Source organism: Taudactylus pleione, unplaced genomic scaffold (genome assembly GCF_031769625.1).
Source record: "Taudactylus pleione unplaced genomic scaffold, aTauple2 ptg000475l, whole genome shotgun sequence".
NCBI lineage: Eukaryota > Metazoa > Chordata > Amphibia > Anura > Myobatrachidae > Taudactylus > Taudactylus pleione.
In genome coordinates, this window is record NW_028284877.1 from 801,842 (window position 1) to 1,090,199 (window position 288,358).

The 288,358-nt window shown below is 45.9% G+C and overlaps 1 protein-coding gene across 8 annotated transcripts; it reads right to left on the reverse strand.

Annotated features, from left to right (window-relative positions):
* Positions 1 to 4,770: 4,770 nt before the first annotated feature.
* Positions 4,771 to 239,306, reverse strand: PPFIBP2 (PPFIB scaffold protein 2). Of its 8 annotated transcripts, XM_088449014.1 has the most exons (30): positions 239,101 to 239,108; positions 214,354 to 214,436; positions 200,572 to 200,786; positions 122,200 to 122,283; positions 116,930 to 117,043; positions 73,671 to 73,802; positions 67,385 to 67,573; positions 60,209 to 60,301; positions 57,497 to 57,608; positions 55,683 to 55,715; positions 49,647 to 49,708; positions 44,986 to 45,061; positions 42,270 to 42,376; positions 40,044 to 40,108; positions 39,217 to 39,285; positions 39,040 to 39,100; positions 36,675 to 36,716; positions 29,032 to 29,173; positions 27,138 to 27,170; positions 21,567 to 21,693; positions 19,586 to 19,714; positions 18,149 to 18,299; positions 17,542 to 17,653; positions 17,366 to 17,454; positions 12,262 to 12,384; positions 12,038 to 12,163; positions 11,179 to 11,367; positions 9,278 to 9,433; positions 7,079 to 7,144; positions 4,771 to 5,718 (listed from the first exon to the last, which is right to left on the reverse strand). In XM_088449014.1, the coding sequence occupies exons 2-30, from the start codon at positions 214,415 to 214,417 to the stop codon at positions 5,650 to 5,652; spliced, it is 3,030 nt and encodes a 1,009-aa protein (XP_088305140.1). In that variant the 5' UTR covers positions 214,418 to 214,436; positions 239,101 to 239,108; the 3' UTR covers positions 4,771 to 5,649. The 8 variants fall into 8 exon arrangements, with proteins under 8 accessions (XP_088305140.1, XP_088305133.1, XP_088305135.1 ...); XM_088449007.1 differs by lacking the exon at positions 67,385 to 67,573 and having other exon boundaries at positions 239,101 to 239,306; XM_088449009.1 differs by lacking the exons at positions 55,683 to 55,715; positions 67,385 to 67,573 and having other exon boundaries at positions 239,101 to 239,306.
* Between the last annotated feature and the right edge of the window lie 49,052 nt (positions 239,307 to 288,358).

Sequence of the window (288,358 nt, forward strand, 5' to 3'; positions counted from 1 at the left end):
AGGGAGGCTGTTTCACACTGAGAAAGGAAGGGAGGGTGGGCAGAAGCTGGTGCAAACATGGGAATGGGTAGGGAACTGCGTCTACACCTCCTTACAGAACAATCTATGTCAGAGGTTCCCAGATGGGGTCCTCAAGGCACCCCAACAGTTCAGGTTTTAGAGCTATCCATGGTTGAGCACAGGTGGTTAAATCAAATTGACTCAGGTATTTAAGTCACCTGTGGTCAAGTATGAATATCCTAAAAACTTGGATTGTTAGGGTGCTTGGTTTGTTAGATTTGGGAACCTCTGGTCTATGTGCAAATACCCTGTTGAACTGAGTGTTGATGCATATTATAGAGCACACGCAGAGCTAAAAAAAAAAAAAAAAAAGATCCATACTCGAGACAGACTTGCAGACAACTTTGCATCAGTAGGATAATACTTATCCATTACTGACTGGTATATATATATATATATATATATATATATATATATATACACATACAGTAGTCATCCATTCCGTGTATATAACAGCCTCACTTTGCATTCACTGGGGCCCTTATTTAATAATGATAACAAAATAAACTACGTAAATGACATGTACTTACCTTGTGAGGGAGAAGCCTTCATAGCAATCCAGGGGGAGGAGCTTTGCCGACATGTATTTCCCAGAGGGATGGTCACTCTACGTCCATTGCAGCCTATACCTGAATATGCCTCTACACCAGTATAAACATTTACATCCTGCAATCCCCCATCTTCAAGGAGAAAAACTCTCTCTGTACATAATTAGGAACTAGAAACAAACGAAGAGACACAATAAAAGAGGTGTTTCAACCACTGTTCCTTCTCTCCGTAAAATCCACTTGTAAAGTGCAATGGGATTATGCTGGCGCTATATAAGTTATGGTTAATAAATAACAAAATAAATACTCCCCTTAAATCATTGCTTAGTAAAAGGTGTCACATTCACCCCCCATAACGCTCTAAATAAATTGTATGCGTACATTAACAATTACCTTACATTCATAAGGAAATTAACACTTTACTAAAAAAAAAAGAATCAGTACAAAAAACAAGAGACAGACAAGACTTGGAATATACAGACACAGCGGCTGATATAGAAATAATCACATTTCCTAAGCCACATGAAATATTGCAAAACTTGATAAAAGAGGATTTGCAATCACTACCAATAAAACACTTAAGTTGGCCACACATGTAAAGATTATCTGTCCAACCAGCCAACTAGATGATTGGTTGGAATGAAAATCTGGTAACGTATGGGAGTAACTGGTGATCAGCAATTTGCTCCTAAATGCCAGAAAACAGATGAAAATGGTCGGCCAGACAAGTTTGTTAAATGTTTGATCTAAACAATTTGTTCAAACAACAGTTTTTGTCCATTTTCCGGCGTTTGGGAGCAAATTGCTGATAGTCATTTGCTTTCATCCCTTACCAGATTTTCATTCCAACCAATCACCTAGTTGGCTGAATGGACAGAAAATCTTTAGATGTGTGGCCAGCTTTAGGACACCTTACACAGTTAGAATGCCGTCCATAAAGAATGTTATTGCTTCCTTCTATTTACTCTGTGTAAAATAACTATTGCTTACTGTAGGTATCTTAAATACAGTAGAGACCGGATGAAGCCACTATACTACTGTCAGGCACCACAATGCAAAAATAAAATAAACTCTGGGGGCGATTCAATTGTTCTGCCAGCATTTTTTTTTTTAAGACGCCGACAGAGCAATTCAATTGTTGGTCTGTCAGTGCGCGATAGTCGCCAGCGCCGGCATTTCTGCACGCACTCAGGAGGGTGCGAGCAGAAATGTGTCTGAAACACCCTAGTTAGGGCGCGCTAACCGCAGATAGTGCACCCTAACCATAAATTAAGACGGGTTTAGCCATTTTACACGGCTAAACCTCGTCTCATAGTCGGTGAAGAGGGCGATAATTACTGAGCGCCCAGAACAATTGAATAGCAAACTGGGTGCTCATTAATTATCACGACCAAAAAAAAAAACTTTTGAATCGCCCCCTCTGAGTCTAGAAATTCACAACCAACTTTGTTACAGAAAAGACTTTCTAACCAATCAGCTTCTTACTGTTGATTCAAAAACTGTGCTAGATAAAATGACAGAAGCTGACTGGTTGCATTGGGCCACTCCTACACTTTATCTGTCTCCAAGGCTTGATACATCTCCCCCCAAAACAGAAAAAAAAAAGTATGATCAGTCAGTCAAAAATGACTCATTACAGATCCCAAGCATAGCTGTGTTCACAAAACACTAAGAAGCCATTTTTCTTTTCCCTCAAGATCACAACATCATTTATCATCATTCACATACTGTAAAAGAACAACTTACAATAAACACCACTGCATTCTTGGGGAAAGGAGTAAAAAATACTAAAGCCCGACTCTTGATCATGTCTTCAATTCAAATGAAACTGCATTCTCAGGTGCTAACACTAGATGCCGCTACTGTATGGATAAACAACTATAGTTGGATTTTTTTTGTCATCCTAATTATTAGCAGATGGAAAAGTTGTGTTAGCAAAGACTATTGTAGTACATAGCAAATTAAGTAATTACCTGACTTATACTATAAGAACAATATAGATAATAGGAGCTACTATTATTTTATACCAGAGGATCAATATTTAGGAACCACAAAAAAAAAAAAAAAATTATATATATTAGATACGATGCTTGGGTATGCACTCTGATATATGCACACCTTTTGTGGTTGAATACAAGAGTGACCACACACCAAAGAGTGGTATATCTATCCTTTAAAATGGCCCCTGTTGTGACAAAATAGTTTCATGTCGAATAGGCTGTTTAATGGTTGTAATAGGCAATCGCAGCATCATTTAATTGCATGACCAAGTAAGACACACACAGTAACCGAAGACACCTTTAACCGTGTGCCTAAGGCTGTGATACTGGTCCACTGTGTATCCCTTTAGCTCCCCTCCGTCTGAAACTGGGTACACACTAAACAATTTGTCACGTAATCATGGTACCTGCGAACACTCTGCAGGACCATTGTGTAGTGTGTACACACATTTCATTGTTTCATGAATTGTGTGGTTGCATCAGATGTGCTGCACCTGTTGCATGTATCGATATATTGCGTCATCGTACGGTGGATCGTGTATTGTGTACGATGATGTGATATAGCGATACATCACATCGCTGGATTGCTGAGGTGTGTACCTAGCTATAGAGTGATTTGCTAGACTTGATTTCTACATGAGTGTGGATGATCTTATCTTGTCCCCGGGAAGACTCTTGTCCTCTCTACAACTCTCTTCTTTCTCCCCTCCCCCCGTCTGTGTCTAGCTAACCCTGCCCTTTTTGTTTACATTGAAATTGCATTAAAATGAAATCCATAATTTCTCCACCAGTGGAGTAAGTTCATCCCAGACCCCCGGAGGCAAGGTGCCCACCCCCGTCACAGCCACTGACACTGTAATGTAGCATTTCGCAAGCAAATACACCCGCAGTTGCACACAGAATATAGGCAGCGGCTTACATAACCCCATCTAAACCCCTGAATAGTAAATACAGTGGTTTTGTTCTTCAATTTGCCGGTTATGTGCAGGGGTTTCAAAACCCAACAAAACCGACACTTCGAAAAATGTACCCCCAAGCCCCTGCTCCATTTATATTGAAGTAATTGTCAGGCTTCAGACGCAGGGGTGTGGAGTTAAACATACCTTTGAATTAAACAAAGATTAGTATGACGCACACAGTACTTACACTCCTGGAATTTCCAGGAGACTCCTGAATTGGAATCGGAATGATTTACAGCCGGACGCATGTCCGGCGGTTGGAATCCCGACACCAGCATCCCGGCAGCAGTGGAAATCCTGATCGTCCTCAGGTAAGTATTAGCTAACCTAATTCTACCCCCTAACCCTCCCCTTAGGGGAGCCTAACCCTAACCTCCCCCCAGTACCTAACCCTAATCCCCCCTCTAAGTGCCTAAACCTACTCCCCCTTCCCCGCTACCTAACCCCAACATCCCCCCCGTGGGGGTGCCTAACCCCCCCTGGGGGTGTCTAACCCTAAGCCCCCCCTTCCCCAATCCTAACCTCCCGGGGGGGTGCCTAACCCTAAGTCCCCCCCCCAGGAACCCCAAACAAAAAAAACCCCGCGGCTATCCACGCTCGGCGCCCGAAGTCCCTTCGATCGGGATACCGGGCGTTGGGCTCCCGCCGTATGTCTAATGACAGGCATCAGGCATATCGATGCCTATCTTTGGACCCTTGCTGGGATATGACAGTCGGGAAGCCGACTGTCGGGATTAGGTCTGCTGGCTTCCCGACTACTCTACCCCTGAATTTGAGGGAGAGTTTTCCAGCCCCCGGCAGAGTAGAAAAAGTCTCCTGCATCCCAATGTTTTCCGGTTAAAGTTGGCGGGCAAGGCTATAGAATCACCTCATAGTGGCCCTGACCCCCGCAATGGCTTGCCAAAAGAGAATTTGGGCCAGATATGACACCATTTGTCTACCCATCCACCTGGACCTCCATCTCCCGAACACTGACTTGTCAATGTCTGCGAGTATAATAGGATATCACAGGGATGGAGAGGGCACAGAATAATTTTAGGAGAGGAGAATAGCTCAGTAGTATAAGTATTATCTAATATTTCTTGTATTGCTGAAAGGAAAACTCCAGAGCTAAATAAGCATATAAAAAAAAAAGTAAATTTTGTGTATAAAAAGTATTTTTATTTGATTAAAAATTGAGCAATGTATATACACAACCTAAAAAGAAACGTCATAAAAAGATAAAAAGAATATTAGAACATAACAATGGGACACACATAATAATAGAATGCAGAGGTCAAAAAATGGAAACAATTGATAACCGGTTAAACTATAGGAGGCACAGCAAATATTACTTATATGTGGAATATATATATATATATATAGCATAAACATAATTATTCATAATTACTATTTATCCTGTTTTATAAACACTTTTTGTAGGTGAACTCCAAGATATGCCCCGAGTGTTTCAAATTAAAATGTTTGTACCGAATCTTTACCAAAATAATCTGTCAGCAGCAAATACCAACACACCCTAAATAATTTAACACACCAGACAGAAAATGCAAAACCATTATTTTAGTTACTATTTGGGGAAACAAAGAAACTAAATGTTGAAAACTTTTTTTCCCTTAATAAAACTACATACATTAAAAAAACAAAACATTTATTTCCAGGTTCTAGACAAAAAATATATATATAAATGTACAGCCTTTTATAATGTACACAAAACATTGCTGTCTGGCATTGTCATATTACATCTCTAATGTTATAAATAAAATATAAATAAGATTGAATTATTTTTTGTTTTGTATTAAAGTCTTTTCTGCTCTTTAGAATGAGCCTCAGGCCACCTTTGGCTTCCTGTATCTGCTCCTGGCACCGGTGGCAATGATGATCAATTGCCGGGGGCTACCTCCAAAGATCCTGTACCTGCTCCTGGCATCGGTGGCAATGATGATCAGTTGCCGGGGGCTACCTCCAAAGATCCTGTACCTGCTCCTGGCATCGGTGGCAATGATGATCAGTTGCCGGGGGCTACCTCCAAAGATCCTGTACCTGCTCCTGGCATCGGTGGCAATGATGATCAGTTGCCGGGGGCTACCTCCAAACATCATAGGTGGAAAGTAATCTGTAGTTGTTGAGCAATTCGTCTTCGCTGAGCATGTTCTGTAATGAAAATAGTCAAAACAGTGATTCAGATCATAAATTATAGGACAAGCTCATTCATACAATTAGGGGCAGATTTAATTAGCCGCGGGCGGCTGTATCGGGCAGTATCTTCCCCCGGGTAAAGTGTTAGAGAGCATCTTCCTACCACTCAATGTATTTAGGACATTTGGCAAATTCCCTCTACCCAACACCCAGTCACTCCTACTGTACCTAGTCTGCCTACCGGTAGTCTCACCCCAAATCCACCCAAACGCCCCAGTCTTTAAACAGATCTACACACACTATGGAGTCACTGTAACGTTCCCCCACAAATGCCCACAAGCAAGGACACCTGGCATTATCTATTTATTGGTTTTTTAACAAATAGTATATTTTAGATTTTTGACTTTAAAAGGCAATAAATAAGTGCGTATTGCCTAAGAAAAATAAAAAGTTTGTCACTTTAAATGCCACAGCAAAACCAGCAAAAAACCCATTGAATAATACTCTCTTGGGTTGCATGATGCTTTTTAAATATAGTGATAAATATTGGTGGAACCATGAAAAACTAAGACAATTCTTAGCTATTTCTCTAAGTTTTAAATTAAATGTTTTGTTTTTTTTAACTTTTTTTATTCCCGGGGTGTATCCAGCCTAGTACTAGGACACACAAATGTAGCCCAAAATCTCCTTTCTAGGTTCCTGGACACACTCCCCCATAGGGACTTAGATTGGAGCTCCACTTAATTACCAAAAGTCAGCATCCACCTTAAAGCAAATCACCAGGCTCTTATCAAATGTCCTTTCATCAATCAGTAGCAATGGCTGAACACAAAATGAATACCCAAAATAGACCCCGAAAACATTTTAGAGAACATTCATGAAAACAGTTGTGTAGGAGAGGCTTCTTCCCGCAGACTGCGTAGTGGGTGTGGCTTAGCAGAATGTGGGCGCCTTCAGATGGATCAGGCGGCCTACTCTGTCTCAACTTTAAAGGCAGCCTTAACCGATTTTTAAAGCACTTTCATATATGTATATAAATATTTGGACAGAGAAGCTTCCAGTCCCTTAGCATCATGAGTGGTGAATATGTATATGCACAAGTGTGCGTCTATTGTTCTTTGGAAACATCCCTGTAAGACCAGTCTGCATGGTGGTAGATGAACTGTAAAACGCATAGGGTGTAGCAATGCTTTCATTACATTGGCATACAGTAAGTGCACAAGTGCCTTACACAAGTATAATTAGGCTCAATGTGTGTGGCATACATAAAGTAGAAGGGGGGGGTCCTAAATGCCTCTTATCTGGTGAAATAAAACCCCTCGGTACATCACCGGCAGTGCCCATTGGTGGGAAGGAGAAGGTGTTCAGTACTTACGGTGAGGTTATTAATGCCTTCAGAAAAAGCCCCTATTTGCTTTACCATGCCATCTGAATGCTCCATCTGTAAAATCAGTCAGCAGCCTCAGAAATCGTAGTAGAAATTCATCAATTCACACTGCAGCAATAACATGCATAACATAAAGGAAAGTCCAAGCATTGTCTCCCTTACATCCATCATGGCCGGAATCATTACAGTGCATGTAAATAGGACTTTGGCTCATTTCGATTCCCCTCTGTGTGTTTACAGAAAGCACACACAAATGTATAGCAGATCAGGATATTGACTTCTAGATCACATTAGATCCGGATTCCAGAGTTTCCCCCCTCAGCCCAGATCATGCACGCAATTATGTCATTCGCCTGTAGTGCAACCATTGATGCAGAGAATGCGTCACTTACCTATACACAGTGGAGGAACCAACGCTTATGAGAATGAAACTCACTAGTGGCAATGCCCAGCGTCCGTGTAGACGATGGGCGCACTTTGACCATAAAAGCTGAAAATAAGTGTTAGCTGTACCTTGCTAGCACACCAACCAGGTAGTTAAACGGACAGGTCACACACGAGCCTGGGTTGTATTAGGCAAACATACAAACTGACAGAATGATTTAGAGAGCACAGAACGCCATGTTGCCGGTCGCATCTAAATAAAACTACTGCAGCGCGGAATGGAATGAGCCTGGCCTGCAACACTCCAGGTGTTGTTGTATTGGGACATTCATCGCTCTCAGCTGCCCAGTGACCAGTAGAGGACATGACCGTACAAAGGTTACACAAGACCCTTACCTAGGTGATCACCTAACAATTCACCTGTGTACGGTATGGTTAGTTTTATTTAGAACTTCTCCCATCTTACTTATTCCAACTGTTCATCTCTACTTGTGCTGTTTCAAGAACTGTACAGCCTCTGAGGTTATGGTCAGGGCAGTAAAGAGCACATTACTTTGGGGAACTGGAGAATAAAACACAAATAAAATATAAATAAAGGAGTATCAGGATTGTACTTTATCTGTGTAATTATTTATTTACACAGAGCAACACAAGCCTCGGCCTAGCAGGGGATTAGAGACAGCACTCTGCTTAATCTTTGCATGATTGTTTCTATACTATTTATTAATAATGTATTTGCAGAATAAAAACATTTAACCATGGGCTAAGGCGTGTTCTACAGTTGCAGTTGGCATGGGAACCAAGGAGAGGTATGACATTGGAAGAAGGTGGGTACAGAGTGGCGCGAAAATAATGGCATTGCAGGGGCAAACTATATATATACTAGCTCTGTCGGGCAGCAAAGGAAGTTGTCAGGAGGCCCATTGATGGTGAGAATGTTTATATCTAGTTATAAACAGGTCAGATCAGCTTTCTTTCTGAAGCGAAGGATTCAAAGTGACTGAGCACCTATATACACAGTGGTGGCGGCCATTTTGTGGGCTGAACTAATATCCAGTAGAATGATTAGGCAACCAATCAGTTCATAAGGAGGTAATCACCTGACTGTGGGATGGAGCAGCTGGTGAAGGCCAGGCTGCTGATTTGCTTCAGCTCAACCAAATAAATGACTGCCTCCTGGTGCTTAGCTTATGGTCTGTTAATACATGAACGGATGCCTGGGAAAGCAGGAAAACCTGTGTTGTCGGGGCACGCGCCAATAATTGCCATATTAACAGATTACATAGATAAATAAATGTTCAGAGGGGATGAAATGTATAATAACATAATAATCATGTCCATTTATTGTTTCGCCTGATCAATAATGTAGCAGTCCTCTTTTACTAATATATATGTAACATGTCCATTTGACAACTCCTAGAACCTACAGTATGTGCGATCTCAAAACAATAAGACCTATACAATACTGCAGGAATATTTACACAATAATCCTATTTAGATTTAAATATCTGTGGTTAAATTAAACTATAGCATGTTCATCAGATAAAGATGCAGCCTCTGTATAAAATCTGTAAAGTGTCAATGATCAAAGGCAGCTCCCAATCCAGGCCATGCTCGGTAAAATATATAAAATCTGAAAATATATATATTTCTTTTATAAAACAAAGTCCGTCTCCTGGGTGAAGCCATGCTGGTAGTGATGGTTGGATGGGTTACGAGGTGATGCGTGGTTAGACACTGACGACAATGGGGAGGGAATGGGGATGATGCCAGAGGCAGATGCCATCAGATTAGTCTGCCCACCTGCTCCAGTTTGTCAGCCTCTTTAAAGGGACTGTTATTGGGTGCTTTGAATTCGCTCTTCTGAGGGCTGGCATCCACCGGGCACACATAGTCTGTGGATTCGTCAAATTTCTTCTTCCGGAGGTGGCCGAAGTGAGACAGTCCCAGTTTCTTTGGCTGCAACGGCAACAATACAAGTGTGTGAAAGATGCAATGTGGGGGTTTCAGTTACGTCACTTTGAATCGCATGAGGGGTTCACAAATATTTCTACTTGTCGGTTGTAGTAAAAAGTGATGTGCTTTTCTTTAAGTGCATTTGGGGCAACTGCAGTGAGCCTGGCACCTTGGACTGCGCCATCCCTACCCTCTGCACTGCAGTAGTTGACAGGATATGGGAGGGTTGTTTAATCTCCCAGGATCCCGAAACAGCTCCCCTGAAAGTTTGGAATCTCCCAGAGAGAGCAAGTAAGCAAGTATGCTTTAAAGGGACTGTATAGAAAAGGGTCCTAGACTGCACACCCTGAATATATATATAATGGGAGGTGATGAGACTATTATTCCAGGCACAGAAACAGACAAATCACAGGTGCACAACTCCAAATTACTGATTATATATAATACATTATGCAATAAAATTTTGCAATAAATAGAGGTTTTTAGCATAATCATGGCCAAGGTTATGGGCCTACCCACCACATCCAGGTAACTTCTGTAGGGGGTTGATTTTTGGGGCGTGGGTCCCCTGGATTGTTTTGGTTGGTCTGCTTCAGGGCATCGCATTAGAACACAATTTTCCTTTTTTGCACATTTTAACACTTTTACTGTTTGTTTTTATTATATTTGTATTTTTACTTTTCTATCCTATATATGCAGCCGTAGCTGCTCTTACCCATCTTACTTTACACTTCACCTTTCTCATTAGAGCGATGCCCTGGGGTGGCTCGGCTGAGCTGGTTTGGGGGTATCCTGCATTCTGTATTTGAACCCCAGTATGTTAGGGAGCTACCCTACAGAGGTTACCTGGATATGGTGGGTAGGCCCATAACCTTGGCCATGATTATGCTAAAAACCTCTATTGATTGCAAAATTTTATATCTAGACGCCTGTCATTTCCCCGTCGCCGGGCACCGCGGGGGGGGGGGGGTGGGGGTTAGGTTTAGGGCACCCGGTGGGGACAGGGGTAGGCACCCCCCCGGGAGGGATAGGCTAGGGGGAGGGAGGGCTAGGGGGCACCCCCGGGGGGACTTAGGTTTAGGCAGCGGGGAAGGGGGGGTTAGGCACTTAGAGGGGGGATTAAGGTTAGGCACCCCTAAGGAGGGTTCGGGTTAGGGGGTTAGGTTAGTTTATACTTACCTTAGGGACGATCAAGATTTCTAGCGCTGTCGGGCTTCCGCTGCCAGGCTCTGCTGATCTGTCGGGCTGCCGGGAATCGAACTGCCGCCCATGCGGGAGCCGGGATTCCATCCACATACAACAGAAGCAGCCATTATGTCAGTTTAATCACTGATCAGCCGCAGGGTTCCTTTCACGTCGACTGTGCGCAGGACAGACATTAGTAGGGCCATTAATGGACACCCACGTCTTTACAATACATAAGGGGTCTATAGAAACTGCTTCCCAACACTAGAGTGGAAGAGTTCAAGCCAAAAAGCAATATAACACAAGATCCGCATACTGTGTGCTTTCACTATTATACATAAGGACGGGCGCATGTAACCCCATGGCAGTAGCCTGCTGCCCCTCACTGAATTATTAAATTTTCTGTCCATTTTAGTGTCCTATTCTTATAAATGTATAGCGGTCCTTGACCCATGATGGAAACGATGTTACTATTTCCCATGTTATTTTAGCATGAAATCACAGTGCGTTTAGTGAGATCGGGACATGCAGAGATCCTCCCTGTGATAATATATGTCACATACCCGGACTTTGGCAGCGGTAGATAGAGGTGTGTAGGTTGTGGAGTCCATGATCTCTCTCTTTTCCTGCTGAGCTTCTGGACCAATCAACAAGCTGAAATTAGTGGCCAAGTGCCTCCTCAGCAGGGTCTTCTCTGGTGGAATGTTTAAAAGCATGGCAAGGGTGTCCGAATTAAACCGGGGCTCCAGTATCTGCCAAGGAGTAAAACACCAATGTAATAGACAATCTCTTGCTTACCGTCCAACTCGCATCTAATGTGGAGGCAGCATTAAATCCAAAAAGGCCTTCCATTGATCAATGTGCTAAATATTGTATTAACTAGCTGGATCATTTCCCTGTATACTAATCTGATGCTACTTAAATTCAACTGCCTTTTATGCATATATTCCTTAATGGGAATGCACATTGGATTAAACTAAAATATATATAATACCCCCTTTCCCCAAAGATATACATATATATCAAAGCTTGCAATGCCGAAAGTGTAGACGTTTAGGGACCTATTTATTAAGCTGTAATAACATCTTTCTCCGGGGTTATTGGAACGGAAGAGATTAGCAATGCTTTCCCCCATTTAACAAGAGGGAAACTGCGGAGCAATCACTGACTGGAGATATACCTGTAAGGTTTCTATATACAGTAGATACAATACAGTTGCCATACTTCTTGTCTGTTCTGGAAGCTATCCATATAAATTGCTTAGTTGGCCGTCACTACGAAACAAAATATCTAACAGAAGTTTTCCAGTTTATATGTTTAGTGTTCCCTTGCCTCCCTTACCATGTTACAGAGAGTACTGTGTAATAAAGTCATGTTGCTTCTACATAGAACCCATAGTAAATATAGATAGAGATGTCTTACAATAAGACCACCATGAACGCCACTGCCCCGAAGATTTGGCGCGTATTCAGCAAGGTCTACAGACCTCAGCCACTCCATCACTCTGTGATTGGACCATTGGACCACTTCCGAAGGGGAGAGGTTATTCTGTTGGGAGAAAAAAAAAAAAAAGATTATATTATAATTTAGTTCCATTATCTCGCTGTATTGCCTATAAGAGCCTTATAGTATTTATTATGGAATACCTCATCAGCTGGTCTCCTGCGCAGGCAGTTGGAATTGAACTGGTTCGCATGTAGCACATGAATGGCACATTTAATACTAAGGTGGTGGAGTTGGCTTGTGACTTTCAGGAAGAGAAGATCATTCTTGAAACATAGGAGAACACAGATCACATGATTAGGAATGACATGATGTAGCCATATATTATACTGGAAAATGCACCAAGTACAGATGTGGGTTATACAGTGTTACCTGCTCAACTAAGGACCAGAGTCAAATCCCAGGCAACCCAAAAACAATTCAATAAAATGTCAGAAACATAAGGACATCTTAACGATTAAAATGACACTGAGCATATAATACAAGTGTTCCAATATGAAATGATATCCACAAATCTAATAATATATTGAAAAATATCAATTCCATGATAGAACACCAGATATCTGACATAACGAGCCTCAATTAGAGCTAATAGTGGGGTGGGGGGGGCAATAAGCAGCCCCCCCAGATGTTGTAAAACTACACATCCCAGCATGCCCTGCCACAGTTTTGCTATTAGACCATGCTTAAAAAAAATGTTGCAATGCATGCTGATAGAAGGTGCAATTTTGTATGTAGGTAAATCTTGTTGTTAGTATAAATGTGCCCAGTACTTGTGTGCTGCAATTGGTATTGTGTGACAAGATGGTTTGTCCTGGTGCAAATTTGTAGATTTTAGGTGGATTTGCTGCTATATGTAGCCCAATATGTATAATAATCTAATAACTTGCATTTTAGCCACTGTGTTGTCATCGCCTGGATTTCGCACCAGACGCAGTAGCTTCCAGCCTATGGGTGACAGAGGTTGAGAGAGGAGATTTGTAATTGTACCAACAAGAGCATGATAAGAAGTCTATTGGGACACCCTGAAAATCCAGTCGGCCAAGTGCACTAATGGGGACGCATGTTATCCACGGGTCTATTTACTAAGCAGTGTTAGGAGACAGATTGAAAAGTGATAAGTGATAAGGTGCCAGCCAATCAGCTCCTAACTGTCATCTCACAGGCTGTGTTTGAAAAATGACAGTTGGGAGCTGATTGGCTGGTACCTTATCACTTTCCACTCTGTCTCCTAACACTGCTTAGTAAATAGACCCCACAGTCACACATGATGCCTAATTGAACATGCCAGTTACTTGCTGCTCAAGCCAAGCAGCCTAAATCTGTGAATCATGACCATTTCTATATGGGTAATGCTGCAGGAATGGATCTCTCACATGTGGGTAGAGTTATCCATACGCCGTGCTTCCTTATCATGGAAGAATAGTATTTTGCTTTGTAGGTTATGAATGGTCTGTAGTGTAATAATATTAATAAGCTTAGCATGTCAGGCAGTATTCCTCATAGTGTGGCATTTCCTCTATGCACTACAGTAACCCACTTTAGATTGCTGAGAGTACACTGGCAAAGAGAAGCGTCACATTTAGCCAAGATCATCTTCCAGGCAGATTTCTTTACATGAATACAACGTCCGATAGGTACAAGTATTACGCACAGGTTGGCTGTCACTGCTCAGGGAAATGAAAATGGACAAATCTGCTTAGGAAAGATGGTGGAGTTCCCCTTTAAATTCTACTGGAGTGTGTTCAAGTTTATTTTCTGAGGACTCTGGAGAATGTCTACTTCCTCTTTCACATATTTAGTCTGTCTATTGGATTACCATGTCCCTATTTAGCATTGAATCACTAAGCCTTCACTTCCTCCACTCCCGAAATGGGCCTGGCCCCGAAGCACCTGTCCCTGACTGGGGAGAGGATCAGATAGCTGTAAGATCCCAATTATATGTTGCCAGGCAAAATATTTACATTTGCAATAACATAACCTAAGGGCCCCTGAAATAGACCTCACTGGGAAAGAAAATTGCCATAGAATTCTGAGACGGTTATAGACCATCCATGGACTTGTTTATTAACATGGTGCAAACGGTACAGATGCACTGTAACCCATAGCAACCAGATATAATATCAGGCTAGTGCAGGGTAGACTCCTGAAACAAAGAATGTGATTGGTTACTGTGTTCATTGTATAAATAATACAGCATAAGCGGCTTGGAGTATAATATGAGCGGTCATCAGGAGACTGCACAGACAGGCTATCTATGATCCACCGGTCCAGCCCGAATACTGAATGACTGGATATGTGGATGTAAATCTAAAGCCGGGTACGCACTATAAGATATAGGGCGGATCGGAATGGGATTGGCATGTCAGTGGCTGTTTAGTCCCGACAGCGGATGCCCGACAGGATCAAGATCCCCACAGGGGCAGGTAAGTACCCTAACCTCCCCTGTTCCCCCCCTAACCCTCCCTTAGTGGCGCCTAACTTACCCCCGGGGGTTGGAGTGTGCCTAACCCTAATCTCTCCCTGGGGGTGCCTAACCCTCCCCCATAGGGGTGCTAATCCCCCCCAAACCTAACCCCACTAGACTCCCTAATCCTAACCCTCTCCCCCCACCCCCGAGCGGCTAACGCTAACGGCGCCCCGGACTTACCTTCATTCGGGATGGCGTCCTTGGATTTTCGGCGTCGTGATTATAATAGGCGTTGGTATTTAGACGCCTATCATAAATCCCTAGCCGGCATTCCGCTGTCAAGATTGATTACATCCCGTGCGGATCATATAGTGTGTACGCTTTATTGCGCGTGCATGACAGTCGTTCAGCGCATCGTCCCATCTACTGTGCTGCAATGAACGACGCCAGTATGTAACGTGTATATTGCGCGTCGTACACCAGATCATGTAGTGTGTACAGCACTCACTATATATCGTAACATTGCGTTTTTCCGTCGGCTGGGTACACATCATGTAGTGGGCTGGGTACGGGAGGCATCCCGAAAGGGTAAAAATACCGACACCTGACGGTCAGTATCCTATCCCTCCTCCTCTCCCTACCGCTGTAGTGAATAATCCTAACACTCCCCCCTAGTGTCTAACCCTAACCCCAGTACTTACAGCCAGGATGCTGGCACCAGGATACTGACAGGTGTTGGCATTCTATACGCCGGCATCCTGACTGTCAGTATTTTGACAGGATCCCCATATAGTGTGTACCCAGCTTAATATGGTCGCTTAAAGTGGGGTCGGCCTCAGTGAGACCAGTGCAGAACTGCTGTATATCCTGCACTGTACAATCACAAAATCATTTTGTTGACAATAGCTGCAATATGTGTATAAACATTACATGTGTTCTTTAAGTTCTCTGAAACAATCCGAACATCGCTTTCATGATGTTACTGTAGGTTTGTTTTCAACTGAAGCACTCCGACCAATAGCATGGGCTGGGGCTGTTATGAGACAATGGGGGAATTCAACTAGCTGCGGTAACCCTACTTCAGGTGTTAAAGTGCGTAAAAGTGATTTTCGGGTGAAAATAAAAAATTTTCCCCTATTAAATTAGCCCACAAGTTAACGTGCGATAATTCTACATGGCATTTAACTCAAATTTATTTTCACCACCTCCTGAGCAGGTGAAAAGTTGGGGAAAAACCCTATTTTAAAAGGTAATAATGTTGGCACCTGGTTTAGAACCACTGGGATACCCTCCTTAATGACTAATTAGGCAAAAATAATTTTTTATGTAGCTTAATTTGGCCAAAAATGACATCAGTTTTGAGGTTAATATGTGCAAACTGGAGTAAAATGGGTTTATTGATGTGACACAGGTATATGGGGGTGCTATATGAACGGAACCGGTATATGGGGGTGCTATATGAACGGGACTGGTATATGGGGGTGCTATATGAACGGGACAGGTATATGGGGGTCCTATATGAACGGGACAGGTATATGGGGTTGCTATATGAATGGGACAAGTATATGGGGGTGCTATATGAACGAGGCAGGTATATGGGGGTGCTATATGAACGGGGCAGGTATATGGGGGTGCTATATGAACAGGGCAGGTATATGGGGGTGCTATATGAACAGGGCAGGTATATGGGGGTGCTATATGAACGGGGCAGGTATATGGGGGTGCTATATGAACGGGACAGGTATATGGGGGTGCTATATGAACGGGACAGGTATATGGGGGTTCTATATGAACAGGACAGGTATATGGGGGTGCTATATGAACGGGACAGGTATATGGGGGTGCTATATGAATGGGACAGGTATATGGGGGTGCTATATGAATGGGACAGGTATATGGGGTTGCTATATGAATGGGACAGGTATATGGGGGTGCTATATGAACGGGGCAGGTATATGGGGATGCTATATGATGTGGGACAGGTATATGGGGGTGCTATATGAACGGGACAGGTATATTAGGGTGCTATATGAATGGGACAGGTATATGGGGTGCTATATGAACGGGGCAGGTATATGGGGATGCTATATGATGTGGGACAGGTATATGGGGGTGCTGTATGAACAGGACAGGTATATGGGGGTGCTATATGAATGGGACAGGTATATGGGGGTACTATATGATGTGGGACAGGTATATGGGGGTGCTGTATGAACAGGACAGGTATATGGGGATGCTATATGAATGGGACAGGTATATGGGGGAGCTATATGAATGGGACAGGTATATGGGGGTGCTATATAAATGGGACAGGTATATGGGTGTGTTATATAAATGGGACAGGTATATGGGGGTGCTATATAAATGGGACAGGTGTTTTTAAGATTTTTTTTAAAAGTGGCTTAAAATGACACAAATATATACTTATAGGTATTGTTATGCACCCCCTATTTAAGTACAACATTTATTTTGGAAAAAAACAAACAAAAACACACATTTGCTGTCTATCATTATTTCATGCATATAACAGCCACGTCACACAATTTAAAAACCCTAAATACATTTATTATGGCCACTAATAAACTTCTATACTGTTATCCTATATTAGTTTGCCTTATTTTCACCTGTACTTATCGCGTGTAAAACCTGCAAATGCCGCGTGAATGCCGGAAGATGGGTTTTTCGAATTGAATGAAGAACGGGAGCGCGCATACAGGTGAAAAGTTAAACGAATGGGCAATCGGTTTGATAACTTAATGCATGAAAAGTTGACGTTTTACCGCGGCTCATTAAATACCCCCCCCTGGAGATAAGACGGACGCCTCTGGGCTCCTTACCACAGTTAGGTATTGTAGCATTCTCCCATCAACACGAGATTCATGGAACTGGTCCTTGTACTGAGGTAGGCCGATATCGTCCAGCCATCCTGCCCAGGGAAGGAGACCGTTGTCAGACTAATAATACACTTACACCAATCAATGTCTTTAGGCTAGTGAGGAGAGAATACACTTACGTGTCACCCACATGTAATCTAGTTGCCCCGATTTTTCATCTTTCTTGGTATTAATGGCGTTAATGGCCAGCTGGAGCTTCTTCCTGTGCACGGGATGTTTTATGCCCAATTCCTTTATAGAAAAAAAAAAAATACAAAAACATTTCTTTAGGAAATAATCTAGATCAGCATTTCCCAAATGTACTGTCTTATGTACCCCTTTTATGACACACGGGGGTCTATTTACTAAGCCTTAGGAGAAAGAGAAAGTGCTTGGAGATAAAATACTAACCAATCAGCTCCTAACTGTCACTCAACAGGCTGTGTTTGAAAAATGACAGTTAGGAGCTGATTAAACCTGTGTGTTATTTTTTCCGTTCAATACATTGTTTATAATATAAAAAATAAACACCTCTTGAAGTTGAACCTTTGTGAAATACTCTAAGGGCTCTACATGCCACGGTTTCTGAAACCCTGATCTAGAGTTCTCTATTAACGGAGATGAATTCCACACAGGAGTGATGTGAGAAGTGGGAGGGGCCTGCTCGTTGAGTACTTTGAGCCAGATAGGCTATACTTGTATTTACCCCAAGGGTGGCTATCACTCTGCCAGTTATCCATTTCTCACCTTCTCCAGGCTCTGCGGTGTCGCTGTTAGTAACGTGTGACCCGTGCTCACCCACTGCCTGGCAAAGATGACATATTGCCCCAAGCCAAAGTCTTCCAGCCAATTGCAGACCTGCTCATTATTCCACTGAGCAAACGGAGCATTATAATCACTGTCAACACAAGACAAGGTACCGTTACCACATAAAGAGCACCGCTGTGGAAGATTGTGCAAAGCATTATTTAAGCATACACGAATAGTCTCCATCATCATGAACAAGTAACACTTGCAGGACAGAAACCTCATAGACAAATAAGATTGTTGTAGAATGTTACAGAGACATTGAAGCATGGGCGTAGCTATAGTGGGTGAAAGCGGTGCCATTACTATGGGGCCCAGTTCACCTGCACCTAGGTCATATATTTGTCTACCAATATGAACTGGGGGCACTACAGTGTGGCACAATGTGAACTGGAGGCACTGTGGCATAATGTGAATGTGAGGTACTGTGTGGCACAATGTGAACTGGAGGCACTGTGTGGCATAATGTGAACTAGGGCTCGATGATGGGGCATAAAATTAACTAGGGTACTACTACGGGGCATAAAAATGAACAACTGCTGCAGAAAGAGGTTTATCTCTAAAACCATTGAGTCCGGGACCCCCTTCAAAATGTTGCTATGAAGCCCACAAAGTTCTGGAGCCCCCAAAATGTGGCAGAGAGTTAAAGAATTAAATTCTTAATATTTTAGTTTCTTAATATTAAAAATGTTAAAGAATATTAGTTAAAGAAATTAAAATATTTTTAAGAAGAATGATGCATCAGATTTACCATTATATTCTTTAAAGAAAAGGGAAAAGTTTTTTAATCTGTTTAAAAATAATAACTAATCAGTGGGTACTCTGAAATAATATTGTTAAAATAACATTAGAAATAAAATTTTTAAAAAACACCCGTTATTGGTTCAAATATTCTAATTATTTTTAACCACCGAAGAAGTGTCGCTTTGTTATAGACACTGAACTATGACAGGTATATTGCATAGGAAATTGTGCACGCTGTATTATGACACGGCCTGCAGAGGTCACTATTGCTAATACAATAGGCATCTTGTTAGAAGCGAGAGCTCTAAAGAATGGCGAGATGATCAGAAAGCGCAGCGGAACAGCCATCTGCCAGACCTAAATGTAGCTTTGATGGGAAAAGCAGGATGCTTCATACAACATGCAATTTATTTATTTTCCATTTTAACTATATGCGCCATATTTATATTATAATAGTGTTCATTCTAGCACCAGGTCAGAGAGCGACACCCCAGGCAGGAAAGAGGAATTGCACGGGTTGTGACAGGTGCAGGATGAAAGAATGAACACTATATAATAGATCATAATTTACATGGCTACCAAATAGTGTCCTCAAAATAGTCAAATCTATATATACACGTTACCGGCGGTTACCTATTTTTGTTTCGGGGATCTTTTGCTCTGGAGAGCCTGGGCCCTGCTGTCGCCCGCATGCCCCCCCTTTTAAATTCCGACAATCCTAATTCATCCGTATTGAAGGTTCCTGAGGGCGTTCTCCTTATTCTGAAATGGAGAAAAAGTTGGAGAGAAAAAAAAAAAAAATACACACAAACACACACACACAACTCTCAAATAAAGTACAACAAAAGGCCACCAAATACGCGTCTTATGGAAGAACAGCGAGGTGAGGATTGACCGCTTGCTAAACAATAATATTTCAATGGGTCATTTCCTGACACAGACAAGTCCCCATTAAGGCTTATAACGACAACTGTTCATGACGTCTCAGTATAGAAGCCTGACCAGTAATATTAATAAATATATATGCACTCAAGATAAAAAGCTCACACAAAATATGCCGTAACCTCACTAAGGGGGAGATGTATCAAACCTTAGAGAGAGATAAAGTACCAATCAATCAGCTCCTGTCACTTTACAGGCTGTGTTTGAAAAATGACAGACAGAAGCTGATGGGTTGGTACATTATCTCTCCCCACTTTATCTCTCTCGAAGGTTTAATACATCTCCCCCTAATATTATTATCCTTTATTTTTATGGCACCACTAATGGTTCCACAGCGCCTTACACAGTACATAAATGCGAACACAAGAAAAATCTCTTATCAGTACAAAACAATGCAGGACAAGGACATGGTTCATAACACAAGCAGCCGGGCGTCAGCAACCAAGTGTTAGGTGCCAATTGGGGAGATAGGAGTACATTATAGTATAAGTAGAGGAAGGAGAAGCACGTGAGGGACAAGGGCCCTGCTCGCGAGAGCTTATATTCTAAAGGGGAGGGGCAGACAGACAGGGGTGACACAGATGGGGTAGATAGTGAGGAAGGTGCTATGAGAAATGTACAACATAAAGTTGTTGCACTTTACTTTTTGTCTGTTACATGGGATGCAGTCAGGGAGCAGACGGTGGAAATGCTGACTGCCGGCTTCCCGACTGTCACATCCCGGCAGGGTACTAACGACAGGCGTCAAAATACCTACAAACGCCCGGCATACCGAACGAAGGTAAGCCGGGGCGGTGGGCGCAGACAGCCGTGGAGGGGGAGGGTTAGGTTAGGGGCTCCTGGGGGGGACTTAGGGTTAGGCACCTCCCTGGGAGGGTTAGGATTAGGCACCCCCAGGGGGAGGTCAGGATTAGGCACCCCCCTGGGAGACTTAGGTCTAGGCTGCGGGGATGGGTGGGGGTTACGTTTAGGCACTTGGGGGGGGGTTATGAACTAGGGAGGGAGGTTAGAGGTAGGCACCCCTAAGGGAGGGTTAAGGTGGGGGGGTAGGGTTAGTTATACTTACCCAAATCCCGTCGGGATTTTCACTATCTGTCGGTCTGCCGGCGTCGGCTCATTCATACTGATTCCGTTACAGTATGGCATCTAAATACATCCAACTAAAAATGCAGATATTATGGGACTGTCCCGCCATCCTAATAGTGAATACTTAGTCCCAGCTGGGTGCTATGCCATGCTCCTGTGAGTGGGTGCTGCTCACATGCTAGACCCACCCACAAAGAGGTGCAGCCATGCCCAACATTTACATTAACAAACAATATATCTTTCTGGAGACCTGTTAAAAGTTCAGGAGTAAAAAAAAAAACAGGAATAAAGGCAATTAGCTGCTGTTGGGCATATCTAAATATATACTTCACATGGGGATGCGTCAGGAGCTACTACTAGTACTACAGTCAGTCACTATGAGGAGCACTGATAAGCAAAGAGCAGAGCAATTTAAATGTACCATATTGTAGTTATGGTGTTCCAAAATTAGAGAGAAAAAAAAAAAAAAGAGACTCCTTTATCCAGAAAGCTCCAAGTCCAAGCATTCTGGATGATAGAACCTGTCCCTGTACATACATGTTGGTGCGAGCTGTATTCATAGTTAGACAGCAAAGCTAAACCTTACTTTCCCCAGAACTTTCTGATGCCTTTTGGGCTCTTCTTGCATTCGGGAGAGAGCGGGGAGCGTTGGCCGGAGTCTGTGCCGGAAGAGAGGTCATTAAACGTGATGTCCAAGCTGTTCTCCGTCTCACCTGATGGTCAGAGGAGACACGGTTAGATCACGCAGTGCACCAGCATTACAGACAGACAGCTGACATTTAGCTCACAAATAAATATATAAATATTGGACGTTTGATCATAGGTTTTACTACTGTTTACATAAAGGGCCTGGACACTCTGCCTTAGCCTTCTCTTCCAGTGATGTTGGCAGGTGGAATCGCTGAGATTATGGGCCCTATTGGTGGACGCAATCCCGAACGCAGCGATTGTGTTAAAATATGCAAATGTCACAGCCACAGAGACTTGTATTGAGACGCCCACTAGCGGCATTCGAGGATGCGCCGCTTGCGTACACAGATGCACCATTGGTCTTCTCCGCAATCCTATGGTCGCTCGGAATGTCCCTTGGAAGTCAGCCACCGGAGCATTCACCGCTAGATACGGATTCGCAGTCACAGACACGCCCCCCACAACTGTCGCAACACACCTACGTTTCACTCGCCCCCCGTCATGTTTCAGTCGCCAGGGAGACAGTCATTAGCGCATCCATGCAGAATTTTTATTTTCCTCACGGTTTCTGTGTGGGCTTTATCCGGGTGCTCAGGTTTCTGCCCACAGACCAAAAACAGTGGTAGGTTGATTGGCGGAGGATAAAATGGACCAAATAATGTATCTGTTTTTGTAAATTTAGACTGTGTGCTCTAATGGGGCAGGGACATGTATACAGGATTAAATATTCTCTGTAATGCGCTGTGTAGAATGGCGGCACTATATAAACAATAACAACAATCGTCTGTACTGTCACACAGCACATAGATTCTATGGACAATGCATAACAAGAGCAGGATGAATCACCCCCTACAACCGCTGTCTGTCTATGCTGGACGCAGCGTGGGGCTTTCACTCCTCATAGGGCACAATTAGAGCTTTTCCAAGCTGCGTGATAGGATTGCTACAACTGACACCGAGCCCAGACTGAGAGGCAATAATGGGGTGAGCTTCTGTGTATGGCCCCTAATTTGGTTATGGATGTAGTGCATAATATGGGTCGGGTATGATATGTTGACATTTATGTTGACATGATAATGTTGGCATGGTCATGATGTCGACATTCATTGTGTAGACAGTGCTGAAATGTCAATATTTGATGGCCCAACAGTGACTTACCTTAGCCTGACGTCTACAGTGGCTCCAGCGCTGCTTCTGGGTCTCGGCGGTCATGTGACTGCGACAGAACTGTGCGCCTCCAGTGTTCTGCTCATTTATTCCTCCCCATCTCTAATCCATGCCACTTACTCTCCCTCTAGTGCCTATCCCTCCCCCCCACCCAAGTCTAACCCTAACCTCACCCGTATCCTAACCCTAATGTCGACTTTCTGATAATCAACATTTCACATGTCACTCTGAGACTGTCAACACATTGCTGGCGACATTTTAACCATGTCGACGCTACTGTCGACATTATGAATGCAGACATTGTGATTGTCAACCTTTGGACTACCTACCATAATACATCCACGTACATTCAGTTAGCTAGAAGAGTGCAAGGACTCAGAAACCTGCTATGGTACAGGGTAATTTACACATAATACATAGTACATAACATATAGTACATGGTGCCTTTTCATATTGGAGCAAGTTGTATACTGAATTTATCAGACTTTAAAACTTTAGTAGGTTTATCTTTAAAATATACAATTCTGCCCATTAGTAATATATTGCGGTCTCTGAGCAACTCAATATACCAAACAGTGGACCTTTAAATAAAAAGAACTTTTTTTTTATTCTGGGAAATATTTGGCTGAAGGACTGACGGAAACTGCCAATGACTTCTCGTTAAATGAAAGCCAACACCTAGCACACGGAGATGGATCTTACTAATGTCTGCTGTCACTGGCACCAAGGGGCTGTCAGTGAGGACACAGGGGACAGGACAGGGCATCAAACAATAACACAACTACTAAAAGTAAATACTTGCATACTAAATGTTGGGGGGTGTCATTTTTCTTCTAAAAATAAAAAGAAGTTTACCGTAGAGTCATAAAGTAAAAAGTAGCATGCATTATTCATGGTGCAGTTACAATATAGAGGATACTCACTGGTATCATGTATGATCCGGTCACAGTGAATAATACGGGTCATGGTTGGTGCAAACCTTTGCACAGAGCACAAACCTACAAACCATATACGCTTTTTGGCCACCTGGGGTGGGATTACAACCCTTATGTGGGCATATCCATACCCTATAGCAGGCCTGGCCAACCACTGACTCTCCAGCTGTTGTTAAACTACAAGTCCAAGCATACCCTAGTTTCACAACAGCTGGACAGCCACAGGTTGGCCAGGCCTGCCCTGTGGGTTCAAAAGGTACTTTAAAGAAAGACTCCTGGGTAGTTGACAAAACCATACACCCTACCCACAGCTCACCTCACCAAAGCCCAGGGGATGAAGTCAAAATGGTTGACTCACAATGTCGACAGTTATATCAACATTGTTCAAATGCTGACACTGAACATGTCGGCATATACAGAATGTTGACATGTTCACACTGTCTAAATGTGAAATGCCAACATTCTGCATGGACCGGCAGCAGAGGGCTAGGGTCCGGCTGCGGCAGGGGAGAGGGTTAGCAATACTCACCACCGGAAGCACAACTACAGTATATCTGCCAGAAGTCCTCATTAGATGGACCCGGAGGACATCGCTGGAGCCGCCGCTCCCACTGTACCAGGTAATTCACCATTAGATATCTAATAACGTCGACATTTATTCAGTGTCATAATAACGAATGTTGATACGGTAAATGTAGACATTTTGTGAATGTCGACATCATGAATGTTGACAAAATATATCTCACCCGAGCCCAGGGAGCTGCATGCGGAAACCGTAGAAAGCTACAAGCGTGTTTGTGGACTATTATTGGCCCGTGCAGCCACTCCCCCAAATTAAAGCCAGGCTGTAAGGCAAGGGCTCGTGTAGCCACTCCCCCAGATTAAAGCCAGGCTGTAAGGGCTCGATGTCCGTTATATCCTATTTGTATCAGTAAGTCACTCACAGAAGAACCGGGCAGCAGCTTTTAAAAGTTTTAGCTTTAAATGCAAAGTTTCATTACATAGTTTTCCTGTCCTAGGTGCCTCCTATGGAAAACTCATACTAACCACCAGTCTGGAAGAAGTCTAAAAATTCAACTTTATTAAAACAATAAGTGCCGCTCTTCCAAGTTTACCCAGTGAATTCTTGCTTTTTAATCTTAACTTTTAATTGATCAAAAAAGCCTTTGTGTTGTCTTTCTTTAATAGGCGATACTTCCCAACATATATCCAGGCAGAGCCGAGACAAAGAAGCCCATCCCCCAAACCATGCAATTCATGCACCCACATTTACCCCAAACCTGCCCTACTGTAACATTTCCACTATTCTGTAGGCTGAGCCCCTTTCTGCATCTGATGCGTACACAAAAAACATGGCGCACTGTTTCAGCACTGTCGCGGTTTCTAACCCTGGGCATTGTTGCTGAACATAAGCAGTCACAGGCAATCTTGGATTCGCCGTTGTGCAATTTTTCAGAATCCGCTGGTAGGTAAACTTTAAACCACCATTATGTCTGACAGCCCCAGAACATATACATATGGGTTCACTACGATTCTGCCACTTACACCTGCCTGCGCCTGAATGGGTAAAAACAAGGCGCAGGCTTGTGTGCGCTTGTGATCGGCTGTTTGTGAATGTTCCGCTAACACTTTTTAAAATTAATTCAAACCCATTTGACGTTCAGCCCATTTTTGCCACTGCATACAATTTGTATGTGCTATATAAATATGGGCACACACACACAGGCCAGCAATTACACAAAGTTCATTCCTATTGCTCAGTATTGACTGGGCACCAGTGTCGTACTGGGGCATGAAGGGCCCACCGGGGGAATGCAGTGATGGGGGCCCATACTTAGGAGTGTGGCCAGCCTCCAGACGGGGTCTGGGCCCCTTTAAATATATACATAGATATACAGGTTGAGTCTCCCATATCCAAAATGCTCGGGACCAGGGGTATTTTGGATATCGGATTATTCCGTATTTTGGAATATTTGCATACTATAATGAAATATCTTGGGTATAGGACCCACAACTAAACACAGAATGCATTTATGTTCTATATACACCTTATACACACAGCCTGCAGCTCATTTTATACAATATTTTTTATAATTTTGAGCATCAAAAAAAGTTTGTGTAAAAACATGAAATTCATTTATGTTTCATATACACCTTATACACACAGCCTGAAGGTTATTGTATACTGTATTTTAATGAATTTGTGCTTTAAAACAAGTTTGTGTACATTGAACCATCAGAAAGCAAAGGTTTCACATTCTCAGTCATACGAAAAATATTCCGTAATTTGGAATATTCCGTATTTCTGAATATTTGGATATGGGAGACTCAACCTGTAGTAAATACTGCTAGTGAATGCATGATATTGATCAGATTAATAACAGCAGTGCATTATAGAAAATACACAATAGTCCTGTCCAGTATAATTCAAGTGCACAGTCTGGAACCTGATCCCTAAAGAAGGGGGTGGGCCCTCAGGCACTGGGGCCCACCGGGGGTTTCCCCTGTACCCCTGTGGGCCAGTCCAACCCTGCTGGGCACCTCTAACTTACACAGTGTAGGCGATATTAATTAATATTAGTGAGAAGAACCAGTGTCTCACGATCATTATTCGTCAGGCCTCAGGAATATCGGTCATGAAGTGCCTCAGTGATATCCCCAGGAATAGTACACATGGAGAGGGAGCACTCTCATTAATTTGATTAAACCCATATTATGGCACTCTCCCTTGTGCTTAGAGGACACAGGTAACTTTTTAAAGATGAACTTTTCTATACATACATCATATCGTATTTAGCTTCTTTGTGTAGTAGTCTCAAGCAAAATGGTGGCGGCATATTACTGTAGGCAATGTACTGTATTCAAAAGAAATACATTTGTAGACAAGATTAAAGGTCCGATCTCTATGTCATGGACGGAGGTTATGATGTCATATCTACCAAAATAAATGACAGTATCCGATCTTTTGAAATGTGTTTTATATAGTTGTTTTGACTCAAATGAGGTTGGATAATATGCAGTGGATTAAATAACGTCAGTATTATGAATTAAGAGGTAATTGGGGACGGGTGGAGTGTGCTCACTCATAATTACTTCAGTTTAATCTCTCTGAAACTCAGCCCTAACTCGTCCTATTTCTTGTACATTGGTTTTCGCTACACCTACGTATTAATTGTTCACAATGTAACCAGATTAGAATGTAATAAATATAATCTCCTAAATTACTAAGAAAAGCACAATTCTCCACTTCCAGAACACCGTATTGGGAGAGTGGATCCAATAAGTTACAGAATACAAATGCCCCCATACAGTAAGTCTGGAAACATAGCACACGCATGCTGTGTTAGACAACGCGGGTACAGTACCTATTACTGGGGCACTGACGCTTCTGCTGATATCTTTAAACCAATCCAAAAACAGCAAATTAGGAGAAAGAAAAAGAAAAAAGAAGACATTTCAGAACTGAAAGGAAGAGGAATCCAAGCCACTAAATAGCAGAGATGACAGGATTTAAAGTTACGTATACTCCGTTCTCTGTGTTTGATGACATATTAGTATGATTATAATTAACACGCCTCCAATAGCCGGGCTTCTAGTATAGGTAGGTATTGGTGTGTCTACTGTTGTATTAATAGAATGTGTACTGTATGTGTACAGTGACACAGACGGACCACGCTGACTGCTGTCATGAGTCAGGAGAAGAATCGTACAGTTTGCCTAATGGTAAATCCTGCCCTACCTCTCATACATTGCAATGTGCATATACCTGGAACTGCCCCCACTGCTGGGGTGTGACTACTACGTGGCCTGAGGGCGAGAGGTGGCCGACAACGTGAAGAATCTATTTGCAGTGTTGCCCCCAAACAAACCAGAACACAGTGGACCACAATAGCACCCTCAGGACTGTAACTAGGGGTGTGTGACCAGTGGTGCAGGGCTCTGTGGGCGGCACAGTCAGTCCCCCAGGCCCTTGCTTCTGGCCAGTAGAGTGACTACAATGGCACCCTGCAGCCAGTATGGGATGTAGTCTGGAAGCCAACGGTCTAAATGCTACTACACCCGCCAGTATCATGCGGCAGTGCACCCTGAACGTCCTTTGGGTGCTCAGAGCATGCCATGCACCCTGCCATCTGTAAGTTCAGCCGCTCGGAGCGGGCAGCACTGCACTTCATGGTGGTGGCACACTCTCTGTGCGACGCAATGATGTCATGCGCTGAGAGGGTGATCGGAAGCTCTGTCATGGCACTGTGCGCCCTTGTTACGCCTTTACACATAAATGACTAGAAGCTTCTTGTAATGTGTTTAATGATTTATGTACTCCTTCAAAACAAGGGGATTTTTGTACAAAGAAGAAGCGGTTGTGTAGCCCATAGTAACCAGGTCCTAGCTAACAGATCTAGTAAATGCTATAAATGGATAGCCTGCACTTGCCTCTTTAGAAGGTATGATCATTTTTCCTCAAACTCTCAGTACCATTCACTGCAATTTTTTCTCAGGCGTTCTGTTGTTATTAATTCTTACTTAGATCAACAAAATATCGTAATTTCTCTAAAAATGTATATACCAGTGCTAAGCATTACTGAGGCAGAAAATATTCACTATGGGGGTCATTCAGACCCGCTCGCGAGCGCAGGATGCTCGCAAGCGGGTCGATGTTCCCCCACTGCACATGTGCACGACGGAGGGAGCTCCATCGTGCGCATGCGCGAGACGCGGCGAGCGACAGGCTCTCCATCGCTCCGGGTCTCGCACCAAAGGGGGCGTGCTGTCGATGTTGATTGACAGCACGCCCCCTTTGGTGGACATGCCGGGGGCGTGCCTGCCAGACGGAGGCGTTCCCATGGGAACGCCTACAGTCTGAAGCCAGCCCCACTGACATCACTAGTGATGTCAGTGGATATGATTTTGGCTCTGATAGAGCCAAAATCACTCCAGGGCTTGCGGCAGCGAGACCCTACCGCAGGGTCTCCGTCGCAAGCCCGATGGTCGCAATGGTCAAGACCATCGCGACCATCATCATGGACGCTCGCATATGCTGTGGGTGGCCACCCACAGCTATACGAGCGGCCAGGAGGCCGCTCCATTTTCATGGAGGAGGGCACTGATTCAGAGCGAGCACTCTGGTCAGAGCGTTCGGCTCTGAATCTGGCCCTATGTTACTCGCTATTGGTGCAAATACCTATCTGACATTTAGGATATGTATGGGTCAGAGTAAATTGTGCATCTGCTCCCGTTTACGCCCATAAATATATGACTTACGCAAGCTCTGTAGTCCGTTTGTTTCGCTCTTGAAGTGCAAAGCATTCTGGGAAGCGGGATTCCTGTAGCCGTCATGTGACCCATTGGGAGTAGTGCGAGAGAGTTTTCCTGGCAATGTCTGGTACCTGGGATCAGCGTTACACTGACATGGATACAAATGTACAGGTCATTTAGAGAGAGCACTGGATTAGGACGTTACTAGAATAATCTGTAAATCCCATAACTGCAGGCTACTATAATTCCCATGCCTAAGGATTGGATATGGAACATATCATCAAAGATCATTATTACCCTGTTTCAGACCTGTTTACTTGTTAAATATGGACTATGAATCTATTGGGATGTAGTTAGTAGACCGGCGGACGAGATGCCGCTGGTCTATATCCCGACAACAAAAGCCCGACGGGGGACTTAAGACAGGCGTCGAAATACATATGTCTATTTTAATCCCAACACCGGAATGCAGATGGACGCTGGACCGATCATGGTACGTCTGGGCGTCTTAGCACTTAGCTCCGGGGAGGGCAGGTTAGGTTTAGGGACTCCCGGGGGACTTAGGGCTAGGCACCACTGGGGGCAGGGTTAGGGTTAGGCACCCCCCAGGGAGGGTTAGGGATAGGCTAGGGGGAGGGGGGGTTAGGGTTAGGTGCCACTGGGGGTGGTTAGGGTTAGGCACCCCACCGGGAGGGTTTAGGGTGCAGGAAGGGAAGGCTAGGTTTAGGCATCCCAGTGAGGGACAGGGTTAGGCACCACTAAAGGAGAGCCTAGTCGGGATCCTGTCCTGTCGGGCTTCTGGAGTCGAGATTTGAACCGGCGGCTAAAGAGCCACCGGTATTTCATACCCATTCCAATCTATTATATATCAATAAGAAGGTATACAATAACGTCTTCTAATACACAAGTGATTCTAATGAATGTATAAACCTTAACCATATCTGTACATAACTATCTTCTGTCATCACCTCTGTATTCATTAGGACAACATGTATTATAAGCAGTAATGTATAACCCACTGTATATGTGTGTACGGATATGCGGTATTCCTTGGATGTCTGTGCTCTGTATACAAGCATTTGGCCAGAGTCCTTGTGCCTTTATCCGGTAACCAAAGAGACTGCGATTTCAGGTTCAAATGGTGAACACAGCATTTGTTGACAAAAAAAGGTTGACACGATTTAAAAAACAAAAAAAGTTAACATTTTTAAGGTTAGGGATAGGGATAGGCACAGGCTGCCTGAGGGGACAAATACGGTTAGGAACTTGGGGGAGGGTGGGTTAGACTATGATATTACGTGTAGGCACCAGGGGGAGGGTTAGAATTAAGCTTAAGATACAAAAGAAAAAAAGGGTCGACCATTTGTCCCTGTCGACCATTTATACCGGTCGATCATTGGTGTTGACCTTTTGTCTGTTGACTTTTTATACCACAAGTAAAAATGCTGTCAATGTGATTTTGGTTCTCAGCTCAGCCTAATTTGAACATATTGCTCAGAAAAAAATAAAATAAATCGGATTACATTTATAATGCAATCTTTATGTGCATGTGGGTATCTTCCTACCAACTTATTTGATCCATATACAATGTTGTCTTTTGGCCTGATAACCGAACATAATGTCACCAATTTAAGCACTAACACGTGTAACCAGGTAGGACACATACAATGACTCTCAGCACAAAGGACTGGACCTGCCCTGCCCCTGTATACACAACTTAAGAATACAGTCTATGGACACTATTACTAAACCTGAGCTGTACAGGTGTATGCATAGCTTGGGGCACCCTGGTCATACTGCAGGATTCACTAAATCTCTAAGCGAAAATAATTTAACAACCTCTGCAGAGTACAAACTGAAAGGACATACTGTATGACAGCACATTGCAGTGCACAAATGCTATTTGCCGAATTTAGTAGATTGGAAAAAAAAAAAAAAACCCCAGTGGAAATGGCATGTGGAAATATTTCAACGACTTCTTTTTTTTATTTAAAAAAAAATCTCTATTGTTTTTGACCTCTCACCATGCTTGGCCTACTCATGGTCTCCTCTAAGCAGATGACCGAGGACTTGATATATACAGTGCATCCGGAAAGTATTCACAGAGCTTTACTTTTTCCACATTTTGTTATGTTACAGCCTTATTCCAAAATGGGAAAAAAAATATTTTTGTCCTCAAAATTCTACACACAATACCCCATAATGACAACGTGTAAAGTTTTTTTGAGATTTCTGCAAATTTAATTAAAAAATGGCTGTGCACCTACGCTTCCCATCCAACCTGATGGAGCTTGAGAGGTGCTGTAAAGAGGAATGGGCGAAACTGCCCAAAGATAGGTGTGCCAAGCTTGTGGCATCATATTCAAAAAGACTTGAGGCTGTAATTGTTGTCAAAGGTGCATCAACAAAGTATTGAGCAAAGGCCGTGAATACTTATGTACATGTGATTTCTTAAGGTGCATACACACACAACGATTTTTTGAACGATAATCGTTAAACGATATCGTTTAACGATAATCGTTTGAAAAAATCGTTCACTTTCTGAATCAAACGATGAACGATTATTGTTCATGCGCGTTCACGTTTGTAGTTCAGTCAGACTTGTCAACTCAACGATTTTCAGTAAGTTAATATGCAAAAATCGTTTGTAGTTCATAAAAATCGTTCATTACATTTAGTAAATAAACAACTTTAGTAAACGATTTTAGTTAATTTTTTCAAGGGAAAAAATAGTTTACTAAAATCGTTCATTAACTAAATCGTTGTGTGTGTAATTGTGTATGCAGCTTTAGTGTTTTGTTTTTTTTTAAATTAAATTTGCAAAAATTTCAAAAAAATCTTTTTACACATTGTCATTATGGGTTATTGTGTGTAAGATTTAGAGGACAAAAATGAATTGATTCCATTTTGGAATAAGCCTATAACATTACAAAATGTGGAAAAAGTTAAGCGTTGTGAATACTTTCCGGATGCACTGAATATCAAGCACATTGTAGTGCACAAATGCTATTTGCCGAATGTAGTAGATTGGAAAAAAAAACCCAGTGGAAATGGCATGTGGAAATATTTGGGCACACTTCCAAATGATTCAACGACTTCCTTTTTTTTTTATTTAAAATAATTCTCTATTGTTTTTGACCTCTCACCATGCTTGGCTTACTCATGGTCTCCTCTAAGCAGATGATATACATACATTATACATAGTATAAAATAAAGTCCCTGGCAGGCGTCTGTCTGTGTGTCCAGGCTAATCTCAAGAATCACTGGACAGATTTTGATGCAGTGGTCACTATTCCAGTGGCGTAACTATACATTTTGCTCCCCCTGCCAAAAATGTTTCTGACGCGCCCCCCCCTCCTCCATGGCATTTTGGTAAAATCATTACAGGGCCATTTATAAGCAATTTGGCTCCCAGTGCAAAAGTTAAAAATGTGCCCCCACCCTCCCTAGACAGTTTACAGTATTTTTTCGCCTTGTAGTAATGCCCATTACACATTATGCCGCATGCCGTAATGCCCCGTACACATTATGCCACACACTGTAATGCCCATTACACATTATGCCGCATGCCGTAATGCCCCGTACACATTATGCCACACACTGTAATGCCCATTACACATTATGCCGCACGCCGTAATGCCCCGTACACATTATGCCACACACTGTAATGCCCATTACCAAAGTGCCACTTACATATTTGCCCCCTGACACCATTTTATGCCCCACACTAAGGCTTCTAATTACTTTTAAATTACCTGCTCATTGTCAGGGGTCTTATACAGTGCCCCCAGTAGTGCCCCTTATACAGTGCCCTCAGTAGTGGTCCCCCTATGCAGTGCCCCAGGTAGTGGTCCCCCTATGCAGTGCCCCTTACATAATGCCCCCAGTAGTAGGCCCCCTTATATAGTGCCCCCAGCAGTGCCCCCAGTAGTAGTCCCCCCCCAGCAGAGCCTCCAGTAGTAGTCCTCCCACAGCAATACCCCCAGTAGTAGTAGTCCCCCACTTATGCACTGCCCCCAGCAGTAATCCCCACCAATGCAGTGCCCCCAGCAGTAATCCCCACCTATGCAGTGCCCTCAGTTGTGGTCCCACCAGTGCAGTGCCCCCAGTAGTAGTCCCCCCCAGCAATGCCTCCAGTAGTAGTCCCCACCCAGCAATGCCACCAGTAGTAGCCCCCCAGCAATGCCCCCAGTAGTAATCCACCCCAGCAATGCCCCCCAGTAGTAGCCCCCCCAGCAATGCCCTCAGTAGCCCCCCCAGGATTGCACCCGAGTGCACCCAGTAGTAGTCCCCCCAGTAGTAGCCCCCCCTAGCAATGCTCCCAGTAGTAATCCCCCCCGCAAGTAGCAGTCCCCCCCAGAAGTACCCCCAGTAGTAGTCCTCCCCCCAGCAGTGCCCTCAGTAGCCCCCCCACAGGATTGCACCCAGGAGTGCACCCAGTAGTAGTCACCCCAGCAATGCCCCACAGTAGTAGTCCCCCCCAGTAGTCCAGCAGTGCCCCAGCTGTAATCCCCCCCCAACAATGCCCCCCAGCAGTGCCCCCAGTAGTAGTCCCCCCAGCAGTGCCGCTGGTAGTAATCCCCCTCTATGCAGTGTCCCCCAGTAGTGGTCCCACCAGTGTGCAGTGCTCCTAATAGTACCCCCAGCAGTGCCCTTAATAGTAGTCCCCCCCAGCAGTGCCCTTAATAGTAGTCCCCCCCAGCAGTGCCCTTAGTAGTAGTCCTCCCCCCCAGCAGTGCCCTTAGTAGTAGTAGTCCCCCCCCAGTGCCCCTAGTAGTAGTCCGTCCTCCCCCCAGCAGTGCCCTTAGTGGTAGTAGTCCCCCCCCCCAGTGCCCTTAGTGGTAGTCCTCCCCCCAGCAGTTCCCGTAGTAGTAGTAGTAGTATCCCCCCCCAGTGCCCTTAGAAGTAGTCCATCCTCCCCCCCAGCAGTGACCTTAGTAGTAGTCCCCCCAGACACACACACAAAGAAAAGAAAACACTGCTTAACTTGATCCCCGCTCCGGCATGCTCCTCCGTGCAGCGTCCTCCCAGGCCGGCCCGCTCTGCATGATGGGAGAGACGTCTCTCCCATCACTCACTGCAGGAGTGAGCGTAGTGGGTGCAGCAGCCGATGAGAGTCTGACAGACTCTCATCGGCTGCTAAAACAAACATACAGCTGCCGGCGCCGGCGGCTGTGTGTTTGTTGCTAGTAGTGTAGTGCCGTCCACACTACCGCCCTGCCTGGGTGACTAACAGATGCTAGAGGTCCAGTAGGACCTCAAGCATATGTCTCCTCCTAGGCGGCGGCCATTTTGGGAGGGCTGTTTTCTGCAGATTTCATGCGGACGGCTAGTCCGCATGGAATCTGCAGCCACCTCGCCCCACAAGCCTCCGCGCCCCCAAGCCACCGCGAGGGTGGTAGTTACGCCACTGCACTATTCTATAGAGCAATTGTGTACGAGACATTAATGTATGACAAAAGGGAGCTGAGCAGTGACTATATTAGTGAAGCAACTCAATGAAAAAAAAATGGACGTCCGAGAACTTTCTTGGCTTACGCTGCCTAAACCGTTAGATATGGACTTTATTTTGTACCATGTAGAGATTGATACGTATCATCCGGTTTCTCCAGAAAAATTGATGTAAGCCCTGCTTTGGCATGACAATAAATAAAGCACAGGGGCAGACACTAAAGCTGGGTACACACGTAAAGATTATCTGTCCAACCTGCCAACTAGTTGATTGGTTGGAATGAAAATCTGGTAATGTATGAAAGCAAATGACAATCAGCAATTTGCACATTTAACAAACTTGTCTGACCGACCATTTTCATCTGTTTTCAGGCATTTAGGAGCAAATTGCTGATCATCATTTACTCCCATACCTTACCAGATTTTCATTCCAACCAATCAACTAGTTGGCTGGTGGGACAGATAATCTTTAGATGTGTGGCCAGCTTTAACATGGCTGGAGTTGAAGTGGAGACAGTTTTTCTCATGGACAACTTTACGGGGCCTTTTGCGTGTCACGACAACACAAAATCTATTCATGCTGACGTCAGGAGGAAAAACGACTAATGTCCTCAACATGGACATCCAACAGACCTCGGTCAAAAAAGACTATCGCCGTAAATTCAAAATTGGTCCCGTGAGTAGCCGGGGTGGTTCGCTAGTTAAAGATAATGGACCATGAAAAATATATCTACATGCTTTCAGCCCAGGATTTCCACTGTCAGAATGATCATTAAGAAATGGAAATTAAGGGCAACTCTTGAAATAAAAGCAAAAAATGTGGGCAGACCCAGACAACGGTCTTGTAGAACAGCTTGGAAATTGTTAAAATTATGCAATGCCCAAAAAAACTAAATGATTTAAAAATAAAAATACCTGAAAATTAACAATGAAGTACTTACAGGAATTGAGCATTAAGGTTTTAGAAGGGTCTGCATTGAACATACATTACATGCAAGAGGACAAAGAATATTTCCCAGCTAGAGGGATTCTGCAAGGAAGAGTTGGAAATAATTTCTATAGTCAGAATAGAAAGTCTCTTATCTGGCTATAAGAAACCTTTGGAAACTAACTGGCCAGGTGCCCCAACCTTTGCTCATGCCACATTCACTGTTTCATTTATTTTTTTCCATCTGTGCTAAAACACCAGGGGGTATATTTACTAAAGTGCGGGTTTAAAAAAGTGGGGAGGTTGGCCATAGCAATCAATCAGATTCTACTTATCATTTATCTAGTACCCTCTAGAAAACGAAAGCTAGAATCTAGTTGGCTGCCATGAGCCGTCTGACGAAATCCTGGCGTCAAAATCCTGACTTCGTACCCGAAGCCCGACGACGGAATCCCGACAGATGGCTTCCCGAATGAATGTAAGCGAAAAGGGTTAGCTGTTAGCCCGCGGGGGGGGGGGGGGGTATTAGGTATCCCTGGGGGGACTTATGGTTAGGCACCACCAGGGGGGGAGGTTAGGGTCAGGCACCCCTCCCAGGAGGGTTAGGTTTAGGGTGCTGGAAGGGGGGGGTTTAGGTGCCTCCGGGGGGGACTTAGGGCTAGGTACTTCCCAGTGAGTGATAGGGTTAGGCAAGGGTAAGGGGGGCGGTTAGGTTTAGGAACCCCCGGGGGGACTTAGGTCTAGGCACAACCCCCGGGAGTTTTAAAGCTAGGCACCCTTAGGGGGAGTTAGGAGGGGGGAGAAGGTTAGGGTTACCATACTTACCTGCCCCGTCTGGATTCTGCTGTTTTGGCCTTCCGGCATTGGCATTTCACCCGGCGGCTATTCAGCTGCTGGAATTTCAGACCCAACCCATATAAACCTATTTGTACTTGGCGAGTCAGTGAAAAATGCAATTTAACCAGAGGCACCAAACTCTCCCATACAACTATGAGCTGAGAATGAGGCTATATCCCGTTCACGCAGCATCACCTTATAGTCTTGGTTGGGTTACTAAGAAAAGTCTGTTTATGAAGGATGTAACATAAACGGCAAAAATTGAGGAGATGTTAATTCGTGACACCAGTCATCCTTAGCAGGTCGGCCACTGGTGTAAGAGGGAGGATTGGTTGTAGATTATTTAAAAAAAAAAAAAAAATATGCAAACACCACAAGATGTAACATACAGTAACACAAAACACAACAACAATGTTTAATAGAGTTAATATACCTCAGGTGTTACAACAGGCTCAGGGATTTCCCCATCATCATGCTATGCAGTGTCAAGGAGGGAAATGTCAAGATGCAAAAGGAAAAAGTAACAAGAACAACCGGTTAGTACTGTGCGCAAATACAACATGGTGACTTGTTAGACACTACGGATCCCAGCCGATTACTGGGAGCTCTGTGCTGGGACTCACCAGACTCACTGGCATTCAACCCTTTTAGTCATCATCAAGACCTTAATGGCTGCAAATGCATCAATGACCGATTGAGCCTTATATTCTTTACAGTCATTTAAAGGAGATATCTATAGTTTACTGTACTGCATCAGTAGCACATCCTGCATACAGCACTGATTACACTGGATTACGGGGGCATTATAACAATGCACTAAATAAAACAAGTAATACATATGAAAGCTTGCATGTCCCATAAGTTATTTGAATGGCATGGAATGCTGTAGGTGTTTATATTAGAAAGGCTAGATATGGCCAATATATAATTTTAATATCCTACTTCATAAAAAAGTACAATATATATCTATAGTATATACTATACTAATCAAATAAGTAAAATATATTTTGAGGTCAAGAGTAAAAGGGTTAGAATAATGCCAGATATATATTAATAACAAAAAAATCCTTATTAATTATTAACACAACATAACATGCTGCTAGTCTCCCAAAAAGAGATTTCATAGCACAGATACATATAAAACACACCCAACACACAGAGCTGCCAGACGTTAACATACAGGAATGACGGATTATGATGACAGTGTTACAGTCAGTGATTAAACTACTACTCTTATGAAATATACATTCCTCATGTGTGTGTATGACCTGAGGCAGGGGAGACACAGGCATCGTACTAGGGATGGCAATCGACCACCGAGGGTTTAAAAGTATGTTTTGTTCTCTCCATCGATGGTGGCACGTGATGTTAAGAAAACATCGTCAGTGCCGGTCCGATGGTCCCAACACACACAGCTACCAAACGTTAACGTACAGGAATGACAGAGAATTGAAAACTAAAGTTAAGAAAACGCCTGTATTAGTAGATGCTTCCTCTGTCTGCACAGACATACATTCATGTTTGGCACATCCTTCTCATGTGTTATACCGGCCACATGCGGTAAGACTAAAGATTAGAGTCCAGCTCCACCACATTTGTAAGTGGTCAGGGGACAACATCTAGTCAATCAGTGCACATTCTAGGCAGCTGCACCTCTTCCCGTATTACTGGGACTGGTTAGTGCAGGAGAAATACGGTTGCACACATACAGGCCGATATCATCTTACAACATGTCTGAAGATAATTGTGCTTAGATCATGGTTGTGTGTCCGGGCCCTTTAGGGACTGTACTCCCTGCGATACCCAAGATCACTAGTTACAGAGGGTCTGATTCACTACCGATCCCAACTGCGATTACGCACGCAACCAGCTGACTGTTTCGTTCTGCGCAGGCATCGCAGTGCGTGAACACTCCACTGCAATCGGGACTGCGATTGCAGAGGCTACGCAGACCCATCGCAGAGTGATTGACAGGAAGTACTGCGGGGGTGGTGATGGAGGGGGTGGTCAGCAAAACACAGGCGTGCCAGTGCATTTGAACGCTGTTGCAGGGGTGTGCATAAATTATCCACTGCGATACCGTACGCAGCTTGTGTGTGACGAGGTTAGCAATTCCTGAGTAAGGTCAGAGCTTGTGCAAGTGAGCGTGAGGCTGCGATGGTAACGATGGTTTCGCAGTCTTGCTAAGGATTACGGATGTGTGTAAGGTAAAGTGGGCATCCCTATGCTGTGCTGCGGCATAGCGATCACGGTGGATCGCAGTGAGACTGCATGCGTAAACGCAGTTGCGATCCATAATGGATACGGCCCAGAGATCGCAGTGTGTACGGGCCCTTTAGGGACTGTACACCCTGCGATACCAAAGATCACTAGTTACAGAGATCGCAGTGTGTGCGGGCCCTGCAATACCCAAGATGTGACGTTTGATGTTATTGGCATGTATTAAAGTACTAACGGTGATAAATGATAGGTTAATATGGGTTACATCACATCTGTGTGACTGTACCATGGAAAAGGTTTATCAAACCTACTGGGAAGGAAAAGAGCAGCTATTACCCATAGCATCCATTCAGATTGTAGCTATAATTTAATTGTATGTGTACGTGTACACATAATGTTTATCGTATTATATATGACTGTGCACTACCAACTGGCCAGTACTGAAAACCTCTGTAATTCACTGCACCCTGAACAATGGCAAAGTCAGATACCACCTCATACATGATATATAACAGCATAAATTAATTTATAGATTTCTATACTTGGCTCTATAACATTTCATGAACAGATTATTGCACCTTTTCCGTCGGTCCAATTTGCAAGTCTTCCAGACTGGTGGAAAGTTTCCTGGGCTGAGCTCTATAAAATGAAGACAAATGGCTAAAAGTTTAGCTTTTATGGAGTTTCAAGAAGTTATAGAAAAAAAAAATAGATATTTTCACAGGTGGTTCATGAGGCTACAGAAGATCTCTCACCTGTTCCTGTGCTCCAGGTGCTCCTCTTGTGGTGAGCTGCAATTTTCCAGTGGGCTGTGTGAGCTATTGCTGCCAATAAATATTAGGTTCCACTGGTTAGATTTTCAAAAAAGCTTCTCTTGCTTAATGACATCAAAAGTGAAACGACCACAATTGGATTACAGGTACGTCACGCGGTCGGGAAAGGTTTTGTACAGAATAATCAATGAAGGATGATGCATTGAATTGTCATTTAAACTCGCTCTACCATGAAGGCTTTATTAAGAATATACTGTTCAGCACAACTCCGCAGAATAATTCTACTCAATTATTGATCCCCTATCGTTCTGTCTGCTTCCATGGTTCTATTTCACAGTGGTCAGCTTAGAGAGAACAGTGAAATGCACCACCATCCTTCTGTCTATAATGTATAGAAAGCATGGTGCAGTGGTGCTATACACCGGTACGGGATGCGGCCATAATCCCGGCAAGTGGATGCTGGCGCTTAGTATACCGGCGCCGGAATCCCGTCAGCTGTCAGAAACCCGGCGCCAGCACCGGGATCCTGTACCCAAACCAAAAGGATGATGTTTATATCGGTGAACTAAGAGACCTGTGATTTCCTCTTGTTCTGTCGCATGTTTGTGACTCTCTGGTGTTACTTATCACAGAACTATTTGATTCCGGAGAACTAATAACCTCAATGGCTGCAACTTCATTGCCACATAATATACGAACAGCAATATATTCTGACTATAGCGGATTTATACAGTTCCAGCGGGTTTGGGTATGGGATGCCGGGGTAATGAACGCATCTCATCCTTTTTCTAGTCGTCTGTTGCTCTTACCCATTTTCCAAGATGTTTTGGGGAGGGGATGTCGGCACAGTTGGCGAGGACACAGTGGAAGATACCTATATGAGACAACATATTGATGCAATGAATCCCTGCTACATCAGCCACAGTTATACTATATTCTAATCTGGACTGAATAATACGTCACAGAATGTTTTACAATATATTAACCAGACTACAAACTAGCAACAACTTAACTACAGTATATGCACACGTCTTACTGTAGGTGACAATATACAATATAGCTAAAAAGTAACATTCACCTTATTTAGAGTTAAAGGCATATATAATCACATAATAAGAAGAAGTTGCATTTTTGCTTTCTAGTCAGTGATTGCCACATATGCAAGTCAGTAACTGTGGCTCCCTGCCCTTCATGTACCAGTGTCAGATGCTCCAGGAATAGGACCACAGATGAGTACACAAAAATGCTCAAAATCACAGTACACAATGCATACACATTACATGAGATGGCTGTAACAGTGTAGATAATTAGTACAGTACATAAGTGCCTTGCTGCAGTTTCACTCTATTTCCATTGATGGGTGTGTTTTAGTAATTTTTGTCCAATCAGACACAGCTGCCCTGCACCCATCTAACCAGCTTGCAATATGCACCAGTTTCAGCACCTGCAAGTCAGGTCCCTCCAGGCAGGAGTCTTTTTGGCGGCCATTTTAGCTGCAAGTAGTGTCAACATGTCCACTCCAACACATATGTGGAGAAATACGTTCAATGCGGAAAGACAAGCATTTGTAGAGAAAAAAAAGAGCTAGTCATGATTATGTCCATCTCTGACTTAGGCCCATAATGTTTCAGCCAAATGTATGTATGTACGTACGTACGTACAGTATGTATGTATGTACGTACGTCCAGTTGTGTCCTCACTCGTCTTTGCTGCAGTCAGGCCAAACAGCCCCTCATAGCACACCTTGTACAGTGAGGCTCTGCTAGCGCCAGGTGTTTTGTTTTTTTTAGTGCCAAAAATGCGTCTAAGCCGCAATGCGATGCGACTAGGACGCACCGGGAGACTGTGCTGATTAAAGTGACATGTGACACTTGTATATCTGTATGCAACTGAATCTCTGAATCAGCATGGAAGTGCTACGACACAACGGCCACAGCTTTGTTCACACCAAGTTCCATTTACAAAGTCAGTCGCACACAGATATACAAGTGTCACATATCACTTCAGCACAGTCTCCTGGTGCTTCCTAGTCGCATCGCATGGCAGCAAGGCTAGGCTGAAAATGGAAGCTCTCAATAGGAGGTCTTCAACTCCCTGACCTTTTATATTATGGGTATTATTATGCTGCCCATCTGACACAGATTTTGGACTAGACTCAGAATAGGACAGGCCTCAAATTGAGGAATGCTCTCTTGCTCTCCCCTATGGTGGTGGCTCCCTGGCTTCCAGTTATCCCTCTGATTTCTCATCTGACTATAGGCCCTACTTTAGCCTGCTGGAAGATGCTTCGAAGCTTACCTAGTGTATCTTCCACCATTTACCCCACAACCCCACTGATGCACAACCTTCAATTTTTTCCTGGGTGTTCTGTGGGGGTGGAGGGGCTATGGAACAGGGAGGATCATAGGGAGGATCATCTTTGGGTTGGTTAGCTGGTGGCTGCAGGGACGTGCCGTCCGTTTGAAGTCTTGCAGATCCATTAGTGTTCCCTATGTTCAGCACACAGGAGACCCATCAGTGGTCCCTATATTCAGCACACGGGGGACCCATCAGTGGTTCCTATGCTCAGCACCCAGGATACCCATATAGGGAGGTCCCTATATTCAGCACACGGGGGGACCCATCAGTGGTCCCTATGCTCAGCACACGAAGGGCCCATCAGTGGTCCCCAAGTTCAGTACACGGGATTCCACCAGTGATCCCTACATCCAGTACATGGAAATCCACCATTAGTGGTTACTCAGTTGGGTTATGTAGTTCCCTACTAATGAAGCAGACAAGTAAATGACCAAAACAAGCCAATGACAAAAAATGCTCCTGTGAGAATAACTGGTACTGTAACTACACACAAAGTTACAGCTGAACTTTCACTCAATGACAGAGAACTGTAAAGTACTTTCCCTGCATCATGAATATATTGTGCAGGCTACGCAAACAAGAATCTGGTTTACTTCAAACGTACAATCATCTGGCTCAAACAAATGACTGGGCACAAAATCAAAGTGGAGACAGCACATGGTATTCACTCATATTACCTCCGAGTTTAGTAACTCCATGGACTGATTATTTCTTGGAATCAATTTCTTAATTGTAGATTCAACTTCATCGTCACTGCATGCAGAAAGTATTCTCTCAGAAGAGCCTTAAATAAGACGGTAAACATGTAATGCCAAAGCAGAGGCACGGAGAGACTAATCACAGATATCCAACAGGCTGATTTGTTGATCTTCGTTTAATTTCCATATTAAAGAGACTTTGAAGTTAGAGTAAATAAAATAATATGTAAGGTTACACAGTGCTCTGAAGGAACACAGACGAGAAAACGGGCATACATAAAACATACAACATAGGTCACGCTTGGCACTCCAGTTGCGGTGGAACTATAATTCCCAACATCCCCTTTCAGTTTGACACTCTTAGTGCAAAACTGTTGCAGGGCATGCTGGGATGTGTAGTGCCACACATTGCCTACCCCAGGTATATACCATGCTTAAAAACCCTATTTTGCAGCAGAAATACCACTATGTCACAATCTCCATAGTAAATGGTAGTAGCTGTGAAATACTGAGATAATGCAAACTACAGTATACCCAATCTGTCAGAGTAGATGGAAAATAAACAGGCATTATCATGAAAGAAACTAGGGGTAAATTTACTAAAGTGAGAGTTTTTAGAAGTGAGTTTTAAAAGTGATGTTGCCTATAGCAACCAGTCAGATTCTAGCTATTATCTTCTAGAAGGTGCTAGTTAAATGTTAAGTAGAATCTGATTGGTTGCTATGGGCAACATCCCTTTTAAAACTCACTTCTAAAAACGCTCACTTTAGTAAAATTTACCCTTAGGACACATAATGATGAAATAAATGGAGAATATTTCTTTATATATACTAATATTTATAAATTGCTTGATAGTTCATACATGTTTTACACAAAATTGCCAGCTACAACAGACATCAGGATGTAGATCCTTATTACTATCCTTAATCACAAAAGCAAACCATGAAGTTCACATTTCTTTCCAATAAGTTGCAGCAAATAGTAAACATATGCAAGTAATATGTAAATGCTGCCATTGTCCCAAGTTATAAAACTGTTAGCTTGTTGGAACTCCGTTTGGAAACTATGCTAGAGCCTACAAGCCTGCTGCTTATTTTAAGCCTTGCAGAAGTAATGACTGAGCTGTGTGCCATCAACGCCCAGTAATGGAGACTTCCTTCTGTATTTTATTTACTAAAACATTCTTACAGGAAAGTAATATATAACATGCATTAGGTTTTACCAGCACTGATCTTCTTAAATAAGATGACATTATTTGTTCTAGATAAATATATTTCATATCAGACTCTTCGCTAACAGAGATAATAACCTGTACAGATACATACAGTATGAGCAATTGTTATTCTCTTATAAGACGGTAAAAAGATAGGTGGCCGCTAATCCATAGTGTAAGCCGGTGAATCACCAAAAAGGTGTAATGGTTTTCTTTTCTGAGCTGGCTCTGTCAAGCTGAGGTCTATACAGAAGGAATATATTCACTGTTTAATGCAGATTTTAGGAGGTGTGTTGCATCGCTCCTTGGAGAGAGCAGAACTTGTTACCATGCAGCACACAGCCAATTATTCATTATTTGATTATCATTACAAGCACTGTAAGCAAACTGCTGGATTGGTCATGGACTTATCAAGCTACGCCTGCCCTTGGGTATATATGATTTGTCAGGGAATACAGTAAGTATTGGGATTCGTAGTATGGTGAAGAATCTGTTTTCTGGATAAAGATGTAGAGATTTAGACAATGTTTAACGCACTCAGCCTATTTTATTAAGCCAGTTGGACACATTGGAGATCAACCACTGTGCTCCTTGCTACTGAAAGTATCTAATTTACACTGGATTTGGTACCTTTCAGACCCTTATCTATGTAAAGATATAATGAACCACTCATTTGAAATGGCTGTATGCCAAAACGAGATAAAATACATTAAAAACACTGACCCTGGAAAAAGATGGATCCTTTTATGCATCAACATGAAAATGTCCTGAAGTGTTAAACACCTAAGTGAATGGCTTGTTACTGTACCTCCAAGGTACAGTAACAAATGTGCTTTGGTGGATTCACACCTTGGGTTACAACTACTGATGTCATTGCAAATTTGTAGGGTGACTATACACCGTGGAGCCATGGACAGCATAGGTAAATATATATATAGGTTATTGTCCAAATCTATGTTCCCACCTCCAAATTTAAGATAAACAAGTCGAATGTATAGAACTTAATTCATACAGATGTGCGTTTGACACCACAATGTTTCGGAGCCTCGCGTCAGTACTGCGCTGTTTGAGTTCAGTTTTATCAACCAACTCTCAAGTCTGTGGCTTGCTTCCATTCCCCTCCTTACTGTATATCATGTCACTGCCTGACACATGCGGCCTTGTCCTCACCAACATAGACACATGATGGACAGGACGTTGCTGCCTCCCACATTACCAGCAATGTATCTCCTGCTGCCGTGGACATTCTGATGATCTGATTGGCCCATAATCGGGTCACATGGACATGCAGGGGCTGTAGAATGCAATCAATGAGGTGCTCAAACTTCAGACAAACTCATCTAAGAAAGTTTTCTTCTAAATACACCCTACAGTACGTCACATTTTAGATAACAAGTATCATCCATGTGCAATAATTGTACATTGGGCTGTACACCTCTTAGACACCACAGTAAGCCCTGGTCATGGATTAGACTACTTTACCATGTGTTGCCATCACAAAGTTCTTCACCCGTCTATATTGGTTTAGCAGCAATGTAAGTTCTTCTATTCGAAGGTCCTAAAAAATAAATATGAAACTTATTAGAATAACATAGCATTATTACCCGCAAGCAATCCGGTACATATTTACGGTGCACGCCTCAGCCGCAAAAGTAAATGAATAGGATTATATGTTGTGGAATAAAATATTGATTAAAACCCTCAGTTGCGGTTTAGAAGCCAAGCTTCCAGCGTTCAGTAGTAACTGTAGGCAGCATTGAGCTAAGGGCATTTTATTATACAGCTGGTAATCACAGAAAGAAATAGACACCCCCACAAAGAGATGCATAAAACTCGGCATATGGGTGACTATCCACATTTCTCTCTGTGTACACAATGCAGTTGTAATTACAACGACATTCGCCCCTGCATCTGCCCATTAGCTTTATTACTCATAAGGGCAAAGGCCACAACTTACTAATAACATGAACCTTTGTAAGATGCATTCTTAGAGTGCGGAAAGTCAGGGAGATGTGAGATTTTTTGTGTGGAGTCTCCTGGAGTCCCAGAACAGTGGAGCACCCTCCCACATCCTGCTCACCATTAGTGAATTGGGCAAGGCGGGAGTTGCGCTGATGCAATTCTTGGCAAAACACGTTAGCTCATTGTGCGATGCCGCAATACATTATAGGGGAGGGGCCAAATGAGACAATATGCAAGATATAACACCACTATCCCTGGGTGTAGCAGGTATTTTACCGCCGGCCACATGGCCGGCGGTTCAAATCCCGACAGCGGCAGCCCGGCAAGGGTGAAGATCCTGATCGTCCCTAAGGTAAGTATCGCTAACCTAATTCTACCCCCTAACCCTCCCTTAGCGGTGCCTAACCCTAACCTCCTCTCTAAGTGCCTAACCCTAATCCCCCCTCTAAGTGCCTAAACCTAACCCCCCCCTTCCCCGCTGCCTAAACCTAAGTCTCCTGCGGGGTGCCTAATCCTAACCTCCCCCGGGGGTACCTAACCCTAACCCCCCCTTCCCCTAGCCTAAACCTAACCCTCCCGGGGGGGTGGCTAACCCTGTCCCCTCCGGGAGCCCAAAACCTAACCCTCCCCCCCCCCCCCGCAGCTGTCCGCACCCGGCTTACCTTCATTCCGTATGCCCGGCGTAGGTCTTTCGGCGTATGGTTAATGACAGGCGTCGAGTTTTCTATGCCTGTCATTAGTTCCACGCCGGGATTAGAGAGTCTGGAAGCCGGCGGTCGGCATTTAGACCGTCAGCTTCCAGACTACATGCCCTACCCCCATCTAGATAAAATACCTATATATTTTTTTGTGTGCAAGATGCAATTTTTAGCATATGTTGTTATTGTCTCGGACAGTTGGCACAGTGTGATATATCCCCCAGCATGGACACTCTTCGGCGTACTTACAAAACACTGTTGATATACTGATGCCCATTACACTACTAAACACACAACAACAGTTGCAGATATAAGACACTGTAAACTGAACTTCTGCAGAAAATTGTTTCCAGCACTTTGAGCTGTCAGCTTATTGCTTAAATATTTCCCTGGGACAACTTGTGCCGGAGTAGATGCCACGTCTTCCTCACTCACTCACTGCCAAGTCCCCAACACAGCAAAACACAACAGTCACTTAGTGTCCCCCTCACCTGCACACAGCGGATGCCGACATTTTGTGAACAGAGACTAGATTTAATCAGTGAATTCATTGGGAGCCAATGTCACTGAGGTAGGGGGTGCAAAGCCCTCACGTACACAAAGTGCTTCAGTAACAACACCAGTGCCGAGTGAATTCATTGGCTGAATATTCAATTGGCGCAAAAAGATGCAGACTCCATTGCGAGGTGGTGACAGGTATGTATCAAATAGCTGGTAAATACATTTTTAGTATGAAACTGATTTCCTAGAAAGAACCAACCAATCATCTTCTAACTGACATTTTTCCAGCACAGCCTGTCAGGAGCTGATAGGTTGGTACTTTGCCTCTCTCCACTTTATTTCTCTCCAAAAATTTATAAATATCTCCACTGATCTGCTATCAACAATGGATTATTTTTTCCCAATACATATTAATAACATGTCCTTCCTTACAATACTCAATGGAACACAAGAAGACCGGTAAGAACAGTTCCTAGAAAACTTATGTACGCATACCTCCTAACCGTCCCACTTTTGGCGGCACAGTTCCAATATTGGAATACTGGCCTGCTGTCCCACCATCAGTTTATCCTAATTTGTGGGGGTACAGATGTGCCCAGCTAGTTTGTTGCTCCATACGCTATGAAGCGCGCCACACACCATGCCATGAGTCGCACCAGACAGAAAGTTTCGTAATGTAGCATAGCGCTGGAAAAAAGTCATAACGTGTAATACAACTTTTTGTCCACCAGGTGTCACTTGTCCTACACTACACAGCGCATGCGTCTGATTTCCAATGCATGTTCTGTATCACCGCCTGATGATTGGCTGCCAGAAGCGGTGATTCGGTACACTATACAGTAGTGCAGCATTTTCCACATGGAATCAGGAATGTATAATAAAGCGGTAGAAGAATGTCTAATAAAGTTTTAAATCATTAAGCTCTGTATTACACACTGACTGTGCGGTTGAAATTGCACACTTGCGCCAATGTAAGTACTGTCGGCACTGTCCCAGACTTGGACACTGTAGTGGTTTCATTACTTTAGGAACTACAGTACTGTAGTAATGGGTGAAGCGTGTGGCCTAGCGGTCTAATGCCTAGTCTCACTGCTCCTCCCACCCTCAGGGAAGTTTTCCATTACCGCATGCCATGGAGGAAAGTGCCTCTATAGTGTGCAGCATAAAAAATGGGGGGGCATGATCACAACCCCCACATCTGGAAGGGGCCCATTATTCCCAATGACCCCACATGTTGGCCTTGCCACACCAAGTACCGGGGTGTGAAATCTCCCATGGCAGCCCTGAGACGTATAACAGATGATGAGAAAGTAAGGCGTCTAACTGACAATGATTAATACATTTCTGACAGCCAAATTAAAAGCCAATGGCCATTTGCTGCAACTTTAGAAATATCAATTGGCCAGCAGCGAGCTACACACCAGGATTTGTGCTGTTGACCCTTTATAGAGAACATTTAAACCCTCCTTATACACAACACGTTCATACATAAAACAACAATAAAAAGTTGTATAAATAGGTACAAAATATACAATGTTGCTTCTAAACACTAAACTCCAAAACTAACTTTCAGAGTTGGCAGTAGGCAAGATATAGACATGCAGAGGTAACAGGAGAGAGGAGGATACAGGGGCTGGGGAGGGAAAAGTTGGGACAAGCGGAGATAAGAGACAGGGGTCTATTTACTAAGCCTTTACTGTAGATAAAGTGAATGGAGATAAAGTACCAGCCAAACAGAACCTAAGGGGCAGATGTACTAAGCCCTGGAGAGTGATAAAGTGGAGAGTGGTAAACTACCAACCAATCAGCTCCTGTCATTTTTCAAACACATCATTTAACATAGTAGGTAGGAGCTGATTGGTCAGTAGTTCATCACTCTCCATGGCTTAGTATATCTCACCTAACTGCCATGTCACAGGCTGTGTTTGAAAAATGACAGGAGCTGATTGGCTGGCACCTTATCTCCATCCAAGACTTAGTAAATAGACCCCTAAGGGATTAGAGATGAGGCATGCGAGACAGCAGGGAGAGGGGGATGCAATCATTGTGTCAACATTGACAATGTAGACTAATCTCTCACGAGCAGGGCCCTCTTCCCTCATGTGCTTTGCCTTCCCTCACTTACACCATCATCTCCTCCCCACTGCCTACAATAGCACATAAACCTTGGGTATTATGACAGCTGATGCAGTAAAGTGTATAAACCATCTCCATGTCCTGCCATGTCCTGTACTGTAAGTGACTGTGTTCTTGTGTTGATCATACCGTTTCTGTACTTTGAAAGGCACTGCAGACCCCTTGTGGAACCATATAAATAAAGCATAATAATAACGTCAATCAATGTCAACACCATAATGTCAACAGTTATGTCGACACTATGGAAGCGTTGACATGGAGCAATGTAGACATCTGCAGAATCTTCGCCAAGATGGGCTCTTCTTGAACCCAGTGTCTTGGCAAGAGACCATGTTAAATTGCCTCAAAAAAGCCTCCTATTGCCGTGATATGTGAAATGAAAGTTAATGTGTCAAAATTGCAGATCTTCATCATAATCAGTATCAGTGTAGAAAACACATCGTAGGAGAAATTACCGGGCAAGGTGCGGTCTGTATGCTTTAGGAGATAAGTGTTTAGGACTGTGCAAAAGTGGTCTCTCCGCTCACTAGAATATGCTCTGCATTGCGCACTGTGTTGTGCCTGAATCTAGCTCTAGAAATAATAATACTCCATAAATCATTAGATCTATAGAGCTGCACCCACATCAGACACACAAAGCCCACCAGTCACTGCCAACACACAATTTTCTGATATGTGACGGGAGCCCGGATCACAAAAGTTGCCAACTGTCTCCTAATGGGCAATTATAGCCCCCTATAGCATGCAGAGAACTAAAAAAACAAATCCTGCGCTCATTTTGATCAGTGATGCCCTAGGCATGTGTCTAGAGGGCCAATACTGTACATGCAGCCCTAACGAGGTCACCTTTTCTTCATTTACAGCTAGCAGAGTCTCCATTCCCAACTTTAGTCGCTGCACTTCATGATCTGTTGGTCAAAAACATGAAGGTTTGGTATTACTTTTCAATTTTTAGAACATCAAATGTAAAAAAAAAAAAAAACTAAAACAAATTAGTAGACTTAAAAATAATCATACAACACGGTGATCAGATTTGCTGAAAGCACAGATTCCTTTAGGGCAACTAAGCAGTGAATTTAAATACAATCAAGTGTTCCATTAAATGCAGTAAAACAATGTCTAAAGGTGGGTACACACCTGACAGATATATCTGCAGATGATGGTCGTTCATACACACTGAACGGCCATCATCTGCTTGTGCCCTCGAGTCCCGGCGCCCGGGGGGGGAGGCACCCAGATGCAGACCACCCGTACCACACCTGCCGATGGACATATCTGTCCATCGGCTGTGCAGCACAGCCAATGCAATATGTCGGTGAACGCCGACGTTCACCGGGATATCGCAGGTACACACTGGCCGACGAGCAGCAGTTTACATTGGCCGATCAATTGATCGGCCAATGTATCTGTCAGTGTGTACCCAGATTTAGTTGAGTTCTTTTCCAGCGATTGGTAAAGTGCATTAGAGGTTTCCTCTCTTTAGACAAACTTGCTTAGGCTACAATTTATACCTAGACTGGTGCGAATACATAATAAAACCGTGTAATTGGTGCACAAAAAATTTGAAGAAATAAATCAAAATATTGAGAAAAATTAAACCCTCATTTGTTACAATTGGGAGCTTCCATGAAAGCAAGGTGCAAAACAGGCACAAGTTACACCTGAAATAAGCGCACACAAAATTAGAATGTTTTTAACCCACGTGCCACGTTCCAGATGCAATCAAGATGCATTCCGGTCTGCAAATGCCCAAAATCTGCGTGTATGCATAAGCGTCTGCACATTTTTCCAAGCTTAAAATATATTCACGCTCCACCCCCTGACGCATTACTTGCTTTGTACTTATGGACATAATTGAATTTTTATCTAATGTAATTACCAGTATAAAGGAAAAAAAATTGGGAGATAAAGATACAGTAAATCCTGTGGGGTCTCATTGCTCAACATCAACATACATGGAGTTTGTATATTCTCCCTGTGCTTGCGTGGGTTTCCTGCGGGTGCTCCGGTGTCCTCCCACACTCCAAAAATATACAGTTAGGTTAATTGGCTTCCAACACAAATTACCCCTAGTGTGTGTGCAAATGGTAGGGAACACTGGGCCTGATTCAGAGCCGGATGCTATTTGCGGACGCTCGTTCAGAAAAAAGGGCCGGATATTTAAATTGAGCGCTCGCTCTTTGCGGTCTGTTGATGCCTCTATGTCTGAACGAGCAAACGAAACATGCGCTCGCTATTTTAAAAAAAACGCCCCCTGGCCGCTCGCATCCTACGTCATCTCCGCTATTTATTAGATTAATCGAGTACATCGAAAGGCGTATGAACTGCTCGCAGTGCTTGTGGTAGCATTTTCCTACCGCAATCATGCGAGCAGTTCAGACTAAAAGACAACCAAGTGACGTGGTCGATGACGCTGCTTTGTTAATTATGCACACCCTTAAAACGTCCGTTTTGACCGTTTGGCACGCCTGCGTTCGGATCTCCACTCCCCGTTTTCAAGCACTTTCCCCTGTTACCACCCACAAACGCCTCATCCTGTCACTCAAATTAGCAGGCATTCGCTATTTTGCGAGCACACAATTTCTGACCGCAATGACTGGTTCACGCATACAACCCATACGCATGCGCAGTTGTGCGAACATCGCTCGGAGCGAACGAGCGGCTCTGAATCAGGACCATAGATTATAAGCTTCTCTGGGACAGGGACTGATGTCAAAGGCCAAATATTCTCTGTGAAGCGCTGTGGAATATGTGCGCACTATATAAATAACTGGTAATAATTTATTACTAATAAATAATACATTGACTCATAAAGCATCAGTATTGGGATAATCACACAGCCCTGGCCAAAAGGTGTAAGTGTACAAACCAGAAACATTGCACGATCAAGACATTTACTACCTCCCCCCTCCACCCCCTCTTCTCCCCGACACACACCATTTTTAAAATGAGACATGAGATCATTTTGCCAGATCAATATTACAGAGCTGTTGGAGCTCCAGGAAAACCCGCTGCATGGTGATGGTGATTCTCCCGGGACTCCGACTAGGGGAAGAATGTACATGAGCAGGTTGTGGTGCAGTTTTAGGCATACCTGCCGACTCTGTAGGAAAGATTCCTGGACTGCACGCCCTGAATATATATAATGGGAAGTGCTACCTGATGAGACTCTCCCTGAAACAGTAGCAATCTCCCTGATTGCACCTTACCCCCATTATGTAGCTGTCATAGAAAAAAAAAAAAAAAGAGAGATATTTACATTCAAATGGAATCATTAGTATGTTCCCTGCATTAATTATAAGGCACAATGGGGGAGATGTATTAAGCGTTATCAGCACACGTTATGTGCGCTGATACCGCTTCTCCCCGATGTATTATCGGGGGGTTTGGCGGTAAATGAGATAGAAGCACCGATAGCCTGGGCCATGCATGAACGGTCAGATCTCCTAACCGTTCCGTCCACTGTAGCTGCCTGGCGATGCCCTATCCCCACAGCAGGGACAGCGCTGTCCCTGCTGCGGGGGCTGCACGCGGGATGTTGCGATACTTGCGAGATCCCGCGCATGCTCAGTGGAGCCGGCCGGGACTGAGACACAGCGCTTCAGCACTAGGCTGATGCGTTGTAGTCTCTAGCGGGGATCGCTGAAGGGGGGAGTTAATGCTCCCCCACTCCGGCCAATGAGAAGTTCATACATCTCGGTAAAGAGGCGAAGCAGGAAGCGTATTATAGCAGCACGTTAAGTGCCGCTATAATACATCTCCCCCAATGATCCCTATGGCTACATGAATTTTCTGAAAAGTATCAGTGTGTTTTCATCAACAAATAGATCTTGGGGCTCATTTGGATTTAAATCAATTTTATGACCCGCCTCTCAGATGTAGCAGTACACGCCCACTTTACTGCGCGCTCATAGGTGTTGCTTTCACAATCTACCTGAAACGTCAAAAGTCGGCAAGTATGGCTTTAGGAGTCCTAAGTGACTTTTATTAAAAGTGAATCTCCCTATAGTTATACCCAGTGATTTAGCAAAATGGCAAAAGTATTGGATATGGTAATAGGACTCAAATAATTGTTATGATGCCATAGAGTTGAATACTGTATAACAATTCCAAACACTGTTTAATACACCCATATTTTTTTGAAACAGGATCTAACTGAACTTTCTCAAATAGAATTGTCAGGCGTCAATAGCCCACCACCCCCTACTAGCTCCAATTTATTCATCACAGCAGACCTTGGCGTGCCACCAGTTCATGCCATTGAAATCTGTCCATTCACTCTGCAACACCGTCCAGAGGGGATGTAGTCGGCATGCCGTCGGTTAGAATCCCAGCTCAAAAAATCCCGATCTCCGACATCCCGACAGGTGGAGGGTTTAGGGTTAGGATGCGGGAAGGGAGGGTTAGGCTGCATGAACGGTGGGTTAGGTGGAGGGTAAGGCTTTAGGATTCGTGTACTTACCTGCATGCATCATATTCTGACTGTCAGGCTGCCGCTGTCAGTATTCTGACCATTGGCATCCCGACCACCGGGATCCTGTACCCAAGCCAGAGTGCTGGACCATGTGTACATCCCCACTATAGCCAAAGGGTAATATATAGAGGTCTTCGGTATCATGGATGACAAAATGCTTCTGTCCTGCTTAGCACATTCATGGCCAACACGCAGGAGACACTCCATGCTGTATTTTAGAAGGATTAATGTTCCCAAGATCTTTTCAATTTGCAATTTAAATAAGCATTGCTCCGATTAGTACCTGATGGGCAGTTTTGTGCTGCAAAAGGATCCCGCGCTGCAGAGCAGCAAAAATATTGAAATACTCTACGCCAGACAGATACAGTACAAATGACATGTTATAAAGAATAGCTTGTCCCCTGCTGTACATTATAATGATACTGAAAGATGCCTCAGAGTTCCAGGACCAATATCAATCCGAGCCAACATCAATGCCCTTCACACACATCACAGCAGTTACTGTATACTGGTCCTAGAAATCATGAGTTCTGATCAGAGATTCAGCAAATCATGGGGATACGATGAGCAGTGCCGGATTAACAACAGAGCAACTGGGGTCCCCACACATTGCTACATAACCAATATGGGAGGCACTATGGCATAATGTGAACTAGGGCTTCTATGTGGCTTAGGGGTCTAGTTACTAAGCAGTGTTAGGAGACAGAGTGAAAAGTGATAAGAAAGTGATAAGGTACCAGCCAATCAGCTCCCAACTGTCATTCAAACACAGCCTGTGAGATGACAGTTGGGAGCTGATTGGCTGGCACTTATCACAGACTTCTCACTTTTCACTCTGTCTCCTAACACTGCTTAGTAACTAGGCCCCTTAATGTGAACTGGGGGCGATAAAGTGTGTTTAACACATTTGTGGCACTGGGGTTATTTTTGTCACCGCATCCTGCAAAGAAGGAAGGGATTTAGCAGTCCTGAAAATGTTGATCAAGCCTTGTGCCAAATAGGATGAAACGCAGGGGCTTATCTACCCATTGGCCAGGATGGCACTCGCCAGGGGCGCCGACCAAAGGGGGGGTGCCGCCCGGCAGTGCCACCAGTAGCCAAGGGGTGGACAAGTCCCTCGGCCCCACAAGTGTAGGGCAGACCGCAGTGATAGCGGTCTGCCCTACACAGTTTGCAAACAGACAGCGGCCAGCGGCGGCTGTGTGTTTGTAATAGCAGCCAGCTAGTGAGTGTCAGACAGACTCATTAGCTGCTGCATCGTCCACGGAGGGAGCCGGCTGGAGCTCACTCATGAGCTCCGTGTGCCGGCTCCCCCCGCAGCATGTGACGGGAGAGACGTCATACGTCATGACGTCTCTCCCATGCAGGAGAAGAGCGGCCGGGACTCGGACAGCAGCGGTCGCGTCAGGAGCGGGGACCAGGTAAGTTGAATTTTTTTTTTGTTCTTTGTGTGTGTGTGTGTGTGTGTGTGTAAGCCTGGCACTACAGGGGGGGGCACTGAAATAGGGGTGTCCGCTACTGGGGCACTTTATGGGGGTGTGCCCGCTACTGTACTGTATTGGGGTGGCCACTACTGGGGGCAATTTATGGGGGGTGGCCACTACTGGGGGCACTGTTTAGGGGGCGACTACTGGGGGCAATGTATAGGGGGGACTACTACTGGGTACTATTACTGAGGGCACTGTATAAGGGGGAGTACTACTGGGGTCTACTACTATTGGCACTGTATAGGGGGGAACTACTACTGGGGGCAATGCAGCATAGGGGGGATTACTACTGGGGGCACTGTATAGGGGGCTACTACTGGGGGCAATGCAGCATAGGGGGGATTACTACTGCGGGCACTGTATAGGGGGGCTACTACTGGGGGCAATGCAGCATAGGGGGGATTACTACTGGGGGATTACTACTGGGGGCACTGCATAAGGGGGGTAGCGGGGCGCCAGTACATTACATTGTCAGGGGCGCTTGGATCCCTAGATACACCCCTTGATGAAAGTACTGTAAAATGCTCAAAAAAAAAAAAAAAAAAACAACTGCTACTGGGTTTGCCGTACTGTAAGGTCTGGTTGTCGCCAATGTGTTTGCAACATGGCACAAAATTATCTAAATGGTTATTTCTGAGCAATACTGTACAGTATATAGAAACAAAAACACAGTGGACAACACGACAACCAAACAACCACCTGCTCATTCAAGAGGTCTGAAAACCGTGATATTAATTCACCGCTTAATAAAGTGATTTTGCAGAATCAGGGGGAGAGAGGGTAGTAGGAAGCAAAGTTAATGTTAGAGGTCTGTTTGCTGCTAGTAAATTGCAATCAGTGACATAGAACAACAGGTTATTGCAACAATGTAGCATTATAGACAACAGGGGAGGACAAGAATGAAAAATGACAGTGGCTTACGTTTCTCTTTTATCCTCCTCCTAAATACTTCTTCTACGTGATGGGAAAAGGTAAAGAAAGCAAAATAATGCAAAGTTACATTGTTATGTAAAATATGCATTGTTTATTCTTATTTAAATAATGGGGATTTTATTGTTCAGTTCATATTTGGGATATCAACTACCCACCCCCCCTTTCTTTGTTATACTCTACCCCTATTGTAGTGCTGCAGAAAAAATAACATCAACTGTTCTGGTTGGTACGGAGGCAGTCATATAACAGATATCAATATCTTATTCCAAGAGGAACGTAAAACAAAACTAATGCTCGGGGGCAGATTTATGGATGGTGCAGTGGCGACAGGGCTTGGCGGATAGGAGGGACTGGCATTGTGGAGTTGCCCCCATTCAAGGCCTTACAGCAGCGATTCCCAACCTCAGACCTCAAGGCACACTAACAGTGCTGGTTTTAGTGATATCCATGCTACAGCACAGATGGTCAAATCAAAATAACTGAGGTACTAATTAAGGCCCTGATTCAGAACCGGACGCTCTGACCAGAGCGCTCGCTCTGAATCAGGGCCCTCCTCCTCCATCACCACCCACAGCATATACGAGCTTGCAAAAAGATGGTCGCGATGGTCTTGACCATCGTGACCATCGGACTTGCGAGGGAAACCCTGCGGTCGGGTTTCCCAGCCGCAAGGCCAGGAGTGATTTTGGCTCTATCAGAGCCAAAATCACTCCCATGACATCACTAGTGATGTCATGGGAACGCCTCCGTCTGGCAGGCACGCCCCCGGCACGCCTACCAAAGGGGGCGTGCTGTCAATCAACATCGACAGCATGCCCCCTTTGGTGCGAGACCCCGAGCGATGGAAAGCCCGTCGCTCGCCGGGTCTCGCGCATGCGCACGACGGAGCTCCCTCCGTCGTGCGCATGCGCAGTGGGGAACATCGACCCACTTGCGAGCGTACTGACGCTCGCGAGTGGGTCTGAATGACCCCCTAAGTCACCTGTGCTCACGTATGGCTATCCTTAAAACCTGAACTGTTAGTGTGCCTTGAGGACCGTGGTTGGGAACCCCTGCCTTACAGAGTGGAGACCTCTTCTGAACAAGGCCAGACCAAGCATGTTTCCAAGAGGCCCCAGCTCAGCTCTACGGAGACGAGAATTGCAAGCCGGTTCCTTACCAAATTTCGATATGGGACTTGTTAATACATTGTCCCGCCCCTGCTTATTTCTGATGAATTGGGGTATTTGGTGTAGACCTTTATTGGTTGATAATAACAAAGAAATCTAGTAATAGTCTTATGGTTCAGACTTTGCAGTGCGTGGAATAGATATTACTGGATATACAAAAGGTCTTGCGGGCAGGAAACTAAGAGGAACCTAGTATACGGTGATGGACATGTATGGTAGGTTAGGTGAAGAAGATCACGAACTGCTTTATAAGGTTGGCAATCAAGAGAACCTTACATAAGTTTTGGTCTAACTGTTGGGACTGTAGAGACTGGGACCACACTCATTGGCTTATAAGGGGAATCTAGAACATTTTGTTCTGGTGACATACTATATTTTGTGGAGGTTAGTTTAGGTTATATATTGCCAGGTACGGCAATATTAGATTAGGGCTACTTATTTGGTCTATCAATTATTTTAATTAAGTTTTGGGTTCTTTATCAGCGAGGAACTGTATATAATCCAGACGATGGCTTAATAACCAGGATTTACTAATTTTGCTATTTACAGTATCTTCACATTCCTGGTGAGTTTAGAGCATTCCCTGACTCTGCATGTGCAATACAGAATTGGACAAGCTAGAACGCACATTACCTCTCTCTGAAGATTCATTTTGTGCTGTGGTTCTTGAGGAAATTTGGCTTTGCAGGCGAGCGATTTCTGCATCTTTCAATGCCAACTTCTCCTGCAGTTGTGCAATTTCTGCCTGGAAAACAGAGATAAATATGGAATGAATATAAATACAATATGAAAAGAGGGTGCTTGTGCCACAAGATAAGACAGTGGGGCTATATTAGGAAGAGCGCAAGCTGGTAATCAGACAGCAAATTTGGCTCCAGTCTGATGAAAATAATGAAGACGTATTCATAAAAGGACGTGCTGTGTACTTTAAGCAGATTTTGTCCGTGATAAAGGTTATTGGACAACACTAAATGTATTAAAAATCACCATGTTCCAACAAAGAGCCGTATTCAATTAGGTGTGAAAAGCCGTTTTCGCCCGTTTCTTTTGCGAAAATTTCACATTAAAATAGATCTCCGTATTAAATTCCATCACTTTTTTGCCTATGCGTAAAGTCAAGGCACTGAGATAGGCAATACTTTTTCTCTGCAGAATACCAGGAGAAAAGAAGTATAAAATCTATATTTTGGGGTGCAGATGTTGGGAAACCTCTCAGAACCCTTGGTACACCCCCCAAAAGGACAATTCAGCCCAAAAAAAAGAAACAAAATCCCAGGAACACCCCAAAAAAAGCCTTAGAGATTTGGGGCTAAAAATAAAAAAGTGGGGGTACAGCTTCAAAAACTAGTGAAATAAGCTTCTTGGGGGGCTCTAAGAAGGGGCCAAGTGTTTTGGGATTGCAGGTGCTTGTATGACGGAGGAATTTCACTTTTCTAAAACTTCACTTTACAGACATTAAAATATGCTAGCACCCATTTTCAAGCACCCCAAATTTGATGGAACTACTTATTTTCTCCAAAAAAACACTGCCTTATGCCATTCTTCACCACTTTTACCTTGACGCTAATAGCAAGCAATTACCACCACTTAAGAAACCTAACTAGCTTAATTAGGGCTAATACTAAACTACATAATGATTTCCGAAGTCAGCCCATCTTTTTCTGGGGTACAGAGTGATACCCCCAATTCATCCTGCACTTTTCGGCTGGTTCACATTTGCTGGGTCCCGTTTTCACCTGTTTGGTAATTGAATACTAAGTAAATCGAGAGCGCGCACAAAAAGTTTTTGCGGCCAAAACACGCGAAGGCGGCGAAAAGTCGGGCAGGCGGAACTTTCTCGCCAATGAGAAACTAATTGAATATGGCCCGCAGTTTAAAATTATATAAGTGACCGAGAACCAGCAATAAAAACTTATATATCAAATTCACATGATCATGGGTGAGTAGTTCTACAAAACCACAGATGTTGTGATATTCAAACACATGGCGGTATCCAATTAAGCCTGAAATTATCTGGGCGCTAATGGATCCCCCAGGGCTATCCAGTTAGCCATGAAGTCCGGCCCGATGCCAGCACTGATCAGTGATTTTTTTCTGGGACCTGAAGTGTCCTAAAATCCCCGAGAAGTGCCATGATTTCGCCAGCGCAATGGCGAAACCACATAGGATCCGTGATAAGTTCATGGATCTGTGTGTTTTCAGAATAATTATCCTATTTGTTCACTCGAAATAAATAGGATAGGGTAAAAATAAAAATCTGCGAAAACGGGGATTATCGGCGGAAAATCCCTGTTTTTTTGCCCCCGAAAATATATCGGCGCCAATTGGATACCGCCCACAGAGTAGCGTATTATAGAGCAAAATGAATCTGACAAATGTAGGAGCCTACTTACACAATACAAACAAATCTAGATATTGCAACTAGTACTATATAAACGTAAACATTGCAAATTGTGATGACTTCAGAAATGTTTTATGCATTTCATTGAATGGTGCCAATACATTTAGAAAAGGTCTCATTCAAACAATTCAGAATTTAAATGAATGACTTTTTTTTTTGTTTGCTATTTTTTTTAAATTTATTTATCTATTTTGATTGAAGACTGTTTGGTAAAACCTACGGTGTGTGCAGACCACTACGCACCCAATTTACCAAGGATTGACTTTTACATGGATTGGGCTCAGTTTATTGCTCTGATAAAATGTCCAGTTACAGACCTCATGAAGTCTTGCAGCACCTTCACTAAAATACAGACTAATAAATACTGGTGTAGTGTTATGCACTTCAAATACATTCTAATCATCAAGGATATCAGGAGCTCCACAATCAGTCTGAGGTGGGAAGTCTGCAGAACAGTTGGGGGAGTAAAATCTACGATGAAAAGTCTGAAGCCCATTCCAGTACAATAAAAGCCAGCTTCTCTACAGCGCTAAACCAGATGTATGAAGAGCACACAAGTTGATTTGGCCCATAAATGACCTATATGGAATACTTATAACGTACCATGGTATTGAATCACCAGATCTTTGGAACTACAGTTTCCAAGGTAATCAGATAGATCGTGAATGAGCTGCTACATCAGAACTTGGGGTAGATACATCAGACCTCCCACAGAGGACAGGTGGGGAAGTTGCTTCCAGCTATTATTTATAAAGTACATTCTATAAATTGATAGCTATAAGCTGATTGGTTGCAATGGACAAATTCTCCACCTGATGACCTCTGTAGAAGGGTTGATACAACTCCCCGCTTGGTAGCTAGCAGACACCTTTTGCAGTAAGATTCTAATGCCGACTGATTATTAGTTCTAAATAGGAAACAAAAAGGACTAACTATTCACTCACTTTTGTTGCTTTTAGTTTCCATTCATATTGCGTTCTTTCATTTTCCAGTTCCTCCACTTGAATTTTTAGGCTTTTGAGTTCTTGTAGCAGCATCTGTGAAGACCAAGACATATACTCCATGAGTAGCAGACGGCTGGCACATACAAAACACACACACACGCACGCACACACACAGGTAGAGGCACAATCCTGAATGCTCATTGATACATAGGCAAATCAACCTCATGCAGAAAATATTGTCAGCATTAAATCGTTAACGCACTCTCGGAGACGGCCTGTCCACACTTGAGTTTGATGTTAGTCAATGATTAGAAACATTCCAACCAATTTCAATCATCAACACATGAGAACAAGTGAAAGGGTTTTAGCAGCGAAATGTTTCAGCAAGTCAGTGTACAGCTCCAGGCAACACACATTTTATTTTTTATGATTTCAATGTAAAAGATAAAAAAGGTATTTAATATGCTGGTGGAAGCATGACCATTCTATTCCTTTACAACAGGCTAAGACAGTGGTTCCTAAACTGTGCGCCGTGGCACCCTGGGGTGCCACGGGACACTTGCCGGGGTGCCTCAGGTTGGTGGTCCAGCACCAAATCAAATTATTTATAGTCAATGTAATGTAAAAATGTGAACAAACAGAAGTGCAAACCTGTCCACCTCCACATAACCGAGCCTAAGGATGACAGGGCAGCACAATTTACTGCTCATTACTATTTTACTAGATTTTTTTCAGAATTTCTGAATAACAAACAAACTTGGGAACCACTGGGCTAAGATATATTGTAGTTTACAATAAAGACCACCACTTAATGGTTTATGCTGGTCTTGACTTTATAGCATCAGGATTCTGTAGGCCTCTTCAGCTACCTACTCTTTAGAAACCTATTACGGCACAGATGCTTCAGACCTATAAATAGCCCATTGTTATACATATATTAAATGGGTTCTGCCATAAATATACATATTTAAGGTTGTTTGAAGTCACATAGGCTTCCCTATAGCCTGTCACAGGCCTAGCCAACCCGGTGGCTCCCCACTCCTGTTGTAAAGCAATTAAACGCTTTAGTAGTAGAGCAATTAAACGCTTTAGTAGTTTGAAGGATTGGATCTGATACATTGATTTGACCTTTAACATCACTATATACCCCACATGTGGATCCCATCACTTGTATCAGGATAGTCTAAACCAAGGAGGACTTGTGCATTGATAGGCGGAGAGGACTTGTTTGCAGGTGATCCTGCTTAGTGTTCATTCTAACACCCTGCACCTGTCACAACTTGTGCAGTTCCTCTTTCCTGCCTGAGGTGTCACTCTCTGCTCTGGTGCTTCTAGTACAATCAGCTGATGCAACAAACTTCTGATATACAGACCAGAGTGTGCTAGAAGAACCACAACAGAGAGCGACACTCCAGGCAGGAGAGAGGAACTGCATGGTTGTGACAGGTGCAGGGTGCTAGAATGAAGACTACTACTTATGGACATCTCTTATATCGGAGCTGGGTAATATAGTTATATTTTGTACTCAATACCTACTCAGTGCATCTCCAAATGGATAGTAGAAGTTTGCCACAGCTGTATTATTAATATGATATATCCCAGCAACATTGACAACTGTTTGCTTCAGATCTATTTAAAGCCAAAATATATTTTATGGTTTAATATATGCTTCAACTATTTGTTCTATTATTATATAGTAAATAACTACTGAGCTGACTTTTATAATGTTGCAAATCCCGAGTGTGACTTTTCTTATGATATTTTAAGTTAATAAATAGTTTTTTTTATCTATGTAAAGCGATTCACAAAGTATAATTTCTCAGATTCATACAGTCAGGTGCTTAAATATTGGGACATTGACAGAATTTTCATATTTTGGCCTCTATTCACCACCACAATGTCTTTGAAATGAAACAAACATGATGAGCTTTAACTGCAGACTTTCAGATTTAATTTGAGGGTAATTACATCCAAATCAGGTGAACGGTGTAGGAATTACAACGGTTTCTATATATGGCTCCCACTTTTTAAGGGGCCAAAAGTAATGGGACAAACTAAACAATCCTAAATCTAACTTTCACTTTTTAATACTTTGTTGCAAATCCTTTGCAGACAATTACAGCCTGAAGTCTGGAACGCATAGACATCACCAGACGCTGGGTTTCATCCCTGGTGATGCTCTGCCAGGCCTCTACTGCAAATGTCTTCAGTTCCTGCTTGTTCTTGGGGCATTTTGCCTTCAGTTTTGTCTTCATCAAGTGAAATGCATGCTCAATGGGATTCAGGTCAGGGGATTGACTTGGCCATTGCATAACATTCCACTATTTAGTCTTAAAAACTCTTTGTTTGCTTTTGCAGTATGCTTCGGGTCATTGTCCATCTGCACTGTAAAGCGCCGTCCAATGAGTTCTGAAGCATTTGACTGAATATGAGCATATAATATTGCCCAAAACACTTCAGAATTCATTTTGCTGCTTTTGTCAGCAGTCACATCATCAATAAATACAAGGGAACCAGTTCAATTGGCAGCCATACATGCCCACGCCATGACACTACCACCACCATGCTTCACTGATGAGGGGATATGTTTTGGATCATGAGCAGATCCTTTCCTTCTCCATACTCTTCTCTTCCCATCCCTCCTGGTAAAAGTTGATCTTTGTCTAATCTGTCCATAGGATGTTGTTCCAGAACTGTAATGACTTTTTTAGATGTTGTTTGGCAAACTCTAATCTGGTCTTCCTGTTTTTGTGGCTCACCAATTGTTTACATCTTGTGGTGAACCCTCTATATTCACTCTTGTGAAGTCTTATTTTGATTGTTGACTTTGACACATATACACCTACCTCCTGGAGATTGTTCTTGATTTGGCCAACTGTTGTGAAGGGGTTTTTCTTCACCAGGGAAATAATTCTTCTGTCATCCACCACAGTTGTTTTCCGTGGTCTTCCGGGTCTTTTGGTGTTGCTGAGCTTTCCGGTGCGTTCTTTCTTTTTAAGAATGTTCCAAACAGTTGATTTGGCCACACCTAATTTTTTTGCTATCTCTCTCATGGGTTTGTTTTGATTTTTCAGCCTAATGATAGTGACAGCTCTTTGGATCTCATATTGAGAGTCGACAGCAACTGATTCCAAATGCAAATGTCACACCTAGAATCAACTCCAGACCTTTTACCTGCTTAATTGATAATGAAATAACGAGGGAATAGCCCACACCTGTCCATGAAATAGCTTTTGAGTTGATAGTCCCATTACTTTTGGCCCCTTAAAAAGTGGGAGGCACATATAGAAACAGTTTTAATTTGAGGGTAATTACATCCAAATCAGGTGAACGGTGTAGGAATTACATCTGAAAGTCTGCAGTTAAAGCACATCTTGTTTGTTTCATTTCAAAGCCATTGTGGTGGTGAATAGAGGCCAAAATATAAAAATTCTGTCAATGTCCCAATATTTATGCACCTGACTGTTCTACTGTTTGGATAAGTAATATAAGGATGTAAAAGTGCTGTAATCTCTTTGCGGTTTTATTTGTTAGTTTATTTTGAGAAGTCGGCTACCCCTACTATTACAAAGGTTGAGAACAAATTATCTAATTCAAAATAAGTCATTCTTTTATTATCCTTTATTTATATGGCGCCACAAGTGTTCCGCAGCGCCTTACACAGTACATAACCAAATAATTTGACAAGTGACTTACAGTACAATACAATACAATTCAATATGGACAACATACATTGCTACATAAGTAACAAATGGTTGGACATGTTTAGGGATACACAGCTGCGCTGCACTAACGACGTATGGAGAGCAGCCTATGAGAACGTTCTAGGTCTACCCTGGACCTTAGTGATAAAGCATATAAAATGTAGGGTGAACGTGGTAACTGGGCGCTACCTTAGAAACTGATGAACCAATCTTGAAAATAAGGGAGGGAGGTTAGGGTCAGGCCGCGGGGGGGAGGGGGAGGTTAGGGTCTGGCCGTGGGGGGGGAGGTTAGGGTCAGGCCGCGGGGGGGGAGGTTAGGGTCAGGCCGCGGGGGGGGAGGTTAGGGTCAGGCCGCGGGGGGGGAGGTTAGGGTCAGGCCGCGGGGGGGGAGGTTAGGGTCAGGCCGCGGGGGGGGAGGTTAGGGTCAGGCCGCGGGGGGGGGGGAGGTTAGGGTCAGGCCGCGGTGGGGGGAGGTTAGGGTCAGGCCGCGGGGGGGGGGGAGGTTAGGGTCAGGCTGCTTTGGTTAGGGTCAGGCCGTGGGGGGGGAGGTTAGGGTCAGGCCGCGGGGGGGGAGGTTAGGGTCAGGCCGCGGGGGGGGGAGGTTAGGGTCAGGCCGCGGGGGGGAGGGAGGTTAGGGTCAGGCCGCGGGGGGGAGGGAGGTTAGGGTCAGGCCGCGGGGGGGGGAGGGAGGTTAGGGTCAGGCCGCGGGGGGGGGGAGGGAGGTTAGGGTCAGGCCGCGGGGGGGGGAGGGAGGTTAGGGTCAGGCCGCGGGGGGGAGGGAGGTTAGGGTCAGGCCGCGGGGGGGAGGGAGGTTAGGGTCAGGCCGCGGGGGGGGGGAGGGAGGTTAGGGTCAGGCCGCGGGGGGGAGGAGGGAGGTTAGGGTCAGGCCGCGGGGGGGAGGGAGGTTAGGGTCAGGCCTAGGGTCAGGCCGCGGGGGGGAGGGAGGTTAGGGTCAGGCCGCGGGGGGGAGGGAGGTTAGGGTCAGGCCGTGGGGGGGAGGTTAGGGTCAGGCCGCGGGGGGGGGTTAGGGTCAGGCCGCGGGGGGGGAGGGGGGAGGTTAGGGTCAGGCCGCGGGGGGGGGTTAGGGTCAGGCCGCACGGGGGGGGTTAGGGTCAGGCCGCACGGGGGGGGTTAGGGTCAGGCCGCGGGGGGGGTTAGGGTCAGGCCGCGGGGGGGGTTAGGGTCAGGCCGCGGGGGGGGTTAGGGTCAGGCCGCGGGGGGGGGGAGGTTAGGGTCAGGCCGGGGGGGGGAGGTTAGGGTCAGGCCGCGGGGGGGGGGAGGTTAGGGTCAGGCCGCGGGGGGAGGCAGGTTAGGGTCAGGCCGCGGGGGGAGGCAGGTTAGGGTCAGGCCGCCGGGGGGGGGGGAGGTTAGGGTCAGGCCGCGGGGGGGGGGGGAGGTTAGGGTCAGGCCGCGGGGGGGGGGGGGGGGGAGGTTAGGGTCAGGCCGCGGGGGGGGGGGGAGGAGGTTAGGGTCAGGCCGCTGGGGGGGGGGGGAGGTTAGGGTCAGGCCGCGGGGGGGGGAGGTTAGGGTCAGGCCGCGGGGGGGGGGGGGTTAGGGTCAGGCCGCGGGGGGGGGGGGGTTAGGGTCAGGCCGCGGGGGGGGGGGTTAGGGTCAGGCCACGGGGGGGGGTTAGGGTCAGGCCGCGGGGGGGGGAGGTTAGGGTCAGGCCGCGGGGGGGGGAGGTTAGGGTCAGGCCGCGGGGGGGGGAGGTTAGGGTCAGGCCGCGGGAGGGGGAGGTTAGGGTCAGGCCGCGGGGGGGGGGGAGGTTAGGGTCAGGCCGCGGGGGGGGGAGGTTAGGGTCAGGCCGCGGGGGGGGGGGAGGTTAGGGTCAGGCCGCGGTGGGGGGAGGTTAGGGTCAGGCCGCGGGGGGGAGGTTAGGGTCAGGCTGCGGGGGGGGGAGGTTAGGGTCAGGCTGCGGGAAAAGGTTAGGGTCAGGCACTAGAAGGAGAGTCAGGGATTAGGGTTAGCAGAAGAATATTTAGCAGAACGCTGGAGGATCACAGGTATGACCCGGGAGCGATGGCCACAACAGCCGGAACCCAAAAGTCATAACATGTCGACATTTCATCTGTAACTACATTATGAATGTCGATATGGTCAATGAGGACATTATGACCATGTTCATATTCTCATGTCGACATTATGTATGTCAACATACCAGTGGCAACAGTGCAACAGGCAGACGTCCTATTTGAACTATTGGATATAAATTCCTGACAAATGCCGTATGGAGTAGAATTTTAATTATTCAAAAGCATATCTGAGTGTAACCACCCTTCGGCGGAGCCCAGTTCTGCAGTCACATCACTTCATTAGGAGTAAGAGTGGATATCTGCTTAAAGCATGCCCATGCAATGTCTTCAATGCATATAAACAAATAATTCACACTTTTGAAACAAAACAAACCAAAAACACACACACCTCAAAAATTGGAACTGTAGAAGCCAACTTTTTAGTACAGCATTTTTACAGGACATAGATTATTTAAGATTCTCAGAATGGTTAACCAGTAAGAAACTACAATACACTTAATAATTAAATTGAACATTAATAGGTTTCTCTACCAGTGATGGAAATTAATGATGCCCTTGACTGGGTGCTATTTCCCAACGTAGCTACTACAGCGCAAACTGTGCTATATCCCATAGCAACTGACCCTAGCTAGAAGCAAATCCTGCTAAAATCTACACCTTAAAACATCCATACTGTGATGCAAGGGGTGCAAATGCAATGGGGTTTGTTTTTTTTGCATACATACATGAAAACGAGTTTCTGATTTTGCATGGAGCACATACCTACTGACCAGCTATATTGTTACACTGCAAATTACAACTGAGCTAGGACCCGCCCACCTGGTAACTCTGCACCTTTTACATTTGGTTTGTCAAGGTGCAGAACTGCAGGTCCTAGCAGGACATCCTCCTGCCCTTGGCTGCTGCACTCTAGCTGTTGTGCTAGCGAATTATACCCAATATTAAAAGTGGACCTGACATCTATATACAGTGTATGCAGCATTTTTGTGAACTCACTGAGGCACCGTGATGCCACAAGTTATCATCATATGTTCAGCCCATAAAACAACTACACTCCATGGATGCAGGCAATGGGGAAACTTTTGGTGCGAATTACTGAAGTAAAGCACAATATCCTGTAGGAGCATGTGCAATGTCTCTCTGTGAGATGTTACTTACGAGAAAAAATATCTAATGTTTACAGCTGCGTATGTACATAAAAGTGCGCAGGAGGATCTCCCGCTTAAGGGCGGATTCAACCGCCCTTATTTTCCTGCCCCCCCCTCCCAATGGGCGTGCAAAGCAAATTGAGAGAACTTGGGGTCTTGTTGTGTGGCCGTTATGAGCAATCTGCCGGCACATCTCCAGCAACTGAAATGCCCCCCCTAAATGTCTAGCGTGCAGTGCATTAGTACAGATCCCACACAAAACCCATGCAATGTTCAGAATACTTCTCATACATCCTTCCCTTCGCAACCGGGGCATGTCATCGGTTGCGGAGGGTCAATGAGACCACTTGTGCTGATATGGAGAGGCTCAGTGAGGTCGCATACGCTAGCACGGCATTCCCTCTCTTGAATCTTAGTATTGATCTCGAGCTGAAGCTTGCACATCTGTTCCTGAAGTTCATTTATCATATTGACTACCGACTGCAAAAAGGCAAGATTAAAAAAAAAAAAGTATGACAAAGGCCTACAAAACACTTGGGATATGTACAACCCCCCCCCCCCAAACGTATAAATCAAAATGGAGAAGTAAAGATTCATAGTTGTTCATCCCACGTGCGCATGCCTAACTTCCTGTATTACCATATATCCTTGGGGTTTCTTCTATATTAATACGGAGACCGTACATTTAAATAAATAAAAATATACTTCAGTTAATAACAGGGGTTATGCAGATCACAGATATTACCATTTCTTCTGTGTTCAATTCAAGATCAGCTTATCTGCAGTACTAAGAGTCAATGAACGGTTTTCCAAAGTATTACAATATTGTTTCAAGAAAGTAGGAAACCAACAATAGTTGTAGCTGTTGGAACAATTCTGCTGTAGTGAAGGGGACCGAGGCAGGAGAGCACAGACTACGATCTTTCCAAACAAAACTGATGCATCTCAAACAAGCCACTTAAATACGTTATATATACAGCGGTTAGCAAATCACCTTCCCATTATTTGGACTACAAAGAATAAAATGGGTGAAATTCCCTCGGTGCTAGTTGCCTACTGTACAGTAATATATCAGAGGCTTATCCCAGCAATCGGCCTAGCCAACATACTTTTTACCCCTTGATTTCAAACAGAACTCCTCGGCTTTCTCCTGTGCAGGTGTGGATGCATGGTTCCCTACCTTGCTAATAACTCATACACATAAATCTCCAATTGTATTTTGGACATTTAAATTGGCCATACAGCAGGATAACTGGATGTGATCCACAGCGTGGTGGACAGGTAGAGGGACTCATGGCATCACAGATGCCCATTAGTAAGGTCAGAAGGTAACCACAGAATGAGGCTGATATTAGTCATCTTTTGACCACATTTACTAAACATTATTATATATATATTACTATTTTGTTGTTTCCCTGTGCAGAACTACCGCTAGGCACATGAGGCATGTACCTAGAGGAGGCACAACAGGCCACTTGCATCAGAGAGTCCTTGTATGCTGCTGGCCTGATGAAGCCGACCGGAGGCTTGATGATTTTCTTTTACTGATGAATTCTGGAGCCAGACATGGGAGTGTGACGTTGGGGCTCCCTTGGCTGTATGGAGGCATTGGAAGCAGCACCTGAATGAAGGAGGAGGACTCGGCAGTGGTAGGAGGGCAGACTAGGGGTGGTCTAATAGTTAAATCCGCCTCCGAGAACTACCTACAGTACAAGCCCACATGCCACCCAATGTTTGATCCCTTTGAATCGGGACCATCTGCTCTGAACCAGTGCTTCCTGTGCACTGGACTGCCCACTCATTCCATTTCCTGCCCTTCATATGCCTTTCACAGGTCAATGGGTCTTTCCTCATGTTCTCCCTGGCTGACCAGGGCAACGCCCTCAAATTGGGAAAGGTGGAAGGAATGTGTCCATATAAGTTGCTGATTTAAAAAAAAAAAAAAAATTAGTGCACCAATTATGGTTATGAGGCGAATTAGACGGCACAAAATGATTCTATGGGGTCTATTTACTAAGCAGTGTTAGGAGACAGAGTGAAAAGTGATAAGGTGCCAGCCAATCAGCTCCTAACTGTCATTTTTCAAACACAGCCTGTGAGATGGCAGTTGGGAGCCGCTTATTAAATAGACCACTATGACTTTTAATCATAACATTTTTGCACAACAATATCCTAAGTAAAATATCTGTGCATACAAGAAAATGGAGCCAAATCTGATAAACTAGATAAAGAGATGACTTCATTGTGATCGTTCAATCTATTCACTCTGCCATCAACATAACTTAGAGGTCATAATTCAAAATTATCTTTTCATTAAAGATCTTTGGAGTAAGACATTAGTGTGCCACACATGTAGTGTCTTATCTAATATGATTGCATTATGAGAAGGAAAAAAAAATAAAAGAGATAGATTGTTTGGCGGATGTGCCTAACAGCCCATCACTATCAATAATGCCATAAAAGGCTTTCTATAATGTATGCCCACATCTGGTTTAGTTCAACGAAAGTTTCAGTACTAAAGCTAAATGAATATTACATCTGTGAGCATATAAGGGAGGGGCTTTGACAACCCCACTAGCAGTCTCATCCTGCTCCAACCCGAGCATTATACTCTCCAACTTTGCATTGCAGCACCCACAGAATAGGAGGATCTGGGATGAGCTGGCAAATTTGATTTTCTTGCTTATTTTATTATGGGTTTAATTATCTTTCACCCAACCCAATACAGGTTGAGTCTCCCGTATCCAAAACGCTGGGGACCAGGGGTATTTTGGATATCGGAATATTCAGTATTTTGGAATATTTGCATACCATAATAAAATATCTTGGGAATGGGTCCCAAATCTAAACACAGAATGCATTTATGTGTTATATACAGCTTATACACATAGCCTGCAGGTCATTTCATACTATATTTTACATAATTTTTTGGCTCAAACAAAGTTTGTGTACACACATGAAACTCATTTTTGTTTCACATATACCTTATACACACAGCCTGAAGGTCATTTTATACAATATTTTACTAATTTTGTGCCTTTAACAAAGTTTGTGTACATTGAACCATCAAAAAGCAAAAGTTTCATTATCTCAGTCATGCTAAAAAAAAAAAAAAAAAATCTGTATTTCGGAATAATCCATATTTCAGAATATTTGGATATGGGAGACTCAACCTGTATTGGTGATGTATACTATGGGGTTGATTTACAAAAGTGAGAGTTTTCAGAAATGGAGAAGTTGCATATAGCAACCAATCAGACTATACTTAACACTTAACTAGCACCTTCTAGAAGAGAATAGGTAGAATCTCGTTGGTTGCTATGGGCAACATCCCCATTTCTAAAAACTCTCACTTTAGTAAATATACCCCTACAGTGCATTAACGGCTTCCAACCAAACACTTGCGGCTATTAGTCTACCTTGCACTAAACTACTGTACTAACTAGCAGGGCCACCTTTGGGAGGGTCCAAGTGCTGTGTAGCAGCAGCTATGCCCCGCTCGCATACATAACCATGGTGCATACACAGCAGGGGGCATGATCGTGGCATCACTGGGGAAGGAGGGGATTTGGAGTTACATCTCCCCTGCCCTCCTCGGCCCCCAAAGAGTTCCGGACCCAGGTACAGTAATCTGTACCCACACACTCTTCTCAATGCTCATACAGACAACTTTGGCATACCTCCCAACATTTCTAGAAGTAAAAGAGGGACAGGGCTAAAAAGGGGGCGTGGTTTCCATGAAATGGGCGGAGTTGACTGAAAATGGGGCGGAGCCTCGCAGCTTCCCCCGTTTTCGTCACTTTGGGGGTGTGCCCAGCACTCTGAGATGCTGGGCAGCCCCCAAACTCTCCATACACGAGTGAACAGAGGCATCTGTTCTCCTGCACACCTGCTGCCTTGCTATGCAGGGCAGCGGTTTGTGCTCCCCCCAACTTCCCCCCCACCGCGGGACACTGCGGCCTGCGGGCGGAACAGTCCCAGAAAAACAGGACTGTCCCGCTGGAAGCGGGACAGTTGGGAGGTATGACTTTGGGTCTGATACAGAGAGTTACACGCTATTGCACAGCAGCTGCGACTCTGTACGTGGTGGCTGGGCAATGACATGCTAATGCTGCAGGAGGAGTCTTGTGCGATAAGACGCCTCCTGCCAGCTTCTGTGATCCACTGCTGCGACTGAGGACGCAGCCATCGGATCACTTGCGTGGACGTCGGCCATCTGAGTAACCCGTTACTGAGGAGGGCCATGATAATCATGCTTCCGAGGGCCAGTAAAGCGGTGTTGGAAGATGCAGACATGGCTTCGGCACAACCCAGAGAACGGGGAAGACACACCCATATTTTCTGGGACGCTGGTCGACCGCCGCCCCTTCCCCACCCCCAAATGCCCGCAGCCTGTCAATCATGCTGCGGCTTAGGGGTCACTATGACCTAGATCAGCAAACACGCAGTGCAGACCCTGCACATGGGCCGATCGGTCACCATAGGGCAGTGGTGGCGAACCCTGGCACTCCAGCTGCTGTGGGACTACATATCCCAGCATGCCCTGCCACAGTTTTAGCATTCCCTAATAGCATAACTCTGGCAGTGCATGCTGGGATATGTAGTCCCACAGCAGCTGGAGTGCCAGGGTTTGTACATAAACCATCAGGTTTGCATACAATTGTAAATCAGGCCTTATGAAAAGAAGTACCCCAATAAATAGGATATTGTGCAAAATGTGATCCTATGGTGCATTTTACTCCCCATCACAAACACATCCCTTAGCATCAGTGGCGCCACAAGGGGGAGTGCAGTCCGCACTTGGGTGTCACCAACGTGCAGACTCCTCCTCACTGACAGGAGCCGGATGCTGCACTGTAGCATTAAGTGCAGCACTTGGCTCCTGTCACTGAGGGAGCCGGCCGGCACTCTACACAGGGACCTCCTGCACCCCCCTTCCCACCCAAGTAACAGGCACGGGGGGTGCGTGCCGTGTGGCCACACCCCCTCCCTCCCCGCACCGGGTGACACCGTGGGGAGGGATGCCACTGCTTAGCATACAGTATATAGCATATAACACAACTTATTTGCTAGCAATACACACATATAGCTTTTACAAATAATGAGTGCCCCAGAAATACACAACTTCAAGTACACGTTATAGGTTTGAGTGTTTGTTACCAGCACATAGAGTACAGCACATTAAACAGCTGCACAGTGGTCAGCATGCCTGAGGTAACCACACTCTGGAAAGTGGCATCATTGGGTGGGTCAGTCCAGCAGAGAGCTATACTTATGTCTAGCAAGGTCATGTTTAAAATAAACCATAAACCATCATTTCTATGTGCTGTGATTGGAGGATGTGACAGCAGCGACCAGCTATTAATAGTCTGAATCCTTGGAGGTTTAACATTATATGTATAGTAAAAGATGACATTTGACAAAGCAATCCCTCGTAACAAACATAATAGCAATACTTCTGTTCCTCTCTGCTCAGGTTAATGATTTCCTTTAAAGGAGAAAAATGCATAGGTGACATTAGGACTAGGAGAGGGGTTTCAACTTTTAGATGGTGACAGTTGGTGTCCCAGATAACACTGATGATCAAAGGTATTATATACAGTATACAGATATAGTTGCTCTGTCTTGTTGCAATCAAACAATCTTCGTTATAGCTACACAAACCATTATCAACACATTATTTATTCCCCAAATATCATTATTCATTTCCATTGTTATCTTCTAGCTGAAGAACGTTTAAAACAATCAGCTTCTCAATAAAAACTATATGGGATGATAATGTAGTTTATTATAAAACTGCGTAAATATAGATTGACCCTAGTTACGAGAGAGAGCAAGAGAGAGAGATTTATCAAGGTTTGGAGAGAGGTAAAGTACCAACCAATCAGTTCCTAACTTCTATTTTACAGTCTGTGTTTGAAAAATGACAGGGGCTGATTGGTTGGTAATTTATCTCTCTCCAAGCGTTGATAAATCTCCCCCAAAAGTACCCACCAATCAGCTCCTTTCATTTTACAAATGAATGGAGCTGATTGGCTAGAACACCCCCTCTGGTGGCTGGCCACACCCCTTAGGTATGGGCCCCTACCACTGCATTCCCCCTTCATGCCCCAGTCCGACACTGATGCGCAGTGTAAATTAAAGTGAAGTAACTGTAATCATAATGTATTATCGAAATTTCTTACACTTTAAACTTTTTTTTTTTGTTCTACAATTCATATAAAAAAAGAAAACACTTGAGAATGTGATGAGATGAGTTACTGACCATCTAATACTGTGATATTTACATCTACTTTAGGGACTCAGACACGAAACAAAATAAATTATCTGACACCTAAAGAAAAGAAATTGGATAGAATAAAAGAACTTTCTTAATGCGGCTGCAGGAGAGATCTGAGAATAGATATGATCACATAGTCCGGCCTCAAAGACGCAGCGTCAGTTAGGATAAAGCACAACAGGAGTCGGATGTCAATCTCTGAAGGCTCTGATCAGGCACAGTCCAGCAGATGTGCGTTTATATATAAACTATACATCAACAGGATAGAAGAAGGGGGTAGGGGGGGAGATTACTAACCTCCGCCTTACTCCGAGACTCTTCGCAAACGTCCTTCTCCTTTTCCAAACCAACCAGCTTTATCTTTAGGTTCGAAATCTCAGCCATCAGGTCCAGCTTTTGGGTTTCAAGGGATGTCCGACTCGAAAGCTCCTGTGGAAAATAAACAATCAAATCTCTTTGTTATTTGACAACAGGTGACTCAAGAAGTTGTCATTAAAGACCATGTACTATGGTTTACCATAGAAACACACAAAACGCGTTGATCAACATGGGTTGGCTGCTAGGGCGGCAAATTTGTAGTGGGCGAGGGGGGAGATGTATCAAGCTTTCTAAAGAGTGGAGAAGTTGCTCTTAGCAACCAAACAGCTATTACCTATCATTTTATAGAATGCAGTACATGCTAGCTATAAGCTGATAGGTTGCTATAGGCAACTTCTCCAATCCTTAGATTGGTTGATTCATTCGCCCCAGCAGAGCCGCTGGCTGTCAATCCCGACACTACAGCTCCCCAGCCACTAATGTACAATGGATGTAGCCATTTTGTGAGCCCAATCACTATTCATGGGAATATCAATTCAGAATCTGGACACCCTGAAACCCACTAAAGGGCCTTGCGGTCCGGACCAGCGATCCTGGTGATCACCATCTACATATCCTGCATCCACCGATAGCCGGCACCATTTTGCGAGAGACTCCTGCTAAAGTGACAGCACAGACTCCATGTGGGTAATATTTGCTCCACATGCTGGATATTCATCCGGATTCACTAATCGAACTACTGATAGGGTATTATACCAACCATCATAGACCCATATTAATTTCACGGCTGTCTATTATTGAACTTTTAATTATTGTATGTATGCATACTTGTTAAAAGGTTTTATACTCCAATTCAAACAAGTGAATATATGAAATTATATATATATATATATATATATATATATATTATAGATATAGATAGATATATAATATATATATTACTGATTTATAGTGAACACTAGCACTATTCTCCTGTATAAAATCAGTATGAATCTGTGACTTCACCGAGGCAAACAGTTAGGATGCAGTTTATCAATGTATTACCACTTGGTAACATCACAAAGGCAACCGGTGAGAAAACATCCTAATATTATTTATTAACGATTACTAAAATAACATCAGCATGTACTGCGCCGCTTCAGGGTCGGACTGGCCCACAGGGTTACAGGGGAAACCCCCGCTGGGCCCCACTGCCTGAGGGCCCACCCCCTCCTCAAGAGATCAGGTTCCAGACTGTGCACTTGTATTATATTGCACAGGACTTTGGTGTATTTTCTACAATGTATTGCTGTTATTAGTCTAGTACATTATTATGCATTCACTAGCAATATTTACCATATCTATATATTTTAAGGGGCCCAGACCCAATTTACAGGCTGGTCACACCCCTAAGTATGGGCCCCAATCACTGCCTTCCCCTGGTGGGCCCTTCACGCCCCAGTCCGACACTGCACTCCTTTACAATTGGGATCAAGCGCAGTAATATAACAAGACTGACTATTAAATGACAGATGTAGGAGGGCCCTGCTGCGCACAAGCACACAATCTATAGTAGTTTATAGGAGAAGTGGCAGATTTATTAAACAATACTAAACCATATTTACAGGATATCCCAGGGATGTAACATGCAGGGACTGCAGCAGGTATCACCAATACTTTTGGAGAGGGATCCTCCAGATCTCTCTCCGTTGCCCCACCAATGATGTATGCGTACAGACGGCGCAGTACCAGGAAGGAGCGGTAGCTCAAGTCATCATTCTGCTTTCAGCCCTTTGCCAGGCTGGCTCTTATCGGAGACCATCTCATGTACATGTGATTTTAGGTGTAAAAAATTATCACATCCCCAACAATGCGGATGATGATAAATATGCCACTAAGGGGTAGATGTACTAAGCCTTGTAGAGAGATAAAGTACCAACCAATCAGCTCCTGTCATTTATTAAACACAGCCTGCACAGTGACAGTCAGATGCTGATTGGTTGGTACTTTATATCTCTCTCCACGGCTTCGTACATCTCCCCCTAAAGCTGGGTACACACGTAAAGATTTTCTGTCCAACCATCCAACTAGTTTATTGGTTGGAATGAAAATCTGGTAAGGTATGAAAGCAAATGACAATCAGCAATTTGCTCCCAAATGCCGGAAAATGGACAAAAACTGTTTGAACAAATTGTTTAGATCAAACATTTAACAAACTTGTCTGGCGACCATTTTCATCTGTTTTCTGGCATTTAGGAGCAAGTTGCTGATCATCAGTTACTCCCATACGTTACCAGATTTTCATTCCAACCAATCAACTAGTTGGATGGTTGGACAGAAAATCTTTGCGTGTGTACCCAGCTTAAGTGAGATCTGTAGTTGGTTGGTAACCAGGTAAAATAGCTTGGGGGTTAAGGGTGTGGTTTGGGATAGTGCTAGAAATGTCTGAAGAGGCGAGATTTCATGGAATGCTTTAAAGTTGGTAGACTAGAGACAAGTCTTGTTGTACGAGGGAGAGGATACCACAGAGTGTGTGCAGGGTGGGAAAAAGTGCTGTAACCGGGAGTGGGAGCTATCCATAAAACCAGTATATCCCTGAGGATCGTTTTAAGTTTTATTACCATGAGTGTGCACATTATCAATTATTGCAAACACCCAATACACCATGTCATAGATGCCTACGCCTCTCATCTGCATCCTCTCCCGCTCTGCTACTGACGTTCTTTTAAGCAGCAAAAGAGAAAAGAGGAGGCAGATGCGACAAGGACACTTAAAATAAATGGTTACCTATCTCTACATATTTTCCAAGTTGGAAAATAAAGTAGTTACAGCAGAGCATTATTGTGTCTGACGTACACCAAATGTTGCAATCATTATCAGCATGATTCGTAGTCAGACAAGAGTGGCATTTCGGATGGATGTCGCAGATACCTGCAAACATAGAAAGTGATTGCCGACTGCGTATATGTCCCACACCATGCAAACGCCCAGGGACTGGGATCACAAGGGCGGACGGACCACTCTTTCCTTGAAATTGGCATTTCAGGGCAGTAAGTGAGCAGCGACCTTGCGGACGCACGGATCTGTTCTGTCTAGTGTCATGGGCAAAAAATGATCGGGATCGGCGAGTGAGGGATTTTTAGCAATCAGATTCCCCCAATTCCCTGACAGATCTCCGATCATCGATGCCTGCTGGCTTTGACTGCCAATCGGCGAATTGCGGTACTGATGTGACCACATACATCCCACTTGCTTGTGTGTTAAACAGCCCTTTTTGTTGTGCCATGCCGTGGCGTGACTGAGTAGCACCGAGCATCTTTTCGTGCGACTTTTTACCTTCAAATGCTTCTTATTCGCAAAGGGAATAGGACACATAAGCAGCTTCTGCTGATTAAAATGATATGCAGCATTGCCTGTATTCTGTGTGCGACTGCCGGTGTATCTGCATGTGAAATGCTACGTTACAGTGTCACATCCGCCGACACTGTAATGTTGCGAATAAGATGCGTTTGAAGGTAAAAAGTTGCACAACAAGACGTTCAGCACTACTGAATCGCACGGCGCTCACGCGTTATGTTTAACGCAACTTGTAGCGCACAGAGGTAAGATGTGGATACATTTGCATAGTCCGCATTACTTTGTATCGGGATCATAGGAAAGATATTAAGTAAAAGTTACTAATATCTCATGAACTGAGAGCACCCATACAATACTATTATTATTGGAAACATTCTAATAATGTTTTCTCCAGCTGTGCAAGAGGGAGAACTGTAAGTACACTCTGCCAATTATTCCACAATGTTTAAATGTTACTGGTTACAAACGGACATTTTCTCCCCCCCCCCCCCCCGATTATGTGCAATAGGTAATTCAATGCAACCTCTTGTTCTTAATCCCAGAGATTTGTACCTGGATTTCTAAATGCTGATGAAAACATGAGAGCTGGTTATAAAACCTCATGGCAAACTCATTATACAGCTTGGGAGCCAGTTTGATTCTAAAGAAAGTTATTTGAAATCTTGCTGTGTACTGTATGCTCTCAACTATGCGATTATAAACATTTATCTGCCTTTTAGTGACATTTTTGTTCATGTAATTCAGGGCCTGATTCAGAGCCGCTCGTAAGCGGCCGCTCGTTCGCTCCGAGCAATGTTCGCACATCTGCGCATGCATATGGGTCGTAATGCGCATGCGCCAGTCATTGCGGTCGGAAATCGAGCGCTCGCAAAATAGCGAGTGCCTGCTAATTTGAGTGACAGGATGAGGCGTTTGTGGGTGGTAACAGGGGGAGGTGCTTGAAAACGGGGAGGGGAGATCCGAACGCAGGCGTGCCAAACGGTCAAAACGGGCGTTTTAAGGGTGTGCATAATTAACAAAGCAGCGTCATCGACCACATCACTTGGTTGTTTCTTAGCCTGAACTGTTCGCATGATTGCGGTAGGAAAATCCAACCACAAGCACTGTGAGCAGTTCAGACGCCTTTCGATGTACTCGATTAATCTAATAAATAGCGGGGAAGACGTAGGATGCGAGCGGCCAGGGGGCGTCTTTACAAAATATCGAGCGCATGTTTCGTTCGCTCGCTCAGACGTAGAGGCGTCAACAGACCGCAAAGAGCGAGCGCTCAATTTAAATAGCCGGCCCCTTTTTCTGAACGAGCGAGCGCAAATAGCGTCCGGCTCTGAATCAGGCCCTCAGTGTTTCTCAACTCCAGTACCCCCAACAGGTAATGTTTTCTAGACTTCTGTCTATGGAAACAGGTGGGATAATTATTGACCCAGAAAATAGATAGATCAACTCATGCATGATTAAAGAAATCCAGAAAATGTGCCATGTTGAGGCTACTTCAGGACTAGAGTTGATGTAATGAATAAGTGCTCCGTAAAAGTGTATGTGCATTCAATGGCGTTACTGGGAGGAGAGCGGAGTGCATCAGGTGTCACTATCCGATGGGGCAACATTATAATGCCAGATCCTCTTCAGCAGCCGTAAGTCGGACACTGCACTGTGATTTTACTGTCCACAGAACAAAGAAAACTGGTGTGTGCCGCAAAGCTACACCTCTTCTAGCGGGACTACACCCCAAAGGCTTGCACAGGATCTATTTGGCACACTGGATGACACCAGGGCCGCAACTAGGGGGGGGCTGGAGGTGCACGTGCACCGGGTGAGCCGCTGTACCTGGTGCCAGTGACCTCCAGCCCGGCGCTGCAGAGAGGCTCCAAGCCGGACGTCCGCTGGTAATATTTATTACCAGCGGGCGCCCGGCTCCTTCTCTGCAGCGACGCGGTGTAGCCGGAGCCGGAGGCTGGAGTTCTCTCCCGAACTCCAGCTTCCGGCTCTCCCCACGGGCACTATGGGGGAGACGTCATGACATCTCCCCCATAGTTCCAAGGAGCAGCCGGCGGACCGGACGCGGCGCTGGATGCAGGAGCGGGGTTCAAGGTAAGTATTTTTTTTTTTTAATAAGCTGCACTACAGGGGCATTATTATGGGGGCAGGGGCATTACCACAGGGGCATTACTATGGGGGCATAGGCAATAAGGGGCATGAGCACTACAGGGGCATTACTATTGGGGCATGGGCACTACAGGGGCATTACCACAGGGGCATTACTGTGGGGGCATGAGCACTACAGGGGCATTACTGTAAGGGCACTACAGGGATATTACTATGGGGGCATGGGCAATACAGGGGCATTACTATGAGAGCATGGGCACTACAGGGGCATTACTATGAAAGCATGGGCACTACAGGGGCATTAATATGGGAGCATGGGCACTACAGGGGCATTACTGTATGGTGGGCACTACAGGGGCATTACTACATTACTATGGGGGTATTAACATATGGGCATTACTATGGGGGCATTACAATATGGGCACTACTGCAGGGGGAATTACATGGGGGGCGCCAAATTACTGTCTTGCCCCTGGTGACAAAAATCCTAGTTTCGGCCCTGATGACACCCACCCCAGTGGGCTTATCCAATACGGAGTCTATCGGTTCAACAGGAGCTGGTGACATCACGGCACTTCATGATGTCATTAGCTCCTTCTAAATAGGCTGTATTATTATGAATGATACAGTCAGCAAACTAGGCCAACATACAAGTACATATGATCTGCCCTGCCATCCATAGGATGCAAGATGAGAATGTCCAATCATAATTGTATGGTGGCTACATTAGGTGATGTGTCCTATATTGGATCAGTGACAAAATGTAACACTTCAATCTGTATTAAATCTTCAGCTCATGTATATTACCCAGTGTGAAAGGATTGATCACACCTCCCAACCGTCCCGATTTCGTCGGGACAGTCCCGCGGGTGGACGTGGGGGGTTTGCAGGGAACATTCTGAAGAGCAGCTGTAAATGGATGCTGTGCACATGCGTGCGGCATCCGTTTTGTGCAGGGAGAGCAGCTGAACTGTGCATGAACAACCTGAAACCGAATCGGTCTAAAGCAACTGATCCTGGCCCTTACAGTTTGGAATAAATTTCACATTTTTACTCTGAAGTATTTATTTATTAGCAGTCATTCAGTAGCGCATACATATTCCGCAGTGTTTTACATAGAATACTTCTGTCATTCACGTCAGTCCTTCCCCCAGTGAAGCTTTCAATCTAAATGTACACACATATGCACTAGGCTTATTAGTATTATTATTTTTTTGACAGAAGCCTGTTAACCTTCCTGTATGTTTTTGGATTGTGGAAGGATCCTCACACAAACACCAGAACATACAAACTCCACACAGATAGGGCCTTGGTGAGAATCGTACCCAAGACTTTAGTGCTGAGAAACAGCAATGCCAACCACTGTGCTAAAACTGTCCAGCTGAACCATTCAACCTGTGACTCTCAGCCATTCCCTGCAGCATTTCTCCTCCTGTGGTCCCATGCCTGCAACCTGTATCATCATCAGCACTCAGCGTACAGACATGTCTTCTTGCATTTTTGCCGCTTGTGCGACAAACTGCGCCACGCATGGCGCGAGTTGTGCACCCATGAACGGGTACACATGCTGCGTTTACACCTGCAACTCCATAGGATTGCATGGTGCGAACACAGTGTGCGACATGGCGTTCGCGGCTAATTGCATGCCACGATGCATGCGCACGTTTGCCACATCTATATCTATAAGGGTAAGAGAATCTGGCTCACAGTGGCAATTAAACTTATACCCCTTTTCCACCTAAATTCCGGGTCTGACCCGGAGTTGGAAAAAAGTTCCTATCCGGATCAGACACGGAATTTTGCCGGCGCTGACTCGGGATATTCCCGAGTCAGCGCTGCTCACACCGCAGTCGGGTCTGCATAGACCCGGCTTTTGCGGAGTGAAAGTGGACGCTTGGAGATGACGTCATCTCCAAGCGCCACTGAAGCCGGACCAATCGGCCGGCTAGCAGCGCACTCCAGGTCATCGTGACCCAGAGTGCGCTGTTCCCATAGCAGGGTTTCACGGGCTACGCCCGTGTTAAACCCTGCTAGTTACCTGGGTTGGATTGCCGGGTCACTCGACCTGGCGATCCAACCCTCTCCCCTTTTACACCAGGGAGCTGCCCGGGTTAACCCTTCAAAAACCCGGGTTTTAGCTCCGGTGTAAAAGGGGTATAATTCTCACGAGAGGAGACTTTGATCATTTCTCACTTGCAAGACTAATGCCGCACATCCACTAACGGACAAAAAAAACGACTGCATGATTACAACATTGTAATCGTGCAGTCGTTTCACAGGCTGTGCTGTGCCTACGCTGATGATGGTAATGCTACTTTAAGTAGAGACTGGACAGATTATGCTACATTAATTCAGTAGATAGAAAAAAAAAAAGAGGATATGAGATCATAGCTTGTATTTGTGGAATTATTAGAAACATGATATACTCTACAATTAAAAATGTATTTAAAGCTAAATGAGCAAGTCTTTCTAAAACCGTGCAGCTGTCAGACATACTATTACAGCCATTTAGCAATTATCCTGGGGTGGAACATTTACCAACTCCCTTGAGTTAGGTTGTAAAATCCTCTGGGAAGGAACGCTGTCAGTCATTGCTATGCTCACTGGAGTTCCAGCCAAAGTACTGATGCAGGGGAATGATTGACAATTGTCTCCAAGCAGGATTTCACTGCAGGTGAGGGTTTAAACTACACTAGTATCAGTCACTGACAAATCCCCTAAGTTAGGGACCCTAACAGTGTCATACTCAGCTCCCGGCCTCTCCTGACTGTGCCTGGTGGAAGGTGTAATTACCCTGGGATTTCCTATCAGAAGAAAGTGTTTATAAGGAGAATAAGTGGAATTTGGGAATGATGAAACAACCGTCAACAATGACACACAGTGATCTGCCTCATTAGTGACACAATTTACTTGCGTTTGCACACACTCATCTATAGACTAACGGGACATATATAATTAGTAGTGCAATATGATATAAAATATATATATTTCTCCTCTGCATCTTTTTTTTCTTAAGTAGGGATTTGAACTTCCATAAATGTATAATTTCCTTCAATAATGGCGTGAAAAAAAAAACACAACAACAACACACATACAAAAAACATACTAAAAATAAGTAACATATTCAATGTTATAGTTCACAGTATACCTAACTCCATCTTACATTAAGAATATAAATTTGAAACTGGCTTCTTAAAATTACTTGATACATTGCTAAAATAAATATGAACGAACAACAATAAAAAAAAAACACAAAAAAATATCAAAACTCACTTCAGTGATATTTATCCGTCTCCTTAAAGAGTTCTGTCCATTTGTGATCCCAAAGCCCTTAAGCTCTGCAGATCCACCTGTCGTAGGTAGGTGCACTCAGCATGATAAACAGAAATGCAAACGTCTAGTATAAAATCCTCCAGACAGAAAAAGCAACTTCCACGTGGAGCTTCCAAAACTTTCTCTCTTTGTTTTTTTTCTTTTAGCAACTACTGCACTCAGACTGCCAAGAATATGGAAACCCCTAGCCATATGCTGCAGTCAAGAGATAATTAAAAGCTACTCTCTCCTACAAACTAATCTTAGGTTTGCTTATTCATCTTCGAGTCCTAACCATAACAGCACCCAGAGGGAATTACTTGCAGCGCACTGAGCTCTGCGAATGAAAAACAAATGTGCGGTGCAGACAGAATCCCACATAAAGTGCAGGAACAATGGGAATGTTGCCCCCACATGGAACCCTGTTTAGCCTGCCAAGTGGAACACACCAATGCTGAAAGTCACCGATGAGGATGCAGGACTGGTATTTTTAGTGTGCAGAGGCTTTAGCAGAGCCAGTGTGTTGTCATCAGCATGAAAATGTCATCAGCATTTTGGCTTTCTCGCACACAGGTGGAACAAAGAACAATCCTGATAGAAAACTGCATTTAAACAGTCGTTATTCTGCCCCTAGATGCACTATGCTGTCATCAGATTATGTCATTGTATGGCTGCTTCTCATTTGTAATTGCGAAATTACAATAGTAAGAGTTTATATAACTATATATATAATTTTTTCTTGCTTCGTTGCATCCTAGCGCTCACTTACCTATACACATTAAACAACAGGTAAGTGCTCATCATATATAACACATCACTGCAATGTAAATTGTGTTCATCAGCTTGAAAGGTCTCCTAAGAAAATTGTGTGACGTAAAGCCGCATACACACTAGACAAATTTTATGGACGATAGCGATATCGTTCAATGATATATCGTTCAGTGTGTATGCAGTGAACAACCAACGGTGCACACTCCCGCAGGTTGTTAACGATGTTTGCTGTCGTGCAGACATACAGGCCAATGTAACGATATCGTCAGAAAGTGCCGGTTCAGAGATGTGGCAGGATGACATCACTGAACGATATTTATCAGTGTGTACGCCCAATATCGTTTGTCCTGCACTACAGAAAGCTCAAGGGAAATCTTTCACCAATATCGCACATAGTGCACGGGTTCTCAAACTCTGTCCTCATGATTCCAAACAGTGCATGTTTTCCAGGTCTCCTCAAAGTGATATAATTAGCTCCACTTGTGGATCTTTTAAAATGTGTCAGTGAATAATGAATACACCTGTGCCCCTGCTAGGTGACCTGGAAAATGTATCAGTGAGTAATGAATACACCTGTACGGCTGCTGGGTGACCTGGAAAATGTATCAGTGAGTAATGAATACACCTGTACGGCTGCTGGGTGACCTGGAAAAATGTGAACTGTATGGGGTCCTGAGGACCGAGTTTGCGAACCACTGGTCTAGTGCACAGGTTCTCAAACTCGGTCCTCAGGACCCCAAACAGTGCATGTTTTCCAGGTCTCCTCCCAGAATCACAAGTGAAATAATTAGCTCCACCTGTTGAGCTTTTAAAATGTGTCAGTGAGTAATGAGTACACCTGTGCACCTGCTGGGTGACCTGGAAAACGTGACCTGTGTGGGGTCCTGAGGACCGAGTTTGAGAACCACTGGTCTAGTGTGTATGAGCCTTAAGGCATACAAAGGGTTACACTCTTTAGAATCAGGTGTTACTGATGTGACCAATACAGGGAGTCAGATGGGATGAGGGGTAGTGGTCTGGAGATTCTGATATATTTAGCAATACAGAGATAGTATGATGAAGGTCTGGTATAAAGTATTGAAGAGCCAAGGACAGGACCAGACAGATGTGTACACACATACTCCTGGGAATGCTAGACAAGAGGTGTGAGCTTAATCACGACCAGAAGCTGCCGTTAAATGACGTTTATAATGTCTGGTTAATATATGTCTCGCTGGGTCTAAATAAACTGTTTAATACGTTACTGATTTATTTTATATTTCATAATAGGCTTAAATTTTACAAGAATGAATTATTTGAAGAGTCCACTGTTCCTGACTATAATGATGTAACATTGGGAGCAAAGATCCAAGTGAATACTCATGTAGTTAGTCATTTTCATTACAGCTGCCTAAGGATAGATCTGTTCCTATACAGTAGCCTGCAGTTCAAATGCAAGGGAAAAAGGTATCTTAAACGTATGAAAAAGGGAACAAAATGGGCACCATCTAAGGTGCAGAGCTTTATTTTTATAATAACAAAAACTATTATGTAATTTTTTTTTTACTTCTAGTCATCTGTTTTGGCACGCAGCAGGCAACATCTGATGTCAATTTCTGATTTGCTGGCCTCAGAAATATTGCTAGTAAATGTTTCCAAAGGATTTTGCAACAGCTGAAGCCTCAGGTTCTAGATGCTGTCGCTATAGGCAGGTGCATGACGGGGAATCACTTGCCTGGAATCCCCCTCTAGACCAGAAATCATTGCAAGTCCTTGCCCTGGAACTGGCTCTTCTTTCCATAGCTGCTGTGTGATTTGTAGACTTTGCATATAACAGAGGTTCCCAAACTTGGTCCTCAAGGCACCCCAACAGTACAGGTTTCAAGTGTATCCATGCTTGACTACAGGTGACTTATATGAATTAACCACCTGTGCTCAACCATGGATATCTCTAAAACCTGAAATGTTGGGGTGCCTGAAGGACCGCGTTTGGGAACCTCTGACATATAAGCATAGGAAATCTCTGCTAAAAGGCAGAGAGATCAAACCCCTGGTAAGAATCATGTGTCCGTCAGGTTTTGTAGCCATTCTTCCATGTGTAACGGAAGTAGCAGGGCAGTCAATATATTTACAAATCTGCTTGAGTCATACTTGCTTACTATTTGGAGTTGGACCTCCACTTCGGTTCGGGATGCAAGGGACAAGTGATGTGGGTGTAGATCACACAGTTGCATCATCACAGTGTAATGCAGCGGGAGGAGAGGCCAAGGTGATGCTATTCGCACATGATACTACAGCATTGCCCCCCGCACATTCCAAGACAGCAGGCAAGAATGCAGTAAACTAGTCACTCAAATGATTTTGCAGTCTGCCTTATTATTGATTAGACTTTGCTAGTTAATTGTTAAATGTAGAGAAGGTGACCATTATCTACACACACAGCAACACGGTTACACTGCATTCAAAATAATAGAGATTAATGTTCAGAGACGTTTCTGCTGCACCATGAATTCAAGGCGATCAGAAACTCACACGTAGGGGTCAATTCAATAAACTTTCTATCGTCAGATGATGGATGTGGCCCATAAACTTAGACTATACTTAACTAAAATAACCACACAAGACCAAGTTATGCCTTTGAAAAAATAAGTGGTCAGCTTTATTTAGTTACAATGGCAGGTATGGTGGTAGAAAGAACGGCAAACAACCAGCGTCCACTTGTCTTAGGTAAAGGATATAACAACTCACGAGGGCCAACTATCCCAGACAAGAGCAAGTGTGAACTTAAAACTTGCAAGGGCCAAATATCCCTTTCAGAGCAAGTGATGCAGCTCCGACACACATGCCAAAGCACCATTCAGCCTGCTCAGGCGAGAGGTGCCGCTGACCCCAATAGGGTGAAATCAACCTAACCAGTGCATTGAAGGGGTGCGCACCGCTCATACTGCCGCAAGATGGAAGCTTCAATATTGCCGGTTTTTCCCTGCCATGAAATAAAGCCGACACAAGACACAATAGGGGAGGGGGGGTGGTAGATCAAATTCAAAGAGGCAGAGTTAAACCCGGAGATTCCCCACACCCTCACATAACACGGCCCCTAACCTCTCATCCTATCACCACACCCTCTCACATAACACGCCCCCTAACCTCTCATCCTATTCCCACACCCTCTCACATAACACGCCCCCTAACCTCTCAGCCCATCACCACACCCTCTCACATAACACGCCCCCTAACCTCTCATCCTATCACCACACCCTCTCACATAACACGCCCCCTAACCTCTCAGCCTATCCCCACAACCTGTCACAAAAAACACACCCCCTAACCTCTCATTCTATCACCACACCCTCTCACAAAAAACACGCCCCCTAACCTCTCAATCCTATCCCCACACTTTCTCACAAAAAACACGCCCCCTAACTTCTCATCCTATTCCCACACCCTCTCACATAACACGCCCCCTAACCTCTCATCCTATCACTGCTACCAACCCACTGTTGCAACGATGTAGAAACGCAGCCAGCGGCTAAATCTCGCACTGGACTCATGGAGTTTTGTCCGCAACCCTATAGGTACAGTAAATGTGTTATATAGCCACACCTCGTGGGTACAGCATAGTCGCCCATAATTGATTTGAGCCTGGAGACTGGAAGGAAGGAAAGAGATGTATAGAAAGTTAATACACATTTAAAGTACACCTGTCATCTTCATGCAGTAGAGGCTGCCATATTGTAGGCTGTACCTAATACTTAGCCGATCAATTTACTAGCAACCTCACTGAGGTATGAGGCACAAAGGGCACACTTCAGAATATTATTTAGTAACCTATAACTTGGTTGCCACCACTAGGAGTAGGTGATGAGTAATTATAAAATATGATACCATGCTGGGAGTTGTAAGCTATAAAGCCACAAGCTGCGTCCTCACAGAGAGGCAGATTTACTAATCACCGGGTTTCAGACCCGATAATTAGAATTTCTTATCGCCGCTATTTGCAGTCATAATAAATTCACATTTGCCGGAATTTACTAAAAATCACGTGCAGGGCCAGGAGCCCGCTCCTGCGATTTGTAAAGAAGTGAAGAGATCGCAAAAGCTATGATTTCACTTCTGTATTGTGAGCTGAGACTGTTCAGCATATGCGCGGTCAGCAAACCACGCATGGGCAGCGGCCATTGCCGGGGAGGGTTCGGCTACGCTGGACAGTAGCTGATGACATCAGGGTACAAAAACTGAAGGGGATCTATCCATTTCTGTTCGGGCTATTTTTGCAAAATAGATTGGCCAGTGTCTGAGCTTGGTAAAAATGACAGCTTTGCGGTGACCATAGAATGGGGGCTGCGGCTGCTGACAGAAAAGGGGGGAGAACAGCAGCTATCAGAGATCTATGCTGCGCTTTAATTCATACATTCAGGGGATTCTTAACACATGCAAATTTCTCCAGAAAACTGCAGTTTTTTTGGAAATAACCCACAAATATTACTTGATAAATAGGTCCCAGAAACGTTTTGTTTGCGGATTTCCCAGTCAGTGTCTGCACAGTTCCATCCGGAATGCGCAGTGTTAGCCTCAGGATAGCAGTGACATGATCTCTGGGGATAGAAGAAAGTATGAATGATGCAGGACAGCAGCATCTGAGTACAAGCTTGCAATGTTTCACGTTCCCTTACATACACCGTCCTGACATAATAGCATGATCTAGGCAAAACGGCACATGAGCTGTTATTAAGAAAACAATAGTGAAAAGAGTTTCTCATTCTACTGGGAGCAGTAAAACGCTTGCTGCTAAAATCAAAGAATACCATTCTGGATTAACATTCCCAGGGCAATGGTTTTGGTTAACAACAGTTGCATAGGCAGGAGCTAAGAATAGCAAATGAGTCCTGTGTGAGGGCAAAATGTATGTGCAGTCCTCTAACACGATGGTGTCGCCTACTGTACAATATAACAACATAAGAAGTTTTTAATGAGATATGTGTTTATATACCCAAAATGTCAAGCTTGCATTGGGGCCCCAGTTGTCAGTGTGCTATTGTTCTGGTCCCTAATTGTCAGTGTGCTATTGTTCTGGTCCCTAATTGTCAGTGTGCTATTGTTCTGGTCCGTAATTGTCAGTGTGCTATTGTTCTGGTCCCTAATTGTCAGTGTGCTATTGTTCTGGTCCCTAATTCTCAGTGTGCTATTGTTCTGGTCCCTAATTGTCAGTGTGCTATTGTTCTGGTCCCTAATTGTCAGTGGGCTATTGTTCTGGTCCCTAATTGTCAGTGTGCTATTGTTCTGGGGCCCCAAGTGTCAGTGTGCTATTGTTCTGTGGACCCAAGTGTCAGTGTGCTATTGTTCTGTGGACCCAAGTGTCAGTGTGCTATTGTTCTGGGGCCCCAAGTGTCAGTGTGCTATTGTTCTGGGGCCCCAAGTGTCAGTGTGCTATTGTTCTGGGGCCCCAAGTGTCAGTGTGCTATTGTTCTGGGACCCAAGTGTCAGTGTGCTATTGTTATGCGACCCAAGGGTCAGTGTGCTATTGTTCATGGGACCCAAGGGTCAGTGTGCTATTGTTCTGGGGACCCAAGGGTCAGTGTGCTATTGTTCTGGGACCCAAGGGTCAGTGTGGTATTGTTCTGGGACCCACTGGTCAGTGTGCTATTGTTCTGGGACCCAAGGGTCAGTGTGCTATTGTTCTGGGACCCAAGGGTCAGTGTGCTATTGCTCTGGGGACCCAAGGGTCAGTGTGCTATTGTTCTGGGACCCAAGGGTCAGTGTGCTATTGTTCTGGGGACCCAAGGGTCAGTGTGCTATTGTTCTGGGGACCCAAGGGTCAGTGTGCTATTGTTCTGGGGACCCAAGGGTCAGTCTGCTATTGTTCTGGGGACCCAAGGGTCAGTGTGCAATTGTTCTGGGGACCCAAGGGTCAGTGTGCTATTGTTCTGGGGACCCATGGGTCAGTGTGCTATTGTTCTGGGGACCCATGGGTCAGTGTGCTATTGTTCTGGGGACCCATGGGTCAGTGTGCTATTGTTCTGGGGACCCAAGGGTCAGTGTGCTATTGTTCTGGGGACCCAAGGGTCAGTGTGCTATTGTTCTGGGGACCCAAGGGTCAGTGGGCTATTGTTCTGGGGACCCAAGGGTCAGTGTGCTATTGTTCTGGGGACCCAAGGGTCAGTGTGCTATTGTTCTGGGGACCCAAGGGTCAGTGTGCTATTGTTCTGGGGACCCAAGGGTCAGTGTGCTATTGTTCTGGGGACCCAAGGGTCAGTGTGCTATTGTTCTGGGCCCCAAGGGCCAGTGTGCTATTGTTCTGGGGCTCCAAATGTCAGTGTGCTATTGTTCTGGGGCCCCAAGTGTCAGTTTGCTATTGTTCTGGGGCAGGAACGTAAAGCCTCCCAGTCTCTGTCATACTCCCTCTTAGACTGCAGAATTTTGACTACAAAAATGATTATAATAATACAAATATATTTATAACTTATAAATTTCTTCTTTGTATAATTCTGATTGTTAACTTTTTAAAGGCAAACCTCACCAAAATTGCACCACTCCCTGGAAATACAGCATACTTGCCGACAATCAGCTCCCTTCTTCCGGGGTGTGTCCGGACAGTTATGACACATTGGGGACGAGAGTGCGCGACTGCGTTTTTGTGGCCCCGACCCCTCTTCACAATGCCGTTATTTCCGGCATTGTGAAGCAGGAGTCGGGGACACGATTCAGTGCAAATCGCGTCACCGCCCCCCCCCCCCCCTTTCGCTGCAGGGATTTCTAGTTTATTCTGGGGGGAGGTCGGGAGAGTTGGTGGATGCCGGGAGGCTTGCCTGCCTTTCCGGGGGGCCGGGAGCGGCACCCGATATTCGGGAGGCTCCTGGCCAAATCTGGAGGGTAGGCAAGCCTGAAATACAGGGAGAGACGAGAGATGAGGCAGTAACAGCTCAGCCTCATCTCTGATAGCTCAGACACTGCCTGGAGCTGGGGGCTAGGCCACGAAGCAGCCAATAAAACACTGAGAAAAATAGCTAAGAGAAGCATGCCTCACTGTGAGGGAGTGTGCCTTGAGCTCTGATGGACACCTCTGATGATCGGATGACCAGTCCAGGAAGTACTCAGGCATCAGAGCTCAGCAGGAGCACTTGCATGTCTTACCCACACCTCATGCCTTACCCACACCTCATACTGTACCTTATCTGTACATCATGCCTTACCCACACCTCATACTGTACCTTATCTGTACCTCATGCCTTACCCACACCTCATACTGTACCTTATCTATACATCATGCCTTACCCACACCTCATACTGTACCTTATCTGTACCTCATGTCTTACCCACACCTCATACTGTACCTTATCTGTACCTCATGCCTTACCCACACCTCATACTGTACCTTATCTGTACATCATGCCTTACCCACACCTCATACTGTACCTTATCTGTACCTCATGCCTTACCCACACCTCATACTGTACCTTATCTGTACATCATGCCTTACCCACACCTCATACTGTACCTTATCTGTACCTCATGTCTTACCCACACCTCATACTGTACCTTATCTGTACCTCATGCCTTACCCACACCTCATACTGTACCTTATCTGTACATCATGCCTTACCCACACCTCATACTGTACCTTATCTGTACCTCATGCCTTACCCACACCTCATGCCTTATCCACACCTCATACTGGACCTGATTCATTACGGATCACTATTGCGATAGCGTATGCAGACTGCCGATTGTTGCGTACTGCGCATGTGTATGTATCGCAGTGCGCGAAGGCATAACTACGATCGCAGAGACCACGCAGTGATTAACAGGAAGTGAGCATTTGGGGTTGTTGACAGGGGGTGGTTGGCGAAATGCGGGTATGTCAGTGCGTTTGAACGCCGTTACAGAAGCGTGCATAAATTAGCCACTGCGATGCCATACACAGCTTGAGCTCTGACTGCGTACAGGAAGGTTAGTAATTTCTGAGTAAGGTCTTTATTTTGGCCTGCAAAGGCATTGCGATTGCAAACATTTGCATATTTTATCAGTGGGCCTGCGTGCATAATCGCAGCTGCGATAGCGATCTGTAGTGAACCAGGCACACTGTACCTTACCCACACCTCAGGCCTTACCCTCACCTCATACTGAACCTTACCTGCACCTCATGCCTTAACCGCACCTCATATTGTACCTAACCCACACCTCATGGCTTACCAACACCTCATACTGAACCTTACCCCCACCTCATACCTTACGCTCACCTCCTAATGTACCTTACCCATACCTCAGGCCTTACCCTTACCCTCACCTCATACTGTACCTTACCCTCAGCTCATACTGAACCTTACCTGCACCTCATGCCTTAACCGCACCTCATACTGTACCTAACCCACACCTCATGGCTTACCAACACCTCATACTGTACCTACCCATACCTCATACTGAACCTTACCCCCACCTCATACCTTACGCTCACCTCCTAATGTACCTTACCCGCACCTCATGCCTTACCCACACCTCATACTGTACTTTATCCATACCTAATGCTTTATACATACCTCATGCCTTATCTACATCTCATACTATACATTAATCACACCTCATGCCTTATCCACACCTCATGCCTTATACATACCTCATGCCTTATCTACACCTCATACTGTACCTTATACATACCTCATGCCTTATCTACACCTCATACTGTACCTTATCCATACCTCATGCCTTATCTACACCTCAGGCCTTATCCATATCTCATACTGTACTTTCCTTATCCATACCTCAAGTCTTATCCACACCTCAAATCCGCGCTCCCCACCCCTGACCATACACATCTGACTCTCAGGACAAAGGATTTCTTCATGTTGCTGTTACTGTACTTTTAAATGTTGAGAAATAATGCAGAATGTTATCAGCCACCGTGGGCCTTCAGCCAATGCTACAATGCGACATGCGAGTACTCTCACAACAAAGGCAGTGCTAGACCACATTCTCCCTCTGCAACATTTTCATGGGAAAGAGATGTGCCCTGACCTCAAGTGTAGCCATATTTACTTTGCATAACATGACATTTGAACTTTGAGTCATACAGGAAACAAATAAGATGTGAAGCGACAGCACTCATGTAGTCTAATATACACCACGCTGGGTAATATAGTGTAATGTGTAGTGTGTAAATGTAGTGTGCTGTGCAACTCTGTGTGTCTGACCCCGGGATGTGCCTTTATCAACCACATTAATCTTATTTTCATTCATTTTCATTATTTTGTAATTATTTATTTACATGTTTTTATGGGGACTGTTGTCTATTAAATAAAAAATTCATACAGGCTTGCTACAAGAAGTTGGCCTGACCCATTACGGATCGTAACAGCGTACACAGGGCCTGATGCATAGCGCTCGCAAGCGGGTCGATGGTGGCCCAGTGCTCTGTGGCTCGTAACAAAATGGGGCGGCTGTCGATGTTGATCGACAGCTCGCCCCGTTTCGTAGGCGGGGTGGCTGCACAAACGGAGGCATTCCCATTTGTGGGCGGCCCTACTGACATCACTTGTGATGTCAGTAGTGGACTTCCTGCTCTATTAGAGCAGGAAGTCCACTCGGCATTGTGAGTGCTGAGACCCTACCTTAGGGTCTCCTCACAATGCCGATGGTCGCGATAATCGCAACCATCGCCAGGCCACTCGCACAAGCTGTGGGTGGTCACCCACAGCTGTGCGAGCGGCCTGGAGGCCGGAAAAAAAAAAAGACCGCCCTCATAGCGAGTGCTCGCAAATAGCGAGCGCCTCTGAATCAGGCCCACAGATCGGTCGATGGTGCGTACTGCCCATGTGTATGCATCGCAGCGTGCGTGAGTTAGCATTGCGATAGATGGCTGTGTGACGGCTTTTCGATTACATTCATTAGCATATTTTCGCAGCAGACCGGCGTGCGTAATCGCAGCTGCGATCGCAACAGCAATCCGTAGTGAATCGGGCCCAACAACAATAACTAAGGGGGTGATTCAGACCCGGACGCAAAGCAGCGCACTTTCGCAGCCATCAGGGGCAGGGTATGCAAATTCCGCGATCGCATGGCCAGGCTTAAGGATGCCCTCTATGTCTTAGAGAGAGACGGCAGAGTGATCGCACGCGGGTCTAAAGACGCCCACTTTTCCTTTGCAGCACATGTCATCTCCAGGAAGTGTATGATTATTCAGAACCATCCAGAGCCATCGGAGCTGCTCGTAGCCCTTGAGGAAAACCCTACCGCGTCGCAAGCACTGCAATCACTGCAGGCTGAAATACAACCAGGTGACGTGTACAATGACTCTTCCATGCTAATTATGTACCCCCATGAAACGTCGTTAGAACACACAGGCACGTCTGTGTTCACATATCCACACCCCCGTTTTCAGAGACCATTCCCTGACACCACCCTCAAACGGCACTATCTGTCACTCAAATTAGCGCTCAGTCTGTGTAGTACGAGTGCACCATTCCCGATCGCAGTGACTGGCTCGCGCGCTGTGACGCATGTGCAGATGGGCGACTATCGCCCATAGCGTGCATTCGCAGCTTAGCGTCCGGGTCTGAATCAGGCCCAAAGTGTAGATAAAGGTGTAATAGCACAGTCAGATAATGCTAGCAACGTGATAATGGGAAGCTCCGTCGTACACTGCATTCTACCACCTGACTATAAGCAGTACTGGGCGAGGGTTTTGGTCTGAAGGGTTCACTAGGCAGCAATCATGCAAAACCACATTTTTTCTGTAGCTGAAGTCATCCCCAATTGAGAACTCAGGGCAGACACCACAGATACCAGCATAACTCATATTATTAAAATCTGATATTTAATAATGGCTGTCCTCCCATAGGGGCGATGTATCAAGCCTTGGAGAGGGATAAAGTGGAGAAGTTGCCCAAAGCGACTAATGTGAAGTGACCGTTAGAAGATGATAGTTGCTTTGGGCAACTACTATACTATATCTCTCCAAGGGGTCTATTTACTAAGAAGTGTTAGGAGACAGAGTGAAAAGTGATAAGGTGCCAGCCAATCAGCTCCCAACTGTCATCTCACAGACTGTGATTGAAAAATGACAGTTGGGAGCTGATTGGCTGGCACCTTATCACTTTTCACTCTGTCTCCTATCACTGCTTAGTAAATAGACCCCCAAGGCTTGATACATTTCCCCCTAAAGACTGCATGGTGCCAGCACTATGGAAACAATGGGCCTTATGCCTAGGTGATCGCAAATTGCCCATAGTTGCTCCCACATTGCATTAGTGTACTACAATGCATACATTTGCCCATATGCACCCACCTCCTATCTATATGCTCCGATCTACCGCTAGTCACCATCATTATGGCGGGAGTGCACCGATAGGCTTGCTGCAAATGATAGGTCTGGGAAAAGATGTACTTACGCTTATGTCCGACCGTATAGCCCGCAGTTCTGCCTCCTTGTCCTCGCAGAGCTTTTGCTATGTGAGAACGCCCCATTATTTCCCAGCTGCAAGTGTAGATGCAATCTAAATTCGTCCGAATCTGTAACGCCCATACTGTTGTGCACAGCGCGAGAACATGCACAGCATGCCAGTCACTCTGGCGTCCTTCAGCGCATGCGCTGATGGTCGCGTGGATAGGAGGGATGCAACTGGATCAGTGGCGTATCTATAATGGGTGCAGTGTGTGCGGGACACACGGGCTCCCGGGGCCCCGCACCGCACACACTGCACCCATATTATTTTAGACTTACCAGTCCGTGGTCTCACGTCGGGTGTCTGCGCTGCTCAGAACAGCGGAAAATGGCTGCCGCAGCCATTTTTCCGGTTATCTGCGCATGCGCAGTAGACTCCGGACACTAGAGTGTGCCCGGAGTCTACGGCACATGCGGAGAACGCCAGAAAAATGTCCGCCATGGCCATTTTCCGGCGTTCTGCGCATGCGCAGTAGACTCCGGGCACACTCTAGTGCCCGGAGTCTACTAAGGTTCCGGTGGCTGGCTAGCCGCGTCAGTCGGCTGCCGGCCACCGTGAGAGAGGAGGGGGCCCCGCATGGGGAGTGCACACGGACCCCCTCCTCTCTTAAGACGCCCCTGGACTGGATACCTCTTAGGGGAGGTGTCCCTATAAGAAGCCCATAGGCTTCTATTGGGTAACTACATCTGAATATGGCGTCACCCACCGGGACAAAGCACTGGAATGCATCCCATTCCTCTGCTTAGTACATCTGAGAAATTCAGTAAAACCCCATAAAACTGCATTTTGGGGGTTTTACCGCCATATATATATATATATATATATATAAACACCTATGAGCACGCGTTACAGTGGGCGTGTACTGCTACATCTAAGAGACATGTCATATTGATTTACATACAAATGTAAATGAGCCCCAAAGCAGTTACTAAGATCTACTGGGTGATGAAAACACTCTGATACTTTTCAGAAAATGCATGTAGTCATAGGGATCATTGTGCCTTATAACCAATGCAGGGAACTTCTACTAATGATCCCATTTGAATGTATATATAAATATATACAGAAAAAACAGATATATAATTGGCTGAGACAAGTTCAGTTTAAAATTTATCGCGACGACGCCATCTTGCAAATGGCCGCAAGACGCCATCTTGAAAATGAGATCGCAAGACGCCATTTTGCGAATGGCCGCCTAAGCGCCATTTTAGATAAACTCACATTTTAGTACATGTGGCGTTGATACTATTAGCACCATGCGATTGCATTTTTCATCATTTCTCATACACACATTAATACGCACAATTGTGCTGTTAACTAGTCGCATATTAGCGAATGCATAGGACTTTGTATGAAACCGCTGTTTTATTAGTTTTATGCGCACGCATCTGCCCCAAGTTAACTAGCATCCTTATATCAAACCCTGAATACCCGCACATTACATATTCACACATAAGGTTCAATAAGCTTTAAAGTGTATGATTTAAGTTGGTTCAGTTAGTTTAAATGCTGAGAAATAAAGGTATTTTGATAACTAAGGTATTATACATGCTAAACAAGTCGTGTTTGGTCTTGTACTGATGCGTACTCTTTTTACAGTATTCCGGTGTTATCGGTGGGGAGGTCGCATCATGCAAACTCAAGTTATGGATCGCAGAGCCTACAAGCAACAAAATGTATATTTCATGAACAACTGTTAGAATGTTGCAGGGGGCGTGAAGAGGAAGATCCCCAGCTGTTAGAGGCAGGGAGAGTCTATTTGAACCAGCCTGTTAAATGTGCTGTAACAGATGCTTCTCCCCTGGGAACCAATTACATCAGCAACAAACTTCCCTATTGTCCTGTTTATGCTTGGGGGGGGTATAAATATGTGTGCACAAACGCTGGTTCTCAGTTTTCATGCTGTATGACTAGGGGTCTCTTGCTGATGCCTATCTCCGGGTCCGGAAGCGCCTGCATATGTATACTGTACTTGGGTCTGTATAATTTTCCTTTTGCGCCTAAATTGTGTCTAGATCAATTGCGTGTAACTGTCTGAACTTTTACCTGAATAACACTTGTGCTTTGGAACCACAGATTCCACGTCTAAGTCTTTATTTATGGTATGACTGTGTACGCGAGGGTATAGGCAGGACATTAGAAGGTATAGGAAGGTGTGTATAGAGGTTCTGATCCAGTATCATTAGTTGGGGGCTGGTAGTAAAGTCACTTACCTGCTCACACGGTACATACGTCTATCGATATTTCAGCAAAGGGTGGAGTGGCCACATGCAGGGTTTGCCTGCAACCGCTTTGTGCTGAAAGATCGCTATCCGTCTCCGTGTGAATCAAGGAAGCTGACTAGAATCCAGGGACAAGAGAGGAAAAAGTTTGTTTTCCTCTGTTGATAGAACTTTACGTTTAAAGGGGTGTCGCAGTACTGAGTACGCGGCTAAGTCGCAGGTTTGCAAATAGCAAAGATGCACTTTTGCATACGCAGTTAAAAAAGCCGTTATACGGTTGTGTGGTAGTCGCATTATTGTGTATGCGACTGGTCGCACAATAGCGTATACGTACTTCCGGTTGTGCTGCCACGTGTTTGAACAAAGCCACTGAGGTTTACATTTTTCTTTCTATTACCAATATCTGGGTTAACGTGTATTTTTCTGCGCAGGAAAAAAGTGTGTAACAGTGAATATTTGTTGAGCAAAGTTAAGGGTATCGTATGATCCTTAAGGGCTAGGTGCAAGGGTTAGTCTAGCCGCTCAGTAAGCAGCTTTACCGTTCTATACACAGTAGCAGGTGTACATGTTGTCTTTGTTGTAGAGAGGTGTGTGAGAGTAGCCGACATATAAACTCTCATAGGTGTGGAAGTTGCCTTACTAAATCTTATCCGGGTGTGGAAGTTGCCTTTTTCAAATCTTATCCAGGTGTGGAAGTTGCCTTACTAAATCTTATCCAGGTGTGTGGGCGCCGCCGACTTAAATCGTCCACAGGTAAGTGAAAGTGTCTTGATTGTCTTTCACCGGTTTAAATCTTTATTGAAAAGCATAGGAGTTGTCTCAGAATGGGAGCCACGCAAACAGTAGAGATGTTAGGCAATGATGTGCTGCTAATAGAGGCGCCGATCGGATCGGCCCGTCGTATCATGCATACCAAGTACGGTACTTATGCAATAAGGTATTGTGATTTATGATTTAATATGACGAGGAAGAGTGTTAGACCGTTTCCCAGAATTGGTAGTTTTGATAAAAATGTGTTAGATAATGTCCAGGATCACATCAGTTTGATGTGCTCCCGAGAGAAAAAGGTTAAATATTTTGAATGTTTAAAACTGTGGCAGCATGAAGGGGATGCGTGGCTTAACAATGTGCAAACAACGCAAACTAGCGTCATGAGCACATTGCCAGAAAATACATCCGCGACGCTGAATTGCAATACGGCGAGCCGCAAAATGGCGCGCACGTGCGGCAAGGTAGCATCATGGAGAGTATTGCCAGCAGTTCACGCTCACCTCCCCCACCTTATGAGGATGGAGGTGCAAGTACAGTTACCAAAAATACCCATAAAAATGTAACAAGCAACTTGTACCCTCTCTTAAGCAATTATAAAGAAAATGTTCATGATGCGGATGATGAGCCTATTGTAATGTCTGCCATTTCCCATGCTGTGCAGATGATAGATACTGCATCACCACAATCACGAGTGGTGCCTCCATCTCCATCGGTAACAGCAAGGGAAGTGTTAATGCCCTCTGCACCTGTAGAGGAAGTTGTTCATACCATACGTAGCAGAAGCAGACTAAACCCCCAGCCAGGTAATCAGGTCAAAGGTAGCAGCGCTACCAGTCTGCATCCCATTCGGACAATAACTGTTCCAAATGGAAATGCAGACGCAAACGGTATAGTGCCCACGAGGGAAGTAGTAATGCATTGTCCTTGGACAAGAGCAGAACTAAATTCCATCATAAATGATTTCCCCGATCCCAAAAAGGAATTAGCCAAATGTCAAAGATTTTTGAGAAATTTGGGTAGTTCACATGAACCCACTAATAAAGATTGGCATGTGGTGTTAAGGGCCTGTCTGCCATGCAATACCGACGTGACAAAATTTATCACGGATTGTGTATTGGATGGTGACGTTCCCTTAACAGACCAAGTAAACCAAGGTAACATTTCCCGCATTGTAACTCAATTGAGTATATATTTTCCAGTAGTAGTTAACTGGAACAAAATTTTCACCATTAAGCAGAAAGAGAGTGAGACTGCAAAAGATTATTGCGATCGGGCTCTGCAAGCTATCACCCAGTACACTGGAATAGAGGATATGAAAGATAGCACTCACCACCGGGGGATGATAGTCACAGTACTTGTGGACGGTCTGAAAGAGAGTTTAAAAACTCGGGTTCAGACCTCACAGCCTGGCTGGCGGGGACTCACAATAGATACCCTCATAGAAACCGCCATTGAACATGATAAAAACATATCCAAAAAGAGAGAAGCCCAGAGCGAAAAACTAATGGCTGTCAGTATACAAGCTCTGGAGGGAATGACTGTAACATCACAGCCAACAGACACACTTGCACACACAATCACGTCTGAACAAGTATGTGCTCTCACTAACCCCACTCAACAACAAACACAACTCTATCCCACTAACCCGATGCAACCACAGGTCCCAGGCTATCCACCAACTTCTTATCCCCCACAATACCCTTACCCTCCCTATCCTTACCCATATCCACATATGCTTTATTGGAGAAGGGTAGCCAACGCTAGGGGTCAGGTCATACCTGTAGTCTACAGATGGTCAGATTAACGGGAAGTACTAGGGAAGAACCGGTCATGATGGTTGATGTAGCTGGTACTGAATATCCTTTTCTTGTAGACACAGGGGCGACCAGGTCGGTGATAAAATCTCCCGTTAATTTGCAGGTGACCAACGAGACAGTACCAACAATGGGTGTAACAGGTAAAGTGGAACATTATCCTTTAACAAAGTCCACAGAGGTTACTATTGGGCCGTTGCATACCAGGCATTCTTTTCTCCTGGCTGCTGCGGCTTCTACTAACCTACAGGGCAGAGAGAGGGCCGAAACTAGGATGTCTGTCACCTGGTGCAAGGTAGCAATTTTGCGCCCCCTCCCTTCCCGTACCTGGATTTTGTCCTTGCTCCTCCATAAGGCAGTGCACTAGTCAAACGTCCCTGGTATAGTGACTTACATTATTCCACACACAATAATACCCATTACACATTATGCCACACACTGTAATGCCTATTACCAAAGTGCCACTTACATATTTGCCCGACACCATTGTATGCCCCACAGTAAGGATTCTAATTACTTTAAAATTACCTGCTCTTTGCCAGGGGGATTCATGCTCGTTGCCAGGGGGATTTCATGCTCGTTGCCAGGGGGATTTCATGCTCGTTGCCAGGGGGATTTCATGCTCATTGCCAGGGGGATTTCATGCTCATTGCCAGGGGGATTTCATGCTCATTCCCAAGGGGATTTCATGGGAGAAGATGCAGCTTTCAGTATCTTCTCCCGGCACTTGTGCTGGCCTAACAGACACTATAGGTCCAGTAAGGAACTCTAGCATCTGTGTCCTCCTTGGCGGCAGCCATTTTTTGGATGGCCATTTTCTGACACTCCAGCCCCCAAGCCACCGTGAGTCATCCCTTTTTCACCCCCTGCATTCCGGCACCCGGTGCACGTGCACCTCTAGCCCTCCCCTAGTTGCGGCCCTGCCAGAGAGAATGGTATACGAGGTGCGGGATATGTTAGACACTCCTCAAAGGATAATGTATCACTCTACAGTTTTTAAAGAATCTCCATCACAGGTAGATGAAATGTTGTCCCTAATTCCAGATTCCCTTTGGACTAAAGATGGACAGGACACTGGATCAAAGGCAAACGTAAGCCCAGTAATGGTAAATTTAAAAAACGGAAGGCAAGCTCCAAAACTTCCCCAGTACCCACTAAAACAGGAGGTAGAATTAGGGGTTTTTCCAATAATTGAGCGATTATTACAACAGGGAATTTTAGTCCGTACAGTTAGTGTAGCCAACAGTCCCATCTTCCCGGTAAAGAAGAGTGGTGGGAGGGGTTATAGGCTGGTACAAGACCTTAGAGGTGTTAATAAGGTAGTAGAGAGCCAATTCCCTGTAGTGCCAAATCCAGCTGTCATTTTGATGCAGATCCCACCAAATGCAACCCATTTCACTGTCATTGACCTCTGTTCAGCTTTCTTCTCTGTGCCTCTCCATCCTGACTGTCAGTATCTATTCGCATTTACATGTGTGTTTACAATACACATGGACACGATTACCCCAAGGTTTCATAGACAGCCCCAGTATCTTCTCCCAGGCATTGCACGACTGTTTACAATCTTTTCAACCTGCCAATGGATCTGTTCTATTACAATATGTGGACGATTTATTGCTATGTTCTGACTCGTTTATGTCATGTTTGAATGATACTTAACTTTTGTTACTTCATCTCTCACAAACAGGACACAAGGTGGCTACGGACAAACTACAGCCGTGCCAATCCAGAGTAAAATATTTGGGACACTGCCTAACCCAGGGGTTACGACACCTCACAACAGATAAAATCCAGGGCATACAAAACATGACATTGCCGCAGAATCAACAGCAAATTCGTACTTTCTTGAGAATGTGTCGATATTGTAGAATGTGGATACCAGGTTTTTCTATTTTGGCCTTACCTTTACAGGAATTAGTCTCTTCCTCAAAGCCCGATCGTGTCATACACAGAGAGGAATCAGAACAGGCTTTCCTTAATCTTAAGGATAGTCTGACAAGAGCTCCTGCATTGGGAATACCTGATTATGAAAAACCTTTTGATTTGTATTGTACGGAAGCCGATGGTTGTGCTGCAGGTGTCCTTACACAAAAACATGGTGATGCCAGTAGGCCCGTAGCATACTACAGTGCCCAATTGGACACGGTAGCAAGATCACTCCCCACCTGTTTGAGAAGTGTAGCAGCTACCGCTCTATTGGTGAGTAAAAGTGAGGACGTAGTATTGGGCCATGATATGATTGTCTACACTCCCCATGCTGTACCTGCTCTGTTGAACTCAGCTCAAACCAGACACGTCTCCTCGGCAAGGTTCACCAAATGGGAACTAGCTCTAATCGCCCCTGCAAATATTACCTTTAAACGTTGCAGTACGCTGAATCCAGCAACATACCTACCATATGTACAACATGATGTACAAAGGGTGGAAGGAGAGGAGTTGCTGGCGGGAGGTGAGTTCGGCAGACATAATGATATGCACGATTGTATGACATATCTGAATCAGACCTTTACTGCTAGACCTGACATTCATGACACACCTTTTAGAGAATGTGGATGTAACTTTTTATACGGATGGGAGTTGTCATAGACAAACAGACACAGGTGAATTATGTACAGGTTATGCTGTTGTAAATGACACAGACATCATAGAAGCTAAACCTCTTGGTCCTCCTCACTCAGCCCAGGTGGCAGAGTTAGTAACACTAACTAGAGCGTGTGAACTGGCAGCAGGCAAATCTGCTAACATTTACACTGACTCGAGGTATGCGTTCGGGGTGATGCACGATTTTGGGGCTCTATGGCATCTGCAAAATTTTATGACAGCAGCAGGCACACTAGTTGCACATTCCCGACACATAAAACATCTTCTAGAAGCAATCCAACTGCCCAAAGCAGTGGCAGTAATTAAATGCAAAGCCCACACATGTGAAGATGACCCGGTGTCACTGGGCAACAACAGAGCTGATGAAGCTGCAAAATGGGCAGCAGGGTTAAAAATGTTTCCTCCAACTGAAACAATTATGTCATTCCAAACTATTGATATGCTGAAATTAATTGAGATGCAAAATTTGTGTTCAATTCAGGAAAAATACATTTGGAAGTCCAAGGGATGTGGGCAAGAGTCCTCTGTGTTCTGGAGGGACGGACATGGTAAGTCAGTAGCCTCCAAGGCATATTACCCCAGCCTGGCTGAGGCAGCACACGGTCTGACTCATCTGGGTAAACAGGGTATGTGCAAGTTGGTGAGGGCATACTGGTGCACACCAGGTTTTTCTTCACAAGCAGAGAAGATAGCAATGTCCTGTCTAACCTGCTTGAGAAAGAACATAGGGAAAGCGATCCCTACCGAACCGTCCCACATTCCACCGACTGATGGACCTTTCCAGGTGATACAAATTGATTTCATCCAATTACCACCCTGCAGGAACCTTAAGTATGTATTAGTGTACACAGACGTATTTTCTAACTGGGTTGAGGCCTACCCAGCGGCCACTAATACTGCTGCGTTTACTGCCAAGAAAATAGTTCAGGAATTTGTATGCAGGTACGGTATCCCTAAAATCATCGAGAGTGATAGGGGTACCCATTTCACAGGTGATGTTTTTCAAAATATGTGTAAGCTGATGGGTATTAATAGCCGACTTCACACCCCCTACCGACCACAAGCCAGTGCAAAGGTAGAGAGGATGAACGGGACTATTAAAAATAAGCTAAGTAAAATCATGACTGAGACTGGACTAGGATGGCCAGAAGCGTTACCTTTGGTCCTACATAGCATAAGGACTCTACTCCTAGACCTCCTCTGAATCCGTCCCCATTTGAAATATTGTTCGGTAGACAACCTCATTTGATTATAAGTCCACAGGAAGATCTAAAGATCTAAAGGGTAACAACGAGATAACTGTGAAGTATCTTATATCAATGAGTAAGCAGTTAAAGCAACAGCAGCAGAAACTGAAATTGTTGTCTATTGATATGCCTGAAACGAACTGTCACGATGTTGAACCAGGAGAATATGTAATGATCAGAAATTTCTTGCATTCTGGTTGTTTGACTGATCGGTGGGAAGGTCCGTACCAGGTGCTACTGACTAGTACTACATCTTTGAAGGTGGCCGAGAGAGATACCTGGGTCCATTCCACTCACTGCAAAAAGGTCAATCAACCGGTGGAGAAACAAGTCGGAGACAAAGCTGATAGCGTGGACCTATCGCTCGTGAGCTTGTTCCGGGAGGATTGAAAAGGTCGTAGTAAGATACCTGAACTGAGAGAAATTTGCAGGTCTTGTTGTGACAATGAACGGGCCTGCTGTGTTCATTTTCATATTCTCTTTTAGAGTGTTCACCATCCTGGTCAGTCCGGGGATATCCAGTGTCTGTGATGGGGGACCGCTTGAGGAAACGGGAGCTGATGGCAGTGCTGATGGAGTGGAATCAGGAGGAGTGTAATGCCAATCAGGGGACTGTCTGACCAATCTTAGTACTGTTATTGTTAAAAGAGCTGTCATTCCGGATACTCGGGGAAGGTGTGGAGGTTTATCGTCTGAAGATTCCTGTATTTGTGAGCTTTGTGGGTCCCTAGTTGATGAGAACTGTATCCAACGGTGCCAACCTAAATATAATCCGTACTGGGGTGGGTATCCTCTAGAGGATTATCATAACATGGTAGGCAAGGTGTTAAATCAAACCGATTGCTGGGTGTGTTCACATGTGCCACAGGGACAGCATAATGTAGGGTTGGTGCCATTTCCGCTGAATATCACGGAAATTTTAGAATTACAAAAAGGGAAAACATTGGATGGAAAATTCCTCTCATCCAAACCACCTCATTTCAAACTCCATCAATTCCAAGTAGATAGATCACTTTTGTGTCTAAACATAACCAACCCCAATAAACCCGGGAGTTGGGAAGTGACGGGGAATATTCAGACGATGACCTTCTCACAAAGAGCTGATAATGAGTCCATAGACCATGACCTGCTGACCTCCATTAAGTCTGGTGGGAAACATTTTAGGTATAGATATACATTGAGTTCCACCAAAGAAACTATTGGTAAGGTGCCAAATGGTTATTGTGCTAAAATAATATAGCCAGAAACTTGCATGTACCAGATGGAAGAACTAGAAATAGGATTGTTTGCAAGGGAAATGTGCTTAACGATAATGATGCATACCATTCCTTATGTTCTCCCTGATAATGTATATTTCATCTGTGGAAGAAAAGCGTATAAATGGCTCTCCCCGAGTTCCGAAGGTTTGTGTTACCTGGGAAGAATAGTCCCAGAAGTTATGACCCTCACACATGTTGAAATGCTGGGTATGCATAAAAACACACTGTCAACATATCTTCACACACAATATAAACACAGAGGCAAAAGAAATATTGTACCTGGTGATATACATAAAGTCACTCAGTTAATCAGTGAGACAACTGGCTTTCAAGTTCTGGTCGCATTGGACCCCACTAGGATTGCTCGGGGTACATTAAATTTTAGATATATCCAGGAACTTGCCAAATTGATAGATAATATCGCCGAGATGTACGATGACACATTCAGGTATACTGGGGGAGAATTACAAGCGTACAAGAAAGAACTGGTGCAACACAGGCTAGTGTTGAATTATTTAACTGCTGTTACTGGAGGGTATTGCGTAACATTGGCCACCCAATTTGGAGTAAAATGTTGCACCTATGTCACCAATGATACCAGCGACCCTAAGGAGGTGATAGACCGGAAGATGGATGAAATTCTGCAGCTAAAATGGGAATTTTGTAAGAACCATAATGCTTCAGTGGCTGAAGTAGGGGAAAAGATAGAAGGATGGGTGTCATGGCTGAACCCAGTGAAATGGTTCTCCGGTCTAGGGGAATGGGTCCAGGAAGTGATCGCCAGCATAGGCAAATTCTTAATCCTTATACTAATTGTCATCATAATAATTGGCATATGTGTCCGGTGTGTTCCTATTGTGTTGAAGTGTGGAAAATGTAAAAATAGAGTAAAACGAAAGAATGAAATCATGATGGTGGCCAGTATGAATACCGAGGTAAATACAGAACTGCATTACAACCCTGAGCTAGGAAACACCATTATTTAATGTATTATATTTAGACATGCATAGAATGTAAATGTTATTCAAAGAACACCTCAGATAATGTAAAGTCTCAATTCCCCTTCAAGACTGCTTTTATAAGACTGGTGCATTCCCACACCTTTCACATGATCTTCGAAGATCCGCGGTGTGCGTATAATAGTAGTTTTATGTCCCCGCCCAGAGACACATTATTGATGGATTAAGAACCACCTTGTGCCATCCCATAATAACACCAAATAATATGTAAATGTAAGCCTAAATTAAATTCTAATAGCAGATTGTGATAGCATGTTGTTTGCTATCAAAGGGTGGACTGTCGAAGCTGAATAATTGGCTGAGACAAATTCAGTTTAAAATTTAGTCGCAACGACGCCATCTTGCAACTGGCCGCAAGACGCCATCTTGAAAATGACATCGCAAGAAGCCATTTTGCGAATGGGCGCCTAAGCGCCATTTTAGATAAACTCACATTTTAGTACATGTGGCGATGATACTATTAGCACCATGCGATTGCATTTTTCACCATTTCTCATACACACATTAATACGCACAATTGCGCTGTTAACTAGTCGCATATTAGCGAATGCATAGAACTTTGTATGAAACCGCTGTTTTATTAGTTTTATGCACACGCATCTTCCCCAAGTTAACTAGCGTCTTTATATCAAACCCTGAATACCCACACATTACATATTCACACATAAGGTTCAATAAGCTTTAAAGTGTATGATTTAAGTTGGTTCAATTAGTTTAAATGCTGAGAAATAAAGGTATTTTGATAACTAAGGTATTATACATGCTAAACAAGTCGTGTTTGGTCTTGTACTGATGCGTACTCTTTTTACAGTATTCCGGTGTTATCGGTGGGGAGGTCGCATCATGCAAACTCAAGTTATGGATCGCAGAGCCTACAAGCAACAAAATGTATATTTCATTAACAACTGTTAGAATGTTGCAGGGGGCGTGAAGAGGAAGATCCCCAGCTGTTAGAGGCAGGGAGAGTCTATTTGAACCAGCCTGTTAAAGGTGCTGTAACAGATGCTTCTCCCCTGGGAACCAATGACATCAGCAACAAACTTCCTTATTGTCCTATTTATTCTGGGGGGGTATAAATATGTGTGCATGAACGCTGGTTCTCAGTCTTCGTGCTGAACGCTGTATGACTAGGGGTCTCTTGCTGATGCCTACCTCCGGGTCCGGAAGCGCCTGCGTATGTATACTGTACTTGGGTCTGTATAATTTTCCTTTTGCGCCTAAATTGTGTCTAGATCAATTGCGTGTAACTGTCTGAACTTTTACCTGAATAACACTTAGACATGGAATCTGTGGTTCCAAAGCACAAGTCTTTATTTATGGTATGACTGCATACGCAAATTAACGTCATCCTTAGAAGGTATAGGCAGGCCCGCTGAGAGCTGCGGCGGGCCCGGGTAATAGGGGCGTGGCCTAATCGCGGGAGGCGTGGCCACGCCCCCTTTCCGAAAAAAAAAACCAGAATTGCAGCGCCGCGAAGCGTCGCTGCGCGCTGGGGAGGGGGGCGTGCTCTGTGCTCCCTCAGCCCTGCTCAAAGCCAGGGTGGCGCGATCAGTGTGATCACTCCCCCCCACAGGCATAGGAGACTGCTGTGGCTGCTGCTCAGCAAACACGAGCAGTCTCCACTGCAGCTTAGCACACGCTGTGTGCTGGGCTGCTATGAGTGAGGGGGAGCGGCGCCGGACCCGGGCCCCTGCCGGGCCCCTGCCGGGCCTCTCAGGAAGTTCGGGCCCGGGTAATCTGTACCCGCTCCCCCCCTCTCGGCGCCCCTGGGTATAGGCAGGATATCAGAGGGTATAGGCAGGACATTAGAAGGTATAGGAAGGTGTGTATCGAGGTTCTGATCCAGTATCGTTAATATATATATATTATGTTTTTTTCTGTATATAACAGCTTCATAATGGGGGTAAGGTGCAATCAGGGAGATTATTAGTCTCTTCAGGGAGACAGGGAGATTGCTACTATTTCAGGGAGTCTCATGACAATCAGGGAGAGTTGGCAAGTATGGATTATTTATGAGCAATTTCTGCTTAAAAATGATTTTTTGCTTGAACAACTACAAACCTAAAAGACAATCTCTGTTTAAATGTGCTGGGCTATGCCAAATCCAGGTTCCTGTGACGGGATTATCACACTTTAATAGGATTGACAACAGAGTTCTCAGGAAAGAGAAGGGGATTTAGGTGGGAGAAGGTAAAGCAGTAGCACGGACACCCATCGTGGCTTTCTAAGTAATAACCCTAACAAACGTCATCATAGAAATGAGGTAAAAATGCTATTACAATATTATTTATATGCATTATTTATTATCAGTTATTTATAGAGCGCACATATATATTCACATCAGTCTGTACCCCAGTGGGGCTTATAATCTATATTCCCTCCACATCTGCACACAGACACAAACTAGGGTTCATTTTTGTCACCGATTATTCTACTGTAGCAGTGAGTGTGGGAGGAAACCGAAGCAAACCTGGGAAGAACATACCAACTCCACACAGATAGGGCCTTGGTGGGAATCAATCTCAAGACAGTGCTGTGATGCAGCTAACCTCTATGACATCCCTCAATGTTTACATTTAACAATAACAAAGGGAAAACGAAAACCAAAGTAATCACTGTTAGAACCAGTTTCACAAGAAAAAAAAAAACACTTTGGGTCAGAGGTCAAGCAAACCAACTTCCTCCTGTAGTTGTAATTTAAAGGGACTGTTTACATTTGGATGACTCTAATTTACTGGTTTGTACATTCCCTCCTGTACCTTTTACTGAACGCACTGCTTTATATTTCCGGATCCCCGTGTGTTTAGCTGGCCAAGCTATAACACAGCTGCAGATTTCTGGCTAATGGCCCAATATAGCAGCACATGTGGCCCTTAAACTCCTGCGATGCGTTAGGGTCATTAATATTGCGCTTTATTCAGAGATTTATGCTAATGCAATCGCAACTGCATTCTCTCACGGATCGCAGTTGCTAAAATATGCTAATGCCTTCCGAAGCAAAGCCGAACACAGGGACGCCACTGTTGCCTTCTCATAGCCGTCCAATGACGCATCACAGCGTAAATATGCGGAAAGTCTGACAAGCCACAAACACGATGTCTCATGACACTCTGAGGGCTCTCATGTTGCGTAAGAGACCGCCATAGCTAATTTATGCACGCCTATGAAATGGCGTTGAAATGGTTAGACACATCTGCGTTATCTCCCCCAAACGCTGACTATATGTCACTCACTTTGTGTATGGATCCTCTGTGTGGGCGTAATTGCAGGAAAAAAAAAACGCTGCGCGTATACATTGCTCTATCTGTGTAAAAATCGGTGTTGTGTACATCTATGAACCCAGCCAATTGTTGCTAATATTTCCTCACACTCCATAGAGATGCAAAGGATAATTAGAGGTTATTGTCTACTGTAATAGATGGTAATGTATGCAGCCAGACATTTCCAGGATTGAATAACTCCTAAAGCTTCTAAAAAAGGAAGCGCATAAGTCAAACTATAGCAACCAATCAAATTATAGTTATTTTCTAGAATGTACTAGTTCAGTGATGGGCAACCCATTCCCTATCTATAACAACATAAGCTGGGTACACACTGACAGATATATTGGCCGATCAACTGATCGGCCAATATATTGTGTGCCTGTCAGCCAGTGCGTACCAGCGATGTGTCTGTGAATTACATCATTCACAGACATAGCGCATCAGCTCTGCTGCACAGCCGATGGCAGATATATCTGTCCATCGGGCAGTGCAGCAGAGGCCAAAGACAGATGATGATCGTTGACTGTGTATGAACGACCATCATCTGCAGATATATCTGTCCAGTGTGTACCCAGCTATACTGGCAGGCCTTTTAAACAAGCATTACAAGCTATAACAAACAAATATGACAACCTAACATAGCAGGAAAGAGCTGGAGGGTGCAAGCAAGGGCCCGGTGGGTCACATGTGTCTCCAAGGCTGCCGGTTGCCCATCAATGTACTACATACATGCCAACCCTCCCGGAAGTTGCGGGAGGCTCCCGATTTTTCGGGAGACCCCCGCCGCACCACCGGAAGGGTAGGTTCCTAGTGAAGTGGGCAGAATAAGGAGAATTTTCTTTCGGTCCGGCAGGTCCGCGAGTAGTGGCCGTGGCCCATTTTGGCTTCACCCCATATTTAAATATGCACAGTATGTTGCAAATTGTCAAGAGTGGGCGAAGCTTAATGAAGCAACCCATCCAGCCCCACCCCCAACACCTCCCACCTGCTTCTCCTCTCCGGGCTTCTCCTGGGGAGCAAAACTCCAATGTCGGCAACTATGGTGTACTACAGAGGTTCACAAACACAGTCTTCAAGGTACCCTTATGGTCCAGGTTTTGAGGATATCTATGGTTGAACATCGCTGATTAAATAAAAAAACTGAGGAATTACTTGTCACCTGTCTCCAAGCATGGTTATCCATAAAACCTGGACTGTTGGGGTGCCTTGAGGACAGAGGGCCTGATTCAGCAAGGAACGCAGTTGCTTATACACACGCAATTGGCCGATTGCTGCGTTCTGCGCATGTTTGAACAAGCTACTGCGGTCGGGACTGTGATCACAGAGACTACACTGACCCATGGCAGAGTGATTAACAGGAAGTGCCATTTGTTGGTGGCGACGTGGGGGGGGGGGGGTGTCAGAAAACGCAGGCGTACCAGTGCGTTGGGACGTGGTTGCTGGGGCATCCATAAATTAGCCACTGCGATACCATAAGTAGCCTTAGGCCTCATAGCTTGCGCTGAAGTAAGAAATTCCTGAGGTCTGACCTGCCTTAACTGTGCGTATGGGTCCGATGTTACAGATGGTTTCGCTATGGGGGGTCATTCAGACCCACTCGCGAGCGGCAGTACGCTTGCAAGTGGGTCGATGTTCCCCACTGCGCATGCGCACGACGGAGGGAGCTCCGTCGTGCGCATGCGTGAGACCCGGCGAGCGACGAGCTTCCCATCGCTCCGGGTCTCGCACCAAAGGGGGCGTGCTGTCGATGTTGATTGACAGCACGCCCCCTTTGGTGGGCGTGTTGGGGGCGTGCCTGCCAGACGGAGGCATTCCCATGGGAACGCCTACCGTCTGAAGCCGGCCCCACTGACATCACTAGTGATGTCAGTGGGAGTGATTTTGGCTCTGATAGAGCCAAAATCACTCCAGGGCTTGTTCCTGGGAAACCCGACCGCAGGGTTTCCCTCGCAAGTCCGATGGTCAAGACCATCGCGACCATCTTGTTGGACACTCGTATATGCTGTGGGTGGTGACCCACAGCTATACGAGCGTCCAGGAGGACGCTCCATTTTAATGGAGGAGGTCCCTGATTCAGAGCGAGCGCTCTGGTCAGAGTGTCCGGCTCTGAATCAGGCCCAATGTTCCCCTAGTATACAGATGTGAGTAAGGGGAAGTGGGAGTACTTATGTTAGGCAGCGATCGCAATGCGAGTGCAAACAGTTACATATCACCGCTGATATTAGTAACTGCGGCGTGTGCATATTAGCAGAATAGCGATCCGCAGTGGTTCAGGCCCTGAGTTTGGGAACCTCTGGTGTACTAGATAAATGATAGCTAGAATCTTTATTTTTATTTTAGAAGCTTTAGTAAATCTATCCACAGGTCTTATCTGGTTGGTATTTTCATTACCTTGGAATACAACACAGTTCTTCAGCTGAGACAATGGTATATAGAGATACCATTGTGTGGTAACCCATGGCAACATAAGTGAACAACTGCGCCTCTTGATATAAAGACATGGCTTAAAAGCACAGAAGAAAGAAAGGCATTGGTAAAATAAAAAATTTAGTAAACGTTACAGGAAGACATTACCTGTGGGTGGAAAACCCCTTACGTGACTCTGCAATTGTGCAAAGCAAAAATAAAAATACAATTACTACACAATATTTAAGTATAATTTAAGTGTAACCCTTGTACAGGACTTAGGACTCCATTTACTCATGAAACATAACCCCTTTAGCGCTCGCTAAAGGGCTTATGCCACCTTTCTGCATTTAATAAACAGAGGTAATCTAAGATTACCGCTATTTGTCACAGAATCGCGCTCGCCATCTTTTAGATGGCGAGAGCGATGCAAGCCTCATTGCCGGCAATGGAGACCCGGCGGTGCCTTTCCGGCTTCAGCGAAGCCTTCCAGGCACTGCCGGATCACCGTGTCATGCACATGCACAGATGGACCGTCGCCATGCGCATAACACTGGAGCCCCGTTGATGGCAGCATTAGGCTGCCAGCAGCCCAGCGGAGGACTTCGCGGGACCTCGCCGGAGGGGTAAGTATTAATAAATACTAGTGGCATTTTCGTTTGCATCCCAGTGATACTAAACGAAAATTGCCGCTGGTATTTTCGTCCATTTATAAATGAGGCCCTTTCTAACGGCAGCCATATTATTTGTAGATTGATGAAATAGTGTGATGGGACTTGTGTCCCCTGTACTCCTGAGATGAAAGAAACTCTGAAGATGTGCTGCATGTGTACATCTGTGCTGGCCGTATTTTATTTACAGTACATTCACTTTTTCCAACCTTTCTCCTTCAAGTTATAATTAAACCCGTATCACTTGTCGCTGTGTCAAAATTAGCGAAATAGCTGCCAAAATAAATCGCCCAATGGATTTAAAGGGGCAGCGCAGCTGTAGGGAAATGTCGTCAAGCGGATTTACTGGACTGGATGTGCTGCAGCCCCTGGATCCTTGTAGGATAGGCGCATTTATTTATAGTGTTCCTTCTAGCACCCTGCACCTGTCACAGCCTGTGCAGTTCCTCTTTCCTGCCTGGGGGTGTCGCTCTTTGCTCTGGTGCTTCTAGCACACTCTGGACTGTATATCAGCCGTCTGTTGCATTAGCTGAGTGTGCTAGAAGCACCAGAGCAGACAGCGACACTCCAGGCAGGAAAGGGGAACAGCACGGGTTGTGACAGGTGCAGGGTGCTAGAATGAACACTATATTCATGTTTGCAATAAACAATATAGAATTATACTGAATTATTTACACGGATTCTAGCAAATGTAAGGTACTATTTATGCTGGGCATACACGGCCAGATAAAATGTCTGTCAGACCGACAGACATTTTATCTGGCAGCCTGCCAGCCGCAGATGTCGCCGGCATACACTGTGAGATTTCTCTCACAGTGTATCAGCCCGACATCCGCGCTCCTCCCCCGGGGGAGGAGACATTTCCCTGTTCCTTCCGTAGGAAGGAACACAGGAAATGTCTGTCTGTCGGCCGCGCATACACTGCACGATGCGGCCGACGGTTTACCGGTAAATATCGCATCGGGCGGGCATGCTGGACAATCCTGCATGCCCGACCGAGCAATATTTAACCCTCGGACGCCCCCGCACACGCTACAATTATCGGGGCGATAAGCCGATATCAGGCGGATTGCCCCGATAATTGTAGCATGTATGGCCACCTTTAGCAATTTATCTACTGATGTTAAGATTTTTTTTGGGAGATTAATTGTTACATTCCTAAACCTTATATCCCAGTGCCTAATTCAGCAGTGAAGGCATTCAACAGTGAGGCATACTCAGCTGGTCGGAGGCCCAGCGCCATCCTCCATTGCGACCATCGATGGTCACGATGGTGATTCCAGTGCTGGGATCGCAAATGCAGCAGGGGGTGTCATACACTTCCTGCTGCATTTGCATTATTGCAAGGGGCCTGATTCAGCAGTACACACAAGTGCACTGCTGATCGCAGATTCACGATTATCTGGAATCTGCGCATGCGCAGGACCCATTCTGCGTTGACAAATGTGAATGCTATAACATAACATTACCCAAATATTAGTTATTCTCATTCAAAAACATTAAGGGGGAGATATATCAGGTGGAGAAGTCGCTGCAGCTACAAATAAGATGCTACCTATCATTTTTATAACATTTACTAAGCAAATCCTATCTAGAACCTGATTGCTCTTATTACTACAAATCTTATGTATCAAAACATTTAAAGAGTGGACAAGTGAAGTTGCCGGATCATTGATTAAAAGGATATGGGGGGTGGGGGGGGGGAATGTATTAAGGTTCTAAAGGGTATAGAAGTCATCTACTAGCAACCAATCAGCTTCTACATTTCATTTTATGGAATTTACTGGATAAATGCTAGCCAGAACCTGATTGGTTGCTAGTAGATGATTTCTAAACTCTTTAGAACCTTAATACATTCCTCCCCCATGTCCTTTTCATCAGTGATCTGGTACTTGCGGTGTTATCAGGGCTACATGAGCTGTTATTTTCAATTGTTACAAAAGACAGTCATTGTCATGTTTAATAGACATAAGTACTCAAGACAAAGCTCCCTAAATTATTCTAGAAAGGAATAATGCTCATATTTTGGCAGGTACAGCGGCAGCAACTTCCATCATCCCTTACGTGGCGCACAATGGAAACCTTTCAACTTACAGCAGTACCCGCATTTAGTGACTGCCCCAGGGCTGGTATAACAATTACTGTAAGAGCGACACGTTTTCCTAAACAATTTTCCAGTCAGGAGTGAAACATACAGTTGGAGTCAAAGAGGGTTAATGTGGACCAGCATGTTCTGTACATCTCGCCTCCAATATAGAATAAGCTTTTTTGGTTATGCTCGGTTGTGTATGCACAGTCGTCTTGCTGTCACTAGTGAGAGGTGTTGGTAACACAGCACACAGATCAGTGTAACCTGTTCAGCAGGTTACTCACAGCCGCCTGTCTCTCCTCTCATCCCAGCTACTCCTACGGCGGAACAGAGGGGCTTTGTGCATAGGTTTTACGCACAAATTAACCTGTCACTATCACTCAACATCTGTCCATATAGACTTTGCAATACACCGCAAATTATATCCATTTGAATAGCTTCATGGTGTCTCCGACTTCCAGGGACAGTTCTGTTTACAAGAACTCATTACAGTAGATGTCCCTGTGTTTTTTAGGACAGCAGTCTAGTTACTTAGATTTTAGGATCCAGGGCCAGCTCTAGGGGTGTTCGACCAGTGCGGTCGCACAGGGGCGCCACCTGTAGAGGGCGCACCCCTCTCCAGCATCCCGATTTCAGCAGGACAGTATTGTCGAGCTGTTGCACCCGTGGGCTGAAGTGGCCCGTGGGTGGTAAAATCGGGAGGTTGGGGACCCTCAACGCCGCGCGCGGCATCCATTCACTGATGGCAGAGAGCTGAGGGAAGCCCAGCCAGTGACGGAGGGCTCGGCTTTACCCCCAGCCTGACGTTATTTGGAGGCGTGCCATGTAGGTACGCCTCCAAATAACGTCATGCAGGGGCATGGCCTATGGTAATTAGGTCACACCCCCAATTTTGGGCACCTTATTAAGGGCCGGCACAAGGTGCTCTGACCCCTGGAGCCGGCCCCGTTAGGATCATATTGCTGCTTGAAGATGTGTTTATCCAACACATACATTATTCTTCCTCCACCCATTGTGCTCATAGGGGCAATAGATGACTGGTAGGCACCTGGATGTTGTATAGGTTTCCTTTATGGAAAATACTACAACTTTTTTCACCGATAATCCCAGTTCTTCGACAATTTTTGTTCACCCTATCCAATTTGATCTGACGAACAAATAGGATAATTCGCCCGAAAACACATCCGTGATAAGTTCATGGACCTATGTGTTTTCGCCATTGTGCTGGTGAAAAAAACAGCACATTTTGGGATAATTTTTCGGGACACATCAGGTCCCGAAAAAAAATCCCAGATTAGTGCCGGCGTTGGGCTGAACTTCGGGGCTAGTTGGATAGCCCTAGGGGATCCATTAGCTCCCAAAAAATGCCATTGCAAACATCGGGGCTAATTGGATACTAGGCCCCTTACTGGCATGTTCATGGTACGTGATTATAATGAGACTGGATACCTTTTCAATGGATCACATATATGGCACAGAAAATTGTAACAAATGGCGGATGACAATAGACACAATAAATGAAATTGTAATGTGCATGTAATGAGTACTGTAAATTAAGAGCAGATAAAAAGTAAATGTACGAAGTAATGCACTTTACGGTACACGTTACAGCATACAGCAACATTTACTCTGTACAATGTATTTAACACGCAAGAGGATATGCTCAGTGGTTATGTCATGTGAGTACCGTACGCTACATCCCTGTCATGTACGGTACTTTGAGCCACTGAGATGAGATCGTTATGAAGACCTGGGGGTATATTTTCTCAAAATTTAAAGCGATTAATTATAATACAGTCTGGAGTGTTCTGCACTTAATATTACGATCCGCTTTAAATCGTGAGATCAAACCCGCCAAGAAGCCGCAGCTTGCGAGAGCCGCAGCTTCATAAATATACTGTAGCCCCTGCTGGAGTATTTTGTGGGCAATAGTAGTTTTTGACCAAACTGATCCAATGCTTCTGAGCACAACTACAGCCCAGCGCCAGGGGTGCACTCAGGACTGTGCAGCTACCATTTACAAACACAGCAGGTAGGCACAAAGACGAGAACGTTTAACTCCATCTAAAAGAATCGGCAAAGGCAACACCACAATGTAGGTCACAGGCCACAGATGTACACTGTACTACAGAATGGCGTGTGCGCAAATTTCATGACAGAACAGACAGAGGGCCTGATTTACTACGATCCAACTGCGAGTGTAATAGCGATTGCGCAATGCAGTTCAACTGCGACAGTATGCTAATCCATTGCGATCGCTATGCCGTCACAGCATAACATAAGGATGCCCACTTTATCTTACACATATCCGTCATGTTTAGCAAGACTGCGAAACCATCGGTAACATCGAGTACCATCGCAGCCTCACCCACACTCGCACAAGGTCTGACTTTACTCAGGAATTGCTAACCTCAGTGCACGCTATCAGGCCTCAGGCTGCGTACAGCATCGCAGTGGATAATTTATGCATGCACATGCAGCGGCGTTCAAACGCACTGGCACTCCTTGCGTTTCTCCGACTACCCCGTCACCTCCCACAAACGTCACTTCCTGTCAATCACTCTGCGATGGGTCTGCGCAGTCACTGCGATTGCAGTGGCCAGTTCTGGACGTGCACTGCGATGTATGCACCAATCGGACGATGGCGTGCATAATCGCAGTTGCGATTGTTAGCGAATCAGGCCGAGAGTTCACAATTTGTTTCATCATCCCTCAGGATGGTCATTCTGCCATGTATTTGTAAAGTCTGCAATCTACAGAACTTATTCCCTAGAACTAAAGCTGGGATGACGACAATGTGGGTGCTCTTTAGTGAGGTTTGAATTCTGTGCTCGTGTCCTGAGCAGCAATATTATGCACCTGAGAGGGTGGTTCTTCTGCTTACAGACATGGACTTCAATCTATAAACTCAGCCAAGCTCATCCAACTTGTACAGCTTACCTGCTGGAGCATTTCCTCAGTAGCATCAAGTTTCAGCTGGTGTTCCTCTACACAGGTCTCCAGATCCCGGATCTTGTCTCCTTGGGCCTCCACCTGATCAGTGAGGACACTCACCTAGAAGGACAACCATATACATATTACAGATCTAAGATTTGAGCTTTCCTAACAGTGCAAACCAAAAGCGGAACACAGAGCAGTTCCCTTTCTAGACAATCACCATAACAACACGCTCCTACCTCTAATCTGCACTTTAAGGTTTCAGATATTTGATGAGCACTAGGAACACAATGCAAGCAGCTTCCTGCAACTGCACTCAGTTTCACAACCCTGTTTTCTTGGACTAGTGAAGCAATGCCGGGTGAGAGAATGGCTGACGCTCTATCAACACTCTCTGCTTCATGTGGAAAAAGAACCCAGTAAAAACATTTCTTCTTGGAGCGGAGCGATTGTCTTAGTGCTGACAAGCGGAGCAGAGAGCCTTACCTATCCTTACAGCGGCGGTGGCAAATTATGATGTGATGTTTTCAGGGCATGTTTAAGCACTTACTAAGCACAGCTCGGAAACTTTCCTAACCTTGCAAGTTACCACACGAGCAGGAAAACAAAAAATGCAAAAAAACTAGTCTAGTAAAAATATTTATCAACAGAAATGAAACTGTCAGTGAGATATATGGCGGCTTTAAAACAAGTCAGCACAACCATGCCAAAACACTGCTAACACGTCTCAGATTTTATATTGGTTGAACGCCCCCCCTCTACCCCAAGTAAATATGGTTCACACTTATTGCGCATTCAGGCGTCCAGAATGTTACACTTGGCAGCCTTATTGTATTATTATTAGGTTAAGGCAGAAGTGCTGTTATGACAGTTTTTGGGAATATCCCTGTATGTTTATAGAGAAATCGTTTTTTATTGTTCTGAAGCAGCCTTTGGCACAGTGGCTATTGCTCGCTGCCGGAGACGTAGCTGTAGCAGCATTTACTGAGTGTAGCTAAATTAGATTTCAGAAAGCCCTTCAATCAGGCCTAGCATGGGAGGCTGTGATACAGTTTGGAATGTTTGGGATGTGATACAAAAGTGGATGAGTGGATATGGCACTGAAGGTTGAACAACAGTGTTGTACTGAATTAAATGTATTCAGAATAGAGAATGTTTACTAGTAGATTACCCCAAGGATCTGCATTTGGTCCGTTCCTTTTTAATGCTTTTATTGGTGACATTACTACTGGTATTGAAGGGAGAGTATATTTTTGTGCAGGTGACACACAGTTAAGGGCCTATCTATTAGATGACTTTTTGAACGATCCCATCAAAACTAGGAGGTTTTGGTCGGAACGTTCAGAAAGTCGTCTAATGGATAGCCGGCAAGGACCAGCGATGCATGCACGCTGGGTCCTTGCCGACCCCGACTATCTGTGGAACACGCTCATCAACCTGACGACGATCGTCAGGTTCCACATGTTCACAGATGGGAGGTCGGTCTCCTGCACTGAATGACGTTCAGTGAACGCCGTTCAGTGTGGGCACCGCACCCGGCGACCTGAAGGACTGAATGCTAGACGTTCAGTTTTTCAGGTCGCCTAATGGATAGGCCCCTTTATATAACATGTCAGACATGCTGGAGGGGGTTGACCAAAATGATTGAAGATTTGATTTGGGCAGAGTGGTAAAGAGAGTGGCAACGACAGATCAATGTTACAAATTAACATAATGAATAGAGCCCTTAGGGAAAGACTGAAAACAAGTTGCATAAAGGGTAACGCAACCGTTATTTATTTACAAGGGTTACCATCTTGCATCATATATGTGACCAGTACTCAAAATCAAAATTCAGTCTCTACCTGAATACAACAGCAGTTATTATTTTAAAGTAGTACCAGATATTGAATAGAGGATGTTAGTGGTCTTTCTCTCCCTTTTCAGACCTGTGTAAACCCCCAGCATGTATCCGCACACAGGGCCTGATTCAGCAAGGAATGCAAGTAAGAATTCACTCACAGTTGGCCGATGTTGCGTCTCAATGCGTGTGCTCGAACCAGTCATTGCGATCATGTAAGGAATCGCACGGCATTAGCACGGAGAGACCTCCGATGTTAATTGACAGCAAGTGCCGTTTGTGGGTGGTGGCAGGGGGTGGTCGTGCGGATGCCGGCGTGCCTGTGCGTTTGAATGGCGTTTCAGGGACACGCATAATTAAGTTTGTGCAGCGGCATACGCAGCCGTATGTCTCGATGTACACAGGAAGCTGCAACAATCCTGCAGCAGGTCAGGGCTACCACAGTTGTGCGTATGGGTTCAATGGTTTTCAATGTTACCGATGTTTTTTGCAATCCTGCGTACTGATCAAGCACAGAGTAAAGGGAGATGGGCTGGCTTTATGTAGTGCTGGGCGTCTGCATCTTGTGTTGCGATTGCCGTGTGTATGCATTCATTAGCATATTCTCGCAACGGCCAGGTCCATGCAATCTCTTACTTGTGATCCTTGCTGAATCAGGCCCATATTCCCTTTCTTAGAAGAATGGCCATCAACCATCAATGGTAAGCAACCACTGATGGTGTGCCTCTGATGGTCTATGATTTGCCATTGATGGTACATTGGGCCTGATTCAGACCCGCTCGCAAGAAATTCACTCGCTGCAGGGCTCGCTACAAACGGGGGGGCTGTCGATGTTGATCAGCTCGCCCCATTTTGTAGGCGGGGTGGGGGGGTGGCTGGACAAACCTAAGCGTTCCTGAAGGAATGTCTGCCATTTGTGGGCGGCCCTACTGACATCACCATCACGAGCCGGAAGCTCACTGGGGCTTGCGGCAGACGAGACCCTACCACAAGGGTCTTGTCGCAAGCCCGATGGTCGCGACCATCACCTGGCCGCACGCAAAAGCTGTGGGTGGTCACCCACAGCTTAGCGAGCAGCCAGGACGCCGGCTTTTAAAAAAAAAAAAGCGTCCGTCCTCATTCAGAGCGAGCGCTCACTTTTTGCGAGCGGCTCTGAATGAGGTCCATTGGCCCATGTGCCCTATTTGGCCATGTGAATAGACCTATAGTCCATACCTCCCAACTAGGGCCAGAGCTCCCCTGGCAAAGAAAGCGATTGTCCCCCCCACCCCATATCACTCCAGGCTCCCCCTGTGCCACTGCTGGCCCACCTTGTGTCACTTTAAGTTCCCCGTATCGTTCCAGGTCCCCCCTGTGTCCTCTATAGCCCCGTGTCACTTTAGGCCTGCCCTGTGTCACTCCTGGTCCCCTTGTGTCTCTTTAAGCTCCCCCTGTGTATCTTTAGGCCCCACAGTGTCTTTCCTGGCCTCCTCTGTCTCCATGCCCACCCTGTGTCTCTCCAGGCCCCCCCGTGCCACTTCAGGCCCACCCATGTCCCCCTCTGCGTATCTCCAGGCACCCATGTCACCCCTTTGTTTTTTTCCAGGCTCCCCTGTGTATCTTCTGGTCCACCCTGTGTCTCTCAGGGGCCCCCTGTGTCAATCCAGCCCTATATCCCTCTGGTTCTAGCTCAGTCACTTACCTTATTGTCTTCTGGCTGCTGCTCCCCTTTGATGCGATGCAGTGTGGTGTGACATCACGCGCTCCGCCGCAATTAATTCTTTTTTATTGTACCGGCCGCCTGTGCAGGATAGGGGCCTGTGAATCAGCCCAGAGGGAATGGGATGACTCCCCTGGCCGTGGGTAGCACTGCTGGGTGCAGCTCGCCTTCGGCCGTGCCCCTGGCGAGTGCCATCCTGGGCAAGGGGTAGATACGCCCCTGCTCCCAACCATCCCGATGTCAGCAGGACAGTCCCTATTTGAGGGCTCTGTGGGAGTAAGGAGGTATGACTTATTCAGAGCAGTAGTAAACAGGTGCCAGATGCACCGGCCACTCGTGCGTGCTGCATAGAAAGAGTGGTAGGAGGGTAACTACAGTAGGGAGTGATATCTAAAGCACAGCCTAGAGCTGAAACATACCCCTGGGTGTTTCAGTGTGGTCACTCCCCCTATGTGACACAGACCCACCTCCTCCTTGATGTGCCCATGCCTATTGTTCTGATCAGCTTAGGGATATGATAGGATGGGGTTGAGCATCAACTACTCCACCATCGATGGTCGATGGTTTTAATCTATAGGTTACAAACCAACGATGGTGAAACTTGTCAGCATCACAATTAGACCACTGACGGACGATGGCCAACCCAGCTAATATTTAATTGGCCATTACAAAGGTTTATAATCCTGTAAATCTAGCCTTTGAGATCTACCTGCCCACGAGCAAAGAGATAAATATGTCTAGCAATACTGAGGAACCTTGTGACAGGTGACAAAGGGTGCATATAGTCCCCCTTTTAAGGCAGCCTGCGTTGTAAGAGAACTATAAATAAAAGTGAACCTGTCAACTATAAAACTGCACAGCTTCCCCTCTGTGTCATAAATGCCTCAGGCTTTATGTAAATTAAATTTTGGTGTGGACAGCAAAAGATCCCGTGACACTAACCTAATGTGATCCTTCAGAGCCGATGTAATTGCAAGACTGATGCCACAGGATGGTGTTCAGGAGCATAGTGAGCGCGCTCCAGCCAGTACATGGGACGTTCACTTTCTCAGGGGGATAGTGGGCCTCATTTATCAACGATTGATCTTGTTATCACTCGTTACTAATCTTAAATGGTGCTCCAACCAATCAGCTTCTGTCATTTTTTCAAACATATGACAGTTAGGAGCTGATTGGTTGGAGCACCATTTAAGATTAGTAACAAGTGGTAACAAGAATATCACTCACTGATAATGATGCCCAAGGAGAGATAAAATAGAGGAGTTGCCAATACCAACCAATCAGCTTCTAACTGTCATATTAGTGGCTGTGCTAGGAAAATTGAGAGTTAGAAGCTGATTGGTTGCTTTGAGCAAAGTCTCCATTTTATCTCTTCCCAAGATTTGATAAATCTCCCCATCGATATGATAGGTACTGTTTAACTGTACCTTTCAATACCTATGGTTTGAAGGGAACCTCCCAATGTGCAGACCCTGAGGGAGTCTGTGTGGGTTTAGCTTTCCCGGATTTGGGCAGTTACATATGAGATATCATTTGTCTAACATTATTATTGTTGTTTCTTATCATTTTCTAAAACACTGGCATTTATATATGGGAATTCTATTATTACCTCCTATGTATAAGCTAAGCTGCATTTCAGGTTTAATGGTCCTCTAACCAGATAGATTGGCCTGTGAAAATCAGCTCTGCTAGGAATAATGGATGACCCTGGTATCTCTTATGTATTCTGTGTACCTGTAATATCAGCGATTCCTTATCACCTTCAAGACGTGTCAGTCGTTCTTGGTAGGTCTCATTATTTACAACGGTATGATTAACCTAGGAGAGAAGGAGACATTGATCAGTCATTAGAAAGGAATTGGATACTTATCTGCATATACACTTACAAACTGCCTGCCCCGTTGAGTTGTCACTCACCCCTGGGTCCCTGCGGCATATGTACGGGCGATCGACAGGTCGCCCGTACACACCAGCAGATGCACCGATATAACTGCAGATATACCGGCCATCTGCTGTGCCGCACAGCCCATGTAATATGTCTGTTAACGATGTTGTTCACAGACCTATCAGGGGTACACACCCGCTGAGGCGCTCACGATAGATTGAACAGCCGATATATATCGTCCAGTGTGTACCCAGCTTAACAATCTTGTATAAATAAGACCACTTTAGCTCTTTAGTCTGTTACATATACAGTACAGTATGCTTAGTAGATATTTATTAGAAGAGCGTTCCAACCATAAGGTTCCACAGCCCATGATATGTGACAGAGGGCCTAATTCAGGGGAGGACGCTGTTGTGGCATCGAATGCAAGCGGCCGATGTTTTCAGTCTGTGTCCGAGTCGCACTGTGCATGCATCCTGATGGTTACCGCTGTGGGATGCAGAACGAATTTGGACGCACAGAGCCATAGACGGCGGTGTTGTGGTCAGCGACCGCCATGTTCAGGCCGACATTCTGCACCTCTATAGGGCTGGTGCAATGGCCGATGGTGCGACCGATAGAGCGGCTTTTTACAGAAAGCGGCGGATTTGTGAAGCAGCCGATTGGCGGCTTTGTACAAATTCCTTCGGCATTAGCTTAAAGTCACAGTATCGTTGCACCAAAAGCTGCTGTGGCGACCTTACATTAGCCTCCATCTCTGAATCCACTATGGCCAGAGAAACATTTACCATCTATATCTAAAATTAAGAGAGATATTGCTGGCGAGAACTGATGTTTTTACCGGCAATGAGGTAAACAAATAAGACACAAAAACAAGAAGCACTGAGTCTATCCGCCTACATTTAAATATCAGTAACACACTGATATATATTAAAAATGCACGAAAGTCTGACCTAAAATCATCTAAAAATTATTTAAAAAATAAAAATACACGAAAAAAAAATCAGGTTATTGTCGCACATAACAATCAGTAATAAAAAAAAAACCAAGGGAAATGAACAGACAAGGATGTGATGATTAGTAGGGGTCCCCTGTATTAAGTACAACCATCAGGCCCCGCCCCAGTCGTAACCAACCTGCTTCTCCTCCCCAGGCTTCTTCCGGGCAGTAGAAAATAAAGTAGGCAAGTATGTGGTGCGCACTCTGGGCCTGATTCAGACCCGCTCACGAGCGCACAGCGCTAGCAAGCGGGTCGATGGTCCCCCACTGCGCATGCGCGAGACCCGGCCAGCGACTGGCGCTCCGTCGCTACGGGTCTCACACCAAAGCGGGGCAGCTGTCGATGGTGATTGACAGCTTGCCCCATTTTGGAGGCGGGCAGGGGGGGTGGCTGGGCAAACGGAGGCGTTCCTGCAGGAACGCCTGCCATTTGTGGGCGGCCCTCGTGACGTTAGTAGGTGGATTTCTTGCTCTATTAGAGCAGGAAGTCCACTGGGGCTTGCGGCCACGAGACCCTACCACAAGGGTCTCGTCACAAGCCCGATGGCTTGTGACGACCTTCACCTGGCCGTTCGCATAAACTGTGGGTGGTCACCCACAGCTATGCGAGCGGCCAGGAGGCCGTCTTTAAAAAAAATAAAATGGGTCGCCCTGATTTAGAGCGAGCGCTCTCAAAGTGGGTCCGGCTCTGAATCAGGCCCTCTGGCGAGGGCTATGCGCTCGCAAGCGGGTCAATGGTGGCCCAGTGCGCATACGCACGACGGAGCTGGCTCCGTCATGCGCGAGACCCGGATAGCGACAGGCAAACAGTCGCTCTGGGTCTCATTCCAAAGGGGGCGTGCTGTCGATGTTGAGTGACAGCACGAGACGCTGTCAGAGCGTCCGGCTCTGAATCATATGTATTGGGATGTATGATATTATTCATCTCTATTATATTATTGTGTTTTATAGTGTACAGCAACACGTGCTGCACCTGGCATTAAAGAATAAAAAACACCATAACACAGAATTGCTTTTAGAAGTAATTTTTTTCATGTATACAAAAATGTATAATCCACATTCTAATAGAAATTGCGTCACTTAATACAAAGATCCATAAAGCTATTGCCTACAAAGTAAATCACAGTTTATATGCCGCTCATCAGTAATAAAAGCCCAGGATTGCTGACCTCAGAAGTATGCAATAAGAAATCTAGATTTCTAAGTGGAAAATTATTTTGGCTGCTCAGAAGTTTTGGAAAACCTCAACACAAATAAAAATGTACAATATCATGGAAGAAAGCTATTTTTGGAAGTAACAAAAATATAATAAATACTCCACTAATACTTTCACATTGATGGTAGAGATTTAAGGGGCCGGTTCTTTCACTTGTGAGTGCTGAGAGCTTTCCCCATGACACACATCACAGTATAACGTCTGCTCCAAATGTTAGAAATATTCCAAGCACTGCGGACTGTGGAGACCAGACTAGGGTGGGACGGTACAGTATGTGTCACTGCACTGCTGCTGCATTTCCTGCATGCTTGCATTACATGACTGGCATCTATTAAATTGTTGGCTGGCAACCTACATGTTTTTATTTTCTCGCCTCCCGGCAGTTATGAAGTGGTGTCTTCAAGCTCAGCAGTAGATGATTTATTTCGATATTGTTGAGGTCAGCCATGGAGGCCTGGGGTTCTGGAGGCATTTCAGAAATCAGCAGGCCATCCATCACTATAGAATTTCCATTTTTAGCCTGCTGGCCAATTCCTACATGATAATGCATTACTGTGTGTTTTCATTGGTTCATTTCTTAATTGCTGTAGCTGCAGACCTACAGTACTGTACAGTATATATGATATTTAGGGGTCCGTTGTATCGGGGCAGGGGAGTTCAGACAGATACATGGCGCTATTCCTGTTTACTATTATATGGCAAGGCCACTAAAAATGTAGAGAATACCATTTTATTGAACAATGCAGTAAAAAGATAGGCAATGCCCACTGATTTTTCGGTGTCACAGAGGGGAGGGTCCAGATCGTGCATGGATCCAAGATTCCCATCATCGCAGTCATGCCCCGTGCTGTAGAGTTGTCCATTTATGGTTTTATCGTCTATGGTTTTTAACCATCAGGGAAAATCATTCATGGTTAAACCAGTGGTTCTCAACTCTAGCCCTCCAGTACCCCAACAGGGCATGTTTTGTGGATTTCTTTAATCATGCACAGGTGAGTTAAACTATTTTGCTGGGTCAGTAATTATTAGTCATTAATGCCTCACACCACTGAGGTCGGGTTCTATTCCGACCATGGCCCTAACTGGTAATAAATAAATAATTCCACCTGTTACCACAGACACAAATCCTGAAATTACGAGCTGTTGGCAGATTGAAGTTGAACCATTGATGGTTGGCGGCCACACGTACAATACAGCAAAACAATGGGTTTTTGCTATTGGACCTCCCCACCCATGCGCATTAATGGTTACTTATGAAGCTGTGACAAAGAGGATCGAAAAATATTAAAAACATACTTGCTTACATATCCGGGACTGGCGGGAGCCTCACAAAAATCGTGTGCCGCTCCCAGCACCCCACAAGAGTAGGCTAGTCCCCCGGAATGGCAGCCGTCCCCCCCGCAAAAGTGGGCAGTCTGGGGGTGTGATGACGTGTCCCCCCCCATGCTTGATAATGCCGGAAATATCGGCATTATAAAGCGGGGCCTCGATGACGCAATTGCATCAGCACGCACCCGCTCTGCCTACTTAAACCGCCCCCCACCCTCCCTGCTGCACCGACCTGACAGAGGGGCCTGCCAAAATGTTGATAAGTATGATTAAAAATCATTGGAAGATGTTAACACAATTGACACCATGGGCGTGATTCAGAGATGGAAGCGGGTGCGATGTCGCACACAAGCGGCTGGTATCCGAGTCACACCGCGCTTGGGTCCCGATTGTGCACATAATCGGATGCAGTCTGAGAATTTTAGTGAGCGTTCCTGGGAGGTGACAGGGTAGCGAAGCCAGCGCAGGCGTGTCGATGAAAGCCACTGCATTCAAAGACCTAAAGCCGCGCACACAGGACGCCATACTCAGACTGAGAAGTTGCACCTGCCGCAGAGCTGGTGCAAGTTTTGTTGGTGCGACCGATGGTGTGTAAATATGCACCGTGACAAAAATACACTCTAGTCTCAGGTGTCTGAAAATAGGACGCGGCATTTAAATACAGACGCAACTGCGGCAAAAGTGCAGCCGCTTCTTGCGTCCACCTCAGATTTAGGCCCCATATAACCAATATTGCTCCTACAAAAATGTGTCCCCTGTGCACAAATCTAGGCCTAGTTTCCAGGCCCAGCACCAAGCCAAATGCTAGAGTACCAGAATTATTGCGGATGTTTGTAATCTGCGCATGCGTACAAGACTCAGTGCGCTTGCGCGAACCAGTCACTGCGATCAGGAAGCGTTTGCAGCCAGTACATAGAGGCTCCGCAAGCATGAGTGACAGGACGTGCCGTTTGTGGGTGGTGACAGGGGGTGATTGATGGTAACGGGGGTGTGGTATGCGAACGCAGGTGTGTCTGTGCGTCTGAACGCCATTTCTGGGGCGTGCATAATTAAGACCCATCGTCAGCGTACACGTCGCATGGCTGAATTACACACAGCCGCACTCGTAGTGCTTGCGGTAGGGTATGGTCAGCCACAAGTGCTGCGTATGTGTGCGATGTTACTCGATATTACCGATTGTTTCATACACTTCCTGGAGATGACGTAAGTGAAAGTGGGCATCTTGTGTCAGGCTGGTGGGCGTCTAAATACATATCGCAATCGCATGGCAAAACATAGTGGGCGTGCTAATGTCTTGATAGCGATCGCAAGATTTGCATACTTTGGATGCGGACAGCTGCGTGCGAACGGGTCTGAATCAGGCCACAGTGTTCAAGCTGGCAATAAAGGGATAACGAAGACACAAAGAGCCTGATTCAGAGGTGGACTCTACGCTGATGTTTGCGCAGGTAGCCGCTGGTTCTTGTCTGCGCATGTTTCTGAGTCGTACTGCGCATGCGTTACAATGGTGTACTGACGGCGGCCGTAGTAAGTATTTGGCCATTGAGTGATTGACAGTCGGTGTGCGTCTATGGGAAGTAACGGGGGGGGGGCTACTGAAACGCGGGCGTGTCGCAAGCGTTTCGTGGGCATGTGGCAGCCTACGACTGCGTCTTTGTACGTAGTATCACTGGCCCCCGGTGGCTTAGTTCCGGCGGGCACTCTGAGCAGCCATAAGCTCAATGGTGCGCCCTTGTGCGCTAGCGACGGATTAGAGATGCAGCCGGCCGTCGTCTCTGTACAAAAAGCAGCTTCTGTGGCATTAGCGTGAATTTACAGTACCGCTGCCTACAAAGACGCAGTTGCGACAGGATTAGCACCCACCTCCATATCTAGCCCAATATGCAGTGATAACAAATGTTACTTCTCCAAATAGACCTCTTATAATGTAATGTAATATGTATCAAAACAATACTTCCCCTTATCAAAACAGTATGTCCATTTTATTTCATTTACCCTTAAATTTGTCATGAAATAACCATGGTAACGTCACGTATTTCCTTAAACAAAGGGGGACTGAGTAAATGAGATAATACGAGCTAATATGTACACATAGCGGTAGGTGACCTGCTTTCCCATTCACTAAACTACTAAGAATGTTATCTGCAAACACAGGGAAAGGCGCCACAATAATGAGAGGCAGAGAATGTTACCGGCTCTTTATAGGCACAGTTTAGGCAATAAGAGTTTTGTTTTCATTCACAGATGCTCATGTTGTAAATCCAGAGGTCCAATAAACTTGTTTGCGGTTTGTGTGAAAGATAGTAAATACTGTATACTCGAATCAATACTGCTAGCTTCAAAGTCAGACCGTATACAGCATAAGCTAGTATATATACTGTATCTCTGTACCAGGCAGTCTAATAGATGCACCAGGTTTCTTTAAATATCTCCTGCTTTACCTTCTTGAAGAATGGCCTGAAAACTAAATTTCTACAATTGCAGATGAAAATGTTCATTGTCACCTGCTTTTGTAGAAATTAAGTGATGATGAATAAAGCCCTTAAGGGGGGTATCCACTAGACGATAAAGTTGAATGATTGAACGATAATGATAAAATTGTTCGATAATCGTTCGATAATCGTTCAAACATTGTTTGAACATTGTTTGCAAATCGTGCAGTAATGGTGCGTACACACTGGGCGATAAAGTGGACGACTGAACGATAACGATATCGTTATCGTTCAGTCGTCCACTTTATCGTCCATTTTTAACCCCAAAAAGATGAACGTTGACGACGACGCGCGTTCCCGCGGGTCGTTCGTCATTATCGTTCATCGGGCTGACATGCAGGCCAACCTGACAATCACGTCAGGTTGCTGCATGTCAGGGAATGGGGGAGAGAGCCCGGCGCTGAACGATATCATTAATGATATCGTTCAGCGGCTGTGCTCAATGTCATGAACGACATTGAGCATAGCCTGCCGGGGACAACACTACACGATATCGCTCAGGGAGCATATCGTGTAGTGTGTACCCACCATAATTGTTTCTAACGATGTACGATGCGCGCTCCCGCTGGTCGTTTGATCGTCTCCTCCATCGACTGAACATGCAGGTCAATTTCACTTGATTGCTTACAAATCGTTTACACATCGTTTACACATCGTTCACGCTGAACGATCAAACGATGAACCACTATCTGCCCACTATGGGGCCTATTCATCAACACTAAAATAACGTTTTTAAGGACATTTTCCTTAAATAACGTTATTTTGGTATTCATGTAGCCACTTAGCACAGGAGATATCACAGATATCTCCTTGCTAAGTTCCCCTGCGTTAATTTCCACACTCCCCATACCTTAGTACCTTAGTATGGGGATGTGGAAATTGTGGTATTCATCAAATTCCGAAAATGATGAATTTTCGGAATTTGATGCAGTTACTATTCGCCACTGTGAGGTGGCGAATAGCAGGTGAAACTTACCTGTATCCGCGTGTGCAGGTCCCCCGACGAGTCCCTCCGGCGCTCTGCTCCGTCCTCAGGCTCCGGAGGCTGGTCTGTCATGTGGTTTCCCAGCAGAGCACAAGAAAGTTTAGACAAAAAAAAAAAAAAAAGTTTATTTTTTTTTTTCTAATCTGTCATGTGGTCTGCTGGGAAACCACATGACAGACCAGCAGGACGGAGCCGGAGTCTGGTGCGTGGACAGGTAAGTCGGGGGGGAGGGAGGTGAGCGGAGGGGGGTGGGGTGGGTCGGGGGGGGTACAAAACTTAACTCATCTGTAGGCAGTGCTGCGCATGCGCTGGTTTTACAGATGTAACAGCGCATGCGCAGCACTGTTTCCAGATGCGATAAGGTAGTGTAGGCAGGGAAAAGTTTCTATTCCCCGAAAAGCTGTCATCGCAAAAATGACAGCTCTTCGGAATAGATACTTATGGAGAGTTGGAATGATGAATTCCACCTATAATTAGCTAGAACTCCATGGGAGTTCTAAAGCTAATTATCTCCAGAGAATTTTTATGTTTAATGAATAGGCCCCTATAGCTGAAAGCTCTCAATCACAGATTAAAACAACATAGTTTATTGTTAGATCTTTTGCAAATTGTTCAGAGTGGAAGATCATATTTCAAGGGAAACTTCAAGGGAAAATCGTTAAGAGGTTGGACAGGGATAAAATCGTCTAGTGGATGCCCCCCATTAGTCTTTTCTACTGTTTCTTCAGGAAAGAAATAGGCAATTTTGTTGCAGTGTGTTTTGACGCGTGGGTTATATCTTGTCAACATTTATTATGTCGACATGGTTGTAATGTCAACATTGACCATGTCGACATTCATTTTGGTCTATTTCTTTCTACATCACCAACTGTAACCCTAAACCTAACCCAAATGGAGACACTAACCCTAAACCTAACCCAAACGATAACACTAAGCTTAAACCTAACACAAACGGTAACATTAACCCAAAACCCAAACGGTAACCCTAACCCAAACCTAATGTTAACCCTAACTCTAAACCTAACCCAAAAGTTAACCCTAAACCTAACCCAAATGGTAACTCTAACCTTAAATCTGACCCTAACGGAAATTTTGACATGATGACATTGGGCAGCACAGTTGGTGTAATGGTTAGCATTACTGCCTCGTAGCACTGAGGTCTTGGGTTCGGTTCCCACCATGGCCCTAACTGAGTGGCCAGATAATATTGGGCTCTGCAGTCTGCAGCCCTGATTAGCCGTCTGCAGGGCATTTCTGTGAAATTTCCTGCATTAGGCTGTTAGTACATAGCAACGATTCATAAAGTTATGTAGATAATGCAGTTTCTACATAAGTTTAAGAAAAAATACTCGATAAATAGGCCCCTAATGGCCCCCATACACGGTGCGATATGCACCTTGCGATGCACTATATAAATAACTGGTAATAAATAATTATAATGTGAATGTTGACATTTTAAACAATTTGCAGATTAAATAATTCTTTCATTCATAACTTTATACCAGGGATATACAGTATTAATGCCCTTTGATAGTTATACTGCTTTTATACCTAAATCCTGGGTCTGACCAGGAGTTTGGAACAGGCTTCCAAACCGGATCAGACCCCGGAATTTAGCCGGCACCGACCCAGGAACTTCCGGAGTAAGCGCCATTCACACCGCAGCCGGGTCTGCAGTGACTGGCGTGGAAGTGGACGCTTGGAGATTACGTAATCTCCAAGCGCCACTGAAGTCGGCCACTCGGCCAGGTCATCGTGACCCGGATCGCGCCGTTTACACTGCAGGGTTTCATGGTTCATTCCCGTGTTAAACCCTGAAAGTTACCTGGGTTGGATTTCCGGGTCACTCCACCCAGGAATCCAACCCTGTCCCCTTTCACACCAAGGAGCTACCCGGGTTAACCCTGCAATAACCCGGGTTTTAGCTCTGGTGTAAAAGGGGTATTAGCATGAAAACGTCCGCTTTCTCCTGAGATAGAGCTTTTCATTAACTATTATTATCATTCTTTATTTATATGGCGCCACAAGTGTTCTGCAGCGCCTTACACAGTACATGGTAAATAAGAGAACAAGAAACCAGTGACTTTCAGTACAATACAATGCAGGACAAGGACATGGATTATACACATGGCTGCATTAGCGATCATAACACTTAAATAAGTAACGGGGCGTCAGCAACCAAGGGCAGTATTCAATTTGGCTGCGAAAAGTCGATGTTATTTTCGCATGTTTTCATTATCCCCGTATTCAATTTCAAAGACTTTTCGCCGGTGCCAAAAGTCTTTGTAAAAAAACGGGGATAACTTTTCACCATGTTTTACATGGCGAAAAAAAGTGCATAATTGGGGTTTGGGGGTGCAGGCTTAAAAAAAATAGCCTGCACCCCCAAAAAGAAAAAAAAAATCGTGAAACCCCCCAAAAATTATGTTTAATTTTGGGATGTAAAAAATAAATAAGGGATCACAGTTCAAAAATAGCAAAATTGATTCCAGGGGGGTCCCATTAAATGCGGCAGGTGTTTTCTTCATTGCAGGAGTAGCGGCAGGTGCATTTTTGCATAATTTTTAAATATCATTTTAGGGACTTAAAAATATGCTTGCCCCCATTTTTGATAGGAATATTTATTTAAAAAAAAAAAAAAAAAAGTGCTATTCTTCACTACTTCATAGCCGCAAATATGCACCTGCCGCGGCTAATAGAAATGCCGACTTCCTTCAGCAAGTAAAAATGGGGGTGCCAATAGTGATCCCCTATGTCTAGACATCTTTCAGGGGGGTCCCTGGAATATTTCCCGAAAATTCAAGTTTTTTGGCGTAACTTACCTTTCCTGCCGGCTTCCTTTTTCGTTGTTTTCTAATTGAATACGGGGATAAAGCGCCCGATACTTTATCCCCGGAAAGCCTCTGATGTGGACCGAAAAGTCCAGCACGGACTTTTCGCTCCCATATTGAATACCCCCCCCCCCCAAGTGTTAGGAGCCCTAGTAGGGAGTAAGGAGTAGATTAAAGTATAAGTAAGGAGAAGCACATGAGGGTAGAGGGCCCTGCTTGTGAGAGCTTACATTCTAAATAGAATCCTAAATGTCTTTTTACATTGTTTGGAACGGAAACATATTCACAGGTGAATGAAGCACAAGTCTTAAATAAGTGCAGGCTCATGAAATGTCATAACCCCGTCTTACAGTATGAGGCTACAACCGCTTTCTGAGACTAGAAGCAGCACAGTCACGGGACTACTTTATTGCTGGCAGATCCTGAAGAACACTTTTATTGGTCTAACCTTCCTAATGATCCAGCATACAGTAAATGTCACTGCTGTGTTCTTGTACGCCTGTGGCAAAAGCATTGGATCTTTGTAAATTATTTCCAGGGGGTTTATAAGGGGATTGAAAAATTTTTAAGACTGTTGGTAGTAAGGTGGAAAAGAAAGGCTTTTATGTATCGATTTTAGCACAGGGAAGTCATTTTATCAGTGTTAACGTTCTCAGGAAATTGGGTGACAATCGTTATAGAAATGCCTTTTGATCAATAGACTCATCATAAGTTTCAAAAACGGCCTACGGAGCTCTAAACCCAACTCTACGGTATTTTCAGGGATACAGAATTCCTAACTTTTTGCATGTGCAATATTTGGGGTATAATTGAACAATTACAGCTATAGAAGAAGCATTTTACGTAAATGGCTCATTAGGGCACCTCTTATGTGGTGCCTCGATTGTGCCTTTTGCAGTACCTTTAATCTCGCTGCACTCCACTTGCTTTGCAATTGATCGGGAAGGGTTGTAGCAGCCAGGCCCGGCAACAAGGGGGGGGGGGGGGACTAAGAGTACACCCATTACAGGTCCTGAGGTTTAGAGGGGGACTGAGGAAGGTGCTGAGGTCTGAGAATGGTGATGAGGGTCTGAGTAAGAGGAAAGTGATGAGGGACTATTCGGATGAGGATGATGAGGAGCTGAGGAAGCTGATGAGGGGCTTTTGGGCTGAGGATGGTGATGAGAGGCTGAGGGCTGAGGGCCTGATTCAGAGCCGCTCGTAAGCGGCTGCTCGTTCGTTCCGAGCGATGTTCGCACATCTGCGCATGCGTATGGGTTGTAATACGCATGCGCGAACTAGTCAGTGTGGTCGAATTTCATGTGCTCGCAAAATAGCGAATGCCTGCTAATTTGAGTGACAGAATGAGGCGTATGTGGGTGGTAACAGGGGAAGGTGCTTGAAAACGGGGAGTGGAGATCCGAACGCAGGCGTGCCAAACGGTCAAAACGGGCATTTTAAGGGGGTGCATAATTAACAAAGCAGCGTCATCGACCACGTCACTTGGTTGTCTTTTAGCCAGAACTGCTCGCATGATTGCGGTAGGAAAATGCAACCACAAGCACTGCGAGCAGTTCAGACGCCTTTCGATGTACTCGATTAATCTAATAAATAGCGGACATGACGTATGATGCAGGCGGCCAGGGGGCGTTTTTACAAAATAACGTCCGCATGTTTTGTTCGCTCGTTCAGACATAGAGGCGTCAACAGGCCGCAAAGAGCAAACAGTCAATTTAAATAGCCAGCCCCTTTTTCTGGACGAGCGAGCGCAAATAGCGTCCGGCTCTGAATCAGGCCCTGAGGATGGCTGGCTGCAAACACCCTCCTCAGTCCTACCCCTGTGGCATCCACAGCACTGTCAACAAGAAGACCTTGGAAGAGATCTCAGACAAAAACTTCAGCCTGCATCATCAGTGACAGAGAGACAGTGGACGCTGGTCTCAAACCCGACACTGTAATCCCGGCAAGGGATTTAACATAGTCGTGGAAATACAGACGCCTATGTTAATCCCTATACTGGAATGCCAAGTGGACACCGGACCGATCGTCGTGAGTATACACTTAGCCGGGAATGGTGGAGTTAGGTTTAGGGACCCCCGGGCAGGTTAGGTTTAGGCTAGGGTAAGGGGGGGTTAGGTTTAGGCACTGGGGGGGGAGGTTAGGGTTTGGCACCCCCCCAGGAGGGTTAGGTTTATGGTGCAAGGAGGGGGGGGGTTAGGTTTTAGGCACTAACGGGGGGATGTTAGGGTTAGACAGCCCTAAGGGAGGGTTAGGGTTAGGGGGGGAGAGGGGTAGGGATAGTATACTTACCTGCACTGTCAGGATTTTCACCCCCCGGGCTGCCGGCGTCAGGATTTGAGCCGCCGGGGTGACGTCCGGCGGTCACATACTGATTCCGTGGTAAGTCATAGTGTATCTTTGCTTTATTTAAAGGCCGCCATATCTTTCAGTTAACATTATCATGCATCTCTTATCACACATGCAGGGGAGGGATATGTGGGTGTGGGGACAGGGGTGGTGGTGAGGAGGTGGGGCCCCTAGAGCCATCAGTGTACCGGGCCTCAAGACTTCTGTTGCCGGCCCTGGTAGCAGCAGCACACCTGACTGTGCCTTTTGAATGCTAAGCAAAGGTGGACAAATCCTGCGGTCACCCCTGCTACTTGTAGAGTCATTTACATACGCATCTGAAATCAGAGCCACAGCCAGCACTGCTTCTACACAGTGGAGACCAAGTAATCAGGCAAAGGGTCATCATATCAGTCTTAAACCACCACAGCGTATTCAGGTTTCACAGCTGTCACAAAATCACAGCACAAACACGTCAGCAAGCTACACTGAGTCTAAAGGCCCCCATACATCAGCAATTGATTGCAGCAATCGTGCAATTTGCAATCGATTGTGTATAAAAATCTTTCCCTTTTTCAATCGATTGTGGCAATTCTGCAATCGACTGAAAAAGGGAAAGATTTTTATACACAATCGATTGCAGATTGCACGATTGCTGCAATCAATTGCTGATGTATGGGGGCCTTTACTGCAATGTCAAATATGTACTCACTTTATTTGCTTACTGTTTACTGTGACTTACAATTTCTATGCAATTTTGACATAGCTGAAAAAAGTATTAGCCATCAAACTATAACTGGAGGAACAAAGACCATATAGCATGTGCTTATAATCAAAGCAATCCCCCTCCCTTTTAAGCTTGCCCTGTTAGAAGGAGTCATCCTGCCTTATATGGGGACAGAATGAAGGCTCCGTGTACAGAGGATGTTGCATTCTCACAGGGAGAGACTGGTCTGGGACACAGAGGCCTCTGGGCTAGTAGGTGAATGTTGTTATTTTACTCAACAGTGAACCCGCAGCTGCTGTATCTGTCTGAAATGTATCTGACGTATAAGGTATCCGCAATATCCTTCATTATTATAATCCTTTATTTATATAGAACCAACATGTTATGCAATTCTGTGCAATCAGAGAAAGGTTATTACAGTTTATGAGCAAGTAAAACCAGTATTTAGCATAAAGATACTGTATATCAAAGGCTCACTCAGGTGAATAACATTTGTCTACCCTACATAATAAAGCTAAATACTCACTTTATTTCTGTCTCTACTTTAATTTATAAACTGTCTGTAATTCTGCTTCTTGTCAGTGTTATCCACGCGTGCGGTGCTACAGAACCCTTGTGGCGCCTTATAAATAGATGATAATAACACACATGAAATAATGGACATAGAGGCCCATGTATTAATAATCGTGGAACTGCCACCATTACTTAGGTTCCATATTGCAGGTGATATTTTCATTATTTTCATTTTTAATGAAAATATCCCCGTTATGTACCAAGGGGAACTCGCAGGTACAACGGTTGTGGTATCCGATGTCACTGCGAGTTATATCCCCGGCATTATGTAGAAGTCTTTCACAGAAGTTTCTACATAATTTTATAAAAAATAAGCTTGAAAAATAGGCCCCTTAATGAAACTGAGTGATGCTAAATGTAAGCAACTTTTGTAGAATTAAAATGGTTACACGACTGTACACACAGCAAGGATAGAAGCGCTCTGTCCCCCTACAATCATTTTAGTAATCTCACCCCACAAAATTCAATGTAATTTTTATCACTGGTGCTCACTTCGTACTCCGTAGGGAACATCTCCCCAACACCCCCACTCCATATTGCTGTGTAACACCTTCCCAGCACCCCTACTCCATATTGCTGCAAACACCTTCCCAATACCCCCACTCCATATTGCTGTGTAACACCTTCCCAGCACCCCCACTCCATATTGCTGCAAACACCTTTCCAATACCCCCACTCCATATTGCTGTGTAACACCTTCCCAACACTCCCACTCCATATTGCTGTGTAACACCTTCCCAATACCCCCACTCCATATTGCTATGTAACACCTTCCCAGCACCCCTACTCCATATTGCTGTGTAACACCTTCCCAACACTCCCACTCCATATTGCTGTGTAACACCTTCCCAACACCCCCACTCCATATTGCTGTGTAACACCTTCCCAATACCCCCACTCCATATTGCTGTGTAACACCTTCCCAGCACCCCTACTCCATATTGCTGCAAACACCTTCCCAACACCCCCACTCCATATTGCTGTGTAATACCTTCCCAACACTCCCACTCCATATTGCTGTGTAACACCTTCCCAGCACCCCCACTCCATATTGCTGTGTAACACCTTCCCAGCACCCCCACTCCATATTGCTGTGTAACACCTTCCCAGCACCCCCACTCCATATTGCTGTGTAAGACCTTCCCAACACCCCAACTCCATATTGCTGTGTAACACCTTCCCAACACTCCCACTCCATATTGCTGTGTAACACCTTCCCAACACCCCAACTCCATATTGCTGTGTAACACCTTCCCAACACTCCCACTCCATATTGCTGTGTAACACCTTCCCAACACTCCCACTCCATATTGCTGTGTAACACCTTCCCAGCACCCCCACTCCATATTGCTGTGTAACACCTTCCCAACACTCCCACTCCATATTGCTATGTAACACCTTCCCAGCACCCCCACTCCATATTGCTGTGTAACACCTTCCCAACACCCCCACTCCATATTGCTGTGTAATACCTTCCCAACACTCCCACTCCATATTGCTGTGTAATACCTTCCCAACACTCCCACTCCATATTGCTGTGTAATACCTTCCCAACACTCCCACTCCATATTGCTGTGTAACACCTTCCCAGCACCCCCACTCCATATTGCTGTGTAACACCTTCCCAGCACTCCCACTCCATATTGCTGTGTAACACCTTCCCAACACTCCCACTCCATATTGCTGTGTAACACCTTCCCAACACTCCCACTCCATATTGCTGTGTAACACCTTCCCAACACTCCCACTCCATATTGCTGTGTAACACCTTCCCAGCACCCCCACTCCATATTGCTGTGTAACACCTTCCCAACACTCCCACTCCATATTGCTGTGTAACACCTTCCCAGCACCCCCACTCCATATTGCTGTGTAACACCTTCCCAACACCCCCACTCCATAATGCTTTTTGGCCCAAATATAATAGTCTGTGAGTTGCAGCCAACAGCTCGATTTTGGCAATAAACATAGCAATTATCATCTAGAGTCTATATTGCCAAACAAGTCACAGGCTATTATATTTGGGCCGATGCGTTTAAGAGAACACCAAGGTGACCGTCAGGAACAAAGCTGACCTTAGGCTGCGCCTCATTTTCCGTTTCATAATGATTTCCACTAATTCCAAATAGGATTCTGTTCCAGTTTGTGTACCTTTGGCCATTTCTTTCAGATACAGTATGTCAGCTGCTTATTGTTCTCTACTGACAGCTCTGAAACCATAAGCTACTGTAATCAGCAAAGTGGATTTCTTTCTAATTGTTTTGTAGCAGAACTGAAGTACTGAAAGAGATGGCTCCAGGCAACTCATTGAAACTGTGGGCGGAGAGAGAGAGAGCGGCAGCTATAAACAACTTTCACATACAAATTCCATAGAAGTCCTTTTGCACTAAAGGCACAGTTTAGTGTAACTGCGCATTAATGTACAGTGCAACAGAACTTCACTCTTTGTTAAACAAGTGTTGAATCTTGCTTCCTGCAGGCTCTTTACAAGGACACACAGGTGAGGGAACAGACAAGGAGATAGGGGGAAGCAGAACAGATACCGGCTGAATTTTTTCCCCGCTACATTAAATTATAAACCTTTATTTATATAGTGCCAGCATATTTCATTGCGGTTTACTATTAAATAATAATACTAAAGAACCTTGTACATTATTTCTCATTGCTTTAAAATGTATATAGTTTAACCATATGCTCACAATTCCAATGTGGGAGTAAAGCAAAAAATGAGCAAGTAAGTCTGGGCCTGATTTCACAGATTACGCAAAGAAACCTTGTTCGCACATCGAACCTCTGGGAAAGCCTAAGAAGTTTTAGAATTAACTTCTCACCTAAGACACCAGAGGCCTCTACACTGCGTAGGAATTTGCAGAGACTCCCTAGAACACGCCCAGAAAACAGTCCCGGCATGCCTGTGTCTTTCTAGCCACTCCCTGTAACCTCCCCCAAACGCTGACTGTCACTCATTATCAAATAAATCCTCACTGCGTCGCCGTCTCAAACCCATCGCCGGCTTTGGTGCTCGCACAGCAGCCAAAAATTTGCTCCAGTGCGTCCGACATTGACATTGTTCACACCCCAAAATCAGGCCCTCTGCACTTTGGTAAAACCATGTTGCACTGCAGGTTCGGCATATTTCAAATGTGCAGAGAGACTTTAGATTTGGGAGGGGTTTGTGAAAGCACAAATCTAAAATGCAGAGTAAAAATATAGCTGTCCAATATTTGTGGGCTACCTGCAAGAACAGACCGTGTTTATCCTGCATGCAAAAATAATAAATGTATTTGCACCCCTTGCATTGCAACATGGTTTGTTCAGATCATAAATGCCGACAATCTGGCTGCCTCTTCCGGGAGGAGGCAGCCTGTGCGACACATCGGTGAGGGCGGAAAGGGGGGCGTGGCACAATTTTGAGGGCGGGACGGGGGCATGGCTGTGTGATCGCATCATCGCGGCCCTGCCCCCGGTACACAATGCACAGATTATCGCATTGTGTAGCCGAGGGCGGGGACGCGATTCAGTGTGAATCGCAGCATCAGCTCCCCAGAAGCAGCCACTTCAACAAGGTGGGTGTGGACACCGGCAGGGGGGTGTGGGTGGGTTGTGCAGGCCAAGAGACTTGCCTGCTCTACTGGGGGGTCGGGAGCAACACCCGATTTTCGGGAGGCTCCCGACCATTTTGGGAGGGTAGGCAAGTATGGTTCAGGTGCGCAATTACTTGCTGACGCGATCACTATTAGTCCATATCACAACGGATATTTCCAATTTTAATGAAAATATCCCCACTATGAACTAACTGTAACTCGCAGAAACAACGGTAACGCTAGCCGCTGTAACTACAAGTTACTTTCCTGAGTTTTTGTTTGTCCACCTGCCTCTTGAGGATTGACCACAAGTTCTCAATGGGATTAAGGTCTGGGGACCTTCCTGGCCATGGATCCAACATTTTGATGTTTTGTTCCCCGAGCCACTTAGTTATTTCTTTTGCCTTATTGCAGGGTGCTCCATCATGCTGGAATAGGCATTGTTTGTCACCAAACTGTTCTTGGATGGTTGTGAGAAGTTGCTCTTGGAAGATGTTTTGGTACCATTCTTTATTCATGGAGTTGAATGACAGCATGCCAGTGCGAATTGCAGAGGTCTTGCATAAACTTAATGTAATTGTCAATAAAACTTGTAATTTTACTTCAGTCAGTATACCATAATAACATCTGACAAAAAGGTATAAACACACTAGGCAGCAAACTTTGTGAAAACTTATACTTGTGTCATTCTCAAATCTTTTGACCATGGCTGTATGGACTTTGTTTCGTATGAAGTTGCGTTAAGCCTTTGGTATAGCTAAATGCCCCTAAGGTCCTGGTGTGAAACGTGAGCCTAGGTCCCTTTACTGTCCCCCCACCACCAACAATTCCCAACAATACACAGACACCAGCCTGTCTTCTACCAAGTCTTCCTTTTGTCTTTCCTATGTCCCCTCCTGCCTGTCTCCCATCTTCTCTTGTTTGTATCTCTCATTCCTGCCCTGAACGCACGTAGCAAATACATGTCACTGCTGAGTAGGAGAATATTTATTGGTGATAGCATTCTGCACATTTTCCACATTTTTGTTTTTTATAGTATCATTTAGCAGAAGTTGGTAAACCAATAACAGCACGTACAGTAATTTGGAATAATAAGTACAGAATACAACATTGTAAAGGTTTCCAAGTTTACCTAGAGAAGGAAAGGAACAGCGGATACAATGTATGGGGAATGTAAGGAGGGTACATGGGATAGGGAAGGGGGAGGATGAGACCAACCACTTTTTGAATCAAAGGTGGAGAGCATATCAGAAATTAGTCCTACGAAAAGGAGTTCAGACAGGTATAACTGTGGGGAGGGGGCAGACGGAGGCAAATATAACGACAGTAACAGTATGAGTTCCATTCTGACTGAGGAGGTGTAACAGGGCATTCTCACATTTTCAGGGGTCTGTGAGGGCATGTCAATGCAACTGCAGGCTATGCTGAATTGGACATAAGCCTATAATTTGCAGTGAGGGGGCGATTAATTTTTTGTATCGTAGCTTCCATCTAAAAGTGGCCGGGAGCTAGTCAATTGTTTTGCACTTAATTCCTGCAACGGCCCCTTTCCTGCATGAGAGTGCATGGGATTAGCCCTGTTAAGCAGCTTTTCCTGTGCTAAGTACCAGGCGCGTTGCAGCTACGGCACGCCTGGCACTCGGGACCTTATTGCGGATTCTTGCTCGTGCCAGCAGAAATCCGCGATAAGTGCAGCTTCGGGGCTGGTCGCGAAAGACAATTGAATTAGCTCCTGAGCACTTTAGATGGGAGCTACAATCCCCACAAAACAATTGATTCGCCCCCTAAGTATAAATGAAAGCATACAAGTACCAAACCAAGTGTACGGATAGAGGGGGTCATTCAGACCCGCTCGCGAGCGCAGGACACTCGCAAGCAGGTCGATGTTCCCCCACTGCGCATGCACACGACTGAGGGAGCTCCGTCGTACGCATGCGCGAGACCCGGCGAGCCACGGGCTTTCCATCGCTCCGGGTCTCGCACCAAAGGGGGCGTGCTGTCGATGTTGATTGACAGCATGCCCCCTTTGGTGGGCGTGCCAGGGGCGTGCCTGACAGACGGAGGCGTGCCTGACAGACGGAGGCGTCTGAAGCCGGCCCCACTGACATCACTAGTGATGTCAGTGGGAGTGATTTTGGCTCTGATAGAGCCAAAATCACTCCAGGGCTTGCGGCAGCGAGACCCTACCGCAGGGTCTCCGTCGCAAGCCCGATGGTCGCGATGGTCAAGACCATCGCGACCATCATCATGGACGCTCGCATATGCTGTGGGTGGTCACCAACAGCTATGCGAGCGGCCAGGAGGCCGCTCCATTTTCATGGAGGAGGGCACTGATTCAGAGCGAGCACTCTGGTCAGAGCATTCGGCTCTGAATCAGGCCCAGGGTACGTGCCCACCAAAAGATGCGAACAACCCTCCACATGAGCGAATATACTCATTTATATCCGTGCACACACATGCTGTATGAGTTCCTCAGGATCTTGCTTTCCACTAACCACAGTTCCCCTCTTCCCAATGCCTCTGTCACATGCAGCCCTGTCCTCACTAACACATTAACAAGCAGGCCACTGCCTCCCACAAGCTCATGGCATTAAATACTCTGTGCTGCTGTGCGCATTCTGCTGTTGTTCTCTGCTTGCCCACTTATACCCCTTTTATGCCAAATTCCCAAGTGCGGCCTGAGTCACTGAACATGGGTTTCAAGCTGTGTCACATCGGCTTGAAACCAGTTTACACCGCAGGCTGGACCCAGGTTATAGCCGGGGCTTCTCCTCTGCCGACGCTTAAAGATGACATCATCTCCAAGCGTCAGTGAAGAGGCTGTTCCTGTGTTGTAAATGGGGCCCGGGTTGGATGACCCGGGTCACTTGTTTACACTGCCCCGTAACCTTTGTCCAACCCTGCTCGTTACCCGGGTTGGATTGCCGGTTACTGGACCCGGGTTAATTTTCGGGGACCCGTTTAAACTGAGCCACGACCCAGGTTGAAACGGCAATAACCCAGGTTAATTGGGCAGTGTAAAAGGGGTATTAGAAATAGGTATACATGGACTAAAAGCGGATGCATGATAACATGTGAGTCAATTCGGTTAAGGAAGTGATGGCACCTAAAATTTAGGGGCTACCGTATCTGTGCTCTTGTACCCACTGCACCGCCGGAATCGCAGCCATTGAATTGACACCATAGTGTCCTGATCCTAATCAAATGCACCTTTAAAAAATCAGCATGTTGTGTTTGCAGATGCTACCAGTTTACATTGTGCTTAGTGGCATATGTACTGTATGTATCACTGTTGATGGTGAAACCTACCACCTGCTGCAAGTTCCAACCACTTGGTAACATCTTTGCACCTAGTCATGCCAGAGAGGGTTGGTCCAGGTGATAGAGGGGTCATTACCATCTGCCATGGGTGCCCCTATCAGCTACGGTTGCCCAGCAAGCTAGAATTTGCTAGTGGCAGCCCTCTACTGAATTGGTGGCACATCTGTCAGAATATGCACCAAAATAGCTAAAACTCAAATATATCTGAAAGCATTTATTGGCAATCCCATTCTGCAATAGTCCGTATCCTCTAACCTATTATACGAGACAGTTTTATGCAGGAGTACTGTGCATAGCACCATAAACTTGGAATCTAGAACAGACATAGTCACCCCCATTATTTAAAGTTAATCAACGCTGAAGATAACATTTAGCCACAGTAAAGAAAACTTCCTCCGCATGCTAAAAATTGTATGAATAGAAAACAGGTTGGACAAGCAGTGAAACTTTAAACAGAAAACACAATGCAACACTGTTCCTTTTCTTTTTGCCTGGAAGCCTGCAAATTAACTAGTTGTGTCCCAGTAAAGTATTGGGCACTGCGATAGAGCATTAAAAAAAAAAAAACACAAATGAAATAAATGTTTTCGAAAGTCACATGTGTATAACTTAGCTTAACAATGAGTTGAAATAACAAAATTTGCAAAAAAAAAAAAAATTCAAAGTAGATTTGAAACTATTGCTTAGAATTTAAGTGTCACGGATTTGGCAAACGACACAGGGAAAATACGGTTCTAATGCATTAAGAAAAGTTTAACGGAACCCTCATGTTTGCAGGCTTCACTTACCCTTTTGAGCCACGTGAAATGTTTGTAAATATCGATTTCAACATCCATTCTTTGTGTCCATTTCGCAAATCAAATTCTCTTCTGAAATCTAGTTATTCTTTCTGGCTGGAAAGATGTCTTTTGTTCTAGGATGCAAGTGTCGCTTGTTGCCTTATTGTTTTTTTTTTCCCACCAACTTGGAACATGAATATGTGATCACATTTTCCCCAGTCTATCCGTTCTGCCCTGCAGGCTGTCTCTGGAGTGATTGTACAAACTGAATTAACTTTAGGCTGCCTGTCGTATGATTCAATCTCCTTAATACTGTGCATTAAGTTCTAAAAAAGATCATGCGACCGTTCGCATAAACAAGGAGGAGCTGCCTTGTTAATCTTTTACCTCCAGTACCGAAGACCTTTTCTATTGCTAAAACAACTAGCTTAGTATTGCCAAGTAGTCAGGAGAAAACTATTTTCCAAGGATGCCTGGTACGGCTTTCTGTTTCACTGGTGGGTAACTGGAACTCATTACTCCAAGACCCCTATTTCCTGTCTCTGCTTCTCTTGCAGCCTGTAATGTCACTTCTCTCCATCGCCTCATAGTCCCTGCCGGATAATGCAGAGCCTGACATCAGCCCTTGCAATGTGATCTGTCTGTCCCCCTCTTGTTCAGTGTGAAGCTCAGGCGATTAGAAGGACATAGAGATGTTAGAGTAAACACCTCTCTGTTGTTTAAAAGGAACAGGAGTGTCTCAGGTCTTTAATTATTTTTAGCTTTATGGGGCTATTTATCAAGCCGGTTTTCCATAAAATGATGAAGAAACATAATTGTATGTATCCTGACCAGGGCCGTAACTAGGGTAGTGCGACCTGTGCCATGACACAGGGCACTGCAGGGCAGGGGGCGCTGTTTGGGCCTGTCAAGTTTCCTGTTTATTATCATTCTCACTTGTAGCTTTCTCTTCTCTTATCCCCAGCATCTCCTGGCCTCCCCTATCTCTTCCCTGGCCCTTACCCATGAGGCCATGGCCCCTTTTCGGGTGTACTATCTTATGTACCTATTTGAAAAATAGGGAAGGGGGGGGCACCAATGCTCTCTCCAGCATAGGGCACCAAAAATAGTCTAGTTACAGCTCTGATCCCGACTATAGCCTGTATTCAATTTGAGGCGAAATGTCCGGATCCGCAATACTTTTTTGCCGATGACGTAATTTTTCGCTTGTTTTGCATTTACTCCGTATTCAATTTGAAAGACTTTCCGCCTAGGCGGACAGTCAATGCAATGTGATAGGCGAAAAAGATTTGCCTATGAATAGCAGGCGGAAAAAAGTGCAGAATTGGGGTTTTGGGGTGTAACGTTGCGGGAACTCCCCTGCAGCCTTCAGACAGTCCCCCAAAGGTAAACTATGTAAAAAAAGTTTTAAAAAACACTTAAGGACACCCCAAAACATGACGTTGAAAAAGGGGGCGAAAAAAAAAATGTTGGGGTACAAAGTTAAAAACTAGCGAACTTGACTCTGGGGGGGTCCCCACGTATGCCCCAAGTGTTTTTTTGATGGCAGGTACTTGCGGCATGTGGATTTTTCACGATTTTTTCAACTTCACTTTAGCAACTTTTAAATATGCTGACCCCCATTTTCAAGTACCCCAAATTTGCTGGGATAAGTTATTTTCAGGAAAAAATACTCCTGAATACTATTCTGCACCACTTATAGAAAAAACGCTATTTAGCAGCTATTAAGGCCGTTTACAAAGACCAAATACCTTCAGCAAGCCAAATCGGGGGGTACCATAGGGAACCCCCATGTCAGAGCATCTTTTGGGGAATGTCAGGCTGATTTCCCCAAATCTGACAGTACTTTCCGCCTGTTCAAGTTTCGCCGGGTCCCGTTTTCGTGTACTTTCAAATTGAATACGGGGTCAAGTGGGCACACGCGCAATACTTTTCCGCCTACAAAACAGGCGAAGTAGGCGAAAAGTTCGGGACGCAAAAAAGTATCGCGGCTCGGCTCAAATTGAATACGGCTCTTCGTGACAGAAATCTTCTACTACCGATGCAGACTAGGGATGAACATCGGAAGCACGGCATTGAATGGTTGCCGGGCTTCCAACATCAAAACTTGCGATGTAATGGAAACTGGTCATTACATCATAACCATACAATGGCACCGTATAACCATCGCTGGTTATACTGTGTGCATGTGCAGAAACAGCCAGGCGCAGAAGTTGAGCTGCGGGCACCACTTCCGGGTATTCACAGCTCAATTGTAAGTCAGCCATCGCATGGGCATCGGAAGCAGCATCCGACGACTGGCAACCATCGCACACCCGGTATTCAATTTGAAAAGTATTTAAATCGGTTTCTAATGTCCATCTCTTCTACAGAATACAGTCCCCATTAATGCTAATGGAAACTGCAGTCTGACCTTTATGTACCAAACACTTTTCGGAGTTTTGTCCCTTTGGTTTACGCCATCCTCAGATGGCGTAAACCGATTTATGCTCATGGAGGCATTCTCGCAGCAGAGGGATCCTACGGTCACTCTCTGGCTGCCTCCATCTGGCTCCCAAATCTGACACCGTGCACATCTGCAGTATCAGGTTCCCCAGAGGAGTCTTTCACTCCCTGCAAGTTAAAGTTACTGTAGTAAATAGTGTGAATCATCATGCAAAAAATGATTAGCCTTGCTGCGATGCACAATGAAAAAAACTGCGGCACTTCCGCGATTTTTAGTACATATGCCCCATGTCTCACACATAAAAATACACAGTATCAACGACTGATAGATTATATGGAATTCCATTGATCTCTGCCTGTATAATTTTATTTTTGCGGAAAGCAGAGTATAAAACTGAGCATACGGGTAGAGGGTGGTCACACTCTACATACGGTAAGATATATGCATTTATAAACACGTACGCAATGCAGGAGTGTATACAGCAGATTGCGTGCAACTCAGCACAGTTTTTGCGTAAAGTTCAGCACGGTCTTTGCGTAAAGGACCTATTTATTAACACTTGGCGATAGTGTTGGTTTGCTTTCAGTGCTGATCGCAGAAACATTAAGGGGTCTATTTACTAAGCAGTGTTAGGAGACAGAGTGGGAAGTGATAAGGTGCCAGACAATCAGCTCCCAACTGTCATCTCACAGGCTGTGTTTGAAAAATAACAGTTGGGAGCTGATTGGCTGGCACCTTATCACTTTCTTATCACTTTTCACTCTGTCTCCTAACACTTGCTGACATTCTGGTAGCCCCCTCTTGGGGGACGGAGCAGCCAGGTGGGCCAAGCTGAGGGCGGAGGGGGGCGTGGCGCATAAAAGGGGGGCATGGCCGGGGATAATACCTGGCAATAGGGGCGGAGCGGGGTGTGTGGATTGCGTTATTTTGGCCCCGACTCCCCTACACAATGCTGAGATTACCGGCATTGTGAAGCAGGGGGCTGGGACATGATGACCCGATTCAGCGCAAATTCCCCCCACTGCGGGGGGGGGGAGGTGTCTGGAAATTTTGGGAATGGAGTCTGCAGCCGCCCGGGAGGCTAGCCTACTTTTCTGGGGGGTTAGGAGTGCCACCCGATTTTTGGGAGAGTAGGCAAGTATGAACTATAGCCGTAATTTATCAATACAATATTGTCTGGGCAGCTGATACTGGCCCGTAGTGATGAATGTTACCTAAAGGTGCGTACCCACTAGACGACTAGCAAACAACACAATGGTTATCCAGATTTCCTTTTAACTCCCGGACGCACAATATAGTGCATACAGACTGTACAATCAACCGAATGACCAAACAATATATTGTGCGTTGTTCGGTCGTTTAATCGTTAACTATATAATGTTAAACATATTGCCAGGTCAGGAGCCAGCATAGTGCCTACACACTTGACGATTTGAACGATTTGTCGTTCCGATGCGTTGGAATCGGGCAAATCATTTAAAAATATTGTCTCGTGTGAACGCACCTTTACTGCTTTTCTTGTCAGTGCATCACACCGTTCACGTATTGCAGAGAGGAACTGAAATCATGGACTTGGACATTCACTAAACTTGTTAAAAACATAAATATATTCACCAACATGACCGGGCAAAACTTTCTGTGGTGCAGGCTATTGCTGGAGATAGGTGTTTTTCTCTATTTGATGAATTGTAGTAACACTTCAAACTTTTTGAGAAGTCCTGGGGCCAAATGTAATAGGGTGAGAGATTGCAGTAAATTATTACATTGGTGTAGTTTTATCTTCAAAATGGGAAAACATCTGGATGAGAGTTTAAATCGTGAGAGCTTCTTGAGTCTAAAAACATGCAAGTTTGCTCTGTTCTCGGACTCTGGGCCTGATTCAGAGCCGGACGCTATTTGCGCTCACTCGTTCAGAAAAAGGGGCCGGCTATTTAAATTGAGCGCTCGCTCTTTGTGGTCTGTTGACGCCTCTATGTCTGAGCGAGCGAACGAAACATGCACTCGCTATTTTGTAAAGACACCCCCTGGCCGCTCGCATCCTACGTCATCTCCGCTATTTATTTGATTAATCGAGTACATCGAAAGGCATCTGAACTGCTCGCAGTGCTTGTGGTAGGTTTATCCTACCGCAATCATGCGAACAGTTCAGGCTAAGAGACAACCAAGTGACGTGGTCGATGACGCTCCTATACTAATTATGCACACCCTTAAAACGCCCGTTTTGACCGTTTGGCACGCCTGCGTTCGGATCACCACTCCACGTTTTCAAGCACCTTCCCCTGTTACCACCCACAAACGCCTCATCCTGTCACTCAAATTAGCAGGCACTCGCTATTTTGCGAGCGCTCGATTTCCGACCGCAATGACTGGTTGGCGTATGCGCATTAAGACCCATACGCATGCGCAGATGTGTGAACATCGCTCGGAGCGAACGAGCGTCCGCTTACGAGCGGCTCTGAATCAGGCCCTCTATTACATTGGGAGAGTTTAAGAAATGTGAGAGTTTCCTGCTAAACTCCTGATCTTTTCTAAGTCAGTTCAATCACAACACACACAAAAAAATTTTGGTTTTATCCCATGGTTTTTTGCATGGCCGCCATCAGCGGGAGACGGTCGGACCAAGACAGAGAGGGGGGCCCGCCGTGCGAGACCTGGTGCGTGTGACATCATGACATCACACCGCTTTGCTGAAAGAGAAAAGCCGCATCACCTGAGGAGCAACAAGAAAAGGGTAAGTGTAGGGGCTGGCTGGGGAGACTGAAGGGGACTGGCTGAAGACACAGAAGGGGAGCTGGCTCGGGAGACAGAAGGAGGGCTGGCTCAGGAGACAGAAGGGGTGTTGGCTGGGGAGACAGTAGGGGGCTGGCCTGGAGAGACAGAAGGGGTCTGGCTGGAACTTAAAGAGACAATGCAGGGCTGGAGTTGCAGAAACACTTAAAATGTGATATCCGTACAATGAAATGGTCCTGAATTATTATCATTATTGATTTCTTTGTTGTTGTGTAAACAGAGCATATGTTTTTTTAGTAGATATTAACATGTATCTGCGGGTGACGGAGAATTCAGCTCATCCCTGTAAGTGTGAAATAGTCTGGGCTCACGCCTCACTGTCATTTTCTTATGCACTGAAATAGAATTTGGAAAGCTATCAGAAAGATCAGCAAAGGTTAGGTAAGGTAACCCTTAATATGCTTTATGGGACAGTATTGAGATATGTAGGGCTGTTCTATGATTTATATCTTGTGTGAACAGTGTAACATCTTGCCTAAAAAATCTGAGATACTGTATAAAAACAATTTACATCTCCTATTATTTGCAGGACACATATGGAACCTATAGTTATAGATAAAATGACATACAGAACAGTGTCATAGTGCATCTCACAATCAAATACTGAGTGCGTGTTGTGTAATGCAGCTCCACAACTAACTACAAACTGTTGAAGTACAGCAATAGCTACATGTTAAGTATATGTGATAGAATCACCAGAGATGGCGATAGTGAGCCATGGATTCTGTGTGCGGCTGGAGGGATCCACCAACGTAGGGTAGTTAAACTAAGTTTTGCCACACCTAGGGGCTGTCTTGTGGAGAGGGCCAGGTGTGAAGGCAGACCAACCAGGCTGTTGGTGACAGTCTAAGTGTGACTATGGCAGCCAGAGAGCCCAGTGAAGCTAAGTCAAGCCATTGGGGGCCAGGGAGCCTGAGTCCAGACCTGTAGGAGGCAGGAAGAGCCACAAACCTCTCAGACTGCTAAACTGCAGTCTAAGGAAGCCAGTGTCCGTACCTGCAGTAGGCAGGGAGGACCACAAGAGAAACTTTGCGTGAAAGCCAGACCGGAGCCTGTGATAGACTCTGCAGGAAGCAGAGAGCGACTTTGGGCTTTATCTGCAGACTAGCTGTCCAAGGTTAGTCAGGGGCAAAGAGTTGAGTCGGTGCCCGAATAGGGCTAGGCGTTTGTTATTTTTGTTTCCAGATTGATGCTGACAGTAAAGCACTTTTCTTTTATTTATAACCTGAAAAGTTATGTGTGGACCTAATACTGCACCATTGATATTCTACCAAGCCAATTACCCCAAGTCATCACATATACTTAAGATGCAACTCTGGAGGGACACTAGATGGCAATGTAGCTTAAGCTACCACTGTGTAGTCTCTCTATATTGTACAAGTGAACTCTCTTATATTTTTGTCCTGTTGATCCCTCAGGTTATGTTATGTAAAATAAAAACAAGCTGTATAGCATAAACAAAATATACTACTTCTGATTTTGAGCATAAGCAGAACACAGATTGGTTCATTATGATGGTTTAATGTGGCCATATACAGTACACGGCAATACAACAATTTTCAAATAAAGGTTGATCATCATTTCTGATGTTTTATGAAATCAAATGGTAGATAATTTCTCGGTCAAATACAGATAATCGGATGAGCCCACTAAAAGTATAAATGGTTGTGTCCTTGGGAATTTTTTTAGCTGCTATTTATTTTGAGAATTCACACTGGTTACAACAAATAAAGTTGGCATGTAAGCTTGCAATCATGACCCTGTCACTAATTTCTCTGCTTGTTCATAATAATGATAATTATTGAAAAGGTATAGCTCACGTCCTGGGATCAAACATGGTCATATAATTTCTAATAGCCAGTATAGGTTTGTGTGCCCGTGTATGGCCAGTTTTAAGTACAGCCCTTCTGAATTGTTATCGGCATTGGACAGCCCATGAAAAAGGCCCGGGGCCGTATAAGGCAAGCGGAATTATTTGGTCTGGCCCTCAGCTTTTTTCTGCTAGCCTCACCTGGTTAGCAGGGTGCCTAGAATGGCACCCTGCAGCCAGAATCTATGCAGCAGTGCTCTCTGTAGCGTCCTTAAGATGCTTCAGACGGTCACACCGCTGCCCTTACAGCTCCCCGGAGCATCCTCAGGATGCTCCGTGCATTGCTGTAATCACCAGCGATTGTGGCCCCGTCCTAGTGTGACACCATACGGAGGGCCGTGGTCTGCACAGGGCCAGCAAATAATGTTATATATATCAAAATGGCCCTCGGCAGAAAAAAGGTTCCCCACCCCTGCTGCATGCTTGCCTACCCTCCCGATTTGTCCGGGAGCCTCCCGTATATCGGATACCGCTCCCGACCCCCCGGAAAGGCAGGCAAGCCTCCCGGCTGCCCCCCCCGACTACAACTAGACACCCCCCGCAGCAGGGCCCCCAATGACGCGATTCTCACTGAATCGCGTCAACTTGGCCCCGCCCCCCGCTTCACAATGTCTTTATTTTCAGCAATGTGAAGAGAGGGCAGGGCCAAGATGATGCAATCGCGCTGTCACGCCCCTATGCAGAGTCCAGTCCTGGCCATGCCCCCGCTGTGTGCAGGCATTCCGCTCCCTGCCGGAAGGAGGGAGCTGAATGTCGGCAACGATGCCCTGCTGTAGACAAACATTTGCTTTGCTTATCACATTTGTTTTATATTCAGGACACAATTCTGCATAGAATAAACTAAGATACTATGCCCTTGTTTATGGCTCCACTGTACATTATATACAAGTTATAACTTCTGCAGAAAGGGAGGAGGAGGGGACACTTGTAAACATATCTAGCACAGCTGTGTCGCTGCTCTTCCTGACAATTTATATACAGGGCTCTCGGGCTGTCTCACAGCTAAGCTACATGAGAGCAGGCAGAGGATCATGTAACGTAAACCTCAGTGCTTCCTCAAAACCGTTCTGTCTGTCTGACCCTCATGTCCTCTTCTTACATATTGGGCAGCAAGCTAAGATATTCATATTAATGTCAAGGGGAAGTATCACTTGGAAAGTAATTTGATCACCTGGTCCAGCAAGCGCAGAGCAAACAGATCAATATCATACATAACAAGAGCTAACACTGGGATTTTATATGTACAGGTTGAGTCTCCCATATCCAAATATTCCGAAATACGGAATTATTTTGGCATGTCTTAGATAATGAAACCTTTGATTTTTGATGATCCGATGTACACAAACTTTGTCTAAGGCACAAATTATTACAAATATTGTATAAAATTACCTTCAGGCTGTGTGTATAAGGTGTATATAACACATGAATGCATTCTGTATGTATATTTGGGTCCCATTCCCAAGATATTTCATTACGATATGCAAATATTCCAAAATACGGAATATTCCGTTATCCAAAATAACCCTGGTCCCATGCATTTTGGATATGGGTGACTCAACCTGTACTGCTATAGACATTGGAGGGCAGAACATTGTATTCCAAATAAATAATATTCAGTATTATTGTTTTAACTTAATGAATATCACCATAAGCAGAACACTTAGGGGTAAATTTACTAAGATGGGAGTTTTATTAAAAAGTGATGTTGCCCATACTAACCAATCAAATTCCAGGTATTAACTTCTAGAAGGTGCTAGATAAATGAGAAGTAGAATCTGATTGGTTGTCACTTCTTAAATAGAACTCCCATCTTAGTAAATTTACCTGTTAGTTTTGAGGTGAAGTTCATAAATCTGTACGTGTACGACTTAGATATACAAGTGGAGAAATGCAAGATATCATCCTTTGCTTATGCAAAAAACATGTTCTTTAAATTAGTGTACGCCAGGTAATGATAAAGTGTAAGGGACTAATTTGCTGAATTGAATGCTACTTGTTGTGCTAACTCAATCAGTCTTTCCATTCTTATGTACTCAATTGAGGCTCTACCCACTTATGTTACTGTCATTCATAATATTCAGTGAGCAATAAATACAGCAAAATGGGCTCTACTTATTAAGACATATTTTCATATCTAACAAAGGCTACGGCCGCGTGAACAGATTTACCGGCTTTCTCCAGCAAAACCTCCATAGGGAAGCCAATCTGACAAGTAATGAAATTCTTCATTCATTAAAAAAATCTAGATTTTTGTTTTTGGTATAATGGAAAACATTATTATTTTTTTTTTTTTAAATGTTCAAACATTTACATTTTTTTTCTATTATTTCTTTATTTATTTTTTACAAATGAATGCCCAATTCAGATTTCTCTTACCAATGCCAGCCAGTATCGTAATTTTAATGGTAAATGGTGTCAATTACAGATGTTCTATCTCCGTGTAAGAGGGGTGCGGTGCGGGGCCTGCTGCCGTGCAGATTTGCTCTCGTGGCTTACCTGGCGTCGCACCCTCTCACCTTTCGGCCGTATGGTGATCAGACGATCGGTGTTGAGGAAGGACGGCTCTCACAACATCCCCTTTTTCCTAGGTCATCGTGTCCGTTTCCAGTTTGGTATTCCAGGACCATCTGATCATCATACGGCCTGAAGGTGAGAGGGTACGACGCCAGGCAAGCCACGAGAGCACACCTGCACGGCAGTAGGCACCGCCCTGCACCCCTCTTACATCCCCATCATAGGCAAACGCAGGGGGGGGTTCCGTCTGCCTGGAAACCACCCTCCCCAGCCCACACCATGACCACAATAGAAATAGTCATATAATAGATTGTTACTAGTGCTGCATGTTCTTCTCAGTATCACAAACGAAATAATTAGCACCACCTCTGATTCTTTTAACATGTATCAGCCAGTAATAAATAACCTATGCACCAACTAGGAGATCTGGAAAACAAGCACTGTTAGAGATGCACTGCTATAGAGCCCAATATGTACCACACTTGCCAACTCTCCCTCATTGTCAGGGAGACTCCCTGAAATAGTACCAATCTCCCTAATTGCACCTTACCCCTATTATGAAGCTATTTTATAAAAATATATACATTCAAAAGGGATCATTAGTATAATTTCCCTGCATTGGGTATAAGGCACAATGGGCCTGATTCAGACACATTCGCGAGCGGCTGTCCGCTCGCAAGTGGGTCGATGTTATGGACTGAGCATGCGCACGACGGAGGGAGCTCCGTCGTGCGCATGCGCCAGACGCGACGAGCGAAGGAAAGTCCTTCGCTCGTTGTGTCCGATCAAAGGGGGCGTGCTGTCAATGTTGATTGACAGCACGCCCCCTTTGGTAGGCATTCCGGGGGCGTGCCTCCCGTCAAAAGCCGGCCCACTGACATCACTAGTGATGTCAGTGGGAGTGATTTTGGCTCTGATAGAGCCAAAATCACTCCGGAGCTTGCGGTTGAAAACCTCAACCGCAGGCTCCGGCTCGCAATTTCGATGGTCGCGATGGTCATGACCATCGCGGCCATCAAAATGCACGCTCGTATAGCCTGTGGGTGGTGACCCACAGCTATACGAGCGTCCAGGAGGACGCTCCATTTTCATGGAGCCCGGCCCTCATTCAGAGCGTGCGCTCTGCTCAGAGCGTACGGCTCTGAATGAGGGCCAATGATCCCTATGGCTACATGCATTTTCTGAAAAGTATCAGGGTGTTTTCATCAACAAATAGATCTTACTAACTGCTTTGGGGCACATTTACATGTGGATGCAAATCAATTTTATGGCCCCTCTCTCAGATGTAGCAGTACACGCCCACTTTACCATGAGCTCATAGGTGTTGCTTTCACAAACTCCCTGAAATGCATTTTCAAAAGTAGGCAAGTATGATATGTACATATACAGTATGTCCAGGGCAGTGCTAGGTCCTTCTGCTGCTCCTCCGGGCTCCAGGACTTGCTCCAATACTCTGGAATGGTGCCCACATATAAAATAAATACGTTCAGCTCAGGCAGGATGGCCTACTGACGCATCTAATGGCTTACTGTGATCAATGGTCCTGTATATGCTGGAATTAATACACACAATACACTTTGTATGACGCTTATTAAAGCTGGTTAAGTACTAATTCTGCCCTCTTCATGGACTGGCCACACTCACTCTAAAATTAAACATTTGGAAACCCCCCTCTGGAAATCCTGCGTTTGCCATTGCGCATATTCATAAATAAGGGTTAGTGTGCTATATCGCTTTAATAAACACACTTGAAATGCAGGCAGTGATTAAATGCACAATAAAACAGAATAAGGGTGTGGATAGACTTGACTCTGAAATTAAAACTTTGGTCACCTAAGTATTATATACCAATCATTTCAAACAATCCTCAGCAAATATTGATCACATTGTGTGACTGGGGAAGTAACTTGGATAGCAGCCTCTAAGTCAATGCTTTTTGGTGCATGAACGGGTTTTTCAATTAGCAAGCTACAGATTTTTTTTTAATATAATTAAAAGCTTATTTATCAGTAGTTTTACTGCACAATCACACTGTCTGTCAGAGAACAATAAAGCTGGTTCCCATAGGGATATATGCAGATGACGGTTGTTCATACACACTGAACAACCATCATCTTCCTTCTGTCTGCAGGTTCCGCTGGTTGGGGGTCGTGACGTCATGACGCGGCCGAGTTCTATGCGCGGTGGGGGCGGGACTCAGCCATTAGCGCCTGTGAGCTGAACTAGGAAATAGCAGCAACCGTGAGCTGAATGCAGGGGGGCTGACTGGTGCTTTTCAGGTTGGCCCACTCTGCTGCTCCGACCCCAGCCTGCTCAATTTCGGGACCAGTGTACCCCGCCTTCTCCCGCTGCTGACTCCCGGCCTGGTGCAGAGATCCGACGGACCAAGTCCCTACTACTGCAGGACACACTCTGCCAGGTCCTTCAGCTGCTCTGCACTTCTCCTCCAGCATTTTGCCAGGGATTCCAGGCTGACAGGTCTGCGAGCCAATTAGAGCTCGCGGAGCTGTCATCCTGGGAGCCCTGGCAGAGCGCAGGAGGAGAAGTGCAGCGCAGCAGCTGCTACCTTGGAGCGGCTTGTTGGCCTTCCCCTGGATTTTTAGTTGTAGACTCTGCGCCAAAATGTATCCTCCCCTCACCTTCCCCACGGCCCACTGACTCCGCCACTCCCCCTGTTGCCACCAGGATCGAGACCAGCATCTATCACCCGGCTGCTGCCTCCTGCTCTCCAGTCCCATGGGGGCTCCTGCTGTTTCATGGCAGAGGAGCAGGGGTCCTGCTATCGATACTACCTGTCTCTTGCATATTATCTGCTTTCCTGCCTACTACCTACATACCTATCTACCTACTCTCTACTTACCTACCTACCACCTGCCTACATACTACCTACTTGCCATCTACTTACCAGCTGCCCACCTTCCTACATACCTATCTACCTACTCTCTACTTACCTACCTCCTGCCTACATATTACCTACCTGCCACCTTCCTACTACTTACATATCTATCTACCTGCCTACTCTCTACTTACCTACCTCCTGCCTACATACTACCTACCTGCCATCTTCCTAACTACCTACTGTGTACTTACCAACTGCCCACCTACTTACTACCTACCTTACTACTTATCTACAGTCTACTATATACATACTTACCTACCACTTGCTTACATACTACCTACCTGCTATAAACCTAACTACCTATTGTCTTCCATACTACTTACTTTCCTACTACCTACCTTATTATTTAACTGTCTACTCTCTACTTACCTACATCCTGCCTATATACTACCAACCTGCTATTAACCTTATGAAGCCCTAATTAACCCACCAGTTAATAAGGACATTAGAGTATTAGCTCATTTAAATATAAATAAATTGTTACGGATGATATAGTACCCATTATCACCTCCTATTAGGGCAGTAATTGTACATAAAGAATATATAAATATTTATGTTTACATGATACAGTATGTATATACCTTATTGATTAACAAATATATTTTATAAAGTATTATTGTAATTGTGTAGTTGAATAATTAATGTGTAAACTGTGAGGAAGTTAGTGCAGGAGACCAAGCATGCAGGGTAGGGGCTAGTGTTTTTTAGTGTAGGAAAGGTCTCGAGGGGTTGAGGAAAATGCCAGAAGTGGCATGAGATGGCTCTGAAGGAGCTCGAGACCGAGATATAAAGGGAAGAGCCGTTGCACTAACGGTGGTCTGCCTTTCCCCTCTCCAGTGCTTGTCCCTCTGACTTACCGGGGCTGCTTAAAGAGCTATAGTATTGGAAACAACTAAGAGTCTGAGAGACAGAGACCAGTGTGGGGCAGCCCATGGTGATCGGTGTTTAGCGGCGATTGAGGAGAAAGGTGGTGGTGAGAGAGACAGGAGCAGAGGAAGCCGGGGACTGCTAGCTGTTGTTAGCTGAGTGAGTCACCACCAGCAGCAGCAGAACGGATAGGCAGTAGCTGCCAGTATCCCTGCCTGATACCCCTGTGGGAGACCAGCTCTCAGCCTGACAGTGCAGTGGCCGTGCAGCACAAGAGGAGGCAGAGCATCAGCTGTTATATAACAGGGTGCAGTGAGTGAGTACAACCCCTTTATCACAGCACACTCACCTAGAGGCTCCCCAGCCAGTCATTCAGGGACAGGATTGCCGGATCCATATTTAGTAGAGAGGAGGCTTATTAACTGTGCTCCTCCTGAGACCTCCTATATCGCAGCTAAAGTACTGAAAGTTTCCAGCCATATGCTGTTATTGCTGCTATGCTTCAAATGTATAAGAGTTAGGCAGCAGCTAAGAAGTCTGGAACATTAACCTATAAGGTAGGGGGAGTTATCAGTCCAAGCAAGAATAGTAATGCTGAAATAGTTAACCACAGAAGAAGGAGAGCAGGAGCAAAGATAAAGCTGCAGGTTATCTCCGTTTTGCCAGTAAAGCTAACAAGCTGTTATGAGACGCTAAGCTGACACAGTATAAGTACTGAGTTTCAATTTGCAAGAGATACATTTAATTCAAGGGTTAGGGAAACAATTGTAGCTAACTCTAGTTACTGTCACTGTACTGGACTAGTTAAAGCTATAATACAGGACACAAACTTCTGCACTAACATCTGCAATCTACTGTAATATTATCGATGTATCAATCCTAAGCATCTTTCTTGGAGAATATACCATTTTTATTTATGTAATTGGAACTGTGCCAGCATGAGTAACACTGCAGCCAAAGGCTTAGCAGTAATCTTTCCCTATCAGAACTACTGAAAGTGGCACAACCTTTACTGGACACTAAGGACTCCTACAGTACTAGACTTTGAAATATATATATGTAGATATCTGTACTGACAGTTATAAGTGGTGAGAGTTACTGTTTAAAGATATAACAATTGTATGAATTTGTGTAATAGATGGTATTTTTATTATCCAGTGTACCTATATAAGTGGAATATACCATATATGAATATGTTAATGTGGGCTAACATCATTTTATAAAATTGTAAATGAACATATGTATGTCTTCTGTGGATGTACTTACCTTAAGGTGTGTCGAAGTCCAGCTTGCCAGGAGTAAAGGATTAGGAGACAGGTGGTTTGGTTTGCAAAAGGCCATAATTGTGAAGTATTGTTTAATGTAAAGCACAATCACCACACACACTATCCAATAGAATATTCATATAGTTCATCATATCATTAGACTTTCCCGGGTGAGCCAATAAAACATATACAATATAACCTGGGTGGAGGCACTGTTATATATAGCGTGTAACAGAGGGTTACACTTACTATCAATTGTCTACTTACCTACTGCCCACCTTCTGACTGCCTACCTTACTACTTACCGAGCTACCGCTCACTTACCTACTATCGACTATACAGGGAGACTGGATTGCTACGCATGTACCGGTCTGTGAGCTAGCGGACAGTGCTAGATTCATCCATGGATGTCTGCTGGGCCTGGCACCAAATCCATATATATGGGCAGCAGCAGGGGCGGATTGGGATGGAAAACCAGCCCGGGAAATTGCTGCAGCAGCCCTAAATGGCCATAATTGTGAAGTATTGTTTAATGTAAAGCACAATCACCACACACACTATCCAATAGAATATTCATATAGTTCATCATATCATTAGGCTTTCCCGGGTGAGCCAATAAAACATATACAATATAACCTGGGTGGAGGCACTGTTATATATAGTGTGTAACAGAGGGTTACATTTTGGAGGCACTGCCGAGACGAAAAGGGTTACTCAGTTTCTGGGATATACCAGATATATAGACAATGGAAGATTTTAGTGGGAAAGATATTATGCTATGGTGCAGAAAGCATGGAGTAGATCCCCGTTATTGTTTGGGAGTCTGTGGGAATTTCAGAGGATTTACTGAAGACGAAGTGATTTTTCAAATACAGAAGTTATATGGAGTATGTCAACCTAGAGTGGTAGATAGATGGAATGGAAAATATGGGGATATTTGTTCTTTTCTAATGACAAATAAAAATCAGTTAGAGTCTGATCTTATACCTGCTGTTATTGCCCTAGATAAAATAGCTGGTAGGAGGTGGCAGATATTATGGCCAGAAGAAAGTAGTGACAATGGGGAAGAAGCTACGGAGGAGCATCCTCATGGGAGTGAAGCTGTAACAGCAGGAGAATGCAATCATACCACTGGGATGGGGCCTGAATCATCTTCTCCAGGGGCAGATCAATTAGGTCCTCAGGTTGAGGCTGTTGTAGATAAAGTGGTAAATCACTTTGAGAGGTGGCACTATGAAGGTGGTTACCGTCGATTACAAATTTTCTCCGGGTTGGATCCAGTACCTGCTGGGGAGGAAACATATGATGCTTGGAGAGAGGCAGCCATTCAACATTCGGAGGAATGGCAATGTCCAGAAAATAAAAAAAAACAACGTATTGTCGAAAGTTTGAGAGGACCTGCTATGAGAATCATACAAGCTACAAGGAGGTGTAATCCCAATGCCACTGTAATGGACTATCTAGAAGCTCTAGACTATACCTATGGGACGCTTGAGGATTTAGGAGATTTATTGGCCAGGTTAAATGGTACATACCAAGAAATCGGAGAAACCCTCACCAACTATATATATCGTATAGATAGACTACTATATAAGATTGTAGATAAGGATGGATTAGAACATAGTGAGGTAGATGAGCGAAGGATGAGACAAATTCTACGGGGAGCGTTGACCGCTGATCCGGTGGCTCAACGATTAAGATGTAGCATAACTAAAATGCCACCCCCTACATTAAGCAAACTCATTAAAGAAGTTAAGTTAGAAGAGGTACAAATTGAAAACAGAGAAAAAAATATAAAAAAAGTTAAAGTTGTAATAACATCCACCGAAACTACTAATATTGATAGTAAACTAATAAAATTGATAGAAGAGCAAAATAAGAAACTTGACCAACTGATTGCTCTGCAGAATACTAACAAATCTTATGCTACTCTGCCCAGTGGACTGGGTAGAGGAATGAATAGAAGGAATGAGAATAGGATACAGTTTACCTGTTATAAATGTGGTCAGGTTGGTCATCGTTCTTTTGAATGTACTCTAAATGGAAACTCCACTAGGTCATCCAATTATACTAGGAGAAGGAGTGTCACTCAGTCGGAAAACTCCGAAGGGAGGACTGTGACCCCCTCACAGACCCCCCAACAATAAATGTATGTGCAATGGGGACTGTACAGTGGATTAATTCTATGCCTGAAGGTATGATGGGAAAAGCTCCACTGGTGGAAGCTCTAATTAATGGAAGAGCGAGTACCGTTCTTCTTGATAGTGGGTCTCAAGTCTCAATTATTTTTGAGAAATGGTATATGCAAAATTTAAGAGATGTACCAATACAACCGGTTAATGGCTTAACTATATGGGGATTAAGTGAACAAAAATACCCATATTTAGGATATATAATTACCGAGATCAGTTTTGCAGATGGAGATATAGTTCCAAATGAGTCAGTTCCCATGGTGGCTTTGGTGTGCCCAAATTCCCCTGGAGATAGAGGGGAGGTATCAGTGATAGTAGGGACCAATACTAATTTATTTAAAACCTTAATTACATGGTGTGATGAGCAGAGACACGACCAGATAGTTGATCAATGCTCGCAAGTGTCCCAAAGGGTTGAAAGGTGTGACAACATTGTAATTGCAGATTAATTTCCTAACTCAATGGAAATTAGTAAGCGTAGCCCTGATGTATTTCAAGAAAAGATCCAGCTATGTTTCCAAGGGAGTGATATTGATGACAATAACCGAGAATGGATATCTAAGGAAATTCAGCGAAGAACACATGTTTTCTCTTTAGGAGATTGGGATTTAGGGACAGCCACTGGAGTGGAACATAGAATTAAATTACATGATGACACCCCATTTCGAGAGAGGTCTCGTAGGTTAGCTCCTGCTGATTTTGAAGATGTAAGACAGCATTTAAAGGGTTTACTAGAGAACCAGGTGATTGCAGACTCTGAGAGCCCATATGCCTCACCTATAGTTGTGGCTAGGAAGAAAAATGGGGAGATCAGGTTATGCATTGATTATCGAACCCTTAACAACCGCACCATTCCTGATCAATATACAGTCCCAAAAGTGGAGGAGGCTCTGGACTGCCTACATGGCAGTAGATGGTTTTCAGTGTTAGATTTAAGGTGCGGATACTATCAGATACCCATGAATGTTGAGGACCGGAAAAAAACTGCATTTATATGTCCCATTGGATTTTTTGAGTTCCTAAAAATGCCTCAAGGTATAAAGGGTGCTCCAGCCACTTTCCAACGCACTATGGAACAAACCATTGGTGATATGTGTTACCGTGAAGTGCTCGTCTATTTAGATGATATTATCGTGTTTGGAAAGACGTTGGAAGAACACAATACTCGTCTTTTGAAGGTACTAGATAGATTAGAAGCACGTGGTTTGAAACTTTCTGTGGATAAATGTAAATTTTGTCAGCCAGCTGTCAAATATTTAGGACATATAGTGAGCCGAGATGGCGTCTCAACAGATGCTGATAAAGTAAAAGCAGTAAAACAGTGGCCACGTCCAAACAATCTCAAAGATTTACGATCCTTTCTAGGATTCTGTGGCTATTATAGACGATTTGTCCCACAATATTCTAAGGTTGCTCTGCCACTAACTGATTTAACCAAAGGGTATCCACCAAATCAGAAGAAATCTGTGAACTATATTAAACAGCCAAGAACTGTGCCGTTTTTTAAACCTCAGGAAGCCTTTGGAGATCGGTGGAATGAGAAGTGTGAAGAGGCTTTTGAACAGTTAAAAAGTTTGTTAACTCATACACCGGTATTGGCCTACGCTAACCCAGATCTACCTTACGAGGTTCATGTGGATGCTTCTTTTGAAGGACTGGGAGCAGTGTTATACCAACAAATGGATGGTCAGCTAAAACCTATTTCGTATGTCAGTAGGGGTCTGTCTTTAAGTGAGAAGCGGTATCCTGTGCATAAGTTAGAGTTTTTAGCGCTAAAGTGGGCCATAGTGGAAAAATTTCACGATTATTTATATGGAGTAACATTCATCATACATACTGATAATAATCCTCTTACGTATGTGACTACCACTGCTAAACTGGACGCGACAGGCCATCGCTGGTTGGCTGCCCTTGCCAATTATAACTTTACCTTAAAATATAAGCCTGGAGTGAATAACATTGATGCCGATGCTCTGTCTCGGTTACCCCATACGGAGGAAAATAAAAATAGTGAATGGGTTGAATTACCTGCCCCCTCTGTACAAGGATTATGTTCACAAATTAGTTGTATCCAGTTGGAACATGAAACAGTCAGTGCTCTGGGAGCTTCAGAGGCCGCCTTACCTCTGATGTATTGCTGGATAAGTGAAGCTGAAATGGGAGGATTAGAAATTCTTCCCAAGGGAGAAATCGAAAGGGAGCAAAAAGCTGATATAGATATTTCTCCAGTAATTAATGCAATAAAAGGTAAACACCAAAGAGTAACCCCACAATGTATGTCAGAAAAAAACAGAGTATTATTGCGACAGAGATCCAAATTGATGTTTCAGAAGGGCTTGCTGTATAGAAAAACCATTAGGCCGGATGGACGTTGTAAACTGCAACTAGTTTTACCTAGCAAATACAAGCAGATGGTTTTGACGTCATTACACGATCAACATGGACATGTGGGATATGATAAAACCCATGGTCTGATTGCTGATCGTTTCTATTGGCCATTGATGAATCGTGACATTGATGCACACTGTAAAACATGTGGTAATTGTGTGTTGAGAAAAACCCTACCTACTCATTCTGCTCCACTAGTGAACATCACAAGTACTGGCCCTTCTGGATTTAATTTGCATTGATTTTTTATCTCTAGAAAGTCCCATAGGAAAGGAGAGGCAGATATTGGTTGTTACTGATCACTTTACTAGGTACGCCCAAGCCTATGTGACTCGCGATCAAAAGGCTATAACTGTTGCTAGAACTCTATGGGAGAAGTTTTTTATCCATTATGGATTACTTTCCTGACTTCATTCAGATCAAGGCAGAGACTTCGAGAGTAAAATAATAAAGGAGCTATGTCTTTGCTGCGGGATAAAGAAATCTCGCACCACGCCATATCACCCTCAAGGCGATCCCCAACCTGAGAGGTTTAACAGAACTTTGCTAGATATGTTAGGTACTTTAGACCCAAATCGCAAACTTCAGTGGGGTCGATATATATGTCATCTTGTACATGCCTATAATTGCACTAAGAGTGAGGCCACTGGATATTCCCCCTATGCCCTTATGTTTGGGAGAGAGGCTAAATTGCCAATTGATATGTGTTTGGGTACCTCCTCCCCTACTGCAACATCGAGAACCCATACAAAATATATTGATCAACTATGAAATGATTTAAGAGAAGCATATGATCTTGCCCAGAAAACGGCTCAGAAGTCGGGGGAGAAAAATAAACGACAATATGATTCAAAAGTGAAAGAGCATACTCTTGTTCCCGGAGATAGGGTATTGATCAGACAATTGGGATTGCCTAAAAGACAAAAATTAGCCAACCGATGGCGGGAGAATCCATACCTTGTTGTAAAACAAATAAATAATCTTCCTGTTTATCAATTAATATCCGAAGATAGGACAGGATCAATACTGACTTACCATAGACAACATCTCTTACCTATTAGTCAGGATGTTCGATTTCCTGATAAGGGTATTGAAACCTTAAATTACAAGGATAGATTAAAGACAACTGTGTCAGAAAGGAGGGGACTGACAGTAACTGAAGATTATCTTTTAGAAAATCCTGCTGATATCAGGGAAGATGAGAGGTTAAATCAGTCAGGGGGTTATTTTTATACACAAGAGACCCCAAGTGTTGAGAAGGAGGTGATACTGATGGACCCATGTACATCTCCAGGTGGGGTTGCTGAAGCAGATGAAAATTTAAGTGCTTTAATAGAGTTTGAACAATCTAGTTTAATGGATAATGAAACTTCAGAACGAGATAGAATAACTTCAAACAGTTCTGCACAAAGTTCAGTACAAAATTTGAATGAGGACATTGAGGAGGATGAGAACAGAGTAAGGCCTAAGAGAATAATTAAACCACCTAATATACTTACCTATGATACCTTAGGAATTCCTCGGGGCTTACCTCGGGTAATACATCCAAGTATTGTGTTAACATGGCCTTATTTTGGGTATGTAGAGGATGTGTTATAATAAGGGGTGTATGATAAAGACGGGGTAAAAAGAGCAAACAGGATAGTTGGTGATCAAATTTAGTAACTTGTTACCCATAAATTGGATCACCAGGGGGAGAATGAAGCCCTAATTAACCCACCAGTTAATAAGGACATTAGAGTATTAGCTCATTTAAATATAAATAAATTGTTACGGATGATATAGTACCCATTATCACCTCCTATTAGGGCAGTAATTGTACATAAAGAATATATAAATATTTATGTTTACATGATACAGTATGTATATACCTTATTGATTAACAAATATATTTTATAAAGTATTATTGTAATTGTGTAGTTGAATAATTAATGTGTAAACTGTGAGGAAGTTAGTGCAGGAGACCAAGCATGCAGGGTAGGGGCTAGTGTTTTTTAGTGTAGGAAAGGTCTCGAGGGGTTGAGGAAAATGCCAGAAGTGGCATGAGATGGCTCTGAAGGAGCTCGAGACCGAGATATAAAGGGAAGAGCCGTTGCACTAACGGTGGTCTGCCTTTCCCCTCTCCAGTGCTTGTCCCTCTGACTTACCGGGGCTGCTTAAAGAGCTATAGTATTGGAAACAACTAAGAGTCTGAGAGACAGAGACCAGTGTGGGGCAGCCCATGGTGATCGGTGTTTAGCGGCGATTGAGGAGAAAGGTGGTGGTGAGAGAGACAGGAGCAGAGGAAGCCGGGGACTGCTAGCTGTTGTTAGCTGAGTGAGTCACCACCAGCAGCAGCAGAACGGATAGGCAGTAGCTGCCAGTATCCCTGCCTGATACCCCTGTGGGAGACCAGCTCTCAGCCTGACAGTGCAGTGGCCGTGCAGCACAAGAGGAGGCAGAGCATCAGCTGTTATATAACACGGTGCAGTGAGTGAGTACAACCCCTTTATCACAGCACACTCACCTAGAGGCTCCCCAGCCAGTCATTCAGGGACAGGATTGCCGGATCCATATTTAGTAGAGAGGAGGCTTATTAACTGTGCTCCTCCTGAGACCTCCTATATCGCAGCTAAAGTACTGAAAGTTTCCAGCCATATGCTGTTATTGCTGCTATGCTTCAAATGTATAAGAGTTAGGCAGCAGCTAAGAAGTCTGGAACATTAACCTATAAGGTAGGGGGAGTTATCAGTCCAAGCAAGAATAGTAATGCTGAAATAGTTAACCACAGAAGAAGGAGAGCAGGAGCAAAGATAAAGCTGCAGGTTATCTCCGTTTTGCCAGTAAAGCTAACAAGCTGTTATGAGACGCTAAGCTGACACAGTATAAGTACTGAGTTTCAATTTGCAAGAGATACATTTAATTCAAGGGTTAGGGAAACAATTGTAGCTAACTCTAGTTACTGTCACTGTACTGGACTAGTTAAAGCTATAATACAGGACACAAACTTCTGCACTAACATCTGCAATCTACTGTAATATTATCGATGTATCAATCCTAAGCATCTTTCTTGGAGAATATACCATTTTTATTTATGTAATTGGAACTGTGCCAGCATGAGTAACACTGCAGCCAAAGGCTTAGCAGTAATCTTTCCCTATCAGAACTACTGAAAGTGGCACAACCTTTACTGGACACTAAGGACTCCTACAGTACTAGACTTTGAAATATATATATGTAGATATCTGTACTGACAGTTATAAGTGGTGAGAGTTACTGTTTAAAGATATAACAATTGTATGAATTTGTGTAATAGATGGTATTTTTATTATCCAGTGTACCTATATAAGTGGAATATACCATATATGAATATGTTAATGTGGGCTAACATCATTTTATAAAATTGTAAATGAACATATGTATGTCTTCTGTGGATGTACTTATCTTAAGGTGTGTCGAAGTCCAGCTTGCCAGGAGTAAAGGATTAGGAGACAGGTGGTTTGGTTTGCAAAAGGCCATAATTGTGAAGTATTGTTTAATGTAAAGCACAATCACCACACACACTATCCAATAGAATATTCATATAGTTCATCATATCATTAGACTTTCCCAGGTGAGCCAATAAAACATATACAATATAACCTGGGTGGAGGCACTGTTATATATAGCGTGTAACAGAGGGTTACACTTACTATCAATTGTCTACTTAACTACTGCCCACCTTCTGACTGCCTACCTTACTACTTACCGAGCTACCGCTCACTTACCTACTATCGACTATACAGGGAGACTGGATTGCTACGCATGTACCGGTCTGTGAGCTAGCGGACAGTGCTAGATTCATCCATGGATGTCTGCTGGGCCTGGCACCAAATCCATATATATGGGCAGCAGCAGGGGCGGATTGGGATGGAAAACCAGCCCGGGAAATTGCTGCAGCAGCCCTAAATGGGAGGAGGTGGAGTCTGTGAAGGGGCAGGATCTGATGACATATCTAAATGGATCAGATGGTATATAGGGGGCAAATGGAGGAGAGACAGCAAGAAATCTCAGAGAGAGATGGGGGGGGAGAGAAACAAACGAGAAAGATAGAAAGAGAGAGACGAAAGCTGTTTTTTTCTTCATCATTTATCTATGTGCAATCCCATCTCCTCTATATAATAATATTAATAATAATAATAATAATAATGCCACATAGTGTATGATGGGGGCTGTTTTATTCCCCCTCACATCACTGTATAGTGCCTTCACCTCAATATAATATTAATATCACACATCAGTGTGTGCTGGTGGCTGTGTTATTCCCCATTCTATATCACTGTACTGTCCCATGTCACCTATAAAATAATAGTACCACATATCAGTATGCTAGGAGCTGTATTATTCCCCCTCATATATCACTGTACAGTCCCCTCTCCCTTATATAATAATACCACATATCAGTGTGCTCTGGGAGCTGTGTCCCCCCCTCTCATATATCACTGTACAGTCCCCTCTTCCCTATATATTAATAACAATACCACATATCAGTGTGTGCTGGGAGCGTTGTTATTTCCCCTCATATATCAGTGGACTGCCCCTCTCTCCTATATAATAATAATAATAATAATAATAATAGTAATAATAATACCACATATCAGTGTGTGATGGGAGCTGTGTTATTCCCCCTCATATATCACTGTACAGTCCCCTCTCCCCTATATAATAATACCACATATCAGTGTGCTCTGGGAGCTGTGTCCGCCCACCTCTCATATATCACTGTACAGTCCCCTCTTCCCTATATATTAATAACAATACCACATATCAATGTGTGCTGGGAGCGGTGTTATTTCCCCTCATATCAGTGGACTGCCCCTCTCTCCTATATAATAATAATACCACATATCAGTGTGTGATGGTAGCTGTGTTATTCCCCCTCATATATCACTTTACAGTCCCCTCTCCCCTATATAATAATACCACATATCAGTGTGTGCTGGGGGCTGTATTATTCCCCCTTTTATGTCACTGTACTGTTCCCTCTCCCCTATATAATAGCAATGTCACATATCAGTGCAGGGCCGGACTGGGACTAAAAATAGGCCCTGGCATTTAAAGAGCACACAGGTCCAACTTGCGACAGCATCTGGCTCCTGGCATAGACTCCTCCCCTTACTATTCCTGGCCCCTCCCACTTTTTAGTCTATGCTTTTACAAATATAATTAATATTAGAAACAACATACAAGTACACATCATTCTCTGTATTAAAAATGTAATACCTACAACAGACGTCATCCTGCAGGGGATTCAAACATGTGCCATAGTCAGGTATTACTGGTGTATGTCACACACAAAGTAAAGGGAAGGCATTTTCCCAAATGACCAAGCCCTAGCTTAGCAATTGTACAGGATTAGATAGTGTTCACTGCAGGAATTTTTTAGGGCAGAGGTGCTGAACACAGAGGACACATCTGTGCACATTTTAACAACAGAACGTTTGTGCCGCAATCCACAAGTGAATCCAGGTATGGTCTCACTGGGAAAGTGTGTAACCACATAGTAGTACCCCCAAAGCAAATTATGCCACACAGTAGTGTATCTTAGTCACATTATTATTATCCTCTATTTCTATGGTGCCATAAGTGATCCGCAGCACCTTACAAAGTACATAAACAAATAAGTGCACAAGAAACCATTGACTTACAGTACAATACAATACAGGACAAGTATATGCTGCATTAGCGATCATAGCACTCAAAATAACCAGCAGGGAGTCAGCAATCAATTGTTAGAGCTCTTTTGAGGAGTAAGAAGTAAAAGAAAGTATAAGGAGAAGCACGAGGCAAAAGGGCCTTGCTCGTGAGAGCCTACTATCTAAAGAAATTACACCGCACAGTAGTGCCTCTTCATTACATTACACCACACAGTAGTGTCCCTTATTCACACAGTAGTGCACCTTTTTCATGTTACGTCACACAGTAGTGTCCCTTTTTCACGCTACATCACACAGTAGTGCACCTTTTTCACGTTACACAGAGGTGTCCCTTTTTCACGTTACGTCACATAGTAGTGCCCAATAGTCACGTTATGTCACACAGTAGTGTCCCTTAGTCACATTACACCACACAGTAGTGTCCCTTCATCACACTACACTGCACAGTAGTGTCCCTTATTCACATTACGTCACACAGTAGTGTCCCTTCATTACACTACACTGCACAGTAGTATCTCTTATTCACATTACACCACACAGTAAAGCCCATTCATGTTATGCCACCCAGAGCCCATTCACATTATGCCACACAGTAGTAGTGCCCCTTATACATTATGACACACACACAATAATGCTTCTTATAACACATTATGCCACTCACAGTAATACCCTGGCATCTGCAGATGGCGTCTGTCAGCAGATCATGAGGTGTCTGAAGATGGCATCCAGTCCTTCCAGTCAGCTTCTTGTCCGCCCTTGCCGTGCTTCTCATCCATCGGTCAGCCACATCATGACATTATCGCGGCCGCAAGTGACACTCCAGTGACTCCACCATGTCGTCAGCATGGTGCCGCCAGGCAATCCTACTGGCAGCTCACAGGAGCTGTCAAAATGTCATCCAGCCATTCCTCCCAGGTTACTCCCGGGCCCGGCCCCGCCGCGCATCTCATACCTGGCCGCGTCACTATATAATGATGTGGCCAAGGGCCGGATTAAGACTTGTGGGGTCCCATCAATAAAATTGCCAGGGAGAAGAAAGGGGGAAGGGAGAGAGACAGAGGGAGGGGAGAGAGTAGAGAGAGAGAGGGACAGGGAGTGAGATACATAGCGGCCTATTCATCGTCACCTAATTTTTACAAAAGCAGAGGAAAATTAACATTTTCACCTGCAATTGTAGAAATTAGGTGTTTGGGCCATTCATCAAGAAGGTAAAGCAGGAGCGCTCTTGTGCGTATGCGTGACCCGTAGGTCACACATGTGCACTTGTCTTATCTGAAAGGAACAGTGAAACACTTTGGGGAGACAGATGATTTTCGGATTAGCTGTCTCCGCGCTGGAGCAATGATGAATTGCGTAGCGTTAGAATGTTAATTATCAGGGTCCGATAATTAACATCAAATAGATCCCTAAGAGAGGGAAAGCGATGAGGGAGAGAAAGACAGGGAGGTGGGGAGGGGGAGAGGGAGGGAGACAGGGTACTGGTGCGTACACACGTTGCGATTTAAAAGAACGATTTGAATGATAACGATATCGTTACTGTAATCTTTCAAATTGTTCTTTTAAATGCTCCCTACCAACTTACCGTCGACCAGCGATGCGCGGCCACATATGGACGATAGCGATATGGACCATCGGGCTTGCATGCCAGTCAATTTGCTCGATTTGGAGCAAGTTACTATAGGGACCCACGATCGATGATGGCAGATCACTATAGTAGTTCGGTAAGTTGGTGGTATGCTGGATGATCGATATTGATCATCCAGCATACCAGGGAGGGTGCATAACGATCTCCCAGCGAGATAGCTACGTGTGTACGCACCATAAGAGAGGGGAGAAAGTGAGGGAGATGGAGAAATAGAGAGGGGAATTCAGTTGCAGGCAAAGGGTGCAAATTGCCGTTGCCATGGCATTTAAACGCCAGCAACGGCAGTCCTTCTCGCACCCTTCGCACGGTCAGTCGAATGCTCGATTCGCTCAAAAGTGCTCATTACTCTAAGGGGTAGCGAACACTTTTGAGCGAAATCCCACTGCCGTTAAGTGTGGCAGCTGCCGCGCAGATTCGACCGGGCGAATGTATTTGCTCCTAATTGAATTCGCCTCAGAGAATGGGAGGGGGGAGGGAGGGGGACAGGAGTAGGGGACAGTGGCCCTGATTCAGAGCCGAATGCTCTGAAAGAGCGCTCGCTCTGAATCAGGGAGTTTTTTTTTTTTGGAGCGGCCTCCTGGCCACCTCACTATAGCTGTGGGTGGTGACCACCCACAGCTATAGCGAGCGGCCATGATGATGGTCGTGATGGTCTTGACCATCAAGACAATCGGGCTTGCGACGAGACCCTTGTGGTAGGGTCTCGTTCATCGCAAGCCCCAGAGAGCTTTCAGCTGTAACAGAGCCGGAAACTCTCCACTGACATCTCTCGTGATGTCAGTGGGGCCGCCCCCAAATGGCAAGCGTTCCCTCGGGAATGCCTCCATTTGGGCAGCCACCCCCTGGCCCGCCCACCAAAAGGGGCGAGCTGTCACTCAACATGGACAGCTCACCCCCTTTGGTGCGAGACCCGGAGCGACGGATTGTCCGTCGCTAGCCAGGTGTCACGTGTGCATGCGCTTTGGGCCACCATCGACCCGGTTGCGAGCGCTCAACGCTTCCGACCAGGTCTAAATCAGGCCCAGAGAGAGAAGTGGAGGGAGTGAGGAAGATAGATTGAGAGGGAGGAAAGCAGTGTGTGCACGCTCAGTCGCTACCTCAGGTACCATCTTTTCAAAAGGAGGCGGGCATTTCGCAGCACAAGGCCCCGCCCCATAATCACCCATGAATCGCGGGCATTATTTCATCAAAGGGGGCGGTGCTTTCTAAATCAGCCGCGATACTCACATGGTCCCTCCTGCCGGGAGGCAGGAGCCAGCCAGGGGGCGTGCCTATAATCCGGCCCTGACAGTCCTGCGTGTTGACAGTTCGCAGGAGCTGTCTCACTAGCATCCACGTGCCTGGGTGGACGCTGCCTAGGAGGGGCTTGGTGCCGGCCACGTCATGACGTCATGACGCGACTGCGTCATTACGCAATGACGCGACCATGCATTGCAGAGCATGGCGCTGCCCGGGAGATTGTTCTCCTGAGTAACCCATGCTCCGTCAAACCGGTCCTTGTGACCATCGGCCCTTCTGGCATTTGCCAGAAGTGCCCGATGGCCAGTCCGGCCCTGTATCAGTGTGTGTGTTTGCTGGCAGTTGTGTTCAGCCCCCCCAGAGGGTCACTTACCTTACCAGTCTTTATCCAATCCTGGTCTCACTGCTCCACCAGCCGTGTTCAGATCGAAGAGCAGTTCAGCCAGTGACGATGCGCAAACTGTGCTGTTTAATGAGGAGGCCACACTGGAGTGAGACACCTGGTGGTGGGGAGAGGTAACTGCAAGGCATTGTTACTGGCAGCCCTGAGAGACCGTGCTGTCTGTTTGTTTAAGGTAATTTATTGCTTGCAATAATAGTGGGAGTGTTTTGGGGGTAGTTAGAATGAATTTAGTGGTTTCACATGCTAGGTCTCCTATGTAAGGTTCATTAGAAGGCTGGACTAGCCTTGGCTGGCATGCCCTATCTTTAGAAGAGTCCTATTTTAAAAGTGTTGACTTTATTATTATTATTATAATTATTATTATTATCCTTTATTTATATGGCGCCACAAGTGTTCCGCAGCGCCTTACATAGTTCATAGAACTAATAGGTGAACAAGAAACAAGTAACTTACAGTACATTACAGTGCAGGACAAGGACACAACTTATATACATTGCTGAAATAGTGATTAAAGCACTCACAATAAGCTGCCGGGAGTTGGCAGTCACGTGTTAGGTGCCCTATGGGGAGTAGAGAGTAGAAGAAAATGAAGCACATGAGGGAAGAGGTCCCTGCTCATGAGAGCTTACATTCTAAGGGGAGGGGCAGACAGACAGGCGTGACACAGAAGGGGAAGATAGTGAGGAAAGAGCATGAGGTGGATTAGGATGAGAGCTGGAAGGCCTTGATGAAGTAGTGGGTCTTTAGAGCCCGTTTGAAGATTTGTAGAGAGGTGGAGAGTCTGATGGGAAGAGGGAGAGCATTCCAAAGGTAGGGAGCAGCACGGGCAAAATCTCGGATGCGGGAGTGGGAGGAAGTAATCAGTTGGCAAGAGAGGCGGCATGCATTAGTTGAGCGAAGTGGGCGGGCGGGAGTGTGACGGGAGAGAAGGTCAGAAATGTATGCGGGAGAAGATTTGGTGAGGGCTTTGTAGGCGAATGTAAGAACCTTAAATTGGCATCTGAAGGGGAAGGGGAGCCAGTGTAGGGCTTGAAGGAGAGGGGAAGCAGATGTAGAACGTCTGGAGAGGAAGATGAGCCGAGCAGCAGCATTAAGAACCGATTGTAGTGGAGAGAGGTGAGAGACTGGGAGGCCAGCTAGGAGAATGTTACAGTAGTCCAATCTGGATATGACCAGTGAGCGGATGAGGGTTTTAGTGGCATCCTGGGTGAGGAAGGGTCTAATCCTGGAGATATTTTTTAGGTGAAAACGGCAGGACTGCGAGAGGTGCTGAATGTGCTGTTTAAAGGAGAGGGAGGAGTCTAGGATAACTCCAAGACAGCGCACTTTGGGGCTAGAGGAGATAGTTGTGCATTTCATTTTAAATCGATTAATTGGCGTTATATCAGCGTTAAACAGCAGTGAAACAGAAGGAAACCCACCAAACTACAAACAAACAACAACCTCACCATTAATTGGACAAAGTGGAATGAACAATTGTGAGTTCACAGTCTCCATACTACTAGATCCTGTGGATACATAACCAGGACTTTCATTATTGAACTCCCTGTCTGGTGGCTGCATAAACCTGGTGCCTCCCTTCCTACTATTGCTGCTGGCTCTGTGCTTTACATATAATCCTAATGCATACTTATCTGTGTTATGTCAGTTTACCTCTATAATAATGTACTTTTACCTTAGCTCTTTTTCTAAGTCTTATATCATCTAGCTCCTATCACTGTCTATTTTATTATTTAACTTCTGCTCCCACCAAATCTCCACTTTTTTAAACTCAATAATAAACTTTTGCAGTACAGACTCTTTTCCCACACTGCACTATTACTTGCGTTTCTGGAAATCTGCTCTCTCCTACATTCTGTCTTCATTCCTATGTTTAACTTTCCTATGTTTAACTATGTTTAACTTTTCTTCCCCTATTTACATCAGCCTTAGCATTACCATGTTTTCTTCAACTCCCACCTTCACTCAGTGTCTACCTAATCTTTTGTTCTGCCCCTTGCTTCCACCTTTATCCTTTCCCCCTTGTCTCTTCCATTTCCTCTTCCCCTTATCTCCTCTCCTCTGTTTACCTTCCTCCCCATCTTCTCCCATTACTCCACTTTCATTCTCTTATACTCCACCAGGGTCTACCACCTCACTGCTAATCCCTCCTCCCACTTCCCTCTCCAGGTCACTTCACCCCACATCCATCCACACATCATTAATTTCCCTTCTTGCCCACCTTCTACTGGCTCCCCTTCTAGCACTGGAGTCCGCACCATCGCTACACTCGATTCAGCTCGGTCCCCCAAACTAATCTCACCTCCACGCTACAGCAACCCTGATAATGTCATTCAAATCTCTCCAACAAACTCTGTCCCTCTATCCTGTGCCCTCTGGAATGCCAGGTCAGTCTGTAATAAACTGGTCCCAACCCATGACCTTTTCATCTCCAACTCCCTGAATCTCCTAGCTATTACTGAAACCTGGATTCTACCCTAGGACACCACTTCTCCTGCAGCTCTATCCTCTGGGGGCCTCACCTTTTCCCACACCCCACGACCTGGGGGTCGCCATGGTGGTGGTGTTGGGGTCCTTCTATCCCCTGGTTACTCATACCAACCCATTCCCTCTGAACCATCCCTCACATTCTCTTCATTTGAAGTCCATGCTATACGCCTCTTCCACTCAGTACACCTCCAAGTAGATGTCATTTACCGTCCCCCTGGCCCTCCCTCCAAGTTCCTTGACAACTTTGCTTCCTGGCTCCCTCACTTTCTCTCCTCAGACCTTCCCTCCATTATCCTAGGTGACTTCAATATTTCAATTGATATCCCCACAGAATCCTCTGCCTCCAAACTCCTCTCCCTCACATCGTCACTTGGTCTCTCCCAATGGACCTCCTCAACCTCCCATGTGAGTGGCCATGTACTTGATCTGGTCTTCACACACCGTTGTGATATTTCTGACCACCTCAATTCCCCATTCCCTCTTTCTGACCATCACCCTCTCTCTTTTAACCTGTCCCTCTCTCCTTCCCCTCCTCTACCTCCAAAAGCCTCCATTACTAAGCGTAACATTGACGCTATCGACAGTTTCCTTTTCTTCCCTGCTTGACTCACTTCTCTCCCCTATCCTCTCTCTCTCCTGCCCTGAACAAGCCACTTCCCTATACAACGCCTCCCTTACTTCTGCTCTGGACTCTGTCGCCCCGGCGATCACTACTCACACTCGCAGATCTACTCCTCAACCCTGGCATTCCAAATGCACCAGATACCTGCAGAAGTGTTCTCGAACTGCCGAGCGACAGTGGAGAAGATCACGCTCTAGGGCAGATTTTCTCCATTTCAAATGTATGCTCTCATCCTATAGTGCTGCGCTCTCCATCTCTAAACAGTCATACTTTAAGAACCTCATCTCCTCTCAGTCCTCTAATCCCCAGCATCTCTTCACTACTTTCAACTCCCTCCTTCGCCCACCCCATCCTCGTCTCCCCTCCTTGCTCACTGCCCTTGACTTTGCTACCTACTTTACATCTAAAATTGATTCCATACGTCAGGACATCATATCCAACCAGTCCCCCAGCTCTCCACCTCCTCCTTTCCCAAATCACCCCTCCCCATCAACTTTACCAACTCTAACATCCTTCTCCCTTGTATCTGGAGAGGAAGTCATGTCCCTCATGCAGTCCTCCCCCTCTTCCACCTCCCCCTTGATCCCCTCCCCTCCCGCCTCCTCCGCTTCCTCTCTCTCTCTGCCTGCTCCCATCTTGCCCACCTCATTAACCTCTCCCTCTCATCAGGCACTGTTCCTTCTGCATTCAAACATGCCCTTGTCTCCCCCATTCTTAAAAAACCTACCCTTGATCCTAACCTTCTTTCTAACTACCGACCCATCTCTCTCCTCCCCTTTGCCTCCAAACTCCTTGAGCGGATTGTCTACAACCGCCTTACCACTTTTCTTTCCTCCCTCCTTGACCCTTTTCAGTCTGGCTTCCGTTCTATCCACTCCACTGAAACTGCCCTCACAAAAGTCAGCAATGACCTCCTTGCTGCCAAATCCCAAGGCCACTACTCTCTTCTCATTCTCCTTGATCTCTCTGCTGCTCTTGACACTGTGGACCACCCTCTCCTGCTGAATATCCTTCACTCTCCTGGCTGTCGTCCTACCTCTCTGACTGATCTTTCTCAGTTTCCTCTCACGACTCCTCTTCCCCCCCACAGCCTCTTACAGTAGGTGTTCCCCAAGGTTCTGTTCTTGGTCCTCTCCTATTCTCCCTCTATACTTCCTCTCTAGGTGAACTCATCAGCTTTTTTGACCTCCATTATCATCTCTATGCTGATGATACTCAAATCTACCTTTCCTCCCCTGATCTCTCCCCCTCTCTTCTGACTCGTATCTCCAACTGTCTCTCTGCTGTCTCTTCCTGGATGTCCAAGCGATTTCTTAAACTTAATATGTCTAAGACAGAGCTGATCATCTTCCCACCCTCCCACATCACCTCACTTCCCACTATTTCTTTATCAATTGATGGAATAACTATCTCATCTAGTCCCAAGGTGCGCTGTCTTGGAGTTATCCTGGACTCATCCCTCTCCTTCAAACCACATATCCAGAACCTTTCACAGTCCTGTCGTTTCCATCTCAAAAATATTTCTAAGATCAGACCCTATCTCACCCAGGATGCTACTAAAACCCTCATACACTCACTGGTCATCTCCAGATTGGACTATTGTAACCTCCTCCTATGTGGCCTCCCCAAATCCCATCTCTCTCCTCTCCAGTCTATCCTTAATGCTGCTGCACGGCTTATCTTCCTCTCCAAGCGCTCTACATCTGCCTCCCCTCTCCTACAAGCTCTCCACTGGCTCCCCTTCCCTTTTAGAACCCAATTTAAGGTTCTCACGCTCGCTCACAAAGCCCTCACCCAATCTTCTCCCATATACATCTCTGATCTCATCTCCCTTCACGCTCCTCTCCGCCCTCTTCGCTCAACTAATGCACGCCGCCTTTAATGCCAGCTGATTACTTCCTCCCACTCCCGCCTCCAAGATTTTGCTCGCACTGCTCCCCACCTCTGGAACTCTCTCCCACTCCCCATCAGACTCTCCACCTGTTTGCAATCCTTCAAACGGGCTCTCAAGACCCACTACTTCATCAAAGCCTTCCAGCTATCATTCTAACTCCTTGCTACATGTTCCTTCATCCCCATCTACCCCATCTGGGTCAAACCAGTTTGTCTTCCCCCACCTTTTTAGAATGTAAGCTCTCACGAGCAGGGCCCTCTACCCTCTTGTGCTTCTCCTTACTATAGTGTCATTTACTTCTTTCTCACCACTAGGGCACCTAACACTTGGTTGCTTATGCTCTGTTGCTTATCTGGGTGATATGGTCGCTAATGTAGCAATGTATATTATCCATGTCCTGTATTGTATTGTTCTGTAAGTCACTTGTATACAATTTGTTTTTGTACTTTGTAAGGTGCTGCGGAACACTTGTGGTGCCATATAAATAAATGATATTAATAATAGCTCCTAGAGTCCCGATGGAGGTAATCATGTACAATCCTCTGAAGGTGATTGTGACTATAGGATCCGGCCTCCCAAGTTTATTTTATATGTCTATTTTATAATATTTGTAATGACACTATTGCGTGACATACCGTGAAAAAGGGACACTGACGTAATGTGAAAAAGGGACACTACTGTGTGTTGTAACATGAAAAAGGGACACTACTGTCTGACGAAAGGTGAGAAAGGGCACTACTGTGTGTTGTAACATGAAAAAGGGACACTACTGTCTGACGAAAGGTGAGAAAGGGCACTACTGTGTGATGTAACATGAATAAGAGACACTACTGTGCAGTGTAGAATGATGAAGGGATACTACCATGTGGTGTAATGTGACTATGGGACACTACCGTGTGACGTAACGTGAAAAAATAGGTGGTTACGCTCTTTTGTCAAAATGTGTAGTTACTAGGGGTGTGCACCGGCCACTTTTCGTGTTTTGTGTTTTGGTTTTGGATCTGGATCTTTCTTCGTGTTTTGGATCTGGATTGGTTTTGCCAAAACCACCCTTCCGTGTTTTGGGTTCTGGGTTTTGTGTTTTGGATCTGTATTTTTTTTTTAAAAAGCATAAAAACAGCTAAAATCACAGAATTTGTTGGTTTCTCTGCTCCTATGCTATTATTAACCTCAATAACCTTAATTTCCACTCATTTCCAGTCTATTCTGAACACCTCACACCTCACAATAGTGTTTTCATGTCCAAAAGGTTGCACCGAGGTAGCTGGATGACTATGCTAAGCGACACGAGTGGGCGGCACAAACACGTGACCCATCTAGGAGTGACACTGCAATGGCAGACAGGATGGCAGTTAGAAAAACTAGGCCCCAAACTGTACATAATGCAAAGAAAAAAAAGAAGTGCAAGATGGAATTGTCCTTGGGCCCTCCCACCCACCCTTATGTTGTATAAACAGGACATGCACACTTTAACAAATCAATCATTTCAGCGCCAGGGTCTGCCACACAACTGTGGCTGAAATGATTGGTTCGTTTGGGCCCCCACAAAACAAGCTGGCAATTAATGTGTCCCTGCACAAACTGGCTCTACGGAGGCAAGATGTCATCCTCATCCTCCTCATCCACCGATTCCTCACCCTCTTCAGTGTGTACATCCTCATCCTCACAAAGTATTAACTCGTCCCCACTTGAATCCACCACCACAGGTCCCTCTGTACCTTCTGGAGGCTGGTCTCCCTGGAAGAGCTGATAATTCATTTTGATGAACATCATCTTCTCCACATTCTGTGGAAGCAACCTCCTACGCCTTTCGCTGACAAGGTTCCCGGCTGCACTAAACACTCTTTCGGAGTACACACTGGAGGGGGGGCAACTCAGGTAAAATAGAGCCAGCTTGTACAGGGGCCTCCAAATTGCCTCTTTTTCCTGCCAGTACAGGTATGGACTGTCTGACATGCCTACTTGGATGCTGTCACCGATGTAATCCTCCACCATTCTGTCAATGGTGACAGTATCATATGCAGTGACAGTAGACATGTCAGAAATTGTTGCCAGGTCCTTCAGTCCGGACCAGATGTCCAAACTTGGTCCTGCCTGCCCTGCATCACCGCCAGCGGGTTGCTTAGGATACCTAAGTTTTTTCCTGGCAGCCCCAGTTGCGGGAGAAAATGAAGAAGGAGCCGTTGACGTGTCACGTTCCGCTTCAGCTGACAGTGTGTTCACCAGCAGGTCTTTGCACCTCTGCAGGCTTGTGTCGGCCGGAAAGAGAGACACCACATAGGCTTTAAACCTAGGATCAAGATCGGTGGCCAAAATGTAGTGGTCTGATTTCAACAGATTGACCACCCTGGAATCCTGGCAAAGCGAATGAAGGGCTTCATCCACAAGTCCCACATGCCGAGCGGAATCGCTCCGTCTTAGCTCCTCCTTCACTTTCTCCAGCTGCTTCTGCAAAAGCCTGATGAGGGGAATGACCTGACTCAAGCTGGCTGTGTCTGAACTGACTTCACGTGTGGCAAGTTCGAAGGGCTGGAGAACCTTGCACAACACGGAAATCATTCTCCACTGCGCTTGAGTCAGGTGCATACCCCCTCCTTTGCCTATGTCATAGGTGGATGTATAGGCTTGTATGGCCTTTTGCTGCTCCTCCATCCTCTGAAGCATATAGAGGGTTGAGTTCCACCGCGTCACAACCTCTTGCTTCAGGTGATGGCGGGGCAGGTTCAAGAGTGTTTGCTGGTGCTCCAGTCTTCGGCACGCAGTCGCTGAATGGCGAAAGTGGCCAGAAATTTTTCGGGCCACCCAAAGCGTCTCCTGCACGCCCCTGTCGCTTTTCAGAAAATTCTGCACCACCAAGTTTATTGTGTGAGCAAAACATGGGACGTGCTGGAATTTGCCCAGATGTAATGCCCGCACAATATTGGTGGCGTTGTCAGATATCACAAATCCCCAGGAGAGTCTAAGTGGGGTAAGCCACTGGGCGATGATTTCCCTCAGTTTCTCTAAGAGGTTGTCGGCGGTGTGCCTCTTACTGAAACCGGTGATACACAGCGTAGCCTGCCTTGTAACGAGCTGGCGTTTCTGAGATGCTGCTACTGGTGACGCTGCTGCTGTTGCTGCGTAAGGTGATACATCTACCCAGTGGGCTGTCACAGTCATATAGTCCTTAGTCTGCCCTGTTCCACTTGTCCACATGTCCGTGGTTAAGTGGACATTGTGTACAACGGCATTTTTCAGGACACTGAGGACACTTTTTCTGACGTTTCTGTACAGTCTCGGTATCGCCTGCCTAGTGAAGTGGAATCTAGACGGGATTTGGAACCGGGGACACACTACCTCCATCAATTGTCTAAATCCCACTGCACTAATGGCGGATACCGGACGCACGTCTAACACCAACATAGCAGTCAAGGCCTCAGTTATACGTTTTGCTTCAGGATGACTGCTGTCGTACTTCATCCTCCTCGCTAAGGACTGTTGGAGGGTCAATTGTTTAGTAAAAGTAGTGGTGTTCCTACTTCCTCTCTGGGATGATGAACGACTCCCAGCAGCAGCAACAGCAGCAGCGGCAGCAGTAGGCGTAGCAATGCAGGATCCTCCAGAGGAATCCCGGATAGGAGAGTCAGTCATGCCAGTGACATGGCCTGCAGGACTACTTCCGATCCTGACTAAGGAGGAAATTGACGAGGAGGGAGTTGACGGTGTGGTTTGCAGGCGCTTGGATACAACAGGACAACGGGATTTAGGTGTCCCTGGACTGCTTACGGTCTTAGCCAAAATTTCTGAACTTGACAGTAACTTTTTATGAACGCGCTGCAGGTGCCGTATAAGGGAGGATGTTCCTAGGTGGTTGACGTCCCTACCCCTACTTATTTCACCTTTACATATGGTACATATGGCAAGACAGTTGTTGTCCGGATTTGGATAGAAATATTGCCAGACCAAAGAGGTGGAATGTTTGGTCTTCTGCCCAGGCATGACCGTGATGGGCTTTTTCATCCCACGGACAACAACTGTCTCCCCCGGAGCCTGATTTAAACAAACCACATCACCATCAGAATCCTCCTCGCCAACTTCCTCCTCAGCGCCAGCTACACCAGTATCCTCATCCTGTTGTACTTCAACAGTGACATCTTCAATTTGCATATCAGCAAGTGGACTGTGGGTGCTCCTTTCAGCACTTGCAGGGGGCGTGCAAATGGTGGAAAGAGCCACCTCTTCCCGTCCAGTGCTGGGAAGGTCAGGCATCGCAACCACCACCACACTTGGACTCTCCTTGGGGATTTGTGATATCTTCTTAGAAAGCACAGTTCTTCGCTGTGCTTTTGCCAGCTTAACTCTTTTGATTTTTTTAGTGGGAGGAGGGCTTCCATCGTCATGTGAAGCTGAACCACTAGTCATGAACATACTAGGGATCGACCTTAGCCGTTCCTTGCCACTCCGTGTCGTAAATGGCATATTGGCAAGTTTACGTTTCTCTTCAGCTGATTTAAATGTCTTTTTCAAGGTCATTTTCCTGAACTTTGCCATTTGGGATTGTATGTGCCCTCTACTATGACATTGGGCATCGGCCTTGGCAGACGACGTTGATGGCATGTTATCGTCTATGTCATGACTAGTGGCAGCAGCTTCAGCACTAGGAGGAAGTGGTTCTTGATCTTTCTCTATTTTATTTTTATCGGAGAAAGTTTGGTCCTCCATTTATGTTATATCGATTTGATATATACGTGCGGCTAAACACAGAAAATAATTTTTTTTTTGGTTTGGACTGGAGTGTACTTTGGGGGTTACAGCACCCTTTAACGGTCAAGCCAGCCGGCCCTTATGACACAGGCGCACTCTTGGCACTACTTTGTTGATGCACGTGCGGCTACTGCGCACACAATTCACAAACACAGAAAATAATTTTTTTTTTGGTTTGGACTGGAGTGTACTTTGGGGGTTACAGCACCCTTTAATTGTCAAGCCAGCCGGCCCTTTACTTACGACACAGGCGCACGCTTGGCACTACTTTGTTGATGCACGTGCGGCTACTGCGCACACAATTCACAAACACAGAAAATAATTTTTTTTTTGGTTTGGACTGGAGTGTACTTTCGGGGGTTACAGCACCCTTTAACGGTCAAGCCAGCCGGCCCTTTACTTATGACACAGGCGCACGCTTGGCACTACTTTGTTGAAGCACGTGCGGCTACTGCGCACACAATTCACAAACACAGAAAATAATTTTTTTTTTGGTTTGGACTGGAGTGTACTTTGGGGGTTACAGCACCCTTTAATTGTCAAGCCAGCCGGCCCTTTACTTATGACACAGGCGCACGCTTGGCACTACTTTGTTGATGCACGTGCGGCTACTGCGCACACAATTCACAAACACAGAAAATAATTTTTTTTTTGGTTTGGACTGGAGTGTACTTTCGGGGGTTACAGCACCCTTTAACGGTCAAGCCAGCCGGCCCTTTACTTATGACACAGGCGCACGCTTGGCACTACTTTGTTGAAGCACGTGCGGCTACTGCGCACACAATTCACAAACACAGAAAATAATTTTTTTTTGGGTTTGGACTGGAGTGTACTTTCGGGGGTTACAGCACCCTTAACGGTCAAGCCAGCCAGCCCTTTACTTATGACACAGGCGCACGCTTGGCACTACTTTGTTGATGCACGTGTGGCTACTGCGCACACAATTCACAAACACAGAAAATATTTTTTTTTTTGGTTTGGACTGGAGTGTACTTTCGGGGGTTACAGCACCCTTAACGGTCAAGCCAGCCGGCCCTTTACTTATGACACAGGCGCACGCTTGGCACTACTTTGTTGATGCACGTGCGGCTACTGCGCACACAATTCACAAACACAGAAAATAATTTTTTTTTTGGTTTGGACTGGAGTGTACTTTCGGGGGTTACAGCACCCTTTAACGGTCAAGCCAGCCGGCCCTTTACTTATGACACAGGCGCACGCTTGGCACTACTTTGTTGATGCACGTGCGGCTACTGCGCACACAATTCACAAACACAGAAAATAATTTTTTTTTTGGTTTGGACTGGAGTGTACTTTCGGGGGTTACAGCACCCTTAACGGTCAAGCCAGCCGGCCCTTTACTTATGACACAGGCGCACGCTTGGCACTACTTTGTTGATGCACGTGCGGCTACTGCGCACACAATTCACAAACACAGAAAATATATTATTTTTTTAGCACTTGGGGGGAGCACCCCTGATGGACAGAGCACCCCCTGGACAACACTGCAGCACTCCTTTAGGACTGGGACACTGCACAGGACTTTGGAGTGGACACAGCCCCTATGGAGAACTGACTGCACAACACAGTCCAGCCAGCCCCTATGGACTTTGAAGTAGTGGACACAGCCCCTATTAACAACAGCAGCACAGCACAACACAGCCAGCCCCTATGGACTTTGAAGTAGTGGACAACAGCAGCACTACACTACACTACACTACACAGCCCTAACTCCCACCCTCCCTCTTCACTGTCCACAGCCGAGTGAGAAAATGGCGCCGACGTGGGTACCTTATATAGGATCCAAAACCCGCGAGACTCGGAAGGCGGGATGATGACGTTTTGCCTCGATTTCAGATCCGAGTCAGGCGGGAAAAGTCGAGCCTGATTCGGATCGGACTCGGATCGGGGGGGCTCGTGGGGGTTCGGATTTCAGAAATCCGAACCCGCTCACCCCTAGTAGTTACACACTATCTATTACACCTGCTAAACTAGGGCTTGGGGATAATGCCTTCCCCTTTCTTTGTGTATGACCTACACCAGTGAAGTGCCAGCTTTACCTATAGATATCTGTCCAATCTGTCTGGTGAGAAAGAAAATCTGGTCCATTTTCCAGCATCTGGGAGCAAATTTCTATTGTTATTTGCTCCCATACATTCCCAGATTTTCTGTCCCACCACACGAATTGGACACATATATCTATAGGTGTCTACACAACTTAACAGAACCGACACAATACCAAATGTTTGACTCCCCTGCAGGATGTGCTCTGTTGTATGTATGTTAATAGAGAATGATGTGTACTAGTCTGTTGTTCTAATATTAATTATATATGTAAGAGTATAGACTAAGAAGTGGGTGGGGTCAGGAATAGTAAGGGGAGGAGTCTATGCCAGGAGCCAGATGCTGACGCAAGGTGGGCCTGTGTGCTCTTTAAATGCCAGGGCCTATTTTTAGTCCCAGTCCGGCCCTGCATCCCTCTGTTCCTACCACTGGCAGCTTTATATAAGTCTGCAGATTGGTGTTATCACACACTTTTTTTTTAACTCTGTGGGTTATAAAGGCCTGAACATGTGTCCAATTGGTGCCAATGCACAACCTAGCCAGCTACCACCACAACTGTTAGACATGTGAAAGTAGTAATTCTCACAGATATCTTTCTTGTGTTTAAAAATGAAAATGTGGGACATGAGGTATGGAAGAAATAAATGTTGTTAAGCAGATGTCCATATTAAACAGATAATATGGGCACTGCAAACTTTCTCCTAGACATTGAGGGCCACATAGGAACCAGTAGTCTCGTCAGTTAAATAGTCATTATAAAGGTAATTTAACATTGGTGGCTTGTGGGAGGGTCGTTTTATATATATATATATTATGTGCTCAATGGGGGTTTGGGTAATTTGAGTCTTTTATTTGAAAGTTTATTTAAATTAGGGACCACTGACCCTGGTACAACACGGATGGCAACATTGCCATGCAGGACTGTGTTGAGATGGAGGTGTCAGGACCTTGAAAATATGGGTTTAGCCTGCTGGACACTACTTCTTGTCCAGACGAAGCTTAACATTGGTTATATTGTATGATGTTAACCATGTATTTATGTATTTTATGTCCATTGTACAGTTCTTAAATTTAGAAAATTGGAGTTACACACTGCAACTGTGGTGTAGATATGACTTTTATTTGTGTGCTGTAATATGCCTCCATTCTGCTTTAGCAGACATGCTGGAGCCACACACAGCAGATTGCCTGACAGTAAGAAAGTGAAGAAGAGTTTATAAAGAAACAGATGCAGGGCAGAGACTGGACTTCAGAACAGTTAATACTGCTTTTGGATTGATGGATCATGTCTGTGTGGATATTGACGCCTCTTCAGACTTCACTACCAAACATAGAAGGACATTAAGCTTAGTCCCTGCCAGGTGGATTAAGGAATGAAATGTGCTGGGATAGCTCATTGAAGTGCTGGGAGATATAAAATCAACTTGCAGTGTGGAGAACCCCTGTTATTATCACATTTTTACTATTATTATGTGCCATGTTATTTATATCAAATTAAAAGGTCCCTTCTTCACCCACTATTTGCATAGGTGATTAATTTAACCCACATCGAGGTACCGATAAGTACAGGGATAATGCATAAGGCTGCTCTAAGGCAGGGCAGACAAGTATACAGATTACCCCGTTATCCTAGCAGGGGCAAATTTATCAACCGAGTTCTCTCCTTTAAAACATGTGAAAACGTTGTTTTCTGTATGTAGGCAGAATCTCCGCTATTTAACAAAGACAGAAAGAAAGAGATATCTGAGATAACTCTCACTTTCTGATCACTATGGACCTCTATGGGGACAGCATTACTGGGTGTTCGCTTTTACATTTAACCTGTAAAGATTTTTGTCCTCTCTGCACATTTTTACTATTACTTTGGTGCTCCCTAGTGCGAAGAGGAGGTGGACACCTTAATGTATGCTAAGAGGGGCACCATTCCCACTAGTTCTATACCAAACTGTTTTGCAGTGCGTGTCGGGAACGCTTTGTAAATGACCCGCTTGCTAGAGTCTGCAAGTCCATTTTAAACCCGCAAAATAAATGCCCCCACATTTCTACAGTCCGTGCCTCAGTGATTACACCAAATTCTAGTCTGCAGTTTATTAGTTCAGAACACAAAATAGCTGCTTCTACCATAAGCAGGTGAAAGATTCTACCATAAGGGTGAATAGCTACTGTATGCTATAGCTGCATAAATAACAAACTGTATAGGCACTATTGGAAATGACTGTAAATGTAACCAAATGTATTACACTAATCTGACTGTGTCATAAATATTTGCCTTCCTAATTCCACTCCTCTACTTGCTTGGATCTGCTCATCTGTAGACAGCTATGCTATAATTCATTCAGCATAGCACTTTGTGGTGTATAGTATATAGTGTCCATCATTTTGCATAGGGACGTATATATCTACTCTAATCTTTCAAATGAACTTTATATTATACTGTAGTAACAGAATACAGCAACAGGTATTACATCCCTCATCTGTCTGAAATCTGGGATAAGATTCTATTAATATGAACACATGGTACTGTAGATCTCTAAGGTTTAATAAGCACGCCTGGAGTTAGGAAGATGCCAGTAACACAGCGTGTCAAACTTGATCATGTTTGTGTTCCACTGACCCCCTTGCGTTCACCGGCAGTGAACATGACTAGACTGTGTTCAAAAAAACAAAACTGCAGGTGCTCATGGCAGTATTGGAATCAATAGGTTATATCTGTTCGTGTTTAAAAAAATTATACTAGTAAAGCATTATGTTTACCATCAGTAAGTTAAGGGCAATTCCGTTATTTGTCTATTTGGGTAAGGAGACCCAAGGAGGTCCCACTGTTTGGCAGCAGGGAAGATGCAGGGGGGGCTGGATTGGTCTGGCTGTTGGCAGAGGCAATATAGGTGACATAAGAAACAGCAACAGAGGCGTATTAAACTACAGGATGGCATATGAGGAGAGATAAACTGTATCTGTATGACATTGCTTTGTATAGCTTCTACAGAAAAGTTCATATACTTATTAGTGCATAAATGTATTTTGTAAACCAAAAATAGGATAATCTTACTATGTCCATGGCATGGTTTGGCGTTTTTGTTACTATCGTAATAAATATATTAATTTTCACCATACCATTCCTGGCATATATGCATTTATTCATCCAATCATGCATGGCGCTATGCACGTGGCCCTTCGTAAATGATTTAGCTTTAATGAAACAGAGCGCTAATTTGCCACACTGACTTATTTCTGCAGCGCACAAAGCAATACCGGCGCTGTAATAGATATTTTCAACAGTGCTGTGTACACCTCACTAATCTAGCATAAATGGCAGGTACCACCCATATGTACTCAGTGCTTATTTACCCACAGGAATGAGAGTATGAAAAATATAATAATAATAAGGCTGGCAAATTATGTAACACATTTACCAGTTACTTGTTAATTATATGGCGCCAACATCCTTACCAGCAGGAGGGGCCTGAAGGCTTTTAGCTAGATCAGGGGTCTTCAACCTTTAAGGCAGTGTGGGCCACATAAAAAAATTCAACGAAGCCGAGGGCCACTAAGCTATACTGCGGTATTTAAACTCTGCCCCCTCCTCACACAAGTATGACCCATAACTGCCCCCTCCTACAATTTGAATTATGTCCCATAACTGCCCCCCTCTGCAGTGCCCTCAGTAGTGCCCCTTATATAATGCCCCCCAGTAGAAGTGCCCCCTATGCAGTGCCCCCAGTAGTGGTCTCCCTTATGCAGGCCCCCAGTAGTGATGCCCCCTATGCAGTGCCCCTTATACAGTGCCCCCTGTAGTGGTCCCCCTTATGCAGGCCCCCAGTAGTGATGCCCCTTATATAGTGCCCCCAGGAGTGATGCCTCCTATGCAGTGCCCCTTATACAGTGCCCCAGGTAGTGCCCCCCCTATGCAGTGCCCCTTATACAGTGCCCCCTGTAGTGGTCCTCCCTATTCAGTGCCCTCAGTAGTGGTCCCCCATATGCAGTTCCCTTTAGTAGTGCCTTTATATAGTGCCCACAGTAGTAGTCCACCCCATTACAGTGCCCCCAGTAGTGGAACCCCCGCAGTAGTGCCCCCAGTAGTGGTCCCCCCTGATGCAGTGCCCCCGGTAGTGGTCCCCCCTGATGCAGTGCCCCCAGCAGTAGACCCCCCCCACAGCAGTGCAGACTAACACTCACATTAAGAAAAAAAAAACACTTACCTCCTGCCGCTGTCCTCTTCTCCGTCCTCCCGGGCCGGCCCGCTCTGAATTATGGCATTACCCACTGCGGGAGCCGGAAGATGGAGCTCATGAGTGAGCTCTAGCTCTAGCCCATCTCCTGCAGTGGGTGCAGCAGCCAATGAGAGTCTGTCTGACTCTCATTGGCTGGCTGTCAAAACAAACACACTGCTGCTGGTGCTGGCGGCAGTGTGTTTGTTTCTGTCTGTAGTGCAGACTGCACTTACTGCGATCTGCACTACAGTAACCATCGGCGGGCCACTGGGAATGGCTCCGCGGGCCCCAGGTTGAAAACCCCTGAGCTAAAGGGAAGAGTCAACTACATTTTTTCGTCGCAGGTTTAGGCTGCCAGCAGAAGGGAAATAATGATCGCGGAGGAGGAAGGTCACCCAGCAGCCCATGGGCTGTATTTCACCATCATTGGATGTTTTTGGGTGCGAAAAAGTATCACGCGCGTCCCCACTTATCCCCGTATTCAATTCCAAATCGTCGAAAACTGGACCTGGCGAAATGCAAACAGGCGAAAAGTCCTGTCATTTTTTGGAAAATCAGCCTGACACCCCGCAAAAGATACTCTGACATGGAATTTAACTATGGGTACCCCCGAATAGCCCTGTTAAAAGGTATGTGGGGTCTTTAAACGGTCTCAATAGGTGCTGTTTTACATTTTTAAGAAGGTGGTGAAGAATAGTATTTAGGAGTTTTTTGGGGAAAAATAAGTAGTCCCATCAAATTTGGGTACATGAAAATGGGTGCTAGCATATTTTAAAGTTGCTAATATGACGTTTTAAAAACGTGAAAAATAGTGATGTAGTCAGGTCTAAATCCCGACCGCCCGACTTTCTAATCCCGGCATGGTACTAATGACAGGCGTCGTGTCATTAAACCTACGCCGGGATCCCGACACCCGGCTTACCGATCGAAGGTAAGCCGGCGCGGACAGCTGCGGGGGGGGGGGGGTTAGGGGGATCCCGGGGGGGACAGGGTCAGGCACCCCCCCGGGAGGTTGGGCTAGGGGAAGGGGTGGTTAGGGTTAGGTACCCCCGGGGCGAGGTTGGGGTTAGGCACCCCCTCGGGAGACTTATGGTTAGGCTGCGGGGAAGGGGGGGGTTAGGTTTAGGCACTTAGAGGGAGGTTAGGGTTAGGCACTTGGGGGGAGGTTAGGGTTAGGCACCCCTACGGGAGGGTTAGGGGGTAGAATAGGGTTACTTAATACTTACATTTTGACGTTCGGGATCTTCAACCCTGCCGGGCTTCCGCTATCGGGATTTGAACCGCCGACTATGTGGCCAGCGGTAATACTTACTACACCCAAAAAATCCACCTGCCGCAACTACTTGCAATCAAAAAAACACCTAGGGCATGCTTGGGGACCCCCATCTGAGTCTATTTCGCTACTTTTAAAGTTTGTCTCCCAAGTTTGTTTTTTTCGCCCCCAAAACTAAAGTACTTTTTTGGGGTGTCCTAAGGTACTTTTTAAACATTTTTTGACACAGATTACCTTCAGGGAACTGTCCAAGGGGTGCAGGGTGGTTTTGGGAAGTCTGCACCCCAATTCATAGGTGATACTTTTACGCCGGGTATGATGCATTGACTTTTCACACCGGTGAAAAGTCGGCCAAATTGAATACGGGGAAAAGTGGAATTGTCAAAAATGATGTCATCGGCGAAAATATTTTGCCGAGATCGGCTTTTCGCTCCTAATTGAATACGGCCCTATGTATCGCTGCGATATGTCGCTCACCGGTGGCTACTGTAAATAAATATTGTGGGTACCTGCGTGAAATTGATGGTTTAAATACATTTTTTTTTTAAAAAGCAGCCTTCAAAGCAATTAATGAAATAATGTTGCTATTGAATTAGCAGGCTACATTCTCAAGTATGGGGTAAGTACACTAGAAGCAGGAGATTTATAATAGTTTCCTGGGGCACTTTGAACTGGGAATAGACGCAAGATCTGTGGGTGCTTGGGCATCCCCATTATTTGTGCTGCCGCATTTTCCATCCATACGGGAGGGGGAGGGGTACCTTTTGACCCCCTCAATTATTGTAGACTGTTGGCTCCTGTGCAGTTGAACCAGTGCATCTTAGCCGGTCATGTGCGTTACAATTTTGGTGGAACTTAGGGCCTGATTCAGACCCGGTCGCAAATGCTGAGTGCTCGCAACTGGGTCGATGGTGGCCCACAGTGCATGCGCACGACAGAGCCGGCTCCGTTGTGCGCATGCGCGAGACCCTGCTAGCGACGGGCAATCCGACGCTCCGGGTCTCGCACCAAAGGGGGCGAGCTGTCGATGTTGAGTGACAGCTCGCCCCCTTAGGTGGGCGGGCCGGGGGGTGGCTGCTCAAACGGAGGCGTTCCCATGAGAGAGCCGAAATCTCTCTGGGCTTGCGGCCACGAGACCCTACCACAAGGGTCTCGTCACAAGCCCGATGGTCGCGATGGTCTTGACTATCGCAACCATCAACCTGGCCGCTCGCTATAGCTGTGGGTGGTCACCCACAGCTATGCGAGCGGCCAGGAGGCCGCACAAGAAAAAAAAAAAACGCCCTGATTCAGAGCGAGCGCTCTTTCAGAGCGTCCGGCTCTGAATCAGGGCCTTAAAGCATTACATTCCCATCATGCAATGTTTAGTGTGCTTGATTATAATGTACTTTTAAAGTATTCCTCTTCCATAAATATTAACTCATAAAGCCCAGGGAATAATAGCCAATTATGAAAATAGTATACAATACGCAGAAAAAATAAATTAGTACAGTTAAGTTAAAAAGAAACAGGAAAATTTTGGGACAAATCTTAAAAAACGGAAACGTTCCAACACAACGATGACGGATAAAGAGGACATGCCTCCGTATGCATATAAGGTTCCATAAGTAGCCTTGTGCAATAATTCTGTGAATGGTGCAGTATATTACACACAGTGAGAAATGAAACTAAACTTCAGATACATTCTCCTCTATAAGGTATTTATAAAACATTCAAAACGTAGCAATTGACAGAAAAGTTAATGGATTACCTCTCTTTTCCCCCCCAATCTTTCTTTGTACGGTGGTGAACTAACCAGATTTAGGTCCAGCCCTGCTGCATATGGTGTCCTCATGTACAGCCATTCCTCCAGGCAACAAGATTACCAGTGAGTTCCTAGCTGCTATCTAGCACTGAGTCAGCGTCCTATCACCTAGAGTGCAGAACATTCTTCCAGTCCATGTGCTCTCCTGCAGCCTATCACCTGCCTGACGCTTCTGTTATGTGCTGTTGAACATTGACCACAAACATACCGAAGGAGGAACTGGGGAAAGCTCAGGTAAACCAGGCAATTTGTCTCAGGTGTCTCAGAGAGACTGCTCCGGCTTTTACCTGTCTGTATAATTAAAAAAAAAAGTTTTGAATGGAAGCTCCCAGGTGCAATACATTTATTATAATTATTATTATTATTTCATTATAATTATTCAAATGTATATATTCATATAGATTTCTCTGAAACGCTTTACTGTAGATAAACATTAACATAGGCAAACGCAGGGGGGGTTTCCGTCTGCCTGGAAACCCCCCTTCCCAGCCCACACCATGACCACAATAGAAATAGTAATATAATAGAATTTTGCTAGTGCGGTATGTTCTTCTCAGTATCACAAATGAAATCATTAGCACCACCTGTGGATCTTTTAACATGTATCAGCCAGTAATAATAACCTGTGCACCAACTAGGAGATCTGGAAAACATTCGCTGTTAGGGGTACATTGCTATAGAGCCCAATATGTACATATATGTCCAGGACAGTGCTAGTGTGATCACTGGTCCTGTATATGCTGGAATTATCACACACAATACATTTTGTATGACGCATATTAAAGCTGGATAAGTGCTAATTCTACCCTCTTCATGGACTGGCCACACTCTCTCTAAAATCAGGCATTTGGAAACCCCCCTCTAGAAATCCTGCGTTTGCCACTGATTAATCAAACAAGACTGTTGACTATTTATCAAGAAGTGCCATTTTCTTTGTGTTGAGGCCGGCAAAAGGCTCTATGGACCCTTCTCCCCTAAGAAAAAGTTAATGAACCCACCTTCCTCTACTTTGCACACTTTATTGCTGTCCCCATAGATTTTATAGGAACGACAGCTAGACGGTCAAAACGTCAAGAAGCCTTGCCTTTCGTCAGTAGATAATCCATACATGCCTACCCTCCCGGAAGTCGGGGGAGGCTCCCAATTCTTAGGGTAACACCCCCGCACCATCGTAAAGGTAGGCACTTCTCCCGCACCAACCTAGTTACGGCCCTGAATCTTGAGATGATATTAACGCTATCTTGGCCTTAGCCAGGAATGGGGATCACTGCCGGGATAAAAATAAACAATGCGCATGTACGGACATCTGCAGCGCATGCACATTTTGCATCAACTGGGAAACGATGGGCGCCGAAGAGGAAAACACTGCAGAGGGTCTAGATTCTGTCGCGGACTGGATCTAACTAGATCCAGAAGGCGCCCAGGCTCCTCACTTCACGGGTGACGTCATGACGTCACCCGCGCACTGGGAACGCTGGCCTCTTAGGCGATCAGAGGCTTCTTTAGCGTTCACAGTTGCAGTGGGGGGGTCTGCGGGAGCTGTTGTATTGCTGAGCCGCATCACAAGAACAAAAGACCAGCATGCGGCTCGAGAGCCACGGGTTGGCCACCTTCTAGAAGAAGGGCAGTATTGATGAATACTAGCGGTTTTAATTGTGGTATCACTGCGAGATGCTGCAATACAAAACGAAAGAAGTCACTTGTTGTAGCGATTATTAAAAAATAGACCCCCGGGTATTAACACACAGACAAAGTCGTAAGATTGCCCTTTAATGGCAACTACTGTGATACAGGTGATTTTATAAAACACTTTTGTAACTCATTAAGTGCTCTTGCAACACTTGACCTTTCCAATACAATAGAGCGGGATGGATATTACAGAATACTGCGCAGCTGTCTCAGTCAGAGCAACAGTTGTATAGATGGTGCTTTTGAAAATTTTATAGATTGTTATTGTATGTTTTACAGGCAAAAGTCCTCGGAAATAAATTGGATGTCGCTGTGTAAAGATTGCACTGGATATTGCAGTAGATAGGTGCCTTACTGCAAAAGCCTAGACTAATGGTCATCTCTTCTCGCAGCAACAGTGCCTTTTTTTAGGAGCCTCACAAATGGCCTTTGGTCCTACAATGGCACAAACAGTAGCCTTACTTTATTATTCTGTGATTCTAGTAAAATATAATAATTTTCTCCTATAATAAAGAAAATTAAACCGCTAAAGATTCTGGTAAACGTTGTGTAATAGCTATTAAAACCATCTACACTATGTAGACAAAAGTGATTGGACACTGGGCCTGATTCTGTAAGGATCGTAATTGCAAAGCTGCACGCAGGCTATAGATATATGATGTATGCACGCAGGCTATAGATATATGATGTATGCACGCAGGCTATAGATATATAATGTATGCACGCAGGCTATAGATATATGATGTATGCACGCAGGCTATAGATATATAATTTATGCACGCAGGCTATAGATATATTATGTATGCACACAGACTATAGATATATGATGTATGCATGCAGGCTATAGATATATGATGTATGCACGCAGGCTATAGATATATAATTTATGCACGCAGGTTATAGATATATGATGTATGCACACAGGCTATAGATATATGATGTATGAATGCAGGCATATACTGTAGTATGTAGTGCACGCAGGCAGCTTTGCAATTGCGATTCTTGCAGATATGGTAATGCAGCAGGAGGCATCACGCCCCCTGTGCATTACTTATCAGAGCTGCGTTGTTCAAAGCAGCATCGGTTAATCTGCTTACCATCGTCCGGCTCCATTGACCCATAGGGTCCCGCAGCCGGCCGCCTCAGTTTACAGGAAGAGGCTAGGAAATCTCCGTCACCCGAAGGAGGTCCTGGCCTCTTCCCTCCCCCCAACGGCGGCAATACTCCTCCGTTTCGGGTAATGGAGGCTGTCGCCGCCCCCTCCCCGCCCCCAAACGGCAGCAGACTGTCAATCACTGACAGTCTGCTGCCAGTTTGCAAGCTTACTCGCAGACCTGTTTTGCACATGCGCAGACGGATCTGGCGCCTGCGCAGATTCCCAAACTTTGGGAATCTGCGTTCAGCAGTGCACTGCACTGCTGAATCAGGCCCACTGACAGCAAATACATGAAGGAGATGTTATAGACGTCAGTACTGTGTAGGCCCACCATGTGCAGTGATTAGTGCAGACACTCTTCTTGGCAAACTGCCCACAAGTTCCTGGACAACAGCAGGCGGTGTGTTTTCCTATTCCGACTTAAGTACAGTGACCAACTGTGACATTGAAGGAGGTCGAGACGGCCTAGAATGCACCTGTCGCTCCAATGCGTTCCAGAGGTTCTCAATGGGGTAAGGGCTGGACTCTGAGCTGGCCAGTCCATCCGGGTTACTGAATTGTGTGTATACCAGTCCAGCGTCGCCCTGGAAACATGACAGGTGGCATTGTCGTCCTGATATAAACATTTGTTGTTCCCGTAGAACTGCCACAATGTAGGGAGCACAGGGGTATCGAGAACATCTCTATACTTCTCGCTTTATACCTTGAGGAACAGCTGTCTGCTGCAGGAGCGCACCATTTCACTTGCACGGGGGTGTACAATCACTTTTGTCTACATAGTGTATTTACGACAGAAATGAAAAATTGACTAAGCCTTCCCATAAAAAACGTACTTACTTTACACTAGTGGAAATGCACTTATATAAACTAAAGTATAATGATGAGGCAGAACAAATTCAAGAAAAAGTCAAAATAAAATAAATCGCAATCAATTGTGAACGTAACAACAGGAGGTGATATATCAGCTCAGACATGCATATCTACTGGATGTCTCTCCTTCAGATATAAAAAGTAAAAAACTGCAATGCAAGTATAAAAAAAATGTTGATGGACTACAAGTCTCACAATGGAATTTAGGACCTGATTCAGATTCATCGCTCCGAGCGATGTTTGGCCAACTGCGCATGCGTACGGATCGTTATACGCATGCGCGAACCAGTCAGTGCGGTCGAAATTCATGTGCTCGCAAAATAGCGAATGCCTGATAATTTGAGTGACAGAATGAGGCGTATGTGGGTGGTAACAGGGGAAGGTGCTTGAAAACAGGGAGTGGAAATCAGAACGCAGGCGTGCTTAAAGGTCAAAACGGGCGTTTTATGGGTGTGCATAATTAAAACAGCAGCGTCATTGACCATGTCACTGGGTTATTTTATAGCCAGAACTGCTCGCAAAATTGTGGTAGCAAAAACCGACCACAAGAATAGCGAACAGTTCATACCCTGGTCGATGTACTCGATTAATCTAATAAATAGCGGACATGACGTAGGATGCGAGCGGCCAGGGGGCGTAGTTTCCCAAAAAACGACCGCAAATTTTGTTCGCTCGTTCAGACCTAGAGGCGTGAACAGACCGCAAACAGCGAACGGTTCATTTGAATAGCCACCCCTATTTTCTGGACGAGCGAGCGCTAATTGCGTCCGGCTCTGAATGAGGGCCTTAAATCGATATAGAACTCTTTTTGTACTTAGACAGATATAGCTGAAATGGCAAGTACGGCGCTGGTAAATGAATTGCATAAGCGGGGTCCACTTTACCAGTAGGATCCAACTGTATTCTCTGTGGCCCTTTAGGAAAGGGTCAGCTCAAAGGGGACACCCATGCAAAAGAGCTACCCCTTTTGTGTTTGCCAAAGACCGCTAACCTGGTAAGGCCCCAGGGGGGAAACTGTGTTCTAACTAAGGGGTCTATTTACTAGGCTGTGTTAGGAGACAGAGTGAAAAGTGATAAGGTGCCAGCCAATCAGCTCCCAACTGTCATTTTTCAAACACAGCCAGTGAGATGACAGTTGGGAGCTGATTGGCTGGCACCTTATCACTTTTCACTCTGTCTCCTAACACTGCTTAGTAACTAGACCCCTAAGAGAGAGGGGAAATGGGGCATTAGACCCCAGGCTCCCTTAAAGGCTATGTCCACCACACTAGGCTCCATTGGTAAAAAAAACTTTGGGACATAAATCCTGTGGGACTTTAGACCCCACACTATACTTGTCTACTTTTGAAAACTAGTTTCAGGGAGATTATTGATTGTAGTAGAATGTGCAGCATGGAGCAATGTTGAGGGGGCGTGACCAACTACACTCAAAAGGGCGTGTCTAGCTTCATTTAAGGGCGTATCTATTCCTACTCAGGGATGTGTCCTGCAGGGGCTGGTGAAAACAAATATGTGAAATGCATAACTACAATTAAAGCACTGGGATAATAAAAAAAAAGAGCATAAACATTCAGCCATATTTTATAAATGTGTATTTTTGTAAATTATTTCACAGCTATAGTAGCATTGTTCTAAGACAATGGAGTATGCACAGGGCCGGCTCTAGGGGTGTTCGACCAGTGCGGTCGAACAGGGGCGCCACCCATAGAGGGTGCACCCCTCCCCAACATCCCGATTTCAGCGGGACAGTACTGTCCCGCTGTTCCACCCGTGGGCCGAAGTGGCCCGTGGGTGCTGAAACCAGGAGGTTGGGGACCCCCACGGCCGCAGCTGTGCGGCGGTGCCGGACCCCGGAGTCTGAATGGATGCTGCGCGCGGCATCCATTCAGTGACGGGAGAGGGCTGGGGGAAGCCCAGCTAGTGAGGCTCCCCCCCCAGCCTGACGTTGTGTCCAAATAACGTCATGTAGGAGGCGTGGCCTATGGAAATTAGGCCACACCCCCATTTTCAGTCACGCGCGTGCGATGTAGGGGCACACTAGAAAGAGCCGGCACAGGGTGCTCCGATCCCTGAAGCCGGCCCCGGTATGCATAAACTGAACCCCCACCCTCCACTATCTGACAGTACAACCTTTTACAACAGTCTACAATACTCCCACCTATACTGACACTGGTGCACCCCTTGTTACTGTCCCTATAGTCCACCATAAGTCACACTCACTTCTCTTTTGTCTGTTTCCTATTAGATTGTGAGCACTCTCACAAGCAAGGCCCTCCCTACACTTTGCTTTCAAATCTGCATTCAGTTTGTCTAACTTATGTCCCTTTATTATGTATAATTGTCTTGGAACAGTGAGGGGGGAGCAGGTAGTACTTATCTGGGCCCAAGACTTGTTGGAAGGGCCCGGTGGGGGCCCAGGACTGATGCCGCCCCTCCGTCTTTCCTGCCACCTGCTCCCCCCCTCCCTTCCACACCTGCTGTGAGCTGGGCTGCAGTAGGAGACAAGGGAGACTGCTCTCTGTTGACAGTGAGCAGCAGCAGAAGTCTCCTTTCCTCTGCCTGTGGGGAGGAGGAGCGATCGCAGCGGCATACTGAGACAGCTTCGTGCTTCTTCCAGGCGAAGCATGGAGAGGGCTGAGATTTAGGGGAGATTGATCAAATCTTGGAGAGCCATAAACTCGTCAGGGATAAAGTATCAACCAAGCAGCTTCTAAATGTCATTTTTTTTAGCACAGTCTGTAACATGACAGAAGCTGATTTGTTACTATATGTCTCTCCAAGATTTGATAAATCTCACCCTTACTTTTCTGCTTAGGTTAGGACTTTGAATGGTGTGTACTGTACTTAACAGTAGAGCATGTGTCAGAATTGAGAGGTCTTCTTAAAAGGCTAAGGGGCCTATTCATGATGTTAATTATCGAGTTCCGAACGGACCCCGATAATTAACATTCTAATTCGCCGCGGCCACAGGAGCAATTCAGCATTGCTCCAGCGCGGTGGCAGCTGATGTGAAATCAGCTGCCCCCCGCGAGTGGCTTCACTGCTCCTTTTCAGAGCAGTGAATCTTTTCACTGCTCCTGTTGGAGCAGTGATGGCGGTGTGCGCACAAGAGCCCCGACGTCCGGTGGAAGGAGCCACACAGGGGCGGAGGGATCCAAAAGGATCCCTTCTCGCAACCCGGACCTACTTCCCATAGGGAAGAGCGGGTTGCGAATGCCATCTGAAGATGGCGAATGCCCCCGCAGTCAAGCTCCGAAAATATAATATTTTCGGAGCTTGATGAATTCTGTCCCCATACTAGTGTATGGGGACAGCGGGCCATTCTGGCAGAGCAAGGTAAGCAGGAGATATCTGTGATACTAGTGTATGGGGACTGCGGGCCATTCTGCTAGAGGAAGGTAAGCAGGAGATATCTGTGATACTAGTGTATGGGGACAGCGGGCCATTCTGCCAGAGGAAGGTAAGCAGGAGATATCTGTGATACTAGTGTATGGGGACAGCGGGACATTCTGCCAGAGGAAGGTGAGCAGGAGATATCTGTGATACTAGTGTATGGGGACAGCGGGCCATTCTGCCATAGGAAGGTAAGCAGGAGATATCTGTGATACTAGTGTATGGGGACAGCGGGCCATTCTGCCAGAGGAATGTTAGCAGGAGATATCTGTGATACTAGTGTATGGGGACAGCGGGACATTCTGCCAGAGGAAGGTGAGCAGGAGATATCTGTGATACTAGTGTATGGGGACAGCGGGACATTCTGCCAGAGGAAGGTGAGCAGGAGATATCTGTGATACTAGTGTATGGGGACAGCGGGCCATTCTGCCAGAGGAAGGTAAGCAGGAGATATCTGTGATACTAGTGTATGGGGACAGCGGGCCATTCTGCCAGAGGAAGGTAAGCAGGAGATATCTGTGATACTAGTGTATGGGGACAGCGGGACATTCTGCCAGAGGAAGGTGAGCAGGAGATATCTGTGATACTAGTGTATGGGGACAGCGGGACATTCTGCCAGAGGAAGGTGAGCAGGAGATATCTGTGATACTAGTGTATGGGGACAGCGGGCCATTCCGCAAACAGAAGGTAAGTAGGAGATATCTGTGATACTAGTGTATGGGGACAGTGGGCCATTCAGGGAGAGGAAGGTAAGCAGGAGATATCTGTGATACTAGTGTATGGGGACAGTGGGCCATTTCGCAAATAGAAGGTAAGCAGGAGATATCTGTGATACTAGTGTATGGGGACAGCGGGACAGTCTGCAAACAGAAGGTAAGTAGGAGATATCTGTGATACTAGTGTATGGGGACAGTGGGCCATTCAGGGAGAGGAAGGTAAGCAGGAGATATCTGTGATACTAGTGTATGGGGACAGCGGGCCATTCCGCCAGAGGAAGGTAAGTAGGAGATATCTGTGATGCAAGTGTATGGGGACAGTGGGCCATTTCGCAAACAGAAGATAAGTAGGAGATATCTGTGATATTAGTGTATGGGGACAGCGGGCCATTCCGCAAACAGAAGGTAAGTAGGAGATATCTGTGATACTAGTGTATGGGGACAGTGGGCCATTCAGGGAGAGGAAGGTAAGCAGGAGATATCTGTGATACTAGTGTATGGGGACAGCGGGCCATTCCGCCAGAGGAAGGTAAGTAGGAGATATCTGTGATGCTAGTGTATGGGGACAGTGGGCCATTCCGCAAACCGAAGGTAAGCAGTAGATATCTGTGATACTAGTGTATGGGGACAGCGGGCCATTCCGCAAACAGAAGGTAAGTAGGAGATATCTGTGATACTAGTGTATGGGGACAGTGGGCCATTCAGGGAGAGGAAGGTAAGCAGGAGATATCTGTGATACTAGTGTGTGGGGACAGCGGGCCATTCCGCCAGAGGAAGGTAAGCAGGAGATATCTGTGATACTAGTGTATGGGGACAGTGGGCCATTCCGCAAACCGAAGGTAAGTAGGAGATATCTGTGATACTAGTGTATGGGGACAGTGGGCCATTTCGCAAACAGAAGGTAAGTAGGAGATATCTGTGATATTAGTGTATGGGGACAGTGGGCCATTCCGCAAACCGAAGGTAAGCAGTAGATATCTGTGATACTAGTGTATGGGGACAGCGGGACATTCTGCCAGAGGAAGGTGAGCAGGAGGTATCTGTGATACTAGTGTATGGGGACAGCGGGCCATTCCGCAAACAGAAGGTAAGTAGGAGATATCTGTGATACTAGTGTATGGGGACAGTGGGCCATTCAGGGAGAGGAAGGTAAGCAGGAGATATCTGTGATACTAGTGTATGGGGACAGCGGGCCATTCCGCCAGAGGAAGGTAAGCAGGAGATATCTGTGATACTAGTGTATGGGGACAGCGGGCCATTCCGCCAGAGGAAGGTAAGTAGGAGATATCTGTGATACTAGTGTATGGGGACAGCGGGCCATTTCGCAAACAGAAGGTAAGTAGGAGATATCTGTGATACTAGTGTATGGGGACAGCGGGCCATTCCGCCAGAGGAAGGTAAGCAGGAGATATCTGTGATACTAGTGTATGGGGACAGTGGGCCATTTCGCAAACAGAAGGTAAGTAGGAGATATCTGTGATACTAGTGTATGGGGACAGTGGGCCATTTCGTAAACAGAAGGTAAGCTGGAGATATCTGTGATATCTCCTGCTTCATCTTCTTAATGAATGGCCCGAATACTTATTTGTCACAATTGCAGGTGAAAATGTGCTTTTTCCCCTTCTTTTGTGGCAATTAAGTGATGATGAATAGGCCCCTAAAGTACAAAAGTATAATACTGAGGACCTGTCATTACAAGTGGTACAAGTATAATACTTATAGGGGGAGATGTATCAAGCTTTGGAGAGGGATAAAGTAGACAAGTTGCCCAAAGAAACCAATCAGCATGTACCAGCCATTTATCTAGCACAATCTATGAAATGACAGCTGAATGCTGATTGTTGCTTTGGGTAACTTCTGCACTTTATCTCTAGCCAATGCTTGATACATTCCCCCTATAGTGAGCAGTGTATCATAATTACTCCTTGTTTCAGTGACTCACCAAATGACTCTCTAGCCACCCGATGACATAGGATGCTGTTGCGTTGGGGATTTGATTACGTAACGCTTCTCTTTCTTCAGGGTTATCCATCATTTCCAGGGATAATTTTAACTCCTCTATCAAATGCAGAATTGTTATAGTTCCAAAGTATTCTGACGGAACCGGTGATCCCACTTCAAAGACTCCATTGGCAAGCTCGGTTATGGCCTTTGTACCTGATGGCAACAAAAAGGAGAACAAAATGTTGGGTTATTATTATACATTTACAAATTACACTATTAGATGCAATCATAGTAACAAAATATTTTAATTTGTAATAAATATTCTCCAAACTTTAGAAATATGAAAGCGTTGATATACATTATATAGCAGTTTCCAGACAACTTTACTTACTCAGTTAAATATACTGTTATTTCTATACTATTATGGGTGCTACCAACCAACTGATTTACATTTTACAGGTATTTAGAAGGTACTGGTAATCTACAATTGTCCTGTGCTTCCAAAATACTGACGCGTTTTACACTTTTTCTAGGTACAATTCAACCAATGTAAAAAAACAAACAAAAAACAGAACATTAAAATACACAAAGTTGGCACAAGAGTCCTGAAGTTCCTTTACTCTTATAATTAAATTCAGATATAATTTGTGTTAAACCAATAAGTTTTAGGAGGAATATTAAAGGGGATGATCCTAAGGAAGTATAATACAGAACTTTGAAATTATGTTTTCAGTCAAATATTCTCAAGTCAGGTCCACAATTCTGCAAAAGCGATCAAGGATTGGTGGTCTGGGGGAAGGATGTGGAACTCCACCTATTTAAATATAAAAGCTATGTGTGCCAATATGTTATGGCACAAATGTACATAAAATCCATCCATAATGGCCTTTTCCAGGCTCTTCATAATCCTCTGCTCATGAACAACTCACTTACATGTGTTGTCCTATAGCAATATGCTGGTCTATCAAAAAGGGTCAATAAACAACAATGAATTAACTAAGCTTGGGTTATTGCAATAGGACAAAAATGAGTTATTTTGAAAATAGGGAATGTTGTTCACTCATTCTGAGGGCTCATGGTACTATGGTGACCTAAAGCATATATAGAAGTAAACAGGAATCCTCTTTGAAATACGTAAAGCATCAATACCTCAGCATGAGTCAAGGTTCAATTACTGTATCAGAATGTGTCTTCATACGGCCAGGGGAATCTAGGACTCGCTATTAACGGGGAGTAAATATTTTGTTAGTGGTGAGGTGGGGTTGGAATCAGTGGCGGATTTAGGGGTCAGGCTGCCTCTAGGCCCAACAGTAATAGCGTCCCCCCCTCACTTAATTTTATTATTTTCATTGTTAAGTTATGTCTTCATTTGGCAATTGGTATGATAATAATAATAATAATAGCCATGAGTTATGAAACTTGTATTTTTAATTATATACTATACACATATACTATTTAAATAGAAGGACAGTTAATAGGGGCAGTCTGTGCATGTCCACACTCCACTCTAGATAGCATACAGTGTAAATATTGGTACATTTTGGACTGATATTAATAAAACAAGCATCCAAGCCCCACCCTCTAGCAAGTCACACCCCAAAGCACGTGCCTCACATGCCCAATGGGAAATTCACCACTGGTTGGAATAAAAATAGACTGTGGAAGGAGATATGAGGATGAAACATGAACTAGTCATTGTAGAAATCAGTTGGTGGCCACCATAACTGTCCATTCATATTAACCAAATCTCTTTGCTGCTCTGGCTCATGAGAAGTCCCCAATGCACAGGGTTGTATTAAGCCTTCGGGGGGCCTGGAGCATTTAAGACAGGGGGCCGCTGGCACTCCTCTAGCTCATCCCCTCTTGTCACTCCTCTGTTCCCTTGGCTGTGCCCGCTATGTGCAGGTCCTATTTACACTCCTGCAGCAGAGGCAGACTCCAGAGCCTCCTCAGAACTGCAGGGATCAATACTGCTTGTCTCCAGCCTCTGCCGGCAGCAGCAGAAGCAGCTATCCCATGAGCAACGTGGAAACTGGATGCTGCAGCAGGTATATCTGTTGCTGATGGGCTGGCTGCGGAGGCCTTTGGAGCTGCTCCGGTCAGGCTCTGGCACTGTTGTCCCATAGTGGACAACAGCGCCAGAGCCTGACCGGAGCAGCTCCAAAGGGGTAGGGGTGTACCCCCCTTAATCTGGCTATGCTAATGCATGGACACCTCCATAGTCATTCCCCAGCTCAGAGAAGTGTCCGATACACTTGTCTGACATAATGAGACTTCCTCTATTTCCTCACAGTGCTCTGCTGCCAGTCGTTCCCAGGTGTGATAATCCTCTTTTTTTATATATATTTATTTTTTATATTTAAATACATTGGACACTTTATCTGTTTTATTTTCATTTATTCTTTCATTGTATTTTTTTGTATGTATTTCAATGTTGTATTGTGTCAGAATTTACTGATTCGGATAATAAATGTGATTTATTTTGTATTTATGGGCATTTCTCAAGAATATTTTTTATCTCATCAGAGCTGTTTATTGATTTAGTTCATTTGTTTTCTCCTTTTTGGTTTGTTACCATATTGAACAGCTGCAGGGAGACAATTGCTTAGTGGCTCCATTCAGAAGATTTGAAAAAATTTCCTCCTTAGCCTTTTGGCCTCATTGAGGGCAAAGTATCATGGCATTGGGACCGTGGCCAGGACTGTAAAGGACCAAAAATATGGCAAAGAACAGGTTGAGAGGTAGCAGACAAACCCCCATGAACCTGCCTTTGGCTGCACAGAAAGTTAATAACCTAAATAATCTAAAGTTAATAACCTAAATAAGAGGGGGGAAACCTTTTTTCTGCCGAGGGCCACTGTGATATATATATAATATTATTCTCAAACCCAGTGCAGGCCACGCCCCCTCTGTGTGATGTCACATGGAGCGGGGCCACAATCATCAATGATTACAGCAATGCCCGGAGCATTCTGAAGATGCTCCAGGGAGCTGTAAGGGCAGTGGTGTGACCGTATGAAGCGTCCTATGGATGCTGCATAGACTCTGGCTGCAGGGTGACATTCTAGGCTACCTGTAAGACAGAAAAAAGCTCAGAGGGCCACACAAAATGATTCCGTGGGCCTTATACAGCCCCCGGGCTTGAGGTTCCCCATTGCTGACCTAAAGCTAGGACTAACAGGTACATACCCCCTGTTCTGTGCACAATTAAGCAAAGACAATGTTTGTGTCCAAAGTCCCTTTAATAAGAAAAATGAGGTGGCTGCTGTATGCAGGGCCGCAACTAGGGGGGGCTGGAGGTGCACGTGCATCGCTGCACCCGGAGCCAGTGTCCTCCAGCCAGGAGCCAGTGTCCTCCAGCCCGGCACAGCAGGGAGGCTCCAAGCCGGTCGACCGCTGAGATGTTATTACCAGTGGGCGCCCGGTTCCTTTCCTGCAGCGCCGCGGTAGCCGGAGGCTGGAGTTCTCTCCTGAACTTCAGCTTCTGGCTCTCCCCACTGGCACTATGGGAGAGACTTCATGACATCTCTCCCATAGTTCCGTGGAGCAGTCGGGCGGACCGGACGGAGGTGGACACAGGAGCGGGGTTTAAGGTAAGTATTGTTTTTTTGTCTTTTTTTTGTAAGCGGAACTACAGGGGCATTACTAGGGGTATTACCATATGGGCACTACAGGGGCATTACTATATGGGCACTACAGGGGCATTACTAGGGGGCATTACTATATGGGCACTACAGGAGCATTACCATATGGGCACTACATTATGGGCCCTACAGGGGCATTACTATACGGGCACTACTACAGGGGCATTACTGTATGGGCACTACTACAGAGGCATTACCTCAGAGGGCATTACTATACGTGCACTGCTGAAGAGGGCATTAATATAGGGGCACTGCTGGAAGGCATTACTATAGGGGCACTGCTGCAGGGGGCATTACTATGTGAGAATTACAAGGGGGGGCGCCAAATTACTGTCTTGACAGTAACTCTAGTTTCGGCCCTGCTGTATGACAGAGCTCCTGACAAAGATGAAACTGGGGGTAATAAAAGCATGTGAGGCAGAAGTCAGCTGACACTATTGGCTTCTCCACGTTGTCTGATTTGCATGATTTTCTGTTATGTCTTCTGAAGAAAGTCTAGTATTTACTTCCCCACCACTGGGTGTCCCCACAGCACTGGAGGAATCAGCAGCAAATATGTGCAGTCTGGGGATTCTAGCATGCTTTATTCTACATAACTCATGAACGTGGACTCTTTGCCAGCCAGCACCTTTACAAATCTGTTACGTCAGCTAAATAAATGTAAAGAGAGAAAAAATCAACATGATAACACAGCAGATACAGGAAAAGGGGCATACTAGATTTTACACTGTGCTTTAAATACAAAGGGTCTATTTAATCAAATGCCTGGCTGTGGTGCTAATAATACCAACCATGGTAAATCAGGCACTTCACACACAATTAATGTGAGTGGGTTTAGTGGTGGGTTCTAGCCAAACCAATAACGTTTTCATTCCATACTTGCCTATCTTTGGGGTCTATTCATGAAGTAGTGAAAAGTCCAGTTTAATTGAATACAGGGCTATTCACAGCTTCATTCTATTCAGGAAGCGGGTTACCGTGGAGAAGTTTATGACTTCACCAGCGGTGCCCCAGCTCACTGCCTGGATCGCTCCCCATACAGTAGTATGGGTAAAGTGATTTATAGAGGAATGGAACGTTCAGCTTTCCGTTCCGCTGCTGTGTACAATTTTGCCATCTCAGGATGGAGTAATCTTTAATGTGAAACAAATCGAGCAGGGAAGCTGAACACTTCTCTGCTCTGTACCCATCACCCGGCACTTGCTCCACTCCCTTTCTAGACCAGCATCCTTTGCAGCAGGTCCGACCTGCTAAGTTTGAAGACACCTGTGCTAAACTGAGATGCCAACGCATGCGCAGACACCACCTCTATTCCGACTCCATGGTAGGTCAAAGGACCGCAGGAGAAGACAGGATTTTTTCATTAGTCAGCTATATACTGTATTGCATTGAGAAACATGTCACACCGAATCCAGTATGTAGATGAATAGTGCCTTTTCTCACTTTGCTACTGGTGAATGGGGGAATGAGGTAGAAAAAGAAGGGTTGAATTGAGTGTGGCTACATGATGCAATTTCCTTCCTCAAGTGGGTGGAGTCTGCACGTCATCAAGCCTTAGTAAAACAAAAGTGGTAGGGGTCCCAAAGTAGGGATGGACATCGGTGGGTTAACCATCGATGGTACCATTGGTGGTTAAACTCAATAGTATAAAAATGTCATTGGGGGAAAGGCCATCCCTACCCCATTGCACCCCAAGGGGTCTATTTACTAAGCTGTATTAGGAGATAAAGTGAACGGTGATAAGGTACCAGCCAATCAGCTCCTAACTGTCATTTTTGAAACACAGCCTGTGACATGGCAGTTAGGAGCTGATTGGCTGGTACCTTATCACCGTTCAGGTTATCTCCTAACACAGCTTAGTAAATAGACCTCCAAATGCCTGACATGTGGTGCTTATGAAGATGGATGTAAATTGCGTCATGTTCCAGCTTACCTTGGGGCAGGTAAGTACTGTCAGGGAGAATCCCCTTCTCTCCTGGAAGTCTGGGAGGTCTCCAACCAATTCAGGAGTATTCTGTAGGTTCCAGGAGAATGGGCTATGGCTGGTTCTTCTATAACATTTTTATCAATGGATCCTCAAGCAGACAACGTGACTAATGCTGACCTTGCATACAACACCAGCAATATTGTGCAGTGACCATGAATTTGCCTCATGAATCCTATAAGCAGGAGCGATGTCCCTATACAATAATAGTCACTTGGGCATTGCCTAAAAAGATCACGACTAATGGGCAATGCATGCAGTCATCTTCCGACTTCACTAACTGACACCAAGGGGGAGATGTGTCAAACCTCGGAGAGACAGAGTAGAAAGAGATAAAATACCAACCAATCAGCAGTTAGAAGCTGATTGGTTGGTACTTTATTTCTCCCAGAGTGTGATACATCTCCCCCTAACCCCTATGTGGCCTGGAGTAGTCCAGCCATTAGGCCTGAGCCAACACTCCAGTTTTGTCCAACATGATAAACAACATTTGACCAGATTGACCTTAATATTGTACATGGTTTGAATGACTCTTTTTGCTTGTCCTACAACAGTTAATAATGAAGGTGAAGTCGACATTGGCTCAAAATTTAATACTGCAAATATTATTTTAGTTTTTTGGTAGTGTTGACTGGCAGATGGTTTTATAGGTGTATCCCAACTGTCCATTTATTACTACAACAGTTACAGTAGGATAAACCGTTTACTACCTAATATCGAAGGAATAAATGAGAGACTTTACTAGCAGCACGATCGCAGCCGCGGGCGATGCCGGCTCTGTCACATCCACTCAGCTTCTCAGAACAATTCAAATTATTTTGATTATAGAATTTGACTTGAAGGAACCACTTTAAAAAAGAAAAATGTGAGAAAGAAAGATGAATGTGCAAACATTCATAAGATTGATCCGAGGACATTGTTATGTACATGGGTCCCTGTAACCTATTATTCTAATTGTCTTCCCATAAAAAACACTAAACTAATATTCAGTTCAAAGTTAAACAGGGACTCAGAAAGTATGTTTCATACTGCAGAATGTTAATTTCAGACTCACCTGAGAGTACAGAGAAATGTAACAACTGTGTATCAGGATATAGATGGTAATGAAAACATTATTGGCATACAGAATGTGAGGGAGGAGATAACAGGACAATTTCACTTTCTCCCTACCCAGGAGGAACTTCCACCCCCGCTTACTTATTATTATCCCAAACTTAAATTCATTCCTGACAACCGTCCCAGTTACAGTGGGACAGTTCTGATTTACATTGTTGTGATAGGCTCATCAGTTGGGAGATATGTCTTATTCACCAATCAATGGGTGCCGCTGAGAAAAGCACTAGGCATGCCCCTCTGGTGTGTGTCCATGACCATTATCTGATGTGACCTGCCCTAGACCCAATCCTTTCACTTAGAATGTTGGAAGGTATGTATAATAGATCATACTGGAAATTGTTCTTCTAGAACTACAGGACTGGGAGCAGGACCCACAGGAACATGAGCTAAGCTCCTCCAGTCAGGGCTCAGCACCAGGGCCGTAGGCAGGGTGGTGCGGCCGGTGCCTCCAAACAGGGCGGAATCCCCCAGCGGCACCGGCCACACACTTCTCTGCGCCGGAGGTCTGCAGGAAGAGACCTCCGGCAGTGGTGCGCGCCGCACAGTGGACGTCGGCGCAGGATCCCGCCCTCCCTCCTTCTTTCGGAAGGAAAGGTAAGCGCTCAGGGGGAAGGAGGGGGGCGGAGAGGGAGTGAGAGTGGTGGCAGTGCTGCACAGGGCACACTGCTGACCAGCTACGGCGCTGCTCAGCACACACTCTTAACAACTGATCAGGGCCGCCATGTCATGCTCCGGCCCTTAAAAAACACTTTCTTACCTCTCTGGTGCCTGTCCAGGCTAGCACAGAGGTTCGCTCACGCTGGACATCGCTTCCGTCTGGTACTGAGGCCTGTCTGTGCTGAACCAATTCACAAACTGCTTCTTATTCAGAGGCAGTCTGCGTGTGAAGCAGAAGCAGTTCTATTCTGAACTCATCGGTACCAACAGTCTATGCGCAGTGCCAGGTGAACTGAGGACACCCAGAGCATGTGCCCCGGGTCCCACCTTTCCCACACCAGGTTTTTGCACTGAATGAGCTTCCCTGTGAGCATTGAGCTTCCCTGTGTTTGTCTCTGTACCCTATCTCTGCTACCCCTACTCTCCTACTTCCTGGCTTCTTCATTGGTGGAACCGGTTACTGTCACAGCACAGTCCGGGAGGAAGCAACAAGACGAGTACAATACAATACATAGTTATCTCACCCTCTGCTGAGGTCTGACCATCTCTTTGTCTCTGTCTCCCCCTTTGCATTTGTCTCTTTGATACAGTAGCTGTATGTCAAACTCTCTTTCAACCCCTCCTGTGTGTGTCCATCACCACTTGTACCACTGCCCCTCTCCCCATGTGTGCCTCTCCCCACCCTGTATCTCAGCCCATCCCCATATGTGGCTCTACCAGTCTCCATGTGTGCCCATGCCCCCTCCTGACCATGTATGCCTCTGGCCGTCCATCGATATGTTCCTCTGATTGGGGTAAGGGTGTCCTACATGTTTAATTTGTATTGGGCACCACAAATTCTTATAACAGTCCTGCCCCTGGGGCCCAGCCGATTGAGGCTGTCACTATAGACCAGGGGTGGGGAACCTTTTTTTTTACAGAGGGCCATTTTGATATATATAACATTATTTGCGGGCCTGGTGCAGGCCACACCTCCTCCATGTGACATCACACAGGGCGGGGCCACAATCGCCGGTGATTACAGCAATGCCCGGAGCATCCTGCAGCATAGATTCTGGCTGCAGGATGCCATTCTAGGGACCCTGATAGCCAGATGAGGCTAGCAGAAAAAAGCTCAGAGGGCCAGACCAAATGATTCTGCGGGCCTTATACGGCCCCCGGGCCTGAGGTTCCCCATCCCTGCTATAGACAGTGCAGCAGGAAAGACCATCTCTGCTACACTGTTACTATAGTTGCTCGGCTTGTGTTGTGCGTGCCATTAATCCTTTAGGTGGTTGGCCAGTGGTTAATTTGGGAGCCCCCACCTGGAATTTGTTCACTTTTGTTTTGAAAAAAACCCCCAAAAATTACATTCAATCCATGGGGGGGCCCCTAGTACCCAATGAGCCATAAGTGCCCGCCTTCATCGACAAATGGAAAATCCGTCCCTGGGCAAGATAAATATAAATGCAGGTTCTAGCTGTGATTTCTCAGCACTTGTTTGCTCACTGATGTAAATGTTTATTTAAGGAACTAGTGTAAGCAGGCATGTGAAGGTTATAACACAAATGACTACTGGTTAATTTTTAAGTTTTCCTAGAACAGCGCAGACCATGCGGCTTTGGGATCTTTTGTTCAAAGGATCACTAAATCTAGATAACAAGACGGCTTATGTAACAGGGCTACTAATTACGTTCACAAACACACGTGTAGATATTCAGCAGCTATCAGTACTGGAAATATCAGAGATAAGGAGGAGGAGATATTTTTGTGCACAAACCAGAAAACCTGTCAGGTTTTTCCACTGAAGCTGCCTTTTCTCAGCCTACAAATGTCTGATCATGTAGAACAGGGGTCTTCAACCTTGCCCCTCCAGCTGCTGTGGAACTACACATCCCAGCATGCACTGCCACCTTTTTGATATAACAGCATGCTAAAACTATGGTAGTGCATGCTGGGATGTGTAGTTCCACAGCAGCTGGAAGGCCAAGGTTGAAGACCCCTGATGTAGAATATTGTACATTTAGCTACACAGCAAATGTTAATGCAGTCATGAAATATCTCATGTTCTGTGGCGGTATGGAATCTTTACATACAGCGGATTTCTATGAATGTTACTCATTTCTTCATCAGGTAAGTCTGTTATGTGTAGAGGCCCTTTAATGTGTAGTAGAAGTAATGCCACTTAAGGAGCTTCAGTTTATGATTAATTAACTTGATGCAGACATGGCAGCGCTGCCTGTAAAATTCCACAGTAGATTAACTCCGAAACAGAAGCTGATTAAAGCAACCAGAATTTTTTTTACCAGTCATTTAATCTAAAGTGGTAGATCATAGATAGAGGCAATCTGTGGCCCTTCAGTCTCAGCATGTTCTAGCAGCAATGAGCCGCCATATCATCCTGGAACTTGTAGTGCTACAACAGATTGTAGGCTCCTCCTGGCCATACGTGTCTGCTCTTCTAGAACGTCTGGGAGGCTCCAGGCTCTCAGGTGGCCCTCTCAGACGCTCAATTCTCCAAGAGGATGCCCGCCAGCTGGCCCGTAGCCGCCCACTTCCCAATGACGCTATTCACAATGCAACTGCAGCATTGTATAGTGAGGGCGGGGGTCACAATTTTGCAAACACGTTATACAGGTAGCAACCCTCTCCCCCACATCACCGACCTAGAGGGGACAGCCAGAATGTCAGCAGGTATCTGTCAGAATCTGAGATCTCAGAAACAGATTTATCAGAAACAGGCGTCTCCTCGCTGTGTGTGTGTTACTCACAATTACACAGAGCTTTAGCTACACACCCACAACACTCCCCTGACACACTCATGAGACTCCCGCAAGTCAGGATGGATCTATGCGATCGCATTGTTGTCTTTCGTGGACAGACAGATTCAGCCAAGTTCCATCTGACTCAGAATAGGACGGAGATACACAAAAATGTGCAAATTCACATCTGTGCATGAGTTGTGTGCAAACACTCGCTGTTGTGTGCACAGAGATCTGTCCCATTGCGGCCGGCAGTGGACTGACCACAGCAGTAGACTCTGGGCCCAGAGTCTACTGTGCATGCGCAGGTCACCGGGAAACTGGCACGGCCACCATTTTCACGGTGATTTCCACACTGGCCGCAGCGGCCATTTTGCAGGCCTTTAGTGCAGGGCTGCTACAGCCGATGCGGGACTTTGGAGAGGTAAGTATTAGGAAATATGGGTGCAGGGTGTGCGGTGTGGGCCACCCCTGGACTCAGAGGCATGTGTGCACCACACACCCTGCACCCATTATAGATACGCCCCTGCATGCAATATGAGCACATCTGCATCTTGAAAATAATGCAGAACTGCATTCAGTCAGCCACATCTGTGTGGTCACATGAGACACGTGACCCTATACATCCGCTCGGAAAATCGAAAACAGTGTGAAAGTAGCGCAGTCTGTATGATGTTGAAAATAGATGTCAACAATAAGATTATAGTGCAAATATGTAATTATACAATGGCAGATGTAAATAAAATGGTGAATTTATTCACATAATACACAATAAAAGATGGGTCTCATATTGCAGAAACCATCATGAGAATAAGAAATATATAATTAGAGATGAGCGAGTTCGGTTTCCAGAGATCCGAACCCACCCAAATTTAGCAGATCCGAGTCGCATCCAAGCCGGCCCGGATGTTCCCGCCTTACTCGGATCTCTCAAATCGAGGCAAAACCATAGAGACGAAATCTCGCGGTTCGCGAGCTTTCGTCTCTATGATCAATGTAGCATATAAGGGACCATGCGACGGAGCCATTTCACTGCGGCAGGGAGGGTGGGTAGTGTATGGCTGGGAGAGGTGCTGGTGATATCTGCTGTGTCCTGGGCTGGTGACTGCTGATCCATTCTGGACTCTGGTCACGGTGCTGTCACTGTGCTGTCTGCTGATCCATCTGGACTGTCTGCTGTGTCCTGGGCTGGTGCTGCTGATCAATTCTGGGCTGGTGCTGTCACTGTGCTGTCTGCTGATCCATCTGGGCTGTCTGCTGTGTCCTGGGTTGGTGCTGATCAATTCTGGGCTGCTGCTGTCACTGCTGTCTGCTGTGTCCATCTGGGCTGTTGCTGATCCATCTGGGCTGTCTGTGCTGTCTGCTGTGTCCTGGGCTGGTGTTTTTCATGTCTGCTGTTTCCATCTGGGCTGGTACAGAACTGCAGCTACATCCGGGCTGGTGCTGTGTCCATCTGGGCCCAAGTTCTGGACTAAAAAAAAAGTTAAATATATATATATATATATATATATATGGTAAAAAAAAATCAAAGTGTCTTTTAGATTTTTCTGTGTGTGTGCACGTGCGTGTTAGGCTTAACCACAGTACCGTACAAGATCCAGCCAGCAACACAAGTTGCAACCTAGTGCTGCCCGATTACAGTCGTGATCATTCTGTATTCTGTAGCTGAAAAAAAATAAAAATCTATTTTTTTTTTGTAATAATTGTCTGTGTGTCTGTGCGTTTTAGGCTTTGCCGCACAAGATCTAGCAAGTCGGCAACGCAACCTAGTGCTGCCCGACTCCAGTCGTCACCAATCTGTGCTCTGGGCCCAAGTACTGGACCCGAAAAAAAAAAAACCAGTGTCTTTTGTATATTTTTTTTCTGTGTGCGCACGACTGCACGTGTGTGAATTTTGTAACCGCACCTTGGCTACACTATTGGTGCTTGTGACACTGCTTCAAGACCGCAGAAAATATGGAGGGCTGTCACATGACAGGAGAGCAAGGCCAAGAACCACATGTTGTAGCTGCCGCCAGCAGTCATCATGATAATGCAAGGTCGTCAACTTCCTTGGCCTCTATGAAGGCCCATGCCTTCAATCCTCAAGGGCAAGAAAAAAATCCAGATCCAAAACCAAAACACGGAGGTGAGGTTTTGGCAAAACCAATCCAGATCCAAAACCAGGGAAGATCCAGATCCAAACCAAAACACGGAGGTCGGCGCACATCTCTATATGTAATATACATTGAGGAAAGTCCCAACAATATTAAATGGCAATAAAAGGTGGTTATTCCAATATTCAGAAAGTCCAAGCAAATAAAAAGGTGTACATGTATCCCAGGATAAATTGAATTGGAAAAGCACACTTTAAAGAGGAGGAGATTGTAGCCTAACCTACAGGTAGATGAATGCCTGAGTGATGTCCAATTGGTTGCAAATCCCTTTTCACAGGTGGTGTCCCTTGGTATCCGGAAAATATTTGCAGCTTGGTGCGATCCACTCAGGGGTTCCTATTATTCCTGTGTCCTTTGGGAGGTGTGAGAAATTAAGACAAACGGCTCATTCGACAATGTTACTGGTATTCCAAAATGTACTTGTTGAGAGAAAATCCGGGTTCTATGTGCACCAAGTGCACCTGCTGTGCTTTGGGGAAATATCCCCCTCCATGTTCACAGCTATATATCTTCGATAAGCTCCCAAAATGAATACATCTATCAGTATCTTTTTTTCATAAGCCAACTTATGTTTTAGGTTTAGTGGTCCTGAAAGGATCAATGGACCAATGCAGCCCAGGTTACTGGAAAAAGGAGGTAAGTGGGAAGCCACCCAACCCAACATAACCCCTTCAGCAAGAAACAAAGTGCTCCGCACCTGACTTTCCCACTTACAGTAATATACTATTGCAGCAACCAGTGCTGAGATGTTTGAGTTGATATTTAAGATAAACATAGTTCACATCAGTGAAAAGGGTGGTTCAGGAGTAGAAAGCTTTTTATACCCGGAGGAAAGGAGAGGGGTCTGCATCAGTACTTGCTTCAATCATGCACACTGTACAAGGTAAGACGTAAAAAAAACCATTGCCACATCATCATCATCGGAACTCCGCTATCGATGGCAAAACATTGACCATTGAAAGCAAACCATTGATGGTTGCTAATCATTGATGGTCCATGTCCATCACTAGTAAGAAGTGGTAATAAGGAGTAGGAAGACATCTCTGTTTAATCCTAGCTATGCACAACTATATACATTTAAGCAGGGCCAACAAGAGATTGGCCAGGCTCTGGCACAGACACTAAGGGGTCGCCCTTAAGGTCCCCACACACGGAGCAATATAGCGGCCAATCCGACGGATTGGAACGATATCGCAGCTATATCATTCCGTGTGTGGGCATGATATCGTCAGCTGGGGTCGTCTGTCGCTCCTCCAGATCTTTCTGCATGCACAAGAGATCTGGAGAAGACAGGCTTAGGCCCTTAGTGCCTGCCACCCCTCCACACTATGGCACCTTGGATATATGAAAGTGCACAGAGGGCCTTTGATTGTTCAGCTACTCCCAATATGCGTTGCCAGTGGTTAGCTGGTGTCTGGTTCGAATCGCTGTCACCTTCAACAATCACTGGTTTGACTGTAATACTCTGCAGTAGACTCTTACCTGCTATGATGTCATCCATTTGCTCCAAGGCCGCCTCAAGCATGTGACTGGCGTCGGAAGCCATGTCTGCTGCAGTCCGTTTCCTGACAAACAAAAAAGAGATGTTATTAATATTATGTCATACTGTATCTCTATTTATTCCTACACACTTTGAATCAAAGGCTTTATTTCACTGTCAAAACTTGTAACAGATAAGAACTATTTGTTACTTGGATTCTTTGGTTTGCACCTTTTCAGTCCTCAAGCTTAACCCTTCCCTCACCCCTTACAATCCAGGGTTTGAGGATATCCATACTTAAGTAGTTGAATTAAAATAACAAATCTCATCCCCAAAAGCAAAATCTTGTTTCAGTATATTGACACAAAAGTAGGCTGTTCTATGGCTAAAGGAACTATTTACTAAGCCTTGGAGTGAGAGAGAGAGAGAGAGAGAGAGAGAAAGTGGATGGAGATAAAAGTACCAACCAATCAGCTCCTAACTGTCATTTTACAGGTTGTGTTTGAAAAATGACAACCTGTAAAATGACAGTTAGGATCGGATTGGTTGGTACTTATCTCCATCAACTTTCTCTCTCTCCAAGGCTTAATATATAGACCCCTAATACCCCTTTCAGACATACAACCTGGGAAATTTCCTGCTCAGACCCGGGAATTTATCCTGTGCAAAATCCCGGGTATTTGGTCGAGACGCCCCTTTCACACTACAGCGTCTACCTGGGAAATTCCCTTTCAGACAAGAGCAGGGATTTTTAAATTACCTGCCTCTCCTCTGCCGTCTGCCCCTCCTAGCCTATCCCCTCTCCGGCTGCCGCTGATGAGGTCATCAAAATGCAGCAGGCAGCCAGCCAATCCCAATCCAGCCATTTTTATTTTATTAATAAATTATTTTATCCCCTATTTGCCATTCCCCCCCCCTCCCAATGGGGAAGAGATAGAACCCCTTGCCGTTAATGTACTGCCCTGGTGGTCCAGTGGGACTGCGGGTGGCCTGCTGTGCCAGAGACCTGTTGGCGGTCTCCAGCGCTGGTGGGTGTCCCCGGCGTCCGGCTGGGGTCCTCTGTGTTGCGATCTACACTGACAGCCACCGGCGCAGGGGGTGGTGAGCGGCAGCGCTGAGTGTCCTATAGGGCGCTCTGCGCTGCCAACTCAGTGTAAAAGCTGCTTGGTGCAGCCCGGGAGTAGTAAATTCCTGGGTAGCACCATTCAGACACAAGCAGTGTAATTTCCCGGGACTTAAGTCCCGGGAAATTCCCTGGTCGATTGAAGGGTCGGCTACCTTTAAGACAACCTGGGAATTTGGCTGAGGCAGGCCAAATTCCCGGGATTCTCGGTATGTCTGAAAGGGGTATAAGCCACAATCAATAAAGGCTTCATCCACCCAACCCCTTCACAAACCTCCAGCAGACAATGCAAAATTGGTTCAAAATAAACCCTTATCCACCTTCGTCAAGAGTCTGCCCCTTTCAAGGTCAGGAAAGTTGGGACTGGGCATGCAGTCACTCTGTCTCCGATCATAATCTCCAACATTTTGAATGTCGACAGCAGTAGGTTGACATTCATGATGTCGACATGGTTAAAATTTCGACATCACAAACGTCGACATTTAAACAACGATGACATTACAGCAGTGTCAAAATGCTGATTGTCGACATTATGAACATGTCAACAAGTTTAATTTTGGCATTATGGCTATGTAGACATTCTCATGTCGATCTAATGAATGTCGACATTGTGAATGTCAGCAAAATATACCACACCCTGGGACTTGTGTGTTCCATCACTCCATGCAAAGTTTTGCACCTCACTTATGCCACCAGCTGCGTTCACAATGCCCTGTAAGACCAGGTATAACTGTACAAAGGTCATGTTGTGATATAAGAGCATTGCTTTGTGGTTTTACACTCTTCCAGTTTGTTAATGACCCTTATTGGGGCACAATTCTGAAAATTAGGTGGTGTAACCCATAGCAACTCTTCAAAGGTTTGCTTTCATTTTCTAAACAGTATTTGACAATAAATAGAAGCAATAGAATTGTTGTTTTGGGTTAGAGCAAAATTTTCATGGTTACTTGTGCATTAATCTCCATAACTATTCTCCATGTAGCTGTATTGTTGCTGTTGCGTGATAGCCAGGAAAATATTTAATACACGCACAGCCATTATCAGAGAGCAGCTGAGGGCCTGATACAGAGAAGTACGGTGTTGCAATCGCAACTGCAAATTTGCATGTTGCGGAGGAGTGATTCCTTATAAAATTGCGCTTTCTCCTAACAGCACTGAGATGCCCATCGGAGCCATCGCAACTAGCGCAGCAACTGCATTACCATTCGCAGCCCATGTCCAGGTCCTCCTATAATCAATCACGTTAGTAATCCTATGATCATGCAGCATGGGCGCCCGGACTGAGATGCTGGAGCCATTTTATGTACACAGGGGATTGCAGACGCCTGCTGCGACCCGGCCTCAAAACGGCACTGAAATGCCAGCGTTTGGCCCTACCACTCCTGTTTCCTCCCCCAAACGGTGCCTTCCTGTCAACCACATTGTGGGGGAGATGTATTAACGGCGGCATCGCCGATGCGGTACATCCCCCTTGACTTCGGGTACATACCGCAGTTCATTATCTGGGTATGTACCAAGGATTTTGCCATGCTGCCGGGCAGAGGGACTTCCAGGTTGAACACCCAGAAGTCCTTCTGCGCATGCGCAGAAGGCCGCGGGCCGCGGGGGCTCATGGGAGGGATCTGATCGGATCCCTCCCAGCCCCGAGCGTCGCGTTAAGAAGCCCATATGCTTCTATTGGGTAACGCCCCCTGGTGGCGTTACCTAGCGACGTGAAGCAGCAACGCTGCATTCTGCTGCTTAATACATACGGGGAATGCAGTAAAACCCCCGAAAACTGCATTTTTGGGGGTTTTACCACATTTTTGCCGTTAATACATCTCCCCCTTTGATCCCTGGTATGCATGTGGGATAGCAGATGCATGCGAATGCGCCAGTTCACCGATAATCGCTTAACTGTGTAAAAATCGGAACAGCGAACATCTCTGAATGAGGCCAACATTCCCACTTACCTTAGTTGATTGCGATCTACGGGCGGGAGCTCCGCGAGCTTCCAGTAGATCGCGATCAACCTTTTCGCCGGGCATGTGGCCAGGGGTCGGGGACAGTGTGTGGGGGCCCCCTATGTGTGGGGGCCCCTGGACGACCGCCCCTGTCGCCCTGCCCTTAACTACCTGAATTAACAAAGTTAAAGATAAACGCCAGGACGTCTGCTCGCTTTGGGGAAAGATTTTTTTTTTTTACTGCTTGTTTCCTTAGAATGGATTTTGCCTTGTTGATAGGGTTAAAATGTCAACACAAAAAAGTTTGACACAAGATTTTTCATGTAGGCCTAAACAGTTAGGTTTAGGCTAAAATAATAATAATAATAGAAAAAAAATCAAATGTCAACCTTTTTTGTTTCATTCATGTGAATGTCAACCTTTTAACTCTATCAACCTTTTAATGATGTTGACACATATCACTGTTGACCAATTACCTGTCAACCTTTTAACCCCGTCGACCTGTTGACTGTTGACATTCTGGTGTCGACCTACTGACTGTCTAACTGCCGTGTGGTTTTAAAAGTCCATGTAAAGTTTAAATGTTCATGTGCTCTATTGTTAGAGAGGTTCATGTGGACAGGCCCTGATGGCAGCTGGCATATGGATATGCAGTAGGGTCACCATTCAATGTCAATATAAAACTGTTGCACATTACTGTACCTAAAGATATTGAGCCCAATTTTAAAGAATACCAAATGGATTCTTAAAAAAGAACACATTCAACTATTTAATATTGGACTGGACTATATTATCATAAACCCGGTATAACCTGCGCCCATGATAAAACCCAATCTTCTATAGCTACTTGGGAATGTTTTTATTGGGCACGTACAGACATTTACTTTTGGTATCATACATTGAAAGGAACTACAGCATTACAAAACAAATGCATGATTGAGAATAAGCAATGTACAGAATTCAGGGGCCTATTCATCAAGGTCTTCCAAGAATGAATAATAAAAATGCAAATTTATAAAAGTGCAAACAGCCAGACTTATATACTTTAGTTGGTTTCTTCTTTTTACTTCATATTGCTCAAACCTTTAAAAGGTAAGGGATCCCTTCAATTGTGTGCGCCAAAAATGTTTTAGAGATGCGCTGTGTAAATACTCCTCCTCACATTACTGAAATGAAGCCCGGAATTACCAGGGAAAATTTAGGCTCCATTACCAATAACAACACTGGTGCTGCCAATCAGCACGATGTGAGGCTGCAGAGGGGATTCAGTGTGATTCAAACCGCTCAGCTCCCTGAATACCCCCTTCTCTGTCAGCCAAGGAGAACATTGCCAGAGCAGAGAGCGGTTACAATGAGAGATCACTGTTGCTTACCAGAGATCTGCAGCACAGAAAGTTAATATATGCAAAATGATTCTTCGATTAAGTTGTGAATTACTATATTTTAGAGAAGATGGACAGATCGTTCACAAACGTCTTAAGGAAAGCTAGTTACCGTAAAGGGGTCTATCCATTAGGCGACCTGAAAAACTGAACGACTAGCGTTCAGTCCTTCAGGTCGCCTAGGTGCGGTGCCCGCACTGAACAGCGTTCACTGAACTTCATTCAGTGCAGTAGACCGACCTCCTGTTGGCAAACATGTGGAACCTGACGATAGTCTTCAGGCTGCCGAGCATGTTCCACAGATAGTCGGCGTCGGCAAGGACCCAGCGTGCACGCGCATCGCTGGTCCTTGACGGCTGTCCATTACACCTCCTGGTTTTGGTCGGATCATTCAAAAAGTCGTCTAATGGATAGGCCCCTTAAAGGCTCACATCGACTAGAAGACATGAAAACGACTGCATGATTACGACATTGTAACCGTGCAGTCTGATGTGTTTACACTGAATGAGCAGTCGTTCAGTGTAGGCACATCAAAATCATCTGCAAACATGCTGAACCTGATGTTATTGTCAGCTTGTACAACATATTTGTACGATGATAGACGTCTAAACGACCAGCAGAAGCGCGCATCGCTGGTCGTTTTAGACATTTTTCTAAACGATTTGCAAACGATTGAACGATATCATTATCGTTCAACTTAATCGTCTAGTGGATGTGTGTCTTCAAAGGGCCTATCCACTAGGCGACCTGAGAAACTGAACGTCTAGCATTCAGTCCTTCAGGTTGTCGGGTGCGGTGCCCGCACTGAAAGGCGTTCACTGAACTCCTATCTGTGAACATGTGGAACCTGACGTTCGTCGTCAGGTTGACGAGCATGTTCGGCAGATAGCCGGGTTCGGCAAGGACCCAGTGTGCATGCACATCGCTGGTCCTTGCCGGCTATCCATTAGATGACTTTCTGAACAATCCGACCAATACCTCCTGGTTTTGGTCGGATTTTTCAAAAAGTCGTCTCATGGATAGACCCCTTAAGACTGCCTGAGGAAGCCAAATGAAATACCAATTGTAGCTTCCTGCGCCCATTAATAATTCACACGCTGATCATCTAGATTACAATACGTGAGAATAAAAGCTCTTGATTTTGACCTAAAATTCTGCAAATTTTCTAACAAATCTGTAGAAATAGGTATGAGAGTCACTAAGCTCCAGTGAATATTTCTGCACTGCAAACATGCAGAACCAATGCAAAGTCCTGGCTAAACATTACAGCATTTTGTTATCTCTATGCCACCTCCCTGTATAATGCAGCCACTTTACCTTTTATTATACAATTGTGAACTAAAAACTTTTGGGGTAAATTGCGTAACTGTTGTGTGAGCATTTCCTTGTGCCTAGCTCTTGTATGTACAGTACCTTGAGGTGTGCCTGACTTCCCAATGCTTAAACAGTACAGTGGTATATTCAGGCTTGTCTACCCACCCCATTTGACTGGGAGCATCCCGACCCCCGGAAAAGGCAGGCAAGCCACCCGGCTGCTGCCTGCCCCCCCCCGACTACTAATAGAAACCCCCACAGCGGGGGGCTTGTGACGCGTTTGGTGCTGAATCGCTTCTTCGTGGTCCCGCCCCCTGCTATCCAATGCCGCTATTTTTGGCATTGTGAAGAGGGGGAGGGGCTGTGATTGTGTGACCCGCCCCCAATGAGGCATCATTACCCGGCCACGCCCCTGCCATGCGCAGACATTCAGCTCCCTCCAGGAAGAAAGGAAAGCCCGGTGTGTTGTATTGTGACCTGGAAACCCTGTGTGGCACATTGTTAACTGGGGCACTGTGTGTCATGTTGTGAACTGGGGGCACTGTGTGTCATGTTGTGAACTGGGGGCACTATGTGGCATATTATGTACTGGGGGCACTATGTGGCATATTGTGATCTGTGGGCACAATAATAATTTAATATTTGTAACAATCATATTTATTTAATGCTGAATACTCAGCGGAACACACTTTTGTATAAAAATGAGATACCTCGGAGTGAAGAAGAGGAGCCTGTAAAGATAAGAAGAAGAGAAACAAGAAGCCAGAAGCGTAGATGAAAGAATGAACTTACAATAACTACATTTGTAAATTCAGGATGTGCAGACACAAGTGTGCCACAAAGCGAACCTGTAGCTATGTTCTCCTGACTTCTATATAATTACAGAGCCTCAAATGAACCTTCTCTACATATAGCACAAGGCAGATGGACTGTTTTAAATGGCGAAAGTGAAAGAAACAAAAGCACATTTAGCACCAGCACATTTACATAATTAGCTTTCAGCAGTAATTAGCTATACACGTGACTGTGCATTATAGAGCTCTCTTTATTATTAAGAACAGGACTAACATATTGGTGGTTGGCAGTAATTACATGTCACCGTACGGCAACTGGCCTAGTTTTAGTTGATGAATGATCCACTGAACGGATTGCAATACTAATGCATACTTGCAATGGAATTAGAAGTTATCCTGGTTTTCATCCATACAGTCATACGCCAATATAAATGTACTCATCTGTGATGGGCTACAGTCAATTTCTGTATTAGTCAGTACTTTGTATGTCATGAAAACTTTTTATTCCCAACACATACTGTATTGGACTAGATGTACTAAGCACGCTTCTGCACGCCGCCGATTATGAAGGGTTAGGACTCTGAAATTTAAAATGGCAAGATTATTAGATGCCAAACCAAGTGTCAGGGGCAGAACTATGGGAGACAATGGAGGCGCCTGCCGCCGGGCTCCAGCTCTGAAGGGGCACCTCCTCTATTGTCCACAACATATTCACCCCACTTAGGGCTGTAACTATGTACCTGGAGTGTACCGTCACGGCCGCCCAATACATGGTACTACTTCCCGGCACCTGAGAAGCCACCATACACTAGTGGAGAGCTCCATGTCAGACCATCAGCTGCTGCCTTCGTCTATCTACAGCCTGTCTGCATGCAAATTGCTACATTACAGTGTCAGCGGCTGTGACATGGGGGGGGGGGCGCAACAAATTTTAACTTGCCTCCGGGCGTCTGGGATGAACTTACGCCACTGCCGAGTGTGTTTTCTATTTAATAGTATTGCAGTTTTAAATTTCTAATAATCGATTTTTCAAGCACATCCAGCCGTTTGTGCAAAAATCGGTGCAAAATACAGAACACTACCGGCCCGATTCTGAGTCACATGCAACCCGCACTTCGTACCAGTGCTCACACAGTTGAGTGATTATTTCGGGAAACCCCTTCAGCGCATGCTTTACACAGAGTGTACGCACAAAGATTGCGACCAGGACAGGCGGTATCAGAAAGGTGTGGTATAAAAAGATCGGGGCGTTCACATGTAGCATAAATTTAATAAGGCAGTGAAGAGATTACTGCTGAAATGAGCGTTTGCAGATATCCGTCTGATTCTAGAAGGACCTCCTGTGCCAGGTATAGGACTGGTGGAAATGCGCAATGATAAATGATGATGGCTATTTCCACAAGTGTTTGGATCGGTGCAGTGCAGTCACATAGATGCGTAATACTGAATATGCGCAATTAGTTCAATCCAACTTGCGCACAACTCTGAATTGACACCATAGGGCCGTATTCAATTAGCCACGAAAAGTACCGTTTGGAGAAAAGTTTTCGCCGATTTGGACTTTCCGCCTGTTGTCAACTTATCTCCATATTCAATTCCAGGAGATTTCACCTAAGCGAAAAACAAAAGCATTAAACAAAAACAGGAGAAAAGTTTTCTCTATGTATAGGCCGGCGAATTGAAAGTGCAAAATCACTATTTTGGGGTGCAAATGTGGGGATTTGGTCCAAAACCCTTTGGACACCCCCCCTCCCCTAATGACTAATCAGTCCAAAAAAACTTAAAACCTTTTTTGAGAAGACCCCAAAAAAGACATGTCATTTTTTTGGGCAAAAATGAAAAAAAGTGTTGGAAAATGGGGAAAAAGTGGGGGGCCTGGTACTTTGGGGGGCTATATGGATGGGACAGGTGTTTTTGGGATTGCACGAGGCTGCAGCAGGTGTATGTTTTAGATTTTTTAAATCTTCACTTTAGAGACTTCAAAATATGCTAGTACCCATTTTCATGTACCCCAAATTTGACCCTTCTATAATTTAGCAGCACTTATACATATAAGCATATAACAGCCAATTCTGACACTTTAAGAACACAAAATACTTTTATTAGGGCTATTAGAACACTTCTATATTGATTTCTAATGTTAGTGCAGATTTTTCTGGGGTACAGACTGATTTCCCTAAAATCTTAGTATCGCTTAGAACCACGCGAAGGCAGCAAAAAACATCGCGGCTCGGCTTTTCACGGCTAATTGAATACGGCCCATAGTCACAAGCAGCTACATGTGTGTCCTCATACACTGAGGGGCCTATTCATCAACACTAAAATAACGTTTCTAAAGGACATTTTCCTTAAATACCATTATTTTAGTATTCATGAAGTATCTTAACACAGGAGCTATCACTGATATCTCCTGGTTAAGTCCCCCTGCATTAATTTCCACTCTCCCCATACATTAGTACATTAGTACGGGGATATGGAAATTGTGGTATTCATCAAATTAGGTATTTTGGAATTTGATGGAGTTACTATTTGCCACTGTGAGGTGGCGAATAGCAGGTAACACCTGCTTCCAGCTGGTGAGATCCCCCGCTGTCTCCTTCCGGCGCTCTGGTCCGTCTTCTGGCTCCGGTGACTGCTCGGACACTGTGTTCTCCAGCAGAACACAATAAAGTTTAGAAAAAGAAACGGAGCCAGAAGCGCTGCAGCAGGCAGGTACAGTAAGTGCGGTATGGAGGGAGGTTAGCGGAGGGGGGAGGTGGGGTTTGGAGGGGGACACACAAAATTACTGCAGCTGTAGGTAGTACTGCGCATGCGCTGGTTTTACGAATGTAACAGCGCATGCGCAGCACTGATTACAGCTGTGGTAAGGTTGTAGAGAGGGAAAAGTATCTATTTCCAAAAAGCTGTCATCGCAAAAATGACAGCTTTTCGGAATAGATAGTTATGGAGAGGAATTAGGTAGAACTCCATGCGAATTCTAAACTTAATTACCTCCAGAGAATTTTATGTTATGATGAATAGGCCCCTGAGTCTTTATGCCATACGCAGCAAGACACCCGGCACCACTGAGATGCTCTGAGCTGGCATAGCATACATAGCATACATAGCATACCATATTTTCTTTAAAATCTGCACCTTAGTTGCATTGCAGATGCAGTGAAAAGACACAGTGTACCAGAGACGCTAGGATGTGACTTTGTACATACCACGGACCATGGTGTGAGGAAAAGCCGCTGCTGCTCTTTCGGAGCCCTTTTGCACAGATTAAGACTCAGGGCCTGATTCAGCAAGGATCGTTATTCTGCTTATATGCACGCATCGCAGTTGCCAATATCAGCGGTGCTATTTAAATGTTTGCATTCACATTGCGATCGCATCCTGACATAAGGACGCCCTCACATCCGTATACTAGGGGAACATAGCGAAACCATCGGTAACATCGGACCCATATGCACACTTGCACAAGCCCTGACCTTACTCAGAAATTGCTACCAGCCACGCACGCTATCAGTGCTTTGGCTGCTTATTGCCACGCCGTGGTTAACTTACGCCCCTGCAATGGCGTTGAAACGACCTGGCACGCCTGCATTTGCCCGACCACCCCCCCCCGTCACCACTCACAAACGGCACTTCCTGTCAATCACTCTGCTCTGCGTAGCGTCACCAATCACAGTTCCCATCGAAATTGCTAGTTCACGCACGCACACTGCGAATTAATCGACCGATTGCGTGCGTATTAGCAACTGCGTTCCTTGCTGAATCAGACCCTCGGGTACACACAGATGTACCAGTACAGCACGTGCCAGTGGTCAGTGGGGCTGATTCAGCAATTCAGTTCCAACTGAGCTAAGCTAAGGCTCCAGGGCCCTCGGCTATATCTGATCATGGGTTCCCCTGGATATAAGGAATCACCCCCTGATATGGAGAAGCCTCAATATGGCCAGTTCAGCAGATATTGGAAACTTTGTAACTTTGTAAAGGTGATCTAACCTCAAAAATAATCTTTGTTTAATTGTGACATGTCTTTGGGACCCATTTATCAATGATCACATACAATGGCCGCATTGCAGTATTGCAGGAACAGGGGTGTAAAAGGCGCACGTCCCTGAGCAGGGAGCGAAGTGACCCTGGCAGCGGTCTCTTCACTCCTGTGCCGGGACTCCAGCACATGTGTATTCTACAGAGCACACATATGCCACGGCCATTGCCGGTAATTTTTGCGATCTGTAGCCCACAGGCTACAGCAGCACAGCGCCATCTTTAATTGGCGTTAGCCACAGGGACCAAGCTCTGGAATGCTGGGTAAATCCGACAGCATCACATCCCCCATAGAAACCCAGCGTTCCCGCTAGGCTGTATTAGCAGGGTAGCGCCCCGCTAATACTGCCTGCCGGGTACCATCCCCATCCGTGGGCTGCAGTGTCCCGCGGGTAGAGAAAATTGCGCTATAGCAATCACCGCCAGCGAATAGATGCTGGGCGCATGCACCCAGCTTCTGTTCACGGTAAAGGGAGAGCTTGGGGGCAGCCTGGCATGTTGGTAAGTGCCGGGCCAGAGTGCCCTTTCTCTAGGTCCGGCACCCTGCCAGGTCGATGGACCTAGAGTGAGCTCTAGAAATGCGGCTACTATCGGAAATGGAGGGGCAGCAGCAGATACTGTATCTCCGATCTCTGCTGCCATCCCTCCAAAATACATCTGGGGGATACTAATTATCTGCGGTTATCCCCCAACAATGGGGAATGTCGCAAATAATGATAAATGGGCCCCTTTGTCTGCTCCCTCCCATGCCCCCCTCTGATAACATACTGCAACTTGCCATGCCCCCCTGTAATGACATATTGCTCCCAGCCATGCCCCCTGTAATTAGTAGTACATACTGCTCCCTGCCATGCCCCCTGTGATGACATACTGCTCCCTGCCATGCCCCCTGTAATTAGCAGTACATCCTGCTCCCTGCCATGTCCCCTGCGATGACATATTGCTCCCTGCCATGCCCCCTGTAATTAGTAGTACATCCTGCTCCCTGCCATGTCCCCTGCGATGACATATTGCTCCCAGCCATGCCCCATGTAATTAGTAGTACATACTGCTCCCTGCCATGCCCCCTGTGATGACATACTGCTCCCTGCCATGCCCCCTGTAATTAGTAGTACATCCTGCTCCCTGCCATGTCGCCTGCGATGACATATTGCTCCCAGCCATGCCCCCTGTAATTAGTAGTACATCCTGCTCCCTGCCATGCCCCCTGTGATGACATATTGCTCCCAGCCATGCCCCCTGTAATTAGTAGGGGTGAGCGGGTTCGGATTTCTGAAATCCGAACCCCCCCGAGCCCCCCCGATCCGAGTCCGATCCGAGTCAGGCTCGACTTTTCCCGCCTGACTCGGATCTGACATCGAGGCAAAACGTCATCATCCCGCCTTCCGAGTCTCGCGGGTTTTGGATCCTATATAAGGTACCCGCGTCGGCGCCATTTTCTCACTCGGCTGTGGACAGTGAAGAGGGAGGGTGGGAGTTAGTGCTGTGTAGTGTAGTGTAGTGTAGTGCTGCTGTTGTCCACTACTTCAAAGTCCATAGGGGCTGGCTGTGTTGTGCTGTGCTGCTGTTGTTAATAGGGGCTGTGTCCACTACTTCAAAGTCCATAGGGGCTGGCTGGACTGTGTTGTGCAGTCAGTTCTCCATAGGGGCTGTGTCCACTCCAAAGTCCTGTGCAGTGTCCCAGTCCTAAAGGGGTGCTGTAGTGTTGTCCAGGGGGTGCTCTGTCCATCAGGGGTGCTCCCCCCAAGTGCTAAAAAAATAATATATTTTCTGTGTTTGTGAATTGTGTGCGCAGTAGCCGCACGTGCATCAACAAAGTAGTGCCAAGCGTGCGCCTGTGTCATAAGTAAAGGGCCGGCTGGCTTGACCGTTAAAGGGTGCTGTAACCCCCGAAAGTACACTCCAGTCCAAACCAAAAAAAAATTATTTTCTGTGTTTGTGAATTGTGTGCGCAGTAGCCGCACGTGCATCAACAAAGTAGTGCCAAGCGTGCGCCTGTGTCATAAGTAAAGGGCCGGCTGGCTTGATCGTTAAGGGTGCTGTAACCCCCGAAAGTACACTCCAGTCCAAACCAAAAAAAAAATTATTTTCTGTGTTTGTGAATTGTGTGCGCAGTAGCCGCACGTGCATCAACAAAGTAGTGCCAAACGTGCGCCTGTGTCATAAGTAAAGGGCCGGCTGGCTTGACCGTTAAGGGTGCTGTAACCCCCGAAAGTACACTCCAGTCCAAACCAAAAAAAAAATTATTTTCTGTGTTTGTGAATTGTGTGCGCAGTAGCCGCACGTGCATCAACAAAGTAGTGCCAAACGTGCGCCTGTGTCATAAGTAAAGGGCCGGCTGGCTTTACCGTTAAGGGTGCTGTAACCCCCGAAAGTACACTCCAGTCCAAACCCAAAAAAAAATTATTTTCTGTGTTTGTGAATTGTGTGCGCAGTAGCCGCACGTGCATCAACAAAGTAGTGCCAAGCGTGCGCCTGTGTCATAAGTAAAGGGCCGGCTGGCTTGACCGTTAAGGGTGCTGTAACCCCCGAAAGTACACTCCAGTCCAAACCAAAAAAAAAATTATTTTCTGTGTTTGTGAATTGTGTGCGCAGTAGCCGCACGTGCATCAACAAAGTAGTGCCAAGCGTGCGCCTGTGTCATAAGTAAAGGGCCGGCTGGCTTGACCGTTAAGGGTGCTGTAACCCCCGAAAGTACACTCCAGTCCAAACCTAAAAAAAAATTATTTTCTGTGTTTGTGAATTGTGTGCGCAGTAGCCGCATGTGCATCAACAAAGTAGTGCCAAGCGTGCGCCTGTGTCATAAGTAAAGGGCCAGCTGGCTTGACCGTTAAAGGGTGCTGTAACCCCCGAAAGTACACTCCAGTCCAAACCAAAAAAAATTATTTTCTGTGTTTGTGAATTGTGTGCGCAGTAGCCGCACGTGCATCAACAAAGTAGTGCCAAGCGTGCGCCTGTGTCATAAGTAAAGGGCCGGCTGGCTTGACCGTTAAGGGTGCTGTAACCCCTGAAAGTACACTCCAGTCCAAACCTAAAAAAAAATTATTTTCTGTGTTTGTGAATTGTGTGCGCAGTAGCCGCACGTGCATCAACAAAGTAGTGCCAAGCGTGCGCCTGTGTCATAAGTAAAGGGCCGGCTGGCTTGACCGTTAAGGGTGCTGTAACCCCCGAAAGTACACTCCAGTCCAAACCTAAAAAAAAATTATTTTCTGTGTTTGTGAATTGTGTGCGCAGTAGCCGCACGTGCATCAACAAAGTAGTGCCAAGAGTGCGCCTGTGTCATAAGTAAAGGGCCGGCTGGCTTGACCGTTAAAGGGTGCTGTAACCCCCGAAAGTACACTCCAGTCCAAACCAAAAAAAAATTATTTTCTGTGTTTGTGAATTGTGTGCGCAGTAGCCGCACGTGCATCAACAAAGTAGTGCCAAGCGTGCGCCTGTGTCATAAGTAAAGGGCCGGCTGGCTTGACCGTTAAAGGGTGCTGTAACCCCCGAAAGTACACTCCAGTCCAAACCAAAAAAAAATTATTTTCTGTGTTTGTGAATTGTGTGCGCAGTAGCCGCACGTGCATCAACAAAGTAGTGCCAAGCGTGCGCCTGTGTCATAAGTAAAGGGCCGGCTGGCTTGACCGTTAAAGGGTGCTGTAACCCCCGAAAGTACACTCCAGTCCAAACCAAAAAAAAATTATTTTCTGTGTTTGTGAATTGTGTGCGCAGTAGCCGCACGTGCATCAACAAAGTAGTGCCAAGCGTGCGCCTGTGTCATAAGTAAAGGGCCGGCTGGCTTGACCGTTAAAGGGTGCTGTAACCCCCGAAAGTACACTCCAGTCCAAACCAAAAAAAAAATTATTTTCTGTGTTTGTGAATTGTGTGCGCAGTAGCCGCACGTGCATCAACAAAGTAGTGCCAAGCGTGCGCCTGTGTCATAAGTAAAGGGCCGGCTGGCTTGACCGTTAAGGGTGCTGTAACCCCCGAAAGTACACTCCAGTCCAAACCTAAAAAAAAATTATTTTCTGTGTTTGTGAATTGTGTGCGCAGTAGCCGCACGTGCATCAACAAAGTAGTGCCAAGCGTGCGCCTGTGTCATAAGTAAAGGGCCGGCTGGCTTGACCGTTAAAGGGTGCTGTAACCCCCGAAAGTACACTCCAGTCCAAACCAAAAAAAATTTATTTTCTGTGTTTGTGAATTGTGTGCGCAGTAGCCGCACGTGCATCAACAAAGTAGTGCCAAGCGTGCGCCTGTGTCATAAGTAAAGGGCCGGCTGGCTTGACCGTTAAAGGGTGCTGTAACCCCCGAAAGTACACTCCAGTCCAAACCAAAAAAAAATTATTTTCTGTGTTTGTGAATTGTGTGCGCAGTAGCCGCACGTGCATCAACAAAGTAGTGCCAAGCGTGCGCCTGTGTCATAAGTAAAGGGCCGGCTGGCTTGATCGTTAAAGGGTGCTGTAACCCCCAAAGTACACTCCAGTCCAAACCAAAAAAAAATTATTTTCTGTGTTTGTGAATTGTGTGCGCAGTAGCCGCACGTGCATCAACAAAGTAGTGCCAAGAGTGCGCCTGTGTCATAAGTAAAGGGCCGGCTGGCTTGACCGTTAAAGGGTGCTGTAACCCACAAAGTACACTCCAGTCCAAACCAAAAAAAAAATTATTTTCTGTGTTTAGCCGCACGTATATATCAAATCGATATAACATAAATGGAGGACCAAACTTTCTCCGATAAAAATAAAATAGAGAAAGATCAAGAACCACTTCCTCCTAGTGCTGAAGCTGCTGCCACTAGTCATGACATAGACGATAACATGCCATCAACGTCGTCTGCCAAGGCCGATGCCCAATGTCATAGTAGAGGGCACATACAATCCCAAATGGCAAAGTTCAGGAAAATGACCTTGAAAAAGACATTTAAATCAGCTGAAGAGAAACGTAAACTTGCCAATATGCCATTTACGACACGGAGTGGCAAGGAACGGCTAAGGTCGATCCCTAGTATGTTCATGACTAGTGGTTCAGCTTCACATGACGATGGAAGCACTCCTCCCACTAAAAAAATCAAAAGAGTTAAGCTGGCAAAAGCACAGCGAAGAACTGTGCTTTCTAAGAAGATATCACAAATCCCCAAGGAGAGTCCAAGTGTGGTGGTGGTTGCGATGCCTGACCTTCCCAGCACTGGACGGGAAGAGGTGGCTCTTTCCACCATTTGCACGCCCCCTGCAAGTGCTGAAAGGAGCACCCACAGTCCACTTGCTGATATGCAAATTGAAGATGTCACTGTTGAAGTACAACAGGATGAGGATACTGGTGTAGCTGGCGCTGAGGAGGAAGTTGGCGAGGAGGATTCTGATGGTGATGTGGTTTGTTTAAATCAGGCTCCGGGGGAGACAGTTGTTGTCCGTGGGATGAAAAAGCCCATCACGGTCATGCCTGGGCAGAAGACCAAACATTCCACCTCTTTGGTCTGGCAATATTTCTATCCAAATCCGGACAACAACTGTCTTGCCATATGTACCATATGTAAAGGTGAAATAAGTAGGGGTAGGGACGTCAACCACCTAGGAACATCCTCCCTTATACGGCACCTGCAGCGCGTTCATAAAAAGTTACTGTCAAGTTCAGAAACTTTGGCTCAGACCGTAAGCAGTCCAGGGACACCTAAATCCCGTTGTCCTGTTGTATCCAAGCGCCTGCAAACCACACCGTCAACTCCCTCCTCGTCAATTTCCTCCTTAGTCAGGATCGGAAGTAGTCCTGCAGGCCATATCACTGGCATGACTGACTCTCCTATCCGGGATTCCTCCGGAGGATCCTGCATTGCTACGCCTACTGCTGCCGCTGCTGCTGTTGCTGCTGCTGCTGGGAGTCGTTCATCATCCCAGAGAGGAAGTAGGAACACCACTACTTTTACTAAACAATTGACCCTCCAACAGTCCTTAGCGAGGAGGATGAAGTACGACAGCAGTCATCCTGAAGCAAAACGTATAACTGAGGCCTTGACTGCTATGTTGGTGTTAGACGTGCGTCCGGTATCCGCCATTAGTGCAGTGGGATTTAGACAATTGATGGAGGTAGTGTGTCCCCGGTTCCAAATCCCGTCTAGATTCCACTTCACTAGGCAGGTGATACCGAGACTGTACAGAAACGTCAGAAAAAGTGTCCTCAGTGTCCTGAAAAATGCCGTTGTACACAATGTCCACTTAACCACGGACATGTGGACAAGTGGAACAGGGCAGACTAAGGACTATATGACTGTGACAGCCCACTGGGTAGATGTATCACCTTACGCAGCAACAGCAGCAGCGTCACCAGTAGCAGCATCTCAGAAACGCCAGCTCGTTACAAGGCAGGCTACGCTGTGTATCACCGGTTTCAGTAAGAGGCACACCGCCGACAACCTCTTAGAGAAACTGAGGGAAATCATCGCCCAGTGGCTTACCCCACTTAGACTCTCCTGGGGATTTGTGATATCTGACAACGCCACCAATATTGTGCGGGCATTACATCTGGGCAAATTCCAGCACGTCCCATGTTTTGCTCACACAATAAACTTGGTGGTGCAGAATTTTCTGAAAAGCGACAGGGGCGTGCAGGAGACGCTTTGGGTGGCCCGAAAAATTTCTGGCCACTTTCGCCATTCAGCGACTGCGTGCCAAAGACTGGAGCGCCAGCAAACACTCTTGAACCTGCCCCGCCATCACCTGAAGCAAGAGGTTGTGACGCGGTGGAACTCAACCCTCTATATGCTTCAGAGGATGGAGGAGCAGCAAAAGGCCATACAAGCCTATACATCCACCTATGACATAGGCAAAGGAGGGGGTATGCACCTGACTCAAGCGCAGTGGAGAATGATTTCCGTGTTGTGCAAGGTTCTTCAGCCCTTCGAACTTGCCACACGTGAAGTCAGTTCAGACACTGCCAGCTTGAGTCAGGTCATTCCCCTCATCAGGCTTTTGCAGAAGCAGCTGGAGAAAGTGAAGGAGGAGCTAAGACGGAGCGATTCCGCTCGGCATGTGGGACTTGTGGATGAAGCCCTTCATTCGCTTTGCCAGGATTCCAGGGTGGTCAATCTGTTGAAATCAGACCACTACATTTTGGCCACCGTGCTCGATCCTAGGTTTAAAGCCTATGTGGTGTCTCTCTTTCCGGCCGACACAAGCCTGCAGAGGTGCAAAGACCTGCTGGTGAACACACTGTCAGCTGAAGCGGAACGTGACACGTCAACGGCTCCTTCTTCATTTTCTCCCGCAACTGGGGCTGCCAGGAAAAAACTTAGGTATCCTAAGCAACCCGCTGGCGGTGATGCAGGGCAGGCAGGACCAAGTTTGGACATCTGGTCCGGACTGAAGGACCTGGCAACAATTTCTGACATGTCTACTGTCACTGCATATGATACTGTCACCATTGACAGAATGGTGGAGGATTACATCGGTGACAGCATCCAAGTAGGCATGTCAGACAGTCCATACCTGTACTGGCAGGAAAAAGAGGCAATTTGGAGGCCCCTGTACAAACTGGCTCTATTTTACCTGAGTTGCCCCCCCTCCAGTGTGTACTCCGAAAGAGTGTTTAGTGCAGCCGGGAACCTTGTCAGCGAAAGGCGTAGGAGGTTGCTTCCACAGAATGTGGAGAAGATGATGTTCATCAAAATGAATTATCAGCTCTTCCAGGGAGACCAGCCTCCAGAACGTACAGAGGGACCTGTGGTGGTGGATTCAAGTGGGGACGAGTTAATACTTTGTGAGGATGAGGATGTACACACTGAAGAGGGTGAGGAATCGGTGGATGAGGAGGATGAGGATGACATCTTGCCTCCGTAGAGCCAGTTTGTGCAGGGACACATTAATTGCCAGCTTGTTTTGTGGGGGCCCAAACGAACCAATCATTTCAGCCACAGTTGTGTGGCAGACCCTGGCGCTGAAATGATTGATTTGTTAAAGTGTGCATGTCCTGTTTATACAACATAAGGGTGGGTGGGAGGGCCCAAGGACAATTCCATCTTGCACCTCTTTTTTTCTTTGCATTATGTACAGTTTGGGGCCTAGTTTTTCTAACTGCCATCCTGTCTGCCACTGCAGTGTCACTCCTAGATGGGTCACGTGTTTGTGCCGCCCACTCGTGTCGCTTAGCATAGTCATCCAGCTACCTCGGTGCAACCTTTTGGACATAAAAACACTATTGTGAGGTGTGAGGTGTTCAGAATAGACTGGAAATGAGTGGAAATTAAGGTTATTGAGGTTAATAATAGCATAGGAGCAGAAAAACCTACAAATTCTGTGATTTTAGCTGTTTTTATGCTTTTTTTCAAAAAAATACAGATCCAAAACACAAAACCCAGAACCCAAAACACGGAAGGGTGGTTTTGGCAAAACCAATCCAGATCCAAAACACGAAGAAAGATCCAGATCCAAAACCAAAACACAAAACACGAAAAGTGGCCGGTGCACACCCCTAGTAATTAGTAGTACATCCTGCTCCCTGCCATGTCCACTGCGATGACATATTGCTCCCTGCCATGCTCCTGTGATGACGTTGCTCCCTGCCATGCTCCTGTGATGACGTACTGCTCCCTGCCATGCCCCCTGCGATGACATATTGCTCCCTGCCATGCTCCCGTGATAACATATTGCTCCCTGCCATGCTCCTGTGATGATGTACTGCTCCCTGCCATGCCCACTGTGATGACATACTGTTCCCTGCCATGCCCCCTGCGATGACATATTGCACCCTGTCATGCCCCCTGCGATGACATATTGCTCCCTGCCATGCCCTCTGGGATGACATACTGCTCCCTGGCATGTCCCCTCTCTGCCATGCTCTGTGATGACATACTGCTCCCTGCCATGCCCCCTGTGATGACATACTGCTCCCTGCCATGCCCCCTGCGATGACATACTGCTCCCTGCCATGCCCTCTGTGATGACATACTGCTCCCTGCCATGCCCCCTGTGATGACATACTGCTCCCTGTCATGCCCTCTGTGATTACATACTGCTCCCTGCCATGCCCCCTGTGATGACATACTGCTCCCTGCCATGCCCCTTGTGATGACATACTGCTCCCTGGCATGTCCCTTCTCTGCCATGCTCTGTGATGACATACTGCTCCCTGCCATGTCCCCCTGCGATGACATACTGCTCCCTGCCATGCCCTCTGTGATGACATACTGCTCACTGCCATGCCCCGTGATGACATACTGCTCCCTGACATGCCCTCTGTGATGACATACTGCTCCCTGCCATGCCCCCTGTGATGACATACTGCTCCCTGCCATGCCCCCTGTGATGACATACTGCTCCCTGCCATGCCTTCTGTGATGACATACTGCTCCCTGCCATGCCCTCTGTGATGACATACTGCTCCCTGCCATGCCCCCTGTGATGACATACTGCTCCCTGCCAGCCCCCTGTGATGACATACTGCTCCCTGCCATGCCCCCTGTGATGACATACTGCTCCCTGCCATGCCCTCTGTGATGACATACTGCTCCCTGCCATGCCTTCTGTGATGACATACTGCTCCGTGCCATGCCCCCTGTGATGACATACTGCTCCCTGCCATGCCCTCTGTGATGACATACTGCTCCCTGCCATGCTCCTGTGATGACGTACTGCTCCCTGCCATGCCCCCTGCGATGACATATTGCTCCCTGCCATGCTCCTGTGATAACATATTGCTCCCTGCCATGCTCCTGTGATGATGTACTGCTCCCTGCCATGCTCCTGTGATGACGTACTGCTCCCTGCCATGCCCACTGCGATGACATACTGCTCCCTGCCATGCCCCCTGCGATGACATATTGCACCCTGCCATGCCCCCTGCGATGATATATTGCTCCCTGCCATGCCCTCTGGGATGACATACTGCTCCCTGGCATGTCCCCTCTCTGCCATGCTCTGTGATGACATACTGCTCCCTGCCATGCCCCCTGTGATGACATACTGCTCCCTGCCATGCCCCCTGCGATGACATACTGCTCCCTGCCATGCTCTCTGTGATGACATACTGCTCCCTGCCATGCCCTCTGTGATGACATACTGCTCCCTATCATGCCCTCTGTGATGACATACTGCTCCCTGCCATGCCCCCTGTGATGACATACTGCTCCCTGCCATGCCCCCTGTGATGACATACTGCTCCCTGGCATGTCCCCTCTCTGCCATGCTCTGTGATGACATACTGCTCCCTGCCATGTCCCCTGCGATGACATACTGCTCCCTGCCATGCCCTCTGTAATGACATACTGCTCCCTGCCATGCCCCCTGTGATGACATACTGCTCCCTGCCATGCCCTCTGTGATGACATACTGCTCCCTGCCATGCCCCCTGTGATGACATACTGCTCCCTGTCATGCCCTCTGTGATGACATACTGCTCCCTGCCATGCCCCCTGTGATGACATACTGCTCCCTGCCATGCCCCCTGTGATGACATACTGCTCCCTGGCATGTCCCCTCTCTGCCATGCTCTGTGATGACATACTGCTCCCTGCCATGCCCTCTGTGGTGACATACTGCTCCCTGCCATGCCCTCTGTGATGACATACTGCTCCCTGCCATGTCCCCTGCGATGACATACTGCTCCCTGCCATGCCCTCTGTGATGACATACAGCTCCCTGCCATGCCCCCTGTGATGACATACTGCTCCATGCCATGCTCTCTGTGATGACATACTGCTCCCTGCCATGCCCTCTGTGATGACATACTGCTCCGTGCCATGCCCCCTGTGATGACATACTGCTCCCTGCCATGCTCTCTGTGATGACATACTGCTCCGTGCCATGCCCCCTGTGATGACATACTGCTCCCTGCCATGCCCTCTGTGATGACATACTGCTCCCTGCCATGCCCTCTGTGATGACATACTGCTCCCTGCCATGCCCTCTGTGATGACATACTGCTCCCTGCCATGCCCCCTGTGATGACATACTGCTCCCTGGCATGTCCCCTCTCTGCCATGCTCTGTGATGACATACTGCTCCCTGCCATGCCCTCTGTGATGACATACTGCTCCCTGCCATGCCCTCTGTGATGACATACTGCTCCCTGCCATGTCCCCTGCGATGACATACTGCTCCCTGCCATGCCCTCTGTGATGACATACTGCTCCCTGCCATGCCCCCTGTGATGACATACTGCTCCCTGGCATGTCCCCTCTCTGCCATGCTCTGTGATGACATACTGCTCCCTGCCATGTCCCCTGCGATGACATACTGCTCCCTGCCATGCCCTCTGTAATGACATACTGCTCCCTGCCATGCCCCCTGTGATGACATACTGCTCCCTGCCATGCCCTCTGTGATTACATACTGCTCCCTGCCATGCCCCCTGTGATGACATACTGCTCCCTGTCATGCCCTCTGTGATGACATACTGCTCCCTGCCATGCCCCCTGTGATGACATACTGCTCCCTGCCATGCCCCCTGTGATGACATACTGCTCCCTGGCATGTCCCCTCTCTGCCATGCTCTGTGATGACATACTGCTCCCTGCCATGCCCTCTGTGGTGACATACTGCTCCCTGCCATGCCCTCTGCGATGACATACTGCTCCCTGCCATGTCCCCTGCGATGACATACTGCTCCCTACCATGCCCTCTGTGATGACATACAGCTCCCTGCCATGCCCCCTGTGATGACATACTGCTCCATGCCATGCTCTCTGTGATGACATACTGCTCCCTGCCATGCCCTCTGTGATGACATACTGCTCCGTGCCATGCCCCCTGTGATGACATACTGCTCCCTGCCATGCCCTCTGTGATGACATACTGCTCCGTGCCATGCCCCCTGTGATGACATACTGCTCCCTGCCATGCCCTCTGTGATGACATACTGCTCCCTGCCATGCCCTCTGTGATGACATACTGCTCCCTGCCATGCCCTCTGTGATGACATACTGCTCCCTGCCATGCCCCCTGTGATGACATACTGCTCCCTGGCATGTCCCCTCTCTGCCATGCTCTGTGATGACATACTGCTCCCTGCCATGCCCTCTGTGATGACATACTGCTCCCTGCCATGCCCTCTGTGATGACATACTGCTCCCTGCCATGTCCCCTGCGATGACATACTGCTCCCTGCCATGCCCTCTGTGATGACATACTGCTCCCTGCCATGCCCCCTGTGATGACATACTGCTCCATGCCATGCTCTCTGTGATGACATACTGCTCCCTGCCATGCCCTCTGTGATGACATACTGCTCCCTGCCATGCCCTCTGTGATGACATACTGCTCCATGCCATGCCCCTTGTGATGACATACTGCTCCCTGCCATGCCCTCTGCGATGACATACTGCTCCCTGCCATGCCCTCTGCGATGACATACTGCTCCCTGCCATGCCCTCTGCGATGACATACTGCTCCCTGCCATGTCCCCTGCGATGACATACTGCTCCTTGCCATGCCCTCTCCGATGACATACTGCTCCCTGCCATGCCCTCTGTGATGACATACTGCTCCCTGCCATGCCCTCTGTGATGACATACTGCTCCCTGCCATGTCCCCTGCGATGACATACTGCTCCTTGCCATGCCCTCTACGATGACATACTGCTCCCTGCCATGCCCTCTGTGATGACATACTGCTCCATGCCATGCCCCCTGTGATGACATACTGCTCCCTGCCATGCCCTCTGTGATGACATACTGCTCCCTGCCATGCCCTCTGTGATGACATACTGCTCCCTGCCATGCCCTCTGTGATGACATACTGCTCCGTGCCATGCCCCCTGTGATGACATACTGCTCCCTGCCATGCCCCCTGTGATGACATACTGCTCCCTGCCATGCCCTCTGTGATGACATACTGCTCCATGCCATGCCCCTGTGATGACATACTGCTCCCTGCCATGCCCTCTGTGATGACATACTGCTCCCTGCCATGCCCCCTGTGATGACATACTGCTCCCTGCCATGCCCTCTGTGATGACATACTGCACCCCAATGATGTGATGCCCACCCCTTGACACTACTCTATGACTCCAAGCTTTTGTGTAGGACTCATTAAATCTGAAGAAGATTGACAGGTTGGCTCTGATAGGAGATAAGGGGATTATGAGACCAAGGGGTACAAAAACCCCAAATTTCTACCTGACCACAAAGCTAAGTGCACACCTAGGCCCTGATTCAGAGCCGCTTGCAAAAGCGAGTGCTCGCTCTGAATCAGGGCGGCCGCTTTTTTTTTCAAAACCGGCCTCCTGGCCGCTCGCTAAGCTGTGGGTGACCACCCACAACTTTTGCAAGCGGCCAGGTGATGGTTGCGACGATCGCGACCATCCAGCCTGCGACGAGACCCTTGTGGTAGGGTCTCATTCCCGCAAGCCCCAGTGAGCTTCCTTCTCTAATAGAGCAGGAAGCTCACTACTGACATCACCAGTGATGTCAGTAGGGCCGCCCTCAAACGGCAGGCGTTCCTTCGGGAACACCTCCGTTAGGCCAGCCAGCCCCCCTCCCCGCCTACAAAACGGGGCGAGCTGTCGATCAACATTGACAGTCGCCCCGTTTGTAGCGAGCCCCGCAGCGGGGTGAATTTCTCACTCGCTCCGGAGCTTGCACACGCGCAGTATGCACGCCGCGTGTGTGCAGTGCCCCACCATCGACGCGCTTGCGAGCGGGTCTGAATCAGGCCCCTAGTGCACATAGGAGCACTGGTGCAAACCAAAGTGATTTATGGTGCTCGTCCAGCATGTAAACGAGATCCACTACGTACAAATGGGCGTACAGTATAGCACAAACTTCACAGATGAGCCCAACTCCCTACTGTCAGACCAGTTCTGTCAGACTACATCTTAGACACTCCTCAATATTTGACCAACATACATTAAATATCTTCTCTTTCACATTGCTGTTTATCTTAAAATACTAAGGAGACAACCCGATCGCAGACACTTTTCATATGGAGATATTTAAAAGCAATATCTGGACCCATTGCATCCAATGGAGCTAAAACTTCTAAACCTTTGTCTAAAAATATTTTTCTTTGCTAAATTGGCTAAAGTCAACACATTTAAACCTGTCATTCGCTTAGATCACACCTAATAGGGTGGGGGTGTCTATCTGCTATATAAAGAATACAATAGGAACACAACAATTGAAAACTACATAATACATGACATTACAAGCTAGCACATAGAAAACCGAGACGGAGCGAGTTATAAAAGGTACCTTTCCGTATTCCGACAGCTGCAGGGATCCTTTGCCCGGCTGTTTAATCTGTGAAAGTCGTCCCTGTAATCACATCACACTGCATACTGTACTTTGAGGCTAATGACAAGCCTTGCAAGAGGGAACACCACACCAAAACCACATGCTCGCAATAATGCTGAACACTGCCCATGAAAAACAAGAATATCTACAATTTGATTACTACAAATTGTCAAGTTCAGCCTCCTCTGTGGCTGACTAACAAGGAAATACAGGGAGGTATCTCTCCAGCTTCGTTAGTGCTCTGAGCCACTGTATCTACTCAACAATCCCAAGTTTAAAGAGTTATTTTAAAGGGACCCTTCCTCATTATCCTGCAGGCTAAAATGACGGGTAGGACTCTCACAGAGGATTTGCTTCTCTTCCTAGATGAGGGAAACTGTACTTTATTATCAGAAAATAACAAAATAAAAAGAAACAATACTGTACTCTTAAAAATATGTTTAATGATGTAATTTTCCTTTTGTATTTAAATGATAAATACACAACACGCGGGATTGTGATCTCCAAAACACCAGCACTCCACCTCAATTATAGCCTCTGAAGACATCGTTCAGATTTAGGGAGAGATGTATCAAGCCTCGGAGAGAGATAAAGTGGAGATAGATAAATGGACTAACCACTGTCATTGTACAGCCTTGGAGAGTGGATAGAGATAAAGGTGTCAGTTTACTAAGCTGTGTTAGGAGATAAAGTGAACGGTGATAAGGTAACAGCCAATCAGTTCCTAACGGCCATTTTTCAAACACAGCCATAGATTAAGACTTGTGGGGCCCAGGGGCAACTAAGTTGTGGGGGCCCCATCCATAAAATTGTCACGGCCTCATGCAGCAACTACTATGCCCCTTACCTTGCCACTGGAGTCTCCACTGACCGGCAAGGTGGCAGCATACTAAGGGGTCTATTTACCTAGCAGTGTTAGGAGACAGAGTGAAAAGTGATAAGAAAGTGATAATGTGCCAGCCAATCAGTTCCCAACTGTCATCTCACAGGCTGTGTTTAAAAAATGACAGTTGAGAGCTGATTGGCTGGTGCCTTATCACTTTCTTATCACTTTTCACTCTGTCTCCTAACACTGCTTAGTAAATAGGCCCCTAAATCATGTCTGCAACACTGCTGGGAACCGACTCCCGGCAGCATAGCGGACATGATTTTTCTATCCTGCTGCAGTTGTTATCTTGCGCTGACGAGCGCTATGCTCCCAGCTGTCTGACCCAGCATCCGGGTCTACCCAGAATCCAGCGTGTCAGCAGATCCCCTTCCCCCAGTACACAGTACCTCTCCGTCCATTTCCACCCTCCCCCATTCTCTCTACAGAGCACAGCAGCATTCCACTCACCCACACACAGGGTAGTTTCTAGAGAGGAGGGAGCCCGTGTGCAGTCTCCGAGCTGTGCGCGGCCAGCGCCAGAGTTATAGACTCTGGGCACTAGAGTGTGCCCAGAGTCTATAGTGTATGCACAGGTCATTTTCCCTATACTGTGCATGTGCAAATGACGGGAAAATGGCAGCCACGGCCATTTTCCAGTCGTTTTCCAGTGCCGCACGCCCGCGCCGACGCGGGACTTTGGAGAGGTAAGTAATATTATGGGTGCAGGGTGTACAGTGTTCCCCGCCCACACAGCACCCTGTGACCGACCGCCCCTCAACCCCTACCTCCCCCAGTACACACTATCCAGCGCCCTCACCCAAGAGAGGTTGCTGTGGTGGCCAGGCTTGTTTCTGCGGACTGTTGCTGATAACTGGCAGCCATTACAGCTCAGTTACCCTAGAGGAGAGGCAGCCAGGGACAGATAAGGGAATCAGAAACAGTCCCCACAAACAATATGGCTCCCCTTCCAGATCCCCTCTGCGTCTGGGCTGCTGGACTGCGCATACTTCATTCGGCAGCGCTGCTTAAAGAGAGAAACAGCGCTGCCGGGTATTATGACACTAGCGCTTGCCAGCGAGCACCTCAATGATAACATTTGGGATTTAAAAATAATTGCGGCAAGCGCTAGTGCCAAATATCGTTAGTGTAAAAAAATGTGTTAGTAAATGGAGCCCATAGAAAGAGCTATACATAGATAAAGATAGATAAAGAGAGTGAGAGAGAGAGGGGGAAGGGACAGGGAGGGAGACAGACAGAGAGAGAGGGGGAAGGGTGAGAGAGGGAGGAAGGGACAGGGAGGGAGACAGGCAGAGAAGGAAGGAGGGGAAGGGAGAGTGACAGAGAGAGGGATGGGGAAGAGAGAGAGGGAGGAGGGGACAGAGGGACATGGAGTGAGATAGAGAGAGGGAGGAAGGGGAGAGAGAAAGGGACAGGGAGGGAGAGAGGAGGAGGGAGTGAGACAGAGAGAGAGGAAGGGGGAGGAGGGAGAGAGAGGGAGGAGGGGACAGATGGGGAGAGAGAGAGGGAAGAAGGGACAGAGGGGGAGAGAGAGGGAAGAAGGGACAGAGGGCCTGATTCAGAGCCGGACGATATTTGCGGACGGTCGTTCCAAAAAAGGGGCCGGCTATTTCAATTGAGCGCTCGCTCTTTGCGGTTTGTTGACGCCTCTATGTCTGGGTGAGCGACTCACTATTTTGTAAAGACGCCCCTTTGCCGTTCGCATCACACGTCATCTCCGGTATTTATTAGATTAATAGGGTACATCAAAAGGCATCTGAACTGCTCGCAGTGCTTGTGGTAGGTTTTCTTACCGCTTCACAGCGAGCAGTTCAGGCTAAAAGACAACCAAGTGACGTGGTCGATGATGCTCCTTTACTAATTATGCACTCCCATTAAATGCCCTTTTGACCGTTTGGCACGCCTGCATTCGGATCTCCGCTCCCCGTTTTCAAGCACCTTCCCCTGTTACCACCCACAAACGGTACATTCTGTCAATCAAATTAGCAGCCCCTCGCTGTTTTGTGAGCGCACGATTTCCGACCGCAATGACTGGTTTGCGCATGCGCATTACGACCCATACGCATGCGCAGTTGTGCGAACATCGCTCAGAGCTTACGAGCGGCTCTGAATCAGGCCCAGAAACCCTCCAGAGTCGAGCGCAAGAAGTGATCGCTCACTCTGAATGAGGGCGGGCTCATGCAGCCTTCCATGCAGCGCCGCATTAGCCACCCACAGCTTAGCTTGCGATCAGGGTGATGGTCATCACCATCGCGACCATCGGGGCTTACGACCAGACCATAAGGTTGAGTCTGGGCACTCGTAAGCCCCAGGGAACTTCTTGCTCTGTTTGAGCAGGAAGTTCCCCACTGACATCATCAATGATGTCAGTGGGGCCGCCCCCAAACGGCAAGCGTTCCGACTGGAACGCCTCCGTTTGGCTGGGCACGCCCCCGGCCCGCCCAGCAAACGGGGCGAGCTGTCACTCAACATCGACAGCTCGCCCCATCTGCTACGAGACCCCTAGTGATGGAGCGCCCGTCGCTAGCCGGGTCTCGCGCATGGGCACGATGGAGCCGGCTTCGTGCTCTGTGGAGACCATCGACCCGGTTGCGAGCGCATCGGCGCTTGCGACCGGGTCTGAATGAGACCCAGAGAGCGCACACAGTACCTGTTGCAGCAGCTGCAGCAGCATCAGCTATCTGACACTTCTCGGCAATATGCCCCAAGGGGGCGGGGCTTCCATATTCAATCACGTTCGTGGACCCCGTCTGGTCCACCAGTGAGTGTGGCTGGCTGGCAGTGTGCTGTGTGAGTAATGCTGCCAGGAGCTGGCCATTTGGCCAGGAAGAATTCAGAGTGGCCAGGTTCTGGCCAATATTTGCGGCGTTCTGGGGGCCCCTGGACGGCCGCCACACCAGTGTCCTCCAGCCCGGCTCTGCAGGGAGGCTCTAAACCAGACGCCCGCTGAGATGTTATTATCAGTGGGCGCCCGGTGCCGACCATGCAGCGCCGCGTTAGCCAGGGGCTGGAGTTCTCTTCTGAACTCCAGGTTCCGGCTCTCCCCATGACGTTTCTCCCATAGTTCCGAGGAGCACCCAGGCGGACAGGATGGCGGCAGATGCAGGAGCGGGGATTAAGGTAAGTGTTTTTTTTTTTTCTTTGTACAAGCGGCACTATATGGGGGCACTACTAAAGGGGCATAACTATGGGGGCACTACTATATGATTTTCTTCCCTTCAAATCAAGGGGGTAACGTCGGCGTATCTAAATATATTTTGGGGTAAAAGGTAAAAAAGTTCCCTGACCCCTGACATAGACCCCTGTGATTGTAAAAAATAACAGTTAGAAGCTGTCTGGTTGGTACTTTACTTCTCTCTAGTTTATTCATACATCTCCCCATAATACTTTAGGGGAGATGTATCAAGTTTTGGAGACAGATAAAGTTCAGAAGTTGCCCAAAAGCAACCAGTCAGCTTCTACCTGTCATTTATCTTGCTCAGTCTTTGAAATGACAGAAGCTGATTGGTCGCTTTGGATAACTACTCCACTGTATCGCTCTCCAAGGATTGATACATCTCCCCCTTTAGCTTGAAACTTTCTTTTCATTTGAGGTCAATTAACAGAAGGCCCTTTAGGTGGTGTAAACACAACGGCAGGCTGGAAGGGCTCCCAGTTTCTTTAATAGATAAGTCACATTCTGTTAGCAGCCAGGTCAGCGGTAAGGAGACATGGGAAGTATTTAAAGGGGAAATAAAATCATTTGATTTTTAAATATGTCGTGTAAAATTAAACGTTGCTTCTCCATGTTATTAGGATGTAATGTAAAGATTCCATTATAGTTACAATTTTGTTACAATGTAGTGTTTTTCTTTCGTATGTGGGTTCATTTCTGTTAAGGGGCATATCCATTAGGCGACCTGAAAAACTGAACGTCTAGTGTCCAGTCCTTCAAGTCGCCTAGGTGCGGTGCCCACACTGAGCGGCGTTCACTGAACGTCATTCAGTGCAGGAGACCGACCTCCTATCTGTAAACATGTGGAACCTGACGATCGTCGTCCGGTTGACAAGCATGTTCCACAGATAGTCAGGGTCGGCAAGGACGCAGCGTGCACGCTCATCGCTGGTCCTTGCCGGCTATTCATTAGACGACTTTCTGAACAATCCGACCAAAACCTCCTGGTTTTGGTCAGATCGTTCGAAGAGTCATCTAATGGATAGGCCCCTTTAGCCTGCAGATGTCACTGTTGCAATTACTGTCTATAACAAAACATGTGATTAGTTCTAAATATAGCGTAGGACACTGAAGAACTCTGTCCTCCAAAGATACATGGGGGAAATTTATCAAATCTTGGAGAGAGATAAAGTGGAGCAGTTGCTCATAGCAGCCAATCAGCTTCTGTCATTTTTTTAGCACATCCTGGTAAAGGACAGTTAGGGGTATATTTACTAAAGTGCGGGTTTTTGGAAGTGGAGATGTTGCCCATAGCAACCAGTCAGATTCTACTTATCATTTATCTAGCACTTTCTAGAAGATAATAACTAGAAGCTGATTGGTTGCTATGGGCAACATCTCCACTTCTGAAAACCCGCACTTTAGTAAATATGCCACTTAGAAGCTGATTGGTTGGTACTTTATGTCTCTCTGCTTTATCTCTCTCCAAGCTTTGATAAATGTAACTTGGACAAGAAATGGAATGGCAACTGGCATTGACGCTATTAATTGCGGATATGCATGTACAGTACAGAATGTCTTTTTTTTATTCCTGTTTTGTTTTTCTTCTGTAAAAACTTCTGAGAAAATAATGCATACCTCCCAACATCAGAAGTGGGCATCTTGGGTTAGGGAGCTCGGTCACATCACAGACGGGGCATTTCTGCATTATGGAGGCGTAGCTGCAAGCCTTGGAACAAACTTTATTGCCTCATGTCCCACTAAAATCAGGATGGTTGGGAGGTATGCCTTATGTGCAAACATAATAGAAAATGAAGTATTCTTATGGGGCACAGCCACTAGTAGGCTTTCAAACGACTGCACGATTACGACCAGAGCCGACGAGAGCTGCGTCGGGCCCAGGTGACAGGGGGTGTGGCCTAATCGCAGGAGGTGTGGCCATGCCCCCTTAGAAAAAAAAATATATTATTTCAGCGCCGCCAAGCGGCCCTGCACGCTGGGGAGTGGAGCGCTGTGTGCCCCTCAGCCCGGCGCACAGCCAATGGGGGGCATGATCAGCGTGATCGCTGCCCCCATAGGCATAGGAGACTGCTCTGGCTGCTGCTTTAGCAGCCACGAGCAGTCTCCCAGTGCAGCCCAGCACACAGCAGCGTGGGCCCCTGCAGCAAGCCCGGGTAAATTTGTCCCTGCCCCCCCCCCTCGGCGCCTTTGATTACGACATTGTAATCGTGCAGTCGTTTCCTAGTCTCTGCTGTGTCTACATTGAATGTTCAGTCGTTCACTGTAGGCACATGAATCCTAACATGCTATACCTGTCAGAAACGACCATTGGGAGCACACATTGTGGGTCATTTCCGACATTAATGCGCCAGATTCATGAGCGAATGAACGATAACGATACCGTTATCATTCAATCGCACATAGAAATCGGCAAGTGGATGTGCGCCTTTGCAGTGGCTGTCTACTTTAAGATAACTTTCCCTTTCTTTTACTGTCATTTTCACCCATGATTAGTTTCCTAAGTTGCATAGCCTATAAATGAAGTTCGCGAAGGTAGAATGCAAATAGATAGAAGCAGCTACAATATTGAATGAAACTTTGAACCATAGTTGTAGAAAGTGATTCAACCAAAGGTAGAATTACCACTACTACAAGGGATGCAACATGATGCAGGCTCAGAGGTGAGGGATATAACTGTACGGGATGTAGTTTACATCCTGGCGGATGGGATGGCGGTAGTCGATATACCGACGCTGGCATCCTGCCGCCGGGCAAAATATTGACGCCAGTATTCCCTTACTCATCAGGATACCGGCGTAGGAATCCCGGCAGCCAGTATCCTGTTCATAATTCACCGGATGCAGGTAAGTATTAGCCGCAGGGGGGGGGTTAGGCTTAGGAACCCCCGGGGGGAGAACTTATGGTTAGGCCCACCCCGGGAGTGTTGGGGTTAGGCTGCAGGGAGGGGAAGTTAGGGTTAGGCACCATTAGGGGGGGTTAGGGTTAGGCATCCCCTCAGGAGGGTTAGGGTTAGGCTGCAGGGAGGGGAAGTTAGGGTTAGGCACAATTAGTGGGGGTTAGGGTTAGGCACCCCACCAGGATACTTTGGTTTAAGGTGCAGGGAGGTTAGGGTTAGGCACCACCGGGGGGTTTAGGGTTAGGCATCCCCCAAGGGAGGTTAGGGCTAGGCACCACAAAGGAGGGATAGGGGGGCGTAGAGGGGATGTATAGTATGCTTATCAGCCAGTCGGGATTCTGTCCTAGCCGGGCTACCAGGGGTCGGGATTTGAACCGGCGGGTGATATTTCATACCCATTCCTAACTGAGCATATCCTGGCCTCTGTGCATGTTTCAAAAAGCAGAGCATTGCTGGTAAACCTTGCACCAAATGTTTTTCACTTCATCATAGAATGGCTATTTGCAATGTGTAGAAAGCAGAACAAATAGGATTCCTCTGTAACCCTGATACATGAAAAAGGGCCCTTTTTCAGCACAATACGCTTTCTCCCAGGCATCTAGGATTGGTGGACGCCTGCCCTGGTGAGTGAAAATGCTCTCTACCATGTGGCTTGCACAGGACCGGATTAAAGATTGGGAATATAATGAGAAGGGGAGGAGCTGCGACTAGTGCTATGGGGGTGTGGCCAGCGCCACGTGGGCGTGTACACCCCTTACACTGTCAGCGCCAATATCTCCCTAAATACATGCAAGTAGAAAAATTGCATAATTATGTGAGAAAACTAGAAATACAATTTTAATACATATATATATATTTATGGGCAGCTGTATGGCCATCTAGGCAGCTGGTCAGCATCATTCAGCCATGATGGTGGGCCTATTTTTATGTGGAGGTCTGGTGCTGTAGCTCCATCCGCCCCATTGTTAATCTGGCCCTGGGCTTGTAACATAATCCTCTATCATTTGCTTATTACATAATGTAGTGCACAAGGATGTACGCAGTAAAGCAAACCGCTTGAGGGCCCGGAGACAGTTCTGCTTCAGTAATGCTCATTAGATGAGCTACACGACTGACATTTTCTGCACACAGCTGATATTTTGCTGACAGATGCCAGGTATGCTGACACATCCGTGCTACATGGAGAGTGCGGATCAGAACAGAAATACACCCATAACAGTCTAGCAATGATCAGAAAGACAATCATTTAAGAGCAGTGAGTCATTGGGTTTGATGCTGTCTTCAAAGCTCCCAAGCCAGGAGTTCATAGTTATTACCCAGACAGTGGAATAGGAAAGTCACAGGTTACCCTATGCCTGGATTATCCCTGGAATGTACACTGTACAATGTCACACACAGCAAACAGAGACTTTATCAGCAGAGGGCAAAGACATTCTAGAGAGACCACTGATAAACTCAGGTCAAAAAACCCCTGACACACTTTATACACTTCAGCTGCTATAATTATAGTATACATAATATGCTAAGACAACAACAAAATACAAATAAAAAGACTTCTTGAAAAAATAAATGTCTTTAAGTAGAACTTTCCTAAAGGTTATATATGCCCTTATAAATATAAATATATATATATATATAAATGGGTATGAACCAGCAGTCGAGATGCCTACTATCAATATACAGACAGTGGTATCCCGATGCTCAGGATCCCGACAAGTGTTGGGTAAGTATAGTAACCAGGGGCGTATTTATAATGGGTGCAGGGTGTGCGGTGCACATGGGCCCCTGGGTTCATAGGGGGCTCGCATCGCACACCTTGCACCCATATTATATTTACCGCTCTGGAGTCCCACGTCAGCACAGATGTCAGCGATGTAAAACGTCTGGGAAAATGTCAGATGTGGCCATTTTCTCGGTGACCTATACATGCGCTATAGACTCTGGGCACTCTCTAGTGCCCAGAGTCTCAGTGTGGCGCTGGCAGCGCTGCGCCGTACTGAGAGGAGGGGCCTTGCAACAGAGACTGCACACGGGCCCCCTCATCTCTAGAAATGCCCCTGATAGCAACCCTTCCCCTTTCTCCACCTAACCCTCTGTTCCTGCATCCTAACACTAGCCCTTCCTCCGCCGGGATTCCGGTGTTGGCATGTCACCTACTGTCAGTATTCCAGCGCCGGTCTTCTGGCCGGGTAATGACAATCCGGCGCCGGGATTTTGTCAGCCGGAATGCATATATATATATTAGGTTGGAAATAATGATTTTATTTGAAATAATAATTTTGTCCTTCAAACTTTACTTTCGTCAAAGAATGCTCCTTTTGCAGCAATTACAGCATTGCAGACCTTTGGCATTCTAGCTGTTAATTTGTTGAGGTAATCTGAAGAAATGTCACCCCACGCTTCCTGAAGCACCTCTTACAAGTTGGATTGGCTTGATGGGCACTTCTTGCGTACCATACAGTCAAGCTGCTCCCACAACAGCTCAATGGGGTTGAGATCTGGTGACTGTGCTGGCCACTCCATTACAGACAGAATACCAGCTGCCTGCTGCTTCCCTAAATAGTTCTTGCATAATTTGGAGGTATGCTTTGGTCATTGTCCTGTTGGAGGAGGAAATTGGCTCCAATCAAGCGCTGTCCACAGGGTATGGCATGACGTTGCAAAATGGAGTGATAGCCTTCCTTATTCAAAATCCCTTTTACCTTGTACAAATCTCCCACTTTACCAGCACCAAAGCAGCCCCAGACCATCACATTACCTCCACCATGCTTGACAGATGGTGTCAGGCACTCTTCCAGCATTTTTTCACTTTTTCTGTGTCTCACAAATGTTCTGTGTGATCCAAACATCTCAAACTTCGATTCGTCTGTCCATAATGCTTATTTCCAATCTTCCTCTATCCAATATCTGTGTTCTTTTGCCCATATTAATCTTTTCCTTTGATTTGCCAGTCTCAGATATGGCTTTTTCTTTGCCAATCTGCCTAGAAGGCCAGCATCCTGGAGTTGCCTCTTCACTGTAGACTTTGATACTGGCGTTTTGCGGGTACCATTTAATGAAGCTGCCAGTTGAGGACTTGTGAGGCGTCTATTTCTCAAACTAGAGACTCTAATGTACTTGTCTTCTTGCACAGTTGTGCACCGGGGCCTCCCACTTCTCTTTCTACTCTGGTTAGAGCCTGTTTGTGCTGTTCTCTGAAGGGAGTGGTACACACCGTTGTAGGAAATGTTCAGTTTCTTGGCAATTTCTCGCATGGAATAGCCTTCATTTCTAAGAACAAGAATAGACTGTCGAGTTTCACATGAAAGTTCTCTTTTTCTGGCCATTTGGAGAGTATAATCGAACCCACAAATGTGATGCTCCAGATGCTCAACTAGCTCAAAGTAAGGCCAGTTTTATAGCTTCTCTAACTAGCAAACCCATTTTCTGCTGTTCTAACATAATTGCACAAGGGTTTTCTAATCATCCATTAGTCTTCTAACGCGCTTAGCAAGCACAATGTACCATTAGAACACTGGAGTGATGGTTGCTGGAAATGGTCCTCTATACACCTATGTAGATATTCCTTTAAAAAACAGCCGTTTGCAGCTACAGTAGTATAGTCATTTACCACATTAATAATGTATAGAGTGTATGTCTGATTAATTTAATGTTATCTTCATTGAAAAAAACAGTGCTTTTCTTTCAAAAATAAGGAAGTTTCTAAGTAACCCTAAACTTTTGAACGGTAGTGTATATATATATGTATATATAATTTATTTATTTATGGGTTGTTGGTGCACCTCTATGGTTCAGGTCCACCCGCGCACGCAGGGGGGGTTTCCGAGTACCTAGAAACCCCCCTGTCCGTTGCTCCATCGCCGCCGGCCCGGCGAGCTGCTTAACAAAATTACTTTTTTTTTTTGCAAAGCCTGGGCTGGCTGTAGGGGGAGCTGCCCCTCTCAGTCACTTCCCATAGGGGCACTGTGACCGGCCCGCAATGTGAGAGAGCACCTGCCGGGACTCTGTGTCCTTTACTGCATGTGCAGCGAGTCCCGGAGCTGCACGAGGTAGGTGGAGGTGCGGGAGCTGCACGAGGTAGGTGGAGGTGCGGGAGCTGCACGAGGTAGGTGGAGGTGCGGGAGCTGCATGAGGTAGGTGGAGGTGCGGGAGGAATAATATTTATAAAATGAAGACAGGTGACTTCTGTATGTATGTATTGGGGGGGGCGGCGGCGGAGGAGGATAATCTTTATTATAATTAGGGATGTGCAGGCTCGGATAGGTTCGAGTTTGCACGTGGAGTTCGGATTTTTCCCTCCAAAAAAACGGAACTCAGAACGAGGCAAAACGTCATCTTACATGGACGAACATCATCATTCCTGGACTTAAGTCCAGGAATGATGATGTTCGTCCATGTAAGATGACGTTTTGCCTCGTTCTGAGTTCCGTTTTTTTGGAGGGAAAAATCCGAACTCCACGTGCAAACTCGAACCTATCCGAGCCTGCACATCCCTAATTATAATATGACTCACTGCTGTATGTACTTGCGAGGGGGGGGGGGGGGGCAGATGGCCTAGGGGGGAGGGGGGAGAGGATAATATTTAGGTGCCGGGGGGATGGGGGGGGGAATTATCTTTACAAAATTTCTCACTGCTGTCTGTATATGCCGGGGGGTGGAGAGAATAATATTTATTAAATGAAGCCAAATGACTGCTGTATGTATTTGGGAGGGGTAGGGGGGAAGGACAATATTTATGAAATGATGCCAAATGACTTCTGTATGTATTTGGGGAGGGGGGATAATAATGAATAAATGATTGATAACTGCTTTATGTATTTTGGCTCTGCATTTATGTTTTTTTAGATGAGTGCATGTGTCAGTGTGTCTGTCAGTGTGTGTGTCTGTCTCTGTCAATGTGTGTTTGTGTGTATCTGTCTGTGTCAGTGTTGTGTAGTGTGCAGGCTAAGGGGGAGGGGAGGGGTGGGAGCGAGAACATGTCGGCCAGTCAGTAATTGTAGTGAAAGAAAAACTGGCATAGGAAAGGACAAAATGGCTGCTGTAAGGCGTAAGTAGAGATGACAAAATGCAGAGGTCAAAAGTATATTCAGACCTTTGTGGAACTTGGGTATTGTTAGAACATTACTCTCTATTACCCATTTGAAAACAGAAAAACATATCCATAGGTTGCTTCACATACAGTATATCATGTCTATCAGAGCAGCCTATAGCCACCTGATGCCTTGTTATTTATATTAAAACACTTGAAGTACACAGTAAAGTGTATGTTGCAGGCTTATTCTGTTTAGCCGTTTTTGTCATTGGGTCTGTAACCAATTATTTAGAAACCCCCCTTTCAAAATCCTGCTTTTGCCACTGAGGTCCACCCCCCTTCAGCACCACTGCTCCTAACATTGCTGGGGCATGCTTGCATCACAGAGGGTGTGGCCATATTCCCATGTGCGAGTGTGCGCTGCAGGGGTAATATTTGCGCATTGGGATGAATGTGCCAATCACAGGATGGCCTCAAATCGGAACTGTCTCAACAAAATCTTGGTATCCATCTGCCGCAGGCACAGCTCTCTTAGACTGGCTAATATGTTTACCTACGGCCGTAACTACCATAGGTGCAAGGGTTGCAGCTGCTATGGGGCCCAGAGCTTAGGGGAGCCCATCTTCCTTATCAGAGTTACACATGTTTTATATATATATGCTGTATGTATATACACACACATATATATATATGTATATATATACACATATATATATATATATATATATATATATATACACTCTATGGCCTGGTAATGCTGTCCCTTTGGGACATTTCCCACCTATCTGTTTTATTTTTGGCTTAATTTTCAACACTAGGGCACAACTCTGCGTTCTAAAATTTGAATGTTGTGTTTAAACTATAGAACGCTGTTCACCCTATTGTACAGGTAAAAGCGCAACATATGAAAAACACTTTCCAAACACATGGCTAAAACGCAGTGCATGGCATAGTACAGCGGCTCAAGCTTTTAATTCCGCTATATAATTCTGTAAACCTAACCCTTAAATATACACAGCTTGCTCCGGAATGCTCTAGTGATTTTGGGCCTGATTCAGACCCGCTGGCTAAGATGCATACTCTCGCTACTGCCGATGGTATGCAGTGTATATGCATTGTGCGCATGTGCATACCTTAGCGAAAGTTCACAATGCATTCGCTCGCTGCACATAGACAGCCCAGCAGAGTGAGTGACAGGGGAAGCCATTTGTAGGTGGTAACAGGGGCTGGCCATTATAAACGGGGGAGTGGAGGTGCAAACGCAGGCGTGCCTGAGCATCTCAACAGCGTTTTAGAGGTGTGCATAATTATAAGACAGCATCATAGTACATGTCACCTGGCTTGTTTTTACACTGACGTGCTCGCAGTGCTTGCGGCAGGGTGTGGTAAACCTCAAGCGCTGCGATAGCATCCGATGTACCGATGGTTGCATACACTTCCTGGACATGACGTGCACAAGTGGGCATCAGGCTGGTGGGTGTCAGCATACACTATGTGATCGCTCTCTAAGAAATACCGGGCGCGCTAATGCATTGCTGCGCGGTAGCACTGCTTACGCAATTTGCATACACATCGTGTGAGCGATCGCATCTGGCGAGCTGCTCTGAATCAGGCCTTTGTTCAAACATAAGGGCTTTTGGGAGTATATGTGTTTCTATATTTGTAATGCTCAGTTTCCTAAAAAAAAGACGTAGAATAAAAATATTTCCCGTCAACTTTGTGCCATGAAATTCTGTCTCACGAAAAATCAAAACTGAGGAGAGATGAAAGAGATGGCTTCGGTGGCAGAAACAGCTACAATGTCTGAGGAATCATTTCCAAGACTTAGAAAGTCACAAGATGAACAAACAAGTGTTTGATGAGTGCAGAATCCTTTTTATCAAAGTTCCACATTCAAATAATTATATTTTTAAGGAAACCCATCTATCTGGTACAATTAAACTTCAAGATACTCTCAACTGGCTCCGCTGTGACAATGTGCTTGTGCTGCCATGCATCCCACAAGTAATGAGCAAAGATTTTCTTTAAAGCTTTGTCATAGTTACCCAGGGTGCAGCCAGATCAGCACAGTGGGGGTCAGTATGGGGAGGCGTGGTGTGCCATAGGGGGCATCATGGGGGGTGGGCGTAGCATGGCATAGGAGGCAGTGTGGGGGACGTGGTGGTGCAATCGCGTCATCATGGCCACACCCTGCTATACGATAGACCACCGGCATTGACGCAATTCAGTGCGAATCTGCCGCCCATATCACCCGATAAGTAGGCAGCTGGGGGTGGGTGGTGGCCGGCTCTGGGAGACTTGCCCAGTTTTCCGGGTGGCCCGGAACACCAACGATTTTCGGCAGCCTCGCTGCTGTTTCGGGAGAGTGGGCAAGTAAGAGCTTTGTTCTGTTATGAGCAATATCACAATCGTACAATATGCAATATCTAGAAAAACCTGCTATTCAGGTGCCATTTGATGGTTAATTTACCTACAAAATGAAGCATAAATGTGTCCTCATACACCTAGCGTCTATACGTCATATGGTGAGAGACGCCCGGGGTGACTGAGGCCATCTGACAGAAGTAGCGCACCGGAGTTTCCTTTATATTTTCCATCTTATTCTCATTGCAGACGTTGCAAAACAGCAATCAATGTGTACTAGAGACGCTGGGCTGCGACTTTAACAGTAAAGGAATTAGGGCCTGAGTCAGAGGCACACGCTATTTGCGTGTGCTCGCACTGAATCGGGGCGTCCCTTTTTTTAAAAAAATTCCAGCCTCCAGGCCGCTCGCACAGCTGTGGGTGACCACCCACAGCTTGTGCGAGCGGCCTGGCGATGGTTGCAATTATCGCGACCATCGTTTTTTGCGAGGAGACCCTTGTGGTAGGGTCTCAGCACTCGCAATGCCAAGTGGACTTCCTGCTCTAATAGAGCAGGAAGTCCACTACAGACACCACGAGAGATGTCAGTAGGGCCGCCCACAAACGGCAGACGTTCCTTCGGGAACGCCTCCATTTGTACAGCCAGCCCCCTCCCCACCTACAAAACGGGGTGAGCTATCAATCAACATCGACAGCCGCCCCATTTTGTTGCGAGCCCCGAAGCAATGCGCTCGCGAGCGGGTCTGAATCAGATCCTTAGTTTTAAACATGTACAAAGGCGCAGATGAAGCACAATGGGGGTGATTCAATTCAGAGCGATGTTGAATAGCCCCAGGAAGGAGTACCCGGTACTATTCAACTGACTGCGCTGTTAAGTCCGACTAAAATCACTTAAGTCGTAGAATGCTGGTCACCGCTCCTTAAGCTGGGTGTTTACTCGCAGTTACCGGCATTCTCTGAATTAAGTGCTGGTCTCGAGGCTGTTAGCGCTGCGTTGATCCAGAAAACGGCATTGCGGTTGGGACTTTAGTCGGATTTCTGCTCGCACCTCAGGAGGGAGCGAGCAGAAATCCTGTAGTTGGACTTAGCAGTCTGGTGATTTGAATAGCTCTGGGAACTCCTTCCCGGAGCTATTCAACATCGAGCTGAATTGAATTGCCCCCATTAAAAACTTGGCGTGAGAAAAAGTCGCGGCCCCTGCATCATAGCCCTTCATACACAGATTCAGACTCAGTCGCACACAGATATACAGGTATGGCACATCAATTATTAGATCAGTGTAATCTAGCAATGTAGATTTGTTGCTCCCAGATGTTTTATTCATGCACATAAGACACATTTTGAGCGATAGGGATGCTTGGCGTGGCCGAGTCATCTGACACAGTTTTGTTTTGTATTTACAAAATTGTGACTTTGTTGCACACAAACGTTATGTTTTTGGTTCTGTGTCTACAAAATGACTTCACAGCCACAAAATTTAATTCTGTGACTTGTCTGTTCCACACAATGGACCTGATTCAGACCCGCTCGCTAGATGCGATCGCTTGCTCCCAGCGTATGGAAATTCAGTGACATCAAGGCAGTGATCACTATTTTGTTTGTAGATGCCCACCAGCCTGTCTTAATACGCCCACGTGCGTATGTGATCCAGGATGTGCAAGAAACCATTGGTATCGAGCACCATCGGATGCGATTGCAGCGCTTGAGGTTGACTATACCCTACCGCAAGCACTGCGAGCACTTCAGTGTAGATTTCAAGCAAGTGACATGTCCTATGAAGCTGGCTGGTAATTATGCACGCCTCTGAAGCGGCATTGAAGTTCTCTGGCACGCTTGCGTTTGCACCTCCACTCCCCCGTTTCCAGTGGCCTGCCCCAGTTACCACCCACAAACGGCTTGACCTGTCACTCATTCAGCTGGGCTGTCTATGCTTGGCAAATGAGAGTTTCCCCATCGCTTGTACCAGTTCGTGCACGCGTAATACGATGAGTACGCATGCGCAGATTGAAAAACATTGCTTTCTCCGAGCGAGCGGCCGCTTGCAAGCGGGTCTGAATCGGGCCCAATGTTACTTTTTGCAAAACTAATTTTTCCACCAGTAAAATACATGTTACAAAATGGATCCTGTGTTACTGCAATAATTGTGTGCCACACAATCAAATATGTATAAAACAATCTTGTTTTTACTACAATGGTGATTTTATTCAAAATAAAGAAGAAAACTAGATGCACCTCAGCACTATCAATAACTATACATAATCACCTGATATATTGAGTTTCTATCATATTTCAATACAACAACTAAAACTAGGTAAAATAATGTATTGCATGCAGGTCTGGATTTGTAGAAAAGCTGAATAGTCCATACTTTTTTATACTCTCAGAGGACTCACTAATTTCAGGGAGTTCTCCTGGGCTCCCTGGAGAGTAGACCACCCCCGGCCCCGGGATCCTGCCCACTTGGGTGAGTGGGATCTCTGAGGGTGGTTTCCTAACAATTCGATAGCCAATTGCATTCTGTAGCCCCATTCCCAGTGCATGATGGCATGAATTGAATTGCCACATTGCACAGCTAGTGGCGAGGTTCTGTTGGCGCTAAACACATCATCATGCTCCCACTTTCCACTTGGGCATGGAGGCTAATCTGCTGTGTTTTGGAGGGATGCAGAGAAAAACTTAAATTTACTGAAAGGGTGGTTCTGTAATGGTAGGAGGGGTGGTGGTAGGACTTTGATGCATGCTTTGCAGCTATTGTTGGGCGTCCTCCAGAAGATTTGTTGAGGGGGAGGTTTAAGGTGGGAGAGGCGGGGTTGCGAAGCCCCAATTTGCATCACCGCAGCCCTGCCCCAATGACTTTTGCCATGATTCATGGCATTATGACTCAAGGGTGCTGCTGTGAAGATGCAATTCTTAACAGATTGCATAATTGCGCCCATGCCCCGCACACTTCGTGCAGGAGCGTTGCCCACTATCCTGGGAGCTGGGAGTACTCCCCCAAATTCGGGAGTCTTCCAGAAATTCCCGGAGAGTGGCCAACTATGCTTTAATGTGATATTTATGCTTCTGCATAGGGCGCCTCTTAAAGGGGCCTATCCATTAGCAGATCTTTCTGAAAGACAAAAGACAAAAGATTTATCTTTTGAAAATTCCTGGGGCTACTGTGACAGATATCTGTCATGTACATGACAGATTTTTGCAAACGACGAACGTCGAACGATATTGCATGACATCATTCTGGGAGTGGATCTTTTTTAATGTTTCTATTCATTAAAAAAATCGTTCGTCGTTCATCGTTTACCGCAACAGATATTTCTAATATCTGTCAGCGATAAACGATAATCGACCAACATGTTGGAGAGACAAAAGACCCAATTTGTCGGCCGCGGGAGTGCGCATTTTTATCATTCAGAGCCTATCCATCAGCAGATAAATTGAACGACTGAATGATAAATCGTTCATCATTAAAAATTATCTGCTAATGGATAGGCCCCTTAAGACTTCTGTCTCTCTAAAGCACCCTATAGCACTTCTATTTGCTGGACATTTCTTATATAGCGGAGAGGTCCTTAATGTGAACATGGAGGACCATCTAGTTGCACCAATGCAAACGCAAGGTAATGCATGAGTACGCTTCTTAAAAGGTGCATTGTTTTCAAGTGACAGGTTCACTTTAAGAAGCAATTCCAGGTACAGCAGGGGTCAGATCCGCAGACTTCCTGGAATCTGTGATTTGTGTTCTAGCTACTGTAGTTCTTAGTTTGTGTGGAATCTGCTATATTGTTGACAGAACTAGTTTTGTTTTGTTCTCAGCAGTTTGTCTAACAAGCCACAGCAAGTTTACAGCTCCCTGTATATTAATGTGCATGCCTCAGTAAAGCCTGACACACCACAATTCTAACCTCTGTTATGCCAGTTATACCAAACATGTGACTATGTTTATTTATTGTAAAAGTAAGAAAGTTTCAACTTCCTTTTGTATTGTATATAATGTTCAATTGAAGCTTTGAAGGTCACTTTCACTTATTTGGGTTTGGTTGTAGAATAGTCAACTAATGAAACGTAAAAAAAACTTAAGTGTTAACCCTGAATGGAAGGAAAAAGGAAAATGCCTGAAAGAAAACAAAAAAAAAATCTGCTGCCGCTGTAATTTCTATACAAAAACACAAACAGAATTAAATCCATAAATAATGGTGACAAATCCTGTTACAGGAATAAACTGAATTCCAATGATAGCCTGAGATTAGACTGATACTGGGCATTTTTATGTCAGGCAATGTCCATGTTGTTTATTTGTTGTCATTTAAGCTGGCCATACACGCTACAATTATCGGGGCGATGTGCCCGATATCCGCGGATCGCCCTGATAATTGTAGCGTGTGGGGGGGGGCGACCGAGGGTTAAATATTGCTCGGTCGGGCATGCCGGATTGTCCAGCATGCCCGTCCGATGCAATATTTACCGGTAAACTGTCGGCCTCATCAGGCAGTCTATGCCCAGACGCGGCCGACAGACAGACATTTCCTGTCTTCCTTCCCATGGAAGGAACAGGGAAATGTCTCCTCCCCCGGGGGCGGAGCGCGGATGTCGGGCTGATACACTGCGAGAAATCTTACAGTGTATGCCGCGGACATCTGCGGCTGGCAGGCTGCCAGATAAAATGTCTGTCGGTCTGACAGACACTTTATCTGGCCGTGTATGGCCAGCTTTACTTTTTGTGTTATGGCTGCCACATGCTGCGATGCCTTTGTGTGACTGCAATGTACCATAATGATGGTAGACAGGTGAGCTGCACAAGAGCTACTTAAGTCATCCTGCCCACTGGTATTCATATCAGGAATTATACTAGGGGTCTATTTATCAAGAAGTGAACCAGTGGAGAAGTTGCCCATAGCAACCAATCAGCTTTGATGTAGCATTTATCAAGTACAGTCTATAGAATAATAGGTAGGAGCTGATTGGTTGCTATGGGTAACTTCTCCACACTTTTCACTGCTTGATAGGCCCCCCTACTAATGTTTTAACACTAATGCAGCACATGTAAGTGGGTGTAAATAATAGAATGTATTGCGGGTGATGAGGAGCTGCTTGCAGAGATCCTGATTCAGTGTGTACGCTGTTCAGCTGCGTCTGCATCTTTCTATGCTGCTGCGACTGTGTCTATATGCTAATGCCACAGCCAATGGTCTTCCTACTGAGACGCCCTCTGGCTGCAGTGCTAATCCATACTTCCCAACATGACCGTCTCCAGGAGGGACACAATGCTCTGGTCCTGGACTTCCCTGGTAATTTATGATTGGTGGAGGCTCCAGAGGTGGGGCTACAGTACAGTCTAAAATTCAAATAGGGGAGTCACACCAACTGCCAGTGAGTCCCAGACAGTGATGTTTGGCAGCGTGTGAAATGACAGTTGGTCTGGCTCCCCTATTTGACTTTTGAACTGTGCTGCAGCCCCGCCTCTTACCAGGGAAGTCCAGGACCAGAGCATTGTGTCCCTCCTGGAGAGGGTCATGTTGGGAGGTATGCTAATCAGCCGCTGTGCATATTAAGACGCACCATCAGTCGCATCGGTCACACCATCGGAGATTGCACCTACTCTCAGGGGCACCGAGAGGGGGGGTGAGTGGATACAAAGTACCCGAGCCCAGGCTTCCTGAGGGGCCCGGCGGGGTCCCGGGTCCGATGCCGCCCCCCTCCTCACAGAGTGTGCTGAGCTGCAGTGGGAGACTGCTCGTGGCTGCCTAGCAACAGCCACAGCAGTCTCCTATGCCTATGGGGGGGAACGATGACTCTGATCACGCCTCCCCTGGCTTTGTACTGGGCTGAGAGGGCGCAGAACGCCCCCCTCGCCAGCGCGCATGCTGAAAATCGTTTTTTCTTTTCTTCTTTTCAAAGGGGGTGTGGCCACGCCTCCAGCAATTAGGCCACGCCCCCCTTACCCACGGCTCTTGGCGGGCCTGCCTACTCTATGTCAGGTGCAATGTGTCCACCAGAACACGGCTGCTGGGTCCAGTCCAATTGCGTCTTTGGCTGAACATGACACGCCCGCAACTGGCTAGCCACCTCCCGCTACCTCCCTGAAACGCCCACCAAAATCGTATGTCTCTGCGTGCAAATTCAATCTGCTTTTTAGGGCCTTATTCAGAGATGCACGCTATTAAGTTTTATATGCGGTTGATTATCGTTAAACTGCGCAGGTGTCTAAGTCGCACAGTACAGGTACGTTACCGTAGACAGTCGGGGAGCTTTTGGAGGGAGGTTACAGGGGAGTGGTGGCAAAAACACAAGTGTGTCGTGACTGTTTTTGGGGCGTGTCGCAGCCTGCATCTGCTGTCCTGGACGCATGCGCAGGCTGGAAATATTGGCCTCTTGCATGCGGCACCAACATAGCGTGCATCTCTGAATCAGGCCCTGACTGTGCGTTTTTAGCATTGCACATGTTCCATAACTGAGAGCATACATCTACAGGCGATGCTGAGAGATACGCATTTCGCCCTGTGGCTGAATGGGCGTGGCTGGGTGGTAACTGGCCAATCCTATTTAGGCTATGCTAAGTTGTGGGTATGCACCAAAGATAGTGGTGGTGCAGGTGCAGACTGATATTGATGCGGCTATGAAACTAAGCATACTGGTACGGGCATTTTGGTCATATAGATATGTACAACTCAGTATACAGACAGATATCGGCTTTCAGTTCCGTGCAGCCAATGTGAGAATAACTGTGGCCAACTTGCATATTACTCTGTAGAAAACTGACAGCAGCATTCCGATGTTCAGAGTCCCGGCAGGGACTCGGTAAGTATCCTAACTCTCCCCCCTTCAGCCCCTAACCCTCCCTTCCTGCATCCTAACTCTAATGGTGCGTACACACTGGGCGATTAAAGTGGACGACTGAACGATAACGATATCGTTATCGTTCAGTCGTCCACTTTATCGTCCATTTTTAACACAAAAAAGATGACCGATGACGACGACGCGCGTTCCCGCGGGTCGTTCGTCATCCTCGTTCATCGGGCTGACATGCAGGCCAACCTGACGACCTCGTCAGGTTGCTGCATGTCAGGGAATGGGTGAGAGAGCCCGGCGCTGAACGATATCGCTAATGATATCGTTCAGCGGCTGTGCTCAATGTCATGAACGACATTGAGCACAGCCTGCCGGGGACACACTAGACGATATCACTCAGGGAGCATATCGTCTAGTGTGTATGCACCTTAACTCCCCCCCCTCCCGCAGCATAACCCTAACCCTCACCGTTAGTGCATAAACCTATCCCTCCCCCCTTGGTGACTAAACCTAACCCTCCTCCCTTAGTGCCTAACCCTATCCCCCCTGGTGATGCCTAAACCTACCCTCCCTGCCGGCAGCCAAACCCCAACCCCCCAGGTGGTGCCTAAACCTAACTCTCCCTTCCTGCGGCCTAAGCCTTACCCGCCCACTATACTTACACTCGGGATGCCAGCTGTCAGGGTTCCGGCATCGGCATCTCAAGTGATGTCGGGATTCCGGCACCGGTATTCTGACCGTGGGTCAGGATTACGGCACCGGGATTTCGACCGCTGGCATACCGACCGCCGGTACCTTAACTGCATCCCGTTTTTAATACCCCTGTCACACTCACATTTTGGATGTGTTGTGTATTTGAAGATGCATTTTGCATTGGGTCCAATAGCCACAAGAAAACATATATAGGGGCCCATTTACCAAAGTGTATTTGAGGTAAATACTAAGTATCCCCCGTATGTATGGAGGAGGGAAACCAGCAGGAATCTCCGATACCTACTGTAATCCCTCCATTGCCGCTGGCAGCCGCCTCCCCCATAGCTCTAGCTGTGTGCTGAGCTGCTGTGAGGGAGAGGGGGGGGGGGGGGGACAACGCGGGACCCGGGCCAAATGGTCGACATGAAAAGGTCGACACAAAAATGGTCGCTACATGATTTTTTTTTTTATAGGGTTAGGTGCTTACCCTGACGGTTAGTGATAGGCACCAGGAGGGAGGGTTAGGCACCAAGAAGAGGGTTAGGTGAAGATTAGGGATAAGAAACAACAACAAAATACATCATGTGTCGACCATATTTTGTGTCGACCTTTTGACTGATCTGGTATCTATCTAGATACTACAGCAAAAAGGAGAGGGGGGGGGGAGGAGCAGGTGCACACTATAAGCACTAAGAATACAAATGATCAAAATATCTATAATAGACTGCAATAATTAACATGGTTTTAAATGTAAGGTTTCTTAGTACATGTTTGGCCAAAGATATTTGCCCACCTACCATGTCACGGTGAACCTTATACAGGTGGGCTCTATGATAGGTAAGACCTAGATAAATTAATTAGTGTGTCAGTATTAGAGATGTTAGGGACCCACCTGTATAAGGTTCACCGTGACGTGGTAGGTGGGCAAACATCTTTGGCCAAACATGTACTAAGAAACCTTACATTTAAAACCATGTTAATTATTGCAGTCTATTATAGATATTTTGATCATTTGTATTCTTAGTGCTTATAGTGTGCACCTGCCCCCCCCCCCCCTCTCCTTTTTGCTGTAGAACTACTTAGAACTACTGGTCTCAGAATGGTAGCACCTATTATCATGTTTAATATTAGGATGTGCAGCCCAGCCCCTCCCAGTATCTATCTAGATACTGTCAACCTTTTTACTGTCCATCTGTTAATCTACACCCAATAAATAGAAGTCACAGTATAATAATAGTAACAATAACTAGGTACAAACAGGGCCGGTTCTACCATTATGCATGGTACGCAGCTGAGTAGGGTGCCACATAGTGGAGGGGGCGCCTCAGCTGCGACCATGCGGGCCGCGGACAGACTGTGTCTCTGTGACACAGCTGCACCGCATGTGTAGCGTTGACTGGACGGAGTTCGGTCAGCACTACACAGTGCCAAACACACAGTCGCCGGCAGCTGTGTGTTTGTTTTGATTAGCAGCCAATGAGAGTCAGTCAGACTCTCATTGGCTACTGCGCCCACTGCCGGAGCCGGGCTGGAGCTTTCCGGCTCCCGCAGTGGGTAATGGAAGAGACGGCATGACATCTCTCCCATAATGCAGAGCGGCCCGGCCAGGGACAGTCGGACTGAGGAGCGGATGGCTGCAGCCAGAGCTGGAGCGTGGATTCAGGTAAGTGTTTTTATTTTTATTACATGTGTGTCTACTCGGGGGGGTTACTACTGGGGCACTGCATGGGGGGGGACTGAGACTGGGGGCACAACAAGGGGGGGACTACTAAAAAGGGGGGACTACTATAAGGGAGTGGCTACTACTGCGCACTGCATAGGGGAGGAACCTCCACTGGGGGCTCAACAAGGGGGGGACTACTGCAAAGGGGGGACTACTACAAGGGGGTGGCTACTACTGGGGCACTGCATAGGGGGGGAACCTCCACTGGTGGCACAACAAGGGGGGGACTACTACAAGGGGGGACCACTACAAGGGGTGGGGCTACCACTGGGGGCACTACATCGAGGGACCACTACTGGGGGCTCTATGTAAAGGGCAATACTGGGGGTACTGCATAGAGGGGGGAATGACAACTGGGGTCAATGTTTAAACTTTAAAGGGCACTGCATAAGGGGTATCACTATTGGGGTCACTGCATGGGGGGAACTACTACTGGGGGCACTATATAAGGGGCACTGCATAGGGGGTACCACTACTGGGGGCACTGCATAGGGGGGAGTACTACTGGGGGCACTATATAAGGGGTTTACTACTGGAGGCACGAGGGGCACTGCACAGGGGGGACCACTACTGGGGGCACTATATAAGGGGCACTGCATAGGGGGTACCACTACTGGGGGCGCTGCATAGGGGGACTACTACTGGGGGCACTATATAAGGGGCTTACTACTGGGGGCACAAGGGGCACTGCACAGGGGAGACCACTACTGGGGGCACTGTAAAAGGGGCACTGCATAGGGGGGCACAAAAAAATATACTTGCTTACCAAAAAATTTGGGCTAGGCCTGGCCCTGGGTACACAATAAACATTAGCCAATATTTTGAACGATTTGGCCGATTCCGACGGATCAGAACAACAAATCGTTCAAATCGTCAAGTGTGTACGCACTATGCGCGCTTCCGCGGCGGCGTTCGTCGCATTTTCAGGTCGCCCCTATATTCTGCTCAATCTGAGGATCTCGTCAATGATTTCCAGCAAATCATTCAGTGTGTACTCATTACTGAACGACCAGGCGACATTATATACTGTAGTTAACGATGAAACGTCCGAACGAAGCACAATATATCGTTTGGTCGTTTGGCAGATTGCATAGTGTGTATACATTATGGGCCTGATTCAGAGCCATTCGTAAGCGGCTGCTCGTTCGCTCCGATCGATGTTTGCCCAACTGCGCATGCGTACGGATCGTTATACGCATGCGCGAACCAGTCAGTGCGGTCGAAATTCATGTGCATGCAAAATAGCGAATGCCTGATAATTTGAGTGACAGAATGAGGCGTATGTGGGTGGTAACGGGGGAAGGTGCTTGAAAACGGGGAGTGGAGATCCGAACGCAGGCGTGCTTAAAGGTCAAAACGGGCATTTTATGGGTGTACATAATTAAAACAGCAGCGTCATTGACCACGTCACTGGGTTATTTTATAGCCAGAAATGCTCGCAAAATTGTGGTAGCAAAAACCAACCCCAAGAATAGCGAGCAGTTCATACCCTGGTCGATGTACCCGATTAATCTAATAAATAGCGGACATGACGTAGGATGCGAGCGGCCAGGGGGTGTATTTTTAAAAAAAACGACCGCAAGTTTTGTTCGCTCGTTCAGACCTGGAGGCGTGAACAGACCGCAAAGAGCGAACGGTTGATTTGAATAGCCACCCCTATTTTCTGGACGAGCGAGCGCTAATTGCGTCCGGCTCTGAATCAGGCCCTATATCGTTTGTCTGGGAGTTCAAGGGAAATCAGGACGACCATCGTATCCTTTGCTGTTCGTCTAATGTGTACCCAGTGTTACACTATAGTGGACAATGAACAGGTGCCAAGCTGAGATTTAGAAACAGACAAATCTCAGGTGCACAACTCCAAATTACTAATAATATATAAATGCAATAAAATTTTGCAATCAATAGAGGTTTTTAGCATAATCATGGCCAAGGTTATGGGCCTACCCACCATATCCAGGTAACCTCTTTAGGGTAGGTCTCTAACATACTAGGGTTCAAATCCAGAGCGCAGGACACCCCCAAACTGGCCCAGCTAAGCCGCCCCAGGCCACCGCCATAGTAAGAAAAGTGCAGTGTAAAAGAGATAATTAAGAGCAGCCACAGCAAAGTGCAAGCCTATTGCGCCCACTGGACCTCATTCAGAGCCAGACGCTATTTGCGCTCGCTCGTTCAGAAAAAAGGGGTGGCTATTCAAATGAACCGTTCACTCTTTGCGGTCTGTTCACGGCTCTAGGTCTGAACGAGCGTACAAAACATGCGGTCGTTTTTTGGAAAACTACGCCCCCTGGCCGCTCGCATCCTACGTCATGTCCGCTATTTATTAGATTAATCGAGTACATCGACCAGCGTATGAACTGCTCGCTATTCTTGTGGTTGGTTTTTTCTACCGCAATCTTGCGAGCAGTTCTGACTATAAAATAACCCAGTGACGTGGTCAATGACGCTGCTGTATTAATTATGCACACCCATAAAACGCCCGTTTTGACCTTTAAGCACGCCTGCGTTCGGATCTCCACTCCCCATTTTCAAGCACCTTCCCCTGTTACCACCCACATACACCTCCTCATGTCACTCAAAATAGCAGGCATTCGCTATTTTGCAAGCACATGAATTTCAACCGCACTGACTGGTTCGCGCATGCGTATTATGATCCGTACGCATGCGCAGTTGTGCAAACATCGCTCGGAACGAACGTGCGGCCGCTTATGAGCGGCTCTGAATCAGGCCCACTGTTCGCACCCCCATGCTAGATGCAAGAGATACATGAGAAACAGGCTTCCCTTCCCTGTATACACCATTCAGAATCGCATAGTTTTAGATACATGTCCACGACGCGATCAGAAACAGCTGCTCCATACATTTTAATACTCACCGCCCAGATGCTATTCAGAAACGTCTACTTCACGTTAGTTTTCGTTAGCACAAGATGCAGCACGCACCTACTTGCGACTTCGGACACATCAGGTGGCGCAATGTGCGCACTATGTTTTGCGAGTGAGAGACAGAGATTACATGCGCTGTTGATTTAAAGGGTCTGATTGAGAGATGTATGCTAATAACACATACACTGCGCCTTTGTACCAAGCGGCTGTGCTAAAGTATGCAAATGCTGCAGGAGCGGCCTTATGTAAATAGAAGTCTCCTGACGGCTTCTCTGATCCGCTGCTGCAGCATCGGATCAACCTGTGGGCCTGATTCAGCAGTGCAGGCTGTTTGGGAATCTGCGCAGGCGCATGACCTGTTCTGCGCATGTGCTCAATGGGTCTACGATCCCGCTTGCCGACTGGCAGCAGACTGTCAGTAATTGACAGTCTGCTGCCATTTGTGGGCGTGGAGGGGGCGGCGATGCCCTCCGTACCCCCAAACGGCGACATGTCACCGCCGTTGGGGGGGGGGGGGAGAAGCCAGGATCTCCGTCGGCTGACAGAGACTTCCTGGCTTCTTCACCTCAACTGCGGCCTCCGGCTGCTGGACCCCATGGGTCACCTTAGCTGGTCGATGTCCCGCAAAGTATCCGATGCTGCGTTGGACAACGCAGCTCGGGAACGTAATGCCCCCTGCTGCATTACTATATCAGCACAGACGGAATAGCTAAGCTGCTTGCGAGCAGCTTAGCTATTTCGTCTGAAGCTGAATCAGGCCCTGTGTGAACATCAGACATCTGAATAACCCTCAGGTTACTCAGGATGTCCAGTGAAATCACGCAGCCAGGGCTAGTGAAGCTGCACCCAAGGATGCAGCCCCTGGCTTCAGCACACCCAGAAAACGAGACCGAAATGCCTTCGTTTTTTGTGGGACGCTTCCTGACGCTACCCCCAAATGCCAGCAACATGTCAATCATGCTGCGGGTTTTGGGGCATTACGAGCGACATCGCATACCCAGATCTGCACACCCGAAGCTCAGCTTCTGCGCATACACATATCTCATTGGAGACTGCGTATACATATATATATATATATATATACATATTTACATAAATCTCTGGGAGATGCATCCGTTTTCACAGATGGGTACGACGTAGACTCACTCCCTATATGACAAAATAACACCACCTACACATCCTTCACATAGGAAGAGCTAGATAATTGCAGTTATCTCTAGGAACACTGGGCCTGATGCGAGCGCTCTCTCTGAATCAAGGCGTACACTTTTTTTTTTTAGTTGCGGCCACAGCTTATGCGAGCGGCCAGGTGATGGTCGCTGTGGTCAAGACCATCGCGACCATCGGGCTTGTGACGAGACCCTTGCTGTAGGGTCTCGTTGCCGCAAGCCCCAGTGGACTTCCTGCTCTAATAGAGCAGGAAGTCCACCTACTGACATCACGAGTGCAGGAACGCCTCCGTTTGCCCAGCCTCCCCCCTGCCCCGCCTTCCAAATGGGGCGAACTGTCGATCAACATTGACAGCTGCCCCTTTTGGATGCGAGCGCCGGAGCAAGTGCTTTTTGCGCTTGCTCCGGGGCTCGCACACGCGCAGTGCGCACACTGCGTGTGCGCACTGCCTAACAATCGACCCACTTGCGAGCGCATAGCGATTGCGAGTGGGTCTGAATCAGGCCCACTGCTAGCTCTGTATTATGCTCCGGCATTATGTCTACATCGGACTAATTCATCCTTTGCAAAGAGGTTGCAGTCACTGTGAGAGACACCCATTATGTCACAAGTCATCAATCTCCTATGTAAGGATGCAGAGCCGATCACGTCCTGTGCAATTTGTCATCAATGTAACGGGCAATGAATACGAGTCAGACTTCTTCCACCAAAATAAGTCTTACAACCCGATTCCTAAGATGCGCTGAGTGACTATTAACTGCATTCCAAAACGTGCTAGACTTTGTTCCCCTCTAATTGCTGTCTGTGCAGTATGAGGCAATTATTGTTATTTATTCTATTACATGTCTTTTGATGCTTTGTAGTTCTGTGAAACACGTTTGGTAATCTCTTCCTCACTTCGCCATAAGAGTTCTGAAGTCGAGGGAATGTTTTTCAAAAGTGGAGATAACAACCCTCTACTTATCTATTTATAGGATTATCCTAAAACATGTATGTATCACAAACTATACATTATCGCACAACAAACATTGTACATCTTAGTTTGCCTCCTACCACTCAGGTCTTTACTTCAATGTCTCTACTTTTGACTCTTAGGGGAAGATGTATGAAGCCTTCTAAGAGTGGATAAGAGGACAAGTAGAGAAGATGCCTATTCCAACCAATCCGTTACTAAAGCTAGCATTTATCAGGTACTTTCGGTAAAATGATAGGTAGAAGCTGACAGGGTGCTGCTATGGGAAATATCTCCACTTGTCCATTTCTACATTTTTCAGAAGCCTTGATACATGTCTCCCCTTATTCCTCCTTACCCCCCTACTCTACCCCTCTCCATAGAGTGTCCCTCAGGGCTCTTCTCCCCATGCACCTCCATTGTACGTGAACTAATTCACTTGTCACTGTCTCCTCCTGCAACATTTACAAAATACACCTCTTCCTCAATGCTCACCCTTATCTACAAGGCTCTCACTAATACCCCTTTTACACCAAAATCCAGGGTCTGACCCTGGAATTTGAACACTGGTCAATCCTGGGTCGAACTTGGCTTCAGACCCTGTTCACACTGCAATTCGACCCGGGTTAGACCCGGGTTATTCCCGGGTTTGCCCCGTTCACACTGAACCCGGGTAATCCCTGCTTTTCCCTATAGATGTCATTAAAAATGGACTTTTTTAAGGGCTGACAAAGATGAGGTCACAAAAGGCAACAAAAGAGAGGGGTGGGACTGCTTACAGCATTGCTACAGGTTGCTGTTCTGGCTGTGGCAGGCTGTGTATCAGCCTGTGTTTGTGGCTGCTGGTCAGGCTGCAGTTCTGGCTGTGGTAGGCTGTGTGCCTGCCTGCTTTTGTGGCTGCTGGTCAGGCTGCTGTGGTGTAGAAGGATAAGCAGGCAAGCGATGGCTTCATGTGTGTCTCTCTCTGCAGGGCACTGACAAATTACATCACCTGCCTGTGCCCCAGAAGCTCCAATCAGCATCTTTCAGAGCTAGCCGGGTCAAATAAGCAGGGTAGCACCCGTTCACACTGCCTCATGACCCGGGAACAACCTGTGTTCAACCCTGCTCTCAACCCGAGTAAGATTCCCGGGTTGAAATCAACCCGGGAATTTTTTCTGGGAGCCGTTCACACAGAGCATCGACCCGGGTCGACCCGGCAATAACCCGGGTTATTCAGTTGGTGTAAAAGGGGTATAATGCTTTCCCTCCATAGATCTCTGATATTGGGTGGATGCATCAACACCAAAAGTGCAGTCAAACCTCTGAAAATGCAGTCCCCGTGGTTTCAGCATGCACTGGCGCATGCTCAGAAGGACTTCAAGTTAATAAACCCATAAGTCCGCACACCACAAAGAACATCTCTTTCGGGAGTGCCGCCCTTTGCTTAAATCTTCATGCATATTGCGTTACTAAACACCGCTATGCATGCGATCAGTGGCAGAATACATCACATTCAAAATGCAACACATCTCACCCCTTGTCACGCGATATGTCACAGCTTGTCTACCCTCCTCTGCCTTCGACTTACTGTACACTTTTCCTTCACTTTTACCCTCTCACTACTGCCTCCAAGACTTCTCCCATGCTGCTTCCCACTCCTTACCTTGCCCTATCAGACTCTTCCCCAACCTAAGAAAAATCCTTCAAATGCTCCCTCATAGCCACCTCTTAATACTTGGCTACCTAACTCCTCCTAGACCCTCATTTCAACGCCTACCACTTCCACCACCTAATACATTCACCTGTGTCCCCCATTCCTACTACTGTCTCTCTCTGCCACCTCCCACTAAAATGTAATGCTCCGACGACGGGTGTACGGGTGTACTGCTGTAGTGTGCGGTCTACCAACTGACAGTGTACCAGCTGCCAACTGATCCAATTGCTAACTGATGTGCATTGTATACCGTGTGGTCTACCAACTGATTTGGGATCTATAGCGTGCATCTACCAACTGATGTGGATTATATGGCATCAGTGGAGGCTCCAGAGGTGGGGCTGCAGCACAGTCTAGAATTCAAATAGGGGAGCCACACCAACTGCCACACAATCCCGACCAAGATGTTTAGCAGCGATTGGAGTGGCAGTTGGTGTATCTCCCCTATTTGAATTTTGGACAGCGCTGCAGCCCCACCTAATGAGCCACCACTATATGGCATGCATCTACCAACTGATGTGGTGCCACAGCAATGTTGTTGAATGATTCCTACAGAAGTGTAATTTTTACCGTAAACAGCGCGGTTGCATGTTTACTTGTACATCAAATACTTGGCGCACCACAGAGGCTTGTCATCCGTGTGGTGCTGTCATGCTAGAAAAAAAGAATACAATACATATCAGAGGTGGATAATACAGGTCTGTACTTCTCTGTTCATGCAAAGGGCACCAAACTTCACGCCATGTCCGGAAAGGCAATGTATTCTTCCATTATACGGACATCAACAAGAAATTACACTGCAATCTTACACTTTCCAATCTTATTTTTTTGTGTTGAAAATACCAATGAACACAACTACCGAATATATTATTAATAATATACTATTTCCCCCATAGGAAAATTATTAATCTGCCTCATTGTCTACTTTGTGATTGCTCAACTTCTTTTCCGGACAGATGCAGATTTTACAGTGGTTTAGTGGAGTTATGTTCTCCAAAGGTTTGTACTAATCCGCCAGCGGTTTGGCCATCTGTAAACTGCAGGACATCACCCGTGGTTTGAGAATGACTGTCCAAACCGCTGGACAGTAAATCCAGTGTTTTGGAGGTCAAAACCCAAAAGCAATATCATCTTTTAGTGAATACATATAGCCCACAGTGGTATAGTAGTTGTTAAATATAAGGAATTGTGTAAGGAAATGGATTCTCTGCGCGGTCCAATGCCCCTCTGGCCCACCAAATAACTCAGCAAGGGGACTTGGAAATGGCTACAGGTCACAACCCCAAAAGGAGGGCTTACCTCAAATATTAAGTATCCCCCATATGTACTAAGGAGGGACCGCAGCAGGCATCTCCGATCCCTCCATTACCGCTGGCAGCCGCCTCCCCTATAGGTTTCTATGGTGGATGAGATGCTGCCAAATTTACCAATATCCAGAATGCAATGCATTCCAGATATTGGCTCCCGCAGCTAACACCATGTGAAGAGGACGTTAGCCGCTGTAGCCTATGGGCTACACCGCACATAATTAGCCGGCAAAGGGATCCGCCGGAACCCTCACTGGCTATGGTGGCTGGGCATGTACAGGCCGCGTGATCCGTGATGAATCAAACCCATGGCCCCATTGTGTTAGATACGTGGTGAGTCCGTCGCTTGTTTTTTTAGTTGAGTGATACATTTAACCCTGGACTAAAGTCTATTCTCACCACTCTAATAAAAGGCAGGACGGTGTGTACTTGGAAAGGAGGTAGAATACTGGAAAGATTTGGAAGTTCTATATTATCCCAACGTATGGTCACAACTTGAAACTGTACTCAATAGAATGTCATTCTACAAATCGTCTGTATGTATTAATATTACTTGGTTTCCTCAGTACTTCAGCTGGTTATTTTTAGGAACATTAACTAACGAACAAGCTGCAACACACTGCAGAAAGCAAAAACGTCGCTGAAGAAAATATAAAACATATTGTACATTAAACTGGCACTTCTTGCAGTAGTACAATGCATGGCTACTTTCTATATCTAATTACCGATAAAAAAATGTTCTGGCATAATTAAATATGGAGGTCTGAGTATCTTTAGTTGACTATAATAAGCCATTCATGAATGCCTTAGCACTGCTTGTAAAACCCATGTATAGATAAAGTCCATTGAGATAAGAGTATTGTATTTAAAGTGGTTTCCCATTTTCGCTTTTTTGGATAATTCCCACCTATAATATAACCTGTCTTTTTCCATGGAACTCTATAGAAGAACATGAGCTGAGTCCTCCAGCTCCGCTGCAACGTCTGCCAGCTCCCAGTTTATGGTGCAAACAGTCATCTTTAATATATTTATTGGTGGCATTTGTTACTGATAATGAAGGAAAAGTATGTTTTTTTTGTAGATCCTACATATACATATATACTGTGTGCCCAGTAACACTCACACCTCGGGACGGTGGGTGACAAAAATGAGTGATGGTCTAGGTCAGTGATTTTCAACCTTTTCAACTCGAGGCACACTACACAAGATTTAAAATTGCAAAAGCACACTATCCGGTGATGCAGTGTACTTCACCGATGAAAAAACATACACATTGGCTCCCATATAAAAAAAAAATACACACACATAGGCCTCCACTTGAATAAAACACACTACATTGGCCTCCTCAGGAATAAAACACACTACATTGGCCTCCTCAGGAATAAAACACACTACATTGGCCTCCTCAGGAATAAAACACACTACATTGGCCTCCTCAGGAATAAAACACACTACATTGGCCTCCTCAGGAATAAAACACACTACATTGGCCTCCTCAGGAATAAAACACACTACATTGGCCTCCACAGGAATAAAACAGGCCTCCACAGGAATAAAACACACTACAGTACGTGTGCGCTGAGCTGACCACCGCGGCACACTTGACGACACGCTCGTGGCACACTAGGGTGCCGTGGTACTATGCTGTTCTAGGTAGATTAGGCAAATAGTCGAGCTGTACATTTCATTCTGTATCATAGTGAAACAGAATGAAGTTCCACTACAATTTATTACTACACAGTACACACCAGGGCCGTAGCTAGGGTAGTGCGGCCGGTGCCATCGTACAGGGCACCACAGGTCACGGGGTGCTGTTTGGGCCTGTCAAATTTCTGTTTATTATCATTCTTGCTTGTAGCTTCCTCTTATTTCATCCCCAGCATCTCCTGGCCTCTCCTATATCTTCCCTGGCCCTTCCCCATGAAGCCATGGCCCTTTTTTGGGTGCATTATGTCCCTTTGAAAAATGAGGGGGGCACCAATGCTCTTTCTGGCACAGGGCACCAAAAAGTCTAGTTACGGCTCTGGTACACACTCACCCTGTGCTGTCTGGCAATGTCCTGGATAAACTTCTAGCAAGCCCTTGCCAGTAACTTCCAGTGCACGCACAGTTAATAGCGGTACCTGTCTTCAGACTGGGCATGCGTGAGTCGATAAGGACACACGTCCAGTAAGCACTAACTTTCACCTGTACAGAGCATGTGCAAGGTAGAAATTGCACAGTACTACTTTAGCAGAGAATTGCGCATTGTGGACAGCTAAGCACAGTGTAATACTGTTCTGATGTTATGTTTTGTTTTTTCAGGAACCTATTTATTAACGTAACTTATTACCAGTGGCATATTTTGTTTAGTATCACAGTGATACTAACGAATATACCACTGTTATATTCAGCGACAGTGACAGGGCCAGATTAAGGTTTGTGGGGGTCCTGGGGCTACTAAGCCACATGGAGCCTACCCCCCCCACATGTGTGTTAAACATGCACACATGCATATATATAATATATACAGTATGTAGCAAACATATATTATATATAACATACTAACACACATATATAGTATACACACACATAAACACATACAAAATTCATAAACATACACAGTATACACACACTAACACATACATACAAATATATACACACTAACACATACACAGTATACACACACTAACTGTATATTCCATAGACAACAAACCTTACAGTTTCACATGTCCCATTAAGGCTACTTAGACATGATCTGAAATTCCACAAAACCTACTGAATTTCTGCCACTCAAACTTAAAAATACAATGAAATTCCGATTATTTAGGCTGACGCCTTAATGGACATGTTCCTTGCGCAATATAGATATGGTATGCCATGACACCCTGTGGTTAACAGAGTGAGATTCCTGTCACTCTTAAAATGGTGGAGCTGCTAACTCACAGAATTGTGTGCTCATTGGAATACACACATGCAGTCTATGCACCTGAGGTCTGAGCAGTAATGTGGCACACACATCACACTCAGTGCCCACAATCTTCCCATTCAGTCACCACAACAATCTCACTGGCTTCCAACATCCTCACTCAATGCATCCATCTCATTCATTATACACATTCAGCTCCCTAATTTCTAAAACTATCATACTCTGCCTATGCATGTACACTATCTGCACCTCCATTGTGCTCTATCTTCCCCAATCCCTACAGCTGTGTGGTCTCCTAAGTGCGCTAGTTGTTTATTCCCTCATCCGTACCGATCTGTCTTTCCCCATCTGCACCGCCCTGTCTTCCTGCATCTGTGCCACTGTTTCCTTCCATCTGCACCACTACCTTTCCCCCCACCCTGTCTTCCCCTCATCTGTGCCACTCTTTCTTCCTCCATCTGCACCACTCTGTCCCCCCCAACCATGGCACTCTGTCTTCCCCCCACCTGCATCAATCTGTTTTCGGGAAACAAAAAGTATGGTGGTCGCTCATATCAGCTTAAAGGGCGAGGTTTACACTGAACCACAGAAAAAAAGATTCCCTCCAGCTCACTGCAGCAATGTCAACAAAAAATACTCAAATCCTACATGATAATAGAGATTCAGAGGTATTAGTTACATACATTTGCAAATATATGAATAAGCGCCAGGCCGTCGTCAAGGCTCCTCTATACTGGCGTCACTAACATTAAGGGGTTCACGTCCGAGAAGCAAGGTACCCCAAAAAACTCCAGCCAAGGTCCATCCCCAGGGCATAAAGGGGAAAAAAAGGTGATAGTGAACAACCAGCACTGGGGTTTCCAGAACCAGTCCTGGTTGCCAAAATACAGTGGGCAAACAACGTAAGGATCCCCTGTACTAAGCGCAACCAGCACTGGGCTTTGAGCAGGTCCTGGTTCTGAGTAGGGTTCCCCTGTAAATTCCAGAACCAGCACCGAACTGTTTCTAATGCACAGCCAGGGAAGCATCACCCCTTGACCGCTAGTCAGCCCAGGCCAGCGATCCCTGAAGAGTTGGGGACCCCCCATAAAGGGCACCACAGGCCTGGACTAATAGCCCGGGGCTATCCCCAGCACCCCTGGCCGGTGGGTGTCAGGTTGATAGATTAGTGCGGTGTATATGAAAGTTGAAATATTGTCTTTTGCAGTAGAACCACAAGTACCAGCAAGCGGGGGATTAAGGGCCCGTCTGTACATATAGTACCCCTGTAAAAGAAATATTAAAATAAAACAAGAACACCGATTGTTGAAATATTTTCCTGCACCTTCACCTGGGGGCGGCAGCCTTTAAGCTCTTTTACATGGCTGCCGGCTCCCCCAGGACTTCCACGGCGTCTTCACCTGCGGGGTGCCGCCCATCCAGGACTTCTCAGTGTGTGGCAGCCTCGGGACGAGCGCCCCTGTCGTGCCCCCCCCTTAATCCATCCCTCGACAGCGACTATCTCCCTCCTCAACAGTGTCTTCTCTTCTGTTGCTGGCAGCCTATCACGCACATGACACTTTCATCTGGGGGGGACCCGGTAGTGCGTGGAACGCATTGCTGAAGCTGCTGCCAGGTCCCCATTGCCGGCAATGAGGACCACAATGGCAATGGAGACTGTATGGCTCTCACATCTAAAGATCTAAAGATGGCGAGACCGATGCAGTGACAAACAGCGGTAATCTTAGTTTACCGCTGCTTGTTGAATACTGAAAGGATGACATGACCGCTTTAGCTAGGGGCTCATCCGGACCCAAATCCTGGGATCACCCCCAGAACACGTGACTTCACGTGAGGGGCGGGGCCACCGGCAGGAGACAATGCAGAGCTGGCTGGATGCTCCGGGTGGCTCTTTATTGTACACTGCACGGCAGAAGCGCCTTCAGGGTGCCATTTCAGGGGGCATGGGGCAGCGGTGGTGCCACCCCGGGACTGTTCATCCTGGGCAACGGCACTGCTCCCACACCCCTTCCTATGTACCTATGTACCAGGCTCCCTATGTACCAGGCTATGTGAATGTGATCTAAACAGAGGTTACACAGAGCATCTCTGGGTGCCATAGCAAGCGTGGGTTGGGGGCTGGTGATCCTGTTCTCGCCCCTCACAACTGCCAGTCCCTGTAGTCACTGCACACCCTGTACCACCTAGTTCTATTGGATTTAGGAGTCACTCATACTTGCCTGCCCTCCCGATTCGGCCGGGAGCCTCCTGAAACTCGGGTGCCGCTCCCGGTTCCCCGGAAAGGCAAGCAAGCCTCCCGACCCCTCCGGATCCCCCTGCAGTTACTACAGAAACCCCCACTGAATTGCGTCATCATGACCAGGCCCCCCGCTCCGTCCGGAAACGCTGGGTAATAGGTCCGGCCGTGCCCCCTATGCCGGACACGCCCCCCTGCTAAGCCGACCTGGCTGCTTCCCCTCCCGGAGGGGGCAGCCAGATTGTCGGCAAGCATGAAGTCACTTTCACATAACTCAATGGATGGCAGACAATATAGCAAAACAATAGGAAGGGTCAAATGCAAAAGAAGAGGGATTAGTTACAGAAAGAGAAAGGTGGTGATATCACTGTACAGGTTATTGGTAAGTCCTCATCTAGAATGCAAAGTACAGTTCTGGAGGCCATGGGCCTGACACGGAAATGAATGTACACCATTTGCCTAACGTAACTTGTGCGAAGTCGCACTGCGTATGCTAAGGAGATGAGTGTACTCAAACATGAGAATGCAGAGAGAAACGCGTTTTGATTGTATCTCTACTAACGACTGGAGTGATGAAATGGGGGCATGATGTGGCAATCTCATTTAGGCAGTAATGCAGGGTTCAGGAAACTGCATTTCATGCAGACCAGCATGTAAGTGTATATACAGTATATGCCTGTTAGGAGATGTGTCTTTGAACATACCGTAGTATAGGACATATATTTATTTTATTGCATGTGTCACTTTTGATTGTTTGAACACTTTTATTGTACATCTAGAAATGCGCTTATCTGCTAAAGTGCAACTGGAGGATACAAGGTGAACCTAGGACGGAGCCTGAACTCTACCACTTCATAGGTGCTGTGAACATCACGTACTCTTGACCTTATTAAAACGTATAAATCTCTTCTCCTGTAACATTATCTCCTGGGATATGGGCAATGAATAAACTTTTATTTGTGACAGTTGACAGAGCATTCTGCAGACACCTGATGCTGCTAATTAAGCTCCTTAAATATACTGGATAAGGAATTCAAGGAACGGAAATGCAGAGTAGCTTTGGCAAAACTTGTGCTAGGTCAACACTTCCTGTAAGTCAAAATAAACCATACCGGCTTGATAAATCCCTAAATATAACCAAGGAAGCAAGGAGCAGACAGTATATTTCATGCATAATCAAACTCCTACAGAATGTTATATATCTCTATCTGAAGGGAATGAACATATCAGGTATACAGCAGCTCGGGATCACATATGCAATGTTATTGGGACAATTTTCCAATACAACCATCTGTCAAACGTTTTAGAACACTCCCAGTTTTTGTTGAAATTTAAGCAATTCAAGTCCAGTGAATAACCTGAAATCTTACAAAGATAGGCAGTAAACTGATAGAGGTTAATACAGTAGTTCAGGTTAACAAAAACAGAAAAATTATGTGAATTTCAGAGTTATAAAAAAGGCAGTTTTCAGGGAACATGTAAACTACTAAAGACTCAATTGTTTCCAAACTCCAGTCCTAATATGTCCTTACCAGTGCATGTTTTACAGATTTCCTCAGTATCACAAGTGAAATAATTATCTCCACCTGTGGATCTTTTAAAATGTATCAACCAGCAACAGACCCTCCAACATGACCCATTCCATTAGGTACAGAATGCTCTACTCCTGGACTTCTCTCTTAATTGATGAGTGCAGCCACCTGTGTTGAACTTGAAACACCTGTCTCATCAATTACCTAGTTCAACACAGGTGGCTGCAATCATAAATTAAGAAAGAAGTCCAAGAGTAGAGAATTCTGTACCTAATGGAATGGGTTATGTTGGAGGGTAGGCATCAATGACCACCTGTGCACCAACTAGGCCAGTGGTTCCCAAACTGTGTGCCGTGGCACCCTGGGGTGCCTTGGGACACCTGCAGGGGTGCCTCAGGATGGTGGTCCAGCACCAAATCAAATTTTTTTATGGTCAATGTAATGTAAATATATGAGCAAACAAAAGTGCAAACTTGTCCACCATCACATAACTGACCCTAAGGATGACAGGTCAGCACAATTTACTCCACTTTACTACCTCATTACATTTTTTTTGTAATTTATCAATAATAAACTTAAACTTAGGGGCGCCGTGAAAGCAATGCTGATACTATATGGTTGCCGTAACTCAAAAAAGTTTGGGAACCACTGAACTAGGCGATCTGTAAAACATGCACTGGGCTCATTACCAATTGGGGCATTACAAATGGGGGCACTACTACTGGGGGCCACCTCTATAGGGGGCACTACTAATGGGGGTATTACTACTGTGGGCATTACCAATGGGGGCATTACTACTGTGGGCACTACTAATGGGGGCACTGCATGGGGGGCACCACTACCGGGGCCATTGTGTAAGGGGTGCTACTACTGTGGGCATTGTATTAGAGGCAGTACTACTGTGAGCCTTGTGTATAAGGGGCACTAATTTGGGCATTGTGTAAAAGGGTCACCACTGTGTGTCATAACATGAATAAGGGACTAATGTGTGGCGTATTTTGAATTGGGGATAATGTATTATACAGGGCATTACTGCGTGTGTGGCACAATGTATTATACAGGGCATTACTGCGTGTGGTATAATGTGTTATAAAGGTTATTACTGAGTGTGGCATAATCTGTTATAAAGGGCATTACTGCATGTGGCATAATGTGTTATAAAGGGCATTACTGCGTGTGGTATAATGTGTTATACAGGGCATTACTGCATGTGGCATAATGTGTTATACAGGGCATTACTGCGTGCGGTATAATGTGTTATAAAGGGCATTACTGCGTTTGGTATAATGTGTTATACAGGGCATTACTGCGTGTGGTATAATGTGTTATACAGGGCATTACTGCGTGTGGTATGTGTTATAAAAGGGCATTACTGCATGTGGCATAATGTGTTATAAGGGGCATTACTGCGTGTGGTATAATGTGTTATACAGGGCATTACTGCGTGTGGCATAATGTGTTATACAGCGCATTACTGCGTGTGGCATAATGTGTTATAAAGCGCATTACTGAGTGTGGTATAATGTGTTATACAGGGCATTACTGCATGTGCATAATGTGTTATAAAGGGCATTACTGCGTGTGGTATAATGTGTTATAAAGGGCATTACTGCGTGTGGTATGTGTTATAAAGGGCATTACTGCGTGTGGCATAATGTGTTATAAAGGGCATTACTGCGTGTGGCATAATGTGTTATAAAGGGCATTACTGCGTGTGGCATAATGTGTTATAAAGGGCATTACTGCGTGTGGCATAATGTGTAATAAAGGGCATTACTGCATGTGGCATAATGTGTTATAAAGGGCATTACTGCGTGTGGCATAATGTGTTATAAAGGGCATTACTGCGTGTGGCATAATGTGTTATAAAAGGCATTACTGCGTGTGGCATAATGTGTTATAAAGGGCATTACTGCGTGTGGCATAATGTGTTATAAAGGGCATTACTGCGTGTGGCATAATGTGTTATAAAGGGCATTACTGCGTGTGGCATAATGTGTTATAAAGGACATACTGTGTAAGACATACTGTGCAAGGCATTTTACTGCGCATGGCAATTATTCGCCACGAGGGGAGAGCCTGGGGGAAGCCCAGCACCTCCGTAGGTGCTGGGCATGCCCCACAGTGTGATGAATTGGGGGTGTTCCGCTATGACACGCCCCCTATCCAGAAGCGCGCACGCAGAGGAACGCCATCTAAAAAAAGTGATTTATTTGGGGGGAGAGGTGCACCTGGGAACTTTCGCCCTGAGCTCCACAATATCTAGAACCGGCCCTGATTACATTTGCCATTAAGAATTTGATTTGGTGCTGGACCATCAACCTGAGACACCCCCACAAGTCTCCCGAGGCACCCCAGGGTGCTGCGGCGCACAGTTTGGGAACCACTGCTCTATGCAACAGCTGACCAGTGTCACAGTACAGGAGCCGGGAGACCAGCTGACCAGAGCCCCAGAGGACATCACCGGAGCACCGATCACCAGTCCGTGGTCAGGTAAGGTTTTTTTTAAACTATTTTTTTTTTTTTTTTACAGTAATCAGCTTGTGGTCTATTTAGACCACACAGCTGATCACTGGGGCTCTGCTCTGCCTGTCAGGTGGCGTTATTATCACAGGACCCTGTATTTTTTAACAATATATTTTTAGTAAATCTCAGGCAATTCGCATTTCCTATTACAAGCATGGGACATGTGATCTGCAATCTGAAAATATAAAAAAAATTAAAGGGCATAGAGTCGTTTTTCATGAAAACTACTCTAATTGCCCTTTAATACATTTATGTGATACTAAAATAATGTGAAAAGGGTCACATTTATTTTAGTAAAAATAATATTGATAAATAGGGCCTGGGTATTTATCAAAGCTGGGAGAGAGATAAAACTGTGAGTGATAAAGTACTGACCAATCAGCTTCCAATTTACATTTTGCAGGCTGTGTTTAAAAAAATGATAGTTAGGAGCTGATTGGTTGGTCTTTTTTTTTTTTACAATTTTATCTCTCTCCCAGCTTTGATGAATACCCCCCTATGTGTGAGATGTTAAGTACCAGCAGTCATACGGTGTGACAAGCTCTGTGATAGAGTATCTCACAGTACATGGAAAGATTCAGGGGCATCTGCTGAAATATAATGCTGGCTGCTATGTCACACTACTCTGTGCTGCTTTGGACAGAGATAAGAGGCTTCTTGTAGTAGCAGATGAGTGACAGAGAGCTCATTCGCTGTCACGTTAACCATGTATCAAAAAAAGTTATTAAGTTTGGTCTTTGTCAAACTATTTACCTAAAAAAAATTGTCCCCTGCGGCCTTTGCTTTTGCAGGATAAGATGTTATAGCTCCATATTATATATATATATATATATATATATATATATATATATATATGTGTGTGTGTGATATATTTATGAGCCTCTGCTCCAGGCACTGATAGGGCGACATACTGATAGGGGAATGTTACCTTCTGTGACTGACAACTGAAGTCTTACATAGGTCCGTATTCAATTTGAAACGAAAAGCCGTTTTTGGCGAAAACTTTTTGCCGATGATGTCATTTTCGCCTGTTATAATTTTACTCCTTATTCCATTTGAAAGACTTTCTGCCTAGGCGGAAAGTCAATGCAATGTAATAGGTGAAAAAGTTTCGCCTATCAATAGGAGCTGGAAAAAAGTGCAGAATTGGGGTTTTGGGGTGCAATGTTGTGGGAACCCCCGTGCAGCCTTCAGACAGTCCCTCAAACGTAAACTGTGTCAATAAAAAAAAAAAAAAAAAACACTTAAAGACACCCCAAAAAAATTACTTTGAATTTGGGGGCGTAAAAAAAACGTTGGGGGACAAAGTTAAAAACTAGCGAACTTGTCTCCGGGGGGGTCCCCAAGTATGCCTCAAGTGTTTTTGTGATTGCGGGTGCTTGCGGCAGGTGGATTTTTCACATTTTTTTTTTTTTTCATTTTAACTTTAGCAACTTTTAAATATGCTGACCCCCATTTTCAAGTACCCCAAATTTGCTGGGATAAGTTATTTTCTGCAAAAAAAACTCCTGAAAACTATTCTACACCACTTATAGAAAAAACGCTATTTAGCAGCTATTAAGGCCGTTTAAAAACACCAAATACCTTCAGCAAGCCAAATCGGGGGGTACCATAGGGAACCCCCATGTCAGAGCATCTTTTGGGGGGTGTCAGGCTGATTTCCCCAAAGCTGACAGTACTTTCCGCTTGTTTAAGTTTCACCGGGCCCGTTTTCACGTACTATCAAATTGAATACGGCGATAGGCGGCCACGCGCCCGATACTTTTCTGCCTGCAAAACAGGCGAAGTAGGCGAAAAGTCCAGGACGCGAAAAAGTATCGCGGCTCGGCTCAAATTGTATACGGCTCATAGATTGAGTACGGTTGCTTTTGGTCTCTCTGTTCTGGCCTGACAATAAGTGTTGGGTATTAATAGTCATAGGCGATCTATGCTAATTGAGTAGTTTAAGAAGTGACCATTAGGAAATGTATGTATGTCAAAACGCATTTTTAATACGCTTGAGTAACTGTGTGACAGGAAAAACATCTGAACATTCTTAGAGCTCTTTCAGCTCAGTATGAGGTTGGATTAGTCCTACTGACCTGACCTTCAGCAAGGTAAACTTTTTAAAATGATGAAACCCCTTTGAACACTGTAGGATGACAGATTAGTCCTGCTGACCTTCAGCAACTCATGGGTTACACCTCCCAGTGTAGACAAATTGTATCCCGTATTGTCCTCATTCTAGTGCCATTTATAGGTCATACGTGGCCCTAAGGTGTGGGGTTACAAGAGACCTAATACAGGCACTCCGTTCCACAATGAAGCTATGAATAAAACATTTTGCATTGCAAAATTAGCATATGACTTAGCTTTGTCACAGTATTCCTAATGCCGCAAAGTATAGAACATACAAACAATTGGAGATGATTAAAAAAAAAAAAGGAATCAAAGAATCATTTTGATTAACAAAATTGCATTTAAATGTTTGACTTATCAAAGAAGCCACCTCTTCACAGGGTTTAACAACAGTCTGTTCCAACACTCTTTTTATGCAGGGGATTTTTAATCATGTAATCAACAGAAGTTAGTAAAACCTGTGGGAATTGTTTGCATCAACTTTCAAGGCTTCATTCACTTCCATTTCTGCAGAGCAGCTGCAAGTCCTTAACACAGAGTTATCCCAACTCCAGTATAAAGCTGGCCACACATCTAAAGATTATCTGTCCAACCAGCCAACTAGGTGATTGGTTGGAATGAAAATCTGGTAAGGGATGAAAGCAAATGACAATCAGCAATTTGCTCCCAAACGCCGGAAAATGGACAAAAACTGTTGTTTGAACAAATTATTTAGATCAGGGGTTCCCAACCACGGTCCTCAAGGCACACTAACAGTCCAGGTTTTAGGGATAGCCATACTTGAGCACAAGTGACTTAATTAGTACCTCAGTTATTTTGATTTGACCATCTGTGCTCAATCATGGATATCACTAAAACCAGGACTGTTAGTGTGCCTTGAGGACCGAGGTTGGGAATCACTGATTTAGATCAAACATTTAACAAACTTGTCTGACCAACCATTTTCATCTGTTTTCTGGCATTTAGGAGCAAATTGCTGATCATCAGTTACTCATATACGTTACCAGATTTTCATTCCAACCAATCAACTAGTTGGCTGGTTGGACAGATAATCTTTAGACGTGAGGCCATCTTATGACCCCATTAGTAGCACCCCCTATTAGTGCCCCCAGTAGTAATGCCCCTATAGTAGTGATGCCGCCAGTAGTAGTGCCCCCTATAGTAGTGCCCCCATTGGTAATGCCTCCAATAGTAGTGTCCCCAATGGTAATGCCCCTAGTAGTCATGCCCCCTATAGTTGTGCCCCCTGTAGTAATGACACCTATAGTCGTGCCCCCTATAGTAGTGTCCCCTATAGTAATGCCTCCAGTGCTAGTGATTCTAAAAAATAAATAAAAAATCAATTAAAAAACAACCAGTACTTACCTTAAGTCCCACTCCTGCGTCCGCTGCCATCCGGTCTGACCGCTTAATGGATCTATGGGAGAGACATCATGACGTCCCTCCCATAGTGCTCTCTGCGCGAGCCGGAAGCCGGAGCTCAGGAGTGAGCTCCAACTTTTGGCTGCCGCTGTGGGGAAGGAGCCGGGTGCCCACTGGTAATGCTCGCTGGTAACAAATCTCAGGACAAGAATATGGTTACAGCAGCTTCTCCTCTCCCTCCAGCTCATATACTTGGCATGTCAGATGGTATAGGACAATCTTATGGATATGGTTACATTACATCACACTCTTCTTCACCTGCACAGTCTTTAAGCACAGTCACAAAGAATGTTTTGCATTTTACACACACAGGTCCACCTGGCCCTTTGCTGGCTGGTGCTTGTAGTTCTCCACTTCATACATGCAGGTCCCACCTAGCCCTTCGCTGGCTGGTGCCTGTAGTTCTCTACTTCATACATGCAGGTCCACCTAGCCCTATGCTGGCTGGTGCCTGTAGTTCTCTACATTATACGTGCAGGTCCACCTAGCCCTATGCTGGCTGGTGCCTGTAGTTCTCCACTTCATACATACAGGTCCACCTGGCCCTATGCTGGCTGGTGCCTGTAGTTCTCTACATTATACGTGCAGGTCCACCTAGCCCTATGCTGGCTGGTGCCTGTAGTTCTCCACTTCATACATACAGGTCCACCTGGCCCTATGCTGGCTGGTGCCTGTAGTTCCACAGCTTCACACACATCTCACATAACTTCTTTTGCACTCTGCCTCTCCTTTGTCTCTTCTAAGACAATATACAGAGTGTCTCATATCCAGTCTGCCTCTCTCTGCTCCCCTTCTCTTTCACATGGGACAGCAATATACAGACTTTTCTATTGCAGCTATCACACTCTCAGCTGCCGCCCATCCCTATCCTACAGGAATGGCTCCTATAGCCACACTGCTACCACAGTGACCCCCCCTTTAATGGCTGCTGGGGGGCTTTTATGCATAAGGGACTCCTCTGGTACCTTAACAGTAAAAGCTCCAGGGAAATTCCTCTTCCCCATCTCTTCAACACATATACTTGCGTCTTTTACCCCTCTCATGGGTGCTGAACACTTCACTGGGCTGCTCACACTGCAACCTTCCAGCTCTTTCTCTGTGGTCTCTCACAGACTTTATCTCAGTGGTCTCACTCCAGACCTATTTCTCCTTTGGCGTTAGATGGGCATCGTGGCAGTCACCACGGCCCCGCCAATCTCCCCCTGCCAGGGGAGCACGAGGGCTACATTTCTGCTTCCAGCTCTGAAGCTTCCCAAAGATGTCTGCTCTCTCCCAAATTCTTCTTCTCAACACCCTTTGTTCTCTCCCCCTCCTCCCTCTGCTCTGCCAGCTACACACCCAGTCTTCCCACCCCTGCGTGTCTATCTCTCCAGCCCCTCCTTTACCTGAAAACTGATCCCAGGGTCTCAGGCATGTAATATCTACAACAGGAAGCAAGCTCTAACACTGAGAGGGGTGTTTTTACAAGTACCATCCCTTAGAGGGTGTTACATATATATATTATATATATGTATACCATGGTGTGACCAGTACTACACAGCTTACCGTGGTGTGACCAATTGTACACCATACTTGCCTACCCTCCCAATTCGGCCGGGAGCCTCTGGCTGGGCACCATGCAGAGGGGGCGGGGCCATGATGTCGCGATCACGCTTTTATGCCACGTGGTCCTCCCCCTTTTGCCACGACACGCCCCCTACCATGGAAGCCCGAGAGCTCCCTCCAGGAAGGAGGGAGCTAAAAGTCGGTAAGTATGTAGTACACAGCTCCAGCCTCCCCATGGTGTGGCCAGTAGTACACAGCTCCCCATGGGATGTAGTCACCATCCTGGTGCTCAGAATACTGGCACCTGAATCCCGACAGCAGTCGGAATCCCGGCTCCGGAATCTAGACGGTAAGTATTAGGGTTACGGGGATGGTTAGGGTTATGCTGCGTGGGGGGAGGGTTAGTGTTGGACTGCGGGGGGAGGGTTAGGCTTCAGGAAAAGTGGGTTACGGGAAAGGTTAGGGGTTAGGGTCAGGCATCAGTATTCTGACTGCCGGGATTCTGTCGGAATGCCACTGACAGTATTCTGGCTACCAGAATCCCATAGCCAACCCTTCCCCATGGTGTGGCCAATAGTACACAGCTCCCCATGGTGTAGCCAATAGTACACAGCTCCCCATGGTGTGGTCAATAGTACACAGCTCCCCATGGTGTGGCCACTAGTACACAGCACCCCATGGTGTGGCCAATAGTACACAGCTCCCCATGGTGTGGCCACTAGTACACAGCTCCCCATAGTGTGGCCAATAGTACACAGCTCCCCATGGTGTGGCCACTAGTACACAGCTCCCCATGGTGTAGCCAATAGTACACAGCTCCCCATGGTGTGGCCAATAGTACACAGCTCCCCATGGTGTAGCCAATAGTACACAGCTCCCCCTGGTGTATCCAATAGTACACAGCTCCCCATGGTGTGGCCACTAGTATACAGCTCCCCATGGTGTGGCCAATAGTACACAGCTCCCCATGGTGTGGCCAATAATACACAGCTCCCCATGGTGTGGCCAATAGTACACAGCTCCCCATGGTGTGGCAATAGTACACAGCTCCCCATGGTGTATCCAATAGTACACAGCTCCCCATGGTGTGGCCAATAGTACACAGCTCCCCATGGTGTGGCCAATAGTACACAGCTCCCCATGGTATGGCCAATAGTACACAGCTCCCCATGGTGTGGCCAATAGTACACAGCTCCCCATGGTGTGGCAATAGTACACAGCTCCCCATGGTGTGGCCAATAGTACACAGCTCCCCATGGTGTGGTCAATAGTACACAGCTCCCCATGGTGTGACCAATAGTACACAGCTCCCCATGGTGTGACCAATAGTACACAGCTCCCCATGGTGTGGCCAATAGTACACAGCTCCCCATGGTGTGGCCAATAGTACACAGCTCCCCATGGTGTGGCCAATAGTACACAGCTCCCCATGGTGTGGCCAATAGTACACAGCTCCCCATGGTGTGGCCAATAGTACACAGCTCCCCATGGTGTGGCCAATAGTACACAGCTCCCCATGGTGTGGCCACTAGTACACAGCTCCCCATGGTGTGGCCACTAGTACACAGCTCCCCATGGTGTGGCCACTAGTACACAGCTCCCCCTGGTGTATCCAATAGTACACAGCTCCCCATGGTGTGTCCACTAGTACACAGCTCCCCATGGTGTGGCCACTAGTACACAGCTCCCCATGGTGTGGCCACTAGTACACAGCTCCCCATGGTGTGGCCAATAGTACACAGCTCCCCCTGGTGTATCCAATAGTACACAGCTCCCCATGGTGTGTCCACTAGTACACAGCTCCCCATGGTGTGGCCACTAGTACACAGCTCCCCATGGTGTGGCCACTAGTACACAGCTCCCCATGGTGTAGCCAATAGTACACAGCTCCCCCTGGTGTATCCAATAGTACACAGCTCCCCATGGTGTGGCCACTAGTATACAGCTCCCCATGGTGTGGCCAATAGTACACAGCTCCCCATGGTGTGGCCAATAGTACACAGCTCCCCATGGTGTGGCCAATAGTACACAGCTCCCCATGGTGTGGCCAATAGTACACAGCTCCCCATGGTGTGGCCAATAGTACACAGCTCCCCATGGTGTGGCAATAGTACACAGCTCCCCATGGTGTGGCCAATAGTACACAGCTCCCCATGGTGTGGCAATAGTACACAGCTCCCCATGGTGTGGCCAATAGTACACAGCTCCCCATGGTGTAGCAAATGTGTTGCCCATTTTTGTGTCGACCATTTGAACCTGTTGACCTTTTGCCCTGTTGTCCTTCTGCACTATCAACCTTTTTTTCAATCGACCTTTTGTACCTGTCGACCGTTTGTGCCTGTTCACCTATTTCATGTCGACTATCTGGTCTCGACCTATTGACTACCTGGTCTCGACATTTACATTGTCAATCTTTTATACTACACCCAATTAGCCGCTGATTGCATCGTCATGCCCCACTCCTGCCCATTTTACTAGGGAAGTGGGTGCGATGCAAGAAGGTGCATTGTGCGGGAGGACATCCCAAAATTTGGCAATCTTCCTGATGTCCCGGGAGAGTAGGCTAAAATGCATGTACATACTGTAATGCAAAGCAAAGAAGGAGAAAAGTCCTTGCTCTGGTCAAAACTAGCAAGTTCTCTGCCATGCTGTCTCCTGTGCTCGTCCATACAGAAGCCCTATAGTGACACCATCATGTCGTGGGCATTGCCGACCTCTGCATTAATACATAGCGCAAAGCAAATACAAGACCTTTTAGCAAAATAACGTTTTGCCTTTTAATAAATAGGCCCCCTCATATCTTGCATGATCACAAAAGTCTCTCTAATTACAATGGTTTGAGGTATTTATTCCACTTATCTTATATTGGCTCTCTGATGTCTGTTTTGCGGTTCCTTTTTTTTAATGCACCTTCTTAGACAATATTCACGTAAAATATAATTAAGCCCTAGATATTTTTATGGCATTCCAAATGCAAAACCGGGATAGATTAATGCTGTCTATGGGCCTGATTCAGAGCCGTTCGCTATTTGCGGTCGTTCGTTCAAAAACAAGGGGTGGCTATTCAAATGATCCGTTCGCAAATTGCAGTCTGTTCACACCTCTAAGTCTGAACGAGCGAGCAAAACATACGCTCGTTTATTTGTTAAAAACACCCCCTGGCCGCTCGCACCATACGTCATGTCCGCTATTTATTAGATTAATCGAGTACATCGACCAGCGTATGAACTGCTCGCTATTCTTGTGGTTGGTGTTTGCTACCACAAATTTGCGAGCAGTTCTGGCTATAAAATAACCCAGTGACGTGGTCAATGACGCTGCTGTATTAATTATGCACACCCATAAAACGCCCGTTTTGACCTTTAAGCAC

What these genes read in the sequence shown, in the direction of transcription:
- PPFIBP2 (XM_088449014.1), bottom strand. Translation starts at nt 214,417, where the DNA reads ATGGCTTCCGACGCCAGTCACATGCTTGAGGCGGCCTTGGAGCAAATG. An exon ending in AAATGAATCTTCAGAGAGAG is followed by an intron (nt 55,716 to 57,496) that starts GTAATGTGCGTT and finishes CCCATCACGTAG; the next exon opens with AAGAAGTATTTAGGAGGAGG. An exon ending in GATCCCCGAAACAAAAATAG is followed by an intron (nt 18,300 to 19,585) that starts GTAACCGCCGGT and finishes TTGTGTTGACAG; the next exon opens with TGATTATAATGCTCCGTTTG.